The sequence below is a fragment of the Ranitomeya variabilis genome, chromosome 4 (genome assembly GCF_051348905.1).
Source record: "Ranitomeya variabilis isolate aRanVar5 chromosome 4, aRanVar5.hap1, whole genome shotgun sequence".
NCBI lineage: Eukaryota > Metazoa > Chordata > Amphibia > Anura > Dendrobatidae > Ranitomeya > Ranitomeya variabilis.
In genome coordinates, this window is record NC_135235.1 from 393,741,923 (window position 1) to 394,030,280 (window position 288,358).

Consider the following 288,358-nt stretch of genomic DNA (forward strand, 5'->3'; position numbering starts at 1 on the left):
AACGCTTTGCGAGGTCAGAGGAAGCTGCTAATGAGCAGTCAGCGGCTGAAGGTGAGAGACCTGAAACAACATATGTCCCTGGGGAACAGCAAGAAGGAGGGGGCCAGTCGCAGAGCAGTGGGGTGGAACAGAGATCCCCTGATGTGGATGCACGTGCTGACCAGCTTGAACAGCCAGACACACTAGACATAGCAGAGCCGACACTCAAAGATATATTCTCTGTGGTGATGTACAACAAGTCGGCCCTTGCAGCTCTGAACAGTCGTGTGGATGAATTAAAGGGAGAGATGGTTGCTATTAATGCTGCAGTGCGCAAAGTTGAACAGAGAGTGGAGGTGGTGGAAGAACGTGTGGGGAGCGCTGAAGACCAGGTTAATGAACTCTTGAAAAGGGAAAAAAAGTATGTGCAGCGTATAGCTGAACTGGAATATAAAACTGATGATCTTGAGAACCGCTCCCGCAGGAGTAACCTGAGGATTGTGGGGGTGCCAGAAAAAGCGGAAGGAAATAACCCCACTGAGTACATTGAGTCATGGCTGAAAAACACTGTAGGAGGGGATGGTCTCACTAAAATGTTTTCCGTTGAAAGGGCACATCGTGTGCCCACTAGACCCCTGCCCCCAGGATCAGCCCCAAGAGTCATCTTGGCTAAAGTTCTGAATTATCGGGACCGGGATACCCTGCTGAGGAAAGCCAGGAACTGTGCGGATCTAACCATAGACGGCAAGCGCATCTCCATCTACCCAGATTATTCTGCAGCCGTCCAAAAGCTCCGAATGACGCTTGGAGAAGTCAAAAGGCGACTACAAGACTTGGATTTGCGCTATTCAATGATTTACCCAGCTAAGCTGAGAGTCGCTGCCTTGGATTGGGTGCACTTTTTTCAGAATCCAGAGGAGGCGACACACTGGCTGGATTCTACCACCAAAAATATCAGAGCGGAACGGTCCCGCTGAAGCAGACTCTGAGTGATGTGGAACAGTGATTACCTGTTATTCAGTTTGAATTTGATAAGTTAATGGTCATCTCTGAGATGACATAATGTTATGCTGGTATATGTGGGTTGTGTTCGGCGGCGCAACGGACATTGCAGTTTGATAAATGTGGACGGGAGAGTAGTTGGAGCATTGAGCTTGTATTGTTAGGCTGTAAAAACGCCCTCCTAGATCTCAAATAGAGAGGGAGAGTGAATTCTTATCAGCTTAAAAGTTGTGGGAGACAATCAATCTTTTGGGAGGGGGATGGAAGGGAAGGTTGGGAGTTATTTCAGTTGGAAGGTTGGGAAGGTGGGGGGGCGGGAGGGAAGGGCAAGAGGGGGAGGACCGAGACCTCCTTTCTTAATGAGTCAAACGTTTGGTACTGTGATATATCATGGGGGGTAGAATTAAAATTCTAAGCTGGAACGTTAGGGGTCTCGCAAATGTCTCAAAGCGGGCCGCAATTCTACAATATCTGCTGAAACTGAGGCCCTCAGTGATATGCCTTCAAGAAACACACCTGGTAGAAGACAAAGTAGCTATGTTACAAAAAAGATGGGTGAGGAAGGCTTAGTACTCGACGTACTCAGCCTATGCTAGGGGAGTGTCGGTATTAATCCACACTTCTACTCCATATGAAGAAGTGGAGGTTATAATAGACAAAGACGGGCAATACGTGTTTATTGTATGTAAGATATTGCATAGATTATTATGTATTGTGTCTTTATATATCCCTCCACCGTTTTCGGGAAAAAAGATACAGGAAATTCTGGACATATCGGGGAAATGGACTGGAGTCCCGTTGCTTGTAATAGGAGACGTGAATAATATTGCAAATGATCATTGGGATAGGGGCAAACATACAGGGAACAGAGAGGAAGGGAATGTAACACCTTTTGGAAACTACATGAGGGAAATTGGATGGATAGACTTGTGGAGAGTTCGAAATATGGAGAAATACACTTACTCGTGCTACTCGGCGACGTATGGTTCCTTGTCTCGCATTGATGTGGCTTTGGGAAATGAAGGGATGGATAACTTGGTGCAGGAAGTGGAATATTTGCCCAGAGTTCTATCGGATCATTGTCCTCTGATGGTATCTCTACAATTGGGAGAACAGGGGAGGTTGGCAGGTATGGGATGGAAAATTCACCCCTTTTGGTTACGGTTGCTGGATATGGGAAAGATAGGAGAGGAACTGGGTGAATTCTTTAGGATAAACGAAGGTAGTGCAGAGGGTCATATAGTTTGGGATACTATGAAGGCGTTTTTGAGAGGGATCTTATTCAGAGAAGTATCTCGATTTAAGACTAGGTCTCAAAAACTAGATAAAGCAGTGATGGAGGAATTAAGGGCAGCGGAGGAGGCATTGGGGGCACAGTGTTCCAAAGCTACGCAGACCCGGATGAGAGTGGCCCAGTCGGAGGTTAATAAACTTCACATCCGTAAGGCAGAGAGATTGCGGGCATTTCAGAACAAGGCATTCTATGCGGAGGGTGAGAAAGAGGGGCACCTGCTCTCAGTCGTAGCTTCGGCACAACGGGAATCCTCGCATGTATATGCAATTAAAACAAAGGAAGGTAATGTGGTTACACAAGGGGATCAAATTTTGGATGTATTTAAACAATTTTACAGTGAGTTATACTCCTCTAAGATACATAAAGGTCAAGAGGAGATGAACAGGTATATGAGTGCGATTAAGCTTCCTAGACTAGGTGATGAAGACAGAGAATGGATGGATAGGCCGCTTGCAGCGGAGGAGTTGAGGGTGGCACTGGCGGACATGGCGGGTAATAAGGCCCCGGGGGCGGACGGCATTCCGGTAGAGGTGTACAAAATTTTTAATGAAGAAATAATAACTAAATTGGAGAAGGTATTTAATGAGTCGTTGGAGAAGATGATTGTGATGCCACAGCCGTTACACGTACTGCATAATTCTCCAATTTGGATTCTGCAGAGTAGGTTCCATAAAATCAAATTGCTGTTTGGCGAACTAATATGGGGGGAGGGGGAAGCCCAAGGTTTAAACAAGAAACTTTGCAGAGGCCAAAGGCGGAAGGGGGCTTGGCGCTCCCTAACCCTTGGGTATACTTTTTATCAGCACAATGCCAGCATATTGGAGGATGGGAGGAGGAGATGGGAAAGGGGCAATCGCCCAGTAGTTTGAGATATTTGTTTGGAAAATGGCCTCTCGGTGAGAGTTTGGAAGGGGGGCAATTTTTGAAACTGGGTTCTCGGTTTCCTACTGTTCTCCTAATTCATAAGGTATGGGAAAAAGTTAAACAGATTAGGGGTGTCACAGGCCTTACCAAATACTCACCCATATGGGATAATATAAACTTACAAGAATTTAAGCAAATGGAAGGATATGGGCCATGGAGAGAGGCAGGAATTAGAAAGATGGGTCAGCTACTGGGTCAAGGGGGACTTAAGTCATTTGTGCAGTTACAAACAGAATTCCAGTTATCACATTTAAATTTATATCATTATAAAAGAATTCAGCATGCGTATCGTCGCAATGTCGGAGAAAACTTATTGAGATCCAGATTGATATCACGCTGGCTTCCATTTTGGAGAACAGCGGGACAAGGGGGGCAATTTCAGAAGTGTATAGAGACTTATTATTCACCTTTCTAGCCAAACATCCCATCAAGTTTAGAGTGAAATGGGAAGCTGAATTGGGAGAGATAAATGATGACAGATGGGAATCTATTTTAGAATATGTGCCTAAGATCTCTATGAGCGAACCTGGGAGGATGTCTGAATTATATGTGATTCATAGAGCTTACAGAACTCCCGATAGACTGTTCAAGATGGGTTTGAGGTCTGATTCCGAGTGTCCACGATGTTCGCAAGAACAGGCAGACATGTTACACATGCTGTGGCACTGCCCTAGATTGTCTGCCTTCTGGACAGTTGTATTGAATCGGATTGAATTGGTATATAGATGTGTCATTCCCGGAGACCCTTTGGTCTGTATATTAGGTTATGTGGAAGAAATAGCAGCGGTATCTATGGTTAAACTGGCGATTGCTAGACTGTTGTTCATAGCAAGGAAATTGATAGCTCGGTTCTGGATCAGGGAGGAGCCTCCGACTAGAAGAGACTTTCTTACGCAGGGGGACCATATAATTTTATTGGAAAAAAGTATCTATACTAAGTGAAATAAACTAGATGTATTTCTTTTCCAATAATTTTTATTAAACATTATAAATGTCAAACATCAGATATGCGAAACATTTTAAAAATTTTGTGAGGGGAAAGGAAAATGGTGGAATAATGGAGGAGTGAAAGGGGGAGGGGGAGGAAGGGATGAAATAGGAAAGGAATGGGGAAAAGAATAGACAGGCGTAACAATGCATACATAAGCATTTCAAAAATACTCAGCAGTTTGTAGTTAAACGAGGCTTCAACATAAACCTGGATAAAAGTAAAGCATATTTTAGAGTAGTAGCTTAGCGTAGAGAGTAAATAAAGCTCAACGTTGCTTTAAAAACAGGAGCGTCTACAAACAAATTAATGCTTCCAAATTTATGCAACTAATTGTTGCTAATTAAGGCTTCTTTGCTATTCAAGGCTTTTGATTAAGCTTAGTAACCTGTAAGGAGACAAGAACAGTAAAATAAAGTACATTGTAAATTTTTGTGCATGTAGGCCCGTCCTGTCTGGAAACGCCTCAAAGGCACCCCTAGACTAAGTGGGGGGAAAGTTCAGTTCTACAAGGTAATTATAAAAGTGGAAGACTCCTTAAAGTTATGATATTCTTTTCTTTTTCCTGCTTGGACCGGATCTAGCTTCAGCAAAGACCAGCTGCGTCCAGGAAGGTGACACCCTCGTCCGGAGAAGAAATGTGTATTAAATTTGACGCGTACTTCACCTGGAGCGTCGATGATGGAGACCAAACATAGGGAATGCCTTTACGTAAAAGTTCGCTAGTAATGTAGGAGAAATTTCTTCTCTTTTGCAATGTGGTTCTTGATAAGTCTCTATAAAATAGTAAGTGGCTGTATGGAGATGAAACGAATTTTTGTTCCCCCGACATTCCAAGAAGCGTATTTCTTACCCAATTGGGGTAGAATGAAACAATGACGTCCCTTGACAGGTGCTGTGGAAGAGAGGGTGGCCTGCGAATTCTAAAAACTTTTTCGATCAAAAACTTTTCATTGGTATTTGGAATCAGATAAGAGATCATCGAGGAAACGTAACTTTTCAATTGTGATGTCTGAATTGATTCCGGGATTCCTCTGATCTTAATGTTATTTCTTCTTTTGGAATCCTCATAGCTTGCCAAATTGGTTTTGAGGAGGGTAATGTCTTTTTGAATTTCGTCTATTAATTTCGAAGGTAAATTTACGGCTTGGGGTATGATTTTGACTTTTTTATTAGAAGAATCGGTTGCGTCCAATACTTGAGCAGGGCCAACATGAGTATCATACTGTGTTGGCTCTGTGTCTTTGGCCACTAATATTAGTGTTGCATAGAAGAGTCCTTTAATTAATTTTTCTGACGCTTTGGTGTCATTATTTATTCCAGGGTCAACTATTAGGTGTTTGTGAATTTGTGATAGGTCTTTAGCCTCTTTAGCATTAAATGTTTTTTCCCCAAGATTCAGTGTGGATAAAAAGGTTTTAAGCACATTGATCATAAAACCCTCAGTCGGGCCTTCCTCAGAAGCATAAATCTCCTCCATCATTTGCAAATTAGATGATCCCATATGATTAAGATCTCCAGCGGAGCCCGAACTTTCAAGTGAGGCTCTACTTGACGAAGTGTTTTCACAGAAATCATCTGAACTGTCAATGGAAGTGTCAAAGTTCTCAGCAAGCTCTTCTGAAATTATACTCTTTATGCTTTCTAGAGAGTCAGGAGAGCTGTATGATTGATCAGTTTGAATCTCACTGTTGTTACCAACTCCATGAGCCTCTAATGATGCTTCAAACTTTTTAAATGAAGCGGTTAGGTCCTTATAAAAATCAAAATCTAATACTGGGCTGGCAGACTGTTTATATGGATGCACTGGGTTTATCATAGAAAATGTATTATGGGATTGCTGTCTACAGTAGCGGTGTTGAGGCTGCCCATTACTTCCTGCTTTATCCTTCAGCAGCGTGGAAGCATTTGAATGAATCAGCTGGTGGCCGTTTATTATTGGGGGTGTCCTGCTCCTTGTTCCCCCACATCCCCGGCCTGAGAGAGCGTCCCCTTTTCCCAACATAGTATCCCGGACATCCACCTCAGTAACTCTCCCCCTGCCGGCTTTTATCTCCGATCTTGTTCCACAGCCGGCTCCCGCTGTCATGCTGGGATGTATCTCCCCGGGTCGGTCCGTTTGCTGCAGCATGCCCGCTTGTTCCTTCACTGCTGCAGCATGCAGCGGCGACCCCACAGCCCCCCGCGGCTTTGGCACAAACACCGGAGCGCCATCTTGGAATCCCCTGCGCGCTGAGCCGACGCGGCAGTCCGGTCTCCGTCTTCTGCTCCCCGAGCCTGCACCGGAGCCGACGGGATCTTCTTACCGCACGGGGTCGCGGCTCCTCCTCCCATCTGCGACGGCCGTGGCTTGTCAGCTGATCGCAACTCCAGCACAGATCCCAGAGAGCTGATCTCCGGCAGTAGCTGTGCGGGCGCCGTCTTGTTTTTTTGTGCGCTTCGGTCCCGCCGAGTCTCCGCTCCCCGCCGGGTGTCTTCAGCGGCGCTGCAGGGCAGATGCAGGGCTGTGTGAGCGGCGGGTGTCCGGCCATTCAGGGGCTTTGTATGCGGCGGTGAGCCCTGGTTCTTCAGATTGTGCTGGACGAGGGGAGGGGACTTCTTTGTACTCCTTGGATCTCCGTCCATCTTAGCCCCTCTCTGACTCCAAATTGTGGTAATCTTGCCGGGAGTAGCTCCTTTCTTTGCTCGGTTAGCTCCTGGCATCTTATAAATGTTACAGGAGTCCAGAAATCCACTTTTAGTAGTTTATAGTATGCTTAATAAGGGGAATTAGCAGGAGCTCGTGCAAGACACGTCTGCTCCCTTCCCCTGGCAAACCACGCCCCAAACTAGATGTATTTCAAAAGATTTGGCAGCCATGGATAGAATGGAATTAGAATTGTGGGGAGGATGCATAATGTTATAGATGATGTTCATACTATACAACTGTATTTGAATTGGGGAAGGAATTTCGGATGGGAATTTGGGGAAGCATTAAAGGGGTCTCGAAGGGGGGGATAGGGAGGGAAAAGGGGGGGAGGAAGTTATGTTCATAAAATATATGATTATCTGTGAATAACAGCTTGATGTCATTTGTTATCATTGATTTTCCTTAATAAAAATGTATCTGATTAAAAAAAGAGGGGAGGCCAGAGAGTAGGATGCTGCAGTAGTCGAGGTGGGAGATGATGAGGGCATGCACGAGCGTTTTTGCAGTTTCTTGGTCAAGGAATCTGGGAAATGTTTTTGAGTTCGAGTCAGCAGGAGGAGGCAAGGGCTTGGATATGTGGCTTGAAAGATAGGGCAGAGTTGAGGATCACTCCAAGGCACTGAGCATGCGGGACTGGGGAAAGTGGGCAGCCATTGACATTGATGGATAGGTCTGGTGAAGGGGTAGACTGAGATAGGGTAAAGATGATGAATTATATTTTGTCCATGTTCAGTTTTAGAAAGCAAGCAGAAAAGAAAGATGAAATAGCAGACAGACATTGTGGGATTTTGGTCAGTAAGGAGGTGATGTCAGGTCCAGATAGGTAGATCTGCGTGTCATCGGCGTAGAGATGGTACTGCAAACTGTGGGATTCTATGAGCTCTCCCAGGCCGAAGGTGTAATATTGTTATTTATCAGGCAGGTAATATGATAATCATATGAAAGTGGAATAGATTATACTTTGATATCTGAGATCCAATGTCTTAGTCCACTGGGGATTCACAATTGAGCCTGTCTATCTACCGCAAGGAGCCAAACACAGCCCAGGCCTGAACAGCTCAATGTGAGAACTAGGCTATATATTAGCCACTACACTATTTTGAGTGGGATGGGTGACACTGCAGTGTTGTGACATTTATACTGCGTACGAAGGGATGCACTGTGGGGGCATCTTACTGTGTCGGGAATGCACAGGAGGCTACAGGTCCTCTTTAAGGATAGGTGTGAAGTTTAAATGTTTAAAAGAAGAAGAGATACAACCAGTGATAGTTGAAGACATGAGATAGTGTTAGTCAAAAAATGCTTTTAAATACATTCTTAATGTTTTGGCAACAACTCCTTTAAGGAACACATACAAAACAAAGACAAAGCACACAATTATTTTAATGAAAAGGTTATTAAGGGGGATTTCCAGGTTTCAGAAAACCCTCTCCCCTGGCTGCAGACTGCTTTGTAAAACAAACTATCATTTAGGCCATGTTCACATTTTGCGGGTTTTACCGCGGATCCGCAGAGTTTCTGTAGCTGCGGGTCCGCAGCAGTTTCCATAGCGTTTACATTCACATGTAAACCCTATGGGAACCGCAATCCGCTGTGCACATGCTGCGGGAAAAAACGCGCAGAAACGCAGCGGTTTACATTCCGCAGCATGTCACTTCTTTGTGCAGAATCGCTGCGATTCTGCACACATAGGAAAGCATTGATCCGCTTACTTCCCGCATGGGGCTGTGCCCACGATGCGGGAAGTAAGCGGATCACGTGCAGATGGTACCCGGGGTGGAAGAGAGGAGACTCTCCTCCAGGCCCTGGGAACCATATTAGTGTAAAAAAAAAAGAATAAAACTAAAAAATAATGATATACTCACCTCTCAGCGCTGCATGCGGCTGTGCGAGCAGGACCTGCGGTGACGTCGCGGTCACATGACCGTGATGACGCCGCGGTCACATGACCGTGACGTCACGAAGGTCCTTCTCGCACAGCATCTTTGGAACCGGACCGCCGCGTGCAGCACCGAGGAGATCGGGACGTCAGAGGGTGAGTATAACCATTTTTTATTATTTTTAACATTACTATTGATGCTGCATATTGTAGCATCAATAGTATAGGAGTAAACCCACAGCGGAAACCGCAAAACTAACTGCGATAAATCTGCAGGGATAACCGCAGCGGTTTTGCCCTGCAGATTTATCAAATCTGCTGCGGGAGAACCCGCAGAGGACCCCGCAAAGTGTGCACATAGCCTTATTCTCCGAGGCCAGTGCTAAGTCTGTCACTGGTCCCAGTGTCTGTTATCGTCTGCAGTGCTGAAATCATGTCGCTGCTGCCAGTAACGGAGGTCAGCAGCTCTGCTTGAGTGTAAGGCACGAATCGCTGATTTTACCGATTGGCTACACTTTCAACGTCCATGCAACAGCCAATAAGGCACCGGAGCAGCGTCGGAGACTCAGGTCTGGACATGGGGAGGGTGTTTGTTTAAAACAAACTGCAAACAGGTAAGAAGAGTTTTCCAAAACCGGAAAACCCCTTTAATTATATTAGTCCCTTCATGCTCATATTTACACGTGTATTATCTAACAAAGACAATAAAAAGAAACATGTCCTACACCGAAATGTGGATGAAAACAATGACAATTCTAAATAGACCGGAAATGGTAACCTGCTAAGCATACACATTGGGAATTGTACAATATAAAATCTCCTGCAACTTTGCTTTTCTTAATTATTTAGGGATGGAATATGATATACTTTATTTTTAAGACTACCAGTCTGAGGCTGCCCCCTTAAGTTAATGGAAATATGGCAAAAGGACTTCACTCTCCCCCAAACTATTTATATGTACATGTAGCGCTTTAAAAGAGAAGTCCAGAAATTCCTTAATCAGCGTTTGAATTGCTATGCAAATGAAGCTGAAGAGCTATGGTAGATCTGATGCCTCTAACACACCAGCTCTATACCTCATCCTGCACTGCCTACTACTGCTTGACTGACAGCGCCTTTGCCTGAAGTCAGAGAGCATAGAGCCCATCAGTCTAGCAGGAGGTGGCGGTGACACTGGGCAGGAAATGCTGGAGTGACAGGGGCTTCAGCTATACCATAGCTGTTTAGCCTCATTTGCATATCAATCCAAATGTTGATTTCTCAGTAACAGAGGAACAGACAGGCCATGTAAAGGTATTGCTGGCCTTGTCTATGAAACAGTTGCATAAGCATATAAATAGTTTGGGGGCTAAAATCCTGCTGACAGATTCCCTCTGAAGAGAACATGTCACACTCCACTTCCACTGTTTCAGCACATCAGGGGCTCTCCAAACGCGAAATGGTGTCTGCTATCGATTCCAGACATTTTTGCGTTCAAAAAGTCAAACGGTGCTGCTTCCCTTCCGAGCCCTGCCGTGTACCCAAATAGTAGTTTTACCACATATATGGGGTGTTGGCATACTCAGGTGAAATTGCACAACAAATTTTGGGCTCCAATTTCTCCAGTTACCCTTTTGTAAAAAAAGAGTAAAATGTAAATTTTTTCCTTCCAGAATGTGAAGAACACAATTCCACAATCCCTGTGAAGAAACTGAAAGGTTAATAAACTTCTTGAATGTGGTTTTGAGGACTTTGAGGGGTGCAGGTTTTAGAATGGGGTCACTTTGGGGTATTTTCTGTCACATAGCACACTCAAAGTCACTTCAAATGTGATGTGGTCCCTAAAAAAAAAAAAGGATTTGTTAATTTTGTTCGGAAATTGAGAAATCGCTGGTCAACTTTTAACCCTTATAACTTCCTAACAAAAAAAAAATGATGTTTCAAAAATTGTGCTTCAGATGGATTTACAGCGTGGGACAAGACTGAACGACGGAAGGTATGGGATATTGTTGATTTTTTATTTTAACTTTGTTTCAGGTGACAAGGGTCTTCAATTGGATTAAGAGTATAATAAACTATTACAACACCCTGTGTCTTTATTTCATTAAAATACTTTTTTCCTAATGTGTGTGTGTTTTATTAACCATTTACTACTATTGGTTTAATAATGGATAGGTGTCTTATTGACACCTCTCCATTATTAACCTGGCTTAATGTCACCTTGCAATAGCAAGGTGGCATTAACCCTTTATTACCCCATATCCCACCGCTACAGGGGAGTGGGATGAGAGAGGCTAAGTGCCAGAATAGGCGCATCTTACAGATGTGCCCTTTCTGGGGTGGCTGGGGGCAGATGTTTTTAGCCAGGGGAGGTCCTATAACCATGATCCCTCTCTAGGCTATTAATATCTGCCCTCAGTCATTGGTTTCCCACTCTGGTGGAGAAAATTCCGCGGGAGCCCACGCCAATTTTTTCCGTGATTTCACCCTTTATTTTAACAGCTAGAGCCTCCAAATTTTACACACAGACACTTGTAACATTAATAATGAGGAATATGTACAAATATAAGGGATATGAAATGGTTTACTGTATGTAAACCATGTCTCATATGTCGGGTTTGGGAAGGAGATAGCAAAAGCCGGCAATTGAATTACCGGCTTTTAAGCTATCTAGCGTTGTATTAAATAAATATATATATATATATATATATATATATACACAGAGAGAGAGAGAGAGAGAGAGAGAGAGAGAGAGAGAGAGACTGTATATATGTTTTCATGAATATTTAAGCCCATGGATCCATTGTATGTCCGTTTTGCAAGCTGGCGAGAAAATCTCGCCTTACGGATGCCGTACGGATTACATACGGAGGTTTACATGCGCAAAATACGCTGCCACACCCTGCCTGCGGATGACATACGGATCACTATTTTGGGAACATTTCTGCATATTACGCATGTAAAATACGGACAGTATTTCCCTACGCTGAGTGTGACACAGGCCTTAAAGTGTTCCAGAGTTATTACCTCAAAGTGGCAATAATAATAATAATAATTTTTATTTATATAGCGCCAACATATTCCGCAGCGCTTTACAACTTATAGACATTACAGACAATAGACATTACAGCATAACAGAAATCACAGTTCAAAACAGATACCAGTAGGAATGAGGGCCCTGCTCGCAAGCTTATAGACTATGAGGAAAAGGGGGGACACGAGAGGTGGATGGTAACAATTGCTTTAGTTATTTGGACCAGCCATAGTGTAAGGCTCGGGTGTTCATGTAAAGCTGCATGAACCAGTTAACTGCCTAAGTGTGTAGCAGTACAGACACAGAGGCTATTAACTGCATAAAGTGTATGAGAACATGATGCGAGGAACCTGATTATGTTTTTTTTTTTTTTTTTAATGGGCCACACAGGGATGGTTAGGTTAATGCATTGAGACGGTAGGCCAGTCTGAACAAATGAGTTTTTAGGGCACGCTTAAAACTGTGGGGATTGGGGATTAATCGTATTAACCTAGGTAATGCATTCCAAAGAATCGGCGCAGCACGTGTAAAGTCTTGGAGACGGGAGTGGGAGGTTCTGATTATTGAGGATGTTAACCTGAGGTCATTAGCGGAGCGGAGGGCACGGGTAGGGTGGTAGACTGAGACCAGAGAGGAGATGTAGGGTGGTGCTGAGCCATGGAGTGCTTTGTGGATGAGGGTAGTAGTTTTGTACTGGATTCTGGAGTGGATGGGTAGCCAATGTAATGACTGGCACAAGGTAGAGGCATCGGTGTAATGGTTGGTGAGGAATATGATTCTGGCAGCAGCATTCAGGACAGATTGGAGCGGGGAGAGTTTGGTAAGAGGGAGGCCGATTAGTAGAGAGTTACAATAGTCCAGACGAGAATGAATAAGTGAGACAGTAAGAGTTTTTGCAGAGTCGAAAGTAAGAAAAGGGCGAATTCTAGAAATGTTTTTGAGATGCAGATAAGAAGAGCGAGCCAGTGATCGGATGTGGGGGGTGAATGAAAGCTCGGAATCAAGGATGACCCCAAGGCAGCGGGCTGTTTTGAACAGCTGACATGTGCCCGCAGTAGCCTCGGGTGGAATCGCGATCAACCTGCGGCTTATTAACCATTTAAATGCCAATGTCAAACTCTGATAGCGGCATTTAAATTGCGCTTCCGGCAATCGCACCGGAAATACGCACACCGGTGACCCCCGTCACGTGATCGCGGGTCACTGATGTGTTGGCATGACAACTTGAGGTCTCCTGGAGACCTCTATGGTTTTCAGTGCCGGCTTGCTGTGAGCGTCACCCAGTGGTCAGCCGTATGAGACAACAAGAATCAGGTGGCAGGTTCACTTTAAAGTCAACAAAGTGGTTATCACAAACCCCTGACCTCAATCCCATAGAAAAAGTAAATCCAGAACTGAAAAAGCATGTTCGCGCAAAGAGGCCTACAAACCTGACTCCGTTACAACAGTTATCTTAGGAGGAATGGACCAATATTCTAGCAACTTAAGATGAGAAGCCTCAGGAAACGTACAGTACTTGAAACATTTGACCCAAGTTGGACAAACCCAAGGAATGTGATGAAAAACATAAAAGCTGAAATAAATCATTGTCTCCAGTATTCTTCCGACATTACGTCATCCTGCCTTCATTTGTATTAATATATATATATATATATATATATATATATATATATATATATATATATATACATACATACACTTAAGGTCTGTGCACATGTTGCATTTTTGTTTCACAGATTTGTAGGATTTCCTGATACCAGCAAAGAGATCCCTATTTAAATCTGCCGCATGTCAATTCCTGCAGCAATTTTGCTGAAATTTTCACCCTTAATAATGAATGGGGAAAAATCCGCAACAAAAATGCATGTAAAAGCCACGACAAAAAAGTGCATATTTTACGCTGCTTATTTCCTGAAAACACATCAGCTGACTATACAGGTATACACATAGGGCAGCTTACAGAGTCCGAGTTTCTCATGTCGATATGCTTCGATCAATTCAGCTAGAAAACGGCCTTTCGGCACTATGAACCCTTTGATGAATGACTAGACTGGAACGCAACATGAAGAAATCTCCGCAGTCAGGGCATGAGTAGCGTTTTAAACCTTTGTGGGTTTTCCTATGAGTGACCAGATGAGACTGCCGGATGAAGTTTTCCCCACATTCCGGGCACGAGAAAGGTTCATTTTCAGCATGAAACTTTTGATGCATGATCAGACTCTGCTTCTGTGCGTAAAGCTTCCCGCACTCATTACACTTATACGGCTTCTCACCCGTGTGAAGTCTCTGGTGTCGAATATAATTTGCCTTCTGTATAAACTCTTTTCCACATTGTGAACAGGAAAATGGTTTCTCCCCGGAGTGAATTCTACGGTGGAGGATCAAACTGGACTTGTGCTTAAAGAAGCCGCCACAGTCGGCACAATAAAACGGTTTTTCTGCAGTTACCATTTTTCGGTTGAAGGGAAGGATTTTCAGATCGGCTGTGGATGTAGCAGTGTCTTTACCACCTGTAAAATAAAAAGGCCTTTACTGTGAAAAATAGAAATCCTGATGGACGCCAAATATAGGAAAAATTATCTGGATAATAGTAATAAGAAATCTAGTTCTAGACTAATATATCAGTATACCAAAGTGTGATATGATGGGACTCCATGTCAGCACGGGAGGGATGGCAAACACTCAAGATAGTGGACAACCTGTTTAAGGAAAATTCCTCCATGGCAGTGGTATCATTTTTCTATTGAACAACTCTGATAGGTGTTAGGTCAGGGCTTTTGTTTTGTGGGGTGAATTAAAGCTTTCATTTGTACATTTTGGGGTACACATGACTTTTTGATTGCTTTTTATTCTGTTCTTTTGGAAAGGGGGAATGAAAGTAAACCAGCAATTCTGCCAATTTTTAACGGTAGGATTGATATGGCATTCAACGTGCAGCACAAATAACAGGTTGACCTTATTCTGGATTTACATATTTTTATTTACGTTTTGCTATTTTTGCACAAAGAAAACAAGTGAAAAAACGCTATTAGATATGGGTTAATCTTCAGGTTAATAGCATTTTGAACCTGTCCGATGCCAGCACTTAGAGCCCAACTGCCAGGAGGAAATTATCTTTATTCCTCCCTGCAGAATGTGTGTTTCAGTCACCGGGTGAGGGGCGCTACTGTCCTGGGTTTAGGGAGCGGTGGCTGTCAGTCAGTGCTAGGGGCGCGGTTACAGACGCCTGTTTCTATACTCAGAGCAGTAACTGTACCCATATTGGCGCCACCCTGTGACCTAAACCAGAATGCTGCCAGGAGGCTCTAAATGCCGTCACCAGGCAGGTTCAGAACGCTATTAACCTGCACATTGTCCCCATATCTGCAGGTTAATAGGGTTTTTTTATGTGACACTTCCTTTTAAATACCACTATCAGAGATTGACTCAGGAACTCAACCTTTGACATACTTTTACATCACATGTCAGGATGTGATTAAATATGGTAACTGAGTGGGTCAAGTTGTTACAGACGCAGGAATACTAATGATGTGAAATTTTCTTTTTATATTTCCTACAATATAAAACATTAACAGGAAAACTTTTTTTTGTGTTTAATTGTTTTTTTTTTTTTAGATATTTTAAACATTTTCTTTTTATTTTACTCCCATTAGGGAAGTAGAACTTCAGTGAGCTTGATCGCTCATATAATACAGTGCAATACTTCCACAAAACAACGATAGGTAGTCCATGCATTAGGCAGGGTCTAATAGGTGTAGTAACATGACAGCCAAGGGTCCACTGTTAGGCAGAGACGGGCCCATGGGTGACAAAGGGAGCCCACTCCCTCTGGCTAATTGCCTAGAATCAGTGGTCACAGTTGACCACAGCATGTAGAGCGTTACACTGCCAGGACCGGCATTAGCACTGATCCTGACAGAAGCAGGACTAAGTAATTTAGCTTCACTCCTGCTACTAATCTCCTGGGTGCACGTATAGCACCCACTAGGTCAGCCTAACAAAAATGTATGTCACAGAACCAAAACTAGCACCCCGACGGCTTCATATATTTGTCGCTGGTTGGGAATCAGTTAGTAAAATTCTCCTGTTTTGTTTTCTCCTTGCTTATGTGCATTCACTTGTGGCACCAGATAGTTTTCCAAACACTTGCCCTTGCCGTTCCTCCATAAGTTACCTTTATAATATCTTGATGAGGTGTTTTCTGTCATGCATTCTCTTTACGGCTCCTTATCTTGGTTCCATTCCATGTACCTTGCTTGTACAAAGTGCTGCTTATCATATGGTAGAGGGCGTCACAGATACCACGCAAGAAGGTGCCAAATTAGAGCACTTTAAAAAGTGGTCCTCCACAGTGGACAAGCCCTATCCTTGAGACTTTTTAGGTAAGAGGATTCTGTCTCCTTGGACCTCCATTTATAAGACAGGGCAGAAAGCCACTAAAGACTATCTCCCATTCTGCAGGACTCCATGAGGCTGCCTTTAGCAATAAAGTAGACAATCAGAGATTGTCCATACTAGATGCTGAAGCAGAAAAACGAAGCAAAATTTACCACACACCTGAACTGATGTTTGATGCAACCTCTTCTTTCTTAGTTTTGATGCAGGATTTAATTTCTTCAGAATTAATAATTTTCAGACCACTAACATCATTGTCCTAGGAGACACAGGATAAGCATGATCATGATGGAAGATCTCATCCTCTTTTGATAAGAAATTACAATGGAACTGCAACATTTTATTGTACAACGTCATTACGGTAAAAAAAATTATTACTTAAAAAACAAAACAACAACGTCATCATCAAAGTCACACTGCCGCGAGCCAGGCATTCATTCTACCTACAGTAAATATGGGATATACATGTAAGTTAATGTATTCATTTATGAGATATTATATACAGTGCTTTGAAAAAGTATTCATACCCTGTGAACGTTTCCACACTTTTCCATGTTAAACCCACAAACTTGAATATTTTTTATTGTGATGTTATGTGATATACCAACACAAAGTAGCACGTATTTGTGAAGTGTAGAAGAAATGATACATGATTCTCTAATTTTTTTAAAAGTAAAAATCTTAACATTGTTATGTGCATTTGTATTCAGCTCCCGAGTCAATACTTTGTAGGACCACCTTTTGCTACAATTACTGCTGCAACTCTTTTAATGTAGGTCTCTGATAGCTTTGCCATTGAAACACATGAATATGCTTTGATCTAAATCATTGCATTGTAGCTCTGACAGTATGTTTAGGATCGTTGTCCTGCTGGAAGTTGAATCTACTCCCCAGTCTCAAGTAACAGGTTATCCTGCAGGATTGCCCTATGTTTAGCTCCTTCTATCTTCCCATCAACTCTGAGCAGCTTCCCTGTCACTTCTGAAGAAAAGCATCCTCACAGCATCATAATGTCACCACTATGATTGATGGTTGGAATGGTGTTTTTAAGATGATGTGCAGTGTTCGTTTTCTGCTACACATAGCGTTTCGTATTTTGCCTCAAAAGTTATACTTTGGTCTCGTCTGACCATAGCATGTTCTTCCACATGCCATACAGGGAATACAGCTAGCATGTGAAAGACCTGTCTACAATCTTTGATGAGGTGTTACCTAATCATCTAGACATATAGCAGTAGAAGAGACAACAAGTAGTTTTTGAGCAGTTACATTGACCCCTAAACTTCCTTTTTAAACCTCCATTCATGCATTGCAAATTGAAGTGCAAAACTGACTGTTTTTCTAAAGTCATTTAGGGCTTATTCACACAATGCACTCTTTTTTACAGCACCAGATTTCTCAAATCTCCAGCACATGCTTATTTTTTCCTTGCAAATTTGAAAAATCTATTTTTTTTTCTTTCAACGGTTTATCAGTTTTTCATGCATTCAATTGAACGGGGAAAAATGCAAGTAAAAACCTGAGCATTTTATGCAGCTTTTTCCTGCCAAGTCCATATTCCTATTTGATCATCATTGAATCTTAATTATGAAATTTTTTTTTCCAGTTTTTTCTTTGTTTAAACTTGGGTGCTTCCTGTAGACCAAAAAATATATAATCTTTCTTGGCCACGCAGTCAAATTCAGAAGTTTCAATATTCCTTATATAGTCTGCCCAATTTTGAGCCTTCAGGACTCTGCAAATCATCAACTGATTCCAAGAGCTATAAATTTTCATTTTTCCATTGACAGCTGCGTAATCATGAGCTGTCTCTGCAGGACCAATTGCTTTGGTTATTGACATCATTTTGTGCTAATAAAGGGGCACATAATTTATTGGCTCATTTTATCCATTTCATTGGCTAGGAAAGGGAAAACACAACAATTCCACCAATCTATGTCGGCATCTGTGAAGAATATTGGGATATAATTTCATGCCAATCAACTATCATATGCGGTCTGAAACTATAGATCTCCTTCAAGATGTGAAGCTGAGACAGGACACCTGGCTTACCAAGTGGTCCAGCTTCAAAGGCTCCAAGTGGAAAAACTCACACAAAACCCTAGCTGGGACCAAAGCCTTTCTGGCAGGATGAAACCCTGCTGAGAGCCCAAGCTGTTTAACTGCTTCAAAAACTACCTCCCCAGATGGATGGGAGCTGTAATTTCATAAGGAGTTATGAAGTTATTGTCCTAACCGTATACCGGTTAAATTTTTTAGATCTCAGGAATGGGATGAACATCCACTGGGGTCTCAACGCATTCTAGCACACTGGTATGGAGATACGAAGAATGGCTAGGAGAAGCCAGGTACCAAAGCTGTGTTTGGTCTCAAAGGGTAACAGGGGCCCAGCTGGATCCGATGGCGCCAAAGCCACCTCCCTATGACCTTCTGTTGAGAAGTTATCATCCATCATAGGTTTTTGAATTTCAACGACCAGACCCAAGGGGAGGGAAACTAGGAAGTGACCGACCAAGGGGGTTAATTGCTTGTGCGAGACTGCAGCCAGCCCGTGTTCACTTCTAAGGGAGGTCATGCCCTAAATATCATTTTGGAAGGAATCGTAAAATGCTGGCACCCTACACCTCCCATGTGTGTGGGATCAAACTGGTAACTGACTTTTGTATCATCCGCTTATGATTAATGTACTACCAACTGTATTTGTATATTTGACCATCATATATGTATATCCATTGTGTATATCGGGTATTGTATAGTGTGCCCTTAAAGCAATTGAATATCCAATTTAACCTTGGGCTGCTCTTTTATCTCGATCCATGAATCCACACGTTCATGTTCTCAGTTTAACATCACATGCTACCTACCGAGCCTGGTTTCTGGACGGATATAATCCTGTTAACGGAAGGGGCTTATATCTAATGAGGAACTGGTGACAGTCCTACCGGGCTGGCAGCGCTCCGTTTTACTGGAGCTACTGAAAGGCATCTCTCAGTCTGTCAGGGTTGTGAGAGAATGTTGTGCCACACCGGTATTCGTGTGGACCACCATCTCTCATTTCCCATGCCTCCCTGTGCCCGTGTAGACAGGAGGTGTCTGTGTAAACCTATGCCAGGCTGACATTACATATCCCAACGGGGTGCGGAACGTCACAATGGTGAAAGTGGAGAGACCGTAACGTGTGACCCCTGACGTATGTGACATCAGGGGAGGCTGTGAGGTGGGGTTCTTCATAGCATTTCTGAAGCTAGAGATGGATTACACGTGACAATCTGTAGATCGTTAGGAAGGAGACACTTTGGAGCAACTTTTCGGGGTGTAAATTTTACTTTGGGTAAATAAAACGTTAAGCACATTTGTTAACCATTACATTGGCCATTGGATATGTCAAAGTTTATTGAAAAGTCAGTAACTACTTTGCACAGTAACCATTGTGTACGACTGGAGTAGCATTTCTGGCACGGTGCAAGGAGGCGCATGCCACTTGGAAGAGGTGCCAATTCTTTAGGTTGGGTATGCCTCTTAATGAATATGGCTTGACACCTACTTCAGCAAGATCTAAAGGAAGCATACACACTATGGGGCCGATTATTTATACTAATAGCAACTTGAAACTACTAAAGTTCAACCTAACATAGCCAACTCAAAACTCAATTGAACCACTTAGTACCTCGTCTTCCTCTGTTTCAGAGTCATCACTTTCCTCATCTTCAATATATCTAAGAGGTGGCTTCTGTAATTTGTTCCTTGAACCATCTGTACAACAGAAGAAGCAAACATTTCAATTTATAAATCATATTTTATATATAAGAATTTAATACAATTTCCAAAATTGTTTTGATTATTTTTATACTTTTGTGCATTTTTCAAAACTGTCAGCATGTTTTTGCTATGTAATCTGACAGTAGCATGGTGTAGGGACAGAGACCCCGATTCCAGTAGCTGTAATAAAATCACAGTTGTCTCTGCTGCAGATCTAGCAGAGCTTGGAATGTTGAGCTGTGTATAACCCCGCCCACACCACTGATTGGCTGCTTTCTGTGTATAACCCTGCCCTCGCTGCTGATTCGCAGCTTCATGTGTAAATTGTATTATTGACAGAAAGCTGCTAATCCGTGGTGGTGTGGTTGGACTAGGAGGCACAAGACACCTAGTCCTCTTGTGATAATATCCTGATAGTGATAGTGATAATATCCTTCTAATAAAACACTGATTTTATTGAAATAGCAAAACAAAGCCTAATAAGTGTCAAATTAGCCTCTCAGCCTCTACATTATGACGCACACTATGATGTTCTCGGATTACATAGCAAACACCTGCTGACAGATTACCTGTGTTCTAAGATAACATACTACATTAGATCATGCAAACAGTGTTCTTCAAATATGTAAATTTTTGTTTGTTTTATTAATTTTAATGGGGGAATGGGATTTTTTTTACATACCATATACAATGCAGTTTAAAAAAAAAGTGTTATCTTTTTCAGCTGGTTGTTAGGATTGCCGCTCTATCATTTATTTTTTTCTATTATTGTATCATGTATTAGTAAAGTGTACCTATCATTTCACCTAAAACCACAGTAAAAGTATAGACTTGCTGCTCATCTAGGTCTGAGCGACCTAGGTGCCTTATCTGCAAATAAACACATAAAAAAGTGAGACAAACCAACCAAAACATGGAGAAAGTTAAAGTGCAAAAGCTCAAATGCAGAGGCCTGCTCTGGGTCAGATACAAAGAAATACAGTAAAAATTAAACTAACGTCACACTCGATGGTTTCCAGTTCTTAATTTATCATCCAAAGAAAAATAGAAAGCCTGGCTTGGTTTCATATTTGGTTTCATATTTGCATATAGGGAAAGAAAGTCAATCGAGCCGAGCCCGGCCACTCGTTTTTCTTTACTTAGCTGCTTTTTTCTTGCCATAATACAAATTCTAACAGTCTATTCAGTAGGACTATCAGCTGTGTATCCACCAGACTTCTGCTCAACACAACTGATGGTCCCAACCACATTTATAAGGCAAGAAATCCCACTTATTAAACTTGACAGGGCACACCTGTGAAATGAAAACCATTCCCGGTGACTACCTCTTGAAGCTCATGAAGAGAATGCCAAGAGTGTGCAAAGCAGTCATCAAAGCAAAAGGTGGCTACTTTGAAGAACCTAGAATATAATACATATTTTCAGTTGTTTCACCCTTTTTTGTTAAGTATATAATTCCACATATGTGAATTCATAGTTTTGATGCCTTCAGTGTGAATTTACAAAAGAAATCTTTAAATGAGAAGGTGTGTCCAAACTTTTGGTCTGTACTGAATACCGTAGTGTTCCCCAGTTTTCTGTATACTTCTGCTATATAATAAGTTTTGTCCATTACCACAATGTCACCTCTCTTATTTGCTGGTTTTATTATAATGTCCCTTTCGTCGAGCAGAGATCTTAACGCCTGTCTATCCAATGATGATACGTTATTTTAAAAACGTAGTCGTCCCTGTTCAGAGTCAGCTCTTAAGCAATGGTAGTCCCTGTTGACAAAATCAATGATGTTTCTAGCGCTGCACTGCTCAGAGGAGGACAGAAACTACTAGTACCTCTTAGACCTAATTCTCTAGCAGTTATGCATGGTGATGTTGTCACATTAGTTGGTAAGGCTGGTGGAGATCCTGCAAAAAAAATTTAAGGTCCAAAGATCTAAAAAAAATGCTGTAAATCCATGTCTAGTCCAAACAAGCTATATGGAACGGAAAGAAGTAAGTCAATCTGGGCTATACCCAGGGATTTTGCGGAATTATTAACTACGATGGATGGAGTACCTGGGAGCGTGTGACTCTCATCGGTTCTTGTACCCCTGTGGTACTGACCTCCTCGTCTCATCTTTATCGGCATAAAGTTTTCCTGCGCAGACTGAAAAAATTAGATGAAGACATGGTGTTTCCTCCAAACCGGATGCTGAGTAGTCCTTGGATGAATGTGGTGGCCGGAAGGAATCCCGCTGATAGCCGTAGTTCTCTCCCCATTTGTAGATGCAATCAAGGAGATAGTCACTGGCGTCCCGCTGGAACTTAATCCTTTTCTTTTCCTCTGTGTCCTTACGATGTTGGCCAATGTTGTTCTTAATCATATTTTTGAAGGGAGTCAGCTCATCTGGTGTTCTGGAGGAGTCAAATTGAGTTTCGATGTTACTAACTCGTTCTTTAGTGGCAATAATCGACTTCTGGAGATGCTCCATAGTTAGTGTCATCAAATCAAATGAACACTTATTGTAATTAGAAGAATGGCAACTCATCTGCACCACTGCAAATCTGTGACCTTCCTGCCCTAAGCCGTGCTCATCTGCTGATGCTAATAACGCCCAAAAAGTTCTGGATACTCAGGTGCAAAATCCTGTAGCCAAATACAAAGTCCAATCCGATAGAAAATATGGAATGCACTCACCGATCCCGATAAAATCAATCCTTTGATTTTATCCTTTCCATGGGTCCTAATCATTAGGACCCATGGAAGCGCGGTAGCGCAAAACGGCTGTCGTCCGTCTTTGTTCACGTTCTCCCGGTCTGAGGTGTTATGATCCGGTGACCTTGGAGCCGCATGAGACTTTCTCAGGAGTAGGTGGAGCCTGTACTGACCGCAAACCCTAAACTGTCACCGCAACTAGAAGTAGCCATGGGGTGTACCTAACACATCCTAGACACGTCGGCACAGCCGGAGGACTAAATACCCCTATAGATGGAAATGGGAATTCTATCTTGCCTCAGAGCAGAACCCCAAAGGATAGGCAGCCCCCCACAAATATTGACTGTGAGTATTAGAGGAAAGACACACGCAGGCAGAAATCAGGATTTAGCAAAAGAGGCCACACTAGCTAAATAGGAAAGGATAGGACAGAATACTAAGCGGTCAGTATTAAAACCCTAAAAATATCCACAGCAGATAATACAAAAATTCCACCATCTAACTAAAGACATGGAATGTATATCTGCATCTCCTGAGAATCCAACTTGACTGAAATATCCAAACACAGTCTAAGCTGGACAAGAAAAAACATTGAATAGTACTGAATTGTAAAGCACACAGCATATGTGTTGTAGAAACAAAACCAGACACTTATCTTTGCTGATTTGGCAGCAGGGCAGGAGGAACCAGACAGAGATGCAAAACCTCCAAGAACAATGGACAACTGGCAAGGGCTAATGAATCCTGCACACCTAAATATCCCAGTCAAAGCTGCAATCAGCAGGGACACCTGCCCAGGATTGCAACCCAGGGACAACTGCATTACTACCAACAACCACCGGAGGGAGCCCAAGAGCAGAATTCACAACACTGAGGCTACAGATGTCCAAATAAAGGATTGATTTTATCGGGATCGGTGAGTGCATTCCATATTTTCTATCGGATTACACTTATTGTAATGTATTCAAATATTTTGCAAAATTCCGGTTGGTCGTTGAAGATAGTAGGTCGTTGTGAGACCCTGAGACCCCTGGGGACGCATTGGACCTTCATTCTGTGAGCGTGGCGCAATGAAGTTCTGAGTTAACTAAATGCCTGGATTCTCTTTCTAATTCAAGCCCCCGTGCTTCCTTCGGTTGAAATAGCAGGAAATCAGTCGAGAGATTAGATTGTGAGATGATATTGGTGGTCTGTTCAACGTTGTACAAGAAGGTAGAAGAAGATATTATTCAGAGTGCACATGTACGGTACTGAAGTAATTAGGAAAACATGGCACTTCTGGTATTCTGGTGGTGCACATGTAGGATAACCAAATCCGTCAGCTGCGATGTAAAAATACTTGGCACTCTGTGGTTACAGCCGCTGTTCACTATGTACTGAGTGGTAACTGAAGCCGCGCCTCCATGACTGAAAGCTGGAGGCTGCTGGGAGGAATACAATTTAGTCAGCAATAAAGTAGCTTCATAACCTTTCCATTGTTCTCCTGGAGAACTAAGAATACTTCGAAAAAGCCTCAAAATTAAACTGCATTGTACTCTCCATTTAATTTGACTCCTTTATTGATACTATGCCGGCAGCGCAGGTTACGCGCTGTGCAGCAGCTAGAATCCTTGCCTCAAACGCTCAAAGTGATGAGTCTTACACAACCATATCAGTAGAGCAGTACCTCCTTGTACCCAACAACCCATCGCCCTTTTATCGTTCCCACAGCCATTTCCCCAGATTTTTGATTAAGCAGAATAATTCCTCCTGCCCACAAAGAACAACCGTGAGATAGCACTCCCTGAGTGCGTTGGGGGACACACGCTTGGCAACGGGATTAAAACACTCAGGCACGGTTTCTCACAAAAACAGTCTATTGTCAGGATTCTGAACATTTTTATTCCCTTTTGTGCATTACTACCCTTTTCCAAGATGGCGTCTTTGGTCTCATGTGAACTGTGTCTTCCTGCTATAAAAGTCCACCCCGTCCTTCAGTCTGTTGTAGAGTATTCTGCCTTGCATCCAGCTCCTGACCCTGTTGACTCCCTGGCTATATACCTACTCCTGTGAACCTGTGTGGTTATCCTGCTTCTCTGCTCTGAGTTCCTGCTGTATACACCAGTTTCCAGTAATCCTCCTTCATCTGCTGCTCGTGTTTACTTCCATCTGCATTTGCTGGACATGTAAGCTGTTGCTGCTCTGCTTAAACCTGAGATTATCACCCAGGCCTTCCTGGTTGAGATAAGACATTGCTTGAACTGCCTTATAAGCATATCTATCTGTGTTTGGACTAGACAAGGACTTATTCGTGTCAAGTATCCTCAAAAATAATTGTGCTTCATAGACTTTCTGCGTGATTGCATTTTCCTCTGAAGTCCCGTATAGACTGTTAAGTTGCGTTTATTATTTACACCAAGTGTTGTGGACTTGAGTTTCTCTCTGCACCTGTTTGAATCATCGTGTGATAATATAGACTTTACCACTTATAAAACTGTGTCCTGTAGTTGTCTTGTTCCACGCAAAGAGTCTCCTGAGTTATCCCCTATAATTATTACAGGATACTCTAGCCAAGAAAAGAGGAGACTGCTGGAACAATGACTGCAGAAAGCAGATTAGAGCAGGTGTTTTCCATAATTAGATCACTGCAGAAAGATGTGGAAGGTCTGCAAAAGAAGTTTGGAAGCTTTGAACACAATCAACAAGTGTTTGGACAGACTTTGCAGGACTTAAGCACCCACATGGCAGCCCAGGAAAACAAACTTGCTGGCATAGAGTCCCAGTATGGACGGGCTTTTCAGGACATAAGCACACAAATAGCTGCACAAGCGATTTTTCCCTCTGGGCAACCGCCACCAGCTAGCCCACCTAAGTTGCCCCATTCAGATTTAATGGTGATCGCAACAAATTTCATGGCTTTGTGAATCAATGTATGCTATATTTTGATGTGCATGCTGACCGTTTTCCTAATGATAGATCCAAAGTATTGTGTGTAATAATGCTGCTGACCGCACGAGCGCTCGCCTGGGCGAATCCAATGATTGAGTCTCGTGACCCACGGTTAAATAACTTGGATGATTTCTTGGCCACTATGGCATTAATGTTTGATGATCCTAATCGCCATGCAACCGCTGAATCTGCTTTATTGTCTTTACGCCAGGCAAAACGTTCTGTTATTGAGTATGCTACTGAATTCAGGAGATTAGCGGTAGATACCAATTGGGACAGTTATGCACAATTGCCTATTTTTAAAAGGGGTCTGTCTAGTATTGTAAAAGATGAACTAGCTCGCTCTGAGTCACCACAAGAGCTAGAGACATTTATACAGCATTGTGTGTGCATTGACATTCGCCTTACTGAGCGTAGGCAGGAGAAGTTTGCTCCATATAACCGTATTTCTAAACTTTTCCCTTCCTTCCAAAGAGCCTGCAGGTAAAACATCTCGGGAGGTGGAGGAGGTGCCCATGCAAATTGATTCCGTTCAGAGGCGCGAGATCAATGAGCGCCGGGAGCATCGCCTTCGTGAAAGTCTATGTTTCTACTGCTGCCAGTCTGACCACTTCTTGATCAATTGTCCTAAGAGTCCCAGACTGCCTAACAATGTGCTAGCAGCAGTAGGGGAGTATGACAACTGTGATGATGAATCTGACATCTCTGAATGTAGCCTGCCTTTAAACGCTGTATTCCATTCACTTTCTATGACTTCACCCCCCAAGGAGCTTAAGGAAAAGAACTCTCACGGTTCTCTCCCTATTAAGATCCTGTGTTCAGGACAGTGGATTTCCAGTGCAGCTATGATTGACTCTGGTGCAGGTGGCAAATTCATGGATATCGCATTTGCCAAGGAACATGGTATTGAAATTCAGCAAAGAGCCTCTCCAATTACCATGGAAACAGTGGATGGGTCACCTTTAATCTCTGGGCCTGTGGATCAGGAGACCGTACCCCTTGCAATTTTGTTGGAGCCTAATCATCAGGAGCAACTTTCTTTCTTGCTAATTTCTTCTCCTCATTTTCCTGTGATTTTTAGGCATTCCTTGGTTGCGTTCTCAGAACCCAATTATCAACTGGGAGACCAAGGAGATTATGTTTCCAACAAGGAGCAACTCAGCGTTAACAGAAGCTGTCCCTGAGTCCACGGCTACAGAACCACATGTACAGGTATTTTCTTTACCTCCAGCATATAAAGAGTTCTCTGACATCTGTGACAAGAAGACTGCAGATCAGCTTCCTCCACACAGGCATTATGACTGTCCCATTGAGTTGCTTCCTGGGGCAGCTATTCCTTTTGGTAACGTATACCCTTTGGCGGCACCTGAGCTTCAAGCCTTAAAGGAGTATATTGATGAAAATCTGGCCAAAAGGCTTCATACGTCCTTCTTCCTCACCAGCAGGGGCACCTATATTTTTTGTAAAAAAGAAGGATGGGACCCTGAGACCCTGTGTTGACTATCGGGAACTCAATAAGGTAACCATACGAAACCGTTACCCTTTGCCTCTGATTCCCGAATTACTGGAAAGAGTCCGCCATGCTAAGGTGTTCTCTAAACTGGATCTTCGTGGGGCTTATAATTTGGTGCGTATTCGTCCAGGGGATGAGTGGAAGACAGCATTCAGATGCCGGTATGGACACTTTGAATATCTTGTGATGCCCTTTGGGCTTTGTAACGCCCCTGCAACATTTCAACACCTTGCTAATAACATTTTCAGAGATTTGTTGGACCAGTTTGTGGTGATCTATTTGGACGATATACTAATCTTTCCTGACTCTCTACAGGAACATGAAGAACATTTCAAAACTGTTTTAAGGCGTCTGAAAGAGAACCATCTGTATATTAAGCCGGAGAAATGCGAGTTCCATCGTTCTGAGATACAGTTCTTAGGTTATATCATCTCTCCCCAGGGGCTGAACATGGAATCTGGTAAGATTCAGGCTATCCTTGACTGGCCGGTACCCAAAAACTTTAAGGAGGTCCAACGTTTTATTGGTTTTGCAAATTTCTACAGATGCTTCATTCGAAATTTTTCTGATATTGTCCGTCCCATTACCTCCTTGACAAAGAAGGAAAAGCCCTTTAAGTGGTCATTACAGGCTCAAGAAGCTTTTGATCAGCTTAAGATCTGTTTCACCTAAGCACCGCTGTTGATACACCCAGATCCAACACTTTCTTTCATTGTGGAGGTGGACGCTTCTGATAATGCTTTGGGGGCTATTCTCTCCCAAAGAACTGGAGAGAAGGGTCTGCTACATCCTTGTGCTTTCTTTTCCCGTAGACTAACCTCAGCAGAGAAGAATTACGACGTGGGAGACAAGGAATTGCTGGCTATTATTGCGGCTTTCAAAGAATGGAGGCATCATCTGCAAGGAGCTGCACAACAGATCATAGTGCTAACTGACCATCGCAATTTAGAGTTCCTTAGATCCGCTAGATGTCTTTCTCCTCATCAGGCTCATTGGAACTTATTTTTAAATCAATTTAACTTTGTTATCTCGTACCGTCCAGGTTCTCGTAATGGGAAGGCTGATGCTTTATCCCGAATCCATGCTGCAGATTCCGTACCTGGAGCCCCGACCAAGTCCATTCTATCTGATGCCAATTTCATCGGAGTTATCCACGATCAGGACTTGTGGAAGGAGTGCAGGGAGGCTTATAACGGTGATGTATTTCTGGCCAACCCACCTGTGGATATTAATCTTGTCTTTAAGGGTGGCATGTGGTTCAGAGATCGACGTATCTACATCCCTGAGGTCGTCCGTCTGCAGATCCTCAAGTTGGTACATGACTCCAAGTTGGCTTGTCACAGGGGGTACAGAAGACACAAGAGTTCCTGTGCCCATTCTTCTGGTGGCCAACTTGCCTGAAGGATACCAAGGACTATGTTCTCTCTTGCGAGGTATGTGCTCATTACAAGACTCCTCATGTGGCACCTACGGGTCTTCTACAACCATTACCTGTTCCGTCCCGCCCTTGGGGGTCTACATCAATGGACTTTATTGTGGAGCTGCCTACATCGGGGGGCATGAATACAATCATGGTGGTAGTTGATCGCCTGACTAAAGCTGCTCATTTTGTTCCGTGCACCGGCCTCCCTTCAGCTAAAGATACAGTGAACTTGGTTATACAGAACTAGACTGTGGCCCGATTCTAACGCATCGGGTATTCTAGAATATGCATGTCCCCGTAGTATATGGACAATGATGATTCCAGAATTCGCGGCAGACTGTGCCCGTCGCTGATTGGTCGAGGCAACCTTTATGACATCATCGTCGCCATGGCAACCATTATGACATCATCGTCGCCATGCTGTGCCCGTCTCTGATTGGTCGAGGCCTGGCGGCCTCGACCAATCAGACGTGGGATTTCCAGGACAGACAGACAGACAGACAGACGGAAAAACCCTTAGACAATTATATATATAGATTTCTTTCGGTTGCATGGGGTCCCGGATGAGATTATCTCTGACCGTGGAGTACAGTTCACTTCAAGATTCTGGAAGGGGTTTTGCTCTGCACTCAGTATTAATGTCTGTCTCTCTTCCGCTCACCATCCCCAGACAAATGGTCAGACTGAGCGGACCAACCAGACGCTGGAACAATATCTAAGATGCTATGTCAGCCATCTCCATAAAAATTAACTCCTCTTCCTCTACAGTATACATCTACCACTGGCTCCAGCTCGAACCAGCTCAGTGACAAAGCAGTAGAAGATCAAAACCATCAAATACTGGAACAACATGTCAAACCCAAGAACAAACACATCCGTCAGGCCAAAAGGGTGGGTGCTGTGTCCCCCAATGAGTGGCTCGGAGAAAAGGATTTTACGGTGAGTACACAAAAATACATGTTTCCCCTTCACCTCATTGGGGGACACTGGACCATGGGATGTCCCAAAGCAGTCCCTGGGTGGGGAACCGACACAACAGATCAAAGCCCATGTACCAACTGTCTATAGATGCACTACCGCCGCCTGAAAGATTCGCCTGCCCAGGCCCGCATGTGCAGAAGCCTGAGCGTGAATGTTGTAGTGATTAGAGAATTTGTGTAGACTGGAACAAGTCGCAGCCTTGCAAACCTGTTCTGCCGATGCCTGGTGGTGAATGGCCCAAGAAGCACCCACTGACCGAGTGGAGTGCGCTTTAATTCTCACTGGGATAGGCTTGCCCCTGAGACGGTAAGACTCTTGAATAGCCGAGCGTATCCACCTGGCTATTGTGGATTTTGAAGCGGCGAGTCCCTTCCTGTGACCCTCAGGAGGAATGAATGAAGCATCTGACTTACGGAAGAACGCTGTCCGTGAGACATACCTCGTGAGATCCCTTACAGAGTGTGAAGAGCCCTCTCCACCCGGTGTACCGTGCCGGGTAAAACAAGGACAGAACAATGTCCTCATTAAGGTGAAAAGAGGAGACTACCTTGGGTAAGAAGGACAGGGATGGCTTGAAAACCACCTTGTCCTGGTGAAAAATTAGAAAAGGAGCTCGACAGGACAGAGCGGCCAGCTCTGAAGATCACCTGATTGACGTCACCGCGACAAAGAAAGCGACCTGCCATGAAAGGTGGGTTAGCGAAAAGTTGCACAGTGGTTCGAAAGAAGACTCCTGTAGAACACCCAGGACCAAGTTAAGGTCCCAAGCATCCAAGGGCGTTCTATAGGGAGGCACCACGTGGGAGACCCCCTGAATGAAAGTCCTCACGTGCGGCTTGGAAGCGATCCTGCCCTGGAACAAAACAGATAAGGTGGAAACCTGGCCTTTGAGGGAACTAGGCGCTAGACCTGAGTCCAGACCAGACTGAAGAAACTCCAATATGGTGGAAACGGAGAAGACAAGAGGAATACAACTGCAGTCTCTACACCATGCGAAAATGTTTCCTGGTGCGGAGATAGATGCGCACCGATACAGGCTTCCGAGCTCTGACCATGGTGGACACTACCTCTTTGGAGAACTGTTATGACCCCAATGGCGAGGGTCTCAGAGAAATAGGTAAGTCTGCGAAGTACAAAAATCCAGCTCATAGGGCAGTGGTAACTGGGTTGACCATATATCTACTCCTAACGCCAACACTAGAAGTAGCCGGGGAACATGCCTACGTTGGTCGCTAGATGTCTCGCGCCAGCCGGAGAACTAACTACCCCTAGAAGAGGAAAACAAAGACCTCTCTTGCCTCCAGAGAAAGGACCCCAAAAGTAGGATACAAGCCCCCCACAAATAATAACGGTGAGGTAAGAGGAAATGACAAACATAGAAATGAACTAGGTTTAGCAAAGAGAGGCCCGCTTACTAATAGCAGAATGTAGTAAGATAACTTATATGGTCAACAAAAACCCTATCAAACATCCACGCTGGAAATTCAAGAACCCCCGAACCGTCTAACGGCCCGGGGGGAGAACACCAGCTCCCTAGAGCTTCCAGCAAGGACAGGATACAGATTAAGTACAAGCTGGACAAAAATGCAAACAAAAACAAATAGCAAAAAGCAAGAAAGCAGACTTAGCTTAATCTAGCAGGAACCAGGATCAGTAGACAAGAGCACAACAGATTAGCTCTGATTACAACGTTGCCAGGCATTGAACTGAAGGTCCAGGGAGCTTATATAGCAACACCCCTGAACTAACGGCCCAGGTGAGCATACAAGGGATGACTGACATACCCAGAGTCAAATCACTAGTAACCACTAGAGGGAGCCAAAAAGCAAATTCACAACAGTACCCCCCCCTTAGTGAGGGGTCACCGAACCCTCACCAAGACCACCAGGGCGATCAGGATGAGCGGCGTGAAAGGCCCGAACTAAATCGGCCGCATGCACATCAGAGGCGACCACCCAGGAATTATCCTCCTGACCATAGCCCTTCCACTTGACCAGGTACTGAAGCCTCCGCCTGGAGAGACGAGAATCTAAGATCTTCTCCACCACGTACTCCAACTCGCCCTCAACCAAAACCGGAGCAGGAGGCTCAGCAGAAGGAACCACAGGCACAACGTACCGCCGCAACAAGGACCTATGAAATACGTTGTGAATGGCAAACGACACCGGAAGATCCAGGCGAAAGGACACAGGATTAAGGATTTCCAATATCTTGTACGGACCAATGAAGCGAGGCTTAAATTTGGGAGAGGAGACCTTCATAGGAACAAATCGAGAAGACAGCCATACCAAATCCCCAACACGAAGTCGGGGACCCACACCGCGGCGGCGGTTGGCAAAACGCTGAGCCTTCTCCTGTGACAACTTCAAGTTGTCCACCACATGATTCCAGATCTGCTGCAACCTATCTACCACAGAATCCACCCCAGGACAGTCAGAAGGCTCCACATGTCCCGAGGAAAAACGAGGATGGAAACCAGAGTTGCAGAAAAATGGCGAAACCAAGGTGGCGGAACTAGCCCGATTATTAAGGGCAAATTCAGCCAACGGCAAGAAGGTCACCCAATCATCCTGATCAGAAGAGACAAAACACCTCAAATAAGCCTCCAGAGTCTGATTAGTTCGCTCCGTTTGTCCATTAGTCTGTGGATGAAAAGCGGACGAAAACGACAAATCAATGCCCATCCTACCACAAAAGGATCGCCAGAACCTGGAAACAAACTGGGATCCTCTGTCCGACACAATATTCTCAGGAATGCCGTGTAAATGGACCACGTTCTGGAGGAACACAGGAACCAGATCGGAAGAGGAAGGCAGCTTAGGCAAAGGAACCAAATGGACCATCTTGGAGAAACGATCACATATCACCCAGATGACAGACATGCCCCGAGACACCGGAAGATCAGAAATGAAATCCATAGAGATGTGTGTCCAAGGTCTCTTCGGGACAGGCAAGGGCAAGAGCAACCCGCTGGCACGAGAACAGCAAGGCTTAGCTCGAGCACAAGTCCCACAGGACTGCACAAAAGACCGCACATCCCTTGACAAGGACGGCCACCAAAAGGACCTGGCCACCAGATCCCTGGTGCCAAAAATTCCCGGGTGCCCTGCCAACACCGAGGAATGAACCTCGGAAATGACTCTACTGGTCCACCTAGCAGGCACAAACAATCTGTCAGGGGGACAAGAGTCAGGCCTACCAGCCTGAAATCTCTGCAACACACGTCGCAGATCCGGAGAAATAGCTGACAAGATAACTCCTTCCTTAAGAATACCCACAGGTTCAGCGACTCCAGGAGCATCAGGCACAAAGCTCCTAGACAGAGCATCGGCCTTCACATTCTTCGAACCTGGTAAATACGAGACCACAAAGTCAAAACGGGAGAAAAACAATGACCAGCGGGCCTGTCTAGGATTCAGGCGTTTAGCAGACTCGAGATACATCAGATTTTTGTGATCAGTCAAAACCACCACACGATGCTTAGCACCCTCGAGCCAATGACGCCACTCCTCAAATGCCCACTTCATGGCCAACAACTCCCGATTGCCCACATCATAATTTCGCTCTGCAGGCGAAAACTTCCTAGAGAAAAAGGCACAAGGTCTCATAGTAGAGCAACCAGGACCTCTCTGAGACAAAACGGCCCCTGCCCCAATCTCCGAAGCATCCACCTCAACCTGAAAGGGCAGTGAGACATCAGGCTGGCACAAAACAGGCGCCGAAGTAAACCGGCGTTTCAACTCCTGGAAAGCCTCCACGGCAGCAGGAGCCCAGTTAGCTACATCAGAGCCTTTCTTGGTCATATCCGTCAAAGGTTTAACAACGCTAGAAAAATTAGCGATAAAACGACGGTAAAAGTTAGCAAAACCCAAGAACTTCTGAAGACTCTTAACTGACGAGGGCTGAGTCCAATCATGAATAGCTCGGACCTTGACTGGGTCCATCTCCACAGCAGAAGGGGAAAAAATGAACCCTAAAAAGGGAACCTTCTGTACACCAAAGAGACACTTTGAGCCTTTAATAAACAAAGAATTTTCACGCAAAATCTTGAAAACCATCCTGACCTGTTCTACATGCGAGTCCCAATCATCAGAAAAAAACAGAATATCGTCCAGATAAACGATCAAAAATTTATCCAGATACTTCCGGAAAATGTCATGCATAAAGGACTGAAAAACTAAAGGCGCATTAGAGAGCCCAAAAGGCATCACCAAGTACTCAAAATGACCTTCGGGCGTATTGAATGCGGTTTTCCATTCATCTCCTTGCTTAATGCGCACAAGGTTATACGCACCACGAAGATCTATCTTGGTGAACCACTTGGCACTTTTAATCCGGGCAAACAAGTCTGACAACAGCGGCAAAGGATACAGAAATTTGACAGTGATCTTATTTAAGAGCCGATAGTCAATACAAGGCCTCAAAGATCCGTCCTTTTTGGCCACAAAAAAGAATCCCGCACCAAGAGGGGAAGAAGAAGGACGGATATGCCCCTTCTCCAGAGACTCTCTAATATATGAACGCATAGCGGTATGTTCAGGTACCGACAGGTTAAATAATCTTCCCTTAGGAAACTTACTGCCTGGAATCAACTCTATTGCGCAGTCACACTCCCTATGAGGAGGCAGTGCACTGGACCTGGACTCGCTGAAAACATCCTGATAATCAGACAAATACTCCGGAACTTCTGAAGGCGTAGAAGAAGCAATAGACACGGGCAGGGAATCCCCATGATTTCCACGGCATCCCCAACTTGACACTGACATTGCCTTCCAATCTAAGACTGGATTATGGGTCTGCAACCATGGCAACCCCAAAACAACCAAATCATGCATTTTATGCAAAACAAGAAAACGTATAACCTCCCGATGTTCAGGAGTCATACACATGGTAACCTGTGTCCAAAACTGCGGTTTATTTTCTGCCAACGGCGTAGCATCAATACCCCTAAGAGGGATAGGATTTTTTAATGGCTCAAGAACAAAACCACAGCGCTTGGCAAATGACAGATCCATAAGACTCAGGGCAGCACCTGAATCTACAAACGCCATGGCAGGATAAGATGACAGTGAACAAATCAAAGTTACAGATAGAATAAATTTAGGTTGCAAATTACCAACGGTGACAGGACTAACAACCTTAGTTAGACGTTTAGAGCATGCTGAGATAACATGTGTAGAATCACCACAGTAGTAACACAAGCCATTCTGGCGTCTATGAATTTTCCGCTCATTTCTAGTCAGGATTCTATCACATTGCATTAAATCAGGTGTTTGTTCAGACAGCACCATAGGTGAATTTGCGGTTTTTCTATCACATTGCCTTAAATCAGGTGCCTGTTCAGACAACACCATAAGGGAATTTGCGGTTTTGCGCTCCCGCAACCGCCGGTCAATTTGAATAGCCAGGGCCATGGAATCATTTAGACCTGTGGGAATAGGGAAACCCACCATCACATTCTTAATGGCTTCAGAAAGGCCATTTCTAAAATTTGCGGCCAGTGCACACTCGTTCCACTGAGTCAGCACGGACCATTTCCGAAATTTTTGGCAATACACTTCAGCCTCGTCCTGGCCCTGAGACATAGCCAGCAAGGCTTTTTCTGCCTGAATCTCAAGATTGGGTTCCTCATAAAGTAAACGGAGCGCCAGAAAAAACGCATCAATATCCGCCAATGCCGGATCTCCTGGCGCCAGCGAGAAGGCCCAATCCTGAGGGTCGCCCCGTAAAAAAGAAATAACAATTTTCACTTGCTGAGCGGAGTCTCCAGATGAACAGGGTCTCAGGGACAAAAATAATTTACAATTATTCCTGAAATTTCTAAACTTAAATCGGTCTCCGAAAAACAATTCAGGAATCGGTATCTTAGGTTCTGACATAGGATTTCTGGTAACATAATCTTGTATGCCCTGCACACGAGCAGCAAGCTGGTCCACACTTGTAATCAAGGTCTGGACATTCATGTCTACAGCAAGCTTGAGCCACTCAGAGGTAAAGGGGAAAAGAAAAAAAAAAATGAGAGAGAGGAAAAAAAAAAACTCAGAATTTTCTTTCTTATAATCCCGCTTCTGCAATGCATTTAACATTTAATACTGGCCTGGCAAACTGTTATGACCCCAATGGCGAGGGTCTCAGAGAAATAGGTAAGTCTGCGAAGTACAAAAATCCAGCTCATAGGGCAGTGGTAACTGGGTTGACCATATATCTACTCCTAACGCCAACACTAGAAGTAGCCGGGGAACATGCCTACGTTGGTCGCTAGATGTCTCGCGCCAGCCGGAGAACTAACTACCCCTAGAAGAGGAAAACAAAGACCTCTCTTGCCTCCAGAGAAAGGACCCCAAAAGTAGGATACAAGCCCCCCACAAATAATAACGGTGAGGTAAGAGGAAATGACAAACATAGAAATGAACTAGGTTTAGCAAAGAGAGGCCCGCTTACTAATAGCAGAATGTAGTAAGATAACTTATATGGTCAACAAAAACCCTATCAAACATCCACGCTGGAAATTCAAGAACCCCCGAACCGTCTAACGGCCCGGGGGGAGAACACCAGCTCCCTAGAGCTTCCAGCAAGGACAGGATACAGATTAAGTACAAGCTGGACAAAAATGCAAACAAAAACAAATAGCAAAAAGCAAGAAAGCAGACTTAGCTTAATCTAGCAGGAACCAGGATCAGTAGACAAGAGCACAACAGATTAGCTCTGATTACAACGTTGCCAGGCATTGAACTGAAGGTCCAGGGAGCTTATATAGCAACACCCCTGAACTAACGGCCCAGGTGAGCATACAAGGGATGACTGACATACCCAGAGTCAAATCACTAGTAACCACTAGAGGGAACCAAAAAGCAAATTCACAACAGAGAACCCAACTTTGGATAGGACCCAGGATTCAACGGCAATACCGTTAAACACAGGGCCCCTGAGTTCTGGTGGCAAATCAGACCCTGGGAGAGTAAGTCTGGATGATCCGGTAATCGCCATGGGACATCGACAACAAGTTGTACCAACTCTGCATACCACACCTGGCATGGCCAATCCGGAGCGACCAGGATCACTGGAACCCCCTCCGCCTTGATCTTCCTGATGACCCTCGGGAGTAACGGAAATGGAGGAAACACGCATAGAAGACAAAACTGACGCCACGGAAGAACCAGTGCGTCCGCCCCGACAGCTTTCGGAACCCAGGACCGAGCTTTGAATTCTGGCACCTTGGCGTTTAGTCTTGATGTTATCAGATCCACGTCCGGAGTCCCACAGCGATGACAAATCTGTTGGAAGACCTCCGGATGAAGTGACCACTCTCCCGAGGCGAGGCCCTGACGGCTGAGGTAGTCTGCCGCCCAGTTTTTCACCCCGGAATGTGAACTGCAGAGATGACTGAGTGGTTTCTCTCGGCCCAGAGGAGGATGTGTTCCACCTTGCGCTTTGCCGCCCTGCTGCAGGTGCCCCCCTGATGGTTGATATATGCCACAGCCATTGCATTGTCCAATTAAACTCGGATGGGGAAAGCCAGATCTCCCGAATCTCCAGGACGTTGATCGGAAGGAGCGATTCTTGAGGTGACCAACGCCCCTGAGCAATGTGGTGACGGAAGACAGCTCCCTTGCCGAGGAGGCTGGCATCAGTAGTGACCACCAGCCAATGAACCGGGATTTAGGATTTCCCCTGGATTTCCCGCAACGTCCACCACCGGAATGCCTACTTGACCTGCAAGGACAAACGGTACCGTCAGTCGAGGGAGAATGGGTTCCTGTCCCAGGCTGCAAGACACGCATGCTGCAGAGGGTGGAGGTGTAGCTGGACGAAGGGAACCGCTTCCATTGTTGCCACCATCTTGCCCAGGACCCCATGCCGAAGCTGATGGAATGAAAATAAGGCCGACAAAGTGCCCGGACTCCCTGTTGAAGGGCTAAGACCTTGTCTCGAGGGAGAATCACCAACCCTCGGAAAGTGTCCAGGGTCATGCCTAAAAAGGATAACTGCTGAGCTGGAACAGGGCAAGATTTGCTTAAGTTGATCATGCAGCCCAGGCGAGAAAGAGTATCCATAGTGATACACACGCACTCCGTGCGGGCCTGGAAGGACGGCCCCTTGATTAGAAGGTCGTCTAGGTAAGGCAACATGACCATGCCCCGAGAGTGCAAAATGGACATGACGGCCGCCATGACCTTCGCGAACACTCTGGAGGTGGTGGCGAGGAAGAAAATTATATTTTGTATCCGGAGGATACCAGGTCCCAGACTCATTTGTCGTGAACGACAGAGAGCAAGGAATGATGAAACAGGAGTAGATGGCCGCCTACTCTGCTGGCGCCGACTGGATAATGCCACGAGTCATTTAGGCAAGAATCTATGGGACTTGGATCCCTTAGACCTGGACTACATAGGTTGGCTCTTCCACGACTGGTCTTATACGAAACCTGGGGACATCTGTCCCCTTGAGGGGAGCGTGCCGATCCAGAAGAGTTGGCCGTAGAGGACCTACTGGAATTGCTGCAAAAGGACCGTAGGCGAGACCATTGCGGGAGGAGAAAGGACCGCTTAACCTTCTGCTGGGGGAGGAATTTACTCTTTCCACCTGTGGCATCAGAGATAAGCTGACCCAGCTTCTCTCCTAACAAACAACCGCTCTGGTAAGGCAGAGAGGTTAGGGATTTCTTGAACGCAGAGTCCGCCCGCCATTCCGAGCCACAGTGCCCGCTTAATAGAAACAGCATTTGAGGCCGCAAGCGCAGCACAGTTAGCCGCGTCCAGAGAAGCGTGCACCAAATAATCTCTGGCCAAAGCGATCTGAATGGCCAGATCCGCTGCCTCCAGGGGAAGCTCACTACCCTGTATGATTCTGGTCAGAGTATCTGCCCAGGAGACCATTGCTTTGGATACCCACGGACGCGGCGAAAGAGGGGGGAGAGTGCTGAGCCCGAGGCTTCAAAAACCGAACGGGCAAGGTTCTCTATCAGACGGTCCATGGGATCTTTAATTGAGGATCTATCTGGTAAGGATAGAAGGGTTTTGGAAGTCAGACGGGATACAGGTGGATCAACTGGAGGGGATTCCGCCCACTGCTTACGCAGATCCGGTGAGAAAGGGTATCTCGCCTCAAGAGGCTTCTGACCTGAGAAGCGTTTGTCTGGCCACTCTCTATGCCATAGCACTATGTCCTGAAACTCGGGGTGATTGGCACACACCCTATGAGGATGTTTGGTCCTTTTGAAGGACACCGCGTGATCTGGGATGGAGGTAGAGTCTTCGTCAACCTTCAAAGTCTGGTTGACGGCCTCTATGAGATTATCCACAGTCGCCTGATACTCCGACGAATCGAGGTCGAAGGACTCATCAGACTCGTATTCAGAGTCCTGATCGCTGCGAACCCCTGGTGAGGGGGAGCGAAAAATGGAGCTCAAGGATGCCGAGGCGCGAGAGGGCCTGGGATATGTGCTATGGGTCCATTTTCTAGATGCCTGTGTATCTTTTGACTGAGAATGGCCCCTGCAGGCCGACGGTTCCCGTGTGGTGCAGGAACTCTCTAAGACAGGCAGACGAATGCCCTGACCCGATGAGGGGTCTTGGAGGGACTCAATCGCTTTAGCTAGTGAAGCCATGGACTGCGACAGTGACGAAGCCCACTCAGGGGGACTAGGTACACTGGGTTCTGTAGTGGCGGGGGCCTCCTGAGCGCATTCGGGATCACAGGCTTTGCAGAGTGGTGTGTACTCAGTCCCCATGGTAACAACATCTGGCAGGTGGTACATGAGGTAAAAAAAACACTGTATGTGTTTTGGTGGCCCTCTTAGATGTCTGGGAGTATGACATGATGTACCCCAGTCTGTCCTGACTCAATGCCCCAATAGAGAGTTTGGTGGCTAATTACCGGTGAAATACTGCAGAAAACGGGACCAATGGGTGTCGTAGCACAGCTCTTACCCAGGTCCGGTGGCCCTGTGAGATCCTCCCGGTGTTATCGATCTGGCCGGCGACAGCTGCTGGGATGTTGATTCTGTGATACTCTGTCCCCGTGGCAACGTGCTGAGAAGCGGCCAGTAAGGAAAAGATGGCCGCTGGGAGCAGGAAAGGCAGTCTTGCTCGGAGCAAGGAGTGTCATGTGGGTGAGCGGAGCCGCCGGCATGAAACGAGTGAGTGTGCAGAGCCTCCGGGTTGCGGCCTAGCAGACGCCGCCGAAGCCAGGGACTAAATAACTGGCGCTGGAAAAACCCGCGCGTGCGCTGCAGGAGCATCCCCCTTGCTGAGCCCGACCCGGGCACTTACCCATCCTGTCTGGAGGCCATTTGGAGGCCCTTTGAAGAAGTGCAGAGCTTGACTGCTCTGCCTGCAGGTCAGGGGCTGCAGCGTGGACAGTGCAGGAACCCTCCATCCACCATCCCTTTGATAGGGATGTGCTGAGGGACCGTCCGCCTCCTTCCATCACCCTGTTCAATCAGTGGTGATGCAGCGAGGGTGCACGGACGCCATAGATGCCTCTGTACATCCTAGAGGTTAACTCCCTAAGGATGCGTCAGGGCTGTTGGTCCGGCCATAAAAAGACTGGCTGTAGAAGGGGGTACGTGGAGGAGACCCGCCACGTTCCCGTCTGTTGTTGGTGTGGGGAGAGCGGTGCCATGAAGGGACCCGTCGCCCCTAAAACAGAGCTCAGGCATACCTTTCAACGGTGCAGGAGAGGGTATGAGGAGGCGACACTCCACGTTCAAGCCTGTTGTTGGTTGGGGGAGATCGGAACCCTGAAGGGATCCGTCGCCCTTACGATCCATAAAAAGAAAAAATATTAAAAGGTGAAAAATAGAATAAAAATTAAAATGAAATAAAAATTGTTGTCTGAATAGCTGACCCATGTGCCTCCTATGGACACTAAGCTTGAACTGGTTCGAGCTGGAGCCAGTGATAGGTGTACAGTATACTGCAGAGGAGGAAGAGTTAATTTTTATGTATTCACTTAGTGTCAGCCTCCTAGTGGCAGCAGCATACACCCATGGTCCTGTGTCCCCCAATGAGGCGAAGGAGAAAATTGCAAATATTGTTATGCCCAGCAAGAAACTTTGTGCCCAGCTTGTGCTTCTGGAGACATGCACCCCTTATTTTATTAAGCAAAGTCTTTCTGCTACAGCAAAATATCAAACTTGAGAACATCAACAGTGGTTTGGGCACACTGTTAGACTCAGAATGTTTGGGGGGTAGCAGGCATTTTGCATTGGGAGCAAGGATTTTCTTGGGCTTTTTGGGGGGATACGGGGGGGACAATGTCACATTTTTTGACAAGCCTACAACCTGCAGTAACCACCAATTGACCAAACCGCTGCATGACCAGCTCTATCCTCACCTACTGTATTCTCACCCATCCCTTGTAGATTGTGAGCCTTCGCGGGCAGGGTCCTCTCTCCTCCTGTACCAGTTATGACTTGTATTGTTTAAGATTATTGTACTTGTTTTTATTATGTATACCCCTCCTCATATGTAAAGCGCCATGGAATAAATGGCGCTATAACAATAAATAATAATAATTATTATTTTTTTATCACTTTGCTCACCGGTATTTTTGTCTAAATCCTTGAAAAATATGATTCAGACAGAGCAGCTTACAGAAACATTAACTATGAGGCAGATGGAGTCACTTTACCCTCCATGTTACCTCTGTTCCAGCAGTGTCCCCACTTTTAAGGCATGTACAGAAACCACTAAACAGACAGATAATGCTAAAAAAGAGGCGAGGCAGAGTTCAAAGTGACTACATCTGTCTCATTACAGTGAATAGTTCCTTTGGATTTTGCAACAGTTATTGTTCATTTAATTTGAAACCTCGGCTTAAGCGCTCAGCATCGAGCACAGGATAAATGTGAGCCGAGCCTTATACTGATTTGTGAGAGGCAGAATGAACAAAGAAACAATAGATCAAGAATTGTTCTTACATTGTTCACAGCTAAAAGTGATAAAACAAATGTGTTCTTCAGTTTAATAGAATTATAGTGATACCAGATTTATATAGATTTCACTGCCACAATGTCACGGGGGTACTGGGTAGACTACAGCTGATTACCCGGGCCCCTGCAATATCCCTCAGACTAGGGAAAACCCTGTCTGTCTCTCTCCCAGAATTTACACTAATGGTGTGCTTGTCTGGGCCGCCAGGCCTGACCCGGACTCCTGTTTCAGTCCTATGCTGAAACCTCCACCCGCCAACCAGTGATAAGACCACATACCAACCCCTACAGAAAGCACAGACAAGGAAAAAAACGCACCACGCCGCAGACACACAGGAAAACACTATAATGTGCACAGGGCAAAGCAAATATAGGAAGGAGAAATATGACAAAGGATAATACACCACCAGATACGATATTTCTTCTCCTAGACCACCACTTCAGACCGAGATCACCAGGCACAAGACACAAGCTATAATCGGCGACGCCCAAAGTCCAGAATGACTAATTAAAGGCCATGGGCGTGGCCCAGCCTCCAACCCGATTACCAGCTAGATTAACCCCGGACAACCTGGATAAAGTCTAGCCGACGCCACTGAGCGTATAGTGGACGAATGTGGAATTACCGCTGTCTGTTGGACGCCCTAGTGTGAATAGCGTCCGACATGACACACTTTTTCAGAACTATACCTTTTATTATTCTGCTGGCAGTGCTGTATGAGGGCTTCAATTCTGGAACTATTTTTTTTTTTTTCTAAGCAATTCACCGTGAGGTATAGGTGATAAGACAGATTTATTCTTCTGGTCACTGCGATTACAGTGGTACCAGATTTATATCTTTTGTTCATGCTTTGCTACTTTTGCACATCACAAACTATTTTTTACTAATCTAGTTTTGCCTCGCTATATTCTGAGAACTGTAACAGTTTTACTTTTTTGCCGACAAAGCTGTTATGAGGGCTTTTTTTGGAGGGGGCAAAGATGCCGTTTTCATTGATGACATTTTGATCGTTTTTCATTCTTTTTTTTTTTTGTCTCAATATAATAAAAAAAAAACTGCGTTTTTTTTTTTCATGCTTCTTTAACCCATATTGGGAACACCATAAAAAAAGATAATGTGACAGTTTTATAGACTGGGTAATTCTGGTTGTATTGCTTGTGCATAAAAAATGCATTTTGAATGCCAAATAATTTTTTCAGGATTTTTCATGTTTATTTTTTAACAACTTTTATAGGATTTGTATTTAGTTTTTGACTTGGACACTTAACACTTTGATTGCTGGTTTAATACACTGCAACACCTATGCATTGCAGTGTGTTATACTTGTCAGTTTCATAATGACATAAAGCATGTTAGACCCTACTCATGGCCACCGAAAGTGGCAGACCCAGAGGGCATTGCTTATCCTTGGGTTGTCAAAGCACCCCACAATCACTTAATGGAGGGACGAGGAGGGGGCAATCGGGTGAGAGAGGGAGCCTTATCTCTCTCACAACCATCTAGATCCACGGTCACTATTGACCACGTGCATCTGGAGGGTTAAACAGCCAGGAATGGTGCTGGCACCGACCCTTGCTGTTGCTGCAAGAGAACGGGTTGACAGTTAAGTCATGCCTGCATGATCACCAACACTAACCTGTACTCCTTCCCAACTATGAAGTTAAATGTCATTATAGGGTTAAATAAGTATGGATTTATACATTCAATACTAGCTCTCTTGAATGCCTCACCTGATCTAGCACCTATAGGAATTTCATCCACCTCTTCTTTAAACTGCTGTTCGCCTTCACCACCATCAATTACTACAATATTCAGACTGGCATTCTAGATTATACAGAAAAAATGCAATCAGTACAATAAGGAGTGGTACTATATATATTTAAACAAATAATAAATGTAGAAATAAAGGAAATTAATAACTACTTTGTTCTTAATTAGTCTAAAAAATTTTTTATTTTTACTCCAGACAAAACACTCCTTCACGGCAATGGTGTATGTGAGCGTATACATGCTCTCATCTCCTTTTCCTGTGTATAGCGGCCATTTGCTGCACAAAGGAGAACACAGCTGCTATACAGCAGAGGAGATGAGAGAGCACACACTGACATTGTGCATATTCTCATCTCCCTCTCCTTTTAGCATTGGCCGACGTTTTTTTGTAATCCTGAATGCGGCAAGCAGCAGCTATACACAAAAGAGGGGAATAAAAATGTAGCCCCTGCACACTCACACTGTGTATGCAGGGGCTCGGCCGCTCCAGTGTCCGTACGTGCAGGGCTGGAGTTACCATAAGGAGAGGGAGGAGTATTGCAACTGAGAGAGTGGAAAGGTGAACTGAGTTCTTGGCCACACCAAGGGTGTACCGCAGCCCCCTCACTTACACAGAGTTAGAAACAACTTTTGGACTTTAATATTTTTATATTACTCTTTTTTTCTTCTTTATTTTTAACCCCTTTACCCCCCCCAAGGGTGGTTTGCATGTTAATGACCGAGCCAATTTTTACAATTCTGACCACTGTCCCTTTATAAGGCCAGTCTCACACGTCCAGATAATTCTGGTACCGGAGAAAACGGTCCCGGAGTTATCTGTGTCCGTGAGCTCACGTAGGCCATCCGTGTGGCACACGTGCGGCAGCCTGTGCCGCCTGGGTACCACACGGACCGTGCAGGAGAGACAGCGCTACAGTAAGCGCTGTCCCCCCAGCATGGTGCTGAAGCCGCCATTCATCCGTTCTCTCCAGCTCGCTGGGGAGAAGGGATGAAAAATCTTTTTTTTTTTGTTTTTTTGTGTTTAAAATAAACTTTAGGGCATCCTCCCCCCTCCCACCCCTGTGCGCCCGGCCGCCGGCATTAAAATACTCACCCGCCTCCCTCGACGCTTGCTCTCCGCCTCGCAGCTTTTCCTGTATGAGCAGTCACGTGGTGCCACTCATTACAGTTGATGAATATGCGGCTCCACCTCCCATAGGGGTGGAGCCACATATTCATCACTGACCGCTCATACAGGACAAGCTGCGGCGCTGAGAGAAAGCGTCGAGGGAGGCGAGTGAGTATTTTAATGCCGGCGGCCGGGCGCACAGGGGGTGGGAGGGGGGAGGATGCCCTAAAGTTTATTTTAAACACAAAAAAACAAAAAAAGATTTTTCATCCCTTCTCCCCAGCGAGCGCTGGAGAGAACGGATGAATGGCGGCTTCAGCACCATGCTGGGGGGACAGCACTTACTGTAGCGCTGTCTCCAGCACGGCACACGGACTGCACACAGAAAACATCCTTGTTCGGTACGTGTTTTACACGGACCCATTGACTTTAATGGGTCCGTGTAATCCGTGCGCTCCCACGAACACTGACATGTCTCCGTGTTTTCCAAACGGACACACGGTCCGAGAAAACACGCTGACATGTGCAGAGACACATTGATTTTAATGTGTCTACGTGTGTCAGTGTCTCCAGTACGTGAGGAAACTGTCACCTCACGTACCGGAGCCACTGACGTGTGAAACCGGCCTAAGGTAATACCTCCGGAACACTTCAACGGATCTTGGGATTCTGAGATTGTTTTCTCGTGACATATTGTACTTCACGTTAGTGGTAAAATTTCTTCAATATAAATTGCGTTTATTTGTGTAAAAAACGGAAATTTGGAAAATTTAGCAATTTTCAAACTTTGACTTTTTATGCCCTTAAAACAGAAATGTGTCACACAAAATAGTTATTAATTAACATTTCCCACATGTCTACTTTACATCAGCACAATTTTGGAACCACATTTTTAAAAGGGTTAAAAGTTAACCAGTGATTTCTCATTTTTACAACAAAATTTACAAAACCATTTTTTTAGGGACCACCTCACATTTGAAGTCACTTTGAGGGGTCTATATGACAGACTTTAATATTTTTATATTACTCTTTTTTTTCTTCTTTATTTTTAACCCCTTTAGCCCCGAGGGTGGTTTGCATGTTAATGACCGAGCCAATTTTTACAATTCTGACCACTGTCCCTTTATAAGGTAATACCTCCGGAACACTTCAACGGATCTTGGGATTCTGAGATTGTTTTTTCGTGACATATTGTACTTCACGTTAGTGGTAAAATTTCTTCAATATATATTGCGTTTATTTGTGTAAAAAATGGAAATTTGGAAAATTTAGCAATTTTCAAACTTTGACTTTTTATGCCCTTAAAACAGAAATATGTCACACAAAATAGTTATTAATTAACATTTCCCACATGTCTACTTTACATCAGCAAAATTTTGGAACCACATTTTTAAAAGGGTTAAAAGTTAACCAGTGATTTCTCATTTTTACAACAAAATTTACAAAACCATTTTTTTAGGGACCACCTCACATTTGAAGTCACTTTGAGGGGTCTATATGGCAGAAAATACCCAAAAGTGACAGCATTCAAAAAACTGCACCCCTCAAGCTGATCAAAACCACATTCAAGAAGTTTATTAACTCTTCAGGTGTTTCACCGGAGCAAAAGCAACGTGGAAGGAAAAAAGTGAACATTTAACTTTTTAGTCACAAAAATGATCTTTTAGCAACATTTTGTTTATTTTGACAAGGGTAAAAGGAGAAAATGAACAGATAAACTTGTTGTGCAATTTCTCCTGAGTACGCAGATACCCCATAAGTGGGGGGAGAACCACTGTTTGGACGCACGGCAGGGCTTGGAAGGGAAGGAGCGTCATTTGACTTTTTCAAACTAAAATTGGCTGGAACTGAGATCGGATGCCATGTTTGGCGAGCCCCTGATGTGCCTAAATGTTGGAAACTCCCCACAATTTACCCCATTTTGGAAACTAGACCTCCTAAGGAACTTATCTAGATGTGTGGTGAGCACTTTGAATCCCCAAAGATTTCACTAAAGTTTATAACGCCCGGGCGTGAAAATAAAAAATCTTTTGTTTTAAACAAACAAGATCGTTTAGTTCCCAATTTTTTATTTTCCCAAGGGTAACGGGTAGAATTGGACCCCAAAAGTTGTTGTCCAATTTGTCCTGAGTACGTTGATACCCCATATGTGGAGGGAAGACCACTGTTTGGTCGCACGGCAGGGCTCGGAAGGGAAGGAGCGCAGTTTGACTTTTTCAAACCAAAATTGGCTGTAATTGAGATTGGAAGCCATGTCTCATTTGGTGAGCCCCTGATGTGCCTAAACGGTGGAAACCCCCAACAAGTGACCCCATTTTGGAAACTAGACCCCCTAAGGAACTTATCTAGATGAGTGGTGAGAACTTTGAACCCCCAAGTGTTTCACTGAAGTTTATAATGCCCGGGTGTGAAAATAAAAAATCCTATTTTTTGCCCACAAAAATGATCTTTCTGTCGCTAGGAGGCTGACACTAGGCAAAAAAAGGAAAATAGCTCTGTGGTGAAATATGTATATATATATATATATATATATATATATATATATATATATATATATATATATATATATATATATATATATATATATGTGTGTAGTGACATATGTCTAGGGTTATATGTGTGACTAGTGATAATGTTAACATCTGTCCTTTAGGCAAGTTAATCCTAGGTGTTAACAGGTACTTCCTTGGGATTAGTAGACATTGTGTCTCCCTATCTCACCAGGAGGTCTGGCTAAGGCCAAGAACAAAGGAACACTTGACACCTCTGAGGTCTTGGAGGGGAGATGCTGAATTGCAGCCTGAGGTAATCTACCCCTGAGAACCTCTCCACAGAGAGAATAATATATTCATTGGGGGCGCGGCCGTGGCCCAATCAAACAGGCAGCAGTTATGATAGTGTCCTGAGAGGCCGGTCTAGAAACCTGACCTCAGACCAAAGTTATAAATTTAGGCTGCAGACAGAGAATTGTGTTCACACGATGAGGGCAGCCTGAGAAGCTGTTGTGATCCAATCTACATTCGTCCTACCCTCAGGGAGCAGAAGCAACTACCAGTTAGATAACTTCTGTAAGTTTCTCCTGTTTATTTTGATACTGTTTTGCATAAGTTGTATGTCTTTTTATTATCATATTTTTATACCTTTTCTTATTGTAAGCACTGACCCTTTTGTTATTAAAGTATAAAACTTTAACAAGTTGAACCTTGAATGTTCTAAAGAATCCATAGCCTAAAGGTGTGTGAGCCTCATGAGTGATAGACATATTTTTATTTGTATTATACTGATTAGTATTATACTGATGGCCCCGGCAGAGCTGCTGTGCCTGCTCTGCCGGGGCCATCTTTGTTCCGTGTCCCTGCTCTTCAGACTCACTGCTTCTGCCTTGGAACCCGGTCTAGGGGAACAACGCTATCCTGGGTCTTCTGCTGCAGGCTCAGCTTTCTCTCTCCTTTGCCTTCTTTTATATCTCTCCTCAGCAGTTCCTCTCCTCAGCAGTACCTCAAGCTTGACTTATGCTCAACTCTGCAGAGGATTCTCGCCCCCACTCTAGACCCACTGTGGTTCATTACGCTTGTGCCCGCTTTTGCAAAATAAAGTGGTCCATGGGTCAATCCTCTCCTTTCTGCCCGTGCTGCAGTCCTTCCACCATGTTTGCCCCACAGGAGCGCCCTAACGCCCGGGATGCGAGCACACCCCTCCCCCCGGAGTGGGCTGTTGCTATGTCTCAGTCGGTCTCTGACCTGACTAAAGTTTCCCAGTCCCTGGTTCAGGTCCTAGAATGCCTTCCACATATCTGCGGCCACCAGTGCTCCGAAAGCCTCTCAGAGCGATTCGCAAGCACCTGACCACGACCTTAGCAGGGACCGATCGGATAAAAGGTCTAGAAAGCGAGCTCGCTCTAGCTCCTCATCCAGCTCCCCGGGCCCCTCTGTATCTCCAAGGATGCCCCCCTCTCCCCATTCCTCCTCCTCAGAGGCGGCTTGTGGGTCGGATTTGCTATCCCAGTCCGGATCTGATTCTGATACCGACCAGACTTCAAAGATGCAGGAAATGGTAGGTAGCCTTATCCTGGCTATTACGCAAACTCAAACTGAAAGAGGATGATGTTCCTGCTGAGCAACAATCCGTCTCCTTCAAACGGGTAAAACGTCCTTCCCGGACCTTTCCTAATCATAAGGAGTTTGAGGCGACTATGGCTAAACATTGGGAACATCCAGGTAAGCGCTTCTCGGGAAGGAAGCAGCTGGACATTCTCTATCCCTTTAGTCTCGATCTTGTCGGAAAGTGGGCAGAATCACCTGTAGTGGACCCGCCGGTCTCCCGCCTATCTTCCAAAACAGTTCTGTCTTTGCCGGACGGCACGTCTCTTAAGGACGCTACAGACAGGCAGATTGAGTCCCTGGCCAAGTCGGCCTTTGAAGCGACTGGTGCCTCTCTCTACCCCAGCTTCGCCTCTACTTGGGTGGTGAAGTCCATCTCCGCCTGGGCCAAAATACTTCGCCAGGGCAGCAGCCCCTCCGGATGAGCTGGCAGATTTGGCGGACCAGATTGCTCATGCCGGAAAATACCTTTTGGCTGCCTCCTTGGATTCGGCTGCCTGTAGCGCCAGAGCTAGCAGCAACATCATTGCCATACGCCGCATCCTTTGGTTGAAGGCGTGGAATGCGGATCCAACATCTAAAAAGTCTCTCACCAACCTGGCCTTTCAGGGTTCTAGGCTTTTTGGGTCCAGGCTGGACCAGATAATTTCGGACGCAACTGGGGGGGGGGGAAGAGTATTTCTCTTCCTCAGTCCAGACCTAAACGTCCCTTTAACAAGGAAGGGCCCCTGCCTTTTCGATATTTCTCCTCTTCAGGCTCCTCAGGGACTACCTCCCAGGATGACCGCTCGTCTGCCCCAAAGGAAAGAAGGAAGCCATCCTTCAGACCTGCACCTCACTGGAGGCCTAAGGGCCACCCCTCAAGGTCTTCGAGGTCCCTCTCTCACAAATTCCTCTCTAAGTGACGGGTCACCCCCACCTGGAAATATTTCCAGGGTGGGAGGCAGACTTCTTCTTTTCAGAGACCCTTGGTTGTCGGTGGTCGACGAAACCTGGGTCAGAGAAATTGTTACGTCCGGTTACAAGATCGACTTTTCTTCTCCCCAGGCAGATGTTTCTTTCTATCTCGCCCGCCAAAACTGCCATCCCAAGCCCCAGGGATTCTTCAGGCCGTCTCTTCCCTTCTTCGTTCAGGAGTAATTATACCCGTTCCTTGGAACGAACAATTTTCAGGGTTCTACTCCAATCTTTTTGTAGTCCCAAAAAAAGATGGATCGCTCCGTCCCATCTTGGACCTCAAGCAGCTGAACCATCAGGTTCGGATCCGCCACTTCAGGATGGAGTCCTTACGCTCGGTGATCACCTCCATGGAACCAGGAGAATTTCTTTGTTCCTTAGACATCTAGGATGCTTATCTCCACATTCTGATTTGTGTGCAACACCAGAGATTCCTGCGGTTTGTGAACCAGGAGGATCATTATCAATTCACAGCCCTTCCTTTCAGCCTGGCGTCTACTCCCAGAGTATTCATTAAGGTCATGGTGGCGGTCATGGCATCCTTCGCTCCAAGGGGATTCTCATAATCCCCTACCTGGACAATCTTCTGATCAAGGGACTGTCCCGACAAGACTGCAACCAGAGTCTTCAGATCACTCTGGACACTCTGATCCGTCTAGGCAGGATAGTCAACAGGGAGGTCCTCTCTAATCCCAGCTCTGCGCCTGGTGTTTCTAAGTATGCAGTTCAACACAGCTCAAGCTCGTGTCTTTCTTCCAAAGGAGAAGTTTGCCTCTCTCTGCCAGGGGATCCGCTCTCTAAAGCGTCCAGCCCCCCTTCCTCTACGGTCCTGCATGAAGGTCCTGGGGAAAATGATTGCCTCCATGGAAGCCGTGCCTTTTTGCCCAGCTCCACACACTGCCCCTTTAGCTGGCCCTCTTGCCTGCTTGGGACAAGAGAACTGTTTCCTTGGACCGACCGGTTCTCCTGCCTCTCAGAGTGAGGCAATCCCGGACTTGGTGGTTGCTGTCCGCCTCGGTCCTGCGTGGGAGGTCTTTTCTCCCTCTCCGATGGCAGGTCATCACCACCGATGCCAGTCTCCTCGGCTGGGGAATGGTCTTCCTTCATCACGCAGCGCAGGGTCGCTGGAACGCTCAGGAAGCCCTTCTCCCCATTAATCTTTTAGAGATCAGGGCAATCTTCCTTGTTCTTCTTCACTGGCAGTCGCTCCTCGCAGGCAAGCCGGTCCGCATTCAGTCGGATAACGCCACGGCTGTGGCTTACATACATCATCAAGGCGGAACCCGCAGCAATCAGGCCATGTCAGAGGTGACAAGGATCCTGAGATGGGCGGAACGGCACGTCCCTGCCACTTCAGCCGTTCATATTCGAGGGGTGGAAATTTGGGCAGCCGATTTTCTGAGCCGACAGGGTCTCGCATCAGGCGAGTGGTCTCTCAATCCTGCCATATTCAATCAAATATAGCAGAGGTGACATCTCGGATGAACTACAAGGTTCCTCAGTTCGTAGCCAGGGCTCGGGATCTGCTGGCCATCGGTTGAAATGCCCTGGTGATCCCATGGCCCCAGTTTCAGCTGCCTTATCTTTTTCTGTCTCTCCCCTTGATTCCGAGAGTTGTAAAAAGATAAAGGCAGAAGGGATTCCCATAATCCTGATAGCTCCAGACTGGCCAAGATGGGCCTGGTACGCGAAGTTGGTGAACATCAGTCAACTATACAACGCACTTTGCACAAGGAGAAGCTGTATGGGAGAGTGATGCGAAAGAAGCCGTTTCTGCAAGCACGCCACAAACAGAGTCGGCTGAGGTATGCAAAAGCACATTTGGAGAAGCCAATTTCTTTTTGGAAGAAGGTCCTGTGGACTCATGAAACCAAGATTGAGTTGTTTGGTAATACAAAAAGGCGTTATGCATGGCAGCAAAAAAACACAGTGCGTTGTATAGTTGACCGATGCACAGTGACACCATCTGCAGCAAGTTGATGCTGCAGCTCTCTGGAGATGGTCTGAGGATTGTCCTTGACTGATCTCACCATTCTTCTTCTCTGCCTTTCTGATGTTTTTCTTGGCCTGCCACTTCTGGCCCTAACAAGAACTGTACCTGTGTTCTTTCATTTCCTTACTATGTTCCTCACAGCGGAAATTGACAGGTTAAATCTCTGAGACAGCTTTTTGGATCCTTCCCCTGAACAACTATGTTGAATAATCTTTGTTTTCAGATCATTTGACAGTTGTTTTGAGGAGCCCAAGATGCCACTCTTCAGAGGAGATTCAAACAGGAGAGCAACTTGCAAGTGGCCACTTTAAGTAGCTTTTCTCATGATTGCATACACCTGGCTATGAAGTTCAAAGCTCAATGAGGTTACAAAACCAAAAAAAGTGCTTTAGTAAGTCAGTAAAAAGTAGGTAGAAGTATTTAAAACAAGAAAATGATAAGGGTGCCCATACTTATGCACCTGTCAAATTTTGTTTGAATGCAGATTGCACATTTTCTGTTAGTACAATAAACCTCATTTCAAGGCAGAAACATTACTGTGTCCAACAGTTATTAGATATATGAAACTGAAATAGCTTAAGATTAATAGGGGTGCCCAAACTTTTTCATATGACTGTGTTTCACATACATCTAACCACTCGTTCTAACTTATTATCTCAGTATACGTTTACTGAATCGCATATAACGTCGACCTTGAAACTTGGAGATCGATACCCAATAACTATTTACATTACAATAAATAAAAATTAACATTTCTGTTGGAAAAACCGACGCATCTGTAAATGTGGTTTGGGCAAATCCCCTCCACATCAATATTCTTAGGCACTTGTTAGATAGTGACGGGTGTTGAGTTCCAGAAGTCCCATATTTTAGAGAATTTCCCAGGGCACCCTCTATTTTGATAGACCGTGTTTTCATATGGAATCACTGAATTGACAAGTTCTACCCAGGATCTCAGTGTTGGGTGTAAACTACCCATCCATCTCAGAGCAATTAATTTCCTAGCCAAAAATAGCGTCTCTCTGAGAAATATTTTAATATAATGGTCCCAATTATCTTCTTCCACAACCTCAAACAGGCACACCAAGGGATCCAGGGGAATTGGTATTGCTATTAGGGATGACAAGAAGGTGGTAGCCTCCTGCTAGAATGTATGTATTACTGGACACCTCCACATCATGTGTATGAAGTCAGCCTCCAACTCATGACACCTCGAGCATTCTGAGGTCTGAGAACAACCCATTTTAAGTCCGCTTTCTTGGCATTCTTTCTGTTCCCACCCTTGGAACTCCTTTTGGACATCAAATGGTTACCTGTGTCCCCCAATGAAGCGATAAAAAAAGAGGGATTTTTGGTACTCACTGTAAAATCTCTTCCTTGGTGCCTTCATTGGGGGACACAGCACCCTCCCTAATGTTTGTACCATTGTTGGGCCTTTGTTTTGGGTTGGTACATATGTTGAGCTTTTCGTTGTTTCTCCTACTGCTTTTACACCAACTGAGTTGCTTTGTGCCTGTCGGTGGCTGTATACTGCTGGGGAGGAGCTATTTTCCTTTTTTTGCCAAGTGTCAGCCTCCTAGCGATAGCAGCATACACATATCTGTGTCCCCCAATGAAGGCTCCAAGAAAGAGATTTTACGGTGAGTACCAAAAATCCCTCTTTTAGTCCCCAATTTTATTATTTTCTCAAGGGTAACAAGAGAAATTGAACCCCAAAAGTTGTTGTCCAATTTGTCCTGAGTATGCTGGTAATCTATATGTCTGGGAAAACTACTGTTTGGACACACGTTGGGGCTCGGAAGGGAAGTAGTGACGTTTTGAAATGCAGACTTTAATGGAATGGTCTGCGGGCATCATGTTCCGTTTGCAGAGCCCCTGATCTGCATAAACAGTAGAAACCACCCACAAGTGACCCCATTTTGGAAACTAGACCCCTAAGGAACTTATCTAGATGTGTGGTGAGAACATTGAGCCCCCAAGTGTTTCTCTAAAGTTTATAATGCCCGGGCGTGAAAATAAAAAATCTTATTTTTTGCCCACAAAAATGATCTTTTAGTCCCCAATTTTTTATTTTCCCAATGGTAACAGGAGAAATTGGACACCAAATGTTGTTGTCCAATTTGACCTGAGTACGCTGGTACCCCATATGTGGGAAAAAACTGTTTGGGCACACATCGGGGCTCTAAAGGGAAGTAGTGACATTTTGGAATGCAGACTTTGATGGAATGGTCTGAGGGTGTCACGTTCCAGTTGCAGAGCCCCTGATGTGCCTAAACAGTAAAAAAAAAAACACAAGTGACATCATTAACTAGACCTCCAAGGAACTTATCTAGATGTGCCCACTTTTTGGAACTAATCTACTGTTTCCTGTAAATCTAAGTAAATTAGTAGTGCATGGAGGTGTAAAATTTGAAGCAATTTTTCATACACAGGCCAGGTTTGTCAGGGCAGGTGTCGCATTGATAAATGGTGTCCTTGCGTATTCCCCTTTTGTAACACACTCGGCACCTTTTTGCGGCTTACTTTTTCTTTCAGTTGGCGGGACCACCCCTGGGAAATGCTAACCTGGTATGATACGAGCACCAGTTCTGGAAGCACTGGGGCCCGCTCCTTCCTGAGTGCCAAATATCAGTGCCTTAACCACTACCTCCTGGAACTGAAGGTATGACGTATTGTTGTGGCGTGCACATCGTGACAGCAGGAAAGCGTTGAGCATTGCAATTTGTACGATGTGCACGGACAGCTTTTTTTACCACACCTTGGTCTTTCTCAAAGCACTGTACGGTTAGAGGAGTTGATCGGAGAGATTCACGCCCTTCATGTTTTTGTTGTACCCCAGTACACAGTTCGGTTTGCTGACCTGTGTAGAGGTACCCCGTACAGTGCTGAGGGTGCTGCCATCACCGTGTATGGTGGTCAAGAGAAAGACATCCCTCTTGTCCTTGTACTTAACCACTAGCAGGTGGTCGCTACATTGGGCTCTGCTGTCACCCCTTCTGAGCATCGGCCCAAGTAGCGTTTTCGTGAGGCTTCTCTGATTTTTACGGACAGTACCGCAGGCTGTGGTACCTTGCGCAGAGAGTGATTTGAAGAGTGGGATGCTGGAATAAAAGTTATCGGTGTAGAGGTGATAACCTTTATCCAGCAGTGGGTGCACCAAATCCCACACAATTTTCCCACTCACTCCCATGACAGGGGGACACTCAGGGTGTTTAATCCTGGTGTCCTTTCCTTCGTATACTCTCAATACTCTAAAGCTGCAGGTGTACCCTGAGGTACTGAGGTACTCTCACACAGCTTATAGAGTTTGATTCCGTACCTGGCCCTCTTGCTGGGCAGGCACTGACGGAATCTGAGCCTTCCCTTAAAATGAACCAAGGACTCATCCACGCAGACGTTCCTTTGGGGCACGTACACTTCAGCAAACTTTTTGTTGAAGTGTTCGATGACTGGCTGAACTTTGAACAGATGGTCAAAGTTGGGGTCATCTCGTGCGGGAACTGTGCATTATCGGAATAATGCAGGAATTTGTGGATGGCCTCAAAACACGTCCGGGCCATGGCCATTCGGAACACTGGAGTGTTGCATAAAATATCAATACTCCAATATTGCCGAAGTTCTGGCTTCTTCAGGATCCCTATATGAAGGACAAGGCCCCAAAACTGCATCATTTCAACTGCGTCTCCAGGAGACCAGTTAGAAAATGATGAACCGAGGTTTTGCCGAGCGTATAAATTAGTTTGTCCCACCATGAGGTTAATAAAATCCTCAGAGAAAAAGACTTTTAAAAAGTCTATTTCTGTGAGGGCGGTGATGTCAAACTTGATTCCTGATTCTGCCACAAAATCAGGAATCAGTGGCTCGTAATTTACGGGGGGCAAGGTCCATACGGGGTTCGAATGATTCATCTTCAGGAGTGGGCGCTGCCTCATCTTCTGTCCTAGGGCATCTGTGTGGCGGTTCTGCAGAACCAGAGGAGGAAGATGAGGAGGAGGAAGAGGATGAAGAATTTGAAAAGTAAAGCAATGTGGGATCCTCTCCCTCGTTATCAGTGTCGAAGGCAAGGAAAGAATATGCTTCCTCCACTGAATAGCGCTGTTGGGACGAACGTGACGGGCAGGACATTTTTTGTGTGCATATGGTGCTTTGTGTGTACTTTATTTATAACTGTATGTGTGTGGGGGGGGGGATAGTGATTGGTGCAAACTTGTCTGAAAAGAAAAAGCTAAAAGAAAAAAAGCAAATGGGGAGAAAAAAATGCCTGTGAAAAGAAAAGTGTAAAAGAGCAAGGCACATGCTCTGATAAGTGAACTGTTCCATTATCAAAGATCGGCGGCTGCTGGATGTGCGGACGGGGGGTGGCACAAAGGGGGGTGAAAAAAAAGGAAACTGGCAAGCACAAGCTCTGATAAGTGAACTGCGTCACTTATCAAAGTTTGGCAGCTGCAGGATGCGCGTACGGAGTTAGTGCAAAGGGGGCTGAGAAAAAAAAGCGAGCAAGAGTGTTGATTGGTGAACTGCGTCACCAATCCACGCTCGGCGGCTGCTAAATGTGCGCACGGAGGCGGCGAAAAGGGGGGTGGAGGGAGGTAAAAAGAGGGGGAAGGGGGATTGGGGTGGATGAAGAGAGATCGGGCAGGGATCAGGGATCAACACTTATGGTTGTAGTCAGGTGGCGCAAAGGGGGGGGGGGAAATGGAAACCAGCAGGCACGAGCTCTGATAAGTGAACTGCGTCACTTCTCAAAGTTCAGCGGCTGTGGAATGTGCGTACGGAGTTGGCGCAAAGGGGGCTAAGAAAAAAAAGCGAGCATGAGTGTTGGTCGTGAACTGCGTCACCAATCAACGCTCGGCGGCTGCTAAATGTGCACGGAGGCGGCGCAAAGGGGGGTGGAGGGGGCAAAAAGGAAGGGGATGGGGCGATTGGGGTGGATGAAGAGAGATCGGGCAGGGATCAGGGATCAAAACACATGGTTGTAGTCAGGTGGCGCAAAGGGGGGTGAGAAAAAAGGAAAATGGCAGGCACGAGCTCTGATAAGTGAACTGCATCACTCATCAAAGTTCGGCGGCGGCGGGATGTGAGTACGGAGTTGGCACAAACGGGGGGTGAAAAAAAAATGGAAACCGGCAGGTACGAGCTCTTATAAGTGAACTTCTTCACTTATCAACGTTCGGCGGCTGCTAAATGTGTGCACGGAGGTGGCGCAAAGGGGGGTAGATGGGTGTAAAAAGACGGGGAAGGGGGAGATTGGGGGGATTGGGGTGGATGAAGAGATCGGGCAGGGATCAGGGATCAACACTTACAGTTGTAGTCAGGTGGCGCAAAGGGGGGGTAAAAAAAATGGAAAAGAGCAGGCAAGAGCTCTGATAAGTGAACTGTTTCACTTATCTAAGTTTGGCGGCTGCTGGATATGCGCACTGGGGTGGTGCAAAGGGGGTGAAAAAAATGGAATTCGGCAGGCATGAGCTCTCAGAAGTGAACTGCGTCACTTATCAAAGTTCGGCGGCTGAGAGATGTGCATACGGAGTTGGTGCAAAGGGGACTGAGAAAAAAAAAAAGAGAGCACGAATGTTGATCGGTGAACTGCATCACCAATCCACGCTCGGCGGCTGATAAATGTGCGCTTGGAGGCGGTGCAAAGGGGGGTGGAGGGGGATAAAAGGAGGGGGAAGGGGGGATTGGGGTGGATGAAGAGAGATCGGGCAGAGATCAGTGATCAACAATTACGGTTGTAGTCAGGTGGCGCAAAGGGGGGTGAAAAAAAAGGAAAATGGCAGGCACGAGCACTGATAACTGGATATGATAATCTGATTGGCTGAAACAATGAGAAAGGCTGGAAAGGCTGCGCAGAATTGAACAGCCAATCACAGAGATCGGGTGGGCGGAGTCAGGCCCTGGGATGCCGACACCATCTTCCTCCAGGTAAGATGGCGTTGGAATTTTAATGCTATCACCGTGATTTAAGTCGCAGTGTCGCATTAAAGGGCATGACGTACTATCTCGTCCATGGTCATACGGGCCCGGGTCACATGGACGGAATAGTACGTCAGATGTCAGAAAGGGGTTAAAGAAATCCTGTCATACCCAAAACTGAAATGTAACTATTTAGATCTTCACATAGGGGATTTAGTGCCTATAAAAAATTATACTGGTAATGTAGATAGTAGTAATTGCATTTTATAAAAGTTTAAAACATTATGTAAATGAGTGGACTTCGGTGCAATGTTCCACCCTCTTGATTACACTACTCCTCCCCTAAAATCATGGACATTGGCAGCACAAGCTTTTGAACGCCACCTGATCTAACTCCCCAGCCCTACATAAATAGGCACTGGAGCGGCCGATCACCTGCATACACAGTGTCATTGTGTGCAAGGGCAGAGTTCTCATCCCACTCCCCTGTGTATAGTGGCCGCTCACTGCGCACAGGATCATAAAGCAGTGGAGGCTGATGATGACATGAGAGGGATGAGAATGTGCACCATGTTAGTGTGTACAGAGCACGCTAATCTTCCTCTTCTGTATAGCAGCTGTAGACTCCTGTGTGATCCTGTGTGCAGCGAACGGACCAAACTCGTGACCACGCCAAGGGTATACCTAAGCACCTTCATTTACACATGTAGTAAAACTGTTTTACTACACAACACATTTACAAAAATCTACAGTGCAAGTATGAGTTTTCTAGAGGCTAAACAGTTTCATATCAGTTTTGGGACATGACAGACTCCCATTAAAATTAGTTCACATTCTATGCTTCCATAAAGTCATAAAACACTGTTGAAAGCACTTGAACATTAAAATACTTTTTTGCTTAAAATACTTGTTTTTCTGTCTTCTGAGACCAAACAGCTTTTGCTCCCTCCCCGCACTCAGATGATGAACAGGAGAGGGAAGCTCTATCAGCTTGTTCAGCACTGTGTACGCCCTGATCAGTAAGCAGACGTGGTAATAAACCATTTCTGCCTTCCCTATGGGGAGTTCAGCTGTGTCTGACAGCTGGCTCCCCACTCCTGCAGCGGCTTAATCTCCATGCAGCTGTTGACTCTAGAACGTCCTTGTAGACTCATATGCAGACCAGCCTGCTTTTTAAAGATGTTGGGAGATCTGAAAGCAGTTACGAGATCCCATCTCAGGAGAGCAGCCATTTTTTAACCATCGCACTCATTTATACATGTCAGTCAAAACCTGTTTTATCTTGCTTTACACAAACAATAAAATCATCATGTACCATTGTCTCAAAGGAATCCATTCTGCGTCCATCTGGGAAATCAGCAATGTTGTCTGCTGCATCCACTGGTCTTTGATGCATATGACTGACTTTTGATTTACCTGAAAAGGAAAATGGAAAGAGATGTTTTACAAGTATTACAGAGACTACAACATGATGGACCAGGTGTCTAGAAATGTCTGATACATCCTCTCCAGCCTACGCCACTCATCGGGGTGCCTTTATTGAGGGTGGTGGACCTTTTACTACAACAAATGTAACTACTGTAGGCTGATTTTGAAGGAATCGCTTTGATTACCTGAACTTAAGCTTGTAGCAATTTTCCCCTCTTCATCACACTGAATTCCAATGACATTTTCTTGTGGGCAGTCTTGACAGGACTGATCTATATAAAATATGGAAACAGCCACGTAAAGGGGTTGTCCACCTTAAAAGAAACATTATCTTGAACCGTTTGTCTGTCACTTTCATGCTGTTTCAGGTACTAATGGAACGTGTCAGTTCTCATTAGTCTATTAACAGGAGTCCTGTCCCTGGCTCCCTCTGTCCCCCAGTCAGTTCAATATAAAAAATTGCAGGGTGACAACTGGAAGCCTAACAATGGCCTCTGGGTCTGCCACAAGCCAAAGTCTGTTAGGCCCTGCTGGAGGTAGGATCTTATAGGCTACCAGTCAGTATAAGGTGTCATGATTCTCAATGGCGAGAGAACATAGCCCAGCATATATGAGAACTAGCTCTTGGAAGATGGAAACTATACTGACCATGAACTAAACCTGCCGCACAACTAGAAGTGGCCGGGTAGCATGCCTACGTTTTTTAACCCTAGATGCCCAGCGCCAGCCGGAGAACTACCTAATCCTAGCAGAGGAAAAGACAGTCCTGGCTCACCTCTAGAGAAATTTTCCCAAAAGGCAGACAGAGGCCCCCACATATATTGGCCAGGGTGGATTGATTTAAATCACGCCGATTTAAATCATGATTTAAATCACGATTTAAATCAAAAGATTTTTTTCTATTTAAATCGGATCGATTTAAATCATGATTTTAATCATGATTTAAATCACTGATTTAAATCAAAAGGTTTTTTTAATATAAATCACGATTAAAATGAGAAGTGAGAGCAGTGCGCATGTGCGCCCATAGTTACACGGACGAAACTAGGGGCAACGATCTAACGCCAGGGTGAGGGGGGGACCCCAAAGTAAGTAAAAATCTTTTTTGTTTTACTATATGGCAATAGGTAGGTGTTTAAAAGCAGCATGTCTTAATTGTATAAACTATTAATAGCCTCCACATTTTGTTCATACTGCCCCTTTAATTCCACACTTCTAGCTTGGTTTCACTTTTGGTTTAGTTTCTTTTTCCATTCAGTTGACATGCCCAAACTTGTTGGATAGTCAGCATCCTACAGAAACCTCTGGAAGAGCATGGCATTGTGAATGTTACACATATACAGCCTTTATTCTACTGAGTTAAACAACTCAGCTTTATCTCATGATGGAAGAACCTTTGGATGGTAAAATATTTTCCTCAAAAAGCAGTTTATTGAAAAAAATCCGATTTAAATCAAAAAAATCCGATTTAAATCAAAAAAATCCGATTTTTTTGATTTTTTTAAAAAAACATTGATTTTTATCCACCCTGATATTGGCGGTGATTTTAGATGAAATGACAAACGTAGTATGAAAATAGGTTTAGCAAAATCGAGGTCCGCTTTCTAGATAGCAGGAAGACAGAAAGGACACTTTCATGGTCAGCAGAAAACCCTATCAAAACACCATCCAGAAATTCCTTTAAGACTCTAGCATTAACTCATAACACCAGAGTGGCAATTTCCGATCACAAGAGCTTTCCAGACACAGTAACGAAACAGCAGCTGTGAACAGGAACAAAATGCAAAAACACACAAGGACAAAAGTCCAACTTAGCTGGGAGTTGTCTAGTAGCAGGAACAAGCACAGAAGGCTTCTGATTACATTGTTGACCGGCAAGAAACTGACAGAGGAGCAAGGTTATATAGCGACTCCCACATCCTGATAGGAGCAGGTGAACAGAGGGGATGATGCACACAAGTTCAATTCCACAAGTGGCCACCGGGGGAGCCCAGAATCCAATTTCACAACAATAAGGCCTTTTTCACACATCTGTATTTTGCAGTCTTGAGTACAGACGGCAATGCACGAACTGGCATGAGGCTGTCGAGTATGGGCTAGGAGACCCAAAGCTCATGGATGTTTTTTAAAGCATTTACCGAGTGGCATAGTTAATATGTTAACTTTATTCAGCTGGTCAGTAAGATTAATGTAGTAATAACCTGCTATCTTTTTCTTACTTTTAGGCTATGTTCCCACCTGAGCTTTTCATGCGTTTTTCATGCTCCCTATTTTTGCTGTGTCAGAAATGCAGTGTCTTACAGTTTCAGCAAAGTGGATGGGATTTATAGAAATCTCATGCCCACCGTGCTTCTTTTTTACTCAGCGTAAACTCACCTGGGTGCATGATTAAAATCCGCAACATGTAAATTCCTCTTGAGGATACGCTGAATTTTATGTGCGGATTTTCCCATAGACTAGCATTAGGTGCAGAAAATCTGTAGAAAAAACCCTACACGTGTTTTTTGTGCGTTTCCACTTCAGAAACGCATCAAAAGCGCATGTATTCTGCACCTAATCCTAATATATACTTACCTTGTAATGTCTTCACATCCTGTTCCATCCAGATGTGTTCGGATCCCAGAATTCCAAGTGGCAGAAGTTTACCGCCCACCATATTGGGACACCCAAGTGATGGGTGCCTCGATATGGAAACTGCTGGTGGTACCATCCTCCAGCGGAACACCGTCGCACCACACACACACACACACATTGTATACGCCGTACGCACCACACACACAAACACACACTGTATATGCCGTACGCACCACACACACACACTGTATATGCTGTACGCACCACACACACAAACACACACTGTATATGCCGTACGCACCACACACAAACACACACTGTATACGCCGTAGGCACCACACACACTGTATACGCCGTACGCACCACACACACACACACTGTATACACCGCCACAGGGATCAGCCGAATGATTCACTGACCGCCGCCATCTTTGAACAGGAGGAGCGCATGCGCAGTTTTAATGTGACTGCCGTTATCTGTCTGCACAAAGATGGTGGCGGTCTGATTTACTGCACCTGCACGAATGCCACCCAGGTGCAGTAAATCATTTGGCTGATCCCGGCGGCAGATGCGCGACGTGTCTACAGGCAGAGGAAGTCGGTCACGTTAAAGGGGTTTACCCACAAACGAAAGTTCATTTTAAACATTGCCTGTGTCTTACCGTGTACGGAGCATACCACATATCCTGGGCAGGGGAGGGAGCAAAAGACAATACTGACGTTACAGCAGGGGATCACAGTGGATTCATTTTTGTCAGGTAAAATATTTCACTGACTGTTTTTAAACAATATTTTACCTCAAAAAATGTATCCTCTGCGATCTCCTGCTGCAATGTCAGTATTGTCTTTTGCTTCCTCCCCTGACCAGGAGCTGTGGTATGTTCGGTACACGAACACAGCACAGGAAGGAGAGAGACAGCAGACAAGGGGGATAGCACATGGTTTAGACAGGTCAAAGAGAGCACAGACAGGAGAAGTCAGCACATGGGGAGAGAGAGTGGATAGGTTGGTGAGCACATGGTGGGGGGGGTGCTAAGAGAGAATTCTGAGAAGAAATATATAAAGTGTGTGTAATCCCAAGAGAAGCAGCAATGCTGATATTAGCACAGATACTAACACTGTATGGACAGAAGTACGAACCCACGTTCCTCAAAATGCTGCTTTAGAAACTCTGATGATGAACTCCATCCATTTTCTCCAAGAAAATACAAATAGCAAAAAAAACAGGGTAAGTAGCTAAGACTATGTTCACATGTCCATGTGAGAGAAAAAAATGTCTGCATGCTGCATTTTTTCTTCTGTTGTAAAAATTGACACGGAATGGAAGGCCCCCTACCTTCATCTGTCAATAAGCAAACAAGTACATTTTGCCAAAGAATTCTGTATTTTTGTTCCGTTTTCTGAGAACATAGCCTAAATGTCTCAGATAATTGTAGGGTCGAGCATGCTACTGTCTAGCTATCCCATTGCACCTTACCAGTACTTATATTCATGGGGAGGTCTTCCTCCTTGCACGTCAGTGTAGCCCATACACGAGCATCCTCTTCAGTATTGGTCGCGGGTTCGTCTTTCACTTCCTTTAAGTGTTCGCCCTAGGTGACACAAAATATTATTGGACGAATTAGGGGGTGGCTATTGGAGGAGAACATTAAAAAATGGAGGCAAGAAGGGTGAATAAAGAAACATGGGCAAGTAAAAAGATGATAAGTAAAACAGTTGACCGTAATCTTACAGCAATAAACCAAGGACAGAGATAGACAAAACCTATTTGCATATTCAGACAAAGGGAGCGGGAGCAACAAGCGTAGTCACATGGGATCCAATACCAACCATCATCGCGGAACCCCAAACTGAAAACTGATGCCAAACTTGCCACGAGCATTTTATTCTGAGGATTTTACAGATATAAACCAGTATTGGCATGTTTGCAAAAAGAGTTCATGTGCATTTCTTTCTTTGAAAGGCTTTATTTTCCATTTTTCCATTTTTTAAGGACAATGAAAATAATAATTAACAACTAAAGAGTCCTATATATACACTTAGTACATACATCCTCATAGACAACACACAATCATACCGGTCTCCATTTCCATGCCCCATCCCCCAAAATGTCATTCATTACCGCCTCAAGCAGGCATATGAGAGCACTGAACATACAGAAGGCTGCTATTGCTGACCACCATCCCTATACCTTACCAAACTTATAAGCACATCTCCAATTAGTATAGAGGACTTTATATAATGGAAAATATCTATTGTCTAATTGCAGCCAATGGAGCCTACAGGGGAGGATTTCCATGGATTTCCATGCCATTATAATTACTTTTCTATCACAGAAATCTAAAAAATAGTCTAAAAAAACAGGAGAAGGATCATCACGGGCAGTTGCTATATTTAAGAACAAAGGTTGAATGTTAAGGGCTGGGGTTTTACTTGGAATGAATCCAGTTTGGTCTGGATGTACTAATGATGACAGACCCAGACTCAATCTCAAAGCAAGAATTTTAGCTAGAGTTTTAATATATTAAGTAACAACATAGAGTGGTAAGAATCAGGAGACATGAGGTCCTTCCCTGGCTTCAGTAAGACCACTGGCAGCACCTCCCTTTTGAGTCAGGAAGCTCCCATCTCAAAAATCTCAGAGCTCAAACAAACGATGTTTAACCAAATCACAATTAGTCTTGTACCAATCCCTTACCAAACCATTGGTTCCAGGAGTTTTCCCAGAAGGTTGTACTTTAGTAGCATCTTCTATCACTTCACTAATCGGGGCATCTAGTGCCTCTGATTGCTTATGGCACAAGCATCAAAGGGGAAGACCAGGTAGAAAGGAGTTTACAACCTGGGAGACAAGTTTACAAATCTTGATAAAAAATTCCCCAAAAATCTCATTAGTCAGATGTGGGTCTGTATGGAATTCCCACTGTGGATTCCTGACACACAGAATGGATATAGGAGGTGGCTTCGGAATGAGCCAAGCAAGCCAATAACTATCCTCAACCCCAAGAATGGCAGCTTCCGTCGCCAGCATTTTCTTTTGTGTTTGCTCCTTTGTCAGAATAAGTAATTCCGGGGCCCATTGCTGCTTACACGAGGCCTGGGGATTAGCAATGTATGCCTACTCTGCCCTTTCAACCTCAGTAGTCAGAGACATCTCCCTATCTTTAAGAAGGGTCTCTGCCCAGCAAAGCCAGAAATAAACATCCCCCTACTCAGGGCCGCCATCAGGGCATAATTACCCTTACTGGTGTATGAGGTCCGTGAGCTCGGGAGGCCTGGCATTAGAGTTTTCATAATCTGGAGCGGTTTGTGGAGGGAGCAGTAGGAGGAGCGTCATTGTGACAGACAGTTGGGACAGGCATTATTAGTTTTGCCAGATTCAAGTTATTTCTGTGACCATTGTCGGTTTTTCTGTCATTAAACGAGGGGTAACAACAATTTTCACCACATGTGTATATAATATCCAATATATATAATATTCATTATGTAAACTAGGGGGCAGGTCACTGAGGGAACAGAGCACCACATGAAGACCCCCCCCACAGGCCGCCTCGGAGCACGAGAAGATCACTAACTCAAAACTGAAAATAAAGATTAAACAACAACCACAAGACGGATTCCATCAACCAAGGTATCATTTTAATCAGTATAACGGCGCCGACCTGACACTGTAGGTTACTGTGCACAATCCTGCTGACAGGTTCACTTTAGGTCTAATATATAGGCTGTGCTACTGTTAAATATCAGCAGGTGGCAGTGTTCCACAAGAATCCAGAAAATAAAGCACAGAGAAAATGGCCTCTGACAATGTCAGTAAACTCAGGTCAGTCAGGGAGGCCATTCCCACTAAGCTATACTGTCTGCAGTCACGGGTCAGGAACACTGCTGAAGCAGGAAGCTGTCCTACACTGTTGAACCACTGTGCAATATGGATTAGAAGCACCAGGTGCTACTTTATGCTGGGCTCCACATGAGAAGCATTAATGAAGTCACTTCACCCAGCTTTTCCTGTGGATTCCTGATGCCAATTCACCACAGCACCCTGGACTTCACCCGCACCATTCTCTTCCACTTTCAATTACCCACCAGGTCTCAGGAGCAGCTGCGTTACAGCTGACTGAGCAGAATCCACACAGCTCTGCAGCCAGGGCAGGCTAGGCCGCAGCAGGAAAACACTGCTCTGTGACTAAGCACCACTCCAAAACTGCTGCAGGGGATTCCTGAAGTGAAGCTCCAGGGAGAGATTCAGTCAGGAAGGTGGTTTACCACAGGATGGAGGGTCACGGAGATGAGGAGCACAGAGAGATGCGTCCTCTCAGGAAGCCATCAGACCACCATTTAAGAAGTTAGGTTTTCCATTTGCCTCAGATCCACTGATGAGAATGCTGTAGGGTTTACCTTGGCCGCTGCACTCTTCACAGTGTGTATGTTCTCCCAGTGTTTGTGTGGCCATCTTCCAGGTAGCCCCAGTTTCCTCCCATACTATTCTGCTCTCTTTATACAGAGTCACTGCCGATGTCATGCTGATTGACAGCTGGTTTACAGTTGCGTTAGGCTGTCAATGAACGTGGAAAAAGAGCGGAAAAGAAGGAACTGGAAGCAGGAAAATCACTGCCAGTCAGTGACCGCTCTGAGCCTGGAGAGATCATCACATGGCAAAACAGGCAAGCAGCTAGTAACTAATAATAATAATAATCTTTATTTCTATATAGCGCTAACATATTACGCAGCGCTTTACAGTTTGCACACATTATTGTCACTGTCCCCAATGGGGCTCACAATCTAAATAACATGCTGGTATGTTCTTAGCCCCACAGGAAAACAGCAAAAGTCCCGGATAATCCCTTTAAGGCCATGTGCACATGTTGCGGATTAGGTTTAGGAATATTTGGTGCGGATTCTGCATCTCTTGGCAGAAAACGCAGGTGCAGATTTGACGTGTTTTTTTGTGTGGATTTGATTCGTTTTTTGTGCGGATTTGCTGCGGATTTTTTGCGGATTTACTGCGTTTTTTACCCTTGCGGATTTCTATAATGGAATGGGTACAAAAACGCTACAGATCTGCAAAAAAGAAGTGACATGCTACTTCTTTTAATCCGCAGCGTTTCCGCACGGAATTTTCCGCACCATTAGCACAGAATTTTTTTTTTTACCATTGATTTACATTGTACTGTAAATCACTTGCGGATCTGCAGCGTTTCTGCACCATAAAAAGCGCTGCAGATCCGCTGCACATCCCCCAAGGCTACCTCCATGAATGTCACTACACTTCTGCCTGATGAAGGCACAGGCTGCAGAAAAGCGTTGCTCTCTTTTACTATATATTAGCTCCCTTTTTTTGTTCTCTCTTTTTACTTTGGTTTTTAACAAATTCACTAAGGCCTCTTTCACACTAGCGTCGTGCACTGCACGTCGCTATGTGTCGTTTGGTTGAAAAAACGTATCCTGCAAAAGTGCTTGCAGGATGCGTTTTTTCACCATTGATTTGCATTAGCGTCACATTGCGATGCTTTGCCACACGTCGCAACCGTCGTGCGACGGTTGCGCCGTGTTGTGGCGGACCGTCGGCTGCAAAAAACGTTACATGTAACGTTTTTTGCCGCCGACGGACCGCCATTTCCGACCGCGCATGCGCGGCCGGAACTCCGCCCCCACCTCCCCGCACCTCTCAATGGGTCAGCGGATGCGTGGAAAAACAGCATCCGCTGCCCCCGTTGTGCGGCGCATTCACTGCTAGCGTCGGTACGACGCACTGCGACGGGCCGAGTACGTCGCTAGTGTGAAAGTAGCCTAACTGCTTAACTTATTGTCTTCAAGCTAGTTACTGGGGGCAGCCGCAGCTGATAACATGTTACTAACACTTTTAGTAATGCCTGATGGTTGCACAAGGTGAGTACCTACCTAACGACTACCTCCATTCTCCTGACCAACTATTCTACACTGTTATTTTTACCTCTCAATGGGTCCTTTAATCAGCACTGAAACAGCATTTAACTACAGGGATAACACATTGGTAACCCAGCTTACTGGCTTGGTCACTACTGTGCAAGGCCAATGCTGCTGAGAGCACAGGAACTCAGTAAGTGGAGGGAAAAAGCATGGTTATTCAGGTCATCTCTGGGGTTACTATATAACGTCACCTCTGCAGTCAGCAGCTCAATGATCTTGTTGGTGAGGTCCAGGATCTTCTCATCATTCTCTTTCTCATGTGCAGGAGATAACGGTTCTGTAATGTTGTCGTCATCCGATTTCTTTATTGGTACATAATCCTAAAGAAAAAAATGTAACATTAACCCCTTAAGCCCCGAGGGTGGTTTGCACGTTAATGACCAGGCCAATTTTTACAATTCTGACCACTGTCCCTTTATGAGGTTATAACTCTGGAACGCTTCAACGGATCTTGGCGATTCTGACATTGTTTTCTCGTGACATATTGTACTTCATGTTAGTGGTAAAATTTGTTCGATATAACTTGCGTTTATTTGTGAAAAAAACGAATATTTGGCGAAAATTTGGAAAATTTCGCAATTTTCCAACTTTGAATTTTTATGCCCTTAAATCACAGACATATGTCACACAAAATACTTAATAAATAACATTTTCCACATGTCTACTTTACATCAGCACAATTTTGGAACCAAAATTTTTTTTTGTGACGGAGTTATAAGGGTTAAAAGTTGACCAGCAATTTCTCATTTTTACAACACCATTTTTTTTTAGGGACCACATCTCATTTGAAGTCATTTTGACGGGTCTATATGATAGAAAATACCCAAGTGTGACACCATTCTAAAAACTGCACCCCTCAAGGTACTCAAAACCACTTTCAAGAAGTTTATTAACCCTTCAGGTGTTTCACAGGAATTTTTGGAATGTTTAAATAAAAATGAACATTTAACTTTTTTTCACACAAAATTTATTTCAGCTCCAATTTGTTTTATTTTACCAAGGGTAACAGGAGAAAATAGACCCCAAAAGTTGTTGTACAATTTGTCCTGAGTACGCTGATACCCCATATGTGGGGGTAAACCACAGTTTGGGCGCATGGCAGAGCTTGGAAGCAAAGGAGCGCCATTTGACTTTTCAATGCAAAATTGACTGGAATTGAGATGGGACGCCATGTTGCATTTGGAGAGCCCCTGATGTGCCTAAACATTGAAACCCCTAACAAGTGACACCATTTTGGAAAGTAGACCCCCTAAGGAACTTATCTAGATGTGTGGTGAGCACTTTGACCCAACAAGTGCTTTACAGAAGTTTATAATGCAAAGCCGTAAAAATAAAAAATCATATTTTTTCACAAAAATGATCTTTTCACCCCCAATTTTTTATTTTCCCAAGGGTGAGAGAAGAAATTGGACCCCAAAAATTGTTGTGCAATTTGTCCTGAGTACGCTGATACCCCATATGTGGGTGTAAACCATTGTTTGGGCGCAGGGCAGAGCTCGGAAGGGAAGGAGCGCCATTTGACTTTTCAATGCAAAATTGACTGGAATTGAGATGGGACGCCATGTTGCATTTAGAGAGCCCTTGATGTGCCTAAACATTGAAACCCCTAACAAGTGACACCATTTTGGAAAGTAGACCCCCTAAGGAACTTATCTAGATGTGTGGTGAGCATTTTGACCCAACAAGTGCTTTACAGAAGTTTATAATGCAGAGCCGTAAAAATAAAAAATCATATTTTTTCACAAAAATGATCTTTTCACCCCCAATTTTTTATTTTCCCAAGGGTAAGAGAAGAAATTGGACCCCAAAAATTGTTGTGCAATTTGTCCTGAGTACACTGATACCCCATATGTGGGTGTAAACCATTGTTTGGGCGCAGGGCAGAGCTCAGAAGGGAAGGAGCGCCATTTGACTTTTCAATGCAAAATTGACTGGAATTGAGATGGGACGCCATGTTGCGTTTGGAGAGCCCCTAATGTGCCTAAACATTGAAACCCCCCACGAGTGACACCATTTTGGAAAGTAGACCCCTTAAGGAACTTATCTAGATGTGTGTTGAGCACTTTGACCCAACAAGTGCTTCACAGAAGTTTATAATGCAGAGCCGTAAAAATAAAAAATCATATTTTTTCACAAAAATGATCTTTTCACCCCCATTTTTTTATTTCCCCAAGGGTAAGAGAAGAAATTAGACCACAAAAGTTGTTGTGCAATTTGTCCTGAGTACGACGATACCCCATATGTGGGGGTAAACCACTGTTTGGGCGCATAGCAGAGCTCGGAAGGGAAGGAGCGCTATTTTACTTTTCAATGCAAAATTGACTGGAATTAAGATGGGATGCCATGTTGCGTTTGGAGAGCCCCTGATGTGCCTAAACATTAAACCCCCCCACAAGTGACACCATTTTGGAAAGTAGACCCCCTAAGGAACTTATCTAGATGTGTTTTGAGAGCTTTGAACCCCCAAGTGTTTCACTACAGTTTATAACGCAGAGCCGTGAAAATAAAAATATTTTTTTTTTCACAAAAATGATTTTTTAGCCCCCAAGTTTTGTATTTTCACAAGGGTATCAGGATAAATTGGACCATAAAAGTTGTTGTCCAATTTGTCCTGAGTACGCTGATACCCCCTATGTGGGGGGGAACCACTGTTTGGGCGCATGACAGAGCTCGGAAGTGAAGGAGCGCCATTTGGAATGCAGACTTAAATGGATTGGTCTGCAGGCGTCACGTTGCATTTGCAGAGCCCCTGATGTACCCAAACAGTACAAACCCCCCACAAGTGACCCCATATTGGAAACTAGACCCCCCAAGGAACTTATCTAGATGTGTTGTGAGAACTTTGAACCCCCAAGTGTTTCACTACAGTTTATAACGCAGAGCCGTGAAAATATTATTATTTTTTTTTTTTCACAAAAATGAAATTTAGCCCCCAGTTTTGTATTTTCACAAGGGTATCAGGATAAATTGGACCCTAAAAGTTGTTGTCCAATTTGTCCTGAGTACGCTGATACCCCCTATGTGGGGGGGAACCACTGTTTGGGCGCATGACAGAGCTCGGAAGGGAAGGAGCGCCATTTGGAATGCAGACTTAAATGGATTGGTCTGCAGGCGTCACGTTGCATTTGCAGAGCCCCTGATGTACCCAAACAGTACAAACCCCCCACAAGTGACCCCATATTGGAAACTAGACCCCCCAAGGAACTTATCTAGATGTGTTGTGAGAACTTTGAACCCCCAAGTGTTTCACTACAGTTTATAACGCAGAGCCGTGAAAATATTATTTTTTTTTTTTTTTCACAAAAATGAAATTTAGCCCCCAGTTTTGTATTTTCACAAGGGTATCAGGATAAATTGGACCCTAAAAGTTGTTGTCCAATTTGTCCTGAGTACGCTGATACCCCCTATGTGGGGGGGAACCACTGTTTGGGCGCATGACAGAGCTCGGAAGGGAAGGAGCGCCATTTGGAATGCAGACTTAAATGGATTGGTCTGCAGGCGTCACGTTGCATTTGCAGAGCCCCTGATGTACCCAAACAGTACAAACCCCCCACAAGTGACCCCATATTGGAAACTAGACCTCCCAAGGAACTTATCTAGATGTGTTGTGAGAACTTTGAACCCCCAAGTGTTTCACTACAGTTTACAACGCAGAGCCGTGAAAATAAAACATATTTTTTTTCCCACAAAAATGATTTTTAGCCCCCCAAATTTTTATTTTCCCAAGGATAACAAGAGAACTTGGACCCCAGAAGTTGTTGTTCAATTTGTCCCTAGTACGCTGATACCCCATATGTTGGGGTAAACCCCTTTTTGGACGCACGGGAGAGCTCGGAAGGGAAGGAGCACTGTTTTACTTTTTCAACGCAGAATTGGCTGGAATTGAGATTGGACGCCATGTCGCGTTTGGAGAGCCCCTGATGTGCCTGAACAGTGGAAGCTCCCCAATTCTACCTGAAACCCTACCCCTAACCGTTTACTGAACATTTTCTGACAGTCATAAGTGCCACGTATATAAGTGCCACGTATTTAAGAGCCACGTATTTAAGTGCCACGTATTTCAGTGCCACGTATTTCAGTGCCACGTATTTCAGTGCCACGATATTTCAGTGCCACGTATTTCAGTGCCACATATTTCAGTGCCACGTATTTCAGGCACTGAAAAATACGTGGCACGTAAATACTTCAGTGCCACGATATTTCAGTGCCACGATATTTCAGTGCCACGAATTTCAGTGCCACGAATTTCAGTGCCACGTATTTCAGTGCCACGTATTTCAGGCACTGAAAAATACGTGGCACGTAAATACGTGGCACTGAAATACGTGGCACTGAAATACGTGGCACGTAAATACGTGGCACTGAAATACGTGGCACTGAAATACGTGGCACTGAAATACGTGGCACTGAAATACGTGGCACTGAAATACGTGGCACTGAAATACGTGGCACTGAAATACGTGGCACTGAAATACGTGGCACTTATATACGTGGCCACTGAAATATCGTGGCACTTATATACGTATATACGTATATAAACGTATATTTCAGTGCCACGTATTTCAGTGCCACGTATTTCAGGTTAGGGGTAGGGTTAGGGGTAGGGTTAGGGTTTTTTGTTTTTTTCTTGTTTTCTTGTGTTTTTCTATAAAAACGCATGCGTTTTACCGCGTTTACATGCATTTTTTCACACATGCGGTTTTTTTAAAAAACGCATGCAGATAAAAACGCAAGTGTGAAACCAGACTAAAAGACGCTTTTTATAGCAAAAAAGTTTTTGCGTCTCCACATTTTGAGACCTATAATTTTTCCACATTTTGGTCCACAGAGTCATGTGAGGTCTTGTTTTTTGCGGGACGAGTTGACGTTTTTATTGGTAACATTTTCGGACACGTGACAGTTTTTGATCGCTTTTTATTCCGATTTTTGTGAGGCAGAAAGACCAAAAACCAGCTATTCATGAATTTCTTTTGGGGGAGGCGTTTATACCGTTCCGCGTTTGGTAAAATTGATAAAGCAGTTTTATTCTTCGGGTCAGTACGATTACAGCGATACCTCATTTATATCATTTTTTTATGTTTTGACGCTTTTATACGATAAAAACTATTTTATAGAAAAAATAATTATTTTGGCATCGCTTTATTCTGAGGACTATAACTTTTTAATTTTTTTGCTGATGATGCTGTATGGCGGCTCGTTTTTTGCGGGACAATATGACGTTTTCAGTGGTACCATGGTTATTTATATCCGTCTTTTTGATCGCGTGTTATTCCACTTTTTGTTCGGCGGTATGGTAATAAAGCGTTGTTTTTTGCCTCGTTTTTTTTTTTTTTTTTCTTACGGTGTTTACTGAAGGGGTTAACTAGTGGGCCAGTTTTATAGGTTGGGTCGTTACGGCCGCGGCGATACTAAATATGTGTACTTTTATTGTTTTTGTTTGTTTTTTTTAGATAAAGAAATGTATTTATGGGAATAATATTTTTTTTTTTATTATTATTTATTTAGGAATTTTTTTTTTTTTTTTTTTACACATGTGGAAATTTTTTTTTTTACTTTTTTACTTTGTCCCAGGGGGGGACATCACAGATCGCAGATCTGATAGTGTGCACAGCACTCTATCAGATCTGCGATCATACTTTCATCGGAGCAGGCTGCAGCTTTCATCTGCAGCCTGCTCCGACCCGGAAGTGCTCCCTGCAGGACCCGGATACAGCCCCTCGGCCATTTTGGATCCGGGGCCTGCAGGGAGAAGACGTTCGGTACGAGGTGAGTACATCACCTTGTACCGATCGTCTCAGGGAAGCCCGCAGGGAGCCCCCTCCCTGCGCGATGCTTCCCTGTACCGCCGGTACACCGCGATCATGTTTGATCGCGGTGTGCCGGGGGTTAATGTGCCGGGGGCGGTCCGTGACCGCTCCTGGCACATAGTGCCGGATGTCAGCTGCGATATGCAGCCGACACCCGGCCGCGATCGGCCGCGCTCCCCCCGTGAGCGCGGCCGATCGCGTATGACGTACTATCCCGTCACCGGGAATTAAGGCCCACCCCACCTCGACGGGATAGTACGTCATACGGGCTTAAGGGGTTAATATTGATAAAAATGGACTCATGTGGAGGAAGCTTTCAAATGATCATCACAGCAAGTCAGTAATTCAAAAAAATAAAAGGCATCTGCAAGTCCAAGGATCACAAATCCTTTAACCCCTTAGTGACAGAGCCAATTTGGTACTTAATGACCGAGCCAATTTTTACAATTCTGACCAGTGTCACTTTAAGAGGTTATAACTCTGGAACGCTTTATCGGATCCCGCTGATTCTGAGATTATTTTTTCGTGACATATTGTACTTCAAGTTAGTGGTAACATTTCTTCGATATTACTTGCGATTATTTATGAAAAAAATGGAAATATGGTGAAAATTTTTAAAATTTTGCAATTTTCAAACTTTGTATTTTTATGCCCTTAAATCAGAGAGATATGTCACAAAAAATAGTTCATAAATAACATTTCCCACATATCTACTTTACATCAGCACAATTTTGGAAACAATTTTTTTTTTTTTTTAGGGCGTTATAAGGGTTAAAAGTTGACCAGCAATTTCTCATTTTTACAACACCATGTTTTTTTTAGGGACCACATCACCTTTGAAGTCATTTTGAGGGGTCTATATGATAGAAAATAACCAAGTGTGACACTATTCTAAAAACTGCACCCCTCAAGCTGCTCAAAACCACATTCAAGAAGTTTATTAACCCTTTACTGTTGTGAAATTGGATTTTGGGCTCCCCCGGTGGCCACTGGTGGAATTGAACTGGTGTGCATCATCCCCTCTGTTCACCTGTTTCCATCAGGATGTGGGAGTCGCTATTTAACCTTGCTCCTCTGTCACTTCCATGCCGGTCAACATTGTAATCAGAAGCCTTTCTGTGCATGTTCCTGCTGCTAGACAACTCCCAGCTAAGTTGGACTTTAGTCCTCGTTTGTTTTTGCATTTTGTTCCAGTTCACTGCTGTAGTTTCGTTTCTGTGTCTGGAAAGCTCTTGTGATCTGAAATTGCCACTCTGATGTTATGAGTTAATACTAGAGTCTTAAAGTAATTTCAGGATGGTATTTTGATAGGGTTTTCAGCTGACCATGAAAGTGCCCTTTCTGTCTTCCTGCTATCTAGTAAGCGGACCTCAATTTTGCTAAACCTATTTTCATACTACGTTTGTCATTTCATCTAAAATCACCGCCAATATATGTGGGGGCCTCTGTCTGCCTATCGGGGAAACTTCTCTAGAGGTGAGCCAGGACTATATTTTCCTCAGCCAGGATTAGTTAGTCCTCCGGCCGGCGCTGGGCGTCTAGGGATAAAAAACGTAGGCAACGCTACCCGGCTACTGTTAGTTGTGCGGCAGGTTTAGTTCATGGTCAGTTTAGTTTCCATCCTTCCAAGAGCTAGTACTTATGTTTGCTGGGCTATGTTCTCTTGCCATTGAGAACCATAACAGTTTGACCGGCCTCAAAAAAGGGTTAAATTAATTGACAGAGAAAGGAGAGAAAAGAGAAGTCTGCTGAAGATTTTTTTTTTTTTCCCCTTCCCTTCAGTTCTGAGTGTGCTTGTAATTGAATCTCTTGCAAGTCTGCCTATATTGCAGCCTTTCTCTCTCTCTCTCTCCTTCTAATCCTGGAATGGCTCTGTGTTCACCTGTTTAAAATGGATATTCAGAGTTTAGCTGCAGGTTTGAATAATCTCACCACGAAAGTTCAAAATTTACAAGATTTTGTTGTTCATGTTCCTATATCTGAACCTAGAATTCCTTTGCCTGAATTTTTCTCGGGGAATAGATCTTGCTTTCAAAATTTCAAAAATAATTGCAAGTTGTTTTTGTCCCTGAAATCTCGCTCTGCTGGAGATCCTGCTCAGCAGGTCAGGATTGTGATTTCCTTGCTCCGGGGCGACCCTCAGGATTGGGCTTTTGCATTGGCTCCAGGGGATCCTGCGTTGCTCAATGTGGATGCGTTTTTTCTGGCCTTGGGGTTGCTTTATGAGGAACCTCAGTTAGAGCTTCAGGCGGAAAAGGCCTTGATGTCCCTATCTCAGGGGCAAGACGAAGCTGAAATATACTGCCAGAAATTCCGTAAATGGGCTGTGCTTACTCAGTGGAATGAGTGCGCCCTGGCGGCGAATTTCAGAGAGGGTCTCTCTGATGCCATTAAGGATGTTATGGTGGGGTTCCCTGTGCCTGCGGGTCTGAATGAGTCCATGACAATGGCTATCCAGATCGATAGGCGTCTGCGGGAGCGCAAACCTGTGCACCATTTGGCGGTGTCTACTGAGAAGACGCCAGAGAATATGCAATGTGATAGAATTCTGTCCAGAAGTGAACGGCAGAATTTAAGACGAAAAAATGGGTTGTGCTTCTATTGCGGTGATTCAACTCATGTTATATCAGCATGCTCTAAGCGTACTAAGAAGCTTGATAAGTCTGTTTCAATTGGCACTTTACAGTCTAAGTTTATTCTATCTGTGACCCTGATTTGTTCTTTATCATCTATTACCGCGGATGCCTATGTCGACTCTGGCGCCGCTTTGAGTCTTATGGATTGGTCCTTTGCCAAACGCTGTGGGTATGATTTGGAGCCTCTTGAAACTCCTATACCCCTGAAGGGGATTGACTCCACCCCATTGGCTAGTAATAAACCACAATACTGGACACAAGTAACTATGCGGATTAATCCGGATCATCAGGAGATTATTCGCTTTCTTGTGCTGTATAACCTACATGATGTGTTGGTGCTTGGATTGCCATGGCTGCAATCTCATAACCCAGTCCTTGACTGGAAAGCTATGTCTGTGTTAAGCTGGGGATGTAAGGGGAAGCATGGGGACGTACCTGTGGTTTCCATTTCATCATCTATTCCCTCTGAGATTCCTGAATTCTTGACTGAATATCGTGACGTTTTTGAAGAACCTAAGCTTGGTTCATTACCTCCGCACCGGGAGTGCGATTGTGCCATAGATTTGATTCCGGGTAGTAAATACCCTAAGGGTCGTTTATTTAATCTGTCTGTGCCTGAACATGCTGCTATGCGAGAATATATAAAGGAGTCCTTGGAAAAGGGACATATTCGTCCTTCGTCATCTCCCTTAGGAGCCGGTTTTTTCTTTGTGGCTAAGAAAGATGGCTCTTTGAGACCGTGTATTGATTATCGGCTTTTGAATAAAATCACGGTTAAATATCAATATCCGTTGCCACTGCTGACTGATTTGTTTGCTCGCATAAAGGGGGCCAAGTGGTTCTCTAAGATAGATCTCCGTGGGGCGTATAATTTGGTGCGAATTAAGCAGGGGGATGAGTGGAAGACCGCATTTAATACGCCCGAGGGCCACTTTGAGTATTTGGTGATGCCTTTTGGTCTTTCAAATGCCCCTTCAGTCTTTCAGTCCTTTATGCATGACATTTTCCGTGATTATTTGGATAAATTTATGATTGTGTATCTGGATGATATTTTGATTTTTTCGGATGACTGGGACTCTCATGTCCAGCAGGTCAGGAGGGTTTTTCAGGTTTTGCGGTCTAATTCCTTGTGTGTGAAGGGTTCTAAGTGCGTTTTTGGGGTTCAAAAGATTTCCTTTTTGGGATATATTTTTTCCCCCTCTTCCATCGAGATGGATCCTGTCAAGGTTCAGGCTATTTGTGATTGGACGCAACCCTCTTCTCTTAAGAGTCTTCAGAAATTTTTGGGCTTTGCTAACTTTTATCGTCGATTTATTGCTGGTTTTTCTGATGTTGTTAAACCATTGACTGATTTGACTAAGAAGGGTGCTGATGTTGCTGATTGGTCCCCTGCTGCTGTGGAGGCCTTTCGGGAGCTTAAGCGCCGCTTTTCTTCCGCCCCTGTGTTGCGTCAGCCTGATGTTGCTCTTCCTTTTCAGGTTGAGGTCGACGCTTCTGAAATCGGAGCTGGGGCAGTTTTGTCGCAGAGAAGTTCCGATTGTTCCGTGATGAGACCTTGTGCCTTTTTCTCGCGTAAATTTTCGCCCGCCGAGCGGAATTATGATGTTGGGAATCGGGAGCTTTTGGCCATGAAGTGGGCTTTTGAGGAGTGGCGTCATTGGCTTGAGGGGGCTAGACATCAGGTGGTGGTATTGACTGACCACAAAAATCTAATTTATCTTGAGTCCGCCAGACGCCTGAATCCTAGACAGGCGCGCTGGTCGTTGTTTTTCTCTCGGTTTAATTTTGTGGTGTCCTACCTGCCGGGTTCTAAGAATGTTAAGGCGGATGCCCTTTCTAGGAGTTTTGAGCCTGACTCCCCTGGTAACTCTGAACCTACAGGTATCCTTAAGGATGGAGTGATATTGTCTGCCGTTTCTCCAGACCTGCGGCGGGCCTTGCAGGAGTTTCAGGCGGATAGACCTGATCGTTGCCCACCTGGTAGACTGTTTGTTCCTGATGATTGGACCAGTAAAGTCATTTCTGAGGTTCATTCTTCTGCGTTGACAGGTCATCCTGGAATCTTTGGTACCAGGGATTTGGTGGCAAGGTCCTTCTGGTGGCCTTCCCTGTCTCGAGATGTGCGAGGCTTTGTGCAGTCTTGTGACGTTTGTGCTCGGGCCAAGCCTTGTTGTTCTCGGGCTAGTGGATTGTTGTTGCCCTTGCCTATCCCGAAGAGGCCCTGGACGCACATCTCGATGGATTTTATTTCGGATCTTCCTGTTTCTCAGAAGATGTCTGTCATCTGGGTGGTGTGTGACCGTTTCTCTAAGATGGTCCATTTGGTTCCCCTGCCTAAGTTGCCTTCTTCTTCCGAGTTGGTTCCTCTGTTTTTTCAGAATGTGGTCCGTTTGCATGGTATTCCGGAGAATATCGTTTCTGACAGAGGAACCCAATTCGTGTCTAGATTTTGGCGAGCATTCTGTGCTAGGATGGGCATAGATTTGTCTTTCTCGTCTGCTTTCCATCCTCAGACTAATGGCCAGACCGAGCGGACGAATCAGACCTTGGAGACATATTTGAGGTGTTTTGTGTCTGCAGATCAGGATGATTGGGTTGCTTTTTTGCCTTTAGCGGAGTTTGCCCTCAATAATCGGGCCAGCTCTGCCACCTTGGTGTCTCCTTTTTTCTGTAATTCGGGGTTTCATCCTCGATTTTCTTCTGGTCAGGTGGAATCTTCGGATTGTCCTGGAGTGGATGCTGTGGTGGAGAGGTTGCATCAGATTTGGGGGCAGGTGGTGGACAATTTGAAGTTTGTCCCAGGAGAAGACTCAGCTTTTTGCCAACCGCCGGCGTCGGGTTGGTCCTCGGCTTTGTGTTGGGGACTTGGTGTGGTTGTCTTCTCGTTTTGTCCCTATGAGGGTTTCTTCTCCTAAGTTTAAGCCTCGGTTCATCGGCCCGTACAAGATATTGGAGATTCTTAACCCTGTGTCCTTCCGTTTGGACCTCCCTGCATCTTTTTCTATTCATAATGTTTTTCATCGGTCATTGTTGCGCAGGTATGAGGTACCGGTTGTGCCTTCCGTTGAGCCTCCTGCTCCGGTGTTGGTTGAGGGCGAGTTGGAGTACGTTGTGGAGAAAATCTTGGACTCCCGTGTTTCCAGACGGAAACTCCAGTATCTGGTCAAATGGAAGGGATACGGTCAGGAGGATAATTCTTGGGTGACTGCCTCTGATGTTCATGCCGCCGATCTGGTCCGTGCCTTTCATAGGGCTCATCCTGATCGCCCTGGTGGTTCTGGTGAGGGTTCGGTGCCCCCTCCTTGAGGGGGGGGTACTGTTGTGAAATTGGATTTTGGGCTCCCCCGGTGGCCACTGGTGGAATTGAACTGGTGTGCATCATCCCCTCTGTTCACCTGTTTCCATCAGGATGTGGGAGTCGCTATTTAACCTTGCTCCTCTGTCACTTCCATGCCGGTCAACATTGTAATCAGAAGCCTTTCTGTGCATGTTCCTGCTGCTAGACAACTCCCAGCTAAGTTGGACTTTAGTCCTCGTTTGTTTTTGCATTTTGTTCCAGTTCACTGCTGTAGTTTCGTTTCTGTGTCTGGAAAGCTCTTGTGATCTGAAATTGCCACTCTGATGTTATGAGTTAATACTAGAGTCTTAAAGTAATTTCAGGATGGTATTTTGATAGGGTTTTCAGCTGACCATGAAAGTGCCCTTTCTGTCTTCCTGCTATCTAGTAAGCGGACCTCAATTTTGCTAAACCTATTTTCATACTACGTTTGTCATTTCATCTAAAATCACCGCCAATATATGTGGGGGCCTCTGTCTGCCTATCGGGGAAACTTCTCTAGAGGTGAGCCAGGACTATATTTTCCTCAGCCAGGATTAGTTAGTCCTCCGGCCGGCGCTGGGCGTCTAGGGATAAAAAACGTAGGCAACGCTACCCGGCTACTGTTAGTTGTGCGGCAGGTTTAGTTCATGGTCAGTTTAGTTTCCATCCTTCCAAGAGCTAGTACTTATGTTTGCTGGGCTATGTTCTCTTGCCATTGAGAACCATAACACTTTACGTACTTCACAGGAACTGAAACAATGTGGAAGAAAAAAATGAACATTTAACTTTTTTTTTGCAAACATTTTACTTCAGAACCATTTTTTTTAATTTTCACAAGTGTAAAAACAGAAATTTAACCACAAATTTTGTTGTGCAATTTTTCCTGAATACGCCGATACCCCATATGTGGAGGTAAACCACTGTTTGGGCGCACCGCAGAGCTTGGAAGTGAAGGAGCACCGTTTGACTGTTTCAATGCAGAATTGGCTGGAATTGAGATCGGACGCCATGTCGCGTTTGGAGAGCTCCTAATGTGCCTAAACAGTGGAAACCCCCCACAAGTGACACCATTTTGGAAACTAGACCCCTTAAGGAACTTATCTAGATGTGTGGTGAGCACTTTGAACCCCCAAGTGCTTCACAGAAGTTTATAACGTAGAGCCGTGAAAATAAAAAAATCGCATTTGTTTTCACAAAAATGATTTTTTCGCCCACAAATTCTTATTTTCACAAGGGTAACAGGAGAAATTAGACCACAAAAGTTGTTGTGCAATTTCTCCTGAGTACGTCGATACCCCATATGTGGAGGTAAACCACTGTTTGGGCGCACCGCAGAGCTTGGAAGTGAAGGAGCACCGTTTGACTTTTTCAATGCAGAATTGGCTGGAATTGAGATCGGACGCCATGTCGCGTTTGGAGAGCTCCTAATGTGCCTAAACAGTGGAAACCCCCCACAAGTGACACCATTTTGGAAACTAGACCCCTTAAGGAACTTATCTAGATGTGTGGTGAGCACTTTGAACCCCCAAGTGCTTCACAGAAGTTTATAACGTAGAGCCGTGAAAATAAAAAATCGCATTTGTTTTCACAAAAATGATTTTTTCGCCCACAAATTCTTATTTTCACAAGGGTAACAGGAGAAATTAGACCACAAAAGTTGTTGTGCAATTTCTCCTGAGTACGTCGATACCCCATATGTGGAGGTAAACCACTGTTTGGGCGCACCGCAGAGCTTGGAAGTGAAGGAGCACCGTTTGACTTTTTCAATGCAGAATTGGCTGGAATTGAGATCGGACGCCATGTCGCGTTTGGAGAGCCCCTGATGTGCCTAAACAGTGGAAACCCCCCACAAGTGATACCATTTTGGAAACTAGACCCCTTAAGGAACTTATCTAGATGTGTGGTGAGCACTTTGAACCCCCAAGTGCTTCACAGAAGTTTATAACGTAGAGCCGTGAAAATAAAAAATCGCATTTTTTCTACAAAAATGATCTTTTTGCCCCCAAATTTTTATTTTCACAAGGGTAACAGGAGAAATTAGACCACAAAAGATATTGTGCAATTTCTCCTGAGTACGTTGATACCCCATATGTGGGGGTAAACCACTGTTTGGGCGCACCGCAGAGCTTGGAAGAGAAGGAGTGTCGTTTTACTTTTTCAATGTAGAATTGGCTGGAATTGAGATCGGACGCCATGTCACGTTTGGAGAGCCGCTGATGTGCCTAAACAGTGGAGACCCCCCACAAATGACACCATTTTGGAAACTAGACCCCTTAAGGAACTTATCTAGATGTGTGGTGAGCACTTTAAAACCCCAGGTGCTTCACAGAAGTTTATAACGTAGAGCCGTGAAAATAAAAAAATTGCATTTTTTCTACAAAAATGATTTTTTGCCTCCAAATTTTTATTTTACCAAGGGTAACAGGAGAAAATGGACCCCAGAAGTTGTTGTACAATTTGTGTTGAGTACGCCGACACCCCATATGTGAGGGTAAACCACTGTTTGGGCGCATGGCTGAGCTCGGAAGCAAAGGAGCGCCATTTGACTTTTCAATGCAAAATTGACTGGAATTGAGATCGGACGCCATGTCGCGTTTGGAGAGCCCCTGATGTGCCTAAACAGTAGAAACCCCCCAAAAGTGACCCCATTTTGGAAACTAGACCCCCCATGGAATCTATCTAGATGTGTAGTGAGAACTTTGAATGCCCAAGTGCATCACAGAAGTTTATAATGCAGAGTCGTAAAAATAAAAAATATTTTTTTTTTAACAATAAAGACTTTTTTAACCCCCAAGTTTTTATTTTCACAAGGGTAACAAGAGAAATTGGACCCCAAAAGTTGTTCTCCAATTTGTCCTGAGTATGCTGGTACCCCATATGTGGGGGTAAACCACTGTTTGGGCGCACGGCAGAGCTCGGAAGGGAAGGAGCGCCATTTTGGAATGCAGACTTTGATAGAATTGTCTGCGGGCGTTATGTTGCGTTTGCAGACCCCTAATGTACCTAAACAGTAGAAACCCCCAACAAGTGACCCCATTTTGGAAAATAGACCCCCCAAGGAACTTATCTAGATATGTGGTGAGAACTTTGAATGCCCAAGTGCTTCACAGAAGTTTATAATGCAGAGTAGTGAAAATAAAAAATATTTTTTTTCCCACAAAAAAGATTTTTTTAGCCCCCAAATTTTTATTTTCACAAGGGTAACAAGAGAAATTGGACCCCAAAAGTTGTTGTACAATTTGTCCTGAGTATGTTGGTACCCAATATGTGGGGGTAAACCACTGTTTGGGCGCACGGCAGAGCTCGGATGGAAGGAGCGCCATTTTGAAATGCAGGCTTTGATAGAATGGTCTGCGGGCGTTATGTTGCGTTTGCAGAGCCACTGATGTACGTAAACAGTAGAAACCCCCCACAAGTGACCCCATTTTGAAAACTAGACCCCCCAAGGAACTTATCTAGATATGTGGTGAGAACTTTGAATGCCCAAGTGCTTCACAGAAGTTTATAATGCAGAGTAGTGAAAATAGAAAATATTTTTTTTTTCCACAAAAAAGATTTTTTAGCCCCCAAGTTTTTATTTTCACAAGGGTAACAAGAGAAATTGGATGCCAATATTTGTTCTCCAATTTGTCCTGAGTATGCTGGTACCCCATATTTGGGGGTAAACCACTGTTTTGGCACACGGCAGAGCTCGGAAGAGAAGGAGCGCCATTTTGGAATTCAGACTTTGATAGAATTGTCTGTGGGTGTTATGTTGTGTTTGCAGAGCCCCTGATGTACCTAAACAGTAGAAACCCCCCACAAGTGACCAAATTTTGGAAACTAGACCCCCTAAGGAACTTATCTAGATATGTGGTGAGAACTTTGAATGCTCAAGTGCTTCACAGAAGTTTATAATGCAGAGTAGCGAAAATAAAAAAATATTTTTTTTTCCCACAAAAAAGATTTTTAGCCCCCAAGTTTTTATTTTCACAAGGGTAACAGGAGAAATTGGACCCCAAAAGTTGTTGTCCAATTTATCCCGAGTACGCTGATGCCCCATATGTGGGGGTAAACCACTGTTTGGGCGCACGGCAAAGCTCAGAAGGGAGGGAGCACCATTTGACTTTTTTAGCGCAAAATTGGCTGTCGTGTTTGGAGACCCCCTGATGTACCTAAACAGTGGAAACCCCCAAATTATAACTCCAACCCTAACTCCAACACACCCCTAACCCTAATCTCAACCCGATCCATAATCCTAATCACAACCCTAACGATAATCACAACCCTAACCCCAAAACAGCCCTAATCTCAACCCTAACCATAACCCTAATCAAAACCCTAAATCCAACACACCCCTAACCCTAATCCCGACCCTAACCCTAATCCCAACCCTAATCCCAAACGTAACCCTAATCCCAAACGTAACCTAATCCCAACCCTAATCCAAACCCTAACCCTAATCCCAACTCTAACCCTAACTTTAGCCTCAACCCTAACCCTAACTTTAGCCCCAACCCTAACCATAACTTTAGCCCCGTCGTCACAAAAAAAGTTCAATGTAACCTTTCTTTTGTACGTCGCGTCCGCCATTTCCGCGCATGCGTGGCTGTAACTCTGCCCCCTCCTCCCCAGGACATAGACTGGGCAGCGGATGCGTTGAAAAACTGCATCCGCTGCCCACATTGTGCACAATTTTCACAACGTGCGTGGGTACGTCGGGCCGACGCATTGCGACCGCCCCGTACCGACGCAAGTGTGAAAGAAGCCTAAGGCTACTTTCACACTAGCGTCGTACTTGGCCCATCGCAGTGTGTCGGGCCGACGTACCGACGCTAGCGTTGTAAGCGCCGCACAACGGGTGCAGCGGATGCTGTTTTTTCAACGCATCCGCTGCCCCATTGTGAGGTGCGGGGAGGCGGGGGCGGAGTTCCGGCCGCGCATGAGCGGTCGGAAATGGCGGACACGTCGCACAAAAAAGTTACATGTAGCTTTTTTTGTGCCGACGGTCCGCCAAAGCACGACGCATCTGTCGCACGACGGATGCGACGTGTGGCAATCCGTTGCAATGCGTCGCTAATGCAAGCCAATGGAGAAAAAACGCATCCTGCAAGCACTTTTGCAGGATGCGTTTTTTCTCCAATGACGCATTGCGATGGAAGCCAAAAAACGCTAGTGTGAAAGTAGCCTAACCCTAACCCTAAATTTAGCCCCAACCCTAACCCTAGCCCTAACCCTAGCCCTAACCCTAACCCTAGCCCTAACCCTAACCCTAAATTTAGCCCCAACCCTAACCCTAACCCTAACCCCAACCCTAGCCCCAACCCTAACCCTAATTTTAGCCCCAACTCGTCTCTCCTGCCGGCCGGCAGATGGCGGGCGCACTGTGCCTGCGCTCGCCATGAGGAAAAAGCCGGCCGGCAGGAGGAGACAGAAGAGGACCCAGGGACACCGGGTGAGTATGATAGGGTCCCCGAATCCCCCTATTTCTCTGTCCTCTGATGTGCGATCACTGTTATGGTTTCCAATGGCAAGGAAACATCAGAAGCATAGAATAAACGGACAAGCTCTCGGGTGATGGAAACTAGAGCTGACCGCGATGCTAAACCTACACACCACACTAGAAGTAGCCAGGGGGCATTCCTGCGTTGTCTCTAGATGCCGCGCGCCAGCCGGAGAACTAACTACCCCTGGTAGAAGAAAACACAGTCCTGGCTTGCCTCCAGAGAATGTCCCCACAGGAGATAGCAGCCCCCCACATATAATAACGGTGAGAGCAGATGAAAAGACACACGTAGTATGAAAGCAGATTTAGCACAGAGAGGCCCGCTAACTAAATAGCAGAAAGATACAACAGAGGACTTCGCGGTCAGCTGCAAAACCCTTCAAAACACCATCCTGAAATTACCTTAACTCATGTGACAACTCATGCCACTGGAGTGGTAATTTCAGCCCAACAAGAGCTTCCAGCTGCAGAGATTCACATAAGTGCAAACTGGACAAAACATACAAAAATAGACTTAAGGACTAAAGTGTCCAACTTAGCTGAGCAGAAAACTGGGAGCAGGAACATGCAACAGAATCACTCTGGATACATTGATGGCCAGCATTAGAATGACTGAGGAGCAAGGTTAAATAGGATACTCCCACATCCTGATAGGAACAGGTGAACTGAGAAGGCAAAGCTTGCAGGACACCAGTACCACAAGAGACCACCGGGGGAGCCCACGAACCGAATCACAACAGTACCCCCCCCTTAAGGAGGGGGCACCGAACCCTCACAAGAACCACCAGGGCGATCTGGATGAGCCCTATGAAAGGCACGGACCAAATCAGAAGCATGAACATCAGAAGCTGTAACCCAAGAATTATCCTCTTGACCGTAGCCCTTCCATTTCACCAGATATTGAAGTCTCCGTCTGGAAACACGGGAGTCCAAGATTTTCTCCACCACGTACTCCAATTCACCCTCAACCAGCACAGGAGCAGGAGGCTCAACAGAAGGCACAAGTGGTACCTCATACCTCCGCAATAATGACCGATGGAAGACATTATGGATAGCAAAGGATGCTGGGAGGTCCAAACGAAAAGACACAGGGTTAAGAATTTCCAAAATCTTATAAGGACCGATGAACCGAGGCTTAAACTTAGGAGAAGAGACCCTCATAGGGACAAAACGGGAGGACAACCACACCAAGTCCCCAACACGAAGACGAGGACCAACACGACGATGGCGATTAGCAAAACGTTGAGTCCTCTCCTGGGACAACTCCAAATTGTCCACCACCTGCCCCCAAATACGATGCAACCTATCCACCATGGTATCCACTCCAGGACAATCCGAAGACTCCACCTGACTTGTTGAACATGAGATTCCCAGTCATCCGAAAAAATCAAGATATCGTCCAAATACACAATCATAAATTTATCCAGATATTCACGGAAAATATTGTGCATAAAAGACTGAAAGACCGAAGGGGCATTTGACAGACCAAAAGGCATCACCAAATACTCAAAATGGCCCTCGGGCGTATTAAATGCGGTTTTCCACTCATCCCCCTGCTTAATTCGCACCAAATTATACGCACCGCGAAGATCAATCTTAGAGAACCACTTCGCCCCCTCAATGCGAGCAAATAAATCTGTCAGCAATGGCAAAGGATACTGATACTTGACTGTGATCTTATTCAAGAGTCTATAATCAATACAAGGTCTCAAAGAACCATCGCTTTTAGCTACGAAAAAGAACCCCGCTCCAAGAGGAGACGAAGAAGGACGAATATGTCCCTTTTCCAAGGACTCCCTAATATACTCTCGCATGGCAGCATGTTCAGGTACAGACAGATTGAATAGACGACCCTTAGGAAATTTACTGCCAGGGATCAAATCTATGGCGCAATCGCAATCTCTGTGAGGAGGAAGAGAATTAAGAGTAGATTCCTCAAAAACCTCACGATAATCAGACAAAAACTCAGGAATTTCAGAGGGAATAGATGAAGCAATGGAGACCAAAGATGTGTCCCCATGATTTCCCTGACATCCCCAGCTTAGTACAGACATTGTTTTCCAGTCAAGGACTGGGTTATGAGTTTGCAACCATGGCAATCCCAGCACCAACACATCATGTGGATTATACAGTACAAGGAAGCGAATCACCTCTTGATGGTCTGGAGTCATACGCATAGTCACTTGTGTCCAGTATTGTGGTTTATTACTAGCCAATGGTGTAGAATCAATACCCTTTAAAGGTATAGGAACTTCCAGAGGCTCTAGATCAAACCCACAGCGCCTGGCAAAGGACCAATCCATAGGACTCAAAGCGGCGCCAGAATCCACATACGCATCCGCAACAATAGAAGATAACGAACAAATTAGAGTTACAGACAAAATAAACTTGGACTGCAAAGTGCCAATAGCAGAGGATTTATCAACTTTCTTTGTTCGTTTAGAGCATGCTGATATAACATGAGTAGAATTTCCACAATAGAAGCACAAATGATTTTTGCGCCTATAAATCTGTCGTTCGCTTCTGGACAGAAAGCTATCACATTGCATACTCTGTGGTGCCTCTTCAGAAGACACCGCCAACTGGTGCACAGGTTTGCGTTCCCGTAATCGCCGATCAATCTGAATTGCCATTGTCATGGACTCATTCAGACCAGTAGGCGCAGGAAACCCCACCATGACGTCTTTTACAGCATCAGAGAGACCTTCTCTGAAAATTGCCGCCAGAGCGCACTCATTCCACTGAGTAAGCACAGACCATTTTCGAAATTTTTGGCAATATATTTCGGCTTCATCTTGCCCCTGAGAGAGGGCTATTAGGGCTTTCTCAGCCTGAATCTCCAAATTTGGTTCCTCATAAAGCAACCCCAAAGCCAGAAAAAACGCATCCACATTGAGCAACGCAGGATCCCCTGGTGCCAATGAAAATGCCCAATTTTGGGGGTCACCCCGCAGTAAAGAAATAACAATTTTTACTTGCTGGGCAGGATCTCCAGCAGAATGAGATCTCAGCGAAAGAAACAATTTACAATTGTATTTAAAATTTAGAAAACAAGATCGATCTCCAGAAAAAAACTCCGGTATAGGAATTTTAGGTTCAGACCGAGGAACATGTAACAAAAAATCTTGTATATTCTGAACTTTAGAGGCAAGATTATTCAAATTGGTAGCCAGACTCTGGGGATCCATATTTCAACAAATAAAGTCTGAGCCATTCAGGGGTTAAGAGGAGAGGAAAACAGGAGACTGCAATTAGAGCTGAAGTGCAACTTCAGAGGAAGGAAAAAAAAAAAAAAAAAGGTTTCACACAGTTCCTTTTCTCTCCTGCTTCAGCCTATAGATTAAACATTTGGGCTGGCCATACTGTTATGGTTTCCAATGGCAAGGAAACATCAGAAGCATAGAATAAACGGACAAGCTCTCGGGTGATGGAAACTAGAGCTGACCGCGATGCTAAACCTACACACCACACTAGAAGTAGCCAGGGGGCATTCCTGCGTTGTCTCTAGATGCCGCGCGCCAGCCGGAGAACTAACTACCCCTGGTAGAAGAAAACACAGTCCTGGCTTGCCTCCAGAGAATGTCCCCACAGGAGATAGCAGCCCCCCACATATAATAACGGTGAGAGCAGATGAAAAGACACACGTAGTATGAAAGCAGATTTAGCACAGAGAGGCCCGCTAACTAAATAGCAGAAAGATACAACAGAGGACTTCGCGGTCAGCTGCAAAACCCTTCAAAACACCATCCTGAAATTACCTTAACTCATGTGACAACTCATGCCACTGGAGTGGTAATTTCAGCCCAACAAGAGCTTCCAGCTGCAGAGATTCACATAAGTGCAAACTGGACAAAACATACAAAAATAGACTTAAGGACTAAAGTGTCCAACTTAGCTGAGCAGAAAACTGGGAGCAGGAACATGCAACAGAATCACTCTGGATACATTGATGGCCAGCATTAGAATGACTGAGGAGCAAGGTTAAATAGGATACTCCCACATCCTGATAGGAACAGGTGAACTGAGAAGGCAAAGCTTGCAGGACACCAGTACCACAAGAGACCACCGGGGGAGCCCACGAACCGAATCACAACAGATCACATCAGAGAACAGAGAATTACAGATCGCTTTTTTTTTTTTTTTTTTTTTGCGGTCACCGGTAAACTGTTAATTACCGGCGATCGCAAAACAGGGGTCGGTGCAAACCGACCCCGATCATGTTCTTTGGGGTCTCGGCTACCCCCGGCAGCCGAGACCCCAAAGATCTTCCGGGTGCCGGGCGGCGGGCGCACTGCGCATGCGCCCATTTTTTCCCGGAAAAAAGATGGCAGCGCCCATGGGGAGCCACGAGGAGCACCGGGGGAGATAGGTGAGTATTGGGGGGCTATCGGGGGCCATCGGGGACCCTATTTCTCTGTCCTCCGATGTGCGATCACATCGGAGGACAGAGAAATGAAATGGCAAATCGCGGTTTGTTTTTTTTTGTTGCGACCGCTGGTAAACGGTTAATTACCGGCGATCGCAACTCGGGGGTCGGTAAAAAACCCCCGAATCATGTTCTCTGGGGTCTCGGCTACCCTCGGCAACCGAGACCCCAGAGAAAATCCGACTCTGGGGGGCGCTATTCACTTTTTCCACAGCGCCGTTAATTAACGGCGCTGTGGTTTAAGTACCCTTAGCGGCCGCCGTTAAAAGGCGTATCGGCGGTCGTTAAGGGGTTAAAGAAGCACTCCGTTGAGCGCATTAGAAAGATTGACCATTATTGTCATGGTATATGTCCCCTCTCTTTACCCTTATATTCCAGCCACAAAAATACTAGTGAAACTAGCAAATTGGCCAGCCTCTAATTTTTAGGCTATGTGCACACGTTCAGGATTTTTCGCGTTTTTTTGGCCGATTTCCGTGGGAAAAAAGCTTAAAAAACGCATACATAAGCATCCCATCATTTTTAATGCATTCTGCAATTTTTGTGCACATGATGCGCTTTTTTCCGCGAAAAAAATGCATCGCGGTAAAAAACGCAGCATGTTCATTAATTTTTCAGTTTTTCCCGCCATTTAATTTTAATTGTGAAGCTCCAGAAAAAAACGCGAAAAAAACATCGCATCAAAAACGCGCAAAAAAAAGCGAGAAAAACGCATGCGGATTTCTTGCAGAAAATGTCTGGTTTTGATCAGGAAATTTCAGCAAGAAATCCTGACGTGTGCACATAGCCTTGTTGGTGACTTTAATAACACTTGTAACCACTTTAAAAGGGAACCTGACACCCCTAAAATCGAAGGTGAGCTAAGCCCACCGGCATCAGGGGCTTATCTACAGAATTCTGTAACGCTGTAGATAAGCCCCCGATGTATCCTGAAAGATGAGAAAAAGAGGTTAGATTATACTCACCCAGGGGCGGTCCCAGTCAGGTTCTGGTTCGATGGGCGTCGCGGTCCGGTCCGGGGCCTCCAATCGTCTTATGATGACGTCCTCTTCTTGTATTCACGACGCGGCTCCTGCGCAGGCGTACTTTGTCTGCCCTGTTGAGGGCAGAGCAAAGTACTGCAGTACGCAGGCGCCGGAAAAGGTCAGAGAGGCCCGGCGCCTGCGCACTGCAGTACTTTGCTCTGCCTTCAACAGGGCAGACAAAGTACGCCTGCGCAGGGACGTGAATACAAGAAGATGACGTCATTGTAAGAAGATGGGAGGTGCCGGACCGCGACGCCCATCGGACCAGAACCGGACTGGGACCGCCCCTGGGTGAGTATAATCTAACCTCTTTTTCTCATCTTTCAGGATACATCGGGGGCTTATCTACAGCATTACAGAATGCTGTAGATAAGCCCCTGATGCCGGTGGGCTTAGCTCAGCTTAGATTTTGGGGGTGACAGGTTCCCTTTAAGGTTAAGTCCCTGGCCAGGGATGATACTATTTATCCTTTTTGTCACCTGGCTAATGAGTCTGGCCTGATACATATTTGGAGGAAGAGAGCTCCTAATCAAATGGTTTTCTCCTGTGCCCCTTCACGTATAGCTATGGTGCTGGGTAATTCCCTTATGGCCTTGTCTATATTTATCATTGATTACTCCTCTAGGTCCTTATCGGATCATTCTCCTATTTCAGGTACAAGTGGACCCAATGTGGACTAGGCAGCCTTTGAGCTGGAAACGTAACCAATTTTATGTCAAACTTATTAAAGGGAACCTGTCGGCAGTTTTGGCCGCTAAAAGATACGGCCACTGCCTTTCAGGGCTTAAACCTGAACCTAAAAGGTAAGAAAAATGAGTTTTATTATACTCACCCGCGGTAGGCGGTCCGGTCCGACGCCTCCCACCTGCTTCTTCATCGCTCCCTGACATCGCACTCATGCGCAGGCGTACTTATTTGCCATGTTGAGGGCAGAGTAAAATACTGCAGTGTGCACGCGCTGGGCCTCTCTGATCACCTGCGCACTACAGTACTTTGGTCTGCCTCAACAGGGCAGAGAAGTACGCCTGCGCAGATGCGCGATGCCAGGGAGCGATGAAGCAACAGGAAGGCGGCATTGCAAGAAGATGGGAGGCGCTGGACCCAGACCTGCGACACCCATCAGACCGGACCGCACCAGACCGCCCCCGAACCCCATCACAACAGAGAACCAGACCCCAATCAGAGGACAATAAAACATTCACACTCCTTATCTATGAACTGTTCCAATATTTATGGACATAAACATTTTATCACTCTCACATAATGATGGTTCTGCTTCACGTCACCTGTCTTATCTATGGCTTTTTTCTGGCCTGTAATGTGCATAAATATGTGTTTTTTCAGAATTTGTATTAGTCTATGCCTGATGAAGGGACCTGCGTAGTCACGAAAGCTTGCAATTTGTTACCATCTTTTCAGTTAGCCATTAAAAAAGTATTAACCACTAAGGACTCTCAATTCTAAATATTTTTCTATCCACTGGCTAACACGGTACCAAGATATACGTATATCTTTTCTGAATTAAAATGGGTACAGGGATGAATGGATCAAAGAAATTGCAACAAATTCTTGATGCAAACATAACACCATCTGTAAAAAACCCGAAGCTGAAAAGTGGATGGCTTCTACAAATGGATAATCCTAAACACACGTCAAAATCCACAATAGACTACCTCAAAAGGAGCAAGCTGAAAATTTTACAATGGCCCGCACAGTCCCCTGATCTGAACATCATTGAAAATCTGTGGCTAGACCTCAAAATAGCAATGCATGCAAGAATACCCAGGAATCTTACAGAACTGGAAGAATTTTCCAAGGAGGAATGGATGAAAATCCCTCAAACAAGAACTGAAAGACTCTTGTCTGACTACAAAAAATGTTTATAAACTGTGATACTTTCAAAAGGGAATAATACTATGTACTAACCATGCAAGGTGCCCAAACTTTTGCGTTGGCCCATTTTCTTTTTTGTAATTTCTAAAATGTAAAAGATGAATATATATATATATATATATATATATATATATATATATACATATATATATATATATATATATAGCCTAAAATACAAGGGAAATGTGTCATCTTTAACTTTAGCCCTTTTAGAGAACATTTCATCTTCTATTTGAGTAACTGTTCACAATAATAGTAATTTTGACCAGAGGTGCCCAAACTTTTACATGCCACTGTATTAGGCTACTTTCACACTAGCGTCGGACGACGCACGACGAATTGCGTCGTTGCGACGTACCGACGCTAGCAGTGAATGCGCCGCACAACGGGGCAGCGAATGCTGTTTTTCAACGCATCCGCTGCCCCATTGTGAGGTGCGGGGAGGCGGGGGCAGAGTTCCGGCCGCGCATGCGCGGTCGGAAAAGATGGGAACGACGCACCAAAAAAAGTTACAAGCAACGTTTTTTGGTGGCGACGGTCCGACGCAACCGTTGCACGACGGTTGCGACGTGTGGCAATGCGTCGCACTGCGTCGCTAATGCAACTTAATGGAGAAAAAACGCATCCTGCAAGCACTTTTGCAGGATGCGTTTTTTCTGCAAAACGACGCATAGCGACGTGCAGTGCACGACGCTAGTGTGAAAGTAGCCTTAGTTAAGGGATATCGAGGGAAATGTAAGTACTCAAAATACCAAAAAAAACTGCAGATTCTACATAGATTTTACTGTAACCTTTATTCATCCAAGTTTAATTACTCCCGGGAGGAGGTAGTGGATTATTTAGCTGGGATTGGGCATCCCTCCCACAGTGATAAGGACAAGGATTGTCTATACTTGATGATCACTATTGAGGAAATTCAAAAAGTGGTGGGGAAAATGCCTAACGGCAAAGCCCTCTGGCCAGATGGTCTTCCAACTGAAATTTATAAGCTGTTTGAGGGGGAATTATTGCAGCATTACTCAGTCATGTTAAGAGAGGCATTCTTGTCTAGGGAGCTGCGAAAATCTTCATATGAGGGAACAATAGTCTCGACTAAAGAGGGTAAGGATAAAAAACTACCTGGCTCATATAGACCCATTTCACTGTTGACTTCTGATGTCACGCCTGAGCATGGTCATCACCTTGGTAATACACCTCGAGCAGGCGGGTTTCATGCTCTCAAAATCAAATGCCATTAATTTACGTAGACTGTTCCTTAATTTATAAGCAGCAGGAACAGACACCAGACATAAGGCTGTCCTTTCTCTAGATGCCAACAAGGCCTTTAACAGCGTGAAGTGGGGATACATTTAGGCGGTGCAAAAACAGGTGGACTTTGGCCTCAAGGTTAATAAGTGGGTTATGCTTTTATATAAAGCTCAGTCCGCTAGCGTGATATCTAATGGGGACATATCTGGTAGCTGTGATCTTTATAGGGGAACGAGACAGCCCTTGCAATAGAACCTTTGGCTTGCACCCTGGGCTAGAGGCTATAAATATGGCAATAAGGAAGAAAGGATCGCACTGTACGCAGATGAGTTGTTATTCTTTATCAATAACTCTAGTATTTCCCATCCCATTGTAATGGAAATAATAGGAAGATTTGTTTTTTCTCGAGACGATCTATAAACTGGTCAAACTTTGTATTACTTCCTCTGGATACGAGAGATAGAATGCAGTTGTATAGCTCTTCAAATATAGCAATAGTGAAGAAATGTAAATACCTGGGTATATATATTACAAAAGAGACTAATGATTGAATCTCTTTAAATTTGAATCCCCTGGTGATCAAGAAATAGAGTTAGCGCCTGGGAGAAACTTCCATATCGGTACTGGGCAGACCTAATCTCATCAAAATGTGTCTCATTCCCTGCATCATTTATGCCCTTCACAACTCCCCGGTCTGGATATCCAAGTCTTGGTTTAGGAAAATGCAAAACGTCTTCAGAGACTTGGTCTGGAAAGGGGGGATTCAAGAATAAAACTTGAACAGCTACAGCTATCCAAAGATCAAGGAGGCTTAGCACTCCCTTATACCTGGGGATTCTTTTTAGCATCCCAATTCTAACATTTTACAGGGTGAGCTTTCGCTGAGACTCAAGAGGCGGAGAGAGTAGTACGGAAATACTTGAGGGTGGGGTGAAGAGGTGCAAATTTATTGGAACGTTGAAGAGTTTCACAAACTTAAGGACATCTCAGGAGGTTTCCCTACCCTACTTCTGAAGCATAAAACATGGTGGGCCTGCAAGAAGTTAGTGGGAATGGGGTATTATTCGAAACATACTCCAATTTGGAATAACCCTTGCTTCAGGGAACAGCAACATTTGGAAGGGTTTGTGGAGTTGGAAACAACATGGATTGCGTTATGCATACTAATTTGTATATAGATGGACACTTTTGCTCTTTTGATCATTTAAAACAGGAATTCAACTTGAGTAATTCTGTACTCTTCAAATACTTACAATGTAGTAAGAGCACAGGAAAACATTTCGGATCTCTCCATTTAAGATAATAGGATACTAGACTATGTGGTGTGGGGTAAAACTACTAAGGGTATTATCTTTTTGATGTATAACGCTCTGTTACCAAGACTCCTGGGTCACCCTATGGCTGAAGTCAAAATAAGGGGGGAGAGAGACAGAGACATGAGCCATATAGCCTGTGGTAGAGCGGCTCACTTGGCTGCACACGGAGGTAAACACGGGTACACTGCGGCTTTAAAACAGGGATTTTTGTGTACTCACAGTACAATCCTTTTCTCCGAGATACTCACTGGGGGACACAGGACCATGGGTGTTATGCTGCTGCTACGAGGAGGCTGACACTAAGTTAAAGGGAACCTGTCACCACGTTTTTGGAAGATGGGATAAAAATAGCGTTAAATAGGGGCAGAGGTGGGCGTTACATTAGTGTGTGTGTTATGCGTTTATTACCCACCTAAGTTGCCGAAATAACTTTGCAAAGTCTCCGTTTTCGCCTGTCAATCAGGCTGGTCAGGTCGCATGGGCGTGGTGTCTTCACCCAGATTTGGCGTAGTTTTCCGTTGGTGGCGTAGTGGTGTGCGCATGCCCAAGGTCCCGAATCCTCTTCCAGGGGATTTAAAATAGCGCGGTGTTCGTTATTGCATTGGTGATCGGTGGGCGCGGCCATCTTCCTTTGGCCGCGCGTGCGCAGAAGCGGCGCTCTGCTGGCCGCGGCTTCAGGAAAATGGCCGCCGCGATGCCGCGCGTGCGCAGATGGATATCGCGGCGGCCATTTTCCTGAAGCCGCGGCCAGCAGAGCGCCGCTTCTGCGCACGCGCGGCCAAAGGAAGATGGCCGCGCCCACCGATCACCAATGCAATAACGAACACCGCGCTATTTTAAATCCCCTGGAAGAGGATTCGGGACCTTGGGCATGCGCACACCACTACGCCACCAACGGAAAACTACGCAAAATCTGGGGGAAGACACCACGCCCATGCGACCTGACCAGCCTGATTGACAGGCGAAAACGGAGACTTTGCAAAGTTATTTCGGCAACTTAGGTGGGTAATAAACGCATAACACACACACTAATGTAACGCCCACCTCTGCCCCTATTTAACGCTATTTTTATCCCATCTTCCAAAAACGTGGTGACAGGTTCCCTTTAACACAAAAAAGTTAGCTCCTCCTCTGCAGCATACACCCTCATGCTGGCTCTAAGAGAACCAGTTTGGTGCAAAAGCAGTAGGAAAAATATTAACAACATAGAAGAGTACAACATGACATCGTAAAGAACAGGCATAAGCCATTAGGCAAACAGGGTGGATGCTGTATCCCCCAATGAGTGGCTCGGAGAAAAGGATTTTACGGTGAGCACACAAAAATCCCTCTTTCTCCTGTGCCTCATTGGGAGGACACAGGACCATGGGACGTTCAAAAGCAGTCCCTGGGTGGGAAAACAACACAAACGATTCAGCTTCACCTAACAACTGTCTTGATGTGTGCCACAGCGGTCTGCAGAATTCTTCTCGCATCTGCTGAAGCCTGAGAGTAAATATTATAGTGCTTTGCGAAGGTATATAAACTGGACCAAGTGGCAGCCTTACAGACCTGTTCCACCGACACCTGATGCCGAATGGCCCAAGAAGTCCCCACCGCCCCATTGGAGTGTGCTCTGATCTCCGCTGGTATGGGCTGACCTCTGACTCAGTATGACTCCTGGACGGTGGAACGAATCCACCTGGACACTGTCCTCGAGGCGTAACCTTCTCAGAGCTCTGACTAGGTGCAGAGTGTGGAGAGCTCTTTCCACCCTGTGAATAGGGGCAGGACAAAATGAAAGGCGAACAATGTCCTTGTTAAGATGGAAGGACGAGATGACCTTTGGCAAAAAGAACGGCAACGGCCTGAGGACAACCTTGTCCTGATGGAAATTAAGGAAAGGCTCCTGACCGGACAGAGCGGCTATTTCCGAAACTCGTCTGATTGATGTGACCGCAACAAGACGACCTTCCAGGACAGAAAAACCAACAAAATGTCCTGAAGCGGTTCAAAGGGGCGTTCCTGTAGGGCACTCAGTACCAAGTTGACGTCCCAAGGCTCTAAAGGCATACCACATGTGAAACCCCTTGTATAAAGGTCTTAACCTGAAGTCTTGACGCGATCCTTCTTTGAAATAAGACCGATTGGGTGGAGATTTGACCCTTGAGAGAGCTGAGTGCCAGGCTGGAGTCCAGATCGGCTGTAGGAACTCTAAAATGGTGGGAATGGAGAAGACGAGAGGAGGAAGGCCACGATCCTTGCACCAAGCAAAAAAGGTCTTCCACGTACGGTGATAAATGCGTACAGACGTGGGTTTACGGGCACTAACCATTGGGGAAGCAACCAGCCTAAGTCAAAACCCAGGATTCAATGGCCATGCTGTTAAACACAGGGCCCCTGAGTTCTGGTGGTAAATTGAACCCTGGGAAAGCAGGACTGGATGATCCGGCAGCAGCCAAGGTACATCGTCAATAAGGCGCACCAACTCTGCGAACCACGCACGGCGTGGCCAGTCAGGAGCGACCAGGATCACTGGGACTCCTTCCGCCTTGACCTTCCTGATAACTTTCGAAGTAACGGTAGCAGGGGAAAAATCTACGGAAGATGGAAGTGGCACCACGGAAGAACCAGAGTATCCACTCCGATTGATCTTGGATCTAAAGACCGCGCTATAAACTGGGGAACTTTGGCATTCAGTCTGGATCAAAAAAGAAGAGAATGTCCAGCTTCACCGAATCCGTAAAAAAGAGTTTTCTTTATTCACAAACTTTAAACATAGAGGATACAGACTTCAGCACGAACCATATGGGTAAGAATCTCAACGCGTTTCTGGACTTTATACGCTTGGACACAGCAGGTCCGTGCTCCCAAAGATTGGTTTATTCATCACGGGTGAGCTGGTTTATATTCCTTCTTTCTAAATTCAGTTTGGATGCCATCAGATCCACATCTGGGGTCCCCCAGCGAAGACAGATCTGGTTGAAAACTTCCAGATGAAGCTCCCACTCCCCCGAGGCGAGCCCTTGACAGCTGAGGAAGTCTGCTGTCCAGTTTTCAAAGCCTGGAATGTGCACCGCAGAGATTGCCGAGTGGTTCTTCTCTGCCCATCAGAGAATGTGAGTTACCTCGGACATGGCCGCCCTTCTGAGGGTACCCCCTTGGTGATTGATGTATGCCACCGCCATGGCATTGTCCGATTGAATACGGAGAGGGTGACCTGCTAGAAGATAATGGAACTGTTGAAGGGCCAGCCATATCGCCCGGATCTGCAGGACATTGATTGGTAGCCTTGATTCTTGAATTGACCAGCGGCCCTGAGCAGTGTGGCGACAAGACTGCTCCCCAGCCCAAAAGACTGGCATCGGTAGTCACCCTGATTGAGGGAAGAGCTCAATGTCCACCATCTGAGAGCCTGGCTGACCTTCAGGGATAAATGGCACCTGCGGTCGAGGGAGAACGGGTTCCTGTCCCAAGCCACCAGAAAAGCATGCTGCAGGGGACGAAGGTGCAGCAGCACAAAAGGGACCGCTTCCATTGCAGCCACCATTTTTCCCAGTACCCTTATAGCAAACCGGATGGAATGATGAGAAGATTGACGTAGTGTCCGGGCTCCTTGTTGAAGGGCTAGGACCTTGTCTAGAGGGAGAATTACGAACCCTCGAGAAGAGTCCAGGGTCATCCCTAGAAAGGATATCTGCTGGGCTGGTACGGAAGAGAATTTGCTTAAGTTTATCAACCAGCCCAGGCGAGAAAGGGTATCGCAAGTGATGCTGTACTGTGAATATAAAAAATGGCTATTTTGAGTCCATATTGAAATATACAGAATGCATTTAGACCATTAGAGAGCAGCATTTCTCATCATACATTAAGGCTACTTTCACACTAGCGTTAACTGCATTCCGTCACAATGCGTCGTTTTGCCGAAAAAACGCATCCTGCAAAAGTGTTTGCAGGATGCGTTTTTTCACCATTGATTAACATGAAGCGACGCATTGTGACGGATTGCCACACGTCGCACCCGTCATGCGACGGATGCGTCGTGCAGTGGCGGACCGTCGGGAGCAAAAAACGCTACATGTAACGTTTTTTGCTCACGACGGTCCGCTTTTTCCGACCGCGCATGCGCGGCCGGAACTCCGCCCCCACCTCCCCGCACTTCCCCGCACCTCACAATGGGGCAGCGGATGCGCTGGAAAAATGCATCTGCTGCCCCCGTTGTGCGGCGGAGACAACGCTAGCATCGGGAACGTCGGCCCGACGCTAGTGTGAAAGAAGCCTTACAGACAGACAATGCTTATAGTGAAACAATCTTGAGAACTGTTTGTTTATTGTCTGAAGACCTTTCAGTTCACAAGTTTGTTATTGTAAAACATTAAGGTTTATTTAACCTCTGTCTGTAGTAGTTTTATCTAACCCTAGGGGGCTTTTTATGTATATGGGTTTTTGGCCCATTGTCTGATGTATGACTGGTATCTTGGTCTCATCCCACCTTGAAAGCTGGCCACTTGAAGGGCAGGGTGAAACCAGAGTTACACACAGTGCAAATCACTATATAAGACCAGAGAAACATGAGTAAGAGAGAAGCATAAACTGGTGTACCGGTACTTACTGTGTACAGAGTTGTGATACCTGCATAAGTGGGGAAGCCCGTGCAGTGTTGCGAATTTTCCAGGGGTTCTCTGTCTTGGTGTTGCTTCTCTGATTTTCCAGATGGATGATGTTTAAAAGCCCCTTGGTGGCGGATGATGTGAGTATTAATCATTATATGTATTTAATCCCTATATGTATTTAACCTTTGTATCTTAAAATATACAAAAGTGTACGCAATCATACTATTCAATCATACTATTCCTTTAATTTTATACTTTGAAATAAAACTGCATTATATCGCAAGTAGTAGCCTTCTTTAAAGCTGTATCCGAACCTTAGTGTTAAAAACTTGGCAATACAGATGCGAACGGACTCCGCACAGTCGTGGAAAGATGGACCTTTGACCAAAACGTCATCCAGATAGGGCATCACAACCACGCCCTGAAAGTGCAAGATGGACACGATGGCCGCCATGACCTTTGTGAACACTCTGGGGGCCATAGCGAGGCCGAAGGGTAGGGCCGTGAATTGAAAATGCTCGTCACAAATGGCGAAGTGCAGGAATTTCTGGTGGGGAGGAAAAATCGGGATATGCAGGTAAGCATCTCGGATGTCGATGGATGCCAAGAATTCCCCTTCTTCCATTGAAATGATAACTGAATGCAGAGATTCCATGCGGAAATGACGGACCTTGACGAACTTGTTTCGAAGTTTGAGGTCTAGTATGCGTCTCACGTTTCCGTCCTTTTTAGAATGAAAAGGTTCAAGTAGAAACTATGAAACCTTTCACTTTCTGGGACAGGGACAATGACGCCGTCGTGACACAATACGTCTATGGCTTGGGGAAAAGCCTTTGCCATTGCCTCTGAGGAAGGAGGATGGGAGGGGAAGAAACGTGTTGGGAGGCACGTAGGAGGATCGATCTTGTATTCAGATGACACCAGGTCTCTGACCCTTTCATCATGGACAATGGAAAGCCAGGCCTGACGAAACAAAATTAGAAGGCCACCTACCCTGCTGGTGTCAAGCGGATAACGCCACCAGTCAGCGGGCGGAGAATCTCTGAGACTTAAATCCCTTAGATCTCGACTGTTTGGGTCGAGATTTCCAATGCTGGCTGGGTCTATATGAGACATGAGGTCCTCCATCCCTGCGTGGAGAACGCCCTGAGTCGGAAGAAGTAGTGGTAGGCGACCAGCCCGGATTGGAGTGAAAGGATCTGAATCGGATTTGTTGCTGTCTCCGAAAAGGACGCATAAGTCTCTGTTAGGGAAGAAATTTGCTCTTTGCTCCCGTAGCATTAGAAATAAGCTGATCCAGCTTCTCTCTAAATAAGCTGTCACTCTGATAAGGAATAGATGTGAGAAACTTCTTTGATGCAGAGTCCGCTTTCCACTCTCTGAACCATAATGCACTTCTGATGGTCACGGCATTGGCTGCTGACAGAGCAGGACAGCCGGCCGCATCCAAAGATGTGTGTACTAGGTAATCTCGTGACCGATAAATTTGGCTGGCCAGGTACGCCGCCTCCGGGAGAAGATTACTGCTCTGAATGGAATTAGCTAAGGTCTTCAACCATAAGACCATTGCCTTAGCTACCTATGCTGCAGCAAAGGATGGATAGAGAGCCGAACCTGAGGCCTCAAAGACTGAGCGAGTCAAATTTTCTATCTGACGGTCAGTGGGATTTTTAATGGATGACCCATCCGGCACGGACAGAATGGTTTTGGATGCCAGGCGACATACTGGGGGGGTCTGGTACAGGAGATTCAGCCCAATCCTTCCTCAGCTTAGCTGGGAAAGGATACTTTGCCTCAAGAGGTCTTTGTCCTGTGAAGCGCTTATCAGGTCGTTTCCTGTGCCAATTGACTATGGCCTGAAACTCAGGGTGAATGGAAAATGCCTTATGAGGGCGTTTAGTCCTCTTAAAGGACATGGCTTGATCCGGAGCAGAACCAGAATCTTCCTCAACCTTCAATGTCTAGTTGACAGCTTCGATCAGCGAATTCAACGTTTTGCGAAAATCTGGCGAATCCGGATCCAAGCAACCTTCCGATTCGCACTCAGATTCGCTTTTGCTACTGACCTCTGGAGAGGGAGAGCGAGAAACGTTGCTCTTGGGCGACAAGGCACGTGTTTGCTCAGGAGAGGTGCTAGGGATCAGTTTCCTAGCCCCCGTAGGCTTCTAGAGTGCTTCTGGCCCCTGCTAACCGACTGCTCCCGCCTGGGAGAGGATCCGTCTACATCAGTCCTGCAAACGCTCCGCTCCCTAGAAAGATCACGGAGGGATTCAATCGCTTTGGCCAGAGAAGCTATGGATTGAGACAGTGATGAAGCCCACTCTTGGGGACTAAGTAAACTGGGCTCCTGAGCGCACTTGGGGTCACAGGCATTGCAGAGCGGTGAACTCTAAGCCTTAGGAAACACAGAATGGCAGGAGGAGCATGAAGTGAAAAAGATTGCAATAGCCTTGTAAGACTTTTTAGATGCTTTAGGATGGGACATTGTACTATGTGTCCCTTTAATAATAGGGATTCCTGCGGTGAAACAGGTTACAGCAGGGAGGAGGATGATATAGAGAAATGACTGACCTCACCAAGCTCCTGTCAGCACATAGTGGTGACGGCTCTGTAGGTGGAGATATGGGGGGACAGTCTCCCACCCGCTCTATGAATGTCTCCCTAAAAAACAGCCTATAACATAAACTAACTTAACGCTCGCAACACTTACTGTACTGGAGGAAATAAAACTCGGGATTTTATATCACTGAAGCTATTAGGCGTAGTGAAACATATCTCCCCTCTATTACATTACCAGTGACTCTGTCACAAGCCATAGAAGAATGGGAGAATATTCTGGAATCTACAAGTCACGTTTCGATCAATACAACCCAGAGGAGGTCAGAACTGTTTTGATAGCTGACGGTCAGTGTGCCCTTTGTGGGGAAGAGGGAGCTGATTTGATCCACATGTTCTGTTCAAGTTCTCAATTGGGGAGGTGGGCGGGGCTGCTGTGGGGGAAAGTCAGCAGACTAATTTTGGAGGTCTTTAGCATTCAAGTTCCCCTTAACCCTATGGTATGTGTACTGGGGTCTTGTGAGGGACATTGGAGGTTCCTCTCCAGTGCACTTGGCTGTAGCCAAAGTATTTTACCAGGCCAGGAAAACTATTGCAAAACAATGGTTGGCACGTGGTTCATTACTTAATGGAGAAAAGAGTATATACTAAAAAGGGAGACACCAGTAAATTCGGAAAAAAAATGGGGAGATTGGATCAGATAACCTGCAGTTGTGTCCATGGAGCTGGCATCAGATGTGATCTCTTAATTATTACTATTGGGTTAAAAAAATATTACCTACATATAGGAGTATTAATATTAGTCTTTCGGTATGTAGATTCAGATTTATTATTTAAACTGTTTTATATACAAGGTATACCAAGGAAACAGGGGGATGCTGGGGTATAAAGAGTGTTGGGAATTATCCTCATGGTCTGTGGTTATGTATGGTGGCAATGTCTAGGTTGATATGGCTTATTATGCATCTGTAACTGTTTGCTGTTATTAAGGCTGTAATGTCTGTTGTTTCAATAAAAGTTTTCTTGATTAAAATAAATAAGATCGCCGATGTATTTTTTTATTTCAGCACTGGAGTGGTATCACTAATGTAAGTTCCCTGCCCATAGTAAAATACTTACCAGTTGCCGTCTTCTGTTCTTGACACCTCTCCTGACGGTCTTCTGCAGGCTATGACCAGCTAGATTGCTCCATTATCCAGATCTGGAAGTCACTTCTAAATGTAAGCCTATGAGAGCCAGAACGAGGTCAGAGCGAGACTCCCATAGAATTACATTGAAAGCTTGTGACCGATCTGACTTCCAATCACTCAAGAGCTGTGGTCACAAGATGGCAGAGCATGACCGCAGCAGCGTCGGGAGGAACAGAAAACAGCAGGTGTTTTACTAGGGACAGAGAACTCACATTAATGATACCACTCCAGGAGTGAAGTAAAAGAAATGCCGGAGTGGAGCTTAAATTGAGGTGTTATCAGATGTAACGGCGCCATATGGCATCCCACAGTACTAACAGGCGTTATTTCATAGGTAAAAGACATATTATCAGTAAGGCTATGTGCACATGTTCAGGTTTTTTCGCGTTTTTTTTTTTCGGTTTTTCACGATAAAAACGCTATAAAAACTCAGTAAAAGCGCATACATTATGCATCCTATCATTTAGAATGCATTCTGCATGTTTTGTGCACATGATGCGTTTTTTTCCGCGAAAAAAACGCATCGCGGTAAAAAAAAGCAGCATGTTCATTAATTTTGCGGATTTTCCGCGTTTTTCCCGCTATTCCATGCATTGGGAAAAAACGCCAAAAAAAACCACACAAAAACGCATGTGGATTTCTGGCAGAAATGTCCGGTTTTTGTCAGGAAAATTTCTGCAAGAAATCCTGACGTGTGCACATACCCTAACAGATGTCAAGTGACCATCTCACCTCTCCAGTCAGTAGATAGATGATCTTCAGTGTGAGACTTAAGATCTCCCCAGTCATGTGACTCCTGTCCATCTCTATAATGGCACACCAATCGTCTACTTAATGTCCACTTATCGCCTTTCCATCAGATGAGCAGCGTCAACAGAATGAAGCCTGAAACATGAAGAGATGTGATATGTTACATAGTGGGCTAATGACTGCACTCACATAGAGTACTACTACTCAGACATAGAAACAGACCCTCCTTTATGACTTTGGGTTTGGGCATGCAGTACTAGTCAAAAGTTAGGCCACACCTGTCCACAGAATAGTTTTCCTTGTTCTTATTGGGATGTGGACTTTGTGAGCTTAGTGACCAAGCCAATTTTGACCTTAATGACCAGGCCAATTTTTACAATTCTGACCACTGTCACTTTATGAGGTTATACAGTGGGTACGGAAAATATTCAGACCCCTTTAAATGAGGCTATGAATGGGCACGCAGAGGGCCTCCTCATATACACGGGCATCGGTATTCCACTACAGGATGTGAAGTAAAGAACGCACATCTCGGGTGAGATCGTTCCTTTTTATAAGCATTAATTGCTATTGGTTTGTTTTCTGGCCTGCCTGTAAAGCTCATGGTGAATGCAGGCTATTGAAAGAAGAAAAAAATACCTAAAGGTATTATTTTGCATGGTTTGAGCTCCCATGAGAAAAGGTACAGTGGGGCAAAAAAGTATTTAGTCATTCAGCAATAGTGCAAGTTCCACCACTTAAAAAGATGAGAGGTGTCTGTAATTTACATCATAGGTAGACCTCAACTATGGGAGACAAACTGAGAAAAAAAAAAACAGAAAATCACATTGTCTGTTTTTTTATCATTTTATTTGCATATTATGGTGGAAAATAAGTATTTGGTCAGAAACAAAATTTCATCTCAATACTTTGTAATATATCCTTTGTTGGCAATGACAGAGGTCAAACGTTTTCTGTAAGTCTTCACAAGGTTGCCACACACTGTTGTTGGTATGTTGGCCCATTCCTCCATGCAGATCTCCTCTAGAGCAGTGTTGTTTTTGGCTTTTCGCTTGGCAACACGGACTTTCAACTCCCTCCAAAGGTTTTCTATAGGGTTGAGATCTGGAGACTGGAAAGGCCACTCCAGGACCTTGAAATGCTTCTTACGAAGCCACTCCTTCGTTGCCCTGGCGGTGTGCTGTGGATCATTGTCATGTTGAAAGACCCAGCCACGTTTCATCTTCAATGCCCTTGCTGATGGAAGGAGGTTTGCACTCAAAATCTCACGATACATGGCCCCATTCATTCTTTCATGTACCCGGATCAGTCGTCCTGGCCCCTTTGCAGAGAAACAGCCCCAAAGCATGATGTTTCCACCACCATGCTTTACAGTAGGTATGGTGTTTGATGGATGCAACTCAGTATTCTTTTTCCTCCAAACACGACAAGTTGTGCTTCTACCAAACAGTTCCAGTTTGGTTTCATCAGACCATAGGACATTCTCCCAAAACTCCTCTGGATCATCCAAATGCTCTCTAGCAAACTTCAGACGGGCCCGGACATGTACTGGCTTAAGCAGTGGGACACGTCTGGCACTGCAGGATCTGAGTCCATGGTGGCGTAGTGTGTTACTTATGGTAGGCCTTGTTACATTGGTCCCAGCTCTCTGCAGCTCATTCACTAGGTCCCCCCGCGTGGTTCTGGGATTTTTGCTCACCATTCTTGTGATCATTCTGACCCCACGGGGTGGGATTTTGCGTGGAGCCCCAGATCGAGGGAGATTATCAGTGGTCTGGAATGTCTTCCATTTTCTAATTATTGCTCCCACTGTTGATTTCTTCACTCCAAGCTGGTTGGCTATTGCAGATTCAGTCTTCCCAGCCTGGTGCAGGGCTACAATTTTGTTTCTGGTGTCCTTTGACAGCTCTTTGGTCTTCACCATAGTGGAGTTTGGAGTCAGACTGTTTGAGGGTGTGCACAGGTGTCTTTTTATACTGATAACAAGTTTAAACAGGTGCCATTACTACAGGTAATGAGTGGAGGAAAGAGGAGACTCTTAACCCCTTACTGACCTCGGACGTACTATACCGTCCGAGGTCAGCTCCCCTGCTTTGATGCAGGGCTCCGCGGTGAGCCCGCATCAAAGCCGGGACATGTCAGCTGTTTTGAACAGCTGACATGTGCCCACAATAAACGCGGGGAGAATCGCGATCTGCCCGCGCCTATTAACTAGTTAAATGCCGCTGTCAAACGCAGACAGCGGCATTTAACTACCGCATCCGGCCGTGCGGCCGGATATGACGTCATCGCCGACCCCCGTCACATGATCGGGGGTCGGCGATGCTTCTGAATGGTAACCATAGAGGTCCTTGAGACCTCTATGGTTACTGATCGCCGGTGGCTGTGAGCGCCACCCTGTGGTCGGCGCTCACAGCACACCTGCAATTCTCCTACATAACAGCGATCTGATGATCGCTGTTATGTAGCAGAGCCGATCGGGCTGTGCCTGCTTCTAGCCTCCCATGGAGGCTATAGAAGCATGGCAAAAGTGAAAAAATTTTTTTTAAAAAAAATGTGAAAAAAATAAAAAAAAATTTAACATTTAACATTTAAACAAAGTTTAAATCACCCCCCTTTCCCCCAATCAAAAAAAATCAATAAAAAAAAAAATCAAACCTACACATATTTGGTATCGCCGCGTTCAGAATCGCCCGATCTATCAATAAAAAAAAAGCATTAACCTGATCGCTAAATGGCGTAATGAGAAAAAAAATCGAAACGCCAGAAATACGTTTTTTTGGTCGCCGCGACATTGCATTAAAATGCAATAACGGGCGATCAAAAGAACGTATCTGCACCAAAATGCTATAATTAAAAACGCCAGCTCGGCACGCAAAAAATAAGCCCTCACCTGACCCCAGATCACGAAAAATGGAGACGCTACGAGTATCGGAAAATGGCGCAAATTTTTTTTTTTTTTTTTGCAAAGTTTGGAATTTTTTTTCACCACTCAGGTAAAACATAACCTAGACATGTGAGGTGTCTATGAACTCGTACTGACCTGGAGAATCATAATGGCAGGTCAGTTTTAGCATTTAGTGAACCTAGCAAAATAGGCAAGCAAAAAACAAGTGTGGGATTGCACTTTTTTGCAATTTCACCGCACTTGGAATTTTTTTCCCGTTTTCTAGTACACGACATGGTAAAACCAATGATGTCGTTCAAAAGTACAACTCGTCCCGCAAAAAATAAGCCCTCACATGGCCAAATTGACGGAAAAATAAAAAAGTTATGGCTCTGTGAAGGAGGGGAGTGAAAAACGAAAACGGAAAAACGAAAAATCCCAAGGTCATGAAGGGGTTAAAGAAGAAGTTACAGGTCTGTGAGAGCCAGAAATCTTGATTGTTTGTTTCTGACCAAATACTTATTTTCCACCATAATATGCAAATAAAATGATAAAAAAAACAGACAATGTGATTTTCTGGATTTTTTTTTCTCAGTTTGTCTCCCATAGTTGAGGTCTACCTATGATGTAAATTACAGACGCCTCTCATCTTTTTAAGTCGTGGAACTTGCACTATTGCTGAATGACTAAATACTTTTTTTCCCCACTGTATATGGTTGTTCACCATTTTAGAGTTTTGGAGCGTTTTTGCAGTATTTGCACATTGTGGGTTATGCTTTTTTGGTGTTTATTTTTTGTTTTTTGAGCCTAAGGGCTCTTTTAATAGATTGAATTAAAAGTAATTTTTTATTTAACTACTGTTCCTCCATGAAGATCTCACACCGTGGGGTCAAAATGATCACAAGAACGGTGAGCACATATCCCAAAACCACACAGGGGGGACCTAGTTAATGACCTGCATAGAGCTGGGACCACCGTAACAATGGCTACCATCAGTAACACACTACGCCACCAGGGACTCCGATCCTGATAAAACCAAAGTAGAACTGTTTGGTAGAAACAAAACTCGTCGTGTTTGGAGGAGACAGAATGCCGAGTTGCATCCAAAGAACACCATACCTACTGTGAAGCATGGGGGTGGTAACATCATGCTTTGGGGCTATTTCTCTGAAAGAAACCAGGACGCTGTTTGTACTTTCTCTCCGTGTTTGCGTGGGTTTCCTCCGGGAACTCCGGTTTCCTCCCACATTTCAAAGACATAGTGATAGGGAATTTAGATTGTGAGCTCCAATGGGGACAGCGATGATAATGTGTGAAAACTGTAAAGCGCTGCGGAATAGGTTAGAGCTATATAAAAATAAAGATTATTATTAAAGATTATTATTATGAGGACGACTGCTCCGTGTACATGAAAGAATAAATGGGACCATGTATCGTGAGATTTTGAGTGCAAACCTCCTCCCATTAGCAAGGGCATTGAAGATGAAAAGAGGATGGGTCTTTCAGCATGATAATGATCCCAAGCGCACCGCCAGGGCAACGAAGAAGTGGCTTCGTAAGAAGCATATGAAGGTCCTGGAGTGGCCTAGCCAGTCTCCAGATGTCAACCCCATAGAAAAGTTTTTGTCATGCTGCTGTTTTAAATAAATCGGACTACTTTGAAGCTATTTACCATATGTCATCCAAAGGTAATGATTACAGCCAGTTCAAATCGGATCCAACTTCAGAGTATTTATCACATTGCAAAAACATTATTGACAATGGTCTCAGTCAAGGTTTCTTTACTAAAAAACAAGCTGATTATTTATACGTGGATAATCCTAAAATTCCATTCTTACATGCCTTACCCAAAACACATAAGAACATTTTCCAACCTCCTATGCGACCCATAATCTCAGGTATAGGGTCATATAGTGAGCATTTAGGCGAATGGCTTGATACTATATTACAGCCATTGGCACAAAGGGTCCCGGGTTATCTGAAGAATTCCAGGGATGTTTTGCATATGTTTGAGGGTGTTATTTGGAATCCGAGAAACGATAATATATCACCTGCGCTTGTATGTGGGGGCTAACAGTTCCCCTACGGATTGTGCTACAGCGTAAATAATAGGCAAATACAGGGCTTGCAGTGTTGTGTACTTACTGCGTGCCAGTAAGATGGTGTGGCTGCAGGTCCTCCTGTTGCTTTGGAGTCCGGTTCACTGCTGCAAGGTTTGTGGGCTTAGGGGAGCTCGACTCGCTGCGCGCAGGGTACAGGGTACGCACAGACCCCGTTCCCATCACCAGCAGCTATCCCTTTCTATCCCCCGCCCTTCCCCCTCACCTTTTTTCTTCCGAGCGCCAGTGTATTCTCTTTTTTCAGTTATTTGGAATCCACAATGGTCTTGGCTTACCTGCGATATCGTTGCTCTTTATACATCGATTCCTCATATAGTGATTTTTCTCATGAATTACAATCATTTGTTATCTCTGTTTTAACATTTCTATTGTCTCATAATTATTTTATGTTTGACAAGAAAGTTTTCATTCAAAATAATGGAGTTTCGATGGGGCTAAATTTTCCCCTTCTGTAGCAAATTTGGTGGATGGCATGGTGGGAAGAAAACTATATTTATTCCATTGATAACCCATTTTTTGTACACATAAAATGGTATTCTAGATATATAGATGACTTATTATTAGTTTGGATTGGTGATCATAACTCCATATCTCAATTTATCTTTTACATTAACAATAACCCGTTTAATTTAAAATTTACTCGAACTTTTGATAATAAATGTATTAATTTTTTGGACTTAGTCCTTATAGGTTCACCCAATGAACACATTCAAAGTCACACCAATCGCAAACCAACCGCAGGTAATACCATTCTCCATGCTCAAAGCTTTCATCCATCTCACACTATACAGTCTATTCCATTAGGTGAGGCACTTAGAGCCAAACAAAATTGTAGCAATGATTTAGTTTACAACCGGGAAAAATCCGTTATTAAAAAAACGCTTGTCTAACAGACATTATCCTAATTGGAGTATAGAACGTGCTTTTAACATAGTGGATACCAAACTTAGATCAGATCTTATAGATATTAATGCGATCTCCAAACAAACATCGTTTATGCTCCAACCCACAAAGGAATCAGACATTTACGGATCAACGAGTGTTAGTACTTACTTATAGTACCCATTTTAAGTCCATTTCTGATATTGTTTTTCAGAATCTCAATTTGCTGAGAGATGATCATATCATGGACACAATTCTTCAGGATGGTATTAGGATTGCGCCCAGATGAGCCCCTACATTGGGCAATGTCTTATCTCCCAGCTATTTGGATTTTAATAGCACAAAAAATCTGTAAAACTGGTTATCAACTAAAGGGTTCTTTTAAATGTGGATCGCACCCATGCAAAACTTGTCCTTATACTAAAAAGACTATCAATTTTTCTTGTTCTAATAATCAAAAAAAAAATTCCATCAAAAGTTTTTTAAATTGCAATACAGATTATGCGGTTTATATTATAGAATGTTTAGATTGTAAGTTATTATATGTGGGATCCACTATAAGAAGACTCAAAGATAGGTTTCGAGAACACCTTTATGACATCGTACAACCCACACTCAGACATGTTTCCAATGCTTCTAATCATTTTATCAAAATTCACAATAGACAAACCACACATCTAAAAGTTTTTGTGATCGAACAAATTTACAGGGAGACTCGGGGAGGAGATAGGGAAAGGAAATTGAGAGACAGAGAAGCTTTTTGGATCTACCGTATATACTCGAGTATAAGCCGAGATTTTCAGCCCAAATTTTTGGGCTGAAAGTGCCCCCTCGGCTTATACTCGAGTCACGGTCGGCGGGTGAGGGGGAGAGGGCGCTGAGGCATACTCACCTAGTCGTGGCGATCCTGACGCTCCCCCTGCCCGTCCCACGGTCTCCGGGTGCAGCAGCTGTTCCCCTGTTCAGCGGTCACATGGGACCGCTCATTAGAGAAATGAATAGGCTGCTCCACCTCCCATAGGGGCAGAGCCGCATAATTCATTTCTCTAATCAGCGGTGCCGGTGACCGCTGACAGAGAAAGAGGCTGCGGCACCGAAGACCACCTGTCCGGGGGAAGGAGCGGGACGCCGGGAGCAGGTAAGTATCGCATATTCACCTGTCCTCGTTCCACACGCCGGGCGTCGCGCCATCTTCCCGGCGTCTCTCTCTCCACACTGACTGTGCAGGTCAGAGGGCGCGATGACGCATTTAGTGTGCGCGCCGCCCTCTGCCTGATCAGTCAGTGCAGGGAGACGCCGTGAAGATGGCGCCGAGGAGCTGCAAGCAAGAGAGGTGAGTATGTGGTTTATTATTTTTATTGCAGCAGCAGCAGCACAGCTATGGGGCAATAATGGACGGTGCAGAGCACTATATGGCACAGCTATGGGGCAATAATGGACGGTGCAGAGCACTATATGGCACAGCTATGGGGCAATAATGGACGGTGCAGAGCACTATATGGCACAGCTATGGGGCAATAATGGTGCAGAGCACTATATGGCACAGCTATGGGGCAATAATGGTGCAGAGCACTATATGGCACAGCTATGGGGCAATAATGGTGCAGAGCACTATATGGCACAGCTATGGGGCAATAATGGTGCAGAGCACTATATGGCACAGCTATGGGGCAATAATGGTGCAGAGCACTATATGGCACAGCTATGGGGCAATAATGGTGCAGAGCACTATATGGCACAGCTATGGGGCAATAATGTGCAGAGCACTATATGGCACAGCTATGGGGCAATAATGGTGCAGAGCACTATATGGCACAGCTATGGGGCAATAATGGTGCAGAGCACTATATGGCACAGCTATGGGGCAATAATGGACGGTGCAGAGCACTATATGGCACAGCTATGGGGCAATAATGGTGCAGAGCACTATATGGCACAGCTATGGGGCAATTATGAACGGTGCAGAGCACTATATGGCACAGCTATGGGGCCATAATGAACGGTATGGAGCATCTATTTTTATTTTTGAAATTCACCGGTAGCTGCTGCATTTTCCACCCTAGGCTTATACTCGAGTCAATAAGTTTTCCCAGTTTTTTGTGGCAAAATTAGGGGGGTCGGCTTATACTCGGGTCGGCTTATACTCGAGTATATACGGTATTTGCTGAATACCCGAGCACTATTGGGGCTAAATCTTAGAAATGAAATGATGTTGCATTATTAACTTGTGTTTTATTTTTAATGTATTGTTAATTTTTTTCTTCTTATTCGTTACACATTTATTTCTACTTTTTGGTTTATTTGTTACACGTTTCATTCATACCACAGTGGTCTTTGGCTGTCTACTTGCCGTCATGTCAACTAGGGCTTGACCGGAAGTTAATTGCTGATTGCTATTCACCTGTTTAAATTGTTTTTATATGTGGAATGTTTTGTTCAGTGTTATGCTGAAGTCTAAGAGCACTGGCAGTGCTCAAAAAGCGTCGAGCAATCTGATGGCAGTTTCTATCTAAATGATGTGATTGATTGTCTGTAAGCAGTTTTCCAATTTTAACATGCTGAAATAAAAATTTTGATACTTTTATTCCGGAGCTGGATTTTTTTCCCCCTTTTTTCTGCATACATGCTGCTGCAGTGCAGTATAGCGCAGCCCCAACCAGGGGGAGCTTGAGAGGGAAGTAAGACTGCACACACAGAGCAGTAGCACCGACGCCACCAAGTAGCGAGAGAGTGGTCAGACAAGCCGAGTCAGAAAACCGTTAGAAGCGGGAGTACCAAAGGGATCAGCAGTAAACATGGTCAGGAACAAGCCAGGAGGTTCAGCAACGGTCAGAAGCGGATAAGACAAAAGACAGAAGGCAGAAGCGAGTCCGAATACGAGCCAAGTCAAAACCAGAGAATCAAACCAACAAATAGAGAAACACTGGGAAAAGGGCAGACAGAGGGAGTTAACAGACATGGGGCAAGTCAGGGATCACAGCAGGATGGATCAAGAGCTACCAGAGTCAGGTTCACACGCCGAAGGCAGAACTATAGCTGACACCGCCAGCAGGATGCATTGAAGCTAAATAGCAAACCTGAACCCAGAATGAGGCAGAGCAAACTTAACCCTTGACATGATCCGCCCGGAAAAAGGGCACACAGGATTAAACCCTGGAACGGATCATGACACTTTTGGAGGGAGTAGAAAGTCCGTGTTGCCCAACGACAGGCCCAAAACATCACTGCTCTAGAAGAGATCTGCATGGAGGAATGGGCCAACATACCACCAACAGTGTGTGCCAACTTACAGAAAACGTTTGACCTCTGCCATTGCCAACAAAGGATATATAACAAAATAATAAGATGCACTTTTGCTAATGACCAAATACTTATTTTCCACCATAATTTGCGAAATAAATCTTGCCAAATCAGACAAGGTAATTTTCTGGATTTGTTTTCTCAATAATAATAATCTTTATTTTTTATATAGCGCTTTACAGTTTGCACACATTATCATCGTTGTCCCCAATGGGGCTCACAATCTAGAATCCCTATCTAGATTGGGATTTGGAATGTGGGTGGAAACCGGAATACCCGGACAAAACCCACGCAAACAAGGAGAGAACATACAAACTCTTTGCAGATGTTGTCCTTGGTGGGATTTGAACCCAGGACCCAGGCTATCCACTGAGCCACCGTGCTGCCTGCCTGCTCAATTTTGACTCTCATAGTTGTGGTCTACCTATGATTTCAATTACAGGCCTCTCTCGTCTTTTTAAGTGGGAGAACTTACACAATTGGTGGCTGACTAAATAGTTTTTCCCCACTGTACATTAATGAGAAAAAATTAACTTTATTAATCTAGTGTCAGGGTCGTGACCGACCCGTTTTAGGTTTTAAATGCATACAAATTCTACATACATTTGTTTATTGCATCAAGAGTTTTTGACTTTTTCAGGAACTTATTTTAAAACAAAATACAATAAAACTATTTTTCTAAATTGTAAAATGCTCTTATTAAAATTATAACATTTGTGTTGTTGGGGTCAATTTCGACCCAGGTCTAATATAAGAGTAAAAAAACAATAATAAGTCCCAAAACTGAACTCATAAACACAATATAAACCAACAGCCCACAGCCAGATCTACCTCCAACAACTTGAGTTAGGGACATGTCCAGGCAATCAGCTTAGAGTTGGTACTTTGCAGAGTATACATCTCCAGTTTACACATGCAACAATGAGAAGATTTGATGTAAGCCAAATTCTGGATTATATCTTAGATGATAATGAATCAGAGGACACACAGCAGCAAACTGATACAGATTAACAGGTTTCTGAGGAGGAAGATGATGTGGAGTATCAACCGGAAGACACAGACAGTTCTGATCAGTCTGATGAGGAGGTCACTGGTGCTGAAGCTGCTCCCGCTGAAAGATTCAAATCCAAAAGTGGCAAGATCAGTTGGAGCTCACTACCTCCAGATGTACATGGCAGGGCAGATGCTGCAAATGTCATAAAAATGACCCCTGGGATCACAAGGTTTGCTGTGACAAGAGTAAAGCCCCCGTCACACTAAGCGAGGTCGCTAGCGAGATCGCTGCTGAGTCACAAGTTTTGTAACGCAACAGCGACCTCAGTAGCAATCTCGCTATGTTTGACACGTAGCAGCGACCAGGCCCCTGCTGTGAGATCGCTGGTCGTGTCGGAATGGCCTGGACCTTTTTTTGATCGTTGTGGTCCTGCTGGGTAGCACACATCGCTGTGTTTGACACCTTACAAATGACCTCGTTGACTACAACATCACACAGGACGTCCCTCATCGAGGTCTGAATCGTCATAATAGCTGCCATGTGACAGGGTCACAACGACCAACGACATCGTTGTACAGGTCGCTACAGGTCGCCGCATCACTGCTGCGTCGTTGGGAAGATCTCACTGTTTGACATCTCACCAGCGACCACATAGCGACGCAGCAACGATCCCTGACAGGTCGTATCGTTGTCGGGATCGCTTTAGCGTCGCTAAGTGTGACGGGGCCTTAAGTGACATCAAGACATGTTTTGATCTGTTTATGCCATTGTCAATAAAAAAAAGTCATTATTGCTATGACAAACCTTGAAGGAAAAAAAGTCCACGGCAACATGTGTAATGACCTTCATGATGATGTCCTGGATGCCTAAATTGGTGTTCTTCTCCTTGCTGGAGTGTACAAATCCTGCAATGAGGCCACTGATAGTCTCTGGGACGTATCGACAGGCAGGAATATTTTCCGGGCAACAATGTCACTTCAAAAGTTTCAAATGATATCAAGAGTCCTCAGATTTGACACCAGAACAAAATCTGACAAACTTGCTCCCATCAGGGATGTTTGGGAGAAATGGGTGAAGCTCCTTCCACTGATGTTCAACCCAGGGCCAGAGGTGACAGTAGACGAACGTTTTCTCCCTTTCCGCCCCTTCCGGCAATACATGCCAAGTAAGCCAGGCAAATACGGCATAAAAATCTGGGCAGCCTGTGATGCAAAAACTGGCTATGCATGGAATCTACAGATTTACACAGGCAAGTCTGCAAGCGGCATCCCTGGAAAAAAACAAGGAAAACGTGTAGTCCTCGGTATGACTACTGGACTGCAGGGTCACAACATTACTTGTGACAATTTTTTTTACCAGCTATGACCTTGGACAAGAACTTCTCAGGAGGAAAATCACCATGGTGGGCACAGTGAAAAAAACCAAACCTGAGCTGCCCGCTGAATTGTTGCAGATGAGGGACAGGGCTCCACTTTCCTCAAAGTTTGTTTTTACAGACACCACCACTGATGTTTCATACTGCCCCAAAAAACAACGGAATGTGGTACTGATGTCCACACTTCACAAAGATGCAGCTGTGTCATCAGGAAGTGACAAAAAGCCCAGAATCATCCTGGACTATAACAAAAACAAAGGAGGAGTGGACAACCTGGACAAGCTGACTGCCACCTACACTTGCCAGCGAATGACTAGGAGATGGCCAAAGGTTGTATTTTACAACATCCTTGATGTGTCAGCATGCAATTCATTTGTGTTGTGGACCCACATTCACCAAGGATGGAATTCAAAGAAAAAAAACAAGCGGAGCATGTTTCTTGAGGAACTAGGAAGATCCCTTGTCAAGGCGCACATTGACCAAAGGGAACAAGTGCCCCGAGACCCAGCCGCTGCAGCCTTGGTCCGACAACTCCAGAGCTCAACAAGTGCTTCGTCCACACCCACAGCAACACAAAGAGCATCATCACCAGCATCCTCCTCAACCAGCCCTGCCTCAACATCAACCACAACAGCCACAACCCCAGTGAGACCACCTGATTCTAAAAGAAAGAGGTGTCAGGTCTGCCCTAGCAATAAGGACAGAAAGACAAACACATCGTGCTTCGCCTGCAAAAAATACCTCTGCAAAGAACACACAAAAAGTGTCACTTTTTGCCACACATGCAGCTAAATACTAATGCATCTAAAAACTAGTACTTGATTTCTGTTGATTTGATTTGCTTGATTGATTGTTCTTTGTTTGTTTGACCTAGAAAAGCTACTTTTTATTATTATTGCTATTAATGTTAATATAATTTTCATCTTTTATTTGTATTAAAGTTCTCTAAAAAAAAAAATCTTTTTTTTGCCTTTTTCATAAAGTAGTTAGATATGGGTCAAAATTGACCCGTAACACCATAGATGTTACTAGAGTTAATAATATAAAATATATACACTCACTGGCCACTTTATTAGGTACACCTGTCCAACTTCTTGTTAACACTTAATTTCTAATCAGCCAATCACATGGCGGCAACTTTAGGCATGTAGACATGGTCAAGACAATCTCCTGCAGTTCAAACCGAGCATCAGTATGGGGAAGAAAGGTGATTTGAGTGCCTTTGAACGTGGCATGGTTGTTGGTGCCAGAAGGGCTGGTCTGAGTATTTCAGAAACTGCTGATCTACTGGGATTTTCACGCACAACCATCTCTAGGGTTTACAGAGAATGGTCCGAAAAAGAAAAAAAATCCAGTGAGCGGCAGTTCTGTGGGCGGAAATGCCTTGTTGATGCCAGAGGTCAGAGGAGAATGGGCAGACTGGTTCGAGCTGATAGAAAGGCAACAGTGACTCAAATCGCCACCCGTTACAACCAAGGTAGGCCTAAGAGCATCTCTGAACGCACAGTGCGTCGAACTTTGAGGCAGATGGGCTACAGCAGCAGAAGACCACACCGGGTACCACTCCTTTCAGCTAAGAACAGGAAACTGAGGCTACAATTTGTACAAGCTCATCGAAATTGGACAGTAGAAGATTGGAAAAACGTTGCTTGGTCTGATGAGTCTCGATTTCTGCTGCGACATTCGGATGGTAGGGTCAGAATTTGGCGTAAACAACATGAAAGCATGGATCCATCCTGCCTTGTATGGAGCATCTTTGGGATGTGCAGCCGACAAATCTGCGGCAACTGTGTGATGCCATCATGTCAATATGGACCAAAATCTCTGAGGAATGCTTCCAGCACCTTGTTGAATCTATGCCACGAAGAATTGAGGCAGTTCTGAAGGCAAAAGGGGGTCCAACCCGTTACTAGCATGGTGTACCTAATAAAGTGGCCGGTGAGTGTATATGTAAATTTTTTTTACATTTAAGAAATGTGCTCTAAACCCCTTCAGTAATAGGTAATATAACAAACTTTTTAAAGTTTATATTATTCTCTTGAGGTTCATTTGACAATATTTTTATATTGAAAATGAAGGGTATGCTCTCAAATGAAAGGCCCAGGGGGCCACAACAAAAATATTAAAATCAATCCTTCCATGGATGAGAAACCCTAACAAGGTAACTAAGAGGTAAGAAACAAATTGGATCAAAAATAACTGTTTTTAGGGTATCCTAGGGGTGATTTAAGACACGGGTCAAAACCGACCCGTTAACATAAGAAAGAGTAACAAACAGAAAGCTAACAATAGAGGAAGGCTAAATTTACCAAATGGCTGCAATGAAACAAAGAGTGAAAAATGTAAAGGGGTTTGAATACTTTCCGTACCCACTGTAACTCTGGAATGCTTCAATGGATCCCACTGATTCTGACACTGTTTATTTTGTAAAAAGAAAAAAGACAAGGCGCCCCCAATGTGTCACACTGTTTAAAAAACACACATACAATCCTTTGTAGGGAATGTGCTCACCTATTGAAGTTGTGAAAGTGGGTCACAACTCCCAAGAAGGCATAATCGTAGCAGCAGGTCTCCACAAGAATCCAAAAGGATGCTGGAGGTAATAGTCTTAGGCGAACTGAAGACCGCGCACACGAGGTAGATTTAGGGTGGTTTATTGAAGCCTACGCGTTTCAAGAGCTATCTTGCTCTCTTCTTCAGGGCATATAGTACAACACACAAATATGGGGTATATTTATACAAAAGGGAAGGGGAGGGGCCCCAAGGCCCTTGTATTATGATAAATAAACACCTTTAAAACACATATTAATAACATATAAAAACATTACTCTTTATTATTTATAACCTAGGAACATTAATTGATATAAATAGAAAAAATAAATTTAAAATTTAAAAATATAAATAAGCCCTGAAAAAAAACACATAAGTAACTTAATGGGTATTCGAACCGGGGAACTTTGTATAATAATTCTATTGTTTAAGCTATTCTAGTCCTTGCGCCACAGAATACTGATAAGTTCTTTATTAATTTCTCTTGTGGAGATAAAAAAATCTGAAAATGATCTTATGGGCAAAAGAGCAAAATATTGCAGAAAAAAAAACCAATATATGCCGTTATTAATTACTAAAAAATTGCACGGAGTAATTGTTATTATAAATTATATATAGTTAAAAAATATTAAAATTATTACAACATGAGTAGTACTAGAACCATCCCATGGGACCAAAAGAAGAATTGTTATTTGGAATGAGGCTCAATGATAGGAACCACACTTCAATTAGAGAATTTATTAAGTCACAGGAGGTCTGACATTACATTTAGCCCTTCAGGCTCCAGAGAATTCAAGGTATATATCCAAAAAACCTCTTTCTTATTAAGTGACTGTGTGCGATTAGGGACATGTGCAGGAACGTGATCAATGGGGTGAACATGAAATAGTGAAGGATTGCTGTTATGTGAGATGCTGAAGTGTTTGGAAAGACCATGTTTGAGATAACCTATTTTAATATTGTGTCGATGGGAATTCATGGGAATTCATACGGAGGTGAAGTGGTTGTGTTGTCCTGCCAACATACCGTATATACTCGAGTATAAGCCGACCCGAGTATAAGCCGACCCCCCTAATTTTGCCACAAAAAACTGGGAAAACTTATTGACTCGAGTATAAGCCTAGGGTGGAAAATGCAGCAGCTACCGGTGAATTTCAAAAATAAAAATAGATGCTCCATACCATTCATTATTGCCCCATAGATGCTCGATATAAAGCTGTGCCACATATAATGCTCTGCACCGTTCATTATGGCCCCATAGATGCTCCACATAAAGCTGTGCCATATATACAATGCTCTGCACCATTGCCCCATAGATACTCCACATAAAACTGTGCCATATATACAATGCTCTGCACCGTTGCCCCATAGCTGTGCCATATATATAATGCTCTGCACCGTTGCCCCATAGCTGTGCCATATAGTGCTCTGCACCGTTGCCCCATAGCTGTGCCATATATATAATGCTCTGCACCGTTGCCCCATAGCTGTGCCATATAGTGCTCTGCACCGTTATTGCCCCATAGCTGTGCCATATAGTGCTCTGCACCATTGTCCCATAGCTGTGCCATATAGTGCTCTGCACCATTGTCCCATAGCTGTGCCATATAGTGCTCTGCACCGTTGCCCCATAGCTGTGCCATATAGTGCTCTGCACCGTCCATTATTGCCCCATAGCTGCTGCTGCTGCAATAAAAAAAAAACAAAACACATACTCACCTGTCTTGCTTGCAGCTTCTCGGCGCCATCTTCCCGGCGTCTCTCCGCACTGACTGATCAGGCAGAGGGCGGCGCGCACACTATATGCGTCATCGCGCCCTCTGCCTGAACAGTCAGAGCAGAGAGACGCCGGGAAGATGGCGCGACGCCCGGCGTGTGGAACGCGGACAGGTGAATATGACATACTTACCTGCTCCCGGCGTCCCGCTCCTTCCCCCGGACAGCTGGTCTTCGGTGCCGCAGCCTCTTCCTCTATCAGCGGTCACCGGCACCGCTGATTAGAGAAATTAATTATGCGGCTCCGCCCCTATGGGAGGTGGAGCAGCCTATTCATTTCTCTAATGAGCGGTCCCACGTGACCGCTCAGGGGAAGAGGCTGCGACACCGAAGACAGTGTGACAGGCAGGGGGAGCGACAGGACTAGGTGAGTATATGACAGTCCTCACCCGCCGACCCCACCACCGATCATGACTCGAGTATAAGCCGAGAGGGGCACTTTCAGCCCAAAAATTTGGGCTGAAAATCTCGGCTTATACTCGAGTATATACGGTATATCTTGTTGCATGGACAAGTAATAATGTAAATAACATAGGAGGTGGTGCAGGTGAAATGGTGACTGATTGGAAAAGGGTGAGGAAAAGAGGAGTGTTTAAATGCTGTACTGGTATGTGCTATGATACCACAGCACAAACATTTCTTGTGAGAGCATTTGAATATACCTGGTTTTAGTGAAGAAGGTGATTTTTTCAATTCATCAGGGAGTCTGCTAGGTGCCAGTTTATTTTTCAAGCTGGGTGCTCTCCTAAAGATAATTTTAGGATGTTGCGGCACCAGCTTTCCCAGTATATTAGTAGATAGTAATACCTATGTTCATTATAATAGCAACCATCTTGATAAATGGCTTTGTAATATTCCAAAAAGCCAGTTCATGCGTATTAGGAAAAATTGTTCTTCTGATAGCGATTTTAAGGACCAATCTGAGATTTTAAAAAATAAGTTTTTAGCACAAAAATACCCCAGAGAGTTGGTGAATAGAGCACTTGAACATGTTTATAAGAATTTTAATCAAGAATTGTTACTAAAAAAAGAAAAAGCTGACCTTGTAGCCAGCCCAGAAGAATACACCTGCAGTTTTGTAACCACATTCAGCACAGACCACAAATTCATTAAAAAATCCATCAATGAGTTGTGGCATATAGTAAGAGAGGATAATATACTGGGAAAGCTGGTGCCGCAACATCCTAAAATTATCTTTAGGAGAGCACCCAGCTTGAAAAATAAACTGGCACCTAGCAGACTCCCTGATGAATTGAAAAAATCACCTTCTTCACTAAAACCAGGTATATTCAAATGCTCTCACACGAAATGTTTGTGCTGTGGTATCATAGCACATACCAGTACAGCATTTAAACACTCCTCTTTTCCTCACCCTTTTCCAATCAGTCACCATTTCACCTGCACTACCTCCTATGTTATTTACATTATTACTTGTCCATGCAACAAGATATATGTTGGCAGGACAACACAACCACTTCACCTCCGTATGAATTCTCATCGACACAACATTAAAATAGGTTATCTCAAACATGGTCTTTCCAAACACTTCAGCATCTCACATAATAGTAATCCTTCACTATTTCATGTTCACCCCATTGATCACGTTCCTGCACATGTCCCTAATCGCACACAGTCACTTAATAAGAAAGAGGTTTTTTGGATATATACCTTGAATTCTCTGGAGCCTGAAGGGCTAAATGTAATGTCAGACCTCCTGTGACTTAATAAATTCTCTAATTGAAGTGTGGTTCCTATCATTGAGCCTCATTCCAAATAACAATTTTTCTTTTGGTCCCATGGGATGGTTTCTAGTACTACTCATGTTGTAATAATTTTAATATTTTTTAACTATATATAATTTATAATAACAATTACTCCATGCAATTTTTTAGTAATTAATAACGGCATATATTGTTTTGTTTTTTTCTGCAATATTTTGCTCTTTTGCCCATAAGATCATTTTCAGATTTTTTTATCTCCACAAGAGAAATTAATAAAGAACTTATCAGTATTCTGTGGCGCAAGGACTAGAATAGCTTAAACAATAGAATTATTATACAAAGTTCCCCGGTTCGAATACCCATTAAGTTACTTATGTGTTTTTTTTTCAGGGCTTATTTATATTTTTAAATTTTAAATTTATTTTTTCTATTTATATCAATTAATGTTCCTAGGTTATAAATAATAAAGAGTAATGTTTTTATATGTTATTAATATGTGTTTTAAAGGTGTTTATGTATCATAATACAAGGGCCTTGGGGCCCCTCCCCTTCCCTTTTGTATAAATATACCCCATATTTGTGTGTTGTACTATATGCCCTGAAGAAGAGAGCAAGATAGCTCTTGAAACGCGTAGGCTTCAATAAACCACCCTAAATCTACCTCGTGTGCGCGGTCTTCAGTTCGCCTAAGACTGTTTATTTTGTGACATATTGTACTTCATGTTAGTGGTCAAATTCAATATGACTTGTGTTTACTATGAAAATGGAAATTTGGCAAAAATTTTTAGCAATTTTCAAACTTTTAATTTTTGTGCCCTTAACGACCGCCGATACGCCTTTTAATGGCGGCAGTTAAGGGTACTTAAACCACAGCGCTGTTAATTAACGGCGCTGTGGAAAAAGTGAATGGTGCCCCCCAGAGTCGGATTTTCTCTGGGGTCTCGGTTGCCGAGGGTAGCCGAGACCCCAGAGAACATGATTCGGGGGCTTTTTACCGACCCCCGGGTTGGTCGCAAAAAAAAAAAAAGCGATTTCCCATTTAATTTCTCTGTCCTCTGATGTGATTGCACATCAGAGAACAGAGAAATGGGATCCCCGATCGCCCCCCGATACTCACCTGTCTCCCCTGGTGCTCCTCGTGGCTCCCGATAGGCGCCGCCATCTTGTTCCGGCCAAAAAATGGCGGGCGCATGCGCAGTGCGCCCGCCGGCCGGCACCTGGAAGATCTTTGGGGTCTCAGCTGCTGGGGGTAGCAGAGACCCCAAAGAACATGATCGGGGTCGGTTTTTACCGACCCGTTTTGCGATCGCCAGTAATTAACTTCACCGGCGGCCGCAAAAAAAAAAAAAGATATGTGTCATTCTCTGTCCTCTGATGTGATTGCACATCAGAGGACAGAGAAATAAGGGGGGATCCGGGGACCCTGTTATACTTACCGGTGTCCCTGGGTCCTCATGGCAGTGCGCCCGCCATGATCTACCGGCCGGCAGCTAGAGGAGTTGGGCTAAAGCTAGGGTTAGGGTTGGGGCTAAAGTTAGGGCTAGGGTTAGGGCTAAAGTTAGGGTTAGGGCTAAAGTTAGGGCTAGGGTTGGGGCTAAATTTAGGGCTAGGGTTGCGGCTAAAGTTAGTTAGGGTTAGAGTTAGGATTAGGGTAAGGCCTCTTTCACATTTCCGTCGTTATGGGGCCGTCGCAATCCGTCGGCCCGACGGACGTTGTGCAAAATTGTGCACAACGTGGGCAGCGGATGCAGTTTTCCGACGCATCCTCTGCCCATTCTGAAGTGCGAGGAGGAGGGGGCGGAGTTCCGGCCGCGCATGCGCGGTCGGAAATGGCGGATCTGAAGGACGAAAAAACGTTCCCTTGAACGTTTTTTCGTCACGACGGTCCGCCAAAACACGACGCATCCGTTGCACAATGGATGCGACGTGTGGCCATCCGTCGTCAATAAAAGTCTATGGCAAAAAACGCATCCTGCGGGCACATTTGCAGGATCTGTTTTTTTACCAAAATGACGGATTGCGACGGATGGCAAAGAACGGAAGTGTGAAAGAGGCCTTAGGGTTTGGATTAGGGTTGGTATTAGGGTTAGGGTTGGCATTAGGGTTACATTTGGGATTAGGGTTATGTTTGGGATTAGGGTTAAGGTTAGGGTTGGGATTAGGGTTAGGTTTGAGGTTAGGGTTGAGATTAGGATTAGGGGTGTGTTGGATTTAGGGTTTTGATTAGGGTTATGGTTAGGGTTGGGATTAGGGTTGTTTTGGGGTTAGGGTTGTGATTATCGTTAGGGTTGTGATTAGGATTATGGATCAAGTTGGGATTAGGGTTAGGGGTGTGTTGGAGTTAGGGTTGGAGTTAGAATTGGGGGGTTTCCACTGTTTAGGTACAAATGCGACAGCCAATTTTGCGCTCAAAAAGTCAAATGGTGCTCTCTCCCTTCTGAGCTCTGCCGTGCGAACAAACAGTGGTTTACCCCCACATATGGGGCATCAGTGTACTCGGGATAAATTGGACAACAACTTTTGGGGTCCAATTTCTCCTGTTACCCTTGTGAAAATAAAAACTTGGGGGCTAAAAAATCTTTTTTGTTTAAAAAAAAAAAAAAAATTGTATTTTCACGATTCTGCATTATAAACTTCTGTGAAGCACTTGGGCATTTGAAGTTCTCACCACACATCTAGATGAGTTCCTTGGGGGGTCTAGTTTCCAAAATTGGGTCACTTGTGGGGGGTTTCTACTGTTTAGGTACATCAGGGGCTCTGCAAACGCAACATAACGCCCGCAGACCATTCTATCAGAGTCTGCATTCCAAAACGGCGCTCCTTCCCTTCCGAGCTCTACCATGCGTCCAAACAGTGGTCCCCCCCACACATGGGGTATCAGTGTACTCAGGACAAATTGGACAACAACTTTTGGGGTCCAATTTCTCTTGTCACCCTTGTGAAAATAAAAATTTGGGGGCTAAAAAATCTTTTTTGTGGAAAAAAAAATATTTTTTATTTTCACGACTCTGCATTATAAACTTCTGTGAAGCACTTGGGCATTCAAAGTTCTCACCACACATCTAGATAAGTTCCTTGGGGGGTCTAGTTTCCAAAATGGGGTAACTTGTGGGGGGGTTCTACTGTTTAGGTACATCAGGGGCTCTGCAAACGCAACATAACACCCGCAAACCATTCTATCAAAGTCTGCATTCCAAAACAGTGCTCCTTCCCTTCCGAGCTCTGACATGCGCCCAAACAGTGGTCCCCCTCACATATCAGCCTACTCAGCATTAATTGCACAATAAATTTTGGGGTCCAATTTCTCCTGTTACCCTTGTGAAAGTAAAAAATTGGGGGTGAAAAGATCATTTTTGTGGAAAAAATATGATTTTTTTTATTTTCATGGCTCTACATTATAAACTTCTGTGAAGCAATTGGGGGTTCATAGTGCTCACCACACATCTAGATAAGCTCTTTGGGGGGTCTAGTTTCCAAAATGGTGTCACTTGTGGGGGGTTTCTACTGTTTATGTACATCAGGTGCTCTGCAAATGCAACATGACGCCTGCAGACCATTCCATCAAAGTCTGCATTCCAATTGGCGCTCCTTCCCTTCCGAGCCCCGATGTGTGTCCAAACAGTGCCCCCCCCCCCCCACATATGGGGTATCAGCATACTCAGGACAAACTGGTCAACAAATTTTGGGGTCCAATGTCTCCTGTTACCCTTGACAAAATAAAAAATTGCAGGCTAAAAAAATCATTTTTGAGGAAAAAAAAAAGATTTTTTATTTTCACGGCTCTACTTTATAAATTTCTGTGAAGCACTTGGGGGTTCAAAGTGCTCACCACACATCTAGATAAGTTCCATAGAGGGTCTAATTTCCAAAATGGTGTCACTTCTGGGGGGTTCCCACTATTTAGGCACATCAGGGGCTCTCCAAACGCGACATGGTGTCCGATTTCAATTCCAGCCAATTCTGCATTGAAAAAGTCAAACGGCACTCCTTCTCTTCCAAGCTCTGCTGTGCGCGCAAACAGTGGTTTACCCCCACATATGGGGTGTAACGGGGTCTACCGTGCTGGGGTACCTCTTTCAGTACCACCCCGTGTTTCAGGAGGTCCACTCTGCTTTGGCTGGAGTCTGAATGAAGGACGCTGGCTGCAATTGCTTGGTTACATGGGCGCATATAAAAGATCACTGCTTCTCCACATATTTCCAGTGTGTCAATGCTTTACTCACAGGACACAGAATATATCGCACAGATACAGAGGGCAGGCCAATTGAAAAGCGGCAGGCCAGACATACATTACAATAGCCGCAGGTGGTCGGAGCCTGACGATATTTACTGTGGGAATTACAAAGGTGGGGGATGTCAGAAGGGGGATATCTTGTCCCCTCTGCCCAGGGGCGCAGCCTGTAGGCTGATGCATTAGGGACATGCATCTCACATGGAACCTATTATACATACATATAACTGCACAACATATTCTGGGTGCTGGGGGGTTCCGTAACATGGGGTATCGACGTACTCAGGAGAAATTACTCAACAACTTTTGTGGTCTAATTTCTCCTGTTACCCTTGTGAAAATAAAAATTTGGGGGCAAAAATATCATTTTTGTAGAAAAAAAATGCGATTTTTTTTAATTTTCGCAGCTCTACGTTATAAACGTCTGTGAAGCACCTGGGGGTTTAAAGTGCTCACCACCCATCTAGATAAGTTCCTTAAGGGGTCTAGTTTCCAAAATGGTGTCACTTTTGGGGGGTTTCCACTGTTTAGGCACATCAGGGGCTCTCCAAACGCGACATGGCGTCCGATCTCAATTCCAGCCAATTCTACATTGAAAAAGTCAAATGGCGCTCCTTCTCTTCCAAGCTCTGCGGTGAGCTGAAACAGTGGTTTACCCCCACATATGGGGTATCGACGTACTCAGGAGATATTGCTCAACAACTTTTGTGGTCTAATTTCTCCTGTTACCCTTGTGAAAATAAGAATTTGTGGGCGAAAAGAATTTTTGTGTAAAAAAATGCGATTTTTTTATTTTCACGGCTCTACGTTATAAACTTCTGTGAAGCACTTGGGGGTTCAAAGTGCTCACCACACATCTAGATAAGTTCCTTAAGGGGTCTAGTTTCCAAAATGGTGTCACTTGTGGAGCGTTTCCACTGTTTAGGCACATTAGGGGCTCTCTAAACGTGACATGGCATCCGGTCTCAATTCCAGACAATTCTGCATTTAAAAAGTCAAACGGCACTCCTTCTCTTCCAAGCTCTGCCGGGCGCCCAAACAGTGGTTTACCCCCATATATGGGGTATTGGCGTATTCAGGAGAAGTTGCACAACAAAATTTATGGTTAAATTTCTGTTTTTCACTTGCGAAAATAAAAAAAAATGGTTCTGAAGTAAAATGTTTGCAAAAAAAAGTTAAATGTTCTTTTTTCCTTCCACATTGTTTCACTTCCTGTGAAGCACGTAAAGGGTTAATAAACTTCTTGAGGGTATGTGCACACGTCCGGATTTCTTGCAGAAATTTCCTGAAGAAAACCGGAAATTTTCTGCAAGAAATCCGCATTTTTTTTTTGCGTTTTTTTTAGCATTCTGCAAGCGTAATTAGCTTGCAGCATGCTAAAGTTTTCCAAGCGATCTGTAGCATCGCTTGGAAAACTGACTGACAGGTTGGTCACACTTGTCAAACATAGCGTTTGACAAGTGTGACCAACTTTTTAATATAGATGCTGCTTATGCAGCATCTATAGTAAAAGATAGAATGTTTAAAAATAATACAAAAAATAAAAAAAATGCTTATACTCACCCAGACGATCTCCTCAGCGGCGTCCGTTCCTCTTCCTATAGCTGGTGTGTGCGCGCAGGACCTTCCATGACGTCGCGGTCATGTGAGCGGTCACGTGAGCGGTCACATGACCGCTCACGACCAATCACAAGACAGTGACATCATCGCAGGTCCTTCACCGCACACCAGCTATAGGAACAGAAGCGGCAGCATGCAGCGGTGAGGCGGGAAGACTGCGGGGGACATCGAAGGTGAGTATATGACTATTTTTTATTTTAATTCTTTTATTTTTGACCAATTATATGGTGCCCAGTCCGTGGAGGAGAGTCTCCTCTCCTCCACCCTGGGTACCAACCGCATATAATCTGCTTACTTCCCGCATGGTGTGCACAGCCCCGTGCGGGAAGTAAGCAGATCAATGGACTCCTAGGTGTGCGGAATCCCCGCAATTCCGCATTTTTAATTAACATGTTGCTTTTTTTTCCACGATGCGATTTTTTTGCGGGAAAAAATCGCAACTTTTGCACAAAAAATGCGGAATACACTGTAAATAATAGGAGGCATATGTTAGCGTTTTTTTCGCGTTTTTATAGCGGAAAAATGCGAAAAAAACGCTAAAAATCCTGAACGTGTGCACATGGCCTCAATGTGGTTTTGAGCACCTTGAGGGGTGCAGTTTTTAGAATGGTGTCACATTTGGGTATTTTCTATCATATAGACCCCTCAAAATGACAAAATGTGATGTGGTCCCTAAAAAAAAATGGTGTTGTAAAAATGAGATGTTTCCAAAATTGTGCTGATGTAAAGTAGACATGTGGGAAATGGTATTTATTAACTATTTTTTGTGACATATCTCTCTGATTTAAGGGCATAAAAATACAAAGTTTGAAAATTGCAAAATTTCAAAAATTTTCGCCATATTTCCGTTAAGTCAATATCTAGAGACACATTAAAGATCTTGATCAGAATAGCAAGGATCCTATTGGTGTCAAATAAACATCATGTGTGGTTGGATGGGAAAAAAAAGGGGGACACTACTTGGCTGGCCACGAGCCACCGGTACTACCAGCGTGGTATCTCAACAGTCACTATAAGGAGATGCAAGTGTTAGGTAAGGCAAGTCCCAGTTATAAGTTACGCATAGTATTCTGGTATCAATAACCACGGGACCCAAACCAGGTAATATTTTTATTGAATTTTTCTGTAGATAAATCATGTTTTGCATGGTATAGATGTATGTTCATACGCCAGCCATTGGGCTTTAGTCAGCCAGTGCAAGAAGGTTTTATTTTTGAAAGCACCGCTGGGGGCAACCATGTAGCAGACATCTAAATTATTACTGTATTATTGGCACATGTGCTATATGGCAGCTGAAATAAATGGGAGACAACTGACAAGAGAATGTTATGCATTATTAACCCCTTAATGATTTGTGGCATCCATTATCTTCACAAGTCGCTGTAAATGGAGGATGCGGGCTCAGGAGCAGAGTCCGCTGCATTGCATTGGCGGTAGAAGAAAGCTGCTGGTTTCACACTTGCGTTTTGATCTGCAGCATTTTAGCGCTAAAAAACGCATGCGGTTTTTTTCTATACTTAACATTAAAAAACGCATGCGTTTTTTAGCGTGCGTTTCGACGCGTTTTTTGACGAGTGCGTTCATTTGCAGAAATGCAACATGTAGTAATTTCTAGCGGCGTTTTTTTGCCGCAAAAAAAGCATGCGTTTATTCGCGGCAAAAAATGCATTGCTGTCTATGTAAACGCATGCGTTTTTAAGCACATGCGTTTGCTTGCGTTAAAAACGCATGCGTTTTTATAGAAAAACACAAGAAAAAACAAGAAAACCCTAACCCTAAACACAAGAAAAAACAAGAAAACCCTAACCCTAACCACAAGAAAAAACAAGAAAATCCTAACCCTAACCCTAGGGTTACTAGGGATCCTAACCCTAACCCTTAGGTTAGGATCCCTAGTAACCCTAGGGATCCTAACCCTAACCCTAGGGATCCTAACCCTAACCCTTAGGGTTAGGGTTACGATCCTAACTGTTAGGGTTAGGATCCCTAGGGTTAGGATCCCTAGGGTTAGGATCCCTAGGGTTAGGGTTAGGGTTAGGATCCCTAGGGTCACTAGGGATCCTAACCCTAACCCTAGCTATTTCTGTTTTTAGTGGGTTTTCTAGTTGATTTTGATGATTGGCAGCTGTCACACACTTCTCAGCATGCGTTTAAAAAACGCAAACGCAGGAAAAAACGCATGTAAACGCCGCGTTTTTTTTTCTGCATGCAAAAACGCATGCATCTAAAAAACGCGGCGTTTTGCCGCGTTTACATGCGTTTTTTCACCACATGCGTTTTTTTTAAAAACGCTGCAGATCAAAACGCAAGTGTGAAACCAGCCTTACATAGCCAGCATCAGTCTCTAACTGTGGCGGCTGTTAAAATGTCATCGGAGAGCAGCACAATGTACAGGCAGCATAATGTTGGGATTTCAGAGATATGTCACCTACTGGGCTGCTTGCTGTAATTTTGATAAAATGAGTTTTGTTATAAGCAGGAGATTATCAATAGAGAACTATTAATCCTTACAGCCCCTATCCTAAAGACCAAGGAGTAATAGGGAAGATGAAAACAGAGTTTCATATGTATATACAGGTGCATCTCACAAAATTAGAATATCATCAAAAAGTTAATTTATTTCAGTTCTTCAGTATAAAAAGTGAAACTCATGTATTATATAGAGTCATTACAGAGTGATCTATTCCAAGTGTTTATTTCTGTTAATGTTGATGATTATGGCTTACAGCCAATGAAAACCCAAAAGTCATTATCTCAGTAAATTAGAATACTTTATCACATCAGCTTGAAAAATGATTTTAAAATCTGAATTGTTGGCCTACTGAAATGTATATTCACTAAATGCACTCAATACTTGGTCGGGGCTCCTTTGCATCAATTACTGCATCAATGCGGCATGGCATGGAGGCGATCAGCATGTGGCACTGCTGAGGTGTTATGGAAGCCTAGGTTGATTTGATAGCAGCCTTCAGCTTGTCTGCATTGTTGGGTCTAGTGTCTCATCTTCCTCTTGACAATACCCCATAGATTCTCTATGGGGTTAAGGTCAGGCACGTTTGCTGGCCAATCAAGCCCAGTGATACTGTTGTTTGTAAACCAGGGATTGGTACTTTTGGAAGTGTGGACAGGTGCCAAGTCCTGCTGGAGAAAGAAATTTCCATCTCCAAAAAGCTCGTCGGCAGAGGGAAGCATGAAGTGCTCTAAAATGTTTTGTAGACGGCTGCGCTGACTTTGGTCTTGATAAAACACAGTGGAACTACACGAGCAGATGACATGGCTCCCCAAACCATCACTGGTTGTGTTTTTCACACTAGACCTCAAGCAGCTTGGATTGTGTGCCTCTCCAGTCTTCATCCAGACCCTGGGACCTTGATTTCCAAGTTCTGGTGTGGTTTCCACAATTAGTGATGGTTTGGGGAGCCATGTTATCTGCTGGTGTAGTTCCACTGGGTTTTATCAAGACCAAAGTCAGCGCAGCCGTCTACAGGAAATTTTAGAGCACTTCATACTTCCCTCTGCCGACAAACATTTTGGAGATGGAAATTTCATTCCCCAGCAGGACTTTGAACCTGTCCACACTGCCAAAAGTACCAATACCTGGTTTAAAAATAACAGTATCACTGTGCTTGATTGGCCAGCAATCCCGCCTGACCTTAACCCCATAGAGAATCTATGTGGCATTGTCAAGAGGAAGATGAGACACCAGACCCAACAATGCAGATGAGCTGAAGGCTGCTATCAAAGCAACCTGGGCTTCCATAACACCTCAGCAGTGCCACAGGCTGATTTCCTCCATGCCACGCCGCATTGATGCAGTAATTGATGCCAGAGGAGCCCCGACCAAGTATTGAGTGCATTTACTGAACATACATTTCAGTAGGCCAACATTTCGGATTTTAAAATCATCTTTCAAGCTGGCGTTATAAAGTATTCTAATATACTGAGATAATTACTTTTGGGTTTTCATTCATGTAAGCCATAATCATCAACATTAACAGAAATAAACACTTGAAATAGATCACTCTGCTTGTAATGACTCTATACATACAACCCCTGGCAAAAATTATGGAATCAGCGGCCTTGGAGGTTGTTCGTGCAGTTGTTTAATTTTGTAGAAAAAAAAACAGATCACAGACATGGCAAAAAACTAAAGTCATTTCAAATGGCAACATTCTGGCTTTAAGAAACACTAAAAGAAATCAAGAACAAAAAATGTGGTAGTCCGTAATGGTTAATTTTTTTTAACCAAGCATAGGGGAAAAGTTATGGAATCACTCAGTTCTGAGGAAAAAATTATGGAATCATGAAAAACAAACAAAAAAACATTCCAAAACATCACTAGTATTTTGTTGCACCACCTCTGGCTTTTATAACAGCTTGCAGTCTCTGAGGCATGGACTTAATGAGTGTCACACAGCACTCTTCGTCAATCTGGCTCCAACTTTCTGATTGCTGTTGCCAGATCAGCTTTGCAGGTTGGAGCCTTGTCATGGATTATTTTCTTCAACTTCCACCAAAGATTTTCAATTGGATTGAGATCCGGACTATTTGCAGGCCATGTCATTGACTTTATGTGTCTTTTTTCAATGAATGCTTTCACAGTTTTTGCTCTACGGCAGGATGCATTATCATCTTGAAAAATGATTTCATCATCCCCATACATCCTTTCAATTGATGGGATAAGAAAAGTGTCCAAAATATCAACATAAACTTGTGCATTTGTTGAAGATGTAATGACAGCCTTCTCCCCAGTGCCTTTACCTGACATGCAGCCCCATATCATCAATGACTGTGGAAATTTACATGTTCTCTTCAGGCAGTCATCTTTAGAAGGCTGCGGTCACACTAGCAGTATTTGGTCAGTATTTTAGATGAGTATTTGTAAGACAAAACCAGGAGTGGGTGATAAATGCAGAAGTGGTGCATATGTTTCTAATATACTTTTCCTCTAATTGTTCCACTCCTGGTTTTGGCTTACAAATACTGATGTAAAATACTGACCAAACACTGCTAGTGTGACGGCAGCCTAAATCTAATTGGAACGGCACCAAACAAAAGTTCCAGCATTATCACCTTGCCCAATGCAGATTCGCGATTCATCACTGAATATGTCTTTCATCCAGTCATCCACAGTCCACGATTTCTTTTCCTTAGCCCATTGTAACTTTGTTTTTTTCTGTTTAGGTGTTAATGATGGCTTTCGTTTAGCTTTTCTGTATGTAAATCCCATTTCCTTTAGGCGGTTTCTTACAGTTCGGTCACAGACGTTGACTCCAGTTTCCACCCATTCCTCATTTGTTTTGTTGTGCATATCCGGTTTTGGAGACATATTGCTTTAAGTTTCCGGTCTTGACGTCTTCCTTGGTCTACCAGTATGTTTGCCTTTAACAACCTTCCCATGTTGTTTGTATTTGGTCCAGATTATGAACATAGCTGACTGTGAACAACCAACATCTTTTGCAACATTGCGTGATGATTTACCCTCTTTTAAGAGTTTGGTAATCCTCTCCTTTGTTTCAATTGACATCTCTGGTGTTGGAGCCATGATTCATGTCAGTCCACTAGGTGCAACAGCTCTCCAAGGTGTGATCACTCCTTTTTAGATACAGACTAACAAGCAGTTCTAATTTGATGCAGGTGTTATTTTTGGGTATGAAAATTTACACGGTGATTCCATAGTTTTTTCCTCAGAATTGAGTGATTCCATAATTTTTCCCTATGCTTGGTTAAAAACAGTAACCATTAGGTCATGTTCACACTTTGCGGGTTTTACCGCAGATCCGCGGTGATTTTGATGCTGTGGGTCCGCAGCAGTTTCCATAGCGTTTACATTTACATGTAAACCCTATGGAAACCGCAAACCGCTGTGCACATGCTGCGGGAAAAACTGCGCAGAAACGCAGCGGTTTACAACCCGCAGCATGTCACTTCTTTGTGCAGAATCGCAGCGATTCTGCACCCATAGGAATGCATTGATCCGGTTACTTCCCGCATGGGGCTGTGCCCACGATGCGGGAAGTAAGCGGATAATGTGCGGTTGCTACCCGGGGTGGAGGAGAGGAGACTCTCCTCCAGGCCCTGGGAACCATAAATAGTGTAAAAAAAAAATTAAAATAAAAAATGATGCTATACTCACCTCTCAGCGCTGCACGCGGCCGTCCGGTCTCAGTCGCTGTGCGAGCAGGGCCTGAGATGACGTCGCGGTCACATGACCGTGACGTCGCGGTCACATGACCGTGACGTCACAAAGGTCCTTCTCGGCACAGCATCTTTGGAACCGGACCGCCGGGTGCAGCGCCGAGGAGATCGGGACGTCAGAGGGTGAGTATATAACCATGTTTTATTATTTTTAACATTACTATTGATGCTGCATATTGCTGCATATATAGAGAATCAAAGGGTTACCTTAAGCGAATTGGACATGCCCATATTAAATTGTATAACTATAAGTAGCAAATACATAAAATGTCCTTGGTTATGGAAGAATGCGTATATGTTCAACGCTATAAACTTTCAATCATATAAAAAAATTGCGTATACTGAACAATTTATAAATATAATTTTATTAGAAAAGTTCAAACATGAGGAGAACCAACTTCCTCAAAAACACAAAACATATCTAAAAACCTAATTGCCACATGTGTGTTCTAATGGTGAGCCAGCAGATAAAAAAGTGGCACCACTCTGAGTATAAATCTATCACAAAAGAGTGTACTAATTACACTGCAGCACTATATATTTAGATGCATGATCAATTGTCCGATACATGACACTAGGGGTGAAATTAACACCTTGTAAACCAACTATCAGAAAAGTTGAAATCAGAATCACTAAGTCCGTATGCGATCAAATGCAAATTCAGTCAGAAATGCTGCAGCAAACAAGTATATCAGATAATAAAACATTACATTACCAGAGATGCTCAGAGAGTGGTGCCACTACCCCAAATCGCATACGGACTTAGTGATTCTGATTTCAACTTTTCTGATAGTTGGTTTACAAGGTGTTAATTTCACCTAGTGTCATGTATCGGACAATTGATCATGCATCTAAATATATAGTGCTGCAGTGTAATTAGTACACTCTTTTGTGATAGATTTATACTCAGAGTGGTGCCACTTTTTTATCTGCTGGCTCACCATTAGAACACACATGTGGCAATTAGGTTTTTAGATATGTTTTGTGTTTTTGAGGAAGTTGGTTCTCCTCATGTTTGAACTTTTCTAATAAAATTATATTTATAAATTGTTCAGTATACGCAATTTTTTTATATGATTGAAATATTGCTGCATATGCAGCATCAATAGTATAGGAGTAAACCCGCAGCGGAAATCGCAAAACAAACCGCGATAAATCTGCAGGGATAACCGCAGCGGTTTTGCCCTGCAGATTTATCAATTCCGCTGCGGGAGAACCCGCAGAGGACCCCGCAAAGTGTGAACATGGCCTTACCGACTACCACATTTTTTGCTCTTGATTTCTTTTAGTGTTTCTTAAAGCCAGAAAGTTGCCATTTGAAATGACTTTAGTTTTGTGCCATGTCTGTGATCTGCTTTTTTTCTACAAAATTAAACAACTGAATGAACATCCTCCAAGGCCGGTGATTCCATAATTTTTGCCAGGGGTTGTAATATAGGAGTTTCACCTTTTTGTATTAAAGAACTGAAATAAATTAACTTTCTGATGATATTCTAATTCTGTGAGAAGCATCTGTATACCTTAAGGCTGCTTCTGTCTTCTCTTGGTCTCCAGTGGACCAACAGATGTAGTAAATGGAACTTGTCAGGACCCGTGCCCGTACCAAACTGCCGCTATAGCTTTACAGACGCAGATTACTGTGCTCTAACAAGGTGCTCTATGTTACACAATAACATTACGGTCATGACAAAATGGACTTAATTCTGCTGTTTGGTGTATGTGAATAAACCAGCACAAGCCCGGAGGTGGAACTTCTCCCCAGACATCTTTCTCTACAGACAGAAGGCAGGAGGATCTAATTTGTTACAATTAATTTGATGAATAACAAGTTTATGGATTGCCTTATTGTTGTCTATATTGGGAGCCCAGTACACGACTCCTGACGAAGCTCCATTTCCTAGTGGAAGGACAGGACAGCCCGCCAGCAGAATACAGACGGCCATGCCCTGCGCACCCACTACACGCTGCGCACCCACTACACGCTGCGCACCCACTACACGCTGCGCACCCACTACACGCTGCGCACCCACTACACGCTGCGCACCCACTACACGCTGCGCACCCACTACACGCTGCGCACCCACTACACGCTGCGCACCCACTACACGCTGCGCACCCACTACACGCTGCGCACCCACTACACGCTGCGCACCCACTACACGCTGCGCACCCACTACACGCTGCGCACCCACTACACGCTGCGCACCCACTACACGCTGCGCACCCACTACACGCTGTGCACCCACTACACGCTGTCCACAGGCCCTGCAGCTGTATACACAGGAGCCGGGCAGCTAGGCCAGGCGCTGTGCCTACACCGTCCATTTCTAGCTATGGACATACCGGTGACAGGCAGCACTGCCAAGAACATCCTGCCCCCACAGCAGCCTGCAGAGAAATCACATACGGGGCACAAAAGATGACGTTCTCCTTTAAGGCCGAGCACAGAAAAGGTTATAAAGCCTGCCTGTCCGCCACAGCCGCACTCCTCTTACCCCTGAGCTGAATGCGCCTCCGCAGCCAATCAACGTCATTATATAGGACCCAGGATCAGAGAGAGCCCCCATTGTGACGTCATAGGCGCGCGCCGGGATGGCTTCTACACATGCGCAATGACAACAAATGACAAACTAGCATAGGACTCTCACGTGACTCTGTAGGCACATACACAACTAGTCATAAGTGGGCGGGTTAGTCAGCCCGGAGTGTGGCCCCGCCCCCGGGACGGCTGGGAAGCTGGCTGCTGCTAAGTGACTGAAGTAACCGATTAATAAAGTTATTGTAAAATCCCCGCTTGTACGGCGGCCTGTAGAGGAAAAAACCCAGATTGCAAGTTTGTGCACTGTCACAGTGGGCTGCAGGCCACAATGCTACAGAAACTTTACAATTTACTTTTCCCAAGAAAGGAGGGATTTTATTTTATAGTATACTGCTTGTTGCCTAGGCTACCGGCCTCCACTGCAGTAGTGACAGAACAAGTGCAGTGCCTACAAGATTCTTCCTACAGAGCTTGGAAGCGCTGCTCTGGAGCTGGAGTGCATGGTTAGCGCTAGGTACGGCCAGCTTCAGTGCTTGGCATAACAGCGCACAGGTCAGGCCAACAGGGTGATGGTGCCATCAGGAGGCCGGGGAGCAGTGTGCTCCTGATCCATGCTGCCCATACACAGGCAGCACGGGTCAGATCCTGGTGGCATGCTTACAGCCGGGCTGGGTATAGAACGTTCCAGAGTCTCCATAGTTAGAAGGTCCAAGGACAAGACTAGCCCAGCGCTGCTCCGAAACAGCTTCTCCCAGCACCACCCCAGTCATATAGGCCATGTGCACACGCTGCGGATTCCATTGCGGAATTTTCCGCAGCGGTTTTGATAAATCCGCAGTGCAAAACTGCTGCGGTTTTTACTGCGGATTTATTGCGGATTCCCCTGCGGGTTTTCACCTGCAGTTTCCTATTGGAGCAGGTGAAAAACCGCTGCGGATTCCGCACAAAGAATTGACATGCTGCGGAAAATAAACCGCTGCGTTTCCGCGCATTTTTTTCCGCAGCATGTGCACTGCGGATTTCATTTCCCATAGCTTTACATGGTACTGTAAATGCATGGGAAACCGCTGCGGATCCGCAGCCGCGGAAACGCTGCGGATCCGCAGCAAAATCCGCAGCGTGTGCACATACCCATACAGGTCTCCACTGTGGGAGAAAAATGAGCGAACAGCCAGAACCAGTGGAGGAATGGGATCAGTAGGGACAATAGTACTGGGAGTGGAGATCAGGGGAACTTAGGTCATGTTAGCCCATCTAGACAGCCATGTCAGTTCCTCTATCGTGTAGATGGCATTGCCATGGATAGGGTATTGCTGCTCACACTGAATGGGCAGTGTGGTAGACACTGCTGTGGCTATGAGCATTGATGTGGCAGGAGTGCAGTGATGATATTGGCCCATGTCGGGCAGGAGTGCAGTGATGATAGTGGCCCCTGTCGGGCAGAAGTGCAGTGATGATATTGGCCCATGTCGGGCAGGAGTGCAGTGATGATAGTGGCCCCTGTCGGGCAGGAGTGCAGTGATGATGGTGGCCCCTGTCGGGCAGAAGTGCAGTGATAATAGTGGCCCCTGTCGGCCAGGAGTGCAGTGATGATAGTGGCCCCTGTCGGGCAGGAGTGCAGTGATGATAGTGGCCCTGTCGGCCAGGAGTGCAGTGATGATAGTGGCCCCTGTCGGGAAGGAGTGCAGTGATGATAGTGGCCCCTGTCGGCCAGGAGTGCAGTGATGATAGTGGCCCCTGTCGTCCAGGAGTGCAGTGATGATAGTGGCCCCTGTCGGGAAGGAGTGCAGTGATGATAGTGACCCCTGTCAGGAAGGAGTGCAGTGATGATAGTGGCCCCTGTCGGCCAGGAGTGCAGTGATGATAGTGGCCTCTGTCGGGCAGGAGTGCAGTGATGATAGTGGCCCCTGTCAGTGAGGAGTGCAGTGATGATAGTGGCCTCTGTCGGGCAGGAGTGCAGTGATGATAGTGGCCCCTGTCAGTGAGGAGTGCAGTGATGATAGTGGCCCCTGTTGGGCAGGAGTGCAGTGATGATAGTGGCCCCTGTCGGACAGGAGTGCAGTGATGATATTGGCCCCTGTCAGGGAGGAGTGCAGTGATGATAGTGGCCCCTGTAGGGCAGGAGTGCAGTGATGATAGTGGCCCCTGTCGGGCATGGGTGCAGTGATGATAGTGGCCCCTGTCAGGGAGGAGTGCAGTGATGATAGTGGCCCTGTCGGGCAGAAGTGCAGTGATGATAGTGGCCCCTGTCGGGCATGGGTGCAGTGATGATAGTGGCCCCTGTCAGGGAGGAGTGCAGTGATGATAGTGGCCCCTGTCGGGCAGGAGTGCAGTGATGATGGTGGCCCCTGTCGGGCAGAAGTGCAGTGATGATAGTGGACCCTGTCGGCCATGAGTGCAGTGATGATAGTGGCCCCTGTCGGCCAGGAGTGCAGTGATGATAGTGGCCCTGTCGGCCAGGAGTGCAGTGATGATAGTGGCCCCTGTCGGGAAGGAGTGCAGTGATGATAGTGGCCCCTGTCAGGAAGGAGTGCAGTGATGATAGTGACCCCTGTCAGGAAGGAGTGCAGTGATGATAGTGGCCCCTGTCAGCCAGGAGTGCAGTGATGATAGTGGCCTCTGTCGGGCAGGAGTGCAGTGATGATAGTGGCCCCTGTCAGTGAGGAGTGCAGTGATGATAGTGGCCCCTGTCGGGCAGGAGTGCAGTGATGATAGTGGCCCTGTTGGGCAGGAGTGCAGTGATGATAGTGGCCCCTGTCGGGCATGGGTGCAGTGATGATAGTGGCCCCTGTCAGGGAGAAGTGCAGTGATGATAGTGGCCCCTGTCGGGCATGGGTGCAGTGATGATAGTGGCCCCTGTCAGGGAGGAGTGCAGTGATGATAGTGGCCCCTGTAGGGCAGGAGTGCAGTGATGATAGTGGCCCCTGTCGGGCAGGAGTGCAGTGATGATAGTGGCCCTGTCGGCCAGGAGTGCAGTGATGATAGGGGCCCCTGTCGGGAAGGAGTGCAGTGATGATAGTGGCCCCTGTCGGCCAGGAGTGCAGTGATGATAGTGGCCCCTGTCGGCCAGGAGTGCAATGATGATAGTGGCCTCTGTCGGGCAGGAGTGCAGTGATGATAGTGGCCCCTGTCGGGAAGGAGTGCAGTGATGATAGTGGCCCCTGTCGGCCAGGAGTGCAGTGATGATAGTGGCCCCTGTCGGGAAGGAGTGCAGTGATGATAGTGGCCCCTGTCGGCCAGGAGTGCAATGATGATAGTGGCCTCTGTCGGGCAGGAGTGCAGTGATGATAGTGGCCCCTGTCGGGCAGGAGTGCAGTGATGATAGTGGCCCTGTCGGGCAGGAGTGCAGTGATGATAGTGGCCCCTGTCGGACAGGAGTGCAGTGATGATATTGGCCCCTGTCAGGGAGGAGTGCAGTGATGATAGTGGCCCCTGTAGGGCAGGAGTGCAGTGATGATAGTGGCCCTGTCGGGCAGGAGTGCAGTGATGATAGTGGCCCCTGTCGGGCATGGGTGCAGTGATGATAGTGGCCCCTGTCAGGGAGGAGTGCAGTGATGATAGTGGCCCTGTCGGGCAGAAGTGCAGTGATGATAGTGGCCCCTGTCGGGCATGGGTGCAGTGATGATAGTGGCCCCTGTCAGGGAGGAGTGCAGTGATGATAGTGGCCCCTGTAGGGCAGGAGTGCAGTGATGATAGTGGCCCCTGTAGGGCAGGAGTGCAGTGATGATGGTGGCCCCTGTCGGGCAGGAGTGCAGTGATGATAGTGGCCCCTGTCGGCCAGGAGTGCAGTGATGATAGTGGCCCCTGTCCGGAAGGAGTGCAGTGATTATAGTGGCCCCTGTCGGGAAGGAGTGCAGTGATGATAGTGGCCCCTGTCGGCCAGGAGTGCAGTGATGATAGTGGCCCCTGTCCGGAAGGAGTGTAGTGATTATAGTGGCCCCTGTCGGGAAGGAGTGCAGTGATGATAGTGGCCCCTGTCGGCCAGGAGTGCAGTGATGATAGTGGCCCCTGTCGGGAAGGAGTGCAGTGATGATAGTGGCCCCTGTCGTTCAGGAGTGCAGTGATGATGGTGGCCCGTCGGGCAGGAGTGCAGTGATGATAGTGGCCCCTGTCGGGAAGGAGTGCAGTGATGATAGTGGCCTCTGTCGGGAAGGAGTGCAGTGATGATGGTGGCCCCTGTCGGGAGGGAGTGCAGTGATGATGGTGGCCCACGTCGGGCATGGATGCAGTGATGATGGTGGCCCCTGTCGGGCAGAAGTGCAGTGATGATAGTGGCCCCTGTCGGCCATGAGTGCAGTGATGATAGTGGCCCCTGTCGGCCAGGAGTGCAGTGATGATAGTGGCCCTGTCGGCCAGGAGTGCAGTGATGATAGTGGCCCCTGTCGGGAAGGAGTGCAGTGATGATAGTGGCCCCTGTCGGCCAGGAGTACAGTGATGATAGTGGCCCCTGTCGGCCAGGAGTGCAGTGATGATAGTGGCCCCTGTCGGGCAGGAGTGCAGTGATGATAGTGGCCCCTGTCGGGCAGGAGTGCAGTGATGATAGTGGCCCCTGTCGGGCATGGGTGCAGTGATGATAGTGGCCCCTGTCAGGGAGGAGTGCAGTGATGATAGTGGCCCCTGTCGGGCAGGAGTGCAGTGATGATGGTGGCCCCTGTCGGGCAGAAGTGCAGTGATGATAGTGGCCCCTGTCGGCCATGAGTGCAGTGATGATAGTGGCCCCTGTCGGCCAGGAGTGCAGTGATGATAGTGGCCCTGTCGGCCAGGAGTGCAGTGATGATAGTGGCCCCTGTCGGGAAGGAGTGCAGTGATGATAGTGGCCCCTGTCAGGAAGGAGTGCAGTGATGATAGTGACCCCTGTCAGGAAGGAGTGCAGTGATGATAGTGGCCCCTGTCAGCCAGGAGTGCAGGGATGATAGTGGCCTCTGTCGGGCAGGAGTGCAGTGATGATAGTGGCCCCTGTCAGTGAGGAGTGCAGTGATGATAGTGGCCCCTGTCGGGCAGGAGTGCAGTGATGATAGTGGCCCTGTTGGGCAGGAGTGCAGTGATGATAGTGGCCCCTGTCGGGCATGGGTGCAGTGATGATAGTGGCCCCTGTCAGGGAGGAGTGCAGTGATGATAGTGGCCCTGTCGGGCAGAAGTGCAGTGATGATAGTGGCCCCTGTCGGGCATGGGTGCAGTGATGATAGTGGCCCCTGTCAGGGAGGAGTGCAGTGATGATAGTGGCCCCTGTAGGGCAGGAGTGCAGTGATGATAGTGGCCCCTGTCGGGCAGGAGTGCAGTGATGATAGTGGCCCTGTCGGCCAGGAGTGCAGTGATGATAGGGGCCCCTGTCGGGAAGGAGTGCAGTGATGATAGTGGCCCCTGTCGGCCAGGAGTGCAGTGATGATAGTGGCCCCTGTCGGCCAGGAGTGCAATGATGATAGTGGCCTCTGTCGGGCAGGAGTGCAGTGATGATAGTGGCCCCTGTCGGGAAGGAGTGCAGTGATGATAGTGGCCCCTGTCGGCCAGGAGTGCAGTGATGATAGTGGCCCCTGTCGGGAAGGAGTGCAGTGATGATAGTGGCCCCTGTCGGCCAGGAGTGCAATGATGATAGTGGCCTCTGTCGGGCAGGAGTGCAGTGATGATAGTGGCCCCTGTCGGGCAGGAGTGCAGTGATGATAGTGGCCCTGTCGGGCAGGAGTGCAGTGATGATAGTGGCCCCTGTCGGACAGGAGTGCAGTGATGATATTGGCCCCTGTCAGGGAGGAGTGCAGTGATGATAGTGGCCCCTGTAGGGCAGGAGTGCAGTGATGATAGTGGCCCTGTCGGGCAGGAGTGCAGTGATGATAGTGGCCCCTGTCGGGCATGGGTGCAGTGATGATAGTGGCCCCTGTCAGGGAGGAGTGCAGTGATGATAGTGGCCCTGTCGGGCAGAAGTGCAGTGATGATAGTGGCCCCTGTCGGGCATGGGTGCAGTGATGATAGTGGCCCCTGTCAGGGAGGAGTGCAGTGATGATAGTGGCCCCTGTAGGGCAGGAGTGCAGTGATGATAGTGGCCCCTGTAGGGCAGGAGTGCAGTGATGATGGTGGCCCCTGTCGGGCAGGAGTGCAGTGATGATAGTGGCCCCTGTCGGCCAGGAGTGCAGTGATGATAGTGGCCCCTGTCCGGAAGGAGTGCAGTGATTATAGTGGCCCCTGTCGGGAAGGAGTGCAGTGATGATAGTGGCCCCTGTCGGCCAGGAGTGCAGTGATGATAGTGGCCCCTGTCCGGAAGGAGTGTAGTGATTATAGTGGCCCCTGTCGGGAAGGAGTGCAGTGATGATAGTGGCCCCTGTCGGCCAGGAGTGCAGTGATGATAGTGGCCCCTGTCGGGAAGGAGTGCAGTGATGATAGTGGCCCCTGTCGTTCAGGAGTGCAGTGATGATGGTGGCCCGTCGGGCAGGAGTGCAGTGATGATAGTGGCCCCTGTCGGGAAGGAGTGCAGTGATGATAGTGGCCTCTGTCGGGAAGGAGTGCAGTGATGATGGTGGCCCCTGTCGGGAGGGAGTGCAGTGATGATGGTGGCCCACGTCGGGCATGGATGCAGTGATGATGGTGGCCCCTGTCGGGCAGAAGTGCAGTGATGATAGTGGCCCCTGTCGGCCATGAGTGCAGTGATGATAGTGGCCCCTGTCGGCCAGGAGTGCAGTGATGATAGTGGCCCTGTCGGCCAGGAGTGCAGTGATGATAGTGGCCCCTGTCGGGAAGGAGTGCAGTGATGATAGTGGCCCCTGTCGGCCAGGAGTACAGTGATGATAGTGGCCCCTGTCGGCCAGGAGTGCAGTGATGATAGTGGCCCCTGTCGGGCAGGAGTGCAGTGATGATAGTGGCCCCTGTCGGGCAGGAGTGCAGTGATGATAGTGGCCCCTGTCGGGCAGGAGTGCAGTGATGATAGTGGCCCCTGTCGGGCAGGAGTGCAGTGATGATAGTGGCCCCTGTCGGGAAGGAGTGCAGTGATGATAGTGGCCCCTGTCGGCCAGGAGTGCAGTGATGATAGTGGCCCCTGTCGGGCAGGAGTGCAGTGATGATAGTGGACCCTGTCGGGCAGGAGTGCAGTGATGATAGTGGACCCTGTCGGGCAAGAGTGCAGTGATGATAGTGGCCCCTGTCGGGAGGGAGTGCAGTGATGATGGTGGCCCACGTCGGGCATGGATGCAGTGATGATGGTGGCCCCTGTCGGGCAGAAGTGCAGTGATGATAGTGGCCCCTGTCGGCCATGAGTGCAGTGATGATAGTGGCCCCTGTCGGCCAGGAGTGCAGTGATGATAGTGGCCCTGTCGGCCAGGAGTGCAGTGATGATAGTGGCCCCTGTCGGGAAGGAGTGCAGTGATGATAGTGGCCCCTGTCGGCCAGGAGTACAGTGATGATAGTGGCCCCTGTCGGCCAGGAGTGCAGTGATGATAGTGGCCCCTGTCGGGCAGGAGTGCAGTGATGATAGTGGCCCCTGTCGGGCAGGAGTGCAGTGATGATAGTGGCCCCTGTCGGGCAGGAGTGCAGTGATGATAGTGGCCCCTGTCGGGCAGGAGTGCAGTGATGATAGTGGCCCCTGTCGGGAAGGAGTGCAGTGATGATAGTGGCCCCTGTCGGCCAGGAGTGCAGTGATGATAGTGGCCCCTGTCGGGCAGGAGTGCAGTGATGATAGTGGACCCTGTCGGGCAGGAGTGCAGTGATGATAGTGGACCCTGTCGGGCAAGAGTGCAGTGATGATAGTGGCCCCTGTCGGGAAGGAGTGCAGTGATGATAGTGGACCCTGTCGGGCAGGAGTGCAGTGATGATAGTGGACCCTGTCGGGCAGGAGTGCAGTGATGATAGTGGACCCTGTCAGGAAGGAGTGCAGTGATGATAGTGGACCCTGTCGGGCAGGAGTGCAGTGATGATAGTGGCCCCTGTCGGGAAGGAGTGCAGTGATGATAGTGGCCCCTGTCAGGGAGGAGTGCAGTGATGATAGTGGCCCTGTCGGGCAGAAGTGCAGTGATGATAGTGGCCCCTGTCGGGCATGGGTGCAGTGATGATAGTGGCCCCTGTCAGGGAGGAGTGCAGTGATGATAGTGGCCCCTGTAGGGCAGGAGTGCAGTGATGATAGTGGCCCCTGTAGGGCAGGAGTGCAGTGATGATGGTGGCCCCTGTCGGGCAGGAGTGCAGTGATGATAGTGGCCCCTGTCGGCCAGGAGTGCAGTGATGATAGTGGCCCCTGTCCGGAAGGAGTGCAGTGATTATAGTGGCCCCTGTCGGGAAGGAGTGCAGTGATGATATTGGCCCCTGTCGGCCAGGAGTGCAGTGATGATAGTGGCCCCTGTCCGGAAGGAGTGCAGTGATTATAGTGGCCCCTGTCGGGAAGGAGTGCAGTGATGATAGTGGCCCCTGTCGGCCAGGAGTGCAGTGATGATAGTGGCCCCTGTCGGGAAGGAGTGCAGTGATGATAGTGGCCCCTGTCGTTCAGGAGTGCAGTGATGATGGTGGCCCGTCGGGCAGGAGTGCAGTGATGATAGTGGCCCCTGTCGGGAAGGAGTGCAGTGATGATAGTGGCCTCTGTCGGGAAGGAGTGCAGTGATGATGGTGGCCCCTGTCGGGAGGGAGTGCAGTGATGATGGTGGCCCACGTCGGGCATGGATGCAGTGATGATGGTGGCCCCTGTCGGGCAGAAGTGCAGTGATGATAGTGGCCCCTGTCGGCCATGAGTGCAGTGATGATAGTGGCCCCTGTCGGCCAGGAGTGCAGTGATGATAGTGGCCCTGTCGGCCAGGAGTGCAGTGATGATAGTGGCCCCTGTCGGGAAGGAGTGCAGTGATGATAGTGGCCCCTGTCGGCCAGGAGTACAGTGATGATAGTGGCCCCTGTCGGCCAGGAGTGCAGTGATGATAGTGGCCCCTGTCGGGCAGGAGTGCAGTGATGATAGTGGCCCCTGTCGGGCAGGAGTGCAGTGATGATAGTGGCCCCTGTCGGGCAGGAGTGCAGTGATGATAGTGGCCCCTGTCGGGCAGGAGTGCAGTGATGATAGTGGCCCCTGTCGGGAAGGAGTGCAGTGATGATAGTGGCCCCTGTCGGCCAGGAGTGCAGTGATGATAGTGGCCCCTGTCGGGCAGGAGTGCAGTGATGATAGTGGACCCTGTCGGGCAGGAGTGCAGTGATGATAGTGGACCCTGTCGGGCAAGAGTGCAGTGATGATAGTGGCCCCTGTCGGGAGGGAGTGCAGTGATGATGGTGGCCCACGTCGGGCATGGATGCAGTGATGATGGTGGCCCCTGTCGGGCAGAAGTGCAGTGATGATAGTGGCCCCTGTCGGCCATGAGTGCAGTGATGATAGTGGCCCCTGTCGGCCAGGAGTGCAGTGATGATAGTGGCCCTGTCGGCCAGGAGTGCAGTGATGATAGTGGCCCCTGTCGGGAAGGAGTGCAGTGATGATAGTGGCCCCTGTCGGCCAGGAGTACAGTGATGATAGTGGCCCCTGTCGGCCAGGAGTGCAGTGATGATAGTGGCCCCTGTCGGGCAGGAGTGCAGTGATGATAGTGGCCCCTGTCGGGCAGGAGTGCAGTGATGATAGTGGCCCCTGTCGGGCAGGAGTGCAGTGATGATAGTGGCCCCTGTCGGGCAGGAGTGCAGTGATGATAGTGGCCCCTGTCGGGAAGGAGTGCAGTGATGATAGTGGCCCCTGTCGGCCAGGAGTGCAGTGATGATAGTGGCCCCTGTCGGGCAGGAGTGCAGTGATGATAGTGGACCCTGTCGGGCAGGAGTGCAGTGATGATAGTGGACCCTGTCGGGCAAGAGTGCAGTGATGATAGTGGCCCCTGTCGGGAAGGAGTGCAGTGATGATAGTGGACCCTGTCGGGCAGGAGTGCAGTGATGATAGTGGACCCTGTCGGGCAGGAGTGCAGTGATGATAGTGGACCCTGTCAGGAAGGAGTGCAGTGATGATAGTGGACCCTGTCGGGCAGGAGTGCAGTGATGATAGTGGCCCCTGTCGGGAAGGAGTGCAGTGATGATAGTGGCCCCTGTCAGGGAGGAGTGCAGTGATGATAGTGGCCCTGTCGGGCAGAAGTGCAGTGATGATAGTGGCCCCTGTCGGGCATGGGTGCAGTGATGATAGTGGCCCCTGTCAGGGAGGAGTGCAGTGATGATAGTGGCCCCTGTAGGGCAGGAGTGCAGTGATGATAGTGGCCCCTGTAGGGCAGGAGTGCAGTGATGATGGTGGCCCCTGTCGGGCAGGAGTGCAGTGATGATAGTGGCCCCTGTCGGCCAGGAGTGCAGTGATGATAGTGGCCCCTGTCCGGAAGGAGTGCAGTGATTATAGTGGCCCCTGTCGGGAAGGAGTGCAGTGATGATATTGGCCCCTGTCGGCCAGGAGTGCAGTGATGATAGTGGCCCCTGTCCGGAAGGAGTGCAGTGATTATAGTGGCCCCTGTCGGGAAGGAGTGCAGTGATGATAGTGGCCCCTGTCGGCCAGGAGTGCAGTGATGATAGTGGCCCCTGTCGGGAAGGAGTGCAGTGATGATAGTGGCCCCTGTCGTTCAGGAGTGCAGTGATGATGGTGGCCCGTCGGGCAGGAGTGCAGTGATGATAGTGGCCCCTGTCGGGAAGGAGTGCAGTGATGATAGTGGCCTCTGTCGGGAAGGAGTGCAGTGATGATAGTGGCCCCTGTCGGGCAGGAGTGCAGTGATGATAGTGGCCCCTGTCGGGAAGGAGTGCAGTGATGATAGTGGCCTCTGTCGGGAAGGAGTGCAGTGATGATAGTGGCCCCTGTCGGGCAGGAGTGCAGTGATGATAGTGGCCCCTGTCGGGAAGGAGTGCAGTGATGATAGTGGCCCCTGTCGGCCAGGAGTGCAGTGATGATAGTGGCCCCTGTCGGGCAGGAGTGCAGTGATGATAGTGGACCCTGTCGGGCAGGAGTGCAGTGATGATAGTGGACCCTGTCGGGCAAGAGTGCAGTGATGATAGTGGCCCCTGTCGGGAAGGAGTGCAGTGATGATAGTGGACCCTGTCGGGCAGGAGTGCAGTGATGATAGTGGACCCTGTCGGGCAGGAGTGCAGTGATGATAGTGGACCCTGTCAGGAAGGAGTGCAGTGATGATAGTGGACCCTGTCGGGCAGGAGTGCAGTGATGATAGTGGCCCCTGTCGGGAAGGAGTGCAGTGATGATAGTGGCCCCTGTCAGGGAGGAGTGCAGTGATGATAGTGGCCCCTGTCGGGAAGGAGTGCAGTGATGATAGTGGCCCCTGTCGGGCAGGAGTGCAGTGATGATAGTGGCCCCTGTCGGGCAGGAGTGCAGTGATGATAGTGGCCCCTGTCGGGCATGGGTGCAGTGATGATAGTGGCCCCTGTCACCAGGACAGATTATACCATCCTGGTTGTAGACTGACTGGTGTTATACCTAACGTCACCACTAGATGGCAGGGCTCACAGGCGTACTCTAGCAGCAGGCCGCTTGTGTGCAGAAGTCCGCGCCCTCTCTATAGGCCCTAAGGGTGGAGCGGACTCCAACAAGATGTCTCCTGCGATTGCAGACATGGCCGGATCACGTGCTTTCCCTCCAAGATGAGACGAGCTTCTGGAAGAAAGCACGGTTCTGTAGTACCAGCGCCCAGGAGGACCCAGAAGAAGCGGCTTTCACAGGTGACCGACACCCGGGGGTTCCTATGCCAGGATGAGACAATTGGGGGTTGTAATGATTAGGGAGCATTAAATGTTGTTACTCCTAGCAACCATATTGGTGCTATTGTGCGCTGTGGGTGGGCTCACAGGAGCTTAGGGTCTGTTTCTACCATCCAGTTATAGATACGGACAGACCCCAGACGGTCATGATCTGCCCGTACCCCACTGTGGGCTGCCGTGCCCTCCAGGAGGGGTCTGTGACTAGCCGGCGGCTTCTTGTGCCAGTGGGGTCCGCGTTATTCCAGGAACACACTCACAATCCACATACAGTCAGGTCCATTTGTGGGAAAGGCTTAGAGGGGCTTTCACTGTCCGCAGAGTGGGCAAACCGCATGCAGCCATGCAAGATAACAGCGCCAGACGGTGCGCCCGCTCTCCGACACTGCGCCTGTGGATTTCCTGTGATAACTAGCTTTGGGCGGGGGGCATTTTCTTCCGTATGCAGATAATCACTTGTTGCTTTGCAGATTTGTTTCCCAGGTGAAATCCACACGGCACCAGGATACAGTGGCCATTGACCTGTAGGATGAAGCTGTCGCGGCTGGATGACCGGACTGAGCCGCTCGCCATGGACGAGGCCAGGAAGCACTTGATTGACCAGATAATGCACATTACCTTAGACATCCTCTACCTGCTGACTGGAGAGGTGAGGGCTTCTGTTGGGACATGGTGGGAGACGGAAAGGATTCTGGAAATGTCTCGGGCACCCCTTTATATCTCCATTAAAGGGAGTGTCTGGTTTCATTAAAAAAAAAAAGTTTGTCTATCCTTTATAGGGTTAATCCTGTCTGAGCCGTGAAGGGATATTAGAGAAGCTGCAGCTGATTCCTTAGTTGGACCTGAGGGGGCTATTCCAGTGTCAGCCATGAGAGCTGGACATGCCTCGTAAATCCCCTGCCTCTTCCTCTCTGTCTCACTAGACTTTGACAGCGCTGCAGGCGATCACCGGGATTCTGAGTGATGGTGCAACACTGCTTAGTCCAGTAACTGGCTGCAGCGGTCATGTATTGTATAGTGATGTGTCCACTGCATCCCTGTAAACCATTTTGCCGAGGTGTCGGGGGCTTCAGAAGGCAAGTACTGCTGCTTTTGGCAATTTAAAGCTTATGCAGCCTTGGCCCAATTATTGCTATAAAACTGGACAACCCCCTTAATAAAGCAGGGGAATTTAAGGATCCTGGGAGTGATTGTCACATACAGTTACGTCCGTATATATTTGGACAGAGACAACCTTTTTCTAATTTTGCTTATAGACATTACCGCAATGAATTTTAAACAAAACAATTCAGATGCAGTTGAAGTTCAGACTTTCAGCTTTCATTTGAGGGTATCCACATTAAAATTGGATGAAGGGTTTAGGAGTTTCAGCTCCTTAACATGTGCCACCCTGTTTTTAAAGGGACCACAAGTAATTGGACAGATTCAATAATTTTAAATAAAATGTTCATTTCTAGTACTTGGCTGAAAACCCTTTGTTGGCAATGACTGCCTGAAGTCTTGAACTCATGGACATCACCAGACGCTGTGTTTCCTCCTTTTTGATGCTCTGCCAGGCCTTCACTGCGGTGGTTTTCAGTTGCTGTTTGTTTGTGGGCCTTACTGTCTGAAGTTTAGTCTTTAACAAGTGAAATGCATGCTCAATTGGGTTGAGATCAGGTGACTGACTTGGCCATTCAAGAATATTCCACTTCTTTGCTTTAATAAACTCCTGGGTTTCTTTGGCTTCATGTTTTGGGTCATTGTCTATCTGTAGGATGAAACGACGACCAATCAGTTTGGCTGCATTTGGCTGGATCTGAGCACACAGTATGGCTCTGAATACCTCAGAATTCATTCGGCTGCTTCTGTCCTGTGTCACATCATCAATAAACACTAGTGACCCAGTGCCACTGGCAGCCATGCATGCCCAAGCCATCACACTGCCTCCGCCGTGTTTTACAGATGATGTGGTATGCTTTGGATCATGAGCTGTACCACGCCTTCGCCATACTTTTCTCTTTCCATCATTCTGGTAGAGGTTGATCTTGGTTTCATCTGTCCAAAGAATGTTCTTCCAGAACTGTGCTGGCTTTTTTAGTTGTTTTTTTTTAGCAAAGTCCAGTCTTGCCTTTTTATTCTTGATGCTTATGAGTGGCTTGCACCGTGCAGTGAACCCTCTGTATTTACTTTCATGCAGTCTTCTCTTTATAGTAGATTTGGATATTGATACGCCTACCTCCTGGAGAGTGTTGTTCACTTGGTTGGCTGTTGTGAAGGGGTTTCTCTTCACCATGGAGATTATTCTGCGATCATCCACCACTGTTGTCTTCCGTGGGCGCCCAGGTCTTTTTGCATTGATGAGATCACCAGTGCTTTCTTTCTTTCTCAGGATGTACCAAACTGTAGATTTTGCCACTCCTAATATTGTAGCAATTTCTCGGATGGGTTTTTTCATGTTTTCGCAGCTTAAGGATGGCTTGTTTCACCTGCATGGAGAGCTCCTTTGACCGCATGTTTACTTCACAGCACAACCTTCCAAATGCAAGCACCACACCTCAAATCAACTCCAGGCCTTTTATCTGCTTAATTGAGAATGACATAACGAAGGGATTGCCCACACCGGTCCATGAAATAGCCTTGGAGTCAATTGTCCAATTACTTGTGGTCCCTTTAAAAACAGGGCGGCACATGTTAAGGAGCTGAAACTCCTAAACCCTTCATCCAATTTTAATGTGGATACCCTCAAATGAAAGCTGAAAGTCTGAACTTCAACTGCATCTGAATTGTTTTGTTTAAAATTTATTGTGGAAATGTCTATAACCAAAATTAGAAAATGTTGTCTCTGTCCAAATATATACGGACCTAACTGTAATGTGTCTCAGGCATACCACTAGACTATGAAGCGATTCCGGGTGATTGTTGTCACGACATAGTCCACAGAGCGTCCGCTATGTCCACTAAGGTCACTATTGCAATCCACAGGATTACGTTGTATTAAAGATGTCTGGTGGCCGGGTCACGCACAGCAGCAGCCCCATTGTATCGGGGGGATTCTGTAGGAATCTGAGCCCCAACCAAGATCCGCAACCTGCCGGAAGGAGAGAAGAGGGAACGAATAACCAGAAGATTCTAGAACTCACCAATACGATCACCCAGCTGCTGACGGGAGAGGTGAGCGCTGCCGGGAATGTGAGTGGGGCAGTTATGCCATGGATGTGACCCCACATCTGTCTGATGAATGGGGTGCAGCTCTGTAATTTCTATGGGGTCTAATAAAATTCTGAATGTGCTCGGCATCCCATGTAATTGTCATTTATCCGCGTGACAGCTTCCTATAGGGTGTCAGGATGTCACCGTCTATTTCTCCATGGAGGAGTGTGATGATTTAGAAAAATCCAATGCTCCAGTAATGGACGTCCGTTCTGGAGACCAGCTGCAAAACCCATCTCCTGGTAAGTGCACTTCTGACTTAGATGGTTATTAGATGATCGGCCCAGATCTCCCTCCCCTTCAGCACCCACTTAATAATCCTAAACTGAAGAGCTGTCAGCCACTTCTACAACCCGCCAGGCCTGCCCATGCTTAAAGGGATATGCCCATCTCCAAGGTCCTATTCCAATATTTAGTAGGTGTAGTAATAATAATATTAGCAAATACCTCCAATTACAAATATAGTATAGTTCTTCTGATTTGCTATGTCCTGGCATTGCAGGACCTTAGGTATCCATGATTACAACTAGTAATGAGCGAATATACAAGTTACTCGAGATTTCCTGAGCACGCTCGGGTGTCCTCCGAGTATTTTTTAGTGCTCAGAGTTTTAGTTTTCATCGCCGCACCTGAATGATTTACATCTGTTAGCCAGCTTGATTACATGTGGGGATTCCCTAGCAACCAGGCAACCCCCACATGTACTTATGCTGGCTAACAGATGTAAATCATTCAGCTGCGGCGAAGAAAACTAAATCTCCGAGAACTAAAAAATACTCGGAGGACACCCGAGCATGCTCGAGAAATCTCGAGTAACGAGTATATTCGCTTATCACTAGTTACAACCACTAGCAACTAACTGTCACTATATCAGTTGTCGTCGTAACCATGGATACCGCAGATCCTGCAATACCTGCACATGAGGAAAGACATAGCGAATCAGAAGAACTATACATTTCTATTTGTAGGTATTTGCTAATATTACTTTTATTACACCTGCTACATATTGGGATGGGATTTTGGAGATGGGAACACCCCTTTAATCCTTCTAGTTGACTGCTGTAGGTTGGCGCACTACAGATATGTGGGACATTCCTAGGCTTTCCTCTTACAGATGTGTTCACCCACAAAGGGATTGTCTGAACCTTATAACGATCACATTGAAGGCAGATTCTGGTGTAAAACAAGAAATCTGGCATTTTGACCACATCACTCCAGAGTTTGCCATCACAGAAACATCCAGTGATGCACTGTGCCAGTCACCTGACCGCTGCAGCTAATCACTGTCATTTTTTTTCATTCATCAATTGTATAAAAAGGGGTTGTCCAGGTTTGACGGCAAAGTCTTCCATCACGCTATGTGAATGCTGACCTGGTGCGTCCGCTGTCTTGAATACCTGGCATTGCTGCAGTGAGCCAGCGGTGACATGAGCGAGCCAAACGATCAGCCACTTGCCGACTAGGCGGTTTTCGATTCACTACTTTTGAGAGAAGTAGGATGAGACCAGTCTGCACATGACCACACGTATACAAATCTTATATGTGACAAGTTTAACATCTTACGACTTCAATCTCAGGATATGACCAGTTTAACCCCTTCATGACCAGGCGATTTTTAATTTTCATTTTTTTTCCTTCCCTTCTTCCAGGAGCCATAACTTTTTTCTTTTCCTTCCACTTGTTTTTTGTGGGACAAATTCTACTTTTGATTGACAGCATCCATTTTTATCATGTAATGCACTGGAAAGCAGGAAAAAATTCTAAGTGCGTTGAAATTGCAAAAAAAAGGCAATTCCACAGTTTTTTGAGTTTTTTATTTTTGCATTTGTTGTCATTTTCTGAAACCCGTAACATTTTTGCGATCTGGGGCTATGTGATGGCTTATTTTTTGCGCCCTGAGCAGACGTTTTTACTGATACTTTGTTTGATCGCCTTATTGCATTGTAGCAGTGACCAGAACAATGTAATTTTGGCTTTTCGATTGTTTTTTCTTGTTACTCCATTTACTAAACGGATTAATTTTATTTTATATTTTAATCGGAATTTTTGCAAATGCAGCGATACCTAATATGTGTATGTTGCATCTTTTAAACATTTTGTTTTATTTTTAATGGGGCAAAAGGGGGTGATTTGAACTTTTGTGTTTTTTTTTTTTTCATATTTTAAATTTGTTAAAAAAAAATACCTTGTATTTAATAGTCCCTTAATAGTCTGAACGCTTGTAGTATACATAGCAATTATAGAGAAAATCAAGATCACCTATGAACATCAGCTAAACGCTGGCTTTCACAGGATGATCGTCATGACAAGCTTGGAGGTCTCCGGGAGATCCTCAAGTGTCACGGCAATCTTTTGGCTCCCCATGATCACATCAAAAGCTTGCCGATAGGTGCATGGGATGACACGCCCCTATGCTGGCGAGTGTTAATTGCGCTGTCAGAGATTGACAGCAGCATTTTAACAGGTTAATAGCCATGGGTGGAGCTCCACTCTACCCACGACTGTTAGAGGTACATGATGGCTGATTAAATCAGCTATCATCTGCCTGGAAAGATGCGGTCTTGGTGTGTGAGTCCGCATGAAAGTCAGAGACCCGACATATGACGCAACTGTACACCCTATGTTGTGAAGGGGTTAAACAAGCACTCCTTTTTTATGGTATGAATCTGTAAATGGTTGTGTAAGTGTGTTTTGATATACTGAGTGATTGTCATCTTTTCCAGCACTTCTACGGTCTTCTTCTGAGTCCTGTGATGGCTCTTCTGACCAGCTGGCTCACCCAGAGTTCTACGAGTGATCCGGAAGTCTCGTTTATAATGGAAGTCTATGGAGCCTCGTTCTGAACCTCCATAGGTTTACATTGTAAAAGCCAAGGCTCCATAGACTTGCATGGTAAACAAGACTTCTGGCTTATACACAGAACTCTGTATGAGCCAGCTGGTCAGAAGAGCCATCACTTGACTTAGAAGAGGACTGGAAGCCAGGGAAGATGGCCATCGGTGAGTATATTATCGCACTTAGGGCTCTTTTCCATTTGCGAGAAACACGTCCGTGTCTCGCATGTGAAAACCAAGATCTGGCGCCGGCACTTTGGAGCGGAGCGTGCAGCTCCATGTGTTGCTATGCCGCCGCACGCTCCGCTCTGGAGTGCTGGCGCCAGAGCTTGGTTTTCACATGCGAGACACGGACGTGTTTCTCGCAAATGGAAAAGAGCCCTTAGGGTATGTGTCCACGTTCAGGATTGCATCAGGATTTGGTCAGGATTTTTCATCAGTATTTGTAAGCCAAAACCAGGAGTGGAACAATTAGAGGAAAAGTATAACAGAAACATATGCACCACTTCTGTATTTATCACCCACTCCTGGTTTTGGCTTACAAATACTGATGAAAAATCCTGACCAAATCCTGATGCAATCCTGAACGTGGACACATACCCTTAGGGTGCAGTTAGACAGCCTTGTATATAGGACTGAGATCGGAAGACAGTGCACGGACTGGCCAGTAGCTGTCCTGACCGAAGCGTAAGGGCTGCATGGAAATCCATGAAGCCGTCAGGAGAGCCTTGGCCAGTCCGTGCACCTCATTCCGACCTCGGTCTGATACGGCCGTCTGACTGCACCCTTACACTGCAGAACATAGTGCTCTCCCCAGTCGCAGGCTGTCTCGCTGAGCTGCCTCTTCTAGCATTTCCAACACTGTAGCATGCTCCTGCTGGTAAGTCTCCACCTGACTATAGGGAGGCGCAGACGCTTTCTGCTGGTATTTAACCCCATGGTGTCCTGCAGAGGTGAGATCCTGTCCCCAAGCAGCATGAGGTTTATAATGCCGCTCCTCCCACCGCTCCTCACTTGATCTTCTAAGGTTCTAGTTAATTTTCTGTCTAGATTGCTGTAACGTGCTTTCTTGTATTGTCTCCCTTGTTTTCTGACCCGCCTTGCCTACCCATTTATCCTGTCCTCTCTGCTGCTGACCTCGGCTACATATATTGAACTTGTCCTGCCTTCCCTGACCTCGGATTGTCTGACCACATTTTTGCCTCTGTCCGCTTGTACCTCTGTACCACATACCCGCGCCTGTGACCGTACAGTCAGCTGCTGCAGGCCCTGGTACTACCCTGGAGTGGTACCTGGTGACTTCTGGTGGCCTAGCCTATACTCACTCACCACCAGAGGCTCTAGCGAATACCCGGGGGTCACTTAGTTATGCCCCACCAGTGTTAGCCCAGCCCATGGCGCAAAGGGTCCACACCCACCAGCATTGCACCTAGGTTTAGGGAATAAAAAATAATGGGAGTGCTTCTTTAAGAAGGAAACATATAATCTGCATCAAAAAAGAACATTTACACTATATCTTTATATTGAATCGTGCTGGTCTAAAGCTGCCGATCACCTGACTAATGGGCAAAAAGCTCACTTGTCGGGTGAAATTATGTTTTGGTTTACACAGGACGATGAGCTATAGAGAACAATATAGAGAACGCAAACGTGTCATGAGGCTGTGGTAGTTTAACAATTTGTAAAGCGCAGTTTAAATGGGACTTCATAGAAAAGGATTATGGTGCAGATTTTAATCACATTATTGCAGATGGATCCCAGAACACAGAAACCTGCAGAGAGTCTCCTTCCGAGGAGTATAGTGCACCGCAGTGTGAGTTCATGGTAAGTTGTGATTGGTAGATGAGACATACTATGTTCTAACATTTTTCTTTTTCTCTATATAAGTTTCACTAAAATTTAAAATGTTTGTGATTTCTCACTTAGAAATGTATTTCTGAGGCTGTTAATCATAAAGGTATCTTAGATTATGTAGGTCAAGCAAATCTGAAGTAAGATGAACCCTCCCTAACTACATATATATGCATACAGCTATTTGAAATCCATATATACCTTTTATATCTTCTATCTGTTGATGCATTCTCGAGAAATTTTCATTCATATTCAAATGAGATGTTAAGAGCTATGGAAATGTTAGAGCACCTAACTAGCCTCATCCTCCCAAGGATGTTAGCCCACCCAACACCAGCATCACTGTCTGATTTTCTGCGTGGTAACTGCATTTACTAAGTAAGCTATCAGTCAAGCTAAAGAAGATGTTGCAGGGCGGGGAAGCATACTTGGTGGCCAAAGGCTTGTTAGGTGCTGTGTCATACCTCGGGTACTTAACATCGTATTTGCATTAGGATTAAAATGCTGATTTCTTGGGAATGCAGCAACAGATAGAAGATATAAAGGCATCAATGCTTATACATTACAAATACCTGCTTGCCCACATATGCAGTTTGGTGAGGTTTATTTTACTGACAGCTTCCCAGAAAAGGATGTGGAACCCACTGTCAAAATTTAGTGGGCTTATGGTCCTTCATCTTTGGTCAGCTGGTCAATGAGCATGTATATTGTACTGTATATATAAACACTTCCGGGTGCTCTATTTTTTTCATGACTGTACAGTCGGGTTAACACTAGCAAGTGACAGCTGTTAAACATTAAACGATTGATAGTATATAAGCTGATGAGCAGACGTTTTATAGTCTGTCTACACTTCCCATGAGCATGGAACGATCATATAGATTGCACAGTGTTGTAAGCAGCACAGGGCAATGTACTGCCAAGAACAATGACTTCTCGGCAAGATTAAACATCATTTCACCCATCAAGCGTTTTGCTCATACACCGGATGATCGGCTGACTTTTTACACTGCCTGATTAATAGGATTCGCGCTGCCGAGTATAATGGCAGCCTATGCAGTGGTGGACACTGACGGAATAGGACCCCTGTGCAAGTACATGAACAGTATATGAGCCCTTTGCAGTCTAATAACTCCCCCAAATGCACAGTTCCACCTACTTCCCCTTACTTCTGAGGCCCCTGTGCTTTGCACAGGTTACCCTGATGATGTATCCGCTCCGATGATATATCCGCCCCTGAGTCTATGTGCACTGATCAATCTATTACTGATCTATTAACACAATTGGTAAACACCGTAAACCAAAAAAAAATCAAGAATGCCAAAATCACGGTTTTTTTTGGTCACTACAATTCCACAGAAAATGCTGTAACAAGCGATTAAAGCATCACATCCATCCTAAAATGGTATTAATAAAAACTTTCTCGCCCCGCAAAAAATAAGCCATCACACAACTCCATCAACCTAAAAATAAAAACGTTACAGGTCTACAACCCAAAAAGATTTTTTTGCAAACTTCTGATTTTTTTTTTTCACCACTAAAATAATTTTACAATCCTGGACATTTGGTATCACCGTAATCGTATTGATGAGGAGAATCCTACTGCGAGGTCATTTTTACTACAAAATATAGACTGTAAAAACCATTCCCAAAAAACAATGTCGGAAATGCGTTTTTTTTTCACAATTTATCCCCACTTGGAATAGTTTTTCCGTACACTATGTGGTAAAATAAGTGGTGTCATTCAAAGTACAACCTGCAAAAAACAAGCCCTCATATGTCTATGTGCACAGAAAAATAAAACCTTTATGGCTCTGGGAAGAAGGGGGAGGAAAAAATTAAAACACAAAAATGGAAATTGGCTCTGCTGTGAAGGGGTTAAGCAGCATGCTATATTGAGGTACCGAGCTTTACTTATTGTATGTTTTACCTAGAGCGAGAGCCAAGGAAGCCAAACTTTAGTTATCAAACAAGAAGAGACTTACGAGATGATTGATCAAAAGACTGAAGAGGCCGTTCCTGAAGATACATCAGATCATACAGGTAGGCAACTGAACCAAATGAGAACAAATAAGAAAATTCATACTAAGCCACCATACCTACACTCTGCGCACAATTATTAGGCAATTTGTTTTTTTGATGAATAATTTTGTTATTGAACTACTATTGCTGTTGGTCCGTTCAAAAGGTTAATAAACCTGAATATTCAAGAAAGTAAAATCTCTGGGGAAACAAGCTGCCTAAAAATTCTGCACACCTTGATAAAGGATGCTGTATCCTTAGGTCGCCCCTCCATCATTACACAAATACACATCACCCTGGTCTGCTTCGCCAATAAGCATTCACGTTTATTCAGCTTGGAGTTGGAAAATCTGCAGAAAAATGGTGATCTTGTCAAAATACTCATCCGACCAGACACTTTTGCCTAAAATACATCTAATAAAACTTTGATATTGGTGTCTAGAAGTGTGACCCAAGCTTAAAGCTAGATGCTCCACACTTCCTACGAATAATACCTAAGACCCTTCACTCAGCTTTTTATCAAACAGTAATTATAAGCAAAGTGTGCAAAAATAATAATTTCTAATTTCCCATTCAAGTATGCACTAGTAATCCTTATGCCAGCAAAATGTACTATGCAGAAAACGCTGCGATGTGAGCAGGGCTGTAGAGTCGGTAAGCCAGACCTCTGACTCCTCAATTTCCATGACGCTGACTCCACTAAAATGGTCTCCGACTCCATGACTCCGACTCCACAGCGCTGTGGAGTCGGTAAGCGAAACCTCCAACTCCTCAATTTCCATGATTCTGACTCCACCAAAATGGGCTCCGACTCCACAGCCCTGGATGTGAGGATCTTCTAGATACCCCATGTCTACGTTCACAGGTGGTGTGTGCTAGAGAAGTGCAAAACTGCAGAAATGCGGTACCACCCTAGGAGACCATGACTTGCCACCATACTTTGCTGTTTTTCCCTGTAACTGGGGCTCCTGTGTGTGTTCCCCTGAGAACTTTTATGATCTTTTGGTTGACCAATTATGTTAAAAAAATCAAATCAAAACATAAGGGAAAAATTAAATGTGAAAAAAAAAAATGTTCCCCACAATAAAAAATTAAAATGACGAAATTCAAATATTAGCTATCCACGTGACCATAATAACTCGAATAATCCATTCATTCAGTAGGTTGTGTGGTGTGAAGCATGAACTGCAAAACAAAAAAATTACTGTGCTTTTTTTTTTTTTATATATTTTATTGCAAAAAAAAGTAGATAAATGACATGGTAATTTATATATTCCCCAAAATAATACAATTTCTTCATCATAAAACAAGACCTTCATACAGCTACGTCAGCAAGAAAATAAAAAAATGATGGTTTCTAGAATGTGGAGAGGTAAAAAATGGCTGGTCAGTAAGGGGTTAAAGGAATGTCTTTACATATAAGCCAGAGGCTTTTTCTTCAACCGTATTTTTTTTATTTTGTGGTTTTTCCTACAGGAACTCCCAGTAGCAGCAGTTTTCCTGAGAAACCTCACCGTCCTTCTTCACTTGAAAACTCCTCCGAGGATGATGTCAAAATCCTACAGGATAAGCAGGTAAAGTGCAGAATTACTGACGGCGCTCTTCCATCGCTGGGTTACAGTGACCAACAAGTCTCTGCCACACATGCAAAGTGGTTACAAAGAAAGTCACCCAAATAATAACTCTTCAGTAATTTCCAAGTCATTTTTTACTTTGTGCCATTTTATTCATATATATAAATTAAAATGAGTTTTTATTGAAAAAAAAAATACTAAAACCAAATCTAAACTGACAGGGAAACCCTCCAAAAATGACACAAAAAGTGCCTGAAGAAGAAGTAGTAGTGTTAACACCCCCGGAAGAAGCAAGGCGAAACAGCATCGGAGTAGTGGAACACAGTGCCTGGGATCTCTTAGGTAGCCCATTTACAACAGGTAACTGACCTTCTTACATTTATCTAGAAGGACACTACTATGAGGTTCTGTAGAACCCGGGGACCGCACTTGGTTCAGCTCAATGGATCGGGATAATTCTACCCTGTACTACAGCTAAGCACTTGCACTTTATAGCTACTCTTGGCTATATATTTCCTTGTGGACCCTTTCATAATATTATTGGTTCTTCAGGCATTTCTGATGTCCGTTTGGAGGCTTTCCCTGTCGTTTTATATTTGGTTTTAGTATTTACTTCAATAAAAACAAATTTTTTAATTAACCCCTTTATGACGTTGGGCGTAATAGTACGCCCATGTCGGAATCCCTCCCTTTGATATGTGGGCTCCGGCGCTGAGCCCACATCTTTCCCGGCACATGTCAGCTGTTTTGAACAGCTGACATGTACCTCTAACAGCCGCGGGTGGAATCACGATCCACCTGCGGCATTTATCTCTCGCTTTCCGGAAGCGCCACGGAAATCCCACTCATCGGTGAACTCCGTCATGTGATTGTGGGTCACCGATGGGTTGGCATGACAACCAGAGATCTCCAGCAGACCTCTATGGTTGACACTGTCGGGTTGCTATGAGCGCCGCCGCCAGGTAGTCGGGGCTTATAGCAAGTGAGCATTTCTGCTACACATAGGCAATCTGATCATCACCTGTATGCAGCAGAGCCAATCATAGTAGTGTAGCTTGGAGACTGTTCAAGCATTCAAAATGAAAAAAAAAATGATTTAAAAAATGTAAAAGTTCAAATCACCCCCCTTTCACCCATTCAAAATAAAACAATAAAAAAAGAAAAATCAAACATACGCATATTTGGTATCGCCGCGTTCAGAATCGCCCAATCAATATAAAAAAAAATGGGCGATGAAAAGAACATATCTGCACCATTGTGGTAGCAATGAAAACGCCAGCTCGGCACGCAAAAAATAAGCCTTCACCCAACCCCAGATCACAAAAAATGGAGACGCTACAGGTCTCAGAAAATGGCACCTTTTTTTTTTTTTTTTTTTTTTTTAAACAAAGTTTGGATTTTTTTTTCACCACTTAAATAAAAAGACCCTAGACATGTTTGGTGTGTATGAACTCCTAATGACCTGGAGAATCACAATGTCAGGTCAGTTTTAGCATTTAGTAAACATGGTAAAAAAACAAACAAACTGTGGAGTTGCACTTTTTTTTGCAATTTCACCGCACTTTTTTCCCGTTTTCCAGTATGCAATATGTTAAAATCAAAGGTGTAGTTCAAAAGTACAACTCCTCCTCCAAAAAAACAAGCCGAAAAAAAAAAAGTTAGGGTTCTGGGAAGGAGGGGAGCAAAAAAACGAAAACGCAAAAAACAAAAATACCTCTGGCCATTAAGGGGTTAATTGTTGCGTGAATGGTTTCTTATCCTGGGATATTGCTATATTTGTCCCAGGTATATATAACACATTCTATAGTGTTTGCTGAGGGGTCTTACATTACATGATAGTTTTTGGGACATTCTTCTTATTCATAAGACTGTTACATGACAGTGGTATTGAGCTTGGGATACTGCAGTCTAGGTATTAGGACTGAGCTGGCATACTGCCATTAAAAGGAACTTATGAGAATAAACTAATCACAAAGTATATTCCTGCCAGGCCCCCAGTGATCAGTGGGGAAATCAATGTAATGTTTGGGTAATGCAGAACAGAGGTTCTCTTGGTAACGGCAAGTGAATGGATGATTTGAATAACGTTCAAGTGGGAACAGATTAGACCTCATCATTAATACGTCATTCTTATTATTAGCATTCTCATATAATTACAAATGTATGAATCTAAAAGCATAGTAAAGGGGTTGGCAAGCCAAGTACGGTAATTCTTTTAATCTGCTCATCCCTTTCATAGTAAAATAACAATACTAGCAATCACAATGTAATTTCTAACCTGTTATGTATTTTCCATCTTTTATTATTTAGTGTGATGATTTTAAGATTGATATGAAATCTCTTGAAGATGGAGAACAAATGAGAAATTGGGATGAGCTGTATCGGGAAGAGGAATTTCCTAAAAACCACAACAGAGGTGACCTGTTAATATTCTTAGTTTCTCTTTAAAGTTATTTATTTAAAACTAAATCTATTTCTAGATAGAGGGGGGGTGTTTTTGATTTTTTTTTGTGTGTGATATTCTCATGGTAGAACGGCTTGTTGCCACCAGAACCTGGCTGAGCGTGCGCAGTAGTTACATTCCAGGATAGTCAGCTCTCTCCAGTCCAGTCATTTATATACAGCTGTTAGCTGCTCACCTCTGTCCCCCTCCCTCTCTGCTCCTGACTGAGGTTCTCTTATCACTCCTGCATACTCATCATATATTTATCTCCACCTCCCCGTTCCTGCAGTTTACAGTGCAGGTTTCCTGATCATGACTCTCACTTTTCTGAGCCATGTGCTTGTTCAAATGTGCTGCTCTATGTATATATAAATGTTTTGATAAGTAAACATTTCAGAACATTAATAGACTATTGATGTGTGCTGCAGCAGTACGAAGCTACACACCAGAACTGTCACTCAAGGTAGAGCACCCGCCCCCAAACAACAAGGAAGTGATGAGACTGCAGAGCTGCGAGCTGCTCAGGAGATAACTTGTGGGAAACTACTAATAGGGTGACCGATGGTAAACTGTATACCTCCAATCAGAGCGGAGCGCTCGCACTGTCTTTTGACAGCGTGAGAACCGCGGCTCTCTGATTGGGGATGATCAGAAGCAGTGTTTGCCGCACTGGCATGCACATGACTGTGCGACAAACACCCGATGTTCGGGCAGCCGAACCCGAACAGTAACACAGACGTCCTGGTGAAGTCCATGTTCGGTGTCCGTGCCCGAACAGTAGGTGTTCGGTACGGAGGCCAAACTTTACTGTTCGGGTTCACCCATCTCTATATATAAGATAAATATTTGTGTTATATTTTCATTATATTACAGCAACAACTTACTTTTTATTTTAAAGTGTTCCTTGTTTTTTTTTCTCCTACGTATCATTGGGGGACACAGGACGAATGGGTGTTATGCTGCTGCCACCAGGAGGACACTAAGTTAAACACACACAAAAGATTAACTCCTCCCCTGCAGTATACACCCACAGGCTGGACAATCCAGAGCCAGTTCTTACTTAGTGTCTCAGGAGGCACTTGGGTCCTCAGGACCCCACCAATTTTCCTTTTTTTGATTTAACGGAGAGAAGGGAGCGACAGGCAATTTTTGTCAGCACTGATCTCTCCCGCACCAACAACGGGCAAGTACATGGAGCGTTCCTCCTGTATCCTTTCCCGCGACGATGGATGCCAGCCCTGGCTCACCTTTTCAGTGTGGCGACGGTTCCCTAGCGTTCCGATCTCCCTCCCTCCCTCTCAGGCGACCATGGGGACTAATCATCCACCTAAGTCTCCTGGAGCCAGGGCACAGCCGGACAGATTGACAGGGCGTCCGCGCAGCCGTCCACTGCATCACCACTGAACATAGCGGTTGACACATGGCGGCAGTAGCTCTCCACCCTCTCCCTATCTAGGTGAAGGCGGATAGAGCAGCGGTCCCATCGCACAAGGTAAGTGCGGGGACCGACGAGCTGGCAGCAGGGGGTCTCCTTCCTCTCTTCTATGGCGGCTCTGCAGCCGCGGGGCAGAGTGCGGCTCTGGGGCAGCGGGCGGCCCTGCAGCCGCGGGACAGCGGGCGGCTCTGCAGCCGCGGAGCAGCGTGCGGCTCGGCAGCCGCTGGGCAGCGTTATACCTCTGAGAGGGCTCGGCGGCTCCCAGGCCCGGGCCGGGCTACAGCGCCCGCCTACAAGCACGCCGCCGCCCGCCCATGACACGCCCCCTCCCTGGGCGCTTCTCGTTGCCCGAGAAGCGCCCTCCTCACTTCTCGGCGGCCATATTGGATCAGGAAGTGCGCTGGCGGCTCTGCAGCACCGCAGCGCTCAGGACTTCAGGATCTCCCTGCCAAGCCACCGCAGAACTTAGGTGAGACGCACCCAATAGGATTGTCTTCCCCCCTGCCAGTACGCTCACTCCACAGCAAATATGTCACAGTCTAAGCATAAACGGACTGGAAAGTCACACTCGGTTATTTTTGCTGTGTGCACCTCCTGCAAGGTATCTCTACCCCGAGGTCACACTACCCCGCTGTGCTCCGCCTGCGAAATGCCGGTGGCACAAGTTGCTCCGGCTCCTGACCCGGAATGTAGCGAGCCTAGTACCCCCGCATGGGCGTCCTCCCTCGCTCGCTCTGTGGCATCCTTGGAAAGGACGATACAGTCCCTCTGTGAGCCGTCCCTTAACCAGGGCACTTCCACGGATGATATAACGCGGTCTAAGATCCTCTCTCGGCCTAGAGGTCGTACCGTCTCCAGAAGCCCTCAATCATCCCATAAGAGGCCCAGGGTGACATCTCCGGTCCGTGATCGGTCATCCGGCTCAGAGAGCGAAGTCTCTCGTCCCTCATCCCCGTCTCATAGCAGGGAATCCTTCCTGGACGACGCATCCAACGTGTCCGGTTCCCCTGAGTATCATCAGGATCAGGAGACTCTAGATTCTCTCATAGATTCTGTTACTCAGACGCTTCAGTTAGAGGAGGAAACTCCGTCCAAGACGGCTCATCCCGTGTCATTTGGGCGAGCCACAAAGGCCCATAAATTTTTTCCTACGCACCCTCAATTCAAGGACATTGTCGATCTCCATAGAGTTCGTCCGGATAAACGCTTCTCAGGTCAGAAGGCTATGCAATCTAAGTATCCGTTCGCTCAGGACCTAACTAAGGAGTGGTCTCAGTCACCCTCTGTGGACCCGCCAGTGTCGCGGCTAGCCACCAGAGCGGTTCTATCCTCCTCCGAGGGCGCGTCTATCAAGCATCCCACTGATAGACAAATTGATCAGATGGCTCGCTCAGCCTTCGAGGCATCCTCGGCTTCTCTATTTCCCTCTTTTGCCATCACGTGGGTCGCAAAAGCCATGTCCCATTGGGCCGAGTCTTTATCCTCTATGGCACTACGGGCCGACTTACCCCCAGAGATTCCACATTTGGCCACTCAGATCGCCAGAGCGGGGGACTTCGTAGTTTCCGCATCCCTAGACGCGGCCAACTGTGCCTCACAGGCAGCGGCCAATGCTGTCACGATCCGCAGATCCCTTTGGCTCAGGGACTGGAAAGCGGACTCGGGGTCCAAAAAATCCCTCACGTCTCTCCCATACCAGGGCGAACGTCTTTTTGGGGATAAACTGGACAAATTAATTGCAGATTCCACAGGAGGAAAGAGCAAATTTCTTCCCCAGCAACGAACTTTTCGCCCCTTTCGCAATCAACAGGGCCGGGGCCGATATTTCCGTTTCGGCTCCAATTGGTCCAATCCCTCCTCCGCGCCATCTGGCGCTGGGAGAGGGCAGCGCAAGGACAGAGCCTCCCAGCCGTCTTACAAGCCTTCTCCCTCTTGGAGAGGCAGACCCAGACAACAGGGATCCCGAGGGCCCAGACCCGGCAGGTCTCCTCCTCAATGACTTTTGGCAAACACCAAAGGACTCCGACAGAGTAGGCGGCCGCCTACTTTTCTTTCGGGACGCGTGGCTCTCGGTAGTTCCCGACCGATGGGTCCGCGACCTAGTGTCTTACGGTTACAAGATAGAGTTTGTCTCTCTTCCCCCATCTCGTTTCTTCCAGTCCCCCCCTCCCAGAGCAAGGGTCGATCAGTATTTCCAGGCTATAAGGGCGCTATGGGAAGACGGGGTCATCATCCCGGTACCTCAGAACGAGAGGTACCAAGGTTTTTATTCCAACCTTTTCATCGTACCAAAAAAGGACGGCTCAGTACGTCCGATTTTAGACCTCAAACTCCTCAACAAGTACGTACGCGTACATCATTTCCGTATGGAGTCCCTCCGCTCGGTAATTGCCTCTCTGGAAGAAGGCGAGTTTCTGGCATCTCTAGACGTACAAGACGCCTATCTGCACATTCCCATCCTACCGGCTCATCAGCGGTTCCTCCGCTTTGCCGTCCAGGGACACCATTTTCAGTTTGTCGCCCTACCCTTCGGGCTGGCCACCGCTCCTCGGGTATTCACCAAGGTCATGGCAGCTGCCGTGGCCATTCTCCATGCTCGAGGTGTAGTGGTGTTGCCTTACTTGGACGACATTCTCATAAAGGGTCCCTCCTTTCGGTCCTGCTCAGAAGCAGTAGACGTCACAATAGATACCTTTTTGCGCCTGGGTTGGAAAATCAATTTCAGGAAATCTTCCCCAGTCCCGGCTCAAACCATATCCTACCTGGGGATGATCCTAGATTCCTCTCAGGGTCTGGTACTTCTACCCCCGGAAAAGGTATCCACTCTACAGAGAGAAGTCCGAAAGCTTACCCAACCTCGCCCTCACTCCCTACGCTTCTCCATGAGGGTACTCGGCAGGATGGTGGCGGCAATGGAGGCAGTGCCTTTTGCGGTTTTTCACCTCCGTCCTCTACAGCACGCCCTTCTGGCAGTATGGGACAGGAATCCCGCCTCGCTAGACCGCCGTCTCCTTCTCTCTCGTTCCATCAGGCAGTCCCTCAGGTGGTGGACCAACAGGTCCTCCCTGACTCGGGGGAAGTCTTTTCTTCCGGTCCACTGGTTGGTTGTCACAACGGACGCCAGTCTCTTCGGCTGGGGTGCTGTGTTCCGTTGCCACTCGACTCAGGGTCGCTGGTCCCCGCAGGAATCTCAGCTACCCATCAACATCCTAGAGATTCGGGCGATCAGACTGGCACTCCGCCAGTTTCAGCCGTTTCTTTCCGGCCGCGCGGTCAGAGTCCAGTCCGACAACGCCACTGCGGTAGCTTACATCAACCGCCAAGGGGGCACTCGCAGCAAAGCGGCCATGGTCGAGGTATCACTCATTCTCCGCTGGGCCGAGACCAACCACTCCATACTCTCAGCAGTTTACATCCCGGGCGTGGAAAACTGGGAAGCGGACTTTCTAAGTCGCCACAGTCTCGATCCCGGAGAGTGGTCTCTCCATCCCGCAGTCTTTCACCAGATATGCTCTCGTTGGGGGACCCCGGACGTGGATCTGATGGCATCTCGCCTCAACCGCCAGGTTCCCGTCTTCATGGCCAGGTCTCACGACCCTTCAGCTTTCGGAGCCGACGCTCTCGTCCTCTCATGGCAGAGTTTCAGACTCCCATACATCTTTCCCCCAATTCCCCTTCTGGCAAAGGTTATCAGGAAAATCAGGGCAGAACGGATTCCAGTAATTCTCATCGCTCCGGACTGGCCGCGCAGGACGTGGTACGCCGAGATGGTGCAACTGGTTTCAGACGTACCCTGGAGGCTGCCGAGCCGCGCAGACCTCCTGTCTCAAGGGCCCATTTACCACCCGAACTCAGAGGTCCTCTGTTTAACGGCGTGGCCGTTGAGTCCTGGGTACTGAGGCAGAGGGGTCTGCCGCAGTCGGTCATATCTACCATGCTTCGCGCACGCAAATCTTCTTCCATGCGCATCTACCACCGCGCCTGGAAGGCTTACTTCGCCTGGTGCAGGGATCGGGGACGGTCTCCCCTCCAATTTTCTATTCCTCACATTTTGGAATTCCTCCAATCAGGCGTAGATTTGGGCCTTGCTCTCAGCTCTCTTAAGGGCCAAATTTCTGCTCTCTCGGTTCTTTTCCAGAGAAGGTTTGCAAACAAATTGCAAGTCAGGACTTTCATCCAGGGGGTTTCTCATATGATTCCACCTTACAGGATGCCCTTGGAACCATGGGATCTGAATCTGGTCCTCTGTGCTCTTCAAGAGCCCCCCTTTGAGCCCTTGCAAGAAGTGTCCTTGCGTTTCTTATCGTGGAAGATTGCCTTTCTCGTGGCCGTCACGTCTATTAGACGTGTCTCTGAGCTAGCAGCCCTGTCCTGTCAACCTCCTTTCCTCGTGTTCCACCAGGACAAGGTAGTTCTAAGGACATGTCCGACTTTTCTTCCAAAGGTCGTTTCCTCATTCCATCTTAATGAGGAGATTGTCCTTCCTTCACTGTGTCCTGCTCCTTCTCACCGCACGGAAAAGGCTCTCCACACTCTGGACCTAGTGAGGGGTCTCAGACGTTATGTCTCCAGAACTGCGTCTTTCCGTAGGTCAGACGCCTTGTTCGTTCTTCCGGAAGGGCCACGGAAGGGACTCCCCGCTTCCAAGGCTTCCATTGCCAAGTGGATTCGTTCTGCCATCCAAGAGTCCTACCGCGTCAAGGGTCACGCTGCACCTCCGGGGATCAAGGCTCACTCTACCCGGTCAGTCGGCGCGTCCTGGGCCATCCGGCACCAGGCATCGGCAGCGCAGGTCTGCAAGGCTGCTACATGGTCCAGCCTACATACATTCACGAAGCACTACTATGTGCACTCTCAGGCCTCGGCAGATGCGTCCGTTGGTAGGCGAATCCTACAAGCGGCAGTGTCTCATCTGTAGTTCATAGGTGCGCACAGCATTCCTAACTTCATGTTACCCACCCAGGGACTGCTTTGGGACGTCCCATTCGTCCTGTGTCCCCCAATGATACGTAGGAGAAAAGGAGATTTTTGTGTACTCACCGTAAAATCTTTTTCTCCGAGTCATCATTGGGGGACACAGCACCCTCCCTGTTAGCCTAGTTGGCTCAATTGTTCTTTTCAGTCTGATTTTGTTGACTATGACATGTTTTCTGTTTGTTATCTGGTTTACTCCTACTGCTTTGTTACCGAACTGGCTCTGGATTGTCCAGCCTGTGGGTGTATACTGCAGGGGAGGAGTTAATCTTTTGTGTGTGTTTAACTTAGTGTCCTCCTGGTGGCAGCAGCATAACACCCATTCGTCCTGTGTCCCCCAATGATGACTCGGAGAAAAAGATTTTACGGTGAGTACACAAAAATCTCCTTTTTAGGCACAAGCATCCTTCCTATATTGTTTGGCAGCTGATATGATAGTTAAAGGTCCTATAAATATACAGTCTATACATATATAAGCTACCCTCTCACATCAGAGAGGGAGTGGTGAGACGCTCACAGATGCTTCTTTGTGAATTTAGTGTGTCTAAACTCGCTTATCTAGGATTTCAGCAGTACCACAGTCATTAAATCTCCACCCACCCTGATAATAATGAGACTGCTTATTCTGTCCCCAGCTGTACAGCAAAGCTGCCTATTTAGCTGCAGAGGATGTTATAATGTGGATCATTAGAGGAACATATAAATGAAAAAAAAACCTAAACTTTGTGAAATAAATTTGTAATACCAGTGTGATATAAATAATTTATCTTATACTTTCCTTTTTATTGTATATTATTGTGTGTTTTCTTCATTAATAAAGTGAAAACGGTCCCTTATTATTGCTCAGACATGACCCATTACATTTAGGACATAACATATTTTTTAATTACTAATATTTCTGTTAGATAATCTTTATACAGGATGGGTTAAGAAGTCTGTGACTGAGAACGCAAAAACCCCACTTCTGCACCAGACTGAAAAAGAGAAGGTGCCTGAAGAAAGAGGTTAGTGGTCCATTTTCAGAGACATTTTGTGGATTTGTGTAGTGGAAGGTTGGTTCTTTCTGTAGCAATTTCACTCCTATTGCTGTATTGAATGATGCGAAAGGGTTATGCGAGAGTTAAAATAAAAAATATGTTTCCTTTCTACGTCAAACAGCGCCACTCTTGTCCATATGATGTGTTTGGTATTGCAAGTCAGCCATTTTTTAACAAATACACCTGAGCTACGATACAAAACGCAGGGGCACATTTATGAAGCCCGTCTATAAGAAGAACTGTGTTTGTTGCCCAGAACGACCAATCACAGAGCAGCTTTCATGTTTCCAGAGCAGTTTACAAAATCAAAGCCAAGCTCTGATTGGTTGCTATTTGCAACAAAGACATATTTTCTTTTAGACTGTATTGATAAAGTAGGCCTACAACCTGGAGAGAAGAGAGAAAGTAGCCATGACATCTGTTCTCATACGTAATGAATAGGCGTGTGCACAGCCAAAGATGGTGCACGGGTAGGTTCCCAAACCGTAATCACATATAATACAAAAAAAACCGGCACTCAACTTTGCAATGAGAAGGAGTGGATTGTTTATTGTATCCCAAGGTAGTAAACGTTTCGGTCTCAGAAGGAGACCTTCATCAGTAACGGTAACCGGCGCGGCGTCCACCACTGTAATGCTGGAGTATAGATGTTATCGTCATTTTTTTCTAGGAGCTCTTTTGGACTTATTCACCCCTCTTCCTGCTATATGTTCATATGGATAGTTTCTACAGTTAAATCTGGAATCCGAATATTCAGAATAAGGGCTTGCTCACACTGGCGTATAAATCGGACGAGTGCACTCCGATAAAAAAAATAATCGTACTGCACTCGAACCAATGTTATCCAATAAGGCAGTGCAGAACTGCTATCTTTTTCTCACCTGTATTCAGAGTGGGGGGAAAAAAATCACAGCATGCTGCGTATGGAGGCGTAAATTGGATGAGACTCGCTAATGCAAGTCTGCAGGTGCGAGAAAAAAAAACAGACTGTCCGATTTTTCTGCACTCATCTCACATGAACCAGGAAATTTCAGGCTGCTGACAGGTCACTGACCTGCCCCCTAGTTTGCATAATGAACCTGTACATACTGAAGAAAAAAAAAACTTCTGTAGGTAGGCGCCGGCCCTGGCCCCTGCGCTGCAGCATAAATGCATGTTTAGTGTCCTAGTAATAACTGATCTTGATGTTATTGAGAAAGTGTAAAAAAAAATCTATTTGAAAATGGCACCCGCCGTGCCTGCGTAGTAGCAACTATTGGTCTATATAGATATCCGAAAGCTGCTATTGCCCATGCGTTGGCGCCATCTTGCTGGAGAATAAAAAAAAAAGTACTCCTCCAAGCTGGCCCCACCTGCGCAGTAGCAGCTCCCGGCGATCTCCGAGGGATCAGTGACCTGTCGGCAGTCTGCATTATGGAAACAGGGTAATCCAGGTGCACAACTAAAACTACCGTACATACGGGAGGTGCAAGGCCAGTAGTAGAAACAATATCAGAAAGAGATAAAAAAGCACTACTGCAAAATATGCACACTACACCGAAAAATAAACATTATATATAAACTTTATTGGCACATGATACAACAAGTAACATACAACATAATTAAAAACAGATATAGATACAACTACTCAGCATCCTGGAAAGATAAATGTCAAATCAGCAGCACATAATAACACATAACCCCATTCTGAAAGCTATAGTTCGTTCCATAAATAATGTAGTATCTAATATCCAAAATTACAATTTGATGGGAGTATATCCATAGCTATTGCAATGAGAGGTTGTGGCAAGTAGCCATACACCTCTATCTTTACTATGTGGTCTGTGCCTAAGATTTTGTATTCTAGTATCTAATATCCAGTATAATCCAGGGTACGTATAACCAGAAATTATGACATAGGTCTGCTCCCTAAAAGGACCCCCATGAAGCAATAAGGGATCATAAAATCTGCAGCAATTGGCTGCTTACAAAAATAAATGAACCCCCCCCCTACAGGCACAGTTGCCAGTACACAGGCAGAGGTGAAAAAAATCAAAATGAAGATGAAAACCAAAAGGCAGACAATAAGACTCCACAGGAGCACCGTGCATTTATCCACACAGGGTCCCATACCTATACTATCACCAGCAAGACACTGATGCGCCGCTACTACTCCCAGACAAGGTTGAACCCAGAGACGAACCACCCACTAGGCCATATTTATTCTTCAAAAGCCTATACAATAACCAGCAAGACGCTGATGCGCCGCTGTTATCCTTAAATAAGGTTATATACGGAGACGGATCACCCATTAGGCCATATTTACTATTAAAGAACTATACATGCCCCTGGATACCACAGGGACGACATCCCTCCTATTATACTACATATACTCACTAAGTGCGACCTTAGAGTAAGACCCGGGAGGGTCGAAATGTCATATAATTCTGAGTCGCTTGCACATTGTGTAATAATTGTCTTCTGTTTGATCCAATGTACTTGATTTTTCTTTTTTCTTCTACTTGAATAAATTAGCATTTTCAAAAAAAATTTATTACATTTCTGCATAAGATATTCCACTTAGGGAGTGCAGTGGATTTAATATAATAAGACACCACTGGCAATCACCAACAGAAGGGCCCCAAACGGTAAGGGGGAACTTACCATATATACTCGAGTATAAGCCGACCTGAGTATAAGCCGAGGCACCTAATTTTGCCACAGAAAACTGGGTAAGCTTATTGACTCGAGTATAAGCCGAGTATGCATTGTCCCCTCATCCCTGTCCTGCTATGTGTGGCTCCCCCGGTCTCCTAGTTGTATGCATGGCTGGGCGTCCTCCCCTTCTATGCATTGCTCGGCGTCCTCCCTCTTCAATGCATGGCTCGGCGTCCTCCTCCTTGTATGCATGGCTCGGCGTCCTCCTCCTTGTATGCATGGCTCGGCGTCCTCCTCCTTGTATGCATGGCTTGGCGTCCTCCCCCTTGTATGCATGGCTCAGCGTCCTGCCTCTTTAATGCATGGCTCGGCGTCCTCCCCCTTGTATGCAAGGCTCGACGTCCTCCCCCTTCTATGCAAGGTTCGGCGTCCTCCCCCTTGTATGCATGGCTCGGCGTCCTCCCCCTTGTATGCATGGCTCGGCGTCCTCCCCCTTGTATGCAAGGCTCGGCGTCCTCCCCCTTGTATGCATGGCTCGGCGTCCTCCCCTTGTATGCATGGCTCGGCGTCCTCCCCCTTGTATGCATGGCTCCGCGTCCTCCCCTTGTATGCATGGCTCCACGTCCTCCCCCTTGTATGCATGGCTCTGCGTCCTCCCCCATCATACTCGCGCAGTCGCTGCACGTCCGTGCATCTCCGTTGTCTCGGCGCCGGCAGCTCTCCTCTCCGGTCACATGGTACCGCTCATTAAAATAATGAATATGCGCACCACGCCTATGGGAGTGGAGACGTGTACATATTCATTACCTTTTATAAGCGGTACCACGTGACCACAGAGGAGAGCTGCCGGCGCTGGGACAACGGAGGTGCAGGACCGTGAGAGGAGGGTGAGAGGATGAGGGTGAGAGGATGTCACAGCCGCCGGCTCCTGCCGCTGCTCCCTTTCCCCCGCCGGCTTTCTGGCAATGACTCGTGTATAAGCCGAGGGGGGCGTTTTCAGCTCACTTTTTTATGCTAAAAATCTCAGCTTATACACAAGTATATACAATACATCAATATGTCAGTAAATCAGAAGATTGAATCAGGCAAGGGAGAAACCCAACTACCAGGACATGAGTGGAGGACTCAGATGCGGCCCCACGCGTATCGCCTGACGAAGCCATACAGGTTACGGCGATACGCATCAGGGTCCTCCACTCATTTCCTGGTAGTCGGGTTTCTCCCTTGCCTGATTCAATCTTCTGATTTACTGACTTATTGATGTATGTTCCCCCTTACCGTTTGGGGCCCTTCTGTTGGTGATTGACAGTTGTGACTGACAGTGGTGTCTTATTGTCTGCCTTTTGGTTTTCATCTTCATTTTGATCTTTTTCACCTCTGCCTGTGTATTCGCAAGTGTGCCTACGGGGGGCCTTTATTTATTTTTGTAGGCAGCCGATTGCTGCAGATTTTATGATCCCTTATGCTTCAATGGGGTCCTTTTAGGGAGCAGACCTATGTCATAATTTCTGGTTATACATACCCTGGATTATACTGGATATTAGATACTGTATTATTTATGGAACAAACTATAGGTTTCAGCACGGGGTTATGTGTTGTTATGTGCTGCTGATTTGACATTTATCTTTCCAGGATGCTGAGTGGTTGTATCCATATCTGTTTTTAATTATGTTTTATATTACTTGTTGTATCATGTGCCAATAAAGTTAATATATATTTTTTATTTTCAGGTGTAGTGTGCATATTTTGTAGTAGTGCTTTTTCTCTATTTTTGATACAGTCTGCATTATGAATATCCAATCAGGTCACCACATGAAGACCCCCCCCACAGGCCACCTCGGAGCACGAGCATATCATTAACTCAAAGCTGAAAATAAGGATTAAACAACAACCACAAGACGGATTTCATCAACCAGGGAATCATTTTCTTAATCAGTATAACGACATCAAGCTGACAGTGCCTGTAGGTTACTGTGCACAATCCTGCTGACAGGTTCCCTTTTAACTAGACAAATAAGATTTATGAATTGTGACATATTTGAAACTCCAAAAGGAGGGGGGAGTGTAAAAGCCTAAGACACCTTCCACCAGACATCTAAAAATGTCTCAAATTTCTGAAACATTGTGCATCACTTGGATAAACATGGTACATAAGACTTTTTCTCATTAAAAATATTTCCTCTAGTCTTTTTGAAGCCTTTGTTATGACCATCCAATAATCGAGAAAGCAATCTGTTCTGATTGATTTTGGATTATTGGAATGTTACTGTACAGATGAGGAAGACCCACCTAATCGATGCCTTTTGTATATAAATAGATCTGCACCCCAGAGCAAATTTCCAGCTTCCATCTCTGATTGCAGTGGATGAAGAGGATACTAGATGCCTGCAGCCCACGGCAGCGTGGGAAATTCAGGAAGGTAATTCTACACTTCCAGGTTTAGCAACTTTATTGAAAAGTTACTAACAGTTTCTGATTCTAAAGAATTAGCTTGAGGTAGATGGGGGGACAGTCAACATACAGAGAAGACTAATGGGGAATTTATACATGCTGTTAAACGAGGGCGGATCAACACAAGTTGACAAACAATTTAACTGGCAGCACATCCCCAGTTTACAAGCGGCAATGTGCTACCAATAACAATGTATTATTCCGCAAGCATTAACCTAATGAACGAGCATTTTGTTAGTTCAGCAGGTTATCACTGGCATGTTTTATCGCGAACAAGTGTTCTTTTTGAACTCTTGCGCACCAGTTTTCTACTCATCTGAATGCACCAATGGTTTCGTGTGCCATACATCTCTATATTGTCTGTGGTTTTCATCATAGCAGCCTGTCCCCAGCACCTCATGGTGTTTTACTCAGTGGTGGAACTAATTCTTTTCCCATATGTCAATATAGGTGACTGTAAAGACCCCCATACACAAAGCTGTCAGGCGAATAATACTTCGGCTGATCGCCATCTTGGCTGTCTTTCCCATACATAGAAGTGTTCGTTCGGCCAAGCGATCTTGTGTTCTGAGTCAGCTGCTGACGGAAATCTCTAGTTTCGGCTCATCTCCAGGAGAACAAAGCGATTGGCAGTCCAAAATCAGACATGACAATTGACATCTTCCCGACAATCAGTTGGCCGCCCTCCAATTTACACTAGTGTGTCGGCCGAACCCATTAATATCTGCTAGTACGGCTGACAATTAGACTAATGTGAGCGGGGGTCTTCTCTCTGTGCTGAATATATAGGACAACCTAGATGTCACCTAATTTATCCTGCAGGTTTGATCATGTCTGCTTTCAGTTTTACATGCTAATTTAAACAAAATAATACAGATTTTCCCCCTTCGAATATCTCTCTTCCCACAGATGGGTCGACACATCTCATGACATCTGGAGGACCCCTAGATCCTGAAAGAAAATATACTTTAATATCAGGAACGACATCTGATGCACTGAATGAAACAAAACACTACGACGTAAATGCATACTTTTGCACAGATTGTGGCAAGTGTTTCACTGACGTGTTACACCTTGAGGGTCATCAGAAAGTCCACAGTATCCCTGCCTTGTTCATCTGTGCAGAATGTGGGAAGAGCTTCACAACTTCTTCAGAGCTGGACACGCACATTAAAGTCCACACAGATGCAAAGCTGTTTGCTTGTTCAGAATGTGGAAAGTGTTTTACAGCCAAGTCAAATCTGCTTGCGCACAAGGTCATTCATATAGGAGAGAAGGCTTTTGCCTGTGCTGAGTGCGGCAGGCGTTTTACATCAAAGTCCTCCCTTAGTACCCACATGTCGGTTCATGCTCTTGAGAAGCCGTATGCCTGCTCCATTTGTGGCAAATGTTTCACTTCCAACGCCCGTCTCACCTTTCATCGGTCTACACATTTAGGGGAGAAATCGTATGAATGTGAACAATGCAGGAAAGTGTTTACTACCAGTGGCAGTCTTAACCGGCACAAAAGAACACACACTGGGGAGAAACCGTTTGTCTGCAGAATTTGTGGAAAGTGCTTCAACAGGGAAACCAATCTCTACAGACACCAAACGATTCACACAAGATGATTGTGGTGTTTTCTTACTTGTTATACAATACCTCTTGCTATCAGTGGAGAAGACGTCTGTGAACTGTACAAACTCACTGTTTTGCCTGTTACGTTAGGGATCGCTGCTCCGTCACCAAGACATCGCAACCTTCTTGTAAATTATTGCGCATCTGTTTTTAAGACTCTGCATTCCAGCACCTAATTCCTGTTTAGATGAGGAGTCATTTTATAAGACTAGATATTGATATTTATTTCAGTTTCTTAAAGGAGAATTCCACCTGATTGTGTCTTCTGGTATATCCTCTAAGATTACACTGGTCCGGGATCTGTGAGATGATACTTTTGAAAATTCCATAGCTATGTGTATTAGATTTCCAGCTAATAACTTCACACTAAATAAGCAGAATTCTCTGAGATGTGTGAAAGGGTCTGGAACAGCTTATGCAGAGTTCTTAGCGTAATTGTAGGGTGGCAGATCACTACTGCATATAAAACATTGAGTGGAATTGGCATTTGAGTGAAGCTGATTACTTTTAACTCATATTGGGTTTGTCTGGTAATTAGTATTAGGTTCATATTAACCCCTTAATGACAGCCAATACGTCTTTTAACTGACCTGAGATATAAGAGAATAGCCTCCCCATACAGGTGACAATCCAGCAGCTGTCGGCTGTACACTATAGCTGACAACTTGCTGCATCAGCCACGATCAGTGTTTGCACCGTCCAAATCTGTTTAACCCCTTAGATGCTGCTGTCAATAGTGACTACATCATTATAAATGGTTAACAGAGCGTGGGGGCTTCTTTATCCCAATTGATGCCCTCAGATCACGATTTTGTGGTCCTGATGTTTGCCATGGCAATTCACGACTAAATAGCGGTCTTAGAGTCTAGAGTTTAGAAGTTAGCAACATTTAGGTGGTTAAAATACACTTTTTCGTTTCTGTCATGCCACTTTGCATTAATTCCTGAAAAGCACCTGAAGGGTTAATAAACTACCTGACAGCAGTTTTCAGTATGTCAGGAGATGCGGTTTTTAAAATGGTATAACTTTTGGGGGTTTCCCAATATATGGAATCCCTAAAGGCACTTCAAACATGGATAAGTCCTAAAAAAATAAATTTTGTACATTTTCTTGAAAAAATGAAAAATTACTGCTACATTTTTAAACCTCCTAAAATGCTAACAAAATAAAAGACCATTTTACAAATGGTACTGATGTAAAGCAGACATATGGGAAATGTTATTTATTAATATTTTGCTGTGGTATGACTATCTAGATTAAAGGGATAATCATCCAAAGTTTAAAAATTGCTATTTTTTAACATTTTTCTCAAATTTCTGATATTTTTTATAAATAAACACAAAACATATCGACCTAAATTTACCATTATCATAAAGTATCATGTGTCACGAAAAAACAGTCTCAAAATCACTGGGATTTGTTGAAGCTTTCCAGAGTTACTACCACATAAAGTGACACTGGTCAGATTTCAAAAATTTGGCTCCGTCACTAAGGGGTTAAGAGGGTTATAAACTACTGGTTACTGAACAGCCTGATGCAGAAGGATGTCCTTTTCTTTGTCTGTTAGTTTATAACCATATTAATGGAAATATTACACTTCAATTTTAATTCTGCATTGGAGTTACACAATATTGATTTCTCATGTTTTGCTTGCCTCGAGTAGTCCTTTATTTGCCCTTTTACCTATCCTGTGAATGTTTTTTTTATGTTTCATATCTTCCTGTTTACATCTATTTAAAAAAATAAATAAATAAAAGCAAAATTTAAGCAAAATCAGCTGTGAAATTAAAGGTTAGGAGGAAATACACTTCCACAGATAGTTTCTCAAGTAGCTAGATGTTTATCAGGGTCCTGTAACTTACAATCCAGCATACATAGAACCAAAAATAAAAGTAATTGCATTTATACCGTTAAAGAAAATCTTCAGTGTGGAGATGGAAAACTTTCTCATGATCATAGGTCTTCTGGGTCTTTGCTCACCATCTCCAGTTATTTGGTTTTTTTTAATCCAACAGCCAGAGTTGTCTACAGGGCTCACACACCTAGGTTTTGGGGAGTTTTTTAACTGTAAATTTGTATTAAAGTTTTATCAATTATTGACAATTGTAGAAAATTCAAAAGCATATTTTACAATACATAACAAAAGGAATGGATAGAATAACAATATCTCTCCAACACATCTAATGAAAAGACCTATAACAATTTAACAAGTGTGAATCCCTATTATGGACAAACAAGACAAGACACACACCAGGGGGAAGGAAAGGGAATGGAAGCGAGCAAAGACCAAGGGGGAGAGAATCATGGTTCAGGAATTGATCTAATCCAGTCTTTGTGCCCAGAAGTAGTCCCACGGGAACCCAGAGTCAAAATTTCCACACTTGCATTTAGGATCGCGGTCATATACTCCATCCTACGAATGTCATTAATTCATTAATTCTGTGTAGCAGATGGAGGAAGGGCGGTGGGGCAGTCGGCTTCCAGTTCAGAGCCACCAGACATCTTGCCGCGGTAAGAATGTGTAAAGGTACCGTCACACTAAACGATATCGCTAGCGATCCGTGACGTTGCAGCGTCCTGGCTAGCGATATCGTTTAGTTTGACACGCAGCAGCGATCAGGATCCTGCTGTGATGTCGCTGGTCGCTGAATAAAGTTCAGAACTTTATTTGGTCGTCCGATCGCCGTGTATCGTTGTGTTTGACAGCAAAAGCAACGATACCAGCGATATTTTACACTGGTAACCAGGGTAAACATCGGGTTACTAAGCGCAGGGCCGCGCTTAGTAACCCGATGTTTACCCTGGTTACCAGCGTAAAATGTAAAAAAAACAAACAGTACATACTCACATGCGTCCCCCGGCGTCCGCTTCCCACACTGACTGAGCGCCGCAAAGTGAAAGTGAAACCACAGCACAGCGGTGACGTCACCGCTGTGCCCTGCTACTGCCGGCGCTCAGTCATTGCAGGAAGCGGACGCCGGGGGACGCATGTAAGTATGTACTGTTTGTTTTTTTTACATTTTACTCTGGTAACCAGGGTAAACATCGGGTTACTAAGCGCGGCCCTGCGCTTAGCAACCCGATGTTTACCCTGGTTACCCAGGGACCTCGGCATCGTTGGTCGCTGGAGAGCGGTCTGTGTGACAGCTCTCCAGCGATCAAACAGCGACGCTGCAGCGATCGGCATCGTTGTCGCTATCGCTGCAGCGTCGCTTAGTGTGACGGTACCTTAAGAGCGGTTTAGCTGATCTTTTCCCAATCCCTTTAGGGGTAAGATTTAGCAGATATATAGTTGGATCTAATCCCACCTCAGCAAAAAGCACCTTAGATATCAACAAAGCCACCTCTCTTCAGAAACTCTGAATCATTGAAGACATCCAGAAAATGTGATAGAGCGTACCCACATCAAGGCCGCAACGCCAAGACACGTCTGGAATTGCAGGATTCAGTCTGTGAAGGAGATCAGGAGTGTGATACTAGAACATTAAAATCTTATACTGGTTTTCTTTATAAAGGGTGCAAATAGATGACTTAGCCGCCTTTTCCTATATGATATGCCAATTTGGGGCGAGAGTTCTTTTCCCATGATAGATTCCCATCTGCTCATATAGGGGTGTTTTGGTTGATGACCATCTCGAGGGGAACAAATAATTTTATAAATATCCGAAATTAAACCTTTGGTCAATGACCTTCCCCTGCAAATCCTCTCGAAGTCTGTTGGCGGGGAGATTCCTGGAAAAGGGAGAAGGCAAAGTGTTTAATCTGTAAGTATTGATAGAATTCTTTATTAGTAATGGAGAATCTAGATTTGACCTCGTCAAAGGAAAGAAGCCTAAGAGTGTCCCCGTTTACCACATCCGCAAATCTAAACAGGCCCCCAGAGGACCAAGGATGGGCCATTGCATGTTCTAGACTGCTTGGCAGCAGGGGTTGATATATAAAAGAAATCATAGGTGAGTTTGGAGAAGCCGAGCCAGACTTCTTCATACATGAGAGCCAAACCTCCCTTGTGAATCAAATAGGACCCAAAAGGGGCTCTGGAACCATTGCGGTCCTTTTCCGCCATAATAAAGAATTTGGATGGATTGGCGCCAGCCATAGTTTATTTCAGTCCATTTATTGTATGCCCAAAACAAGGCCCATGAAGGGATTCTACGGAGGTGCCCAACAGTATTTAGTAATATCTGTGACGGATAATCCTCCCTGTGACTTAGGGGAGACGAGGACACGCTTAGAGATCCTGTGACGACGATCCCTCCAGAGGAACCTCATCATGGCTGCCTGAAGAAACTTAAGCTCACTCATGGGAACCCTGACCAGCAAGGTCTCAAAATCATAGAGCAGTTTAGGAAGGAGGGACATCTTAATCGAAGAAATCCTACCTAGTAATGAAAGCGGGAGCGGTTTCCATTTATCTAGCAATCTCTTCAACTCGTTCAGGGGAGGGGGAAAATTGGAGCTAAATAGGTTACCATAGGAGGAGGACAGTTTAACCCCCAGGTATTTAATATACTCTACTTTCCATCTGAATTTGAAATTCAACTTTAGATGATCTAGAACAGTGTTTCTCAACTCCAGTCCTCAAGACCCCACAACAGGTCATGTTTCCAGGATCTCCTTAGTATTGCATAAGCGATGGAATTAATACTTGAGCAGGTGATGAAATTATCACCTGTGCAATACTAAGGAAATCCTGAAAGCATAACCTGTTGTGGGGTCTTTAGGACTGGAGTTGAGAAACACTGATGTAGAACCTCTGGGGGGATGTTCAATGGGAGGGCCTTTGTTTTTGGAGTGTTCAACTTACACCCGGAGAAATCACCATATTTTTTAAGAACATACATCAGGCTGGGTAACGTAACATGACTGTTCAGGGTTAAAAGGACATCGTCCGCAAATAAGGAAATCTTAAACATCTTATCGCAATCTTCTATCCCCGAGATGTTCAGGTTTTGCCTAATCATCCCTGCTAAAGGCTCGATGCATAAAACATAATAGGGGAGATAGAGGGCAACCCTGGAGGCTCCCATTGAATATTTTGAATGAAGAGGACGTGTGGAAAGGGAGCCAATTGAGGCAGAAGGGGTGATGTTCAGTACTTTTATAGATGCCAAAAAAGGGCTCGAAAAGCCAAAGGCCTGTAAAGTCTTGGAAATAAAGGACCAGTTAAGATGGGCTATTGCCTTTTCAGCATCTAGACTCTGTATCAGGGACTGTAATTTGTTTTTATTAGCCACATCTATCAAGTCTATCGCCCTTCTAGTGTTGTCTCCCCCCTGCCAGTCAGGGACGAAGCCCACCGGGTCCTTATTGATAAGCTGAGGAAGCCAACAGCAAGTGAAAACCTTAAAATCAGAATTCAACAAAGCCATTGGACGATAGTTCGAACAGTCCAGAGGATCCTTCCCCGTTTTTGGGATAAGGACCAAGTTGGAATGAGCCATAGTATCCAGCATGGGGGAACCCTCCAGGAAAGAGATAAAGAGGTTAACCATATGAGGGGGGAGAATTGCGCAGAAGGATACGTGTTTCCAACATCTCCAAGACCAAAAAGGATCTAGAGATGGGAAAAACCCTGACTTCTATAGCTTCATGTTTTTTGGAATTCCACAGGAGCTGTTCATCAGGATTAAAGGTAATGGGCCTTGAAGAAATCCTAACCAACATCAAGGGCGGAGATATCACCCATAAACTGCTTAGATGTGAATCCAAATGGATTCACAACCTGCGCAGTCTGACACCTCATGGACTAAATGAGGAATTATTATTTACGGGTTTCTACAAACAACTTTGAAATTCCCCATCCTATTGGAAGTTCTCCTTACCACTTCCCTCCTCCTTCTTCCTTTCTCCTTTTCTTTATTCAGAATGCGGCACAATGGAGTGAGTATGAGAACCAGTAACTTCGGAACCCTGAATTTATCACCTCTTATAATCTTTCACGATTGGAATCAAGGGACAAAAGGACCGGGGCCACCAACATATTGCATGAAAATCTGGACCACCCCTTCCTTCCCGTCTCCATGACACAGTGTCAAGAGAGCAACAGCACAATCAAGACTTTGGTACCCTCATCTTATCCATCCTCTGGAAATACCTCCTTTTCTGTGGAGACAATGACTGTTTTGTACCACTTGGAGAGACATTTTGCGTTCATTATTTGCTTCAAATATAAATTATATTATTTATTACCATCATAGTGAGTTTCCTCCCTTTTTGCTTGTATTTAACTATCCTTCTAACTTTGACATGGTGTTATTTCCCATTTTTCGCTGAATATCCACAAAAAATATATACAGGTCTCTCCACCCATCTGTACAGACCATATCCACGTCTTATTTCCCTTCACTAATTCTACACTTTTTGGTAACACCAGTTTGGTAATCTTTATACCCTATCCGCAGCCCTTTGCCTATATATACCTTTACAATACCCAGTTATGTGTTCATCATGATAGTTTCCCCCATATTCTCCCTTCTTCCTCCTCTTTTACATTTATGATTCATCCTCTGCTCTTTACAGAAATTACTACTACACTTACCAACATACAGTAGATGAACAGTGTTCTATTTGCAAGAGACCATGGCGACATGACGTGAATTTACGTTGTGCTAGCCCGCATCTTTCCTGGCAGATGATGGCTGATTTAATTCGTGCTCATACTGTGGTAAGTATGCATGTTGAGGGCAGAGTAAAGTACTGCAGTGCGCAGGTGCCGGGCCTCTCTGACCTTTCCCAGCGCCTACGCACTGCAGTACTTTGCTCTGCCCTCAACAGGGTAAATCAGTACCCCTGCGCCGGAGCCGCGGCAGGAAGACAAGAGGACGTCATCGTATGAAGATGGGAGGCGCCGGACCTGGACCGCGACGCCCATCGGACCGGACCGCACCTGGGCGAGTATAATCTAACTTGTTTTTCTTATCTTTCAGGATACATCGGGGGCTTATCTACAGCATTACATACAGAATGCTGGAGATAAGCCCCTGATGGTGGTCCCCTTAGCTCATATATGATTTTTGGGTGACAGATTCCCTTTAAGAATAAGGTATATGCACATTATGGCAATGTTATATATGTCGCACCTGTCTCCTTTTTTTCTGGTGCTTGTCTTGATTCACTTCTGTTTTTAGGGATGTAATTAGACTTTAATAAAATTTGAACATTTTTATCTCTTTCACTTTATACTCCGTTTTTCTCCTGTTCTCACATCATTACAGAGTGCTGTAGATAAGCCCCTGATGGCGGTGGCCGCAGCTTATATACGTAAAAGTAGGTGACAGATTCCCTCTAAACGTGTTGTCCACTCCTAGGACAACCCCTTCTGAAACTAAATGTTCGGCCCCTATAAAATAATAAAGCCTTTACTTACCTCCCGTGCCGGCTCCATTCCAGCGGTGTCGGCACTCGCGGTCTTGGGGCTGTAATACGGTGTTGTGACACGTGACCCCAGCGCCCAGTCAGCACTGGCATCACTGTCTCCGCCTTCATACGAACTGAACCTGAAGAGGAAGTCCAGGCTGCAGCTCATCCCAGACAATAAGATGACTCTACAGTACCCTTCCTGCAAAGTATGACCCCCACAATGACCCCAATAAAGTATGATGACCCCAAAAGTCCCCCACACACAGTATGATGCCCCTCCCACACAAGGCTCCATACGGTATGATGGCCTCTCATATGATATATTGGCCTTCCTTACAGTATAATGGTCTTCCGTACAGTATGATGGCCTCCACACGGTATGATGACCCTCACGCAACCCTTCACACACAGTATGATGAGCCCTACATAACCCTCGACACTGTATAATGCCCCCCCAGAGTCCCCCAAACAGTACAATGGCCCCTACATAGCCTCCCAAACAGTAGAATGGCCCTCCAAACAGTTTAATGGCCACACACACAGCCCTCCAAACAGTATAATGTTCCTCCCACATAGGAGCAGCACGGTGGCTCAGTGGTTAGCACTGGGTTCAAATCCCACAAAGGACAACAGGAGTTTGTATGTTCTCCCCATGTTTGTGTGGGTTTCCTCCGGGTTCTCCGGTTTCCTCCCACTTTCTAAAGACATACTGATAGGGAATTTAGATTGTGAGCCCCATCGGGGACAGTGATGATAATGTGTGCAAACTGTAAAGCGCTGCGGAATATGTTAGCGCTATATAAAAATAAAGATTATCATAGCTCTCCAAATAGTTTAATGGCCCCCACTATATATTCATTGATTCATATAAAAAATGCCCACCTCTCGCTGTTCCAGTATCTGTAGCATGTGGTCTGGCACGATGTCATGATGTCATGAAGTCATTGTGCCCGCTGCACGGAGACGTCAGACGCACACGGAAAATGATGGAGGAGGGAGTGAACGGCTCCCTTTATTATTATTATTCATTGCTTTCAACTGTATCTGCAACCAGGATGCACAAAGCGTTGTGTGATGTGGAGCCGGAGCCTTGTGCCAAACCTGGCATCAGGGCCCGACACACTGGCCCATAGCGGCCATGGGGTCTGCCGCAATTAGCGGTATGCTACTGTCTACGGGACTATAGCCAACCTCAATGGATACGGTCACAAGAGGAAAAATATAACAATGTGAATGGTAACCAAAGAGATCAGCGGTAAACTCCAAGTGTAGGTGGCCTTGTGGCGCTGGCACAGTCATGTTGTCAGCCATGGCTTGTTCTCTTCCACACACGCTTAGCTTTTACCACAGGTCAGGAGGACGATACAGAAGGAATAAGACTACAACTCCCAGAATCCTGAGGGGCACGCAACACACGCCGCATCACTCAGCCAATCAAAAGAGAATAACGGCATTCCGGGAACGAGGCTTGAACCGCACATCCAGTAAGTGACGTCAGGCTCCGCCCCTCGTAGCTTTTCTGCATGCCCGGTGTCCAGGCTCGGCGCCGCTCTAGTACCGGTGGATGACTTCTGATGACACTCCGGGCGCAGAGCCGGTGCAGGTCAGTGCTGCGCTCACAGCTCATGCCGTCTGTCACTGCGCAGTATTTATTTTCAGGCCACACGTCCGTTATGACGCGGCCGCTCGTGTCATGTGACTGAAGTCACGTGATTTTACCGTCACTTTTGTTTTCACTGTAGTAAATCACGCGCTTGCTTTCTTTTCACTTGCCTGAGTCACGTGACATTTGGAAAAGTCTCCAGCGTCACGTGTTTAGTGCTAGTGATACAGGAGGCTGGTCTCTTGTGCGCATGTCAGTGTCACCTCTGGTGTGACAATTGTCCAACATGGGGTCGTGGCCCACAGGAGTGTCCACCCTGGCACTATCCCCTGTGTAACACCTCAGTTCCCCTGGGATAGTCTGACCCTGGTTTATGGGTGTCTGGCCCAAATCTATTCACTATGGCGGGATCTGCACAGAGAGGAGCCCTATAGAAAGACAGTACACCCGGTGGGCTCCGCTCCAATAAACCGCGCCTATTTCCCATCAGCGTCACAGGGAGGCGCTCTATAAACCGGTGTCGGAATGGAATAGTGCAGACTTTGGGGTCCTGCCGCATGGGGGCACACTTCTGGCTCCCACCTGACCAGGGCGGCCTAGCCCTTCATGACCAGGGATACTTGACTTTTCCAAGAGCTATATTTTTTATTTTTTTTCCATTAATATAGCCACAAGGGCTTGGGCTTAATTCTCGATTTCTACATATTTCTTTTTCACCTTTGTGCGGAGCTTGCATCTCTACTGATGATATTCTGTAGCACATTTTTAAGTTCCCAAGGGGTCTTGAACCTACAATCATTTGTCTATATACTGCAGCACTGAGAGAGGCATTTCAATGGCTGAACAGCAGGCACCGCTGTATACGACCACTATTTACATAGGATACACTATTCTGTCCTTCGTCAGGAAGGGGTTAATGTATACTCCTTTAACCTTTCTAGTACACGCTGCAAAGACTACGGTATTTTGTTTTCTATTCCATACACTTGCCCACAGTAAAAGTATTACAATAAGCTTAATGCTTCCTCCCCGGTTCCAGCCCTACCTCTTTGGAGATGTGTCAGTCACAGTTGATTGGCTGCAGTGGTGATGTCACAACTACAGTGTACATGACTGCTGCAGCCAGTCACTGGGCTCAGCATTGATCCTTATACAGTTGGCCAAAGATTGCTGAGTGCTTGATTGGCCACATCGGTAATGTGCAGTAGTACTGATGTCACCTGTTGTGAATTTGGATTCTGGGCTCCCCCGGTGGCTACTGGTGGAATTGAACTGGTGTCTTCATCTTCTCTTTTCACCTGTTCCCATCAAGATGTGGGAGTCGCTATATAACCTTGCTGCTCTGTTAGTTGCTTGCCGGTCAACAATGTTATCAGAAGCCTCTCTGTGCTTGTTCCTGCTCCTAGACAACTACTAGATAAGTTGGACTCTTGTCCATGTTTGTTTTTGCATTTTTGTTCCAGTTCACAGCTGTAGTTTCGTTACTGTGTCTGGAAAGCTCTTGTGAACAGGAATTGCCACTCTGGTGTTATGAGTTAATGCCAGAGTTTTAAAGTAATTTCTGGATGGTGTTTTGATAGGGTTTTCAGCTGACCATGAAAGTGTCCTTTCTGTCTTCTGCTATGTAGTAAGTGGACCTCAAATTTGCTAAACCTATTTTCATACTACGTTTGTTATTTCATCTTAATTCACCGCCAATACATGTGGGGGGCCTCTGTCTCCTTTCGGGGTATTTCTCTAGAGGTGAGCTAGGACTAATATTTTCCTCTGCTAGCATTATTTAGTCCTCCGGCTGGTGCTGGGCATCTAGAATCAACGTAGGCATGCTACCCGGCCACTGCTAGTTGTGCGTTAGGTTTAGTTCATGGTCAGCTCAGTTCCCATCTTCCAAGAGCTAGTTCCTATATATGCTGATGCTATGTTCTCTTGCCATTGAGAACATGACAGTCACCGCTGCAGCCTGTCTACAAAGACTTTAGAGCAGGGGTCCCCAACTCCGGTCCTCATGAGCCACCAACAGGTCATGTTTTCAAGATTTCCTTAGTATGGCCCAGATGATAATAGCATCACCTTCACAGGCAGGAATTTAATCACCTGTGAAATACTAAGGAAATCCTGAAAACATGACCTGTTGGTGGCTCTTGAGGACTGGAGTTGGGGTACTCTGCCTTAGAGGCTGCAGAGAGGCAGTGCTGGACCCGTGGTGGGTAAGAAAAGCTCATTTTATTTTATAGGGGACAGGAGTAAGAATGAAAAATAAATCCCTTTTCAGCTCCAAAATCCATAATACAGTAAGCCCTGGTCCTTGTATGAGACTTTATGCTCAGAAGAAGTTCAATTATAAAAAAAAAATCTGTCTAGATTTACTGAAAACATTCCTTAGATTAGTATGCAAGTGAGATGTCAGGGCACGTTAAGCAGGGCTGACACTTTTTATATCATTGCTGCTTTGACAGTTCTGCCCCTTTCCTTCTCCACCCAACCCTTAGTTGTGTGTGTGTGTGTGTGTGTGTGTTGGGGGGGGGTGGTTTCTGCTGATCTGGCACCTCAAGGGCTGTGCAGTTGGCATCCTCAAATGTCCAGCAAAAGCCAAATGAGGCTCCTCCTCTATCAAGTCCTCCTCTATCAAGTCCTCCTCTATCAAGTCCTCCTCTATCAAGTCCTCCTCTATCAAGTCCTCCTCTATCAAGTCCTCCTCTATCAAGTCCTCCTCTATCAAGTCCTCCTCTATCAAGTCCTCCTCTATCAAGTCCTCCTCTATCAAGTCCTCCTCTATCAAGTCCTCCTCTATCAAGTGCCCAAACAGTATTTTACAACAACATATGGGTTATTGTTGTGGAAATGCATAACAAACTGTTCAGCCCATTTTCTTTCTATGGCCCACTGTTATAAAAGCACATGTGGGTTCAAATATTCAGTATACCTGCAGATGAGTTATCTGAACGGTGTAGTTTCCATAATTGGTTCAGTTATGGGGGATTCTGCACCTCAGAGGCTCAGCAAATGAATCTTGGCATCTGCAGTTTATTCCAGTCAAACTTTCACTCCAAAAATACATTAGTGTCTACCACATACAGAATATTACCTCATTTAGGAGAAATTGCATAACTGTTGTGGAGGGGTATCTCTTCTCCTATTACATTGTGAAAATGAAAATCTTGTTGCTAAAGTAGCATAAATACATTTTCGTGGCCAATGTTTCAAATTCCATGGAGCACTTGTGAGTTCAAAATGCTCCATCCACATGAAAATTAATTGCTTGAAGGGTATAATTGCTAAAACGGTGTCACTTCTGGGGGCTTATGCTGTTTTGGCCACTCTGGGGCTCTGCAAATGTAAAATGGCTCTCGCATTCTATTCCAGGCAATTTTGGTCTCCTTCCATTTCGCCTCCTGCCCCGTGACCATATTGTTTACGACCACATATTGCTGCGTTTGAGAGAAGTTGCAAAACATTTTCAGGGTTAATTTTCTCCTACTCCTTGTGAAAATGAGAAAACTTGTGACTAAAGCAACATTATAGTGAAAGAAATTTTTTTTTCCATTTTGCTTTTATCTCTGTGAGGCATCTGTAAGATGAAAAATTTTCTGACAGCAGTTTTTAATACTTTAAGGCTGTGTGCACACGTTCAGGATTTTTTGCGGTTTTCTGCTATAAAAACGCGATAAAACTGCAGAAAAAAACGCATACATTAAGCATCCTATTATTAGAATGCAATCCGCAATTTTTGTTCACGTTTTTTTCCGAAATCGCATTCCGGAAAAAAACACAGCATGTTCATTCTTTGTACAGAATCACGAGGATTCCGCACACATAGGAATGCATTGATCCGCTTACTTTCCGCATGTGGCTATGCCCACCATGTGGAAAGTAAGCGGATCATGTGCGGATGGTACCCAGGGTGGAGGAGAGGAGACTCTCCTCCAGGCCCTGGGAACCATATACCTGTAAAAAAAAGAATTAAAATAAAAAATCGTAATATTCTCACCTTCCGGTGTCCCCGGCAGCCTCCCTGCTCCTTGCGATGCTTCTGTTCCCAGGGATGCTTTGCAGCAATGACCTCATCATGATCTCATGGCTTCCAGTATCACCTCTATGCTGATGACACACAGATCTACATCTCTGGACCAGAGATCACCTCCCTACTAACTAGAATCCCTCAATGTCTGTCCACTATTTCATCCTTCTTCTCCGCTAGATTTCTGAAACTTAACATGGACAAAACAGAATTCATCATCTTTCCCCCATCTCACGCGACCCCCCAACGAACCTATCCATTACAGTGCATGGCTGTCCACTCTCCCCAGTCCCACAAGCTCGCTGCCTCGGGGTAATCCTTGACGCTGATCTCTCCTTCAAACCACATATCCAAGCCCTTTCCACTTCCTGCCGACTTCAACTCAAAAATATTTCACGAATACGTACATTCCTCAACCAAGAATCTGCAAAAACCCTAGTCCATGCCCTCATCATCTCTCGCCTTGACTACTGCAACCTCCTGCTCTGTGGCCTCCCCTCTAACACTCTCGCACCCCTCCAATCTATTCTAAACTCTGCTGCCCGACTAATCCACCTGTCCCCCCGCTATTCCCCGGCCTCTCCCCTCTGTCAATCCCTTCACTGGCTCCCCATTGCCCAGAGACTCCAGTACAAAACCCTAACCATGACGTACAAAGCCATCCACAACCTGTCTCCTCCATACATCTGTGACCTCGTCTCCCGGTACTTACCTACACGCAACCTCCGATCATCACAAGATCTCCTTCTCTAATCCCCTCTTATCCCCTCTTCCCACAATCGTATACAAGATTTCTCTCGCGTATCACCCCTACTCTGGAACCCTCTACCACAACACATCAGACTCTCTCCTACCATCGAAACCTTCAAAAAGAACCTGAAGACCCACCTCTTCCGACAAGCCTACAACCTGCAGTAACCACCGATCAACCAAACCGCTGCATGACCAGCTCTATCCTCACCTACTGTATTCTCACCCATCCCTTGTAGATTGTGAGCCTTCGCGGGCAGGGTCCTCTCTCCTCCTGTACCAGTTGTGACTTGTAATGTTTAAGAATATTGTACTTGTTTTTATTATGCTACCCCTCCTCACATGTAAAGCGCCATGGAATAAATGGCGCTATAACAATAAATAATAAATAATGACCTGTGATGATGTAGCAGTCTCGTGAGACCGCTACGTCATTTGGGGTCGTTGCCGCGAGGCATTACTGGGAACGGATGATGCTGGGAGCATCGCGAGGAGCGGGAAGGTTGCCGGGGATGCTGGAAAGTGAGAATATTACGATTTTTTATTTTTTATTATTTTTAACATTCTATCTTTTTACTATTGATGCTGCAAAGGCAGCGTCAATAGTAAAAAGTTGGTCACACTTGTCAAACGCTATGTTTGACAAGTGTGACCAATCTGTCAATCAGTTTTCCAAGCGATGCTACAGATCGCTTGGTAAAAGCTAGCATTCTGCAAGCTAATTACGCTTGTATAACGCTAGTGTTTAGCGGGAAAATGCATTTCAATTCTGCATGCGTTTTACCTGCGGCACAGTTGCGGAATTGCCGCGGAAATTTCCGTGGCAATTTCGGACGTGTGCACATAGCCTAAGGGATGCAGTTTTAAAAATGGTATCACTTTTGGATGTTTTCCAATAAATAGGCACCTCAAAGTAACTTTAAAAAGTTCCCGCAGAGCGACTGATAGCGGTCTTTTAGTGCATCCCGCATATTATTTGCCATAATCCCAACAAATGTAACGTGCATAATAATGAAGCTATTTGTGTCTACTTACTAATGGAAACTTTAAAAAAAAATACGGCCATTATGTTGTGTGTGCATACAAGAATATATAGGAAGGTAATACTGGTGAGGCTATACATGGGAGTAAAATTTAAACCAAATTAATTGTTATTGATGTTCTTAAAGGGAACCTGTCACCCCCCAGGCGTTTGAAACTAAAAGAGCCACCTTGTGCAGCAGTAATGCTGCATTCTGACAAGGTGGCTCTTTTAGTTATTGGTGCTGTAACTGCAGAAATAATCCGTTTTGTAATTTGTCCTAAATACCTTTCTTCAGTCCTGCAGGCAGGCCTTTCCCCCCTGCTGCAGACGCCGCACAGCCGTCACTCAAGTCTTCTTGGCGCCAGGCGCCGCCTCCTCAGCGCTGTTTTGAAATCAGCCGGCGCCTGCGCTCTTTTGTCATGCCTTGGGAAGGCGCAGTGAGCGCTGCCCGTCCTCTGTCCTCATATGCAGTCTAGCTGACTGCGCCTGTGCGGCCGCCCTGCCTGTGAATCCCAGCCCCGCAGTGTGAATAAATCAGAAGACCCTGATCATGATTTGATCAATAAATACAGATTAAACATTCATTTTCAGAAACCTGCAGAAAAAAACAATAACCTGCAGGTGGCGCCATAACCTCAAGTTGCTCCATTTAGGCTACTTTCACACTGGTCTGTCGGTAGGGGCCCGTCGCATTGCGTCAGGCCGACGTACCGACGGACGCTGTGAAATAACTGCAAGACGTGGGCAGCGGATGCAGTTTTACAACGCATCCGCTGCCCATTCTGCAGTCCGGGGATCGCATGCGCGATCGAAAATGGCAGACGCGACGCACAAAAAAAGTTACATGGACCTTTTTTTGTGCCAACAGTCCGCCAAAACACGACGCATCCGTCGCACGACGGATGCGACGTGTGGCAATCCGTCGCAATGCGTTGCTAATGCAAGTCTATGGAGAAAAAACGCATCCTGCGGGCAACTTTGCAGGATGCGTTTTTTCTCCAAAACGATGCATTGCGACATACGTCACACAACGCTAGTGTGAAAGTAGCCTAATATTCCACCGGCACACACAAATGATACACCATTTCAAAGATCAAATTACCTGCAGGTAGCTTTTGCCTTGGGGGTCTTTCCAGCTTGCCCAGGCTATTTCAGGCAAATTCGAGCATTGCACACTTCACTATAGGTGAGTCACATATGCAAACACATTTGTAAACATGCACTGCTTTTTCAGTGATTACTTCGCCCCACACACACAAATGGTGAGTCACATATGCAAACACATTTGTAAACATGCACTGCTTTTTCGGTGATTACTTCGCCCCACACACTCAAATAATACACCATTTGAAAGGTAAACTTGCCCCCTTCAGCAAGAAAAGACACAAACAAACCACACATTCACAATTTGATCAATAAATACAGTTTAAATATTCATTTTCAGAAACCTGCAGAAAAAAACAATAACCTGCAGGTGGCACCACAACCTCAAGACGTTTTTTAGCCTCTACTTATCAAACCAATTTATTGTATTATCAATCTACATATATAAATACCTCTCTGTGTTCATCATCTCATTAAATACATTAACATTTGACTAGCCTGATGTTCCTGAAATTACCTGCGCCCCCGGCAACCAATGAGCGAAAATTTTGCACGGGCCAACTAGTATAGGTTTATTTTCATTTTGTTTACTTGTGTCCTAAAAATAATTGTTATTCTGTCACCATATTTTGAGAAATCCACAGTTCAGTTAAAATTCAACAGGCATATAGATGCACTACACAAACATTTTGAAGTGTATTTTATTCCACTAGCAAGTGATTTTTCAGATGTTTCAGTTCGAGGGAATCTTTGTCAGGTTTATCTGTGTGAGTAAGATGGTAAGCAAATAAGTGGCATGAACCTTCAGATTCAAGTCTCACAGGTGCATCAAAACTACTTCAGAACTGAATTGATGCCTGAAAACCACTCTAGCACTGAGTTGCCACCTTAAAAACTCTTCTAAATTTGTTTTGGAAAATGTATATTATTAAAAATGTATTCAAACGTGAAGTAGACATATCGTAAATATTAATTATTAATGGAAACCTGTCGGGTCCGATAACGCTATTAGCCTACAGGTGTAGGGTTAATCTGCAGATTAATAGCGTTATGAAGGTGCCTGAGTGCCATACGGAAAGTGCGGCAACTGGAAGAAAATCAACTTTATTTCACCTGGGAGCCAGTGACTTTGTCTTGCCGGTGTGCTCGGAGCAATTACAGTCACTGCTCACAACACGGAGTGGTGACTAATTGTTTATTTTCTCCCAGGTGCCATAGTTTCATTACTGCAGATTAATACTGCTAACAGATGTCACAGGCTCCCTTTAAAGGGAAACCAGCAGGTGATACATACTGCCCAGTTCACAGTGGCATTTATCAGACACTGGCTGTATGATTGCAGCCAGGTATGTTTTACCCTGAAACGCTATTACTTATCTGAGAAGAACATACCTTAAAAGCATGGACCGAGTTGTGCTGGATATTAGTCGGACAGGCAAGTCTACGCTGGCTTTTCCCTGCCCGCTGCCAGTGACTCACAGGTCTCCTCCTATAAGTCAAGGCCAGTTTTTTTCTGGGTAGTGATGTGGTTCATATTTAGCTTTTTGGGTCAATTGTCACCAGGTTGAATTTTCATTAGGCTTTCAGTTATATTTTTTGGGCATCGACTTTCCCACTTTCATGGCTACATAGCTAATGTCTTTGAAAAGATGGTGTCAGGATTGCTTTAAACGGAACCTGTCAACCCCAAAATCGATGGTGAGGTAAGCTTACCGTCATCAGGGGCTTATCTACAGCATTCTGTAATGCTGTAGATAAGATGTTACCTGAAAGAGGAGAAAAAGACGTTAGATTATACTCACCTGGGGGGGCGGTCCCGCTCCAATGGGCGTCTCAGCTCCGGTCCAGGGCCTCCCATCTTCATTCCATGACGTCCTCTTCTGGTCTTCACGCCGCGGCTCTGGCGCAGGCATACTTTGTCCTGTTGCCCTGTTGAGGGCAGAGCAAAGTACTGCAGTGCGCAGGCGCCGGAAAGGTCAGAGAGGCCCGGCGCCTGCGCACTGCAGTACTTTGCTCTGCCCTCAACAGGGCAGACAAAGTACGCCTGCACCGAAGCCGCGGCGTGAAGACCAGAAGAGGACGTCATGGAATGAAGATAGGAGGCGCCGGAGACACCCATCGGACTGGACCGCAGCCGGACCGCCCCTGGGTGAGTATAATATAACCTCTTTTTCTCCTCTTTCTGGTAACATCGGGGGGGTTATCTACAGCATTACAGAATGCTGTAGATAAGCCCCTGATGACGGTGAGCTTACCTCACCAGCCATTTTGGGGGTGACAGGTTCCTTTTAATTGTATCAATAAGTCTAAAAAACTGTAAATTCTTCCCATAATATGACAAGAGTCATATGTGATCAAAAAGTAACCTCTTATTTAATCAACTGCAGAATCCTGGACATTGGTTCCATATGTTACCAAGGCGGCATCACGTCTCTCTAAAATGATGGACAAGACTAGGAGTCCTCTAATGGAGATATTAAGTGTCACCCTGGAGATCCTCTGTGTGCTGACTGGAGAGGTGAGGGCTTCTCGAAATGTCTCAGTGATCTATCAGTGGTTGGTGCCACACCAGTTTTGAATTGAATATGAGTATTAATTCTAGATAATTTTGATAAAAACATAGGGAATCTGAATTCAGGCTGTAGCGCTTTAATTTGCAGTTAGGTATTTAAATCTGAGAACAGTTTTAGGATCTATAAAGTAATTATGACTACACAATTTGAAAAGGAAGAGGATTAATTGTAATGAGCAGGAGAATCGCGGCCTGGGAGGAGCAGAGTACACTACCTGCAGGTACTGTAACGGGCACTTCACTGGCGTCTGTGGGGGAGAGAAGTGCCTACAGAGCTTGGGATACAAGGGTGTGGATATCGCTAGCATAGAATGGGAAGTGCTATCGAAATTCCACAGTGGAAACAAACAAATGGTGTATCCAACAGAATTAACACAGGAAAGTTAAGTAGGTTGTGATTGTGGTTTTTGCCTGAAATATGCCATTACAGATCTCTATATTGTAACTACCAATGTTTACATGATCTTGTAGGATTCTGTAATAATGAAAAAGTGTAGCGAATGGGTGAGAACGCAGTCACTGATACACAGGAAAAGGAATTACAAGAAGATCCTGGACCTCACCAACAAGATCATTGAGCTGCTTACTGCAGAGGTGAGCGCTGCTGGGAATACTGGGATATATTCTACAATCACCCTAGGCTTTGGATAATTACGCATTGTGTGTGTCAGGTTCCTATAAGATATGATGACGTCACGGTCTATTTTACCATGGAGGAGTGGGAGTACTTAGAAGTACACAAGGATCTGTACAATCATGTCATGATGAAGAACGGCCAGTCCCCTATGGCTCTGGGTAAGTTTACAAGTAGTGATGGTTGTTCAGCAAATATACATAGCTATTATTGGAAATAAGAAATGGGCAGTGTTCCAGAAGATATTGACAAAGTGGGGTGCTATATTGCTCTTATATTTGTGGATTGAGATGGGTCAATAAATTACCCCACTTTTTTATCATCATTCATCATCCTTTTGAAGAATGCGGAGTGGTTGGGCACTGTGCTTTTTTAATTTTTCAGTTATTATTGGTGGTAGCTTCTGAAAAGCCAGGTGACATTGTTGCTTTTTATATCTTGAAATGTGTTTACAATAATGTGTTGTCCAGTATCGGAGAGTAAAGGAGTAATGTCTGCTACATGGCTTAAAGGGAACCTTGCCACTAGGAAAATGCCGTCCAATCTGCAGGCACCATGTTATAGGGCAGGAGGAGCTGAACAGATTGTTATATAGTTTTGTGAGAAAAGATTCAGTGTAACCTCTGATTTCATCATTTAATTCTCTGCTCTTTCTGAGATTTTCATTCCAATGGGCGGTCCTATCAGTGACTGACAGCTTTCTTTATCAGTGTGCATAAATTTATAGCTGTCAGTCACTGATGGGACCGTCCACTGGACCAAAGATCCCAGAAAGAGCAGAGGTGTAAATGATTATATCACAAATTATACTGAATCTTTTCTCACAAATCTATATAGCAATCTAGAGGAGGGAGGATCAGGGAGTTTCCACGTAATGATGATTGCAGTCGACTGGGGCTGAATCTGATGAAGCACAGGTGGGTGCCTATCCTGCTGGTGAGCACAGCTGTAACAGAAGAGGAAAAGGATCTTAACGGCACTCCAACCAGGTAAAGTGAAAAAAAATCTTTATTTAGGCATAATTAAGCAATATTTAAAAACAAAGGACAGTGAATTAAAAAGACATATAGCAATCTACTTAGCCTGGCCTGCTCAAGGGTTTCGTTGGCACCAGGCGAAAGTCTCATTGGGCCCCTTTAATACATACCATGAACCATGATGCACAGATACAGCAGAGAAATGTAGGTATAGTGCAATGCCAAATACTTCACTACTACATTGTAGTTTAATGCACAGCCCATAGTCATCCATGTAGTGTAATGCACAGCCTTTTAGTCATCAATGTAGTATAATGCACAGCCCATAGTCATCCATGTAGTATAATGCACAGCCCATAGTCATCAATGTAGTATAATGCACAGCCCATAGTCATCCATGTGGTATAATGCACAGCCCATAGTCATCCATGTAGTATAATGCACAGCTCATAGTCATCCATGTAGTATAATGCACTGCTCATAGTCATCCATGTAGTGTTATGCATGGCCCATAGTCATCCATGTAGTATAATGCACGGCCCATAGTCATCCATGTAGTATGATGCACAGCCCATAGTCATCCATGTAGTATAATGCACGGCCCATAGTCATCCATGTAGTGTTATGCACGGCCCATAGTCATCCATGTAGTATAATGCACAGCCCATAGTCATCCATGTAGTATAATGCACAGCCCATAGTCATCCATGTAGTGTAATGCACAGCCTATAGTCATCCATGTGGTATAATGCACAGCCCATAGTCATCCATCTGATATAATGCACAGCCCATACTCATCCATGTAGTACTATGGCCACCGTGTACTCAATGATTTAAAAAATAATAATACCTTCCCTCGCTCCCCCGTTGTGTTCCGTCCTCTTCTGAAGCAGTCAGCTGACTTCAGCCTGCAAGCAATGGGAGCACATGACGTCACTGCCATGCATTCTCTGTCACGTGCATGCCGACGTCATCTGTTGGCCTCTGAGTGGCCGGCACCTTGTAATGCCCCACACGGAAACGATGGGTCTGTGCGCCGCGATACAGTTTAGCTGAATGTGCGTCCAAGGATGCACATCCAGCTGAAGTATTTTCTTGCTTCAGCGAGACTGGTCACAACAGCGATTGGCTCCCCCCACGTTTGTCCACAGTCCTGACAGATGCCCAGATGTATCGGATGGTGATGCCAGCCCTGCTACTCAGCTCCCTCGGCTCTATTACATGATACCTGCAGATTGGACTGCATTTTCATGGTCACAGGTTCCCTTTAGGCCTGATTAACATTTTGCTTAAACAACTAATAAACTAATAACAATTGTACATCTCTCCGTACCAGATACTACTGAAAGCCAAAAGGTCCCAACAGGAAACCATATTGATGTTATAACAAGAAAACATTTTGGTGTGCCAGAAGAATCCACCAATTTACAAGCCTCCCAGTCTGAGGACAAAAAGATCTGCCATTCAGAAGCACACTTGTCATCTGTCTTCAGTGATAGAAAAAATGTCATACTAGATAAACAGTGTCATGTTACCTCACCTAATTCCCAGTCAGCAGGAGAATCCGTCTCTTGTAATAGACTAAAATCTGACAGCAGTTTCTTTTTGAAAGAGAATAGTTCCAACCAAACAAAGGAGCAGGAGCTAGCATTACTGGAGAAACCATTATGTGCTCAGGATTCCCAGGAAGTTCTCCTTTTACTTAATATAAAAGAAGAACGAAGTTCATGTGAGGAAGATTTTACTGATATAGAAACTTTAACAGTTACCGATCTTGAAGAAGTAGACCATGCATCTCCTGCAAGCAAAGACTCAGACTACATTAGGAGTCCACAAGTAACAAGAACTTCCAATTCTCCAGGCCCTAACCAAGAAGGTAGTGAAATAGAATACACACAGGTTTCATCAGGTGGTAACTTCATGGAGTCAGACATAATATCCTTAAATGGTGAACAGATACCTCAATGTTCCTATTGTTTAAAGGCATTCAACAACGATACACAACTTAATTTGCACATAAAGAGTCACAAAAATCAGAAAACATTCACGTGCTCAGAATGTGGAGAACGTTTTTCTAAAAAATTTGAGCTTGTGACGCATCGTAGAGTTCACATGGGAGAAAAACCGTTTGCCTGTCCAGAGTGTGGTGAACAGTTTGCAAATTGTGCAAATGTCATTGCCCATCAAGCGATTCATAAACAACCAATATCTATGGGTACTGACCCACTGCTTGCTCAGAAAGATGAAGCTTCAGTTTTATGCTCAGACTGTGGAATGAATTTTAAAAGCGGCAAAGATTTTTCTGACCATCAAAAGAGTCACAAGCAAGAGAAAATATACGTATGCCCTGTGTGTGGTAAAAATTTCACAACAAGAGGATATCTTAGTAACCACAGTAGAATTCACTCCGGGGGGAAACGTGGCGTGTTCTCTGAAAGTGAAGAACGTGCTCCTCAAACACGAAAGAGACCATTTATATGCTTTGGATGTGGTAAATGTTTCCCAAGTCGTTCCCATTTAGACAGGCATGAAAGAATCCATACAGGAGAGAAACCATTCTCATGTTCTGAATGTGACAAATGATTTACCGACCGTTCTGGCCTTGTGATACATCAAAGGATACATACCGGAGAAAAGCCATATTCATGTAATGACTGCGGTAAATGTTTTCGAGATCGCTCCGGACTTGTCGTCCATCAGAGACATCACACTGGACAGCAGCCATTCAGATGCCTTAAGTGCGGAAAGTGTTTTCACAATAGGGCACGGTTGGAACGACATGGAGGCGTTCACAAGACAGAAGAATTACATCATTGCCCAGAGTGTCATCAGCCTTTTACAAGTGTTTCTGCCATGACTACTCATTACAGAAGTCACTTTGGAGAGCACCTTAGTGATCAGGCCATTGAAAACATCGCTTTTCAATCCCTTCCTCAAGGTCAACCAAGGTATCACAGAACAGAGAAGTCGCAACATGTCCACCCTGAAGGTGTTACCAGTGCAGAGTTAGATCAGGAGGCTCATCCCACTGAAATGGTCTCAACTTCTAGAAAGTGTAGAAAGTTACCTCTTGCTCGTACTTTTCTGGTGCATAAGAGAAGATGAACCGAAAGCAAAATATTTTCCTGTTCTCAATGTGATGAGTCTTTTTTAGATCTTTCAAGTTATAATGCACATGAGCAACAACACACTGGGGAAGAGCCAAACAAATGTCCAAAATGTGGGGAATGTTTTGTTTTGAAAGGTTACCTAACTAAACACTTAGAAACCCATGCGTGATCTGTTTTCTGTGAATTAATGGACTCCCTGTGTCTATTGGGTATTTAAGTGTCAGCCACAGTAAAAAGTAATTTAACATGCGCAGTTGGTTAAGTTGGTGTTTTCTGTCATCACATTAATAGAAATTTAAAGGAACCATATATTCAACCTCAATATCATGGCTTGAGGAGACCATGCCTTGTAAGGGTTTTTCTGCATTATTCTTACCTAGGCTCAAAGATCTAAAATAACAAAGTGAGCTTTTCATCACCCTCCCTGGGTTCACTGCTGACTTCCTCTTGTTGGTCTGTTGTTGGTTGATTAGCTGCAGCCGTGAGGTCAGGTCTACCTTGCTGCCGCCAATCACTGCGCTCAACAGAGCTGCTGATATTAGTGATTAGACGGATTAGACGTAGTGGAAAAATCTTAGTTACTTACCGGTAACGGGATTTTACATAGCCCATGACAGCATCACCTGAGAGGGGGTATCTGCCCACCAAGGACAGGAAACCTACTGAATAAAAAGGCGGTACCTCTCCTTTGCATCGGTTTGGGTTTCAGAGCATGAGAGGTTAGTAACATAACCGTCACCAAATACATTTTCCTTAACACGCTTAAAACAGAGGAGGACAGTTTAAGACGATAGTGTTTATAAAAGGTAGAAGGGGAAGACCACGTGGCCGCCTTCAGTGCTAACCACTGAGCCACCGTGCCGCCCCTGTGCTTTCAGCCTCTTTGCTTTAGAGCAACAACATACGCTGCTCCCTCCTTTCTAACTTCAGGCGCATTCAGGTACATTTGAACACGAGAAAAAAAAACAAAAAAAAAACAGTATACAGGCAGAGATGCTTACCTGTTCAAGGCCTCCAACAATTGCACTAACCAAGGTACAGCGGACCCAAGTTAAGATGGCAAATACACAGGTGCAATAATACCGATAATGCAGCCACCCTACAATCAGGAATTGGCCCCTTGGTGCACCTGTGCAAACAAATAGTCTGTATGTGGCATGTTACATAGTTACATAGTTATTAAGGTTGAAGGAAGACTTTAAGTCCATCTAGTTCAACCCATAGCCTAGCATGCCCTAACATGTTCACACAGGAATGCAAAGTATATGGCTCAAAGCCTATTAATGACGCCATGTAGCGGGCTAACCATGATGCATCCTGTGTGAACAGAGGCCACAGTGTACAGAGCCATCTAGGGCCCAGCCGCACCCTGGAAAAATATACAGTGCACCAAAAACATAACAATGTATGCAAGGTATTGGTCGATATTATGGCCACAATATTTAAGCTGCCAACCCACGTCAAGGGTCCTTGTATATTGGCAGTCCTAGTCTAAAAAAACACCATAAGAGGAAAAACCTCCACTATTCTAAACAAAAACAAAAAAAAAGTGCAATTGTTGGAGGCCTTGAATAGGTAAGCATCCCTGCCTGTATACTGGTGTTTGTTTGTTTTTTGTTTAGAATAGTGGAGGTTCTTCCTCTTATGGTGTTTTTTTAGACTAGGACTGCCAATATGTAAGGACCCTTGACGTGGGTTGGCAGCTTAAATATTGTGGCCATAATATCGACCAATACCTTGCATACATTGTTATGTTTTTGGTGCACTGTATATTTTTCCAGGGTGCGACTGGGCCCTAGATGGCTCTGTACACTGTGGCCTCTGTTCACACAGGATGCATCATGGTTAGCCCGCTATATATATGGCGTCATTAATAGGCTTAGAGCCATATACTTTGCATTCCTGTGTGAACATGCCACATACAGACTATTTGTTTGCACAGGTGCACCAAGCGGCCAATTCCTGATTGTAGGGTGGCTGCATTATCGGTATTATTGCACCTGTGTATTTGCATCTTAACTTGGGTCCGCTGTACCTTGGTTAGTGCAATTGTTGGAGGCCTTGAACAGGTAAGCATCTCTGCCTGTATACTGGTTGTCACGATATGGTATGAAATATCATATAAGTTTAGTTTCTCTTGTCAGCCCAGGATGTGGGCTAAGAAACCCCCCTTCTCTCTGGTTCTCTTTCCTTCCCTGTGTTTCTAACTGTGTAGAAGAGCTTGCCTTGTGGGGGAGTTTTATTGACGAAAGGTATTTACGACCAGTATTTCTTGTGGGGGGAAAGTGCCCAGCTTTAACTAGATTAGAACCTTCCAGAAAATGAAAGTCTTTTGTTCTGTTTTTGGAAGATATTATGCAAACCGTTTAAGTTACGAACACCAAAATATATCGTCATAATCACACTCGGAGGATCTACGCATCACTCTAATCACAGGCTTGTAGCTCCATCTGGTACAGAGGTAGGGATTTCTCTGTCAGTGTGCGTGACAAATAGGACATATTTGATCTCATCGGAATGCCCACGATACTATGAGATGAACGATGGGTAGGGTGCGATTATTTTATGTTCTGTAGCGAAGTTACGGGCATCAGATATATTTAATGCCCAGTGAGCAATACTGAAGAAGTAGGAGGGGTTGGAAAAACCAGCCCTTTCTGTGAGGTCACAGGCTGTAGGTTATAAAGTTGCTGGCAGGTTTCCAGGGGGGGAGTTGTGAGTTTTTACCTGAAGCGACCAGACTGCGAGTGCCAATGCACTGGGATAGATGGAAAGCTCCTAGCCTGTTGCCTGCAATGCAATGATCTGAGAATATGTGAGTGTTACCTTTTCTTCATTTAATCCTTTTATTTTCATAATTACCTTGTACATATTTGCAATTGTCTCATTTGTAACATCTTTGTAAAATATTTTATAAACACTGCCTAAAAATCATTTATGGGGTATAATCTTTAATACTAGTTCGTTCTTCCTGCCCTAAACCGTACCCTGTCTCTGAAGGGAATTACGCTACTGTTTTGGGTTGCTCCGGACCGTTTAATCGGAGCTGGTGGCGGCGATACCGTGTGCAGGCTGTTGGGGGGTCACTGTAGCGACTGCGGCTTGATAATTATTGTTCCTGCCTGAGTGGGAGTAGTTATCGCGTTGCTGTAGTGCGCCCAATAGCCAGTACATAGCAGGCAACCTTTCTGGCGACTAATTACCCCAGGTGCAGTACCGAATCTGACCTGAGAGTAAGGGGGGCGCCAGAGAGCTGCAAGTGCTCAGTGGAACTGTAAGCGGGATAGACACAAATCCCTGCAGTTCATGGTATACTGAAGAGCAGTGGGATACCTAAAATAAGCCCCTGCTGTAAACTAAGAGGTCAATAGCCTCGTGTGTGTTTTTTTTTCATCACATTGTGGCAGTGGAGGGATAACTAGGATAAGCCCCCTGCACATGTGATAGCCGTCTGTTGGTCTAAAGTCACCCCAATCCGTGACATATTGTGGGCAGCGGCTAAGGGATCTTGACAACTGGTGACAGTCACGGCGTGAATCGTGACACTGGTGTTTTTTTTTTTTCATTTGAACACAGCAGCGCCGGGACAGGAGCAGCGCAGTGCTAGTCAACCCCGGCTTCAACGTGCATCGGTGTGATAAGTTCAGCACTCTGGTGACGTTGTCAGTCTGCTGCTGGTGCCTGGCCGCAAAGGTGGCAAGGACGCAGCGGGCACTGTTAAGAGCTCCAGGAGGACCGAAGATGAAGTGTTTGTTTTTTGTTTGATGTTACTTTCCAGTGGACATCGTGGGGCAATGGGGAACACCATGAGACCATTATTAGGGACATTATAGGGCAATTTGAGACATTAGGGTGGATTGTGAATGGGGGCATATTATAGTGTACGGTGCTGGGGGACTTTATGCTGAAAGGCAGTGTGGGGGAGATATGGAAAGGTGCAAAATAGTGCACAACGTGGGCAGCGGGTGCAGTTTCCCGACGCATCCGCTGCCCATTATGAAGTCCGGGGAGGAGGGGGTGGCAGATCCAACGGACAAAAAAAGTTCCCTTGAACGTTTATTTGTCACGACGGTCGGCAAAAACACGACGCATCCGTTGCACGACGGATGCGCCGTGTGGCCATCCGTCGCAATCCGTCGGCAATAAAAGTCAATGGTAAAAAAACGCATCCTGCGGGCACATTTGCAGGATCCGTTTTTTTTACCAAAACGACGGATTGCGACAGATGCCAAAAAACGGAAATGTGAAAGAGGCCTTACCGTGGTCTTCACGTGGCTCGCTGAGTTTTGCCTCTTGTAGCATCTTAGGGTGGTTTCCATTTTCACCTAGGGAAATCCTTACTGTTACTGTTTCTTCCAGAGATTAGGTTCCCTGGCGTATCCCATGTCAGCAGGCTCTATATCTGGCAGCTCCTCCCACCACTCCTGGCCCAAATGCTAGTTAGTAGACATGTGGGAAATGTTATTAATTAAGTACTTTGTGTGACATATCTCTCTGATTTAGGCCGGCCTCACACTTGGCGTAAGACAATACGCCACGTATTATACGTCCATACTACGGCCGTAATACAGAGAAATGTTCCCAAAATATTGATCCGTAGTCAGGGTGTTTCAGCGTATTTTGCGCATGGCATCCTCCGTATGTAATCCGTATGGCATCCGTACTGCGAGATTTTCGCGCAGGCTTGCAAAACCGACATCTAATGGATTTATGTGCTCAAATGTTCGGGAAAACATATATACAGTATATATATATGTCATTGAGACACATATATATATATATATATTCTGTATTTAGATTTCATTCAGCGCGATATCTGTGAACAGCCGGTAATTCAATTGCCGGCTTTTCATTTCTCCTGCACAAACCCGACAGGATATGAGACATGGTTTACATACAGTAAACCATCTCATATCCCCTTTTTTTTTGCATATTCCACACTACTAATGTTAGTAGTGTGTATGTGCAAAATTTCAGCGCTGTAGCTGCTGAAATAAAGGGTTAAATGGCGGAAAAAATTGGCGTGGGCTCCCGCGCAATTTTCTCCGCCAGAATGGTAAAGCCAGTGACTGAGGGCAGATATTAATAGCCAGGAGAGGGTCCATGGTTATTGGCTCCCCCGTGGCTAAAAACATCTGCCCCCAGCCACCCCAGAAAAAGCACATCTGGAAGATGCGCCTATTCTGGCACTTGGCCACTCTCTTCCCACTCCCTGTAGCGGTGGGATATGGGGTAATGAAGGGTTAATGCCACCTTGCTATTGTAAGGTGACATTAAGCCAGATTAATAATGGAGAGGCGTCAATTATGACACCTATCCATTATTAATCCAATTGTTGGAAAGGGTTAAAAAACACACACACACATGATTTAAAAGTATTTTAATGAAATAAACACAGCGGTTGTTGTAATAATTTATTGTTCTCTCAATCCATCAGGAACACCCTCGCTTGGAAAAATAATAAACGCACAAGATACATACCTTCTGGTGAACCGTCTCGTCCCACGAAGTAATCCATCTGAAGGGGTTAACTAATATTACAGGCAGGAGCCCTGCTAAATGCAGCTGTGCTCCGTGCCTGTAATCCCCGGCAAATGAATGAAATGTAGGTCATTGACCTACATTTCCTTCAGTCGCGGTGAGGCGCCCTCTGGTGGATGTTCTCATGAACTGCAGCCTGGGAACTTTTTCCCACGCTCCAGGTCATATGAGGGTAACAGTTGAAGTTGGACCCCAAAAGTTGTTGTCCAATTTGTCCTGAGTACGCTGATACCCCATATGTGCGGGGGAACCACCGTTTGAGCGCATGGCAGAGCTTGGAAAAGAAAGAGCGTCATTTGGAATGCAGACCTAGATGGATTGGTCTGCAGGCGTCACATTGCGTTTGCAGAGCCCCTAATGTACCTAAACAGTAGAAACCCCCCCAAGTGACCCCATATTGGAAACTAGACCCCCCAAGGAACTTATCTAGATGTTTTGTGAGAACTTTGAACCCCCAAGTGTTTCACTACAGTTTATAACGCAGAGCTGTGAAAATAAAAAATCCTTTTTTTTTTCCCACAAAAATTTTTTAGCCCCCAGTTTTGTATTTTCCCAAGGGTAGCAGGAGAAATTGGACCCCAAAAGTTGTTGTCCAATGTGTCCCGAGTACGCCGATACCCCATATGTTGGGGTAAACCCCTGTTTGGGCGCACGGGAGAGCTCGGAAGGGAAGGAGCACTGTTTTACTTTTTCAACGCAGAATTGGCTGGAATTGAGATCGGACGCCATGTCGCGTTTGGAGAGCCCCTGATGTGCCTAAACAGTGGAAACCCCCCAATTATAACTGAAACCCTAATCCAAACACATCCCTAACCCTAATCCAAACGGTAACCCTAACCACACCCCTAACCCTAATCCCAACCCTATTCCCAACCGTAAATGTAATCCTAACCCTAACTTTAACCCCAACCCTAACTTTAGCCTTAACCCTAACCCTAGCCCTAATGGGAAAATGGAAATAAATAAATTTTTTAATTTTTCGCTTACCAAGGGGGTGATGAAGGGGGGTTTTATTTACTTTTATCGCGGGTTTTTAGTGGATTTTTATGATTGGCAGCCGTCACACACTGAAAGACGCTTTTTATTGCAAAAAATATTTTTTGCGTTACCACATTTTGAGAGCTATAATTTTTCCATATTTTGGTTCACAGAGTCATGTGAGGTCTTGTTTTTTGCGGGACAAGTTGATGTTTTTTTTGGTAACATTTTCGGGCACGTGACATTTTTTGATCGCTTTTTATTCTGATTTTTGTGAGGCAGAATGACCAAAAACCAGCTATTCATGAATTTCTTTTGGGAGAGGCGTTTATACCGTTCCGCGTTTGGTAAAATGGATAAAGCAGTTTTATTCTTCGGGTCAGTACGATTACAGCGATACCTCATTTATATCATTGTTTTATGTTTTGGTGCTTTTATATGATAAAAACTATTTTATAGAAAAAATAATTATTTTTGCCTCGCTTCATTCTGAGGACTATAACTTTTTTATTTTTTCTTTGATGACGCTGTATCGCGTTATTCCACTTTTTGTTTGGCGTATGATAATAAAGCGTTGTTTTGTGGCTCGTTTTTTTTTTTTTTTTTTTACGGTGTTCACTGAAGGGGTTAACTAGTGGGACAGTTTTATAGGTCGGGTCGTTACGGATGTGGCGATACTAAATATGTGTACTTTTTTTTTTTTTTTATTTAGATAAATGTATTTATAGGAACAATATATATATATTTTTTTATCATTTTTGGGGGGATTTTTTTAAATTTTTTTTTTACACATGTGAATTTTTTTTTTACACTATAACATTGCCCCAGGGGGGTCATCATGTTATAGTGTAAGATCGCCGATCTGACACTTTGCTGTGCACTGTGTCAGATCGGCGATCTGAGGTGCACAGATCCAGGCTTCCCGGCGCCTGCTCCGAGCAGGCGCTGTGAAGCCACCTCCCTGCAGGACCCAGATGCCGCGGCCATCTTGGATCCGGGCCTGCTGCAGGGAGGAGGAGGTAAGAGACCCTCGCAGCAATGCGATCACATCGCACTGCTCCGGGGGTCTGCGGTAAGCCCGCAGGGAGCCCCCTCCCTGCGCGATGCTTCCCTATACCGCCTGAACACTGCGATCATGTTTGATCGCAGTGTGCCGGGGGTTAATGTGCCGGGGGTTAATGCGCCGGGGGCGGTCCGTGACCGCTCCTGGCACATAGTGCCGGATGTCAGCTGCGATAGTCAGCTGACACTCGGCCACGCTCCCGTGAGCGCGGCTGATCGTGCTGGACGTACTATTCCGTCCTTGGGAAGTAAGGCCCACCCCACATGGATGGAATAGTACGTCCAATGGCAGAAAGGGGTTAAAGAAATTGCATAGTACAGGAAAGGAAAAAGAATATAAATAACAGGGACCATTAAGACAATAAGATACATTCAAGAATGTGGTGTGCGGAGTCAGATGAGAAGATTAATTTATGCAAATCTACAAGGCCCAATCTTAACTTTTTATCAACAGGCCAATTCCAGTAAATCAAAAAGGGGTGAATAGTGACTCGAGTATAAACATTAGATTGAGTACCAATAATATGAAGTTATAGAAAAGAGGAAGATGAAAGAGGGGAAGAAGAGGGAGAGATTAAGGGGGAGGAAAGAGGGGGATGATCCAGAAGAGAGTGGTAACCCAGAACGAGTCATCCTATGAATGTTGTTTGTTGGAAATATGCATTGTCTAATCTCACGAGGCTGTCGAAATTTCTGATAAAAATTCAGAGCTGGAATGATACACGGACCATGGCTCCCATATGCTCTGGAAAGAAGCGAGGGATTCTTGAGTGTTAACCACCAACTCGGCCGTATAGTAAAATAAATCTATTTTGTCTAGAACTTGTTTTTTTAGTGGGAATAAGAGTAGACTTCCACAAGGTGGGAATCAGATATTTCCCGGCTGCTATAATATTGCAAGCCATTTTGGAGGTTAATGGTTCCTTGGGCCATAAAGGTACAGTGGGGCAAAAAAGTATTTAGTCAGTCAGCAATAGTGCAAGTTCCACCACTTAAAAAGATGAGAGGCATCTGTAATTTACATCATAGGTAGACCTCAACTATGGGAGACAAACTGAGAAAAAAAAATTCAGAAAATCACATTGTCTGTTTTTTTATCATTTTATTTGCATATTATGGTGGAAAATAAGTATTTGATCAGAAACAAACAATCAAGATTTCTGGCTCTCACAGACCTGTAACTTCTTCTTTAAGAGTCTCCTCTTTCCTCCACTCATTACCTGTAGTAATGGCACCTGTTTAAACTTGTTATCAGTATAAAAAGACACCTGTGCACACCCTCAAACAGTCTGACTCCAAACTCCACTATGGTGAAGACCAAAGAGCTGTCAAAGGACACCAGAAACAAAATTGTAGCCCTGCACCAGGCTGGGAAGACTGAATCTGCAATAGCCAACCAGCTTGGAGTGAAGAAATCAACAGTGGGAGCAATAATTAGAAAATGGAAGACATTCAAGACCACTGATAATCTCCCTCGATCTGGGGCTCCACGCAAAATCCCACCCCGTGGGGTCAGAATGATCACAAGAACGGTGAGCAAAAATCCCAGAACCACGCGGGGGGACCTAGTGAATGAACTGCAGAGAGCTGGGACCAATGTAACAAGGCCTACCATAAGTAACACACTACGCCACCATGGACTCAGATCCTGCAGTGCCAGACGTGTCCCACTGCTTAAGCCAGTACATGTCCGGGCCCGTCTGAAGTTTGCTAGAGAGCATTTGGATGATCCAGAGGAGTTTTGGGAGAATGTCCTATGGTCTGATGAAACCAAACTGGAACTGTTTGGTAGAAACACAACTTGTCGTGTTTGGAGGAAAAAGAATACTGAGTTGCATCCATCAAACACCATAACTACTGTAAAGCATGGTGGTGGAAACATCATGCTTTGAGGCTGTTACTCTGCAAAGGGGCCAGGACGACTGATCCGGGTACATGAAAGAATGAATGGGGCCATGTATCATGAGATTTTGAGTGCAAACCTCCTTCCATCAGCAAGGGCATTGAAGATGAAACGTGGCTGGGTCTTTCAACATGACAATGATCCAAAGCACACCGCCAGGGCAACGAAGGAGTGGCTTCGTAAGAAGCATTTCAAGGTCCTGGAGTGGCCTAGCCAGTCTCCAGATCTCAACCCTATAGAAAACCTTTGGAGGGAGTTGAAAGTCCGTGTTGCCAAGCGAAAAGCCAAAAACATCACTGCTCTAGAGGAGATCTGCATGGAGGAATGGGCCAACATACCAACAACAGTGTGTGGCAACCTTGTGAAGACTTACAGAAAACGTTTGACCTCTGTCATTGCCAACAAAGGATGTATTACAAAGTATTGAGATGAAATTTTGTTTCTGACCAAATACTTATTTTCCACCATAATATGCAAATAAAATGATAAAAAAACAGACAATGTGATTTTCTGGATTTTTTTTTCTCAGTTTGTCTCCCATAGTTGAGGTCTACCTATGATGTAAATTACAGACGCCTCTCATCTTTTTAAGTGGTGGAACTTGCACTATTGCTGACTGACTAAATACTTTTTTGCCCCACTGTAGGTTAAGTAGGACGGATTGAGGTTGCAGAGATGGGGCTTGGCCCAACACGGTGAATATTATATCCGATATCAGTTGCCAATAGGGCGCAATTTCTGGGCAAGACCACCAGATATGTAGATAGCAGCCTAGATCCGTACAACATCTCCAGCACTTCTCAGAAGTGGGAAGGTGCCACAGGTGTATTTGGGAAGGGGGTACGATACCATCTTGAAATCACTTTATAAGAATTCTCTTGCAACCTCACGCATTGGGAGGGTCCATGTGATTTATTATAAATGGAGACGATCTGGTCTTGTGTGAAAAGGATATTGAGATCCCGCTCCCAAAGTCCTATAAATGCTCTTTTGGCAACAGCTTTTTCCATAATCAGGATTTTGTAGAGTCTAGATAGGACCTTTTTTGGAGGGTTATGGTGGGCACAGAGTTGCTCATAAGGTGTGATTGAGCACAGTAGGTTAAACTGATCTTTATTTTTATAACAGTAATCCCTCATTCTTTTATAGTGGAGAAAAGTATTGTTTAATTGGGGGTTGGAAGCTTGGAATTCCGAGAAGCTCATCATAGCGCTTTCAATAAAGAAATCATCGATTGGCAGTGGTGGCCTGGGCATGTCCCCATGAGGTAATTTAAGGGGATAGGGCCCGTGACATCCTGAATCGTCAGGATCGGGGAGATAGGTGGAGTTACTCTAAGAAATTCAGATCTCCAAAATTTAAGTGTGGCTATTATTTCATTAGAAAGTAACTGGTTCAAATTAGAGTAGTCATGCAAAAGTGTCATGGTCCTTAAGGAGATAGGAGCAAGGTGTTCTTCGATAGGCAGCCATAATTTTTCTGGGGGTCTTCTGATCCAGTCAACCACCCTAGTGAGCATAGCGGCTCTGTAATATTTAAAGATATCGGGGATTCCCCATAACCCCCTCCGATTTCGGCAAAGCAAGTGTAACATTTTGTTCCAAATAAAATTAACAAAGAAAGAATTGATTCTAGACAGGTAGTGCTTTGGACTGTAGATAGGGAGCACCTGGAAGAGATACAGGAATTTGGGTAATATAATACTTTTCAGTAAATTTTTTCTACCCATCCAATACAGGAAGGGGGCTTTCCAGGAGTGAACCGTGGAAATAGCCTGCTTTAGTAAGGGTATAATGTTGAGTTCCAAGAGCTCTCCCATCGACCTTCCAATTTTGATACCCAAATTTGTGATAAACTTGGTGGGCCATTTAAAAGGATAGAGTTTTTTCAATTTATCTACATCGGGTTTGGGAATATTAAGGCTCAATGCTTCCGACTTTGTGATGTTGATTTTGTAGTTGGATAGTTCCCCGTATAGTTCTAAAGTGCAGACAAAGGCAGGGATACCCCTCTCAGGATCAGACAGAACCACCAAGAGATCATCTGCAAATGCTGCAGATTTGTGGTGAAAGCCACTTACTTGAATCCCCTTAATATCCGCATCTTGTTGGATGCTTTGGATGAGAGGCTCCATAGCCAGCACATATAAGATCGGGGAGAGAGGGCATCCCTGTGTCATACCATTTTGAATATAAAAGGGGTCCGATAATAAGTTATTAATTTTTAGCCGAGTTGAAGGGATGGTATACATTTGAAAAATTGCATCAACCAATTGGGTGGAGATATGGAATGCAAGGAGAGTTTCATGTAAAAATGTCCAGTCCACCCTGCTTGACAGCCTATTCAATGAGGTGGCCATTAGACCTGGAGACGGTCTGTGCTCGGACCGTGGTGTACAGATTTGCAAATTTGGCATGAGAGTGTCAAAAAGGAATCTGTCAGCAGAATTTTACACCCCAAACTATTTATATGCCCATGTAACTCTTTCAAAGACAAGTCCAGCAATATCTTTACATAGCCAATCTGTTTCTCTGTTACTCATATGTAAAGTGCCATGGAATAAAATGGCGGTATAATAATAGCATGCAAATGAGGCTGAAAACCTATTTGTAGATCTATGGAAAGGACAGAACATAGTTTCCAGTGCCTTTATCAAGGATATCCATGTATAAAACAAAACAAAAGAAAAATGGCCAAAGCATGCTGTATAATTTGATCAACATCATATTTCATTTATCAATATCATAAACATGATTGAGACTACTTTCTTGCATTATCTTACTGACTTATTTTTAATTTTACTTTCACCACCATTTCTTTGGATGGGCTGTATCTCCTGTGATGATTCACACCTACATCAAATTAACGAAAAATATTTTCATGTATATTGACTATCTGCACTGATGTATTGATTATACTTAAGATCTTAATAAATGAAACATGATGTTGATAAAATTATATAGCATGTTTTGGCTGATTTTCATTTTATTATTTTTTCGTTTTATACATAGATATCCTTGATAAAGGGTTTTGTGCCGAAAAGCTGGAAACTATGTTCTGTTCTTTTCATTTGTTGGCTGTGAACTAAAAATCTTTGATCCAATTCAATTATACCTGAAGTGTCAGGCTATGTGCACACGTCAGGATTTTGTCAGGATTTTGTCAGGCTTTTTCCTCAGGTTTTGTAGCCAAAACCAGGAGTGGAACAATTAGAGGAAAAGTATAATAGAAACATATGCACCACTTCTGCATTTATCACCCATTCCTGGTTTTGGCTACAAAACCTGAGGAAAAAGCCTGACAAAATCCTGACAAAATCCTGACGTGTGCACATACCCTCATGTTTCGAGTGCCAAAGGTGTCTTCTAAAAATTGATTATTTTTCCACTTCTAAATATAGGAGTGCATAAAACTCTATTTCTACTATTTGTAGATTGGACACCTCTGTCACACCGGCTCTATTCCCTGCCCAGTGCTGCTTAACTGACTACTCCTTTGTCTGAAGTCGCACAACATAAAGGTTGTCAGTCAAACAGGAGGAGGCGGCACTGGGTGGGGAATAGAGCTGGAGTGACAGAGGCTTCACATTTAAATAGCTCTTTAGCCTCATTTGCATATAATTTCAAACACTAATTTCTGAGTAATGGAGGAATGGACTGGCAATGTAAAGGTAGTGATTGACTTGTGCTTGAAAGAGCTACATGGGCATATCAATAACTTGGGCACGGTGAGGTGCGGGAGGCCTGACAGATTCCCTTTAAGCCTGATTTGAGAACATTGACCAGAGATGTGATTGACAGCTGGTAAAATGATGAATTCTCTGGGAGTGACATAAAAAGTAGAATGTAGCTTGCTTCTCCTGCCACTTTGATATCAATAAGTATCAATATAGGTGTCATCCTGCACAAAAAAGACCTAAAACAGTAAAAATATAAGTGATAAAAGTAGCTGACCATGTTAGTCACAGAATACTCTCAGAGATTTAAGAAACACAAAATATATGTTCTTTTTATACATTTCATTTTAATCTACAAATGAAAGGGGCACTTCAACGGACAAGGATCACACAGATACACATAAATGGTATTCGTGTCTGAAACCTATCATCCACTAAACACTTTTGTCATATATACAATAAGCGCCAGTGTCATAAATGTTGTGGGACCAGCCATTTCTTTTATGGGAATTCCAATGGTTTTGCAATCTGTTGTCAACATATTTCTCAACATTGGTAGCTGGTTTCTCTGTCTCGTGAGTTCTGAGATGCCGGTTCAGGTGACCTTTGTGTCCAAAACGTTTACCACATTCGGAGCACACAAATGGTTTCTCTCCTGTGTGAATTCTTTGATGTACAACCAGATTGGAGTTGTTGGTGAAACATTTGTTACATACAGGACAAACAAAAAGTTTTTCCCCCGTATGGATTCTTTGATGTATGACCAGGCTTGACTTATAGAAAAATAACTTTCCGCACTGTGGACAAGATACCTTACTTCCATTGTGCATAGCCTGGTGTTTGATGAGGCCAAAGTGGGAGGTGAAGCTTTTCTCACATGTGGAGCAGATATACATTCCATCTACTTCAGCCTGGGTGGTCCGGTGGTTCACATACGGCGCCTTTTCAGGTGCTTTATTCCAATCCCTGTATTTTGTGACAGAACATCTCTTACTTGCTTTTGTGACATCTTTCATTCTCTTCATTGCTTGCCCAGGAGTTGATGTGTGTAGTATTTGCGCACAGTCTGTGGGGATGTACAGTTCATAGCCCTGTTCCTGAGAGATGGGTTCCTCTTTAACTTGTTTGGGTGTATATTGTATTTGCATGTGATTGGGTGGGCTGTAAATACAAGAATTTAGATAGTTTTCTTCTTCACAAAGAACCGGTTCCTTCTTAATATCAGCTGGTGTGTATTGAGGAGGGCCCACTGCATAAATATTAGCTCCTGTGTCATTTACTTTTTGCCATGACTCCTCCTGATCATGAGTGGACTGATATTGTGTGGGTCCATAACTGTCAGTTTCTGTCGGTACAATTTCTTCCTTAATTTGAGTAAGCAAATATTTTGCCTGCGCACAGGATGTACCTGTAAAAGTATCCATAGAGGTTTCTCCTATACAAGATGCGACCTCTGGATGACTAGGCTTCACATCTACGTAGTCTCCTGTGGAAATTTCTTCAGGACAAGTTAGCAGTTCCCTAGCTTGAGCAGCTAAATGTTTTCCCTGTGGATGAGCATTAGGAGAGTAATTCACATTTATAGGTTTTATTTCATTAGATAAGCAGGAACTGAGGGTATTTGTGGCATCACTCCTTAAGTTTTCATCTTCATTTGTAGAAAATTGACTCTTAATAGCTGAGACTTCTGGTGGCTTTTCATCTTTAGATATATCCTTAAGGGCATCCGTTTTGGTTTTACGTTTGCTAAAGTACCTGACCCGTCTTTTTTGGGATTTTCTCCATTTAGAGGTTTTCCGGTCTGCTTTAACTTCTTTGTCACTTGCATTTGTATTTATACAGGCCACTGAAGACAAACCTGGGTCATCTTGCAATTTAGTTTCTTCCTTAAATAAATCTAGAAGAAAAGAAAGCAAAGCAACATGGTAAAAGCCCATAAACACTGCAACACAATTCTGGGTCAGATGATCAGCCCTGAATAATTTCTCATATCAAAACATTAATCTCTGGGTTGTCATGAGAGCAGGGGTCTGCTTATGACATTTCTTCTGTCATTATGATGCTCAAGTGAAAGCGGTCCCATGACCAGCGTTGATAGGAGATCGTGATTTATGACATACTAGTCCATGAGCCAAGAACCAAATTTGACGATATCGGTACCAAGCGGAGTGACTAATTCTCTTTGGTATTTTTAGGTAGATGCATGTCTGTAGTTTATTTTTTGATATGATAGCCCTTACATATACGTAGCTTATTAACCCCTTCAGCCCTAGGCCTATTTGTACCCAAGTGCCTAAGCCAATCTGACCTGTGCCACTTCATGGGCTAATAACTTTGGAACGCTTTCACCTATCCAAGCCATTCTGAGATTGTTTTCTCGTGACATATTGTACTTCACGTCAGTGCTAAATGGGAGTCAATATATTTTACCTTTCTATATAAAAAAATGCTAAATATTCGGAAATTTTGGAAAAATCGGCAATTTTTTAACTTTGAAATTCTCTGCTTTTTACAAAAATACTGATACCCCCCATAATAGTTATTAATTTACACTCCCCACATGTTTACTTCATATTGGCATCATTTTGAAAATGAAACCTTATTGTTTTACGACGTAATAGGGCTTATAGTTTTATGCGCAATTTTTCACATTTACAGCAAAACCCACTTTTCAAAGGACCAAGTCACTTCTGAAGTCACTTTAAGGGGCTTACATAACAGAAACCACCCATAAATTACCCCATTTTGCAAACTACACCCCTCAAGCTGTTCAAAACTCATTTTTAAAAACTGTTAACCCTTTAGGTGTTCCACAGGAATTTTAGCATGAGCCAAGAACCAAATATGACGATATCGGTACCACCCGGAGTGACTAGATGTAGTATTTGTAACAAAATTTAATCCAAGTTATGTAAATACACACTGAACATGTCATGTGCATATATATATATATATATATATATATATATATATATATATATATATATGTTACTCCATAATATCTTCAACATCGGACTCTGAATCTGACTGTTGTTCTACTGGCTCGTCTTCAGTACCCTTGTTCTGGCATGTCTGTAATCTGCACATGTCTGTGCACTTCAGGCCATTGCTGAGGCAAGTACACTGAGGAAGTTCACATGACCGCACACACTTGCAGGACAGTAGCTGTATAATAGCTTCTGGTGCTGGTGCCCCTTGCATCCACTTGACAACAAGCTTTCCGTCGTTATCTATCATCCAACCGCAGTCTGTTGGGTTTGCAACCCATGGCTGGCTCTGCAGACTTCTCCTCCAGATCGCAGCCTGGTAGTTTGCACGCAGTGCATGCATGAAAAGGCAGTCCTGGCAAGGAGGGAGTTGACTTGACTCTACCACTCCACGTCTGGCACAGAACAGCTGATAACGGAGCCTGTTTACCTCAGTTGTTTGGGTAGTTGGCAGGTACATGTGGCAGGTGATTTCCTGTAACTTCTCAAAAAGTTCGGTAGACACTTCCCATGAACGACCAACTTCCTGAAAGGCATCCTGGTATGTCTTGTTCATCTTCAACTGCTTGAGTGTCGTCATCTTCCCACGGCCAGCGAATGCACTGACGGTGTCACAGCCTGTAAATGCATGCATACCAATCAATGAATCACATACGCTGCCTCCCAATGTTCGGCTCAGAGTGGTGATATCCAGGAATCTTGTCCGGTTCTGTGTACCGCATTTCTGGAACAGGTGGGATGGGATTTTGTGGCACATGCCCAGACACAGGACCATGACATCAGTATCCTCCGAAGTGATGATGACCGACTTGTAACCAGATTCTGCTGCATGAAGAGCATGGAGAAGGAGGCGTGTGTCTGCTTCTTCTTGATTTGACTTAAGGTCAGCAGCCTCTTCCCACTGTTCTTTGGTGATCTTAAAGCAGAGCTGCTCACATGTGACATACAGCTCCTTCTCCTCAAGCTTCTCCCTGTGGTGTTTCGCCTTCCATTCTTCTACCAGAAACTTTATGAGACTTGCCTTGTTGGAGGAACTACTTAGAAGCTTTTTCCACTGCTGGATGTTGTGCCCATGTTGAATGTTCTTGAAATGGATCCCTGTGCCTTCATATCTGTTGACTCTTTCTGTATCTTTGATGGATGTCTCCTTGTAGACGTCAAAGACAATATCAATGCGCTTGCTCTTAGCACCCTCATGGATAGCGCGACTCATTGCTGTGCCTGCTAGCTGGCCAAATGTTGCATTGTTTCCCTTCAGTTTCTGAACCAGGCTCATCCCATCAATGATGGTTGCAGAGGGCTCGGGGATCACTTCTGCAGGACGAGCATTCCTCTCCAACTCCCTTGCGAGGGCAGCCTTGTTGGTCTTGCGGATAGACCCATCACCATTGGCAAGTGCCCATGGCAATGGACCCAGGGGATGAGTCAAGACATCACTCATTTGTAGCTTTCTGTTCTCAGCTACAAGTATCATCTGGCCAAATAGGTTTCTGTCAGCCTTCAAAATTACCTCCTTGCCAAGACCTTGTCTGCGTGTCTTCATTTGGATGTTAGAGAACGTTTTAAGTTTGTTCTTCGTCATCTTGTCATGAAACAATGTAGTTGGCTTATCGGTACCCAAACGCTCATCCTTGAATGTTTGATATGCATCCTCTCCTATACTGTATGCCCCTTGAAGGTCTTTGGCTACATCTGGTGGTGCTACAGTCGCTGTTGACAAACTGATAAGTTCACCATTATGCTCTTTGTTGAAGGGGTTCACCCAACCTGTCTCCAGCAGTTGAACGAAAGATTGGACATCGGCTTCATCTCTTCTAATCCTAGACACCTGTAGGTCTGAATGGCTGAAGTCAGTATATTGTTGGCCTACCAGGGCCCTCAGCTGCCTCAAGTACATACTGCGGTACTCTGATGTCAGGTAGAACCTGGAAACAGCTCCAACTTTGAGGCTGAAGCCTTTTGTGCCCCCTGGTGTCTGGGTGTCTTTGTTGATTGTCTCTTCAATGGTCTGGTCCACAGGAATTCGTCCAAAAGGATTCTTGCTACCGATCTGGACCGAAAAGCCACCTTGCATGAAGTATTCATGGACCTCTGGGTGTTCTATGGGCAGCCGAGACATTGTGGCATAGTAATAGGTTAGGTATCGGGCATAGTTGACCTTGTCATAGGCAAAACACCATGGTATCATCTGTCGGATTGCTCCTAGGTGAAGCATCCAGTTGCCTTCTCTTGAAGCTCGAACCAGGGCCAGCATGGTCTCGACCATGTCCAAGTATGACATCCAGAATGCTGAGAGTTGTTCATTTCTGAGGGTCTCAAGATAAACTTGAAAGAGCTTCAGGGTAAGTGTGCAAGATTCATTATCCAAGAGCTTTTCGAAGGATCCCTGCGACACACTGATGCGAAAGTTTGTGATGTTCTTCAGTGTTTCATCCAGATGGTGAAGGTCCCTTGCATGGTTTTCTTCTAGCCATGGAAGGAAGTTTTTCCATGCAAGCCTCATAAGTGCTTCATAGACCAGCTTGTGTAGTCTCACTGCTCTGTTGTACCTCCGGCCGTCCATCACTCCAGACACTGATCCTTCAGCGATTACACCGGATTCAACACACAGATCTCTAAGGCCTGCATCCTGAAATAGGTGTCAGCCTCTACAGAGGGAGATAGGAGCTCTGCAGAGAAGACCGGAGAGTCCTGTTCAGCACAGAACGTGTATGTGTCAGTGTGTGTGCGTGTGTTGGGGCACCTCAGGGTGTCTTCAAATGTGACATAGCCCCCTAGATTTCTTCCAGTAAAATTTGCACTCCAAAAGTCATTTGGCGCTCCTTCCCTTCCGAGGCCTGCCGTTCCCCAATACTGCAGTGTACGACAACATATCGGGTGTTGTTGTGTTCGGGAGAGATTGGTGAACAAATAGTGGGGTGCATTTTTTGCTGGTACACCTCTTAAAAATAAAAAAATGAGCCTAAAATGACACCTTCATGTAAAAAATGCACTTTTTCCATTTTCTCAACCAAGTGTTTCCAACTACTGTGAAACACTGGTTGGGTCAAAGTGGTCACTATACCCCCTAAAAGATTCCTTGGGGGTGTAGTTTCCAAAATAGGGTCACTTTTTGGGGTTTCCACTGTGGGGGTACCTCAGGCAGCCTTCAAATGTGACATGGCCCCCTAGATTTCTTCCAGTGAATCCGCCACCCAAAAACCACATAGCGCTCCTTCCGTGTTGAGCTGTGCTGTGTGCCCATACTTTAGTTTACGAGTACATGTGGGGTGTTTCTATAAACTGCAGAATTAGGGTAACCAAGTTTGGGTTTGCCGTTAACCCTTGCTAGGTTGCAGGTAAAATTGGATTACAATGTAATATCTGGAAAAAAAATGAAATTTTGAAATTTCGCCTTCATTCTGCTAAAATTCCTGTGGAACACCTAAAGGGTTAACAGTTTTTAAAAATGAGTTTTGAACAGCTTGAGGGGTGTAGTTTGCAAAATGGGGTAATTTATGGGTGGTTTCTGTTATGTAAGCCCCTTAAAGTGACTTCAGAAGTGACTTGGTCCTTTGAAAAGTGGGTTTTGCTGTAAATGTGAAAAATTGCGCATAAAACTATAAGCCCTATTACGTCGTAAAACAATAAGGTTTCATTTTCAAAATGATGCCAATATGAAGTAAACATGTGGGGAGTGTAAATTAATAACTATTATGGGGGGTATCAGTATTTTTGTAAAAAGCAGAGAATTTCAAAGTTAAAAAATTGCCGATTTTTCCAAAATTTCCGAATATTTAGCATTTTTTTATATAGAAAGGTAAAATATATTGACTCCCATTTAGCACTGACGTGAAGTACAATATGTCACGAGAAAACAATCTCAGAATGGCTTGGATAGGTGAAAGCGTTCCAAAGTTATTAGCCCATGAAGTGGCACAGGTCAGATTGGCTTAGGCACTTGGGTACAAATAGGCCTAGGGCTGAAGGGGTTAATAAGCTACGTATATGTAAGGGCTATCATATCAAAAAATAAACTACAGACATGCATCTACCTAAAAATACCAAAGAAAATTAGTCACTCCGGGTGGTACCGATATCTGGCCCGGCTCATGGACTATACATAGAAGTGCTGATGCACAACTGTGTGTAGCACAGGCGATCAGCCGCTCTCAGCTTCAAGTCTACTAAAGGGACTATTCAATACAGTAAAAAGTGAGAAAAGTTTTTAAAAATATGAAAAAAAAATTCAAATCAGCCCCATGAAAAAAGAAAACAAAAAAGACAAGTATTTGCTATCTATCAAAATCTAAAATACATTAATCCGATTGTTAAACCGCATAACGATAAAACAAATCAAAACGCCAGAATTACATTTTTTTGGGCCACTGCAAATTTCCAAATTTCTAATTTTTTTTCACCATTTAATACAAAAACAAAAAAAACAACTATGCTTGTTTGGTATCTGCATACTCGCATTGACCTGGGAAATCATACTGTCAGGTCACTTTTAACATATGGTAAATAAATCCAAAAAACAAATGTGGACTTGCACTTTATTTGCAATTTCAATGCACTTGGAATTTTTTTCCCTCTTTCAAATGCATCACATGATTGAATGATGTAATTCAACTCATCCCGGAGAAAAAAACAAGCCCTCATGCAGCTATAGGGACGTAAAAACAAAAAGAGATGGCTCTTGGAATAAGAGGAAGAAAAAAACGAAAGCGCAAAAACTGAAAATCGCAAGGTCATGAAGGGGTTGACCCTATGTTTACAAAAATTTTCCATTTCTTGGCGACCTGTTCTAGGAATGGGCAAATGGAACTCATACCAAATTCAAATCCATTTGTTGACTGCTGTAAATCTAAAATGAGGGGTCCATTATAGATCCGTCTGGTTTCCATTTGGTTTCATTTTTTTAGAACAATAGAACATTTTCTTACACACTGTTCTTTTTCTTCCTTTTTAAAAACTGACGCAAATTTTTAGAAAGGAAGAAAAAGTACAGCATGTTAGAAAAAGTTCTACTGTTCTAAAAAAATGAAACCAAATGGAAACCAGACGGATCCCATAGTAATCACTTAGGCCCCTCTTTTACATTTGCATCAGTCAGCAAACTGGTCCATTTTGGGCATGAATGGAACAGGACTCTGAAATGGACATGTGATCAAAGCCTGAAGTCAAGATTTCAGTTGAGTTTCATTAATCACATATATAGAGCCTGATTCATCAAAGCTTTTAAGCCAAAACGTTGGCGTAAAAGCTGTGAAAGATTGCAAAATGTTGGGGTTTTTACACCAGTTTCTCCCAGCTCTGCCAAAATGGGCAGAGCTGGGGTGTGATGAGGGTTTGTTAGTAGAGTGATGCCATAGCTCATCTAATTCAAGACGAGCTGTGGCATTCCTTACGCCAGAAATCTTACCCCAATTTGGAGTAAGATATCTTGCGTGGTGCATGGAAGCGCATCGCCACTAGTCGAGACGCTCATGATTCATTAAGAGGTGTGCACATTTTAATGAATCATAAGCTTCTGACTCCTACATACTGCCTTCATCAAGACCAGCCATAAAATTGACCATCTTGTTGAACTGGGCCATAGTCTTTTTTTCATGGTAAAATCCCTGTATTTCCCTAAACACTAATTAAAAGAGTTGAAGGTGAGTGTGAGGCAGTGCTGTGGAGTCGGAGTCAGGGAAATTGAAGAGTCGGAAGTTTGCCATATCGACTCAACAGTCCTGGTGTGACTGGTGACAACACTTCTGATACCTGCCAGGAAGCATGCATGCATGATATCTATCCCATCAGGTATCCGCAAAGGTGACCTCACCGACCCCGCTCACCTTGTAATGCAGAAATATGCAAAGCTAGACACACACTTTAAGGCTTTGTTCAGACGTCTGTGATTTTACTTGAACATAAAAACACGGACTGATATTCATTAGTGCTTTGGATCCGAGTTTCATCAGTGTTCGGTCAGTGTCAGTTTTTACCATCCAGTGTTTCCTCAGTGATTTTCACGTATAAAAAAATTAAATAAATTACACAGCCTATCAGATTTTGAGGCAAAAACCTTGACAGATTCTCTTTAACAGTTAGTTGGATAGTGAAATGTACCGACCATGGCTTGCTAATGTTATATATTGGTAACATACCATATGTGACTGGATGCATAACCTGGCTACTTAAAACAACCAAAAACTAACTGGACAGTGTTCCTTATAACATGTATGAGTGATTGGAATTCACTAACCTTTACTACTGTCACGTTCTTGATTGTTCATCAAGACATACTTATAGATATCCTTGTGTTCTTCTACATACTGCCACTCCTCCATAGAGAAACAGACCATGATGTCCTCATATCTGATGGGAACCTGGCACACAATGATACAGTTATTACCCACAAGCCTGCTTTGGTGGGGTTCTATTCCCAGCAGGGCTCACCTCTCTAGTCAGCAGCTCAATGATCTTGTTGGTGAGGTTCAGGATCTTCTCATCGTTCTTTGTCTCCTGTGGCTGAGATGAGGGATTATTCATAGTGAGACTCCGGCCGGATCTCCCACATTTAGGAGAAACACTGCTTCTTGTGACACGCAGAGCAGCATGGTTTACAGGTGCATAGTCCTAGAGATAAATTACAGAGCATATTATACAGACCTGTAGGATGGAAGTAACAGGCTATTTTGCAGGAACAAGAGACTTCCTGCCTCTACATAGAGCAGAGAAAAGAAGAATTAACTGGATAGAAAGGCAAAATGAGCAATTGTAAGTACATGGTGCTATGTAATGTGAAGACTGCAATATATTAAAATGATGGAAACTTTGATGGGAGGAGGAGGAGTGCTTCTTTTTTGTTCATTAAATCTGTATTTGTGTGTATGTGTTATAATTCTCGCCTTCCGCCATCTTCTCCAGTTTTCAGCACTGTTCTGCTCCTCTTCTCAGTGACGTCACCACTCTTCAGACTAGCCGGCTGGCTATGCTCTATGAGTAAGCTGGACTTCCAACTTTTACAATGAAAACCTATGGAGCCTCGTTCTGGGGCACCACAGACTTAAATTGCAAAATCCCCTGCATACATGCAGCCACGTACCAACTAGACATGCGCGGGCTTGTATTGAATGAGGTCTGACACATCCAGTCGCAATGTGGCTGGATATATGCAAATCGCATACTTGCGGTCACATGACCGACTGGCCCCGGAGAATCCTTGAAGTGCGCTTGTGTGAGGAGTCACAAGTGTGCAGTCACATAGAGTGACTGCATGACTGCAGACTTTCTCCACTCCTTTGTTTTATATATGTGTGCTGAATGGGAAAAATTGTATTTATATTTTTAGTCCCATGACTTGGGTAACAGTGTACATGACATGCAGTCCCTGTCACATGTACTTGACTCATTATTCTTGGCTGATAGAACATTACTGACAAGGAAGAAAGTTTAAAGAAATATTCTCATGTTATTAAATTAGCAAGTTTGCAATTGACTTGCGTCTTCTATCTGCTGTTTTTTTCCTACTGTTAGAGCTTTGATCTTACATAAAGTACAGCTTGTTTCTATGGAGATTAGCTACCAGAGCATGGAAAAATATGAGTAGTAGCTACATTCTAGGAGATTAAATAAATGCTAAGATCCCAGCCACCTCTTATTAGCCCACTGATTTCTATACTGCAGTTAGCTGCTGACCTCTCACCTCCCTTTTGGCTCCTGAGTCAGGTGCTCTTATCAGCACTGCATAATGGAAATCCCCAACCCCCAGCAATAGCAATTTACAGAGCAGATCTCCTAATTACCGCTCACTTTCCTGAGCCTTGTGCTAGTTCAAATGCACGGTTACATCTATATGCAAATATAGAGATAACAGTGTAGACTGAAGACATACACTATATATATATAAACACAGCCTGGACTCCAGGGCAAAGAAGAGATATATGCAAATAGTTAAAACTTACATCATTTATTGAAAAAAAAATTAAAATATCTAAAAAATGGGAAAACCTCAAGAGAGAAACCCATATTTGTAATTACCGTATGCAAAAGCTTATTGCTGCAGAGGATAATATGGGTGTCATAGCAAAAAAAAACCCTTCAAATATCCAGGGCACAAAAAAACTGACATTTGTCAATAGCCACGAAAGAGAATACAGTATACTGTGCCAATTTACGAAGGGACGAAACGCGCGTTGGGGCACCTGGGGAAAACCACATGCAACAGACTACTCCTACTACTCCTGTAAGTGCTATCCAGTAGCATATTTTATTATGGTCTCAAGAGGACACAGTTTATACCTGAGATAGGACATTCTATGGGATCAAGGAATAGGATTGCACGATGCACTGTACACATAGGCTGTAGGTCGGGTTAATGTTGGCATATCTCCCCATTAAGGGTTAAGTAGTGACCTGAATTGTGACATGGATTGATTTTTGGATTAATTTTGTATTACACAGGTCAACAAAAAAAAAATTTTTTTCTGGTGTCCAAAATATTTTAATGAATTTGGGGTATTTTTGGGGTGCTGATTCTGAATATGCCATCAGTTTTGCCAGATTGGCTCAAGTTTTTGAGATTTTTGGTATCTTATTTATAGCACTTGTTGGTAAATGCGACGCATCATCTCATTAATTTCTTTGGATTAGTACTTGAACTGAGCAGTTCTCAATATAGTTTTGTGTTAATTAGTGTTCTAAAAGTTTGTTCCTAGCTTGATTTTTGCACTAACTTTATGTTGTTGTCTGTTTTCCAATGAAAAGCATGAACTCATCAAGAAGAAGTTGTCTTAACGATCCAGACTCATTCTGTTACATTTGTGGTGAATACACACTGCCAAAACATAGAAGAAACATAACAGACTTCGTAAAAAAGTGTATTTTGCCTATTTTGGGGTTATGCTTGGGGACCAAGACAAGTTTTGGGCACCACACATAGTGTGCAAAGCATGTATCGAATTATTACGAAAATGGAGCAAAGGACAAAGAAAAAGCTTCAAATTTGGTGTTCCAATGGTGTGGAGAGAGCAAAAAAATCATCATGATGACTGTTATTTCAATAAAGTTAATGCGCGTGTAGCAAATTACGTCTTTTTTTCACACATTTTACGAAAAATCTCAAAAACTTGAGCCAATCTGGCAAAACTGATGACATATTCAGAATCAGCACCCCAAAGTTCCCCTAAATTCGATGAAATATCTTTGGCACCAAAAATGCTGTTGACCAGTGTTATTGATGTATAAACTTTGTCTAGTTTAATTTAAGAAAAGTTGTACTTTTTTAAATTGGCACAGTATACTGGATTCTCTTTTGTGGCTATAGAGGATAATATGGGATTGTAATGATCTCTGGATAATCCTGTATTAATAAATTATCCTATTTCGTCTGCATAGTATTTTCAACGAATAGTAGTTACCATAGACATACTAATACAACCCTAGTGCATGGTTACTGTCATGGTTATTCATTCTGAGCAGTCAAATTATTTATAAACCATATGTTTATAATTATGCTAGGAAAAAACTCCAATGCTTCCATATAATGTGATCTAAGATCTACCATCAGACAATAAACAATCTATTAAGGAAAGTGCTAATGCAAGGATAATAGATTCATGTTCAACTGAAAAACCACCTCTCTCTCTCTCTCTCTCTCTCTCTCTCTCTCTCTCTCTCTCTCTCTCTATATATATATGACAAAGTGCAAGTGCAAGGTATATAGATATTATACATGATTTGTCCTGCTATAAAAAAGGATGTAATGACATAATCCACATAGTATAGAAAGATCATCAAAGTATAGATGGTAGAGTGCAGGTGCAGAGATAATGTATGATTATGGCTAGATGTCTCAATAAGAGTACCACTGCACCAAACCTTAAAGTTGTCGTTTACCATGGAAGGTAGTAGAGAATAATATAATCAAAACTCCCTTGGTACCTGTGTTTTCCACACCCCTACGCCGTTTCGCATCAGGCTTCTTCTGGAAAAAGCATAATGTGAACAACGCTAAGGTACACTGGCAACTCTGAGATATGGTGCATTGGTACTGTTATTGAGACATATAGCCATAGTCATACATTATCTTTGCACCTGCACTCTACCAGGTATACTTTGATGATCCATCTGTACTATAATGGATTATGCCTTTACATCCTTTATTTTTTTTATAACAGGGCAAATCATGTATATTATCTATATACCATGCACTTGCACTTTGTCATATATATAGATTGCTTTTCAGTTGAAAATGAATCTCTTATCCATGCATTAGCACTTCACCTAATAGATTATCATCTGATGATAGATCTTACATTACATTATATGGCAGCATGAGGTTTTTTCCTAGCATAATTATAAACATATTGTTTATAAACGATTTGACTGCTCAGAATGAATGACCATGATAGCAACCATGCACTAGGGTTGTATGAATATGCCTATGATAACGAATATCTGTTGAAAATAATATGCAGAGGAAATAGTTTAATTTATGAATAAAGGATTTTCCAGAGACAATTACACACCCATATTATCCTCTGCATACTATCTGCCCAACAGCAATAATCCAACACTTTAGCTTTTTCATAATTACCAATATGTCTTTATCTCTTGAGTAGTGTTGAGCGATACCTTCCGATATTTGAAAATATCGGTATCGGATTGGATCGGCCGATATCAAAAAAATATCAGATATCGCCGATACCGATACCCGATACCAATGCAAGTCAATGGGACAAAAATATCGGAATTAAAATAAACCCTTTCTTTCCTTGTAGGTTAATTCTACATGAAGGAAAACAACTAAGAATAATGTAGGATGTATTGGGGGAGGTGGAGGAGACATTAAAGGGATAGAGGTTTATCCCAATCAAATGGAATAGCAGGAATTAATTTTTTTTTTTAAGACGTTCAGAGTTACAAAGATATTGACTATGTTCAGATTTTTTATATTTTGTCAGATATTTGTTTCACTACTTCCATGCTCTTCACCTTCTTTTTTACTTCTCCCACACTTTCTTCTTCATCATCCTCAGCAGCAGCAACTTTTCATCAACTTCTTCTTCACCTTATTCATCTTCTTCTTCACCTTCTTCCTATTATTCTTTTTTTTTTTACATTTTTCATATTCTTTTTATTCAACTATTATTTTTCTTCATATTCTACTTCTTCATCTTCTTCATATTCTTCTTCTTCATCATATTCTTATTTGTGACAGGCATTCCTGTAGTTATCTATAAAAGTTTGAAGATTACACCTTCCATTCTGCCTGTCACAAAAGATTTACAAAAGGATTTGTCCGCGTTCAGTTCTTCTGCTTCTTGGTCTTCTTCGGGGTCGTCGTCTCCAGGGTTGTCGTCTCCGGGGTCGTTGTCTTCTTCGGGGTGGTCTTCAGGGTCGTCGTCTCCGGGGTCGTTTTCTTCGGGGTGGTCTTCAGAGTCGTTGTCTTTAGGGTCGTCGTCAGGGAGATCCAGAGTGATTAGCAAAAACCATTTCCAAAAGCTTGAACTTGGAAATGTAGCAGAAGGTACAAGAAGCCTGAGGAACTGCCGAGAACCAGCTGACAGTACTGGAACCCGGATGGCCACCCGAAGGTACAAGAGCCAATGGAACTACCGAGGACCAGCTGACGGTACTGGAACCTGGTTACTAAGCAGGAGGTACCCGTGCCAGAAAGCACTACCAAGGACCACCAGACGTTGGTGGAACTCGGATACCGAGAAGGAGGCACCTAAGCCAAAGGCTCTGCCTGGAACCAGCTGACTGTACTGGAACCAGGATGGGGAGCAAAAGGTACAAGAGCCAAAGACACTGCCGAGAACCAGCTGACGGTACTGGAACCCGGATGGGTAGCTGAAGGTACAAGAGCCAATGGAACTACCGAGGACCAGCTGACGGTACTGGAACCCGGTTACTAAGCAGGAGGTACCCGTGCCGGAAAGCACTACAAAGGACCACAAGACGTTGGTGGAACTCGGATACCGAGAAGGAGGTGTCATGCAGCGCCCGCCCCCGGCCTCTGCAGCTCGCCGGGTGCGCGCGCGCGGCGCATTCAGCTCTGCGCGTGCGCACATCTGATTCCTCTGTTGGCGCTCCTTCCTCTCCTCTCCGTCATCCTGGAGGACTGTAACCCGGAAGAAGCTCCCACGCTGGTATATAAGCTGCTTCCTGCTGCTCCTCTGTGCCTGATGATCATTTGTGTTTACAAGTGCTTCTGGTCATCTGTGGTCTCTGTGCGTTCCTAGCTCTCTGACCTTGGGACTCCTCCTCTCTCTGCAGTACCTGCCTGTGTTCCTGCCTTGTTCCTTCAGTTCCTGTTTCTCTTCAGTACCTGCCCGGCTCCTATACCATTACCTTGCTCCCGTCAGCCTCTGTGTCTCCATATTGTCTCGTCAGCCTCCGTGTCTCTGTAGCATTCCCACCTTCTCCCTCGTCTCAGTAGTTCCTTGCCATTCCCTCTGTTTCCTCCTCTGTTTCCTTCGGTCCCTGTGTTCCTGCAGTTTACCTTTCTGATCTCTGTCGACCCTCCAGCTTCCGTGGCGATAGTCCCTCACGGGCCTGCCCCTAACACTCCCTGTATAGGGGGCGGTCCACCTGGTCAGCTCGTCCGAGAGGGGTTCGTCGTCACGGTCCAGTGGGTCCACTCTCCGTTTTCCCCGTTAGAATCTACTCTCTCAAATTGGACTGCACTCGGATGACATCTGAGTGCAGCCTGATTCTTACAGCATCACAGTATCATCAGGCCATGGACCCCGCTGGAGTTTCCGCTACTCAAAAAGACTTACTCTTTTTGCGTGAAAACCAGACTAGGATCATGTCGTTTTTAAAAAATATGGAGTCTCGCCTAGCGGCTTTTCAGCCTTCTGATCCTGGTATTGCTCCGCAGTTGGTTGCCCTTCAGCTGGAGCTAGGTCTACTACGGGACACTCAGTCCCATATTTCGAATTTTTTGGCCTCTATTAATGATCGGCTTCTCGCCCTCCAGAGTGTGGCCTCTGTCTCCACTCCTGTCTCTGCGCCACAACCCTCGCCCCGACTTGCTAGACCTCCTCGGTATGGTGGGGATCCTAAAGCGTGCCGCGGCTTTCTTAATCAATGCCAGTTGCATTTTGAATTGTCTCCGTTACTTTATCCCACCGATCGAGCTAAGGTTGTTTTTATAGTATCCCATTTAGAGGGTGAGGCTTTGGCGTGGGTTAATCCCCTCTGAGAGCGTAATGATCCTTTGGTCTCCCAACTCAATCCGTTCCTGGATACCTTCCGCAAGGTTTTTGATGAACCTGGACGTCTGGTCTCTACCACAGAATCCCTCTTTAACCTCAGCCAGGCTACTCTCTCTGTAGCTCAGTACGCCATCCGTTTCCGGACTCTGTCTTTAGACCTTGGGTGGAATAATGAGGCTTTGGTTGGAGCATTTTGGCGTGGTTTGTCTTCACGGATTAAGGATGAGCTGGCAGGGCGGGACACTCCCACCTCTTTGGATGATCTTATCTCCTTGGCCATACGCATTGATCTGCGCTTTCAGGAGCGCACTCGCGAACTTGCCAGAGAAATGAGACCTCTTCGCCAGACCACTATTGCTCTAGGGACTTCTTTTTCTCAAACAGCCCCGGTTGTTTCTTCATCTTCTCCTGAACCCATGCAGGTCGATTGCTTTAAGTCTTCTGAGCAACGCCGCAAGGAGAGACTCGCACAAGGTCTCTGTTTTTACTGCGGCAGTGCCTCTCATCTCTTACGCGCCTGTCCTCAGAGGTCGGGAAACGCCTCCACCTAGGACAGGTAAGAGAGGCCTTCCTAGGTGGTTACGACTCCTCTCCACCTCTGGTTTTGTCTGTTATTCTACATTTAGTTTCCCGTCACTTTTCTCTGGAGGCTTATGTTGATTCAGGAGCGGCTGGGAACTTTGTTCAGCTCGAGGTTGTTAACAGGCTTGGGATACCTGTTAGACCCTTGGAGACTCCTAGACAAATAGCTTCCGTCGATGGTCAGCCTTTGCGGGAGACCGTCAACTTGGTTACGGAGGAACTTGAACTTCAGATAGGAGCTCTTCATCGTGAGAAACTGGCCTTCTATGTTTTACCTTCATTGTCTCATTCTTTCCTTTTGGGTCTTCCTTGGCTGAGAGATCACGAACCCACTCTGGACTGGCGCACTGGAGATGTTCTGCGGTGGGGACAGTCTTGTCTGAACAGGTGCCTGCTTCCTGTCAAGCCTGCGTCCTCCTTTCGGTCTGCTTCGGAATCCATGGGAATTCCTCCAGCCTATTGCGCCTTCTCGGATGTCTTTAACAAGAAGGAGGCGGAGATCTTGCCGCCGCACCGCTCTTATGACTGCCCGATAGACCTTGTTCCTGGTTCTACTCCACCTCGAGGACGTATTTACCCATTGTCTCCTACCGAAACTCAAGCCATGTCCGAATATATCCAAGAGAATCTGGCCAGAGGCTTCATTCGAAAGTCTTCCTCACCTGCAGGAGCTGGGTTCTTCTTCGTTAAGAAGAAGGACGGTTCTCTTCGCCCATGTATAGACTATCGGGGTCTCAACACTATCACGATTAAGAACAAGTACCCACTTCCTCTCATACCAGAACTCTTTGATCGTCTACGTGGAGCACGAATCTTTACCAAATTGGATCTCAGAGGAGCCTATAATTTGGTCCGTATCCGTTCCAGTGACGAGTGGAAGACTGCGTTTAATACCAGAGATGGTCATTATGAATATTTGGTTATGCCATTCGGTTTATGCAACGCACCCGCAGTCTTCCAGGAGTTTGTAAATGATGTTTTTCGGGATCTACTTTACACCTGTGTTGTAGTGTACTTGGACGATATCCTTGTGTTCTCTCCAGATCTGTCTACTCACAGAAGAGATGTACGGCAAGTACTTCAGCGTTTGAGAGAGAATCGGCTGTACGCAAAACTGGAAAAATGTGTCTTCGAACAGTCATCTCTTCCCTTCTTGGGTTTCATCATTTCCGACGCTGGTTTGTGTATGGATCCAGGAAAAGTTTCTGCCGTGCTCAACTGGCCACGTCCTCTTGGAGTGAAAGCAATTCAGCGATTTCTCGGATTTGCTAACTACTATCGGCAGTTTATCCCTCACTTTTCCTCTCTTTCTGCTCCAATCTCCTCCATGATTCGGAAGGGTGCCAATCCTCATCTGTGGTCGTCTGAGGCCGAAGAGGCTTTCCGCTCCATCAAGCAGGCCTTCGCCTCCGCTCCTATTCTTCATCGTCCTGTGGCCAATAAACCCTTCATCCTTGAAGTAGATGCTTCTGCAATTGGAGCTGGAGCTGTGCTCTCGCAGAAATCCTCTTCTGGTCGTCTTGTGCCCTGTGGTTTTTTCTCTAAGATCTTCTCCTCCTCTGAAAAGAATTATTCTATCGGTGATAAATAACTTTTGGCAATCAGGTTGGCATTAGAGGAGTGGCGGTACCTCTTGGAGGGGGCTTTACATCCTTTTGTAATTTACACAGATCACAAGAATCTGGCATATATTCGCTCAGCACAAAGACTAAATCCTCGGCAGGCCAGGTGGGCCTTGTTTTTCGCCAGGTTTGACTTCGAACTTCGTTTCCGGCCAGGAGATAAAAACTCCAGAGCCGATGCTCTGTCTAGGTCATTCCAAGCGGTGGATATGGAAGAAGAACCAACGCACATCATCGATCCTGCAAGAGTCATCACAGTTGCTCCACTCTCTCTTTCCTCATTGCCTCCGGGTAAGACCTTAGTTGCTGAAGAGAACCGAGAACGTGTCTTACTTTGGGGTCATGCCTCCAAATTAGCTGGACATGTTGGTCTCAAAAAAAACCTCCGTCTGATCTCTCGCTATTACTGGTGGCCTACGTTGTCCAAGGACGTCCAAAGTTTTGTCGCCTCTTGTCCTTCCTGTGCCAAGAATAAAATTCCCAGGCAACTACCTTCTGGGCTTTTGCATCCTTTACCGGTACCCTCCACTCCGTGGCAACATTTATCGATGGACTTCATCACTGACCTGCCTTCTTCATCTGGTTGTACCGTCATCTTCGTGGTCAGGGATCGTTTCTGGAAGATGGCTCATTTCATTGCACTACCTGGTTTGCCTTCTGCTCCCGAATTGGCAAAGATTTTTGTTCACCATATTTTTCGTCTTCATGGTCTTCCTTTGCATATTGTTTCTGACCGAGGTGTTCAATTCACCGCCCGCTTCTGGAAATCCCTCTGCAAATCTATGAACATTTCGCTTGACTTTTCTTCGGCCTACCATCCGCAGTCCAATGGCCAGGTGGAACGTACTAATCAGACCTTAGTAACTTATCTCCGTCATTTTTCCAATTCCCATCAGAATGATTGGTCTGACTTGCTGCCATGGGCTGAGTTTTCTTACAATAACCATTCCAGCGAGGCTACTAACAAATCTCCATTTTTTATCGTCTACGGTCAACATCCTGGTCTTCCTCTTCCGGTTCCTCCTGTCTCTACTGTACCAGCGGCTGATCTTCTGTCTAGAGAGTTCTCCAGGGTCTGGCAGGAGACCAAGTCTGCCCTTGAGTTGGCTCAAGTCAGAATGAAGAGACATGCGGACAAAAGACGTCTCAATTCTCCTATATTCCATCCTGGGGACAAGGTTTGGGTTTCTTCTAAATTTATCCGTCTCAAAATTCCTTCACATAAGCTGGGTCCTCGCTATATTGGTCCATTCGAAGTTTTGTCTCGTATTAATGACGTTTCTTACAAACTTAAGTTGCCTGCCTCTCTGCGTATTTCTAATTCTTTTCATGTGTCTCTCCTTAAACCCGTAGTTTTTAATCAGTTTCATTCTTCTAACCTTTGTTCTCCTTCGCCTGTTTCCGAGGATGATGTCTTTGAAGTTAGGGACATTTTAGCCATGAAAAAACTTAGAGGGAGAACTTTGTTTTTGGTTGACTGGAAAGGTTTTGGTCCTGAGGAGAGGTCCTGGGAGCCTCGTGAGAACATTCAGGCCCCTCGTATTTTGTCCCGGTTTCTTTCAAGTCTTAAAAAGGAGGGGCGTAAAGACGGGGGTACTGTCATGCAGCGCCCGCCCCCGGCCTCTGCAGCTCGCCGGGTGCGCGCGCGCGGCGCATTCAGCTCTGCGCGTGCGCACATCTGATTCCTCTGTTGGCGCTCCTTCCTCTCCTCTCCGTCATCCTGGAGGACTGTAACCCGGAAGTAGCTCCCACGCTGGTATATAAGCTGCTTCCTGCTGCTCCTCTGTGCCTGATGATCATTTGTGTTTACAAGTGCTTCTGGTCACCTGTGGTCTCTGTGCGTTCCTAGCTCTCTGACCTTGGGACTCCTCCTCTCTCTGCAGTACCTGCCTGTTTTTCCTGTGTTCCTGCCTTGTTCCTTCAGTTCCTGTTTCTCTTCAGTACCTGCCCGGCTCCTATACCATTACCTTGCTCCCGTCAGCCTCTGTGTCTCCATATTGTCTCGTCAGCCTCCGTGTCTCTGTAGCATTCCCACCTTCTCCCTCGTCTCAGTAGTTCCTTGCCATTCCCTCTGTTTCCTCCTCTGTTTCCTTCGGTCCCTGTGTTCCTGCAGTTTACCTTTCTGATCTCTGTCGACCCTCCAGCTTCCGTGGCGATAGTCCCTCACGGGCCTGCCCCTAACACTCCCTGTATAGGGGGCGGTCCACCTGGTCAGCTCGTCCGAGAGGGGTTCGTCGTCACGGTCCAGTGGGTCCACTCTCCGTTTTCCCCGTTAGAATCTACTCTCTCAAATTGGACTGCACTCGGATGACATCTGAGTGCAGCCTGATTCTTACAGCATCACAGGAGGCACCTAAGCCAAAGGCTCTGCCTTGGAACCAGGGGGACCTATTCAAGATTGTCTTCCAAAGAACCAGCTAATGGTGCTGGAACTCAGAGGCAGCAGAAGGTCCACATGAAAAAATTCCAAAAGGCCATAGTTACCGAAAACCCACAGTCCTACAGGGGGAGCTTGTCCTATTGGCACTACGAAACCAGCCTTGATTGCCAGTTCCCGCAGCCCACATAGGAAGCACCTAAACTGCAGGCACCATAGAGTTGGCTAACCTGACCCCAACCCGACAGGACAACGTATTGATGGCAAAGTGACCTTGACACTACCCGGAAACAGCTGGCGTGCTGGAACCAGGCTGGGCAGGAGGGAGTACCCGTGCCAAAGACACTTCTGAGCAGCAACTGGCGGTGTTGGAGCCCAGGGATTACAGGAGAAACAGAGTGTAGGCTGAGGCCTAATTGGAGCAAGTAGAAAGGGAACCTGTAACCCTCCCCAGGCGCTTGCAACTAAACGAGCCACCCCTAAATTACTGATAGGGGTTTGTTATAAATCTCCAAAAATAATGGAAGCAATGGAGAATATCCTCGTAAAGCAAATAGATGAAGCTGCAACTCAAGGAGAAGTCATTATTATGGGGGACTTCAACTACCCTGAAATAGATTGGGGAACAGAAAGCTGCAGTTCCAGCAAAGGTAGTCGGTTTTTGACAACTATGAAAGACAATTATCTTTCACAACTGGTTCAGGACCCAACAAGAAGAGGGGCACTGCTAGACCTAATATTATCCAACAGGCCAGACCGCATATCAAATATAAGGGTTGGGGGTCACTTGGGGAATAGTGATCACAAAATAAGTTTTCATGTAACCTTTAATAAGATGTGTAGTAGGGAGGTTACAAGGACACTAAACTTCAGGAGGGCAAATTTCCAACGGATGAGAGAGGATCTTGGTGCAATTAACTGGGACGATATCTTGATACTTAAAAATACACAAAGAAAATGGGAGACGTTTATTAGCATCCTGGATAGGACCTGTGCACAGTATATACCGTATGGGAATAAACATACTAGAAATAGGAGGAAACCAATATGGCTAAATAGAGCTGTAAGGGGCGCTATAAGTGACAAAAAGAAAGCAATTAGAGAATTAAAGGAAGTAGGTAGTGATGAGGCATTAAATAAATACAAAAAATTAAATACTGTAAAAAGCAAATCAAGGCAGAAAAGATTGAGACAGAGAGACTCATTGCCAGAGAGAGTAAAAATAATCCCAAAATATTCTTTAACTACGTAAATAGTAAGAAACTAAAAAATGATAGTGTTGGCCCCCTTAAAAATAATCTGGGTGAAATGGTGGATGAGGATGAGGAAAAAGCCAATATGCTAAATGACTTTTTTTCATCAGTATTTACACAAGAAAATCCCATGACAGACAAAATGACTAGTGATAAAAATTCCCCATTAAATGTCACCTGCTTAACCCAGCAGGAAGTACGGCGGCGTCTAAAAATCACTAAAATTGACAAATCTCCGGGCCCGGATGGGATACACCCCCGAGTACTGCAGGAATTAAGTACAGTCATTGATAGACCATTATTTTTAATCTTTAAAGACTACATAATAATGTACCACAGGACTGGCGTATAGCAAATGTGGTGCCAATATTCAAAAAGGGGCCAAAAACTGAACTCGAAAATTATAGGCCAGTAAGTTTAACCTCTACTGTGGGTAAATTCCTGGAGGGCATTCTAAGGGATGCTATACTGGGGCATCTGATGAGCAATAACCTCATGACCCAATATCAACATGGGTTTACTAGTGACCGTTCCTGTCAGACTAATCTGATCAGCTTCTATGAAGAGGTAAGTTTCGGACTGGACCAAGGGAACGCAGTGGACATAGTGTATATGGACTTTTCAAAAGCTTTTGATACGGTGCCACACAAAAGGTTGATACATAAAATGAGAATAATGGGGATAGGGGAAAATATGTGTAAGTGGGTTAAGAGCTGGCTCAGGGATAGGAAACAAAGGGTGGTTATTAATGGAGCACACTCGGACTGGGTCGCGGTTAGCAGTGGGGTACCACAGGGGTCAGTATTGGGCCCTCTTCTCTTCTTTTTAACATATTTATTAATGACCTTGTAGGGGGCATTCAGAGTAGAATTTCAATATTTGCAGAAGACACTAAACTCTGCAGAGTAATCAATACAGAGGAGGACAATTTTATATTACAGGATGATTTATGTAAACTAGAAGCTTGGGCTGACAAATGGCAAATGAGCTTTAATGGGTATAAATGTAAGGTCATGCACTTGGGTAGAAGTAATAAGATGAATAACTATGTGCTTAATTCTAAAACTCTGGGCAAAACCGTCAATGAAAAAGTTCTGGGTGTATGGGTGGATGACAAACTCATATTCAGTGGCCAGTGTCAGGCAGCTGCTACAAAGGCAAATAAAATAATGGGATGCATTAAAAGAGGCATAGATGCACATGAGGAGAACATAATTATACCTCTATACAAGTCACTAGTTCGACCACACTTAGAATACTGTGTACAGTTCTGGTCTCCGGTGTATAAGAAAGACATAGCTGAACTGGAGCGGGTGCAGAGAAGAGCGACCAAGGTTATTAGAGGACTGGGGGGTCTGCAATACCAAGATAGGTTATTACACTTGGGGCTATTTAGTTTGGAAAAACGAAGACTAAGGGGTGATCTTATGTTAATGTATAAATATATGAGGGGTCAATACAAAGACCTTTCTGATGATCTTTTTAATCATAGCCCTGAGACAGGGACAAGGGGGCATCCTCTACGTCTGGAGGAAAAAAGGTTTAAGCATAATAACAGACGCGGATTCTTTACTGTAAGAGCAGTGAGACTATGGAACTCTCTGCCGTATAATGTTGTAATGAGTGATTCATTACTTAAATTTAAGAGGGGACTGGATACCTTTCTGGAAAAGTATAATGTTACAGGGTATATACACTAGATTCCTTGATAGGGCGTCGCTCCAGGGAACTAGTCTGATTGCCGTATGTGGAGTCGGGAAGGAATTTTTTTCCCCAATGTGGAGCTTACTCTTGGCCACATGGTTTTTTTTTTGCCTTCCTCTGGATCAACATGTTAGGGCATGTTAGGTTAGGCTATGGGTTGAACTAGATGACTTAAAGTCTTCCTTCAACCTTAATAACTATGTATATATATTTTTTCATTTGTGCAGCACTAATATGCTGCACAAGGAAAAGGTGGCTCTTTTAGTTATGCTCCTTTCACACGCTGAAGTAAACACTTATAAAATGTATCCCCTCATACCGTGAAACCGTCCCGGAGGTGGGACTTTCCTTCTTAATGAGACGCAGCACAGCCGTCATTCTTACCCCCTTGGCGCCGGGCGCCGCCTCCTGAGTGTTGTTTGAATCTGTCCCGGAGCCTGCACTGTAATGTTATCCCATGGGCATGCGAAGTTAGCGCTGCCCGTCTTCTGACATCATTTGTTGTCAGGCTGACTACGCCTGTGCGGCTGCGCTGCCCGAGATCCCGCCCCACAGTGTCTGCTGATTTATTCACACTGCGGGGCTGGGATTCATGGGCATGCGCTGTGCATATCTTCGCCTCTCACTCATCTCCTTCCGCCTTCTTCAGACTGTGCGGCGTCAGCTGATCCCTAAGCGCATGCCACGGCGATGCCTCCTGCTGACTGGAGCCGTCTGTGATGGTGTAGACATTTGTGGCGGGCACACAAAACTTTGCCACAGTTGGGCCATACTGGTCTTGCCTGGTGCTGAGGCACTGCTTCTGCTCCCTCTTTGTGCAGAGCTTCCTCCAATGCCTCCACGCACTGAGCTGCTTTGTAAAGCACTAGCAGCACTGCTCTCGGGTAGAACGGAGAACATGATGGAATGCACCAGTGTATCTTGGTACTCTTGCATTTTACGCTCCCGGGTCAACAGTGTTATGAGGCTTTGTAAGTTGTCACCGTAGCGAGGATCTAGGAGGGTGTACACTGTTGTGATTTTGCTTTTTGCTCCCTCTAGTGGTCATTAGTGATTTGACTCTGGAGCGTCTGTCTTTTCCTATATCCTCACCTGGGCCGTTAGTTCAGGGGCGTTGCTATATAAGCTCCCTGGACCTTCAGTTCAATGCCTGGCATCGTTGAAATCAGAGCTAATCTGTTGTGCTCTTGTCCTCTGATCCTGGTTCCTGTTTTTCAAGCTAAGTCTGCTTCTTTGCTTTTTGCTTTTGTTTTGTTTGGTATTTTTGTCCAGCTTGTTCCTATCTGTATCCTGACCTTTGCTGGAAGCTCTAGGGGGCTGGTGTTCTCCCCCCGGACCGTTAGACGGTTCGGGGGTTCTTGAATCTCCAGCGTGGATTTTTATAGGGTTTTTGTTGACCAGATAAGTTATCTTGCTATATTCTGCTATTAGTAAGCTGGCCTCTCTTTGCTGAAACCTGGTTCATTTCTGTGTTTGTCATTTCCTCTTACCTCACCGTTATTATTTGTGGGGGGCTTGTATCTTGCTTTGGGGTCCCTTTCTCTGGAGGCAAGAGAGGTCTTTGTTTTCTTCTCCTAGGGGTAGTTAGATTCTCCGGCTGGCGCGAGTCATCTAGCGATCTCCGTAGGCATGATCCCCGGCTACTTCTAGTGTTGGCGTTAGGATTAGCTATTTGGTCAACCCAGTTACCACAGCCCTATGAGCTGGATTTTTGTATCTTGCAGACTTACACGTTCCTCTGAGACCCTGTCCACTGGGGTCATAACAGTATGCCAGGCCAGTATTAAATGTTTAATGCATTGCAGAAGTGGGATTATAAGAAAGAAAATTTTGAGTTTTTTTTTTTTCCTCTCTCATTTTTTTTTTCTTTTCCCCTTCACCTCAGAGTGGCTTAAGCTTGCTGCAGACATGAATGTCCAGACCTTGATTACAAGTGTGGACCAGCTTGCCGCTCGTGTGCAGGGTATACAAGATTATGTTACCAGAAATCCTAGGTCTGAACCCAAGATTCCAATTCCTGAACTGTTTTCAGGAGACCGATTTAAGTTTAGGAATTTCAGGAATAATTGTAAATTATTTTTGTCCCTGAAACCTTGTTCGTCTGGAGACTCTGCTCAACAAGTAAAAATTGTTATTTCATTCTTACGGGGTGACCCTCAGGATTGGGCTTTTTCGTTGGCGCCAGGAGATCCGGCATTGGCTGATATTGATGCGTTTTTTCTGGCGCTCGGTTTACTTTATGAGGAACCCAATCTTGAGATTCAGGCAGAGAAAGCCTTGCTGGCTATGTCTCAGGGCCAGGACGAGGCTGAGGTGTATTGCCAAAAATTTCGGAAATGGTCCGTGCTGACACATTGGAACGAGTGTGCACTGGCCGCTAATTTTAGAAATGGCCTTTCTGAGGCCATTAAGAATGTTATGGTGGGTTTTCCCATTCCCACAGGTCTGAATGATACCATGTCCCTGGCTATTCAAATTGACCGGCGGTTGCGGGAGCGCAAAACCGCAAATTCCCTCATGTTGTTGTCTGAACAGACACCTGATGTGATGCAATGTGATAGAAAAACCGCAAATTCCCTCATGGTGTTGTCTGAACGGACACCTGATTTGATGCAATGTGATAGAATCCTGACTAGAAATGAGAGGAAAATTCATAGACGCCGGAATGGCTTGTGCTACTACTGTGGTGATTCTACACATGTTATCTCAGCATGCTCTAAACGTATATCTAAGGTTGTTAGTCCTGTCACCGTTGGTAATTTGCATCCTAAGTTTATTCTGTCTGTAACTTTGATTTGCTCACTGTCATCTTATCCTGTCATGGCGTTTGTAGATTCAGGTGCTGCCCTGAGTCTTATGGATATCTCATTTGCTAAGCGCTGTGGTTTTATTCTTGAACCATTAGAAAATCCTATCCCTCTTAGGGGTATTGATGCTACGCCATTGGCAGAAAATAAGCCGCAGTATTGGACACAGGTTACCATGTGCATGACTCCTGAACACCGCGAGGTGATACGTTTTCTCGTTCTACATAAAATGCATGATTTGGTTGTTTTGGGGCTGCCATGGTTACAGACCCATAATCCAGTCCTTGACTGGAAGGCTATGTCAGTGTCTAGTTGGGGCTGTCGTGGTATTCATGAGGATTCCCTGCCTGTGTCTATTGCTTCTTCTACGCCTTCGGAAGTTCCGGAGTACTTGTCTGATTATCAGGATGTCTTTAGCGAGTCCAGGTCCAGTGCATTGCCTCCTCATAGGGAATGTGACTGTGCAATAGATTTGATTCCAGGCAGTAAATTTCCTAAGGGAAGACTGTTTAATCTGTCGATACCTGAACATACCGCTATGCGTTCATATATCAAGGAGTCTCTGGAGAAAGGACACATCCGTCCGTCTTCTTCCCCTCTTGGTGCGGGATTCTTTTTTGTGGCTAAAAAGGACGGATCTTTGAGGCCTTGTATTGACTATCGGCTTTTAAATAAGATCACTGTCAAATTTCAGTATCCTTTGCCGCTGTTGTCTGACTTGTTTGCCCGGATTAAAGGTGCCAAGTGGTTTACCAAGATAGACCTTCGTGGTGCGCACAACCTTGTGCGCATTAAGGGGATGAATGGAAAACCGCATTCAATACGCCCGAAGGTCATTTTGAGTACTTGGTGATGCCTTTTGGGCTCTCTAATGCCCCTTCAGTTTTTCAGTCCTTTATGCATGACATTTTCCGGAACTATCTGGATAAATTTCTGATCGTTTATCTGGATGATATTCTGTTTTTTTCTGATAATTGGGACTCGCATGTGGAGCAGGTCAGGATGGTCTTTAAAATTTTGCGTGAAAATTCTTTGTTTGTCAAGGGCTCAAAGTGTCTTTTTGGTGTACAGAAGGTTCCCTTTTTGGGGTTCATTTTTTCCCCTTCTGCTGTGGAGATGGACCCAGTCAAGGTCCGAGCTATTCTTGATTGGACTCAGCCCTCGTCAGTTAAGAGTCTTCAGAAGTTCTTGGGTTTCGCTAACTTCTACCGTCGTTTTATCGCTAACTTTTCTAGCATTGTGAAACCTTTGACGGATATGACCAAGAAGGGCTCCGATGTGGTTAATTGGGCTCCTGCTGCCGTGGAGGCTTTCCAGGAGTTGAAACGTCGGTTTACTTCGGCGCCTGTTTTGTGCCAGCCTGATGTCTCGCTTCCCTTTCAAGTTGAGGTGGATGCTTCAGAGATTGGAGCAGGGGCCGTTTTGTCGCAGAGAGGCCCTGGTTGCTCTGTTATGAGACCTTGCGCCTTTTTCTCTAGGAAGTTTTCGCCTGCGGAGCGAAATTATGATGTGGGCAATCGGGAGTTGTTGGCCATGAAATGGGCATTTGAGGAGTGGCGTCATTGGCTCGAGGGTGCTAAGCATCGTGTGGTGGTCTTGACTGATCACAAAAATCTGATGTATCTCGAGTCTGCTAAACGCCTGAATCCTAGACAGGCCCGCTGGTCATTGTTTTTCTCCCGTTTTGACTTTGTTGTCTCGTATTTACCAGGTTCAAAGAATGTGAAGGCCGATGCTCTTTCCAGGAGCTTTGTGCCTGATGCTCCTGGAGTCGCTGAACCTGTTGGTATTCTTAAGGATGGTATTATCTTGTCAGCTATTTCTCCAGATCTGCGACGTGTGTTGCAGAGATTTCAGGCTGATAGGCCTGATTCTTGTCCACCTGACAGACTGTTTGTGCCTGATAAGTGGACCAGCAGAGTCATTTCCGAGGTTCATTCCTCGGTGTTGGCAGGTCACCCAGGAATTTTTGGCACCAGAGATCTGGTGGCCAGATCCTTTTGGTGGCCTTCCTTGTCTAGGGATGTACGGTCATTTGTACAGTCCTGTGGGACTTGTGCTCGAGCTAAGCCTTGCTGTTCTCGTGCCAGCGGGTTGCTCTTGCCCTTGCCAGTCCCTAAGAGACCTTGGACACATATCTCCATGGATTTCATTTCTGATCTTCCGGTGTCTCAGGGCATGTCTGTTATCTGGGTGATATGTGATCGCTTCTCCAAGATGGTCCATTTGGTTCCTTTGCCTAAGCTGCCTTCCTCTTCCGATCTGGTTCCTGTGTTTTTCCAGAACGTGGTTCGTTTGCACGGCATCCCTGAGAATATTGTGTCAGACAGAGGATCCCAGTTAGTTTCCAGATTCTGGCGATCCTTTTGTAGTAGGATGGGCATTGACTTGTCGTTTTCATCTGCTTTCCATCCTCAGACTAATGGACAGACGGAGCGAACTAATCAGACTTTGGAGGCTTATTTGAGGTGTTTTGTCTCTGCTGATCAGGACGATTGGGTGACCTTCTTGCCGTTAGCTGAGTTTGCCCTTAATAATCGGGCTAGTTCCGCCACCTTGGTTTCGCCGTTTTTCTGCAACTCTGGTTTCCACCCTCGTTTTTCTTCGGGTCATGTGGAACCTTCTGACTGCCCTGGGGTGGATTCTGTGGTGGATAGGTTGCAGCGGATCTGGAATCTTGTGGTGGACAACTTGAAGTTGTCACAGGAGAGGGCTCAGCGCTTTGCCAACTGCCGCCGCGGTGTGGGTCCCCGACTACGTGTTGGGGATTTGGTGTGGCTTTCTTCCCGCTTTGTTCCTATGAAGGTTTCCTCTCCCAAGTTTAAACCTCGTTTTATTGGTCCTTACAAGATATTGGAAATTCTTAATCCTGTATCCTTTCGCCTGGATCTTCCTGTGTCGTTTGCTATCCACAACGTGTTTCATAGGTCCTTGTTGCGGCGGTACGTTGTGCCTGTGGTTCCTTCTGCTGAGCCTCCTGCTCCGGTGTTGGTTGAGGGCGAGTTGGAGTACGTGGTGGAGAAGATCTTGGATTCTCGTCTCTCCAGGCGGAGGCTTCAGTACCTGGTCAAGTGGAAGGGCTATGGTCAGGAAGATAATTCCTGGGTGGTCGCCTCTGATGTTCATGCGGCCGATTTAGTTCGTGCCTTTCACGCCGCTCATCCTGATCGCCCTGGTGGTCGTGGTGAGGGTTCGGTGACCCCTCACTAAGGGGGGGGTACTGTTGTGATTTTGCTTTTTGCTCCCTCTAGTGGTCATTAGTGATTTGACTCTGGAGCGTCTGTCTTTTCCTATATCCTCACCTGGGCCGTTAGTTCAGGGGCGTTGCTATATAAGCTCCCTGGACCTTCAGTTCAATGCCTGGCATCGTTGAAATCAGAGCTAATCTGTTGTGCTCTTGTCCTCTGATCCTGGTTCCTGTTTTTCAAGCTAAGTCTGCTTCTTTGCTTTTTGCTTTTGTTTTGTTTGGTATTTTTGTCCAGCTTGTTCCTATCTGTATCCTGACCTTTGCTGGAAGCTCTAGGGGGCTGGTGTTCTCCCCCCGGACCGTTAGACGGTTCGGGGGTTCTTGAATCTCCAGCGTGGATTTTTATAGGGTTTTTGTTGACCAGATAAGTTATCTTGCTATATTCTGCTATTAGTAAGCTGGCCTCTCTTTGCTGAAACCTGGTTCATTTCTGTGTTTGTCATTTCCTCTTACCTCACCGTTATTATTTGTGGGGGGCTTGTATCTTGCTTTGGGGTCCCTTTCTCTGGAGGCAAGAGAGGTCTTTGTTTTCTTCTCCTAGGGGTAGTTAGATTCTCCGGCTGGCGCGAGTCATCTAGCGATCTCCGTAGGCATGATCCCCGGCTACTTCTAGTGTTGGCGTTAGGATTAGCTATTTGGTCAACCCAGTTACCACAGCCCTATGAGCTGGATTTTTGTATCTTGCAGACTTACACGTTCCTCTGAGACCCTGTCCACTGGGGTCATAACAGTACACCCAATAATCAGCCGTGTTGAGAATGTGGGCGATGCGGCGGTCGTTTCTCAGGCACTGCAGCATGAAATCAACCATGTGCTGCAGACTGCCAACTGGCCAAGAAACGCTGTCCCCTGCTTGAGGCGTCATCTCTGCCTGCTCTGCATCACCCCACCCTCACTCTACATACTGACTACTGGAGCATTGTGTAACTCCCTCCTCCGGACAGATGTCTTCCTCCTCCATTGACTCCTCCTCACAAAGTGTCCCCTGCCTAGGCCTTTGTGAGGAACCACGTTGCACATACTGTCCAGAAGCAGATGGCGTTTGTGACTCTTCATCCTCCACCTCTTCCACAACCTCATCCCTTAGTGCTTGCAGTGTTTTTTCAAGCAGGCAGATAAGGGGGACAGTCATGCTGACTAGTGCATCATCTGCACTCACCATCTGCGTGGAATCATCGAAGGCACGCAAAAACGTGGCAGATGTCCTTCATAGAGGCCCACTCAGTGGTGGTGAAGTGTGAACGGTGCGCAATGCGACTTGTTTGCGCCTGATGCAGCTGGTACTCCATTACTGCTGCCTGCTGCTCACACAACCGCTCCAACATATGTAACGTTGAATTCCACCTGGTTGGTAGGTCACATATGATGCGATGTTCCGGAAGGCGGAATCGGCGCTGGAGATCTGCAATACGCGATCTTGCCATACTGGAACACCGCAAGTGAGCGCACTCTAGGCAGACCTTGTGCAGCAGTGCATCAAGATCCGGATAGTCCCTCAAAAACCTCTGCACAACCAAGTTGAGCACATGTGCCAGACATGGGATATGAGTGAGGTTGCCTAGGCCCAGAGCTGCCACCAGATTTCGGCCGTTGTCACACACTACCATGCATGGTTGGAGATTCGCTGGCACAAACCACACGTCGCTCTCCTGCTTGGTGGCATTCCGGAGCTCCTGCGCTGTGTGGCTTCGATTCCCCAAAGAAATTATTTTCAATACGGCCTGTTGACGTTTGGCCACGGCTGTGCTCATATTGGTCGTAACAGGTAAGCGTGTGTAGGTAGACTGTAACGGCTCCTGCAGCGGTGATTCTGAGGAACTGGAGTATGAGGAGGAGTCAATGTGTACAGACTGGATTCCTGCAATCCTTGGAGTTGGCAGAACACGTACAGCGCCACTCTCAAGATCTGTCCCCGGCTCCACAACATTTACCCAATGGGCAGTGAGGGAAAGGTATCGTCCCTGTCCATGGTGACTGGTCCACGCATCGGTGGTGAGGTGGACCTTGCTACTGACAGCGTTTAGTAGCGCACGTTTAATTTTTCCCTCCACATGCTTGTGTAGGGCAGGGACGGCTTGCCTGCTGAAATAAAAGCGGCTGGGCACGTTGTATTGTGGGACTGCCAATGCCACGAAGTTACGGAAGGTGTCAGTCTCCACCAGCCTGAATGATAGCATTTCAAGGGACAGTAGTTTTGCAATGCCAGCATTCAGAGCCTGTGCTCGGGGGTGGTTTGCCGAGTATGGGCGCCTTTTCTCCCATGCCTGTGCTACCGATGGCTGTAGACTGGCCTGGGAGTGTGAGGATGACAGGGTACGTGGTGCTGTGGGTGGAATTACACTGTGTCTCTGTCCAACAGTGCCAGAGGTTCTTCCATGGCGATCCTGTGAGGAAGCCGAACTGTCATGAATCCCAATGGCTAGGGATAGCACAGGACAAGCAAAGTACAAATATATTACGGACGAGCTCTAGGGTGATGGAACCTGGGCTGACCGCTGCCCTACGCCTGACAAACGCAACTAGAGATAGCCAGGGAGCGTGCCTACGTTGGTTCTAGACGCCACGCACCAGCCTAAGAGCTAACTAGCACTGCAGAGAAAATAAAGACCTCACTTGCCTCCAGCGGAATGAACCCCAAAAGATATAGTTGCCCCCCACATGTATTGACGGTGAAATAAGAGGAAGGCACACACATAGAGATGATATATATAGTTTTAGCAAATTGAGGCCCGCTGTAAACTAGAAAGCAGAACTATACAAAAGGGGACTGAGCGGTCAGCAAAAAACCCTAATCAAAAAAACCATCCTGAGATTACAAGAACCCATGTGCCAACTCATGGCACATGGGGAGAACCTCAGTCCACTAGAGCTACCAGCTAGCATAGAGACATAATAAGCAAGCTGGACAAAAAAACCAAACAACTGAAAATCAGCACTTAGCTTATCCTGAAAGATCTGGGAGCAGGTAGGCAGGAACCAAACAGAGCACATCTGAATACATTGATAGCCGGCAAGGGAAATGACAGAAAGGCCAGGTAAAATAGGAAACACCCAGCCACTGATGGACAGGTGGAAACCCAAGGCCGCAACCCACCAAAGTCACCCAGTACCAGCAGTAACCACCAGAGGGAGCCCACAAACAGAATCCACAACACCGAACCAGCTGTGTGTGAGCTGGAGGAAGAGGTTACAACACGAGCTGAAGAGGTGGTAGGTGCCGCTGTAGGTTGGCCTAGGTCTTCATTGTGTTTTTGTAACTCCACCACATGCTTGGTCCGCACATGTTTCCACATATTTGTGGTATTGAGGTTGCTGACACTTTTCCCTCTTTTGACTTTTCTGATTACACAGCTTGCATTTGACAAAGCAAATGTCATCTGCAACTGTGTCAAAAAAGGACCAGGCACTGCAAGTCTTGGGAGCGCCCGTTTTGGCTTTTGGAAGAGGCATGCTCCTAATGGGTGCCGAAGTGGAGGCTGCAGGCAACGCAGTCTTCCCCCTCCCTCTCCCTCCTTTTTGGGCCATTCGGGAAATCTCTTCCTCAGAGCTGCTCCCACCACTTTCCTGTACCTCACGCCATGATGGGTCAAGGACCTCATCATCTACACTACCCTTTTCCAACAACTGCTTTTCCTGGGCAGTCTCGGCAGCACAGTACGCACCAGAAAGTGGCACCTGAGTCTCATCATCTGATGCGTACTGAGGTATGCTGACCGTAGGCACTAGCCCACCCGCCTCTTTGGATTCTTGGAGACAAAGCTGTTGCGCATCACTGCATACTGCCTCTTCTCCAGTTTCTCGAATGCTGCTTGACTGGCCCCCTCTTTCCAAGCCAAGAGATTCAGAGAACAGAAGTAGAGATGGCTCCTTTCCTGGGCTCTCTGACTGCCTGGGCAATTTGGCAGGTGGTGAAGAGACAGATGGGTGCTCTTCAGTGCTCTGTGCCTGAGAGGATGTGGCACTAATTGAAGTCCAATGCGTTAGCTGCCATCCATCCGACAACGGCTTCAATTTGTTTGTCCCGCAGCAGTGGGGTACGGCGAGCTCCTACAAAGCTGCGCATGAAGGACTGTTCCCTGCTAAAACTGGGGGATGATGATGAGTCAGCGGTGCCCGCAGCAGGCACAGAATCCCCACGTCCTCTCCCTGCAGAAACTCCACGCCCACGACCACATGCCTTACTCCCTGCCTTCTTCATCTTGTTAGACTGATAAAGATAGGCAGAAAAGTACTAAGGGCTTAGTGTGCTTATTCCTGAACAGCTGCTAACAGGTATAACAAACACTAATTTTATAAAGTGTGGACTAGACTTTAATATGAGCTAATGTGGAATGTGGCCTACACAACTGTAAAGTGGAGTGTTTGGTGAACTTTATTAACTTTTTGTTTTTTTCACAAAAAGACACTGGATGTGCCCAAAGATGTAAAACCGATCATATCACAAACGTTTTGAAGCGATTACAATGCAGGAAGGTAACCTACAATGCAATAGATGAGGCTCCAAAAAACAGGCTAATACTAATCTGGCTGGGGCTGCAGGGCACAAGGCTGCAGAAAGGCTCCTCTATGTACTCCTATATAGTGTTTTTCCGCAATCTAGCAGGATATGGATGGAAACCCACTAATAGGATAAGTCTGGAAAAATGTGCAGCAGGCAGCACTAATTGAAAAAAGGACAAAGGAACAGTATGAGGCAGTGACGCACGCTGAGCTGACTACAACCAGCTGTGGCTGCAGAACAGACTACAGCGTGAGCTGCACTCACACAGAGACCTTGCAGACAGCCGTGAACAGCGCTGCAAGGCCAAAAAAGATCCTCTATGTACTCCTATATAGTGTTTTTCCACAATCTAGCAGGATATGGATGGAAACCCACTAATAGACCCACTAATAGGATAAATCAGAAAAAATGTGCAGCAGGCAGCACGAATTGAAAAAAGGACAATGGAACAGTATGAGGCTGTGACGCACTCTGAACTGACTACAACCAGCTGTGGCTGCTGAACAGGCTACAGCGTGAGCTACACTCACACAGAGACCTTGCAGACAGCCGTGAACAGCGCTGCAAGGCAAAAACAAGATTCTCACACAGTGGTTGCTAAATTAGCCTGGGTAAAGCACAATGAAGCAAATCGCTATCTCAAACTATCCCTCAGTCAGAGCAGCAGCGTCCTGTCCCTAACTGAATTCACAGCAGAGTGAACCCAAAATGGCGGCGGCTTTTATAGTGCATCATGACATCATTTCAGCAGCCAATCAAAGTCATGCCCTTACTTACATGCAGAACAGGATGTGCCCACACTTCTTAGGATTCCTCATTGGCTGAATTAAATCAAACTGGCTCATTGTACTATGGGAACTTCCGATTCCGGTATTCGATATACTGAAAGTATCGGAACTAGGTATCGGAATTCCGATACCGCGATTATCGGCCGATACCCGATATTTGCAGTATCGGAATGCTCAACACTACTCTTGAGGTTTTCCCGGTTTTTTAGATATTTATTTTAATTATTTTCAATAAATAATGTAAGTTTTAACTATTCACATATATCTATAGATTTGGCTATGTCCAGGCAGCTTATATATACTTTGGTTGATTACTCAGAAACCTGACAGATTGTTAATGTGTTGTAGCAGGTAGGAGCTCATGAGCTGAAAGAGAAGTGCCTGTGCACAAACAGACCGGAAGTAAGGAGATGGTAGAACCGTAAGTTGCTCATGAGAAAACTTGAGAATACCCCTTTTAAGGGAAGACTTAGCCAAACTGTGAGAATAATGGTTTTGTGGACATGGAACACAGAAATCTAGTAACACAGATAAGAACCATATGACTAGAACGTCCCACCAAACAAGGGATCATTCTTCCCCATTACTATAGATAGGAATATAGATGTTATTGGAACATTTCCAGCACCCCTCACCTCTCCGGTCAGCAAGTAGATGATCTCCAATGTGAGGTTTAATATTTGCTCAGTTATGCGATTTCTGTTCTTGTCCATTGTCAATAAATCTGATCAGAATTCAAAAGAAGACATACGTGGAGATGAACAATGTCCTACACAACAAACAAAAGAAATATCTAATGAGTACATATTATTTATTATAATTAGAATAAAAGCATTACCCTCTTCCCGCCATGGCCAATTTTCATTTTTGCACTAGTTTTTTCTTCCTTTCTTTCAAGAGCCATAACTTTTTAATTTTTCCACCAACATAGCGGTATAAAGACTTGTTTGTTCCTGCCAAGTTCTAGATATGAAGTGCACCATTCATTTTAAAAAATGGAAAATAAATTCCAAGTGCCGTTACCGTCAATTGCTGACAAAATAAGCAATTTTCCCATTATTTTTTTAATGAGTATTGACCTGATACCAATCTTGTATATTTTTTTTTAATTTAAGTGGTTAAAAATAAGTCAGAAATTTGGCTTCTTTCACCATTTTCTGGGACCCGTAGCTATTTATTTTGACATCTATAAAGCTGTGTGAGAACTTGTTTTTTGACAACAGGCGTTGTTTTTCTTCACACCATTTACAATGTCCTGATAACTTTTTATTGCATCCTTGGAGGAAGTGCGACAGCTTAAAAATGGCTAACATTCTGATTTTTTTTGGTTTTATGGTGTTCATTGTACACAATAAATAATTTATTTTCACAGAATGGACTTTTTGCAGCTGTGGCAATAAAAATGTTTATCTTTTTAATTTCCTTATTTTTTAAAGAAGGAAAAGCGGGTGATTTGAGTTTTCATTTATTTTTACTGTTTAAAGGGAATCTGTCAGCAGGCTTTTGCTATGTAATCTGAAAACTGCATGATCTAGGGCAAGAGAGCCTGATTCCAGGGATGTGCCACTTATTTGGCTGTGTGCTGTAGTTCCAATACAATGTGTTATATCAGCAGGAGATTATCACTGTCTGACTAGGTCTCGTGCAGAGCAGTTAAGCTGATCTGTGTAACCACATTACTATCACTGATTGGCAGCTTTCTGACAATGGCAGCTTCCTGTGTACAATCAGTGGTGTAGGTCAACATTTTGAACACTGTTACATCTACAACAGAAGAAACAGGGATTCTATCAAATCTGCACCAAGCAGCCCAGTAAGTGACATAACACAGGCTCTCTTGCCTCTAAATCATGCATGTTCTCGGATTAGATAGCAAAAACCTGCTGACAGATTCCCTTAAATTTTCCTTTTTTTTTTTTTTTAGTTCCCCATAGGGGACCCTTGTGATCATCAGGTGCATCTTAATCCTGCACGCCTTCATGTGTACAACTTCAGTATTAATAAATCAAGTCTGTTTTACCTAGTGTAAATGCCTCTGTTCTCCTGAATTTGGTGTTAAATCTTTTGTTTTTGTGCTGCTTCATTAGTGAGCTATAACCTGAAATCTATGAGCAGCACGGTGGCTCAGTGGTTAGCACTGCAGCGCTGGGGTCCTGGGTTGAACTGAAGTGCCTTTCCTCCCTGTAGATGGGCTTTCAATGCGGCAGACGCACAGCTATAAACCTGCAGATTAACCTCATATCTGCAGGTTAATATCATATTTGACATAAGTTTCCTTTAGGAAGGTGAAATCCAACAAATTTGGTAGCCCTATATGTCGAGACAGGGTCTGATTTATTTTTGTTTATTTAGTTACCGACACATTGTATACACTAATATTTGGAAAACTTACGCCACCATTTCACTTTGGTTGCTGTAAGGTATGAAAAGCTATTTTGGGATGGCTCCCGTCCATGTAAATCAATGCTCTAAAAAGTTAATTTTCATTCCTTTGTCTAAGGTGAATGGATTCTGAAAACCTTAAATTTGCCTTGCATACAATAGAGAAATGTTGCCAGCTGTCTAATATGGATGACAGGGAGACCCTTGGCACCATCCAATCTCCATGTAAAGAGATCGATGCAGAGCTGAGCCTGCTCCATTCAATGTGTGTGCTGGCTCCAGAGCTGAGCCTGCTCCATTCAGTACGTGTTCCCGCTCCAGAGCTGAGCCTGCTCCATTCAGTGCGTGTGCCGCTCTAGAGCTGAGCCTGCTCCATTCAGTGTTTGTGCCAGTTCCAGAGCTGAGCCTGCTCCATTCAGTGCCTGTGCCGGTTCCAGAGCTGAGCCTGCTCCATTCAGTGCGTGTGTCGGCTCCAGAGCAGAGCCTGCTCCATTCAGTGCGTGTTCCCGCTCCAGAGCTGAGTCTGCTCCATTCAGTGCGTGTTCCCGCTCCAGAGCTGAGCCTGCTCCATTCAGTGCGTGTGCCGGTTCCAGAGCTGAGCCTGCTCCATTCAGTGCGTGTGCCGGTTCCAGAGCAGAGCCTGCTCCATTCAGTGCGTGTGCCGGCTCCAGAGCTGAGCCTGCTCCATTCAATGCGTGTTCCCGCTCCAGAGCTGAGCCTGCTCCATTCAATGTGTGTGCCGGCTCCAGAACTGAGCCTGCTCCATTCAGTGTGTGTGCTGGCTCCAGAGCTGAGCCTGCCCCATTCAATGCGTGTGGCGGCTCCAGAACTGAGCCTGCTCCATTCAGTGCGTGTGCTGGCTCCACAGCTGAGCCTGCTCCATTCAGTGCATGTGCCGGCTCCAGAACTAAGCCTGCTCCATTCAGTGTGTGCGCCAGCTCCAGAGCAGAGCCTGCTCCATTCAGTGTGTGTGCCGGCACCAGAGCAGAGCCTGCCCCATTCAGTGTGTGTGCCGGCTCCAGAACTGAGCCTGCTCCATTCAGTGCGTATGTCGGCTCCACAGCTGAGCCTGCTCCATTCAGTGTGTGTGTCGGCACCAGAGCAGAGCCTGCCGCATTCATAGTGTGTGCCGGCTCCAGAACTGAGCCTGCTCCATTCAGTGCGTGTCGGCTCCACAGCTGAGCCTGCTCCATTCAATGCGTGTGCCAGCTCCAGAACTGAGCCTGCTCCATTCAGTGTGTGTGCCGGCACCAGAGCAGAGCCTGCCCCATTCAGTGTGTGTGCTGGCTCCACAGCTGAGCCTGCTCCATTCAGTGCATGTGCCGGCTCCAGAACTGAGCCTGCTCCATTCAGTGTGTGCGCCAGCTCCAGAGCAGAGCCTGCTCCATTCAGTGTGTGTGCCGGCACCAGAGCAGAGCCTGCCCCATTCAGTGTGTGTGCCGGCTCCAGAACTGAGCTTGCTCCATTCAATGCATGTGTCGGCTCCAGAACTGAGCCTGCTCCATTTAGTGTGTGCCGGCACCAGAGCAGAGCCTGCCCCATTCAGTGCGTGTGTCGGCTCCACAGCTGAGCCTGCTCCATTCAATGTGTGTGCCGGCTCCAGAACTGAGCCTGCTCCTTTCAGTGCATGTGCCGGCTCCAGAGCAGAGCCTGCCCCATTCAGTACATGCGTCGGCTCCACAGCTGAGCCTGCTCCATTCAGTGTGTGCGCCGGCTCCAGAGCAAAGCCTGCTCCATTCAGTGCGTGTGCCGGTTCCAGAGCTGAGCCTGCTCCATTCAGTGTGTGTGCCGGGCTCCAGAGCTGAGCCTGCTCCATTCAATGCGTGTTCCCGCTCCAGAGCTGAGCCTGCTCCATTCAATGTGTGTGCCGGCTCCAGAACTGAGCCTGCTCCATTCAGTGTGTGTCGGCTCCACAGCTGAGCCTGCTCCATTCAATGCGTGTGCCAGCTCCAGAACTGAGTCTGCTCCATTCAGTGTGTGTGCCGGCACCAGAACAGAGCCTGCCCCATTCAGTATGTGTGCTGGCTCCACAGCTGAGCCTGCTCCATTCAGTGCATGTGCCGGCTCCAGAACTGAGCCTGCTCCATTCAGTGTGTGCGCCAGCTCCAGTGCAGAGCCTGCTCCATTCAGTGTGTGTGCCGGCACCAGAGCAGAGCCTGCCCCATTCAGTGTATGTGCCGGCTCCAGAACTGAGCCTGCTCCATTCAGTGCGTATGTCGGCTCCACAGCTGAGCCTGCTCCATTCAATGCGTGTGCCGGCTCCAGAACTGAGCCTGCTCCATTCAGTGCGTGCCGGCACCAGAGCAGAGCCTGTCCCATTCAGTGCGTGTGTCGGCTCCACAGCTGAGCCTGCTCCATTCAATGTGTGTGCCGGCTCCAGAACTGAGCCTGCTCCTTTCAGTGCGTGTGCCGGCTCCAGAGCAGAGCCTGCCCCATTCAGTACATGTGTCGGCTCCAGAGCAGAGCCTGCTCCATTCAGTGCGTGTTCCCGCTCCAGAGCTGAGTCTGCTCCATTCAGTGCGTGTTCCCGCTCCAGAGCTGAGCCTGCTCCATTCAGTGCATGTGCCGGTTCCAGAGCTGAGCCTGCTCCATTCAGTGCGTGTGCCGGCTCCAGAGCTGAGCCTGCTCCATTCAATGTGTGTTCCCGCTCCAGAGCTGAGCCTGCTCCATTCAGTCTGTGTGCCGGCTCCAGAACTGAGCCTGCTCCATTCAGTGCGTATGTCGGCTCCACAGCTGAGCCTGCTCCATTAAATGCGTGTGCCGGCTCCAGAACTGAGCCTGCTCCATTCAGTGTGCTGGCTCCAGAGCTGAGCCTGCCCCATTCAATGCGTGTGCCGGCTCCACAACTGAGCCTGCTCCATTCAGTGTGTGTGCCGGCACCAGAGCAGAGCCTGCCGCATTCAGAGTGTGTGCCGGCTCCAGAACTGAGCCTGCTCCATTCAGTGCGTGTGTCGGCTCCAGAGCAGAGCCTGCTCCATTCAGTGCGTGTTCCCGCTCCAGAGCTGAGTCTGCTCCATTCAGTGCGTGTTCCCGCTCCAGAGCTGAGCCTGCTCCATTCAGTGCATGTGCCGGTTCCAGAGCTGAGCCTGCTCCATTCAGTGCGTGTGCCGGCTCCAGAGCTGAGCCTGCTCCATTCAATGCGTGTTCCCGCTCCAGAGCTGAGCCTGCTCCATTCAGTGTGTGTGCCGGCTCCAGAACTGAGCCTGCTCCATTCAGTGCGTATGTCGGCTCCACAGCTGAGCCTGCTCCATTAAATGCGTGTGCCGGCTCCAGAACTGAGCCTGCTCCATTCAGTGTGCTGGCTCCAGAGCTGAGCCTGCCCCATTCAATGCGTGTGCCGGCTCCACAACTGAGCCTGCTCCATTCAGTGTGTGTGTCGGCACCAGAGCAGAGCCTGCCGCATTCAGAGTGTGTGCCGGCTCCAGAACTGAGCCTGCTCCATTCAGTGCGTGTGTCGGCTCCAGAGCAGAGCCTGCTCCATTCAGTGCGTGTTCCCGCTCCAGAGCTGAGTCTGCTCCATTCAGTGCGTGTTCCCGCTCCAGAGCTGAGCCTGCTCCATTCAGTGCATGTGCCGGTTCCAGAGCTGAGCCTGCTCCATTCAGTGCGTGTGCCGGCTCCAGAGCTGAGCCTGCTCCATTCAATGCGTGTTCCCGCTCCAGAGCTGAGCCTGCTCCATTCAGTGTGTGTGCCGGCTCCAGAACTGAGCCTGCTCCATTCAGTGCGTATGTCGGCTCCACAGCTGAGCCTGCTCCATTAAATGCGTGTGCCGGCTCCAGAACTGAGCCTGCTCCATTCAGTGTGCTGGCTCCAGAGCTGAGCCTGCCCCATTCAATGCGTGTGCCGGCTCCACAACTGAGCCTGCTCCATTCAGTGTGTGTGCCGGCACCAGAGCAGAGCCTGCCGCATTCAGAGTGTGTGCCGGCTCCAGAACTGAGCCTGCTCCATTCAGTGCGTGTCGGCTCCACAGCTGAGCCTGCTCCATTCAATGCGTGTGCCAGCTCCAGAACTGAGCCTGCTCCATTCAGTGTGTGTGCCGGCACCAGAGCAGAGCCTGCCCCATTCAGTGCGTGTGTCGGCTCCACAGCTGAGCCTGCTCCATTCAATGTGTGCCGGCTCCAGAACTGAGCCTGCTCCTTTCAGTGCGTGTGTCGGCTCCAGAGCAGAGCCTGCCCCATTCAGTACATGTGTCGGCTCCACAGCTGAGCCTGCTCCATTCAGTGTGTGCGCCGGCTCCAGAGCAAAGCCTGCTCCATTCAGTGCATGTGTCGGATGGTATACTGATCTTTTTCAGCATCAGGTTCTTAATGACATTAGGGCCATCTCCAATACCTCCCTAATAATATGAATATCTCTTCCCAAGAATTACTGGCAATAAATTGATTGATTATATATCAACTTGACCTATAAAACCAGCAGAGTGCATATCGAAAGCCTACATCAGACAATAATCACTATCATCCTGCTCACACTATAAGGCACTGCCTTTAGATTACACAGATTAATAGTACAGATGAAAGTTTTAGTGCTCAAACTGAAGACCTAAAAGACTGAACAAAATGAAATGAGATCATGTTGTGTTTGTGGTATTTAGTTCTCGTAGATGTTACTGTCCACTGTGTAAAAGAATAACATGCGATCTATTAGGGCAGGCGTAGGAATGGGATGCTACAGATTTCTACATTTCCAGGAGGCACGTTCCGGCCATCAGAGATAAACATACTTTACTCTTAGGAAAAGAAGCGCGATGGATAATGGATTTCTGAAATGTTATGAATGTCTGTTAATGTTTGTTCTAAATGACGTCACATGAATCATTTGTGATCCACTTCCCAATATGTGTCCAATGACACAGAACAAACATTAAAAGTCATTCATAACATTTCAGAGATCCACTGCTCATTACAGGAATACATTTATTTTTATTTATTTATTGTACTCACTTGTATAGTGCCATTAATTCCACAGCACTATATTCTATATTCTTAAATTCGAACAGTTATTTACAAATATTTGAATTTAGATTTTTTTTTCCATAATATTACTAATGTGCGTATATGTATGTATATATATATATATATATATATATATATATATATATATATATATATATATATATATATATATATATATATATATATATATATATATATATACAGTATATATATACACTCACCGGCCACTTTATTAGGTACACCTGTCCAACTTCTTGTTAACACTTAATTTCTAATCAGCCAATCACATGGCGGCAACTCAGTGCATTAAGGCATGTAGACATGGTCAAGACAATCTCCTGCAGTTCAAACCGAGCATCAGTATGGGGAAGAAAGGTGATTTGAGTGCCTTTGAACGTGGCATGGTTGTTGGTGCCAGAAGGGCTGGTCTGAGTATTTCAGAAACTGCTGATCTACTGGGATTTTCACGCACAACCATCTCTAGGGTTTACAGAGAATGGTCCGAAAAAGAAAAAAAATCCAGTGAGCGGCAGTTCTGTGGGCGGAAATGCCTTGTTGATGCCAGAGGTCAGAGGAGAATGGGCAGACTGGTTCGAGCTGATAGAAAGGCAACAGTGACTCAAATCGCCACCCGTTACAACCAAGGTAGGCCTAAGAGCATCTCTGAACGCACAGTGCGTCGAACTTTGAGACAGATGGGCTACAGCAGCAGAAGACCACACCGGGTACCACTCCTTTCAGCTAAGAACAGGAAACTGAGGCTACAATTTGTACAAGCTCATCGAAATTGGACAGTAGAAGATTGGAAAAACGTTGCTTGGTCTGATGAGTCTCGATTTCTGCTGCGACATTCGGATGGTAGGGTCAGAATTTGGCGTAAACAACATGAAAGCATGGATCCATCCTGCCTTGTATGGAGCATCTTTGGGATGTGCAGCCGACAAATCTGCGGCAACTGTGTGATGCCATCATGTCAATATGGACCAAAATCTCTGAGGAATGCTTCCAGCACCTTGTTGAATCTATGCCACGAAGAATTGAGGCAGTTCTGAAGGCAAAAGGGGGTCCAACCCGTTACTAGCATGGTGTACCTAATAAAGTGGCCGGTGAGTGTATATATATATATATATATATATTACATTTTTTTTAAAGTTTTAAACAATAATTGTCCGAATTAAAAAAGCACTCCCGAAACACCTGCAAACTTTGTACAACCTTGTTGACTTAAAAATAAATTCTCGCTATCAGAATACAGGAAAAAGTTAGGGTTTTTTTTAAGCAATAAAACCTACAGATGCGAATATTGTAAAAATAAAACTCAAAAAAGGCAATATCAGAATTGATATTGGGGGAACCTTTCCATCCCCCCATCTAACCCCCTACTCCCCGTGTTCCCAGCACATTCAGTATAACGAACATACAGAATAGACCCTCCATGCAGCCGTCTTCAGATATATAAAACCCAGAACTGAAGGACCCGCCTTGTTCCCACCACAGCCAGTCCTACTGCAGCTTTTACGTATTATTTTTTGTGAAATACATGTAATTAGAGATTAGAGAGATCATTCTGGCAGTGGAACCCATTAGAGGTCTTGCATTGTTTGCCTTCTATGGCCTCATTGCTGACTGCAGCGGGAGCGAACGGAGTCTCCATCAGCCAGCTCGCCATGGCGGGGAGTTTCTAACGCTTTCAGCTCTTTTTTAGCTCCTCTCAGGTGATTCATGACCACAGACGGCCTCAGTGTTGAATGTGCAGGAAACCAAGAGCCTGTGAAAGCCAAAGGTGCAAAATCTGGGATGAACCCCAATGAAAGAGATCATTTTAGCCCCAAATACATGTATGTAAGTAATAACCCAGATAGTCACCAAGGGGGATAGTCCCTTTAAGCTTCCATGGAAAAACTGAAAGCTGATCGCACAGTTTGGTCGGCATCGGTAACAAGGCTCGGTTTTGCTGTAGGTTTATTGAATCTTACAAGAACAGGGATGTGTTTTCGATCGACAGCTATTGTATGCGGATCTATCTGTCACTGATGACGTATGGCCAGGAACCACGGTCGCAGCCGACAAATTAATCACAAGCAGCGCTGCACACAAAGTGACGATCTCACAGACCTGCAGCTGTGTCTGTCTACGCCGGGCTCTTCATCAGCTCGCTGGCCGGAAGTCATTAACCGGAAAGGCAGAGCTTGCGTTCCACACTCACTTCCTGCTTTTGCGTCTCAAGCCTCCTTTTCGTACAGCGCGCTTGCGTACTAGCTAGATTACGCGTTAGGGTGCCAATAGAACTCTGGGAACTGTAGTTCATGAAACCTAACCAATGCCTCCTTTAGCATGCGGGGCTTTCATCCATTCCATGGGCCATATTGAGATGCTTGGCAGGAACAGTGCAGTCATTTCCCGCCTGAGACTTGCCGCTTAGTGTGTGACCACGGTGTTGTCATGGTACCTCACACCATAGACGTGCATTGCTGGGGTGTAGGTGAAGGCGCACATGATGGGGGTTGTCCTTCTTACATCCGGAGATGGTTTATGATGGGGATTGTAGTGCTGAAAAGCGGTCACCCACGATAACCCATGTCCCACAAACCGGATCCCGAAAGAAATGGGGCTTATTAGTTTTGGAATCCCTGAGCTTAAATTATATATATATATATATATATATATATATATATATATATATATATATATATATATATATATATATTTTAAAAAAGCGTAGACTGAATGAAGTAGGCTGATGGCTTCTGTTGTAAAAAGAAATATTTTCGAGTCTTGGTTTAACTTATTAAGCCTGCAGCATTTGATCACTTGTAATAGCCCCAGTGTGGGGGCATTATAGCACTAGAAAGATAATAATAATAATAATTTTCATTTATATAGCGCCGACATATTCCGCAGCACTTTACAATTAAGCGGGGACATGTACAGACAAATTCAATACAAGTTAAGACAATTTAAACAGTGACATTAGGAGTGAGGTCCCTGCTCGCAAGCTTACAATCTACAAGGAAATGGGGGGGACACAATAGGTGAAAAGTGCTTGTTATTTCAGGTCTGGCAATTATAATAAATAGGGATTTTCATATAAAGCTGCATGATCCGGTCATCAGCCCGTGTGTTTAACTGCAATAGTCAAGTATCAAGTGCAGTTATCATGTGCATGGAGGGTGTAGAGACAGATGAATAGTAGGGTGCAGATTTAGAATAATATTTGGAAGGAGGGAACAGGGCAAAGTTAGTTTACTGAGTAGTTGGTGTGGTAGGCTTGTTTGAAGAGATGGGTTTTTAGAGCACGCTTGAATAGGTCGGGGCTAGGTATCAGTCTGATCGCCTGGGGAAGTGCATTCCAGAGAGCTGGCGCAGCACGAGAGAAGTCTTGGAGACGGAGGTGCGAGGTTCGGATTACGGGGGATGTTAGCCTTAGGTCATTTGTAGAACAGAGGGCACGTGTAGGGCGATAGAGATGAGAGAGGAGATATAAGGTGGTGCAGAACTGTGGAGAGCTTTGTGGGTGAGAGAGATGAGTTTATACTGGACCCTGTAGCGAATGGGTAGCCAGTGTAATGACTGGCACAAGATGGAGGCATCGGTGAAGCGGTTGGACAGAAATATGACCCTGGCTGCCGCGTTCAAGATGGATTGGAGAGGAGAAAGTTTGGTAAGAGGGAGACCGATCAGAAGAGAGTTGCAGTAGTCCAGACGAGAATGAATAAGAGCGACAGTAAGAGTCTTAGCAGTTTCAAAGGTGAGAAAAGGTCGGATTCTGGAGATGTTTTTAAGATGCAGGTGACAGGAGCGAGTGAGTGATCGGATATAGGGAGTAAAGGAAAGATCGGTGTCGAATGTGACCCCAAGACAGCGGGCATGCTGCTTGGGAGTTATGGTTGAACCCTCCAGGGTAATTTCGATGTTGGGAAGAGTGAGGTTAGTAGAAGGGAGAAACACAAGAAGTTCCGTTTTGGAGAGATTTAGTTTCAGATGGAGGACATGATGTTAGAGACAGCAGACAGACAATCCTTGGTATTTTGAATTAGGGTAGGGGTGATGTTGGGGGAAGAAGTGTATAATTGGGTGTCATCAGCATAGAGATGGTACTGGAACCCAAATCTGCTGATTGTTTGTCCAATAGGGGCCGTGTATAGAGAGAAGAGGAGGGGGCCTAGGACTGAGCCCTGCGGAACCCCGATAGGGGACGAGGAGAGGAAGAGGAGCTGGCAAAGGATACAGTGAAGGAGCGGTCAGACAGGTAAGAGGAGAACCAGGAGAGGGCTGTATTCCAGAGTATTCCAGAGTGCACATTGCAAAGCTATAGGAGAAGGCATGCACTGAATGTTAATAAGATTAGCAGGGTTTCTATATGCAGCTGGAGGAGAGTAATGTATGCTGGTGGAGAGTGGCCCAGGGTTCGGGGAGATGTCACCTGCAACTAGTAGAAGGAGAAAAAACAGAAAGAGCAGGTGGTGGGATGATTTGTATGAACGTTTTGAGTGCTGCATGGCGGTAGTGGCTGGTTTGGAGTGGGTAAGAAATGTCAGTAGAGCCTCAGAGTTATACATGGGTGAGGGGAGAAGGGAAGGGTGGATATAGAGAGAGTGCCCAGAATGTGTTATAGGGCGGGCGAGTTGTGAGAAAGCAGAAGTAAAAACAAATAAGAAGCAGATTGATATGATCAATGCATAATGTAGTATGACTGACCAAGAAGCATGATTGTTTGAAAAACTTAAAGGGAACCTATCACCCCGTTTTTTTCGGTATGAGATAAAAATACTGTTAAATAGGGCCTGAGCTGTGCATTACAATAGTGTAGTTTGTGGACCCCGATTCCCCACCTATGCTGCCGAAATACGTTACCAAAGTAGTCATTTTCGCCTGTCAATCAGGCTGGTCAGGTCGGATGGGCGTGGCTTCTTCCCCCAGATATTGGGTAGTTTTCCGTTGGTGGCGTAGTGGTGTGCGCATGTCCAAGGTCCCCAATCCTGCACGGGGGGGGTGAAAATAGCAGCGATGTCCGTTATTCCATTGGTGGTCGGTGGGCGCGGCCATCTTCCTTTGGCCGCGCGTGCGCAGAAGCGGCGCTCTGCTGGCCGCGGCTTCAGGAAAATGGCCACGGGATGCCGCGCGTGCGCAGATGGAGATCGCGGCGGCCATTTTCCTGAAGCCGCGGCCAGCAGAGCGCCGCTTCTGCGCACGCGCGGCCAAAGGAAGATGGCCGCGCCCACCGACCACCAATGGAATAACGGACATCGCTGCTATTTTCACCCCCCCGTGCAGGATTGGGGACCTTGGACATGCGCACACCACTACGCCACCAACGGAAAACTACGCAATATCTGGGGGAAGAAGCCACGCCCATCCGACCTGACCAGCCTGATTGACAGGCGAAAATGACTATTTTGGTAACGTATTTCGGCAGCATAGGTGGGGAATCGGGGTCCACAAACTACACTATTGTAATGCACAGCTCAGGCCATATTTAACAGTATTTTTATCTCATACCGAAAAAAACGGGGTGATAGGTTCCCTTTAAGCACCTTTCCTGTCTCCTGCCCTGTCCAACTGCCATTGTCTAATTGCCAAGCACTTTATACTGTTGCACTTAATATCTGTTGCACACGCGCCTCCGCACGCGGGCTATCCCAGCCAGACTAAATATATATGAAATGAAATGACTGCTAGCATCAGGAACCAAATGGCCACAATCAGCAATTAACCAATTAGCATAAGGCCAGAGCAGGTATTACTATGCAGGGTAAACAACCAATGCGGAACAAGGCCATAAAACAGTGGGGAAAAAAAAGATAGCTTTGAACACTTTGAATCAGAGACCAAAAGCAGAGAAAAAAAAAAACCACAACACAGGAGTGATGGAAAAATTACCATGAGCAAAGCTTGCTAAATATGGATCTGTTCACACTTGCAGTCAGCACACAAATGGATGATGGAAAAATTATCTGTGTGAAGAAGAGAAGAGAGGAACATCAGCTTCAATGCCATTGTCTAGCACTTTATACTGTTGCACTTAATATCTGTTGCACACGCGACCCCGCACGCAGGCTATCCCAGCCAGAAAGATGGCAAACAGGGACTTTCACTAGGCCTATGGCTGCCAGGACCACCCATCAGCACCTGAGGACGTAATGAACGCCTATCTATGCTGCCCATCTGCCCTGATCTCGTCTTTGAAGTCAATGTAGGAGTTTACATCATGGCTCCCAAGTTTACAGGAAAGGAGGACACAAAGTTGCGGCGCTTTCCATTTTACGCAGAAGCTCTTCCCTAACCTCACCCAGTTCCCATCTAGTGAAACCTTACTGCTTCCACACAGTATGTTACCACTTTCATGGCCCCCACTGTCTCTTCCCCCACCCTGAAATGACGCATCATCAGTTATTAGAAACACAGAATTCCACCAGATAATCTACCATAAATCTCCAACTCAAATAATCCGTATCACACAAAAGGGAAAATTCCAATCAGAAGAAACCCAATAGAGTATTTTTTAGAAAATTATAAATTTATTTAAACACTAAAATCCAGTATTATATGGCAAGGTAAAGCTGACCAAGCAGGATAGGGGAGGTACATATTCACCACATGGTAACAGGTAATGGCATCTGCACAATCAGAATAGAGACCAAATCAGGGTAATAAGTACATATATATAGTAGATGCATATGCAAAAAAATATATACAGTACATATTATAATAAACAGCACAGATATAGATGGCCTAAAAATTAGCCTAATAAATCCAAGGATAGTCCATAGAATATAAAGTGGAATAGTGCAAGATGCAAAAAGTGCTAAGCAAGAGAGAATACAAAATGTAAGACTGCGCTGTAAACTATTCAGCAATAGAATGGCGCTCCTTCACTGAGTCCTGAGCCCTGTCATATGTCCAGACAAAAGAATAGGGCTCCATGTAGGCTTCATAATAATTAGCGACCTTTCCTTGAACAGTGGCACAAACCGGGCACCGCATTGGTCACTCAAATGGCCTATTTATGGAAAAACATGCAATTATCACTCTGCAATGTCCAACATTGCTCACTAATTTTGGAAAATGCCTGTGACACGTGCTCACTACACTCTTGAGAGTGGACCTTGCACCCAAAAATCATAGGAAAGTTTACGTTTCTCAAACCAAGTGGCATTTACTATATGGAACAGACCTTCTTCACAGTTTAAAGTTGGCTTTGAGAATCAATTGGCAAAGGAAGGCAAGACTCCACACCTTCAGATTTCATGATGCCTTGAACAGGCAAGGCACCCAGTGCCAGAGGCAGCAAAACAACCCCAAAACACCAGCTTTGTCTTGGGTCTCATCTGTCCACAAGATGCTTTCCCAGAAGGATTTTGGCTTACGTACATTTTGGCAAACTGCAGTCTAGCTTTTTTATGTCTCTGTGACAGCAGTCAGGTCCTCCTGGGACTCCTCCAATAACGTTGTATTTCATTCAAATGTCGATGGAAAGCTCACGCTGACACTGATGCACCCTGAGCCTGCAGGACAGCTTGAATTTCTTTGGAACTTGATTGGGTCTGCTTATCTACCATCCGACTCCTGCGTTGCAACCTTTCATAATTTTTCTCTGCCATCCACGTCCAGTCAGATTAGCCACAGTGACATGGATTATTCTTGATTATGTAGTACACCATGAACAAATGAACATCAAGATCTCAAGAGATGGACTTGTAACCTTGAAGATTGTTGATATTTTTCAACAATTTGGGTTGTCAAGTCCTCAGACAGTTCTCTTCTCTTTTGGTTCTTCAATACTTAGTGTGGCACACACAGACACACAATGCAAAGATTGAGTCAACGGCTCCCCTTTTTATCTGGTTTCAGGTGTGATTTTCATATTGCCCAAATCTGTTACTTGCCACATGTGAGTTTGTTTACCCATAATTTTGGAAAGCTGCCAATTTTGTCCTGCCAATTATGTTTTTTTTAATGAAATTATATCCAATTTGACTTTTTTCAGTTTTTTTTGCGTTGTTACAAAACACAAAGGAAATAAACATGTGCATAACAAATCATGTGTAATTGTAATAATTTTCTGGGAGAAATACTTAATTCTCTGGAATAATTTCAAGAGTGCCAACATTTTCGGCCAAGACTATATAGATATAGATATATATATATGTGTGTGTGTGGATACCGTGTATATATTATGCGTGTGGGTGTGTGTGTGTGTGTATATATATATATATGTATATATATATACTGTGTATACATGTATAAATATATATACATACATATAAACAGTAACTCACAAAAATTTGCCCTCAGTATGATACCCCTTAGCCGGGGAAACAAGTACCACTGAATATATAATACATAGATCACGTTTTTTGGAAATTCTACTGAATAGTAAACTCCAAAACAGGTGGTGCTTTTTGTATAAAATATAATTTATTAAACAAAGAAAAAATAAAAACTAATTTAACATGTAACATAAATAAACAAAAAAGAGTGCAGATACCATTAAAAGAGGGACAAAGCAACCATAGGGAAGCCACCAATTTCCTATACCACTGTGGTATAATTGTGTGTACAATTGTAGACGGGAGCTAATTACAAATAAATTGACTTCCTGCTCTCATACTAAGTCAAATAGAAAAAGATCCCCGTAGGCTATGCTGACAATGTAAAAAACCGATGTCTAACATATAGACTATCTTGTATAGCAGTAATGACAGCATAGATGAGGTGTATGAACTGATTGCTTAAACAATTTTAGTAACAATAAAAGCTCCACCAAAACCAAATAGACAAAACACTTTACCAGAGCGATGTGGTGTGGCTTCTCCTCGGCGTCCCTCTGCCCTCTATGTTTGACAAGTGTGACCAACCTGTCAATCAGTTTTCTAAGTGATGCTACAGATTGTTTGGAAAACGCTAGCATTCTGCCAGCTAATTACGCTTGTGAAACGCTAGTGTTTAGCGGGAAAATGCATGCCAATTCCACATGCGTTTTACCCGCGGCACAGTTGCGGAATTGCCACGGAAATTTCCGCAGCAATTCAAGATGTGTGCACATAAGCAAGATAACATGCAGAGAGGGCTGACTAAGGGTACCGTCACACAGTGCAATTTTGATCGCTACGACGGCACGATTCGTGACGTTCCAGCGATGCATTTACAATATCGCTGTGTCTGACACGCTACTGCGATCCGGATCCCCGCTGAGAATCGTACGTCGTAGCAGATCGTTTGAAACTTTCTTTCGTCGTCTAGTGTCCCGCTGTGGCGGCATGATTGCATCGTGTGACACAGGTTGTATACGATGTGCGCACAGTAACCAACGGCGTCTACATCCCAAATACGTCATGAAATTATCGCTCCAGCGCCGTGTATTGCAACATGTGACCGCAGTATACGACGCTGGAGCGATACTTATACGACGCTGCAACGTCACGAATCGTGCCGTCGTAGCGATGAAAATGGCACTGTGTGACGGTACCCTTACCTGGGGAAAACTAACACCTCATTGACTATTGAAAGGGCTAATTTGCATAATAAAAATTAGGTTTATGAAGCGTTTATTTAACCATGGATTTAAGTGACTAACACTATAAAGGGCTGGTGAGGCAGGGAATTTAGCAATACATGTACAAATGCTTGTGGGTTGGAGGATGTGACAGGTTCTCATTAAGGATAAAAAATCAGCACATCCTATGGCAGGCAATAAGATCGAGGTAGGCGGGTTTTATGCATGATATAATAAAAATTGTATATATATTTTGAAGTGTCCATGTGGACGTGGTTATGTTGGCCAAACCTCCAGACCTTTAAAGATTTGATTGAGTGAACATAACTCTACTATTAGATAATTTAAATCACATGAAATAAGATTCAGTAATGAAAATTTGAGGATACATCTGTAGCTAAACATTTTTAAGAATGCTGACATAATGTTAATGATCTCCGTTGGCAGTGGTTGGAGGAAATTGATATGATTCGGGACATGACAGCCAATATTAAAAACATGTTACAATGTGAGGTTTATTGGGTAGTTCATCTTTAAAGTTTACAACCAAAATGGTTAAATGAAAGCTGTAACTTCAATGTATTTCTATAATCACTCATTATGTTGCTGAAATTCTAATGTTTGAGATTTAACCCCTTAAGGACTAAGCCACTTTGAACTTTATTGACCGAGCCTCATTTTCCAAATCTGACCAGTAACACTTTATGATAATGGTAAATTTTGGTCTATGTCATTTACATTTATTTATAAAATTATGAAAAATTTAGCAAAAAATTAGAAAATTTTGCAATTTTCAAACTTTAAATTGTTATGCCCTTAAATCAGATAGGTATACCACACAAAGTAGTTACCGTAATAAAATTTCACATATGTCTACTTTACATCTGCATCATTTTGTAAACATAACAAAAAAAAAATTGTAAGTTAGAAGGGGTAAAAGTTTATCAGCAATTTCTAATTTTTCCAACAAAGTTTGCAAAACCATTAGTCTCAGGGACGACATCACATTTGAAGTGACTTTGAGGGTCCTATTTAACAGTAAACACCCAAAAGTGAAACTTCTAAAAACTGCAGGAGTTAAAGGAGTGCGGAAGGAAAAATCAACATTTTACTTTTTTTTCACAAAAATATTACTTTAGCCCCCAATTTTTTAGTTTTGCATGGGTAACATGAGAAAATGGACCACAAAAGTTGTTGTGCAATTTCTCCTGAATGTGTCGATACCCCATATGTGATGGAAAACTACTATTTGGGCGCACGTCAGGGCTCAAAAGGGAAGGAGCACAGTTTTGCTTTTTGATTCAAAATTTACTGAAATCGAGAACAGACGTCATGTACCTTTTGGAGAGGCCCTGGTGTGCCTAAACAATGAAAATGTAAAGAGAACCTGGCACTCAACTTAAGTATAGATAGACCAACATTTATTCGTTGTACCAGTAAACGTTTCGGTCACAGGAGACCTTCTTCAGTTACTACAATGATACAGATAAACCAAAAAGCAACATAACAATTATGTCGCAGAGAACAATAACAAAAAATAATAAACAAAAACAACAAAGGTATATACAATAGTGGAACTTGGTCATAGTGGGAAAACAGCATATCTCATGCGCGCAGAAGGAACCAAAAAATATCCCAGCATGAAAAAGGTAGAATACATGGTAATAAGAAATTGTCATCCCGTACTGACAGACTTGTAAGGAGACAATAGTGGTTGATCAACCAAGATAGTGATCACATACTCTGTGGATGTAATGAACAATAAGGGTGAAATTAGATAGTGACTGGCGGGATGCAATGTGCTCTCTGGTGAGATTCGTTTACCTCATTATTTATGTTAGGACGTCCATCAAACTAGATGGAATTTCAAAAACAGAGGCAGCACTGCATTGTTTCAATATAAAACTGTGCAGGGTTTAATGTACCCACATGTTCAGGCAACGTTTCAGCTCCAAATGAGCCTTTCTCAAGCCTTGAGAAAGGCTCATTTGGAGCTGAAACGTTGCCTGAACATGTGTACCCATGAAACAATGGAGTGCTGCCTCTTTTTTTGAAATTCTATGAAGCTTGGATGATCGGTGGTCTGGTTGTCTGGGGGCTTTGCACCCGAAGATAAGTATCCCTGTGCTGTTCCCCTTTTTTTGCCATCAAACTAGATGGAGATGAAATGTGCTGTAAAAACCAAGACCGTAAGTTACCTCAAAAGTTGTAGTAAATGATCGTGCCGGGGAGCTGTGAGATACTCAAGTAGCAAGTGCCCGTGAATCCTTGAGTGCCCTCAAATGAGTGAGTGCCCTCAAATCTAAGATCCAGAATCGGATAGATCAACACAGGAAGGATACGGAGAACAGGAAAAGGATCAAGTTTGCCCATGACACAGAATACTACGAGACTAACCAAGTTTATAAATGGCAAGACAACTACTCCACCAGACGCATTCCGACACGTCCCGAGCACTGCTCATCTACCGACTACTCCACATCTGGCTCCGAGCAGGATAGGGGTCCTACCCTACCAAGCACTTCTCATTTTTTTAGCACAGCGAGAACAACGCACGAAAAGAAGAGGCCGCGGAGGGGCCACGGACACAAGAAGGGACATGGACCACATGAGAATCATGAGATCGCAGGTACGGACTCCTTGATTGTCAACATGTCTTCCAAGACTCTGGGAATTTCAGAATACAGTGTACTACAGAAGGGGCTTTCCTTTTGTCCCACATACCGTTGCCGCACATTTGATCTAGAAATGGACCTACAGCGGTTCTTTCAGACACTGAGACTTAAAGTGTATTTTTGTGATCCTGCTAATAATACTCCATCAGTTCCAACACACAATAGTAACCCACCCCAACTACTCACAGCTGAGAGCCTGGGACTCTGCAATAAGAGTCACTTCAGACCCCCTCGGGGTTCCCATGCTCTTGAGACATTCATAGAATTCATTCCAGTCACTGCGGGGTGACATGGAAAAGGGGAGGTTATTCTATCCCCCCAACTTGTCAGTTACCGAACGCCATGCCCTTCAATCACTACAATCTGATGATAGTCTGATGATTAAACCCGCGGACAAGGGAGGGGCTATTGTGGTTATGGACAAAAGCGATTACCTAACAGAGGCATTTGGACAACTCCAGGATAACACAATCTATCAGAAACTTCACACCAATCCTACCAGCTCTATTCATAACAAGATCTTGGTGATTCTACAAAAATACACCCAACTGGGGGTCCTGGATACAAAATCCTGTGAATATTTGACCAATGAATACCCCATCACTCCCGTTCTTTATATACTTCCCAAGATCCATAAAAACCTACAACACCCCCCGTGAAGGCCTATCGTAGCAGCAACCGATTCAATTTTATCACCAATTGCGATCTATGTAGAAAAAAATTTGACCCCTCATATTCAGTCTACCAAATCTTTCCTACTAGACACAGGGGCTTTCCTGGAGATCATAAAAAACTTGGGCAGTATACCTCCTGACGCATTTCTTATATCATTAGATGTTAAGGATTTATATACTTCGATACCTCATTCTGAAGGCATCCTGGCCGTGAAAAAACTTCTTTCCTCATCTGATATGGACACACGAAAAGTTGACCTTTGTATCAACCTCCTTACTCTAGTCCTGAACTTCAATCATTTTTTATTTCAGGATGAATTCTATCTTCAGATACGGGGCACTGCAATGGGCTCCAACGTGGCTCCTCCGTACGCAAACTGCTACATGGCAGACTTAGAAGAAAATAAGATTTATCCCGATCCATGTTTCCGCGAAAATATTCTCATTTGGAAACGTTATATAGCCAACATATTTTGCGTCTGGGGTAGCACGTTGGAGTCCCTTCTCTCTTTCTATAATTTCCTGAATACAGCCTGGCCGGGCATTACTCTCACAATTTCCTATGACACCAATAGGATGAATTTCCTAGATACAATAGTCATCAAGGACACTAACAGCTTCCTAACAACGGACCTCCACATTAAGAACACGGATCGTAACAGCTTACTTCATTTCCAGAGTCATCACCCCCCCCCCCCCCCCCAGTAAAACGATCTATACCCAAATCTCAAATTCAGACGAAACCACACGAAAAGAACGAGTTCTTGAAATGAAGGCCAAATTTTCCTCAAGGGGATATCCGGACTCAATTCTACAAAACACTGAGCGTTCATCCAATAAAACTAAACCTAAGAACAATAACCGCATCTCCTTTGTCCATGCCCGTTTGTATATATCCTACATAAAAACATCCGCCGCCACTGGCATCTTCTAGCCACAGGCCACCCTGACATCCCGGAATTCCGGGAACCTTTTCTACCCTGTTTCAGGCGAGCCTGTAACCTCAGGGATACATTATTTCGGGCGGATATTGGGACCAAAAAACACCTGACGCAACAACGTTTCCTACAACAACCTAGATTTGGGACTTTCCCATGCTTACACTGTACCCAATGCAGTAACGTACAGAAGGGGAATACATTCCTTCATCCCCGTTCAGGTAAAAGTTTCTCAATTAAAGACTACTTTACATGCGACACATCGTACGTGATCTACCTGATTAAATGCTTTTGTGGCATGTTATACATTGGAGAAACGACACAAGCTATTCATGATCGTATATCAAAACATAAATCTACCATTAGATGTAAGAACATGCTTTTGCCAATTCCCCATCATTTTATCACCAAGGGACACAACATTTCACAGTTGAAATTCCAGGTCATCGAACAAGTACGGACCCCCTGACGTGGTGGTAAAAGGACAGCCCTATTAAAACGCCGTGAGGTGTATTGGATTCATACTCTGGATACTCTAAGTCCTAAGGGACTAAATAGGGAGTATGACCTACTCTCATTCATGTAATAGTCAGGGGTCATACTTTGTGATCCGCTCCATCCTAAACCATGACTTATACTACAACTGTCTTTTACATATTATGTTATTTTTTACCCAGGTGGGCTTTGCCATGGAATCATATTGAAACAGGATACAGCATATATATATATATGTATATATACATGGGTGAATATTAGATGCTATCAAACATAAGATAAGAAAAAAATGGATCCCAGAAATTGTTGTGCAATTTCTCCTGAGTACATCGATACCCCATATGTTATAGGAAACTGCTTGCTGTTTAGGAACACAACCAGGCTCTAAAGAGAAGGTGCACCATTTGACCTTTGGAATTCAAAATCGACTTGAATCGATAGCGGACGCCACGTCACTTTTGGAGAGCCCCTGATGCCTAAACAGTGGAAACTCCCCACATGTAACCCCATTTTAGAAACTAGACCCCTCAAGGAATTTTATCTAGATGTGTGATGAGCACCTTCAACCTCCAGGTGCTTCACAGAACTTTATAACGTTGAGCTGTGAAAATAAAAAAATATAAACTTTCCCACAAAAATGTAGTTTTAGCCCCAAATATTTTATTTTACAAGGGTAACATAAAAAAATGGACCATGCAATTTGCTATGAAACTTCTCTTGCGTACACTAATACCCCATATGTAGTGAGAAACTACTGTTTAGGTGCATGGCAGCACTCTGAAGGGAAGGAGCACCATTTGACTTTTAGAATGCAAAATTGTCTGGAATAGAAGAGCGGACACCTGATGTGCCTAAACAGTGGAAACACCCCCTAAGTGACCTCATTTTGAAAACTACACCCCTCAAGGAATTTGTCTACACATGTTGTGAGCACCTTCAACCCCCAGATGCTTCTCAGAATTTGATAATATTGAGCCGTGAAAATAAAAAATGACATTTTTCCAATAAAAGTGTTCTTTTAGCTCTAAATTTTTTATTTTCACAAGGGTAAAAGGAGAAAATGGAGCCCAAAATTTGTTGTGCTATTTCTCCTGAATACTCTGATACCCTAAACCTGGTGCATAACAACTGTGTGGACACACTGCCAAGCTCTGAAAAAAGGTAGTGACCTCTTGGAACACAGACTTTGATGGAATGGTCTGTGGACAAAATGTCTCATTTGGAGGGCCGCAGATGTGCCTAAACAGTGGAAACCCCCACAAGTGACCCCATTTTGGAAATTACACCTCTCGAGATTTATCTACAGGCATAGTTATTGTGGAGATACGGGGGTCAGTGGGTGCTCTCGTCCGCTGGCCTGGCTGTCTTTAGCAAGAGTGTATGGACCATTGCTCATACCACTGAATGCCCGCTCTCTCTCCCCGTGGGCAGAACACTAGTGAGACAACGCAGGGTGAGGGTAAAACAGTGTGGCAATGCTTTATTGAACCACAAAACAGGCAGATAACACATAGAACAGTCCCAGAAAAATTCCCCAAGATGGTGCACTTTACAGAGCCTCATCCTTCCACTGACCCACCAGGATAATGGCAGATTTTACAATCAAGAATAAAAAATTCACAGCACCTCATAGCAATAAAAGGGTTAACTTTTACCCACAATCGAGGCGTACGTCAATTCCAGAGAGTGCTTCCCGGAAAACATCAGACATTCAAATAGAAAATGAAGACAGCGCCTCATAAGTTGGTGAAAAATTTGCAGTTCCGTTATTCTGCCCTCTGTGGTGATGTTTTGATCTACATGATCATGCTTGAAAAAGATCATGTAGATCGAAACGTCACCACAGAGGGCAGAATAAAGGAACTGCAAATTTTTCACCAACTTATGAGACATTGCCTTCATTTTCTATTTGAATGGCAGATTTTACGTCAGAGGTCCCAGGGTCGCCACTCCACCTGAGATACACACACGCAGAGAGGAGGTAATGACAAGCATAGAGAGATGACAGTCCATAGAGTCCACACAAGGTCCAAAGCCAGTTGACACGAGAGTCACCACCTGGCTTATCCAAACATCTCCATGGAGCCAGGCAGCCAGCGGGTCCCAATCCTGGATTTTTGCAAACGTATCCATGGTTCAGCGATGGTCAATGTAGCAGATCTGTATCCTTCCAACTGGAGCCGAAATCCCCTAGGTTGTTTCCTATAGAATGTTAGATCGTTTCCTTCGTGATGGTGCCATGATGAATTGGCTGCAGTCCTGTCTCTCGTCTGTTGGGTGTTTTGCAGAATGTGTGGCTGTGTCGCTCTCTGTCTGTCTGTCTCTGGGTCTCTTTATATAAAGGCCTGTAAACTATTTTTAGTGTCCCTCAGTCCACCCTCACAGATAAGGGAAACAATGGTGATGAGATCAAGTAGCATTACTTGATTAGTTAAATTATTTGCATAGTTTTTACCTCTCTGCTTTCAAAGTCAACAAACTGGCTCGGAAACACAAAGCATAATTAGCATATCGATACAGGAAAGATATATATCTTGGTACCGTGTTAAGGTACCGTCACATTAAGCGACGCTGCAGCGATAGCGACAACGATGCCGATCGCTGCAGCGTCGCTGTTTGATCGCTGGAGAGCTGTCATACAGACCGCTCTCCAGCGACCAACGATGCCGCGGTCCCCGGGTAACCAGGGTAAACATCGGGTTGCTAAGCGCAGGGCCGCGCTTAGTAACCCGATGTTTACCCTGGTTACCAGCGTAAAAGTAAAAAAAACAAACAGTACATGCTCACCTGCGCGTCCCCCAGCGTCTGCTTCCTGATACTGACTGAGCTCCGGCCCTAACAGCAGAGCGGTGACGTCACCGCTGTGCTTTCACTTTCACTTTTTAGGGCCGGCGCTCAGTTAGTGTCAGGAAGCAGACGCTGGGGGACGCTGGGTGAGTATGTACCGTTTTTTTTTTTTACTTTTACGCTGGTAACCAGGGTAAACATCGGGTTACTAAGCGCGGCCCTGCGCTTGGTAACCCGATGTTTACCCTGGTTACCAGTGTAAAACATCGCTGGTATCATTGCTTTTGGTGTCAAACACAACGATACACAGCGATCGGACGACCAAATAAAGTTCTGGACTTTATTCAGCGACCAGCGACATCACAGCAGGATCCAGATCGCTGCTGCGTGTCAAACACAACGATATCGCTAGCGAGGACGCTGCAACGTCACGGATCGCTAGCGATATCGTTTAGTGTGACGGTACCTTTAGCCAGTAGATAGAAAAATATTTAGAATTGAGAGTCCTTAGTGGTTGATACCTTTTAATGGTTAACTGAAAAGATGGTAACATGTTGCAAGCTTTCGAGACTACACAGGTCTCTTCATCAGGCAAAGACTAAAAGAAATTCTGAAGAATCACATATTTATGCACAACATAGCACAGAAAAAAAAAAACATGGATAAGACAGGTGACATGAAGCAGAATTACCATTACCCCAACAGAACCAGACCCCAATCAGAGGACAATAAAACATTCCTTATCTAAGAACTGGCCCAATATTTATGGACATAACTGTTTATCACTCATGGTAATTCTGCTTCATGTTTAGGTTGCTTCCTAAAATATTGATCTTAGCTAAAATGTTTAGAATATAATTGGTGAATTTCATCCATTTTTTGATGCAATAATTCTATCAACCAATTCCTCAACGTTCGAAAAGTGTTTAGCTGCTTTGCGAAGCCAGCGTCTTATAGCTGTCTTATGTTTTAGCTATACATGCAAAATGACACTTATGCCTATTTTTTTTCCATGTATTCTGGCAGGCTTTAATTATGCAAGAAGACTTTTTTTGCAGTAAAGTATTTAATACTTGTAATAATAATGAATACATTGTGAATTTTTAGCCAAATAAAGGTTATTGAGGAGATATAAAGGATGAAATACTTTACGGATATAGCAAATGAACATGTTTTTTATTTCCAATATATCATTCACAGCAACAAATGTAAAAGCTTAGTACATAGACGTAACAGTATTAAGCCCTTAACAATCGCCGATACACATTAAAACGGCGGTCATTAAGGGGCTTTATTCCCTTATTGGCATTTTAAAATGGCGATAGGGAACAGCGCTGGCTAGTGTAAGCTGTACCTGACAGCCTGCAGTATCAGCCCCGGCCAGGTTTGCCACGATTGTGGGCGAATAACCTCTTAAAAACCATTGTCAATCGCGACAGCACTATTTAAGTTCTTACAAGGAGCTCACAAGACCCCCTTAGTAACCAGCGGACCCCCATGACGAGAATCACTGGTCCCGATGATTACCATGGTACCCTGAGGTCATGTGATGACCACACAGTACGGTGGCATGTGAGATCCAGCTATTAGCTGAGTCTCACAGGCACAGTCAGTGAGTCACTGCCAGTCTCATGCACTGCAGTACACGAGTACTGCAGTGTATGAAACCAGCGATCAAAATAAAAATTATACATGTCCCATAGTGGGACGAAGTAAAAAAGTGAAAAAATAAGTCAAATAAAATATGTCAAAAAGTAAAAACAACACAAAAAAAAGTGCACACAAATCACCAAAATCCGTTTTGCCACTGAAGAGATAAAAATAAAAAAAAAAGTACACATAATTGGTATCTCTGCGTCTGTAACAACGCGCTCTATAAAACAATTTTTTTCCATTTGGGGAACTTCGTAAAAAAAAAGTAATAATAATAAAAAGCATGCCAAAAATGTTTTTCTTTCATCATACTGACTCACAAAAAAGTGAACGAGTAGCAATTTCTTCTAGGTTCTGAATTTTTATTTTGTCTGATGCAGCAGCAATAATATTAGTAAGGATTGACTTAAACAGATCATTAGATTTTGGCTAATTTTTTACAATCTGGGAGTGTCTTGCTTTACAATATTTTGATCAATACTTTCTCCTTTGTTCTTTAGTGTCTTCAATATCATCAGTAGTGATTGCAATACTGGTATACTTGTGGTCTTCTACAGTCAGTTCAGTGTGGTCAACCATCAGCCAGTTCAGTGTGGTCTACCATCACATCATAATGGAAATGGATTTGTTTAGGTCTGTATTTTAATAAGAAGAAATATAAACCAGCTCACCCGTGATGCATAAACCAAACCTCGGGAGCACGGACCCGCTGTGTCCAGGCGTGTAGAGTCCAAAAAAGAAAAGAATGTCCAGCTTCACCGAGTCCGTAAAAAAGAGTTTTCTTTATTCACAAACTTTAAACATGGAGGATACAGACTTCAGCACGAACCATATGGGTAAGAATCTCAACGCGTTTCTGGAGACTAAGCTCCCTTAATCATGACATGAAACGCGTTGAGATTCTTACCCATATGGTTCGTGCTGAAGTCTGTATCCTCCATGTTTAAAGTTTGTGAATAAAGAAAACTATTTTTTACTGACTCGGTGAAGCTGGACATTCTTTTCTTTTTTGGACTCTATATTTTAATGCATCACTCTGGTACACATTTCATTCTCCTGTATGAGCAAAATTTGTTAGGTGGCAAATATCATGCAGGAGAGAAGGACTGTCTACTATACACCGTACACTATAAGCAGTTTCATATCCTCAGTTCCCCATGGAGGCATTTTGGATATAGTGAATTAAAGACTTCTATTGTGCAATTAGAACATCCGAGTCCTGGTTGTATTGTTTGTGCTTTACCATAAATGTTTTTTTCTTGGTGCTACTCAATAATTTCAGCAGGTTTTTTTTGTCCGGATTTACGCAGGATTTTTTTGCTTAATGTCAAACTGGTGCAAAGTATGGCTGTACTCTTTATGTCATATTTAATAATGCCCATCTGATGGTCCTTAGCCACATTCCTGACACTCACCTTTTCCGAGATTATTTCAACAAGTTTCCTGTAAAGCAACTTTTTAAAGACATACAGTTGATATCACTGTAATCGCACCCCAAAGAATAAATTGCCTTATCACTTATACCGCACAGTGAAACGTGCAAAAATAAAAACTATTCTTGTACTGCTGTCTATTTGTTCATTCTACCTCCCAAAAATCTGAATAAGGCTAGGCTTATATTTGTCCTGTGCTCTCCACTGCATGCTTACCTCAAAGTTTCCATGTAAGCAGGGCTGGCGTCAGCACCCGGCGCACCCGGGTAAGTGCCGGGGCCCTGAGCAGACAGGGGGCCCACTTGCCATCGGGGACACTGGTGCGCTATAGTGCCGGCCCCCGCGAGTGGACCCCTGCCTGCTTCTGGCCCCGGCACTTGCGATACTTACCTCTCCCGGTTCCAGCGCTACAGCGTCTTCCATCCTCTGACTGTGACGTTCAGGTCAGAGGGCGCGATGACGTCACCAGTGCGCGCCCTCTGCCTGGGCAGTCTCAGCACAGAGAGCAGGAAGACGCCAACGCTGAGGAGTCCAGTGCAGAGCAGTGTCAAGCAACGAGAGGTATTTCATTTTTTTTTTATATTTGGATCAATATATGGGGACCATCCGAAGGGGCCCATATATGGAGCATTATATGGGGCTAATTCTATATGGAGTATCTTATGGGGCCAATAATATAGGGAGCATCTTATGAACACGTAAGAAATGTGAAGATTGTTCCAGCTCCTTTCCGATTAAAAATCCTTTATTGATCCATATCCTTAAAAGTCATCCCTGCACAGAAGGGAATGTGAACAACGACAAAAACCTGCTAATAGCTATGCGTTTCGATCTAAAAGATCTTCATCATGGCCATGATGAAGATCTTTTAGATCGAAACACGTAGCTATTAGCAGGTTTTTGTCGCAGTTCACATTTCTTACGTCTTCAGCTGTTACTACGTCTGGGTCAGGACGGGTTCACATGCTCCTGTGGTCTGTTGGTGAGCTGACTGGGCCCTTGCCCCTGCATTTTTCTATTAGCATCTTATGAAGCCAATTCTATAGGGAGCATTATATGGGGCCAATTTAATATGGAGCATCTTATGGGGCCAATTCAATATGGAGCAGTATATGGGGCCAATTACATATGGAGCAGTATATGGGGCCAATAATATATGAAACATCTTATGGGACTAATTATATATGGAGCATTTTATATGGCCAATTATATATGGAGCATTATATGGGGCCCATTATACATGGAGCATCTTATGGGGCCAATTATTTTTGGAGCATTATATGGGACCCATTCTGTAAGGAGTATTATATGGGCCCATTCTGTATGGAGCATCATATGGGGCCCATTCTGTATGGAGCAATATATGGGACTCAGTATACTGTATGGGGCCGATCATATACTGTATGGAGCATTATATGTGACCTATTATATATGGAGCAATAGATGGGGCCCATCATATACTGTATGGAGAATTATATGTGGCTCACTATACTGTATGGAGCATTATATGGGGTCATTTCCGTATGGAGCAATATATGCTGCTCATTCTGTATGGAGCACTCTGTGGCGCCCATTATACTGTATGGAGCATTATATGTGGCTCATTATTCTGATTGGAGCAATATATGGGGCTCATTATTCTGTATAGAGGACTATACCGTCCGGTTTCTGAGTTAATGTAGAATGTACAATAGATATCACTCATGCAATGTAAGAAGTAAGTGAAATCTTTGGCATTGTACTATACCTTTATTTCTCTGCCGTGCATTATGAATTGTGGTATGTGTTAAAGGGGCCCACTGGGACTCTTTCTCCAGGGCCCATGAAAACCTGGAGCCAGGCCCATGAAAACCTGGAGCCGGCCCTGCGTGTAAGGTCCCAAAAAATCGCGATTCAGACAAAACCCCCAACAGAACCACTCACTTATGAGGCAGATGTCAATTTGGACTAGTCTCTGTTCCGGCAGTATCCCATCATTTTAGGCTTTTTTTAGCGTACAGATGTGGGCGACCACAGATCTGTGCACGCTTAAAGAAGATGGATACCACGGCAGCAGACATCAAATGGAGTACAAAGTGTCTCCATCTGCCTCATTATGGGTGATTCCATATTGGGTTTCGCCTGAATCTCATTTTGAGGGATTTACACGGAAACCTCGCTGTAAGTGCTCAGCATAGAACACAAGAATGTGATCCCAGACTTATTATTATTATTTATTATTATAGCGCCATTTATTCCATGGCGCTTTACATGTGAGGAGGGGTATACATAATAAAAACAGGTACAATAATCTTGAACAATACAAGTCACAACTGGTACAGGAGGAGAGAGGACCCTGCCCGTGAGGGCTCACAATCTACAAGGGATGGGTGAGGATACAGTAGATGAGGATAGAGCTGGTCGTGCAGCGGTTTGGTCGATCGGTGGGTACTGCAGGTTGTAGGCTTGCCGGAAGAGGTGGGTCTTCAGGTTCTTTTTGAAGGTTTCGATGGTAGGTGAGAGTCTGATATGTTGTGGTAGAGAGTTCCAGAGTAGGGGTGATGCGCGAGAGAAATCTTGTATGCGATTGTGGGAAGAGGAGAAAAGGAGATCTTGTGAGGATCGGAGGTTGCGTGCAGGAAAGTACCGGGAGACGAAGTCACAGATGTATGGAGGAGACAGGTTGTGGATGGCTTTGTATGTCATGGTTAGGCTTTTGTACTGGAGTCTCTGGGTAATGGGGAGCCAGTGAAGGGATTGACAGAGGGGATAGGCCGTGGAATAGCGGGGGGGCAGGTGGATTAGTCGGGCAGCAGAGTTTAGTTTATTCTCGAAGTGATCGAAAAATATTATGTACCCCAAAATGTTACCAATAAAACCCCTAATTTATCCCATACAAAACCAGCCCCCACTCAGGTCCATCATCTATCAGTGGAAATATCGGGGTTCACATGTTACTGCTAGACCAAACACTGAAAAAACGACATGGCTCCCACCCCCTCAAATAAAATCTAGTGTATGCTGCGCTCCCTAATCCAAATGCCCCCCTCCCTCTGAGCCTCACTGTTCCTAAACCACAGTAAGTGGCCACATATCCAGCATTATTATAATGGAAGGCACTTAGTTTACCGGTGCATATCGCCGGAAGCACAAGCAGGGCTCAATGTATGGGGGCGCTACAATATATGGGGGATCTACTCTGTATGGGTACAATGTATAGGTACTAGACTGGCAGATTTGCAATTCTCCAGAAAAAAAGCCTGGCGCCGATGTTACAAAGTAATCACTGCAACTGTAGATAAAATCAATGAGATATGCAATTTCTACAATGGGGTCCATTTTGGGGGTTTTCTGCTGTTCTGGCACCTTTGGGGTTCCACAAATATTGCCCGCAAACTACAGTATTCTAAAAAATCTGTCCTTCAAAAGCCAAATAGTGCTCCTACCTTCTCAGCCCTGATGTGTGGCCTAATGGAAATTTCTGACAACATATGGGACAGCACTGTGTTTGGGAGAAATTGCGCAATAAATTATGAGGTCCAGTTTCACCAATTAACCCTTGTGTGCCTGACAAATTTGTAGCAAATACAAAAATTACATTTCTACCACTGAAATGTTATATTTTCACGTCTCAATCTTATAAAATTCTGAGGCACCTATGGGTTCAAAATACTCACTACACCCCCTAGATGAATTCCTTGAGGGATCTACTATCCAAAATGTCACTTGTGGGTGGTTTCTGCTATTTTCACATGTCTCACTCTTCAAATGCGACATAGCATTCACAATCTATCCCAGGCAAATAGCGCTCTCTCCTAGCCCTGCTTTTTTGGGGGTCACACTCAATGGGTGTACAATCATCTAATTTTTCGCTGAAAAATGGATGTATGTGCACTTACGCTGTAGACTGGCAATGTCAGTCAAATGCAGAAGCTCCCTTTATTAAGGAAGTTGCACATACTTACAGTATATAGCTAATTTCTTGGGAGTTACAAAGGGTGCATATGTTTATTTGATAGATTGAAGCTATTATTGTCTGTTATGTCAATATGATTAAACTACAATTATTGCCTTCTATGATTCTATTTATTCGCAGCTGCTCAATCAACGTTATCAGCAAAGCAGGAGTCCCTGAAAGTACAAAGGTCTTCAGAGGTTTGTAAATATGACACAGGTGTGACTCATAATGCTAGCGCTATTTTTGTGTATCTTCAATAATTATTAACATCCTTAACACTGCCATATGCCCAAGCAGAAGTTTTTGACCACATACAGTAGTGTTCAAACTAATAGCATCGTGTTCAAAAACATGAGTTAATCACAAAACCTTTAAAATAGTTTTTATTTCCATGCACTGGGAACATTGCAGGCTATTTTCTAATTCAAAACATGAAGAGAAATGTATAGAATTTTTAACTACTTTACAGAAAATAACAAAAAATGAACATTGGGCTGTTTTAAAAAATAGCAGTGTCTGCATTTGTCTTCACAAACTCACAATATGTACTGTGTTTTTGTGGATTTAGCATTCCTGTGAATCGCTGACCTAATATTTAGCCGCTATACCCACAGCTATTTAGAACTGCTTCACATCTATGTTGCATAGAGTCAGCCAACTTCTGGCACTTGTCAACTGCTATTCCAGCTCAGGATGCTTGAACTACAGCCCACAATGTTTTGGCATTTGTTGGCTTTGTCTCAGAAACTGCATTTTTAATGTGAGCCTACAATCGTATTAAGGTCCGGAGACTGGGCTGGCCACTCCATAACCTCACTTTTGTTGGAGTGGAACCAAGATTTTGCTCGTTTACTGGTGTGTTTATGGTCATTGTCTTGTTGAAACACCCATTTCAAGGGCATATCCTCTTCAGTGTAAGGAAACATGACCTCTTCAAGTATTTTAATATATGCAAACTGGTCCATGATCCCTGGTATGCGGTACCTAGGTCCAGCATCATAGTAAGAGAAAAATGCCAATATCATGATGCTTGCACTGAAAGGGGTCACAAAGAGTGGTACACGCCCCTACCCCTTTAAGTACATCCCGATTACTGCACTATGTAAATGTAATTTTGTTCTGCTATGTATAGTGTCTTCTTACTGTTTGCAGCTATATGAATGTTATGTGTTATTGTGTATAATTTTCCGTAGTTATCTTGGGACAGTGTAGTACCTCAGTTGGGCCGCTAGATGGGTACATTACACCTTAGTCTTATAAATAGTTAATTATAGGAGTTAACTGGGGTAAGGCAGGAACAGTTTCCTGGTTAGAGTCAGAGGGGCTAGGGAGCCTGAACAGCTTGGGCGGGCCTTAGAGCCTGAGCTACCTAGTAGCTCTGTAACATTGAAAGCAAGAAGCCCAGCCATCCAGGGCCCAGTGGGCCAGGAGTACAGTTTGAGCAGCAGTGTGACAGCAGTGGTGGAGAAGAGGCTACAGTGGAGGTCACAACAGTATGGGGACGCAGGTGGGTTGTAATGTGACAGCTCACTGCATGGGCAGATGCCCTCAGATCCAGGACGAAATGGACGAGGGAACACCTCAGCATAGTGAGTCTAAACAGGGAGGATGCTGCGTTACCGCAAGAGGCGGTAGGACCCGGTCACGTTCTGAAGACCATAGGAAGAGGTACAGGGAAAATGAGGACTGTATGGAACCCTATGCTGTTGTTGTATCAAATAGTAAAGTTTTATATTTTATGTTACAACTGGACTGTGTCTGTGGGCAAACGTATGGAGAAGACCTTCAGCAACTTGGAGGAGAACCTGAAGAGGTGGAGAAGAGAGAGGCAAGTTCACTCACTAAAGGATGGTGATTTTATGTGAAGTGAGACCAGATCGCGCAAGATCTGATAAGCTCAGCCATGACTACGGCTCTGGCTGCCCCTCACAGCACCACCATGATCAGAGTGTACTGTGGCTTAAATGCAGAGTTTGGGGGTCATCTGACGAACTGTCTGCAGCACTTGGACCCAAAAAGAACAGTTTTACTTTTGTGAAGGGACAAATTAAGAAAGATTCTCCATTTTGTGCTTTTCGACTCCATTTTGTTGTTTTGATATAAATTTTGTTAGTAGGCTAAAGTTTACAGCTGTTATGAGACCTTGATTGTTGCAACCTGGGCAGAACATGAGACTGAGGGTGTATTGTTCTACGAGACTTTGACGTCCAGACCGTTCCTGTATTCTTATAGGTTAAGAACTGTGAACGTGTTCTTATGCTGATTAGTTGAAGTATAATTTCTATGACTATGAAAAGTCATACACAATAAACGGGGGGTGAGAGATCAGCTTGATCCCCCCCCAAACAGAGACACACGTCTCCATCTGGTCATTTTCAGTTGCTGGCAAAGCCCTGTAGATTAATTTGGAAATCACTGAGTTAACCGTGAAGGATCACTTTAGATCCTCCCTCAACAGTTGGCGCCCAACGTGGGGCCCCAAATAGGAACGCCTCTGCCCCCCGGAGGACAACAAGACAAAGGACCCTCGGACCGGACGCAGGCACTGGAAAATTGGGACTGATCATCCCCCACAACAACCATGGTAAGTTGGCAGTTATACTGTCCAGACTGACTGTTTGGTGTGGTTTTCCTGTGTTTGTGCTGCAAAGAGGATCTGAGGTTTGTCCCCGATGGTGGGGTGATTCTTGGGTGGAATCATATAGAGGTGTAGTTCCGTTGGGAGCCCAGTGCTCGAACCATACCTCATAAGGGACGGACACCCCGGATTGACCAGTGATGTAATTCTCTTTATAGTCAAAATATCCTGAATTCCTGATCACTGTTAGAATCAGGCGCGGTGAGGTGATCGAAGATGGGTAGGATGCGTAACTCAGGAATATATAGATATATATGTGTATTTCCAGAGGTGTCCGGAGGGAAAGTCTGAGACGCCCTCCTCCTTTCGCTGAGTACCGCGATTTTGGGTTGTCCCAGCGGTGGACAGGTAAACCTAGTGGAATAGACTATACGGCCGCTCTAGTACTATGCACGACAAAGTAAGGATATTTAGCTCTAAAGGAGAATCAGTTTCCGTGGAAGAAGAAGAAGACTTTGAATTTGTGTGATGAATCTGATATTGTTAGCCCAAAGATGAGGAAAATATTCTCAATCATTGGTTTTTCTAAGGTGTTCTGGCACATGAATTGTGTGATGTAGTTTTTCTAGATAATGTGGTCCCTCCCCAGGAAATTAAGCCTCTACTCCCAACTGTAAGCCCTATGCCCTTTAACCCCAAGGCACCAATATATCCTGGACTGCCGAGAAGTTCTATGGGCGTCTTATGGTAGTATTTAAAGATCTGGGATTCTCATTGTAACAAAAAGCCCATTCACACCTTTTTGTAGTAGCTTTAATGTCCGGCCTTAAATCTGAATTGAAAGAGGCAACAATGTCAGTCAGACCTGATATCGAGACTTCCACTCCGGATGATGCATTAAAAGTAGTAAAGAGTTTTCAAAAGAACTTAGCCCATTCTGCATCAGCAGGAAAGGCAAAGGTTAAACCAGTAGCCACAGCAATTCCCGCTCCAAATACAGCCCCCCCTCACAGCTGCAAGGGCGCAGCTCCGTTCCTTATCAGTGGCCCACGTAACAGACTTCAGCTCCAGCCCTCCCACCCTACACAAATTCAGTTCTCCAATATCCCTTTTAACCCTGTCTGGGAATCTCCCTCCCAAGCCCCCCAATGTCAATTCTCAGATCAAGAGCTTGTTTTAATTAGAGTAGATGACAGACCCAATAAATATACTCTTACAAAACCCTGTGGGTCCTTTCCATGAGGTTACTGTTCAGGTCCTAATCTCTCCCGTATGTCCGGTAAATTTACTGGGGGCAGATATATTATCACAGTTCCGCTCCAGAATACAATTCCAAGATGATGGTCAGATGGTCTTTACGTTATATAACCCCTATGTAGATGAATATAATGTGGATGATCTTTTGTTGTGTGCACGAACAGAGCAGGAAGCCATTGCTGCCACTGTTAGCCTCCTCAAGTATCTGGCAGATCTGAACTGTCGGGTTTCAGCCTCGAGACTTCGGTTCTGCCTTGGTCAAGTGATATTTTTGGGTCACTGTCTTCTTCAGGGTGTCAGACACCTCACAAAAGAAGGAATAATAGCCGTCAGCTCCCTTCCTTTTCCGAAAGATGAGACTGAACTCCAGCGTTTTCTTGGACTATGTACTTATTGTCGTCAGTGGATACCGGACGCATCCCGCATAATGCAACCTCTTTACAATGCCCTGAAAGACGGTTCAAGATATGCTGATGATTTTGGCAGATTCCACACCGGATACGCTGTTAATACGGAAGATACGGAGTAGTGCACGCAGCTGCACTCCCTCCCTCACTGTCAGCACAAGAAGTAGAACTTCAGGCTCTGTCTACTGCATGTATTCTGGTCAAAGACAGGCGGGCTAATATTTACACGGACTCACAGTATGCATTTGGTATTGCTCATGATTTCGGAGCCCAATGGGCCAATCAAGGGTTTATTACCACCGCCGGGACTCCAGTGAAGAATGCTGAAGCTGTTAAAACCCTCATGGACTCAATCAAATTACCTACCCAGGTGGCCATTATCAAGGTCAAGGAGCACGGTCCTAGGAACAGTCCACAGACTGTTGGTAACGCCTTTGCAGATATGCAAGCAAAAGCTGCTGCTCTCCTACCCGTTGAAATGATCATACCAGCTATGGTGACCACACGCTCTTAGCGTAAACAGTTACAAGAAACACTGACTCTACAGGAACCTGATGATCCACGACAGACTGAAGTTTTCTGTCGGACCCCGCGAGACCGCTTAATGACGATGCAGAGAATGTCTCCAAAGGAAGAAGTGAAGCGGTGGAAGGCTGATGGAGCACGTATGGACATGGTCTCTGGAAAAAGGACCAATTTGTGTGTCTCCCTAAGCGGATGTACCCTGCTATTGCCATGTAGGCACATGGGCCCACACAACGAGGAAAAAATAAAAATAAAAAAAAATCCAGGCCTGGTACAAAAATTCTACTGGGCTCCAGGTATTTCTACAATCCCGACAGCACTCAACCGTGCATGTAATATGTGTCAGACCTGCAATCCCGGTCAACTTCAACGTGTACCCCCGAAGCACCTTGCTAAGCCCGACTATCCTTTCCAAAGGCTCCAGGTGGACCACATCACGTTGCCTAAGTCTGGAAGGTATGAATATTGTCTGGTGGTTGTCGACATGTTCTCCAGTTGGCCAGAAGCATTCCCCGTTACCAACATGACTGCAAAGACTACAGCAAAGAAAATGGTGATGGAAGTCCTATGCAGATATGGTGTTCCAGAAGTCGTCGAAAATGACCAAGGCCCGGCCTTTTCTTCTCATGTGTATCAGGAGGTTTTGATAATGCTTGGATCCACTGTAGCCCTCCATACTCTGTACTATCCACAATCCAGTGGGAAAGTTGAGAGGCTGAACGGCACACTGAAGGGACAATTGACCAAAATGATGCAGGAGACTACGGCTCCATGGCCAGAGCTCCTACCCATTGTACTGTACCACATTCGTACTACCCCTAAGGCAAAACATGGCCTGTCCCCATATGAGATACTGTTTGGTGCTAGGCCCACAGTTGCAAATTTCCAGTTTCAGTAGTTGTCAGAAGAAACTGACCGTGCTGTTCAATATGTTATTCAGCTTAGTAAAAATCTTGCTAACACCCATGTTTTAGTTTTTTCTTCCCTTCCAGATTCAGCAGAAACCGACACTTGTCACAACTTGAAGTCTGGTGGTTTTGTAGTCGTTAAAAGCCATGTCAGAAAACACGGACTAGAACCCTTGTATGACGGTCTACCAAGTCCTCCTCATTACTCCTACATCAGTAAAGCTGGAAGGAAGGCCGACGTGGATCCACGCATTGCACTGCAAGCTGGTCAAACAGACTAGTAGCAATTAAGGGGACATAATGTTTTGGTTTTTCGTATTGCCATATAATAATATTGGTAACCGCATGGGACAGCCTAAATTCCCCAATATCCTTGAATAATAAGTTTGTACAATATCGTGAAAGATTAGTAGTACAGATGGGTATAGTCAATAAAATTATCAGTTCTATTTTAATTTACCCTATGATTACACAAATGTGGGATAAATTGGTTAGGGCCACAGACTATCTAGATGATCAAATTTGGGATATATTGGATATACTTAATACTACTGTTGCTGTCCAAAACCAACTTATCATAGTTACTAATCAATACACTGTAGTACTGAATTATTTAACAGCAGCACAGGGTGGTACGTGTCAGGTTATTGGACCCGCTTGCTGTCATTATATAGATCCCAATAGTACTATGAAGTTAAAGTTAGAGGATATTCAAAGACTCAGAGATTAATATAATAAAGACAATGACCGTAATAAGGACAGTTGGTGGGCAGACACCTTCTCCTTTTTTTAATCCAGCCAATTGGTTTGAGGGACTTGGGGGCTGGATAGCTGGAATCTTGCAAAGTTTGTTACACATTGCTGCCTTTATCCTTGTTATGTACGTAACACTAAAACTTGTTCTTTGGTGTATTTCTGTAGGTATTAGGAAATTCTGCACTAAGACAACTAATGATGAAACCAAAAGGGTTGCCACCCCTGCTCTTCTCTACACCAATTTCACAAAGTTACCTGATGAAGATGTTGAAGCCAAGCGCATGGCTATCTTCAAAAGATCCCCACCACTGTTATCAATAATTGTTATTCTTAAATTCTAGTATACAGGGGGGACGGGTACGCCGCAACAGCCATGGCTGGTAACATGGCACCAGCCATGTGAAGACCAGTACCCCTCGAGCTTATAGCTTGGGATAGTACCTCTGATGCTGGACATTAATTAACAAAATTTATCTAGGGGGGAATGTGAAGGGACAAATTAAGAAAGATTCTACATTTTGTGCTTTTCGACTCCATTTTGTTGTTTTGATATAAATTTTGTTAGTAGGCTAAAGTTTACAGCTGTTATGAGACCTTGATGAGACCTTGATTGTTGCAACCTGGGCAGAACATGAGACTGAGGGTGCATTGTTCTATGAGACTTTGACGTCTACAGTTTACAGCTGTTATGAGACCTTGATGAGACCTTGATTGTTGCAACCTGGGCAGAACATGAGACTGAGGGTGCATTGTTCTATGAGACTTTGACGTCCAGACCGTTCCTGTATTCGTATAGGTTAAGAACTGTGAACGTGTTCTTATGCTGATTGGTTGAAGTATAATTTCTATGACTATGAAAAGTCATACACAATAAACGGGGGGTGAGAGATCAGCTTGATCCCCCCCAAACAGAGACACACGTCTCCGTCTGGTCATTTTCAGTTGCCGGCGCGGCAATGCCCTGTAGATTAATTTGGAAATCACTGAGTTAACCGTGAAGGATCACTTTAGATCCTCCCTCAACACTTTCATCAGTCTACAAAATGTTTCTACATTTTTCTTTAGGCCAGTTGATGTGTTTTTTGGCAAATTGTATCTGCTCTGATACATGGCTTTTTTTTAACAGTGGGACTTCTTGCTAAGAAATTAGCTTCTTACAGACGTCTTCTAACTGTCACAGTACTCACAGGTAACTTGAGACTGTCTGATCATCCTAGACCTGATCATTGGATAAGCCTTTGCCATTCTGGCTATTCTTCCATCCATTTGAATGGTAGTCTTCCATTTTCTTCCACCTCTCTCTGGTTTGGCTTTCCATTTTAAAGCATTGGAGATCATTTTAGCTGAACAACCTATCATTGTCTGCACTTCTTTATATGTTTTACCCTCTCCAGTCATCTTTTTAATTAAAGTACGCTGTTCTTCTGAACAATGTCTCAAATTACCCTTGGGTATTTCTCAGGCTTTCAAGGAGAAATCCATGTACAACTTGTCCTGGCTTCCCCCTTAAATAATGGCCACCTGATTCACACCAGTGTCTGCACAGAATGTCTGACCTCACCAATTGAACTCCGCACTGCTACTATTTTGAGCACACCCCTTTCAATTATTTATTCTAATACACAGACTCAAAAACAAGAAGATCATGAATGCTGAGTCTCTTGGTTTTCTAGGAATCTACTGCACCAATTGGTAAATTATTTGACATGTGGTAATATAACTTATATCAAAAACAGTGATTAATCTGGTTAGCCATATTGCACTGCTATTATTTTGAACACTACGGTATGGGGTATAGTCACGTTTGGGACAAATTGCACAACAAATCATGGGGTCCTTTTTCTCCTATTATCTATAGTGAAAATTAAAATTTTCGGGCAAAAACAGCATTTTTATGAAAAAAATGAAAATGTTCAATATGATGACCTAAGGTCAAATTCTGTGTCGTACTAGTGGGTTCAAAATACCCCTGGATAAAATCCTAGAGGGTGTATTTTCCAAAAAGGGGTAACTTGTGGGTTTTTTCACTGTTTAGGCACATCAGGGTCTCTCCAAAAGACATGACGCCCGCAGACCATTCCATCAAAGTCTGTGTTCCAAAACGTAACTCCGTCCTTTTCAAGCTCTGCCATGTGCCCAAACAGTAGTTTTGCACCACATATGGGGTATCGGCATACTCAGGAGAAATTGCACTACAAATTTTGGTGTCCATTTGTTTCCTGTTACCCTTGTGAAAATAAAAAAAAATTGAATTGCTAAAAGTACATTTTTGTGGGTAAAATGTTATTTTTTTTATTTTCACAGCTCTACTTTATAAACTTCTGTGAAGCACCTGGGGGTTCAAGGTGCTCACCACACATCTAGATACATTCTTTAAGGGGTCCAGTCTCCAAAATAGGGTCACTTTTAGGGGGCTCCCACTGTTTAGGCACATCAGAGGCTCTGCAAACGTGACATGGCGCTCTGGATTCCAGCTAATTTTGTGTTAAAAAAAATAAAACAATGCTACTTCCCTTCCGGGTCCTGCCATGCTAGGTGCAGTGAATTTCTCCCACATATGGGGTATCGACATACTCAGGAGAAATTTGAGCAAATTTGAGGGTCCATCTTCTCCTGATACCCTTGTGAAAATAACAAGTTAGGAGCTAAAATATATATATATATATATATATATATATATATATATATATATATATTTATTTTTTTTAAGTTAACCCCTTCACCCCCAAGGGTGGTTTGCACGTTAATGACCAGGCCAATTTTTACAATTCTGACCACTGTCCCTTTATGAGGTTATAACTCTGGAACGCTTCAACGGATCTTGGCGATTCTGACATTGTTTTCTCGTGACATATTGTACTTCATGATAGTGGTAAAATTTCTTCGATATAACTTGCGTTTATTTGTTAAAAAAACGGATATTTGGCGAAAATTTTGCAATTTTCCAACTTTGAATTTTTATGCCCTTAAATCACAGACATATGTCACGCAAAATACTTAGTAAGTAACATTTCCCACATGTCTACTTTACATCAGCACAATTTTGGAACCAAATTTTTTTGTTGTTATTGAGTTATAAGGGTTAAAAATTGACCAGCAATTTCTCATTTTTACAACACCATTTTTTTTCAGGGACCACATCTCATTTGAAGTCATTTTGAGGGGTCTATAAGACAGAAAATACCCAAGTGTGACACCACTCTAAAAACTGCACCCCTCAAGGTGCTCAAAACCACATTCAATAAATTTATTAACCCTTCAGGTGTTTCACAGGAATTTTTGGAATGTTTGAAAAAAAGTTAAATGTTCATTTTTATTTACACAAAATTTATTTCAGCTCCAATTTGTTTTATTTTACCAAGGGTAACAGGAGAAAATGGACCCCAAAAGTTGTTGTACAATTTGTCCTGAGTACGCTAATACCCCATATGTGGGGGTAAACCACTGTTTGGGCGCATGGCAGAGCTCGGAAGGAAAGGAGCGCCATTTGACTTTTCAATGCAAAATTTACTGGAATTGACATGGGACGCCATGTTGCGTTTGGAGAGCCCCTGATGTGCCTAAACATTGAAACCCCCCACAACTGACACCATTTTGGAAAGTAGACCCCCTAAGGAACTTATCTAGATGTGTGGTGAGCACTTTGACCCAACAAGTGCTTCACAGAAGTTTATAATGCAGAGCCGTAAAAATAAAAAATCATATTTTTTCACAAAAATGATCTTTTCGCCCCCATTTTTTTATTTTCCCAAGGGTAAGAGAAGAAATTAGACCAGAA

At 45.0% G+C, this 288,358-nt stretch overlaps 4 protein-coding genes and 1 long non-coding RNA gene across 8 annotated transcripts; 3 read left to right on the forward strand and 2 right to left on the reverse strand.

Annotated features, from left to right (window-relative positions):
* Window positions 1-12,121: 12,121 nt before the first annotated feature.
* LOC143764871 (uncharacterized) lies at window positions 12,122-135,684 on the reverse strand. 3 transcript variants are annotated; one of them, XM_077250926.1, is made up of 10 exons: window positions 135,578-135,684; window positions 103,411-103,563; window positions 67,377-67,505; window positions 62,714-62,828; window positions 58,849-58,935; window positions 58,551-58,651; window positions 43,125-43,218; window positions 19,831-19,916; window positions 16,326-16,422; window positions 12,122-14,278 (listed from the first exon to the last, which is right to left on the reverse strand). In XM_077250926.1, exons 2-10 carry the CDS (start codon window positions 103,480-103,482, stop codon window positions 13,767-13,769), a joined length of 1,293 nt encoding a protein of 430 aa, XP_077107041.1. In that variant the 5' UTR covers window positions 103,483-103,563; window positions 135,578-135,684; the 3' UTR covers window positions 12,122-13,766. The 3 variants fall into 3 exon arrangements, with proteins under 3 accessions (XP_077107041.1, XP_077107042.1, XP_077107044.1); XM_077250927.1 differs by lacking the exon at window positions 135,578-135,684 and adding an exon at window positions 135,426-135,563; XM_077250929.1 differs by lacking the exon at window positions 135,578-135,684 and adding an exon at window positions 135,490-135,539.
* An 11,356-nt stretch (window positions 135,685-147,040) lies between these two features.
* LOC143764872 (uncharacterized) lies at window positions 147,041-177,086 on the forward strand. Of its 2 annotated transcripts, none has more exons than XM_077250930.1 (11): window positions 147,041-147,246; window positions 147,753-147,931; window positions 150,247-150,435; window positions 150,593-150,716; window positions 155,059-155,132; window positions 157,094-157,202; window positions 158,658-158,755; window positions 161,066-161,171; window positions 168,513-168,611; window positions 173,599-173,700; window positions 174,642-177,086. In XM_077250930.1, exons 2-11 carry the CDS (start codon window positions 147,812-147,814, stop codon window positions 175,340-175,342), a joined length of 1,722 nt encoding a protein of 573 aa, XP_077107045.1. In that variant the 5' UTR covers window positions 147,041-147,246; window positions 147,753-147,811; the 3' UTR covers window positions 175,343-177,086. The 2 variants fall into 2 exon arrangements, with proteins under 2 accessions (XP_077107045.1, XP_077107046.1); XM_077250931.1 differs by having other exon boundaries at window positions 147,108-147,246; window positions 168,528-168,611.
* Window positions 177,087-183,659: 6,573 nt separating this feature from the next.
* LOC143764873 (uncharacterized) lies at window positions 183,660-198,765 on the forward strand. Its single transcript, XM_077250932.1, has 5 exons — window positions 183,660-184,314; window positions 193,598-193,728; window positions 194,254-194,376; window positions 194,454-194,577; window positions 196,730-198,765. Exons 2-5 carry the CDS (start codon window positions 193,651-193,653, stop codon window positions 197,974-197,976), a joined length of 1,572 nt encoding a protein of 523 aa, XP_077107047.1. The 5' UTR covers window positions 183,660-184,314; window positions 193,598-193,650; the 3' UTR covers window positions 197,977-198,765.
* A 13,206-nt stretch (window positions 198,766-211,971) lies between these two features.
* On the reverse strand, window positions 211,972-256,246 carry LOC143764874 (uncharacterized). Its single transcript, XM_077250933.1, has 5 exons — window positions 256,177-256,246; window positions 247,363-247,496; window positions 221,077-221,256; window positions 220,883-221,006; window positions 211,972-213,560 (listed from the first exon to the last, which is right to left on the reverse strand). Exons 2-5 carry the CDS (start codon window positions 247,438-247,440, stop codon window positions 212,098-212,100), a joined length of 1,845 nt encoding a protein of 614 aa, XP_077107048.1. The 5' UTR covers window positions 247,441-247,496; window positions 256,177-256,246; the 3' UTR covers window positions 211,972-212,097.
* Window positions 256,247-256,985: 739 nt separating this feature from the next.
* Window positions 256,986-278,405, forward strand: LOC143768947 (uncharacterized). Its single transcript, XR_013214139.1, has 3 exons — window positions 256,986-258,310; window positions 273,280-273,412; window positions 278,288-278,405. It is a non-coding gene; the product is annotated as an uncharacterized LOC143768947 (long non-coding RNA).
* Window positions 278,406-288,358: the final 9,953 nt, after the last annotated feature.

Excerpts from the sequence above, each read along its gene's own strand:
- LOC143764871 (XM_077250926.1), bottom strand. The coding sequence starts at position 103,482 with ATGGACAGGAGTCACATGACTGGGGAGATCTTAAGTCTCACACTGAAG. Across the intron at positions 67,506-103,410 it reads TCTATCTACTGACTGGAGAG|GATTATGTACCAATAAAGAA; the intron begins GTGAGATGGTCA and ends TTTTTTCTTTAG. Across the intron at positions 14,279-16,325 it reads TGCATCAAACATCAGTTCAG|GTGGTAAAGACACTGCTACA; the intron begins GTGTGTGGTAAA and ends TTTATTTTACAG.
- LOC143764874 (XM_077250933.1), bottom strand. The coding sequence starts at position 247,440 with ATGGACAAGAACAGAAATCGCATAACTGAGCAAATATTAAACCTCACA. Across the intron at positions 221,007-221,076 it reads TTGAGCTGCTGACTAGAGAG|GTTCCCATCAGATATGAGGA; the intron begins GTGAGCCCTGCT and ends ATTGTGTGCCAG. Across the intron at positions 213,561-220,882 it reads AGAACGTGACAGTAGTAAAG|ATTTATTTAAGGAAGAAACT; the intron begins GTTAGTGAATTC and ends CTTTTCTTCTAG.
- LOC143764873 (XM_077250932.1), top strand. The coding sequence starts at position 193,651 with ATGATGGACAAGACTAGGAGTCCTCTAATGGAGATATTAAGTGTCACC. Across the intron at positions 194,377-194,453 it reads TTGAGCTGCTTACTGCAGAG|GTTCCTATAAGATATGATGA; the intron begins GTGAGCGCTGCT and ends TGTGTGTGTCAG. Across the intron at positions 194,578-196,729 it reads CCAGTCCCCTATGGCTCTGG|ATACTACTGAAAGCCAAAAG; the intron begins GTAAGTTTACAA and ends TCTCCGTACCAG.
- LOC143764872 (XM_077250930.1), top strand. The coding sequence starts at position 147,812 with ATGAAGCTGTCGCGGCTGGATGACCGGACTGAGCCGCTCGCCATGGAC. Across the intron at positions 158,756-161,065 it reads AAATCCTACAGGATAAGCAG|TGTGATGATTTTAAGATTGA; the intron begins GTAAAGTGCAGA and ends TTTATTATTTAG. Across the intron at positions 173,701-174,641 it reads AGCGTGGGAAATTCAGGAAG|ATGGGTCGACACATCTCATG; the intron begins GTAATTCTACAC and ends CTCTTCCCACAG.